Source organism: Mixophyes fleayi, chromosome 1, assembly GCF_038048845.1.
Source record: "Mixophyes fleayi isolate aMixFle1 chromosome 1, aMixFle1.hap1, whole genome shotgun sequence".
NCBI lineage: Eukaryota > Metazoa > Chordata > Amphibia > Anura > Limnodynastidae > Mixophyes > Mixophyes fleayi.
In genome coordinates, this window is record NC_134402.1 from 384,324,195 (window position 1) to 384,612,552 (window position 288,358).

Below are 288,358 nucleotides of genomic sequence, written 5' to 3' on the forward strand. Positions count from 1 at the left end.
ATTTGTAATATATCTGACATATTACATTCTTCACAGTGTCCAAATGTCAGTTTTCATTAACATACCTGTGTGGCTAGTAGTGGAAAATTACGTTTTTCACATTTATTTCAGTGCACCCTTTCATTTTTAATGAGATTACTAGGATACCTGTGAGAATAGCATTGAATATTTGTAAGTGAATAAAAAATATTGCTTATTTTCCCCCCATTTGTTTTGATTTTTCATTCATATCAATTGTCAGAAACCAGTGAAATATTTTTTGTTAATTTCCAAGATCAATTTATCAAATTGATCTTTCATAGATTCACCTTTTCTATATTTATCACTCAGAAATTTGTGATTTCAATACATTTGTGGTGATTTGATTTTTTTGGAGCACATTTGGAAACCTACTTATTTATAGATCGTATTGCCTGTAGATAAGGTGATTAGAAAATCGGCCTGTTACAAATTGCAAATTTTATTACTATTTCTACAGCTCAACTTTTATTAGATGACCCCCTTAAGCTCTACACCTTACTAACCAATCTGAAGAAGGGGCCTTAGAATCTCAACACCTTCACAAAGTACCAAAACCAAAATTAATTCTATGTCTCGGAATACCTGGTGAACCCGCCATATACCTACTGCTTGTCTTTCTATTTCAGATTAATTTAATATTTATAAAAATATATAAATAGTAATGTACATATATATTGCTATATTATCTAACAATTATTTCTTGGCTCTACATTTTTACATTGGTCTTTGTGACCCCAAAAAAATCTACTAATAATAATAAGTAAAGACTTATATGCAGCATAGGACAGGGACATTACGTTGAGGTCCTCCAGGTGTGTTTAGACTGTAGTTGAATAAAACTTGATATTTGTTTAGAATATTCCCACCATATAATTATAACTCAGCTCTTCTGTGCGCTTCTTCTCCGGCACTGGAATGTCGCTGGAATTCCTTCTCAGTTCTCTTCTTCTGCCAATTTTTTTTTAGAAGAAAAAGATGTCTATCTTCTGTTTCCTTATTTTTTTGCAGGAAAGCATAGGGTTGTTGACTTCCTCTCCCCTCCCTTCCTTCCTTCTTTCCAAAGGTACTCATCTGAAAAAAAAAGGGGAACCAAATGATTGTTCCTGTTCTCTGTCTTAAGATACTTTTATACACTGTCCCCACTAAACTCTGAACTAAAACTCACAGACAGAGTACGAAAGGACTCATTAAAGAGCATTAGGAGACAGTGAGAAGATACAGCCCTCCCACCTCACTGATCAGTAAGTAGATTTCCTGCTTACACTTTAATGCTGTGAAGGTGATAAGTGATGTGAATGATCAATTACATTATATATATATATATATATATATATATATATATATATATATAATATTATACATATACCTATTATTAACAGACCAGTGCACAGGCGTAACAAATATATAAAATGTTCGCTTCAGTGTTCAATGCTTTTGATCGCTGGGCATGATTCTCTAATGTACTTTATATTCTATTAAATGTTTAATATGTTTCCTAAGCCTGTGCTGGTCTGTTCCTATAGACTGAACATATATGGATTCATGTTCACATTTTATAGACTGTGCACAGTATAGATGACTGGAATGTAGTGCATTCCCTCGGCATAATGATACATATACATATATATATATATATATATATATATATATATATATATATATTATGTTTGCCATTTGTACCTATTGTTTTGGAAATATTAATTTGCTACACAAATAAATTGCTTGCCACATATAATATCATTTGGTGATTTAAAATCACTTGTTTTCAGTACGCTTATAAGTTTCTTGCTGTTTAGTTGTCTGAACATTGGTTATTTAAACAAGGTACTTGTCTGGCGATCTATCTCTTGAAGCAAATAATTTATAGGAATAGATATTAAACACAAGCAATTATTTTAACTGCTGCTATTTCAGTAGAGGAACACTTGTCATTATAGCTGTAAATGTATTTTCATTCACATTATGCTGGAGAGTTGGGATATTGAGTTGTGAGGCAGCCAGGCAGGTGACCTGTACAGTGACTGAGCATCCTCCAGGTCTGTAACACCAGTGTGGACAGTCAGAGGCACTATACACCATATTACATGGTTTAGCTACATCATGGTAATCACAAAGTTATGCAGCTTGTTGATGCTGACAAAATGATCTGGTATATAATGTAACATTACACAAGATTTCAATACCCTTGTTATAGATGTAATTATTTCTTCAACTCTGAGATTGAAATTGGTATTACAAAGAGTAAAAACATTTCTACATAAGATTACAGCAACCCAATAAATGTATGTCTTCAGTTTTACACTAACACCCTAAATAAATACACATGTAATAGTTTAGTTAAATAGATGCAAGTATCTCAAATTATAACTACTTATAGGGGGGAATCCAAATAGCTGCAAAGTGTCTCCAGAATGTCCGTGAGACACTTTGCGGCGAACATTTGACAGAAATCTTGGCTCATTTTTCCTCGCACCCCATAGAAGTGCACAGAAGGGAAGATTTCTACCGTAGTTGCCAGCAATGTATGCAGCGTGGTGTCCGCTCTCCACATCGCCGACAATCGAATTCCCCTCATAGTGACAGATTCTCAGTATGTATAATTTTTACTAAGCTGTCACACCGCTTGGAAAGAAGGTCATACATTTATATGTTGGTGTATTTGCACCAATCCACTGTCATAGTTGTCATTCATCATCATCATCCCCATTTATTTATATAGCGCCATTAATTCTGCAACGCTGTACAGAGAACTCACTCACATCAGTCCCTGCCCCATAGGAGCTTACAGTCTAAATTCCCTAACATACACACAGACTGACAGACAGACAGACACACAGACTAGGGTAATTCTTTTGTTAGCAGCCAATTGACCTACCAGTATGTTATGTCATTAGCACTTTTAATTTTTTGAAACTAAAAAAAAGGACATTTGAGGATGACAACCTCTATTTTTTTTTAACCAAGTTACCATGTTTGTTTTTACATCATAATAAGTATTTAGGCACCTGTACCCCATCACACCCTACATTTGTTGTACAACAAAGGGTAACATATATGGCATAGTTTGGGAATGTGAGCGATAGTTGCACATAGTGGGATATTGTTTGCCGTGTGGACTGCCCAGAGATTAACCAGTAAATGTAGTAGAGATAAGTAAGGTAGACCAGTTGTGTTTAAATACCTTTCCTAATGCAGACAAGACATAAAACAATTGTATCCTGGTCAGCAGTGGTCAGGATGAAAGTTCAGATCATCACTAGATGACAGATTAATACTGACCTTTCATGGCAGCATCTTTTTTTCCATTTTGGGAGAAAGTAGTTTCATCCTGTGACAGATTACACAGAAATGACATAATCACGGAACAAGTCTATATCTGCAAATATAATTGGTATAATATGTATTTATCGTGCTCATTTTTTATACCTCCAGCCTAAAACACAGGACAAAAGTGTCATTATGGTGAGGTTGGTGAAACATATATTTGAATATACTTCTGTGCAGGGAATGCACCTGGTGGTGGTGGGGGTGGGGGTGGTGCTTTAAAGGGGTTCTACTGAATCCAAATTAGATATTTTTTTAACCTGTATTTTTTTATACTTGAATTGCATTTTCCACAATATTTGACCAGAAGTCTAACATACACTTGAAGATATTCTGAAAATATGTGATTTTAAAATGCATATTTATATGTAGAAATTACATGAAGATTTGTAAATTGGTCAGCAGTTATCTAGTTATATAATCTTATTTAATTGCATCAAATGCAAGTTCACTCACCATATGCTAATTGTTCTATTCACAAAGTCTATTTTAGCAATTTTGACATTTTAACACCTTTCACAGTTCACTAATACAGAATATGGACACCTTCCTCTTTACACAGTCTTATTAAGGCTCACTGTGTTATTATGTGGTAGGCTGCAGGCCTGATAGCACAGGTTTGTAAATCCAACCTCTCTTCAGAACTCTGGACAACCTTGGACAGCAGTGACTGATATATAGCAAATTACAGGAAAACCGTCATTGCTAAGGACTTACAATTGGGTTGCTAAGGACAGTTACAATCTTAGGACATTGCATTGAATAGGGCTTCAATGGGTATTCCCAAGCAATATAAAACAATAACTAATTTCTTCCACTTTAATTTATTAGCCTATAATTGTTCCTTTGCTTACTGCTTACACTAAATTGATTTGGCCTTCTTGCTTATTGTGTCGTACATCATTACTTATTGTGTTGTATACTATTGCTTATTGTGTTGTACACCATTACTTTTTGTCTTGCAGACCATTACTTATTGTGTTGTATACTTTTGCTTATTGTATCGTACACCATTTATTATTGTGTCGTACACCGTTGCTTGTTGTGTCGTACACCTTTACTTGTTGTGTCGTACACCTTTGCTTGTTGTGTCATATATCCTTGCTTGTTGTGTCGTACACCATTGATTGTTGTGTTGTGTAGTATTTTTTGTTGTGTTGTACACCATTACTTATTGTGTTGCACATACAGGCATAGAACATACAACCTTGGTGAAGAACAGAAAAGGATAAAACAATCCATTTAATAACAGTGGAAATAGACATATAAATAAATTACAGCCACCTAAATTCTCAAAGTTCCAACCACATTGTATATTAATACAATGTTCACTACATTTTAGAATAACAAATATTTGCTACAGTCCTATAACGCCTGAGAGAAAACAAGGTACAGTAATTAAACAAGGACCAAGGCCTCATTTATGAAGTGTAAAATACTGTTTGGTTGATAATATAATTTACACACATAATTATTTGTCTACTGTTATATAATTATAAACCATTTACATTAATTTGCTTTCCTGCAGCATTAAGAGTTGAAGGGAAAATCTACTATTGCAGTAGATTTTTTGACAAATTACCCATCACCCCATGCTTCGTCCCTGCTTAAATTATGGGTCCCTCCACAGGGAGCCCCTGCTCTACACTGTTCATGTTTCTATCAGGTTCCTTTAATGAAAGGACTGATTGAGCCCTGTGCTCTCTGCACCTCCAGAATGCATCATTATACCTCTTCAGGACGACGATGTCTGAGGCACTAGCACAATGATAAGAGCAAGAGGCAAGGTCAATATTAGTGCACCAGGGCCTCCGTTGTAAGTACCCTATACAGTCATGGATCCCAACAGTACAGATGGACCATAATAATTCAGGTAATGAAGAGCAAGAAATAAATGGGGATAACTTATCACAATTTCCACGAGAAAGGTGGAATTAACCTTTAACTATTAGGTACAGTTAACCAGCATTTATTCAACAAAGTAAAAAAGTAACAGACTTGTTGGCGGTCTACCAAGTTTTATTGTAGTAAATAGGGAACAGAGGGGATGTGTTCAAACTACTATCTTTTCATGCCAGCTGAAAGCTCCAGCTCACACATAAGTATGTTATAGCCAACTTCAATAATATTAACCCATATTACCAATTTGGAGATAGGAATTAAATAAACCCTCCAATTGACACAGATGGTCTTTCAATCAACCAGGTGACAATGAAGTGGCAGCCAGATGTGAGTGTTTTGCAACATACCTGAAAGCCCATAGAGTTAGGGACAACACTGCTTCAGTCTCTCTCACCCGATGGTGTTACATAATCATCTGCTGGAAGAAGTCCACCGCCTTTAAATTACGCTGTTGAGTATAGAGTAAGTCCTGCATGTTCCCAGTTGGTAAGTGGGAGCTGCACATGGGTGACTGTTTGGGGAAACTAATGTACTGAAAAGCAGTGTTAGGAAGGACTAGGGCTTGAGTCAGAGGGATTGGAAGAAGGGAAAAAAGCTGTTTACGATGCTACCTTGTCCCATCCAGTCAGTGTCCCAGACTGTGATCTTCCGTCTGTCTGTCAGATAGTAAATCTGTCTCTCATGGTGGCCTACAAGAATGAATTTCAGTGTGATCAATGGAGGTGGTCTACTACAATTACTAAATAAAGGCTGGTCTTGTGTGCCTACCAGTTATATAATGTGTCAGCTTCTGGCTGAGAAGTGAAGCTGTATAATATTCTTAATGGATTAGATAGAACTGTTGTGGACATTCCATTCATCTCCCTGGTACAGAGCTGACACCTTCCACTAGCAAGGTATCACCCACTATACCAACCCCCCCGCCAACACATGGGCAAATAGGTATAACTGTATATTTGTCCAATTAGACTGCTCTGAGCCAAACTCTGAGCCGTAACTAGACATTTTAGTGAGTGGGGCAAGAAGGAAAACTGTCACCCCTAATCCTCAGCTGTAACCAAATTAATCTTAAAGTTGAATTTCCCTAGGCTACCGTTCAGCTTTGCGCCCTGGACAGTGACTGCTCTTGCACAGTTACAGCCTGGCCAATCTGTACAGTTGCACCACCCTTGTGATTGAATGAGAAGATTGTACTAGATGCATTCAGGTTACATGGCTGATATTACAAGCATACAAGCGATTACTCTAATTAGGATCCATTTGAGTATAATTGTTTTGGCCAAACATATGGAGCAATGTCTAAAAAAAAAACAAAACACCAAATTGACCAACATAATCAGTTATTATGTGTAACTACAGCGCAGAACATTCACATTACGACTGCTAGCTATTCTCTGGGCCATTTAGTAGATTCATGTGGTTTCCCAAGGAGAACTGAGAAAATAAACTAATAACTAGGAAGTAGGACACATCATATATATAAATAATGGTGATGATGATGATCTAAGACTTGTTTGCCGTTTCACATTTTCTATCTTTTTCTTCAGCTTTTCCGCCCCAGCTATTTCCAGTGAATTTTATAGACTCTGCTGCTGTGGTTCTTGGACTAATTTGTTCCTTTTCCAGCAAGCTAACTCTCTGCTGTAGATAACAGTGTGAGTACAGAATACAGCACAGTTTAAGGCTCCTTCTTCTGTATTATGTTGCTCAGTACTGGAATCTCTTTATGAAAGAAAAACATATTTGGAATTTAATTATGTGAAAAACTATGCACACACAATTATAAAATCAGCCCATATACATAATTTGCAGTATGTAAGTCCTGTGCTTCTTTGGTCTACAAGTTTTACTATCAGAAAACTAACTGTGTTGCATATACAACTGCTGGTGACAAGTGGCACTACACCCCAGCAATGCCTCCTAGTACTCATATTCTGTACACAGATGTGTAATTCAGCAAGCATATGGGTTATAGTGTTGGGGTTTCTAAGTAATTACAACCTACCCATCGGTGTAGCTGTACAAAGATATACATAAATAAATTGTGAAAAAAACTTATTGTGTATCTCATTGGAATGTACTTTATGAAAATGGTGCTGTAGCCCACAGTAACCAGTGTGATTGTTCATTGTTGTACCGCAGTACTATGATCCATAAAGGAACCTTGCTGTAAGGTGTTACAAGCAGTCTTTGTCACATGACATCCTTTGGTCTGTCTCTGACTTTTTCACCAGGCCATTGCCTGTCTGATTGAAGAACTGGTCCTGCAGATGTAAATATCTGCATTTATGCCAAGCCATCTTGAACAATAGGCATTCACAGGTTCCGTCCCCTGCCTCTCTCTGGTACAGAAATATTTGTTAATATTTTTTTACATTTCTAATACACAAAAAAATACAGAATAAATAATAAAATTAATTAAACGTTTTGTACCAAAATAATAATAGATGCAGAGGATTTGTATCATGCTTGCTGGGGGGCTATTTACTTCTTACAAATCAAAATATCAATTTCTGAATCTAGAACCAACTAAATATGAAATTGTCCACCAGGCATTCTTCTCCTGATCAAATGCCAGCTTGTGTGATTGATAAGCTGGGCCAAGAACCATTTCCAACAAAAGTAATCATGAAAAAATTGCAAGCAAAATACCTTTAAAATCCAAAGCTCATTCTCCTGCCTTCACTTTACATGCAGGCAATTGTATAATATTACTGATATGTCATTCATGATGCCAGTGCTTCAGATTTCAGTGAGTGCATTTGTTCTATAACCAGGGTGGTTTACAAAGAAAGGTGAACCCATACATTTCACTATTACAAGTCAGGATAATCCTTCAAGGCTGAAAATATTTTTGTAAATCAAGACAAATGAAAAGATCCAACATATTTCATTTTGGCAGAAGTCTTTGTTTAATAAGAGCTGGCATAACTGATTACAGATCCAGGAAATCTGAGATGAGTGTCAGGAAAGGAAAGTAACATGAAGTTCTTTTGGATGGAACATTGTCAATGACGTGTATAAGGACAGCTCCATTTTCATTACCAGCCTATTAAATTTGCTACAATCAATTGAAATCTAGATTGTAGCATTGGATGAAGCTAATTGTGCTGCACAGCTGTAAGAGTTAATAAAGAACTACTATTATGCCTGCCGTAAAGTGTAACTAAACCCCCCAAATATATTTAAGTTTTTTCCAAACCCTGCATAACAGTTTTCTTAATTTGCAATGCTATGCTTTTACCAGCAGATTATTACTGATTTAGAGCTGCAGCTAGCTGATTCTCACACTCAGGGTGTTAGGAACCCCTCTAGCCGGTACAGCACAACCCGGAGTCTGCTCTGCCAGTCAGGTGTTCACTGGAGCCCCTAGTGGTGGGGACAGATTTGGCCGCAGACTAGCAGAGGGTCGTGAAGTGCGTACCGACTAGGGGGAACCCAGGTAAGCGGAGTGAAGTCCAGGCAAGGGTCAAGGGCCGGCAGCAGACAGGGAATCCAATACACGATCCAGGGTCAAGGGTCACAAGCACGGTAGCAAGGTCCAGATACAGGCAAGAAGGTCAGGGTCACAGGATACACAGGCAGGGTCAAAATCCAGGCAATGGGTCATACACAGGTAATCAGTCCAAACAGGTTTTCACCAATACTAAACAGGAGCAGGAGCAGGAGCAGGTTAGCTGACAGGCAGACTGGACGCTATAACCGGCAATGAGGCAGCAGACCTCATTGCCTTAAATACTCACACAAACCAATCAGGAGTTGATACACTCCTGCAGGCTAATTGCTTAGACAGAACAGGGCCAATTAGGGCTTGACCCTGAAATACACAGTTGCAGGCTAATGCCTGTAAATCCAGCCCTCCTCATTAGATCAGCCTACCGGCTATCTGTTGCGCGCATGCGCCCGGCTACCAACACCGCCGGGACGCAGCGCTGAAGAGGCGTCCGGACGTTGCCTTGGCAACGGTCTGGGGTTGAGGGGAAATGACGTCCCGGTCATCATGGTGATGGCCGGGACTCTAGAGCGGGCAGGAAGCGAGCCGCAGCGGCTGTGAGTACCACCGCGGCTCGTGGCACAGGGCTAGATTTACTAAGCTGCCGGTTTGAAAAAGTGGGGATGTTGCCTATAGCAACCAGATTCTTGCTTTCATTTATTTAGTACCTTCTACAAAATGATAGCTAGAATCTGATTGGTTGCTATAGGCAACATACCCACTTTTTCAAAAACGCAGCTTAGTAAATCTAGCCCTCAGTCTTGTTATCACAATAATCTCCCTGCACAGTTAGTTCTTTCACACAGCTATTTTGGAGTTTTCTGGGATTTATCACCATTATCACCATTTATTTACATAGAACCACCAATTCTACAGATATTTTTGTCATTCACATTAGTCCCTGCCGCATTGGAGCTTACACTATAAATTCCCTAACACACGCAGACTAGAGTTCATGTAATCCTTGACTCACACCTATCCTTTGTTCCCCACATTGACTCTATATCTAAATCATGTTATATACATCTAAAAAACATTTCCAGAATTCGCACATATTTCACACAAGACACTGCAAAAACCTTAATTCATGCACTTATCATCTCCTGCATTGACTATTGCAATTCCCCCCTTACTTGTCTTCCTCAAAACAGTCTCAAACCCCTACAATCTATATTGTACGCAGCGGCAAAATTGATTTTCCTTGTAAATTGTTATTCCTCTGCTGAATCACTCTGTATGTCTCTACACTGGTTGCCTGTTTTCTACAGAATCCAATATAAAATACTTGTATTAAGCTACAAGGCCATCAACAAAGCTGCACCAACATACATCTCCTCTCTTGTCTCAAAATATCTCCCAACTCGGCAACTCCGTTCTGCACAAGATCTGCGTCTCTCATCCACCCTCATTACATCCTCCCATTCCCGCTTACAGGACTTTTTTCGGGCTGCACACACTCTATAGAATTCTCTCCCTCGCACAATAAGACACTCCTCTGGTCTACAAACTTTCAAGCTTTCTCTGAAAACCCACCTCTTCAGACAAGCTTATAATATTCCTCAACCACCCTCTTAACCTCACTATATTACCCTATTACCACCCATTACACAATATCACACAAGACAACTACTCCCTGACTAACATGGTTGTGTGACTGGATCATTTAGCTTATGAGTCACTTTTACCTTTGCAGTCTGGCTGGACCGAAATGCAAAATGTAGACTTAACCTCATGTATCAAACTCCCATTGTCCCATAGACTGTAAACTTGCGAGCAGGGACCTCTCCCCTCTTTGTCTGTTTTACTGTGTTGGTCCCCAAATTGTAAAGCTCTACGGAATATGTTGGCGCTATATAAATAAATGATGTTGATGATGATTTTGTCAGCAGCCAATTTGCGAGATTAATCTTGTTAATAGAAAAGATTAATAGGTCACCAGTCTTAGACCAGGTTAGAACTGTTGATGTGGTCTTTGTAGATAACAACTCACGTAATACTGCACCATGTGCAGAGTTTGTAAAACACACAAAACACAACCCTTATATAGTTCAATGGATATATAAATGACTGTACAATAGGTGGCATATATTAGATGGTATATTAGAAAGCTTTGAATTAATTGGTAGGTTTTACGTTGATTTTGCTCAACGTGCTTGTAATGCTGGAAGCAGGTGCTGCATTATCACAGTTCATATTTAGAAATTAGCTTTATGCTGTAGCATCTGAGATGCACTGTGATGCACAATACAACTCCAATCAAAAATAGTTATACCTGTTGTTAAGTGTGGTCAGACTGCAGATCACCACCATTGGCATATGTGTGTGGTCATCTTCTCATTGCACTAACAAACCCTAGCTATGTCAGAAGTGACTAAAAAGACAGAACTCATCCGATATACGTATGTGACAAATTGAACACTGGAAGAGGTGGTGTGCCAGGAAAGGGGCTTGTTTAACGCAAAGGTCTGTAGTACAATTAAGATTCCAGGAGGGGTAGATACAATTATAGTAAGTTATTGTTAAGGGCAGAATAGCATGAGATCCTCAACTGCTAGAACCTCTTCATCAGATGTTTAGCAGCCCCCTTTCTGAGGAACTAGTTATGTTCCACAGTACTTGGTTGCCCCCAGGACTTTAGCTTGGGTAGTAGCAGTTGCTGATCCAGCACTTCCTAAGTTGAGTGGAGAGAACACAGTAAAAGGTGAGCAACCAGGATATTGTTGGCCGAACTCAGAGTCAGACATGCAGAGGTTAATGCAGAATAGTCTGGCACTGACCTGGTAGAGTGGACAGCGCATGGCAGAAAGTAGTGAGGAACCAGAAAGTTTTTTGGCAGAACTCAGATTCAGACAGGCAGGGATCAGGAGTAGAGAAGACAGCAGAATCATTTAAACAAACCTGGGGTCAGGGCAGGTAGCGATATGAGAGCAAATCTGTTTAACAGAAACAAGAGTCAGGAGTACAGCAGAATCCTTAGAACATACAAATATAGCAATAAATCAAGAATGAGCGCTGATGTATACCAAAAAGCTGCCTAAGTCTACATAAGGAGCCACCTGCTCCCCAAACAAATTCACAAATAGATTGATGACTTACAGCCCTGGAAGGTTCACACAGATAGAAATGCCAGCATCAAACAGGACACTGTAACACAAAAATGGAATGGACATAGAGCAGTAAAGTCCCAACAATAATTAAAGGGTCCAAATATCTTCCAGTTCCCTCTTCCTCTTCCTTAGAACAATCTGGGTCAAACACAGAGACCAGAACAGGTCAGGAACTAATGCACACTAGGTCAAGCAGGAACTATCCCCAGCATTGGTATGCTGGCAGGAAGAGGTTTATAAAGGCAGCAGCACCAATCAGAAACTGGTTAGCTGCATGTGTGTGGTAACTAATAGTACAGCTGCCAGACTTGGAGCTAAAGAGAACCTATTTACCTAGCAATCAGCTGAAACAGTGAACTGCAGGATTGATCCTTCACATGGTTGCAGTACTAATGCACAGTTGACAGATCAGACAAACGGGATATATCCTATTTCTTAATAGTTATTAGTGCTTGAGGAATCCAAAGCAGGATAGATTCATGCAATTTCATGCTGTCAAGCGTAAGATAATGCAACTATGGAGAAATAATTCACAGTCATTTTATTGCAGTGCAGGGATGTGCAGCAGGCATATACATTCCCCTCTGAGCATTCACATGCGGCCACTAGCTTCTTCCTGTATTATTATAAGATTTGTTTGTTATACCTTGTAACACTTGTTTAAAATGTCTGCTGATATGTTACTATAGATAGGTGTCTCTTTGATTAAATGTATTGATTTAACTTATTACTGAAGGGCAATGTGTGGACCTATTAAAGGTTAGTGGGCCACATGTGGCCTCTGATATGTATCAGGTTGCCCACCACTGATCTATTGTGTGGTGTACAGTAATGGCAAGGCTCTGCAACAATGGTCTTAAGCCAAAGCTAACCGCAAAATATTTAAAAAGCCTAATATGTACAGCTTAAAGGAGGGAAGACAAATAGGGTACATTACTGATGTGAACGGGTGATCTGGGGTAGTAGGTGACAAGGCTAACAGCAAAATAAAAAGCAAGTGTAGAAAGTTGAGGGGACCGCAGGGCTAAAGTTCTACCCAGGGCTTTAGATAGTTTTTTGCCATTTGAACTTCACATAGCCAAATTGCAATGCCTAGTGACTGTTACTAGGTCTACGTTCATAAGAAATATATTTTTGTTCAAGGGAATTGGACATTTCTCTCAATTTATCTGAAAATACATAATACACTTCAAAATAAAACACTTTAATTTTTAAATATAAATTACATTTTTTTCTATTTATTATATTTCACTATTTAGACTTACATTTGTACATTTGATTTTAATTTATACTTTGTATTATATTTGTAGTATTTTTTCTTTCAGCTGGACAATGCAGAAAGACATACATGCAGCAAAAGATTATAATTCATTTTTCAATGCTGACATAAAGAAACCTCCAGTGTTTCCATATTGCAGGCAAGCAATGCCTTCTATGTTGAAATGCAGTAGACTGTCTCCCTTCCATGAGGAATACTCACCCCACTTTCTACATTACCAGTATGATCATCCAGGAGACAACTTGCACAATTTCCATGAAGCACTAGAAAGTGGATCACACAGAAGAAAGAGTTTACCTTCTAAGATGACCCATGGTGTTGACCATGCAGATCCTAAAGACCAAATGGAGACAACAGATGAAGATAAGAATTTGTTTACCTCCCGCCTACCATTGGTTTATCACTTACCGTCCATGCCACATTACAATGCCAAGATGATTGATTTGTCTAACATTGACATTCAATACTACAGGTCAATGAACCATTTTTGGGTCAGTCCGATAAAACAAGAACCTATAATGACAAATGTAATGTGGCCCTCTGGCTCTATATATCTACACCCTTCTTACCCATTCTTTCATAAAAGCTACCCTGGCATGATATTACCTTTCCATACGCCCTCCCAAAACATGCACATGCATCATGCCTTTGATACAGGCCAACCAGAGGACACCATCAGTAAAATTCAAATCCGTGACAGTGAGGACAATAAACAGAAGGTTGAGAGAGTTGATGTCAATATTCAGATTGACGAGAGATTCTATGTGGAGGTGGGCGATCAAAAACGGTGGAAATGTTCGATGTGTGAAAAGTCATACACATCCAAATATAACTTGGTAACACATATTTTAGGACACAGTGGCATCAAGCCACATGCTTGTGTGAGGTGCGGCAAATTGTTTAAGCAGCAGAGTCATTTGCATACCCATATGCTAACTCACCAGGGCACCAGGCCCCACAAGTGCCAAGTTTGCAACAAAGCTTTCACCCAGACCAGTCATTTAAAGCGACATATGATGCAGCACAGTGATGTGAAACCATACAACTGTAGGATATGTGGCAGGGGGTTTGCCTACCCAAGTGAACTGAAAGTCCATGAGGCAAAGCATGAGAGCGGGCGAGAAAATATCTGTGTGGAGTGCGGGCTTGACTTTCCAACACTGGCACAGCTTAAAAGACACTTGACGGCCCATAGGGGCCCTGTACAATACAACTGCAGTGAATGTGATAAGACATTCCAGTACCCAAGCCAGCTGCAAAATCACATGATGAAACACAAGGACATCCGGCCCTACATCTGCTCCGAGTGTGGCATGGAATTTGTACAGCCGCATCATCTTAAACAACACTCTCTGACACATAAGGTCAGTAACAACATTACTGTATCAGTGTATCAGTGACATAGGTCTTTACCATTACATTATCATCCAAAATACACATATAGTAACATTGGGCCTGATTCATTAAGGATCTTAAATGAAGAGGTATCTTATTTCAGTCTCCTGGACAAAACCATGTTACAATGCAAGGGGTGCAAACTAGTTTTCTGTTTTGCACATAAGTTAAATACTGACTGTTTTTTCATGTAGCAAGTAGATATGAAAGCATGTGCCGCCGGCAAAGGAGGTGAGGGCGTGGCTTGCATCTTTGGGGGCGTACCTAAAGAGAGCAAGGCCACCCTGCTGCAGAAAAAGGCACCCCTAAATAATTACCAAGCAGTCCTGTTTTTTTAAGTAGTTGGGTCAAAACAACTTTATAAATATTGAAGTCAGGGCAGAAATACTTACTTAAGTTGTTTGCAAAAATAATACGCATAAATCCAAGTATGTGCTCTTGTCACTTTTGTCCCTCTATCATCACACTGTGCCCCTTCATTGTCACTTTTGCCCCTTCACAATATCACATGTGCCCTTTCACCATCACCTCTGTGCCCATCACCATCACCACCTCTGTGCCAATCACCATCACCACCTCTGTGCCAATCACCATCACCACCTCTGTGCCCATCACCACCTCTGTGCTCTTCACCATCACCACTTCTGTGCCCATCACCATCACCACCTCTGTGCCTCTTCACCATCACCACCTTTGTGCCCTTCACCATCACCACCTCTGTGCCCATCACCACCTCTGTGACTCTTCACCATCACCACCTCTGTGCCAATCACCATCACCACCTCTGTGCCAATCACCATCACCAATTCTGTGCCCCTTCACCATCACCACCTCTGTGCCCTTCACCATCACCACCTCTGTGCCAATCACTATCACCAATTCTGTGCCCCTTCACCATCACCACCTCTGTGCCCTTCACCATCACCACCTCTGTGCCCTTCACCATCACCACTTCTGTGCCAATCACCATCACCACCTCTGTTCCTCTTCACCATCACCACCTCTGTGCCCTTCACCATCACCACCTCTGTGCCCATCACCACCTCTGTGCCCATCACCATCACCACCTCTGTGCCAATCACCATCACCACCTCTGTGCCAATCACCATCACCACCTCTGTGCCCATCACCACCTCTGTGCTCTTCACCATCACCACTTCTGTGCCCATCACCATCACCACCTCTGTGCCTCTTCACCATCACCACCTTTGTGCCCTTCACCATCACCACCTCTGTGCCCATCACCACCTCTGTGACTCTTCACCATCACCACCTCTGTGCCAATCACCATCACCACCTCTGTGCCAATCACCATCACCAATTCTGTGCCCCTTCACCATCACCACCTCTGTGCCCTTCACCATCACCACCTCTGTGCCAATCACTATCACCAATTCTGTGCCCCTTCACCATCACCACCTCTGTGCCCTTCACCATCACCACCTCTGTGCCCTTCACCATCACCACTTCTGTGCCAATCACCATCACCACCTCTGTTCCTCTTCACCATCACCACCTCTGTGCCCTTCACCATCACCACCTCTGTGCCCATCACCACCTCTGTGCCAATAGCCATCACCAATTCTGTGCCCCTTCACCATCACCACCTCTGTGCCCTTCGCCATCACCACCTCTGTGCCAATCACTATCACCAATTCTGTGCCCCTTCACCATCACCACTTCTGTGCCAATCACCATCACCACTTCTGTGCCAATCACCATCACCACCTCTGTGCCAATCACCATCACCACCTCTGTGCCCATCACCACCTCTGTGCTCTTCACCATCACCACTTCTGTGCCCATCACCATCACCACCTCTGTGCCTCTTCACCATCACCACCTTTGTGCCCTTCACCATCACCACCTCTGTGCCCATCACCACCTCTGTGCCTCTTCACCATCACCACCTCTGTGCCAATCACCATCACCACCTCTGTGCCAATCACCATCACCAATTTTGTGCCCCTTCACCATCACCACCTCTGTGCCCATCACCACCTCTGTGCCCTTCACCATCACCACCTCTGTGCCAATCACTATCACCAATTCTGTGCCCCTTCACCATCACCACCTCTGTGCCCTTCACCATCACCACCTCTGTGCCCTTCACCATCACCACTTCTGTGCCAATCACCATCACCACCTCTGTGCCCATCACCACCTCTGTGCTCTTCACCATCACCACTTCTGTGCCCATCACCATCACCACCTCTGTGCCTCTTCACCATCACCACCTTTGTGCCCTTCACCATCACCACCTCTGTGCCCATCACCACCTCTGTGACTCTTCACCATCACCACCTCTGTGCCAATCACCATCACCACCTCTGTGCCAATCACCATCACCAATTCTGTGCCCCTTCACCATCACCACCTCTGTGCCCTTCACCATCACCACCTCTGTGCCAATCACTATCACCAATTCTGTGCCCCTTCACCATCACCACCTCTGTGCCCTTCACCATCACCACCTCTGTGCCCTTCACCATCACCACTTCTGTGCCAATCACCATCACCACCTCTGTTCCTCTTCACCATCACCACCTCTGTGCCCTTCACCATCACCACCTCTGTGCCCATCACCACCTCTGTGCCCATCACCACCTCTGTGCCAATCACAATCACCAATTCTGTGCCCCTTCACCATCACCACCTCTGTGCCCATCACCACCTCTGTGACTCTTCACCATCACCACCTCTGTGCCAATCACCATCACCACCTCTGTGCCAATCACCATCACCAATTCTGTGCCCCTTCACCATCACCACCTCTGTGCCCTTCACCATCACCACCTCTGTTCCAATCACTATCACCAATTCTGTGCCCCTTCACCATCACCACCTCTGTGCCCTTCACCATCACCACCTCTGTGCCCTTCACCATCACCACTTCTGTGCCAATCACCATCACCACCTCTGTTCCTCTTCACCATCACCACCTCTGTGCCCTTCACCATCACCACCTCTGTGCCCATCACCATATCTGTGCCCATCACCACCTCTGTGCCAATCACCATCACCAATTCTGTGCCCCTTCACCATCACCACCTCTGTGCCCTTCGCCATCACCACCTCTGTGCCAATCACTATCACCAATTCTGTGCCCCTTCACCATCACCACTTCTGTGCCAATCACCATCACCACTTCTGTGCCAATCACCATCACCACCTCTGTGCCAATCACCATCACCACCTCTGTGCTCTTCACCATCACCACTTCTGTGCCCATCACCATCACCACCTCTGTGCCTCTTCACCATCACCACCTTTGTGCCCTTCACCATCACCACCTCTGTGCCCATCACCACCTCTGTGCCTCTTCACCATCACCACCTCTGTGCCAATCACCATCACCACCTCTGTGCCAATCACCATCACCAATTCTGTGCCCCTTCACCATCACCACCTCTGTGCCCATCACCACCTCTGTGCCCTTCACCATCACCACCTCTGTGCCAATCACTATCACCAATTCTGTGCCCCTTCACCATCACCACCTCTGTGCCCTTCACCATCACCACCTCTGTGCCCTTCACCATCACCACTTCTGTGCCAATCACCATCACCACCTCTGTTCCTCTTCACCATCACCACCTCTGTGCCCTTCACCATCACCACCTCTGTGCCCATCACCACCTCTGTGCCAATCACCATCACCAATTCTGTGCCCCTTCACCATCACCACCTCTGTGCCAATCACTATCACCAATTCTGTGCCCCTTCACCATCACCACCTCTGTGCCCTTCACCATCACCACTTCTGTGCCAATCACCATCACCACTTCTGTGCCAATCACCATCACCACCTCTGTGCCCTTCACCATCACCACCTCTGTGCCCATCACCACCTCTGTGCCCATCACCATCACCACTTCTGTGCCCCTTCACCATCACCACCTCTGTCCCTCCGTTGTTTTACTTACCTTTCTATTGCCTTTCTTCTCCGCCGCGCTGCTCCTCCTCGGTCAGTCCAAACAGATAAAAAAAAAAAAAAAAAAAGTCACGGGATCGCTCGTCGGGTCCCGGCAGCCTCTCCTCCTCTCTCTCTATAACTGAGACACTGAAAGGAGAAGAGGCTGCCGGGACCCGATTTGCGGCACCCGCCCCCCATACCCCCCCCCCCGCGAGTCGGGGGAGGGGCCGATTTTTTTTTTTTAAAAAAAAATTGCTCCTGTCCCCCCCAGCTGTGCCCCCCGAGAGCCGCTAGGTCCTAGGCAGGTGCCTAGGTTGCCTAGCGGTAAATCCGGCCCTGATGTATAACTACAAGCACCAGCATACCCATGGCAGCCAGGACATGCTGGCACTTGGAGAACCACAAGTGCCAACATGCTCTGACACCCATGGCTGGCTGAGACATGTAGTACCACAAAACAAAATGTTTACAAAACCACAACACCCTGTTTACAACCACATTTTAATAAAAATAATAAAACCCCAATAAATACAATACACACCCTCATCAGGGGCGCACGGAGGATTTTTCAGGGGGGGTTTCTTCCACCCCCGAAAAAAACAAAAACGCTAGAGAGCTGCTGCAGCTCCGTTTTGGCTGCACTGTACTATACAGCAGCCGCGGCGCTGTCAAAGGAGCGTCCGCGGCGGTGCTGTATACAATACAGCACCGCCACGAACGCTTCTTAGACAGCGCCGCGGCTGCTGTATAGTACAGTGCCGATATGTATGGCACTTTTTTAGCGGGGGGGGGGGGGGTTCTGGAGAACATAAATTTATTAAAAATAAGAAAGCCCCAATATACTCACCAATCTGAATTCTTCTTTTTTCGTCAGCAGATTTTAATCCGAAAATGCATGAAAACCATGTCCAAATGAATGTGTAATTCCAAAATCCCTGCTTGTAAAGTCCATAAATAAATTTGTATTCCAAAAGTCCATGCTTGTAGTAATCTTCAGTTCTTCTGGCCAGGAGGGCCCCCTTGTTGATGGCAGTCTTCTTATCTTCAGCCTAGGCGGGGCCCCATATTTGTATTCCATGCTTGGATAAAATGGATAAAAAAATGAAAAAAATTACGCCACAGAAACAGCTTGTACAATGTACAAGCTCCGATACGCAATGAACTTAGCTCAGCCGCGACGTCTATTTTAGGGATTTTTTGCCTTGAGAAATCGACTCATTTGTCTCTAGAATAGTGCCCAAGCTTAGATTATCATTCAGCTAGTCAGCAATACACTTTCCTATGATAGTACTTGGATAGTCTTCATTCATTTAAATTTCTTGCCTGATTGAGCACAGTGCCATAGTTCAGATTTCTTTATAGGCAACTAGCAAATCACTTCCCTATCATAGGATTTTTTTTGCTGTCTATGATTAATAATTAACTGGCTACTGATTATATATACCATTAGTGGATTTTTATAACCACAACCTAAGTATAATTTTGCTATTCTATGGACGCTTCTGGCATTTTCTGGACTATTTATTGCTATCAGCTGGAAGGCAGAGCATTTATATTTAGAGCCATAAGTGTTTTAGTGGGGAATCATTTTATTACCCCATATGGGAAATTCTATTTATTTAATCTGTGGAGTCAATGATATTGAAATATATTGGGTCTGTTTATTATAGAATAATTATGAGACAGTGGAATATGTGCAGAGTAAAACTGCAATTTCAATCATTGTCTGTATACATTACACACACACACAACTTTGTTATTTGTTTTTTAATCAATATTTCGCTACATTCTAAAATACAACCAGGAGGATTTATCTATTTTTAATGTAAACCAATAAAAATTTGGACATATTTTAAACTTTATTACACCCCGGAGTGCCCTAATATACACTTCTTTTTTTTCATTTTTGGTCTTTTGCACTCTTCATTACATTCTGTAGTATATGCAAATTGCCATCATAAAAACTGAGGCAGCAGGCTTTGTGAATAATAATATTTGTGTCATTCTCAAAACTTTTGCACATGACTACAATACAGAGATTATTCCAGAGACTTATATACTAAACAGAGTGCATCCTAGTGGCCGCCATGCAATACAGAGTGCATCCTAGTGACTGCCGTGCAATACAGAGTGCATTGTAGTGATTGCCGTGCAATACAGTGGGCATCCTAGCTACCACCAAAGAATACAGTGAGCATACTAGTGATCCGTATACAATACAGAGAGCATCCAAGTGACTGCCATATAATTCAGAGACCTGTGGACAGTAACATACCCAGCCTATGCTCAGGCTACACTTTACACTGGCTTCCTCCACCCCTCCACCATGGGAGTGACACACACACACACACAATAAACACCTGAGAATGGTTTACATGTCCATATAGCTACTTACCTGCCTGAGCTACCTGCTTCAACTGCATGTCAGTGTACCCCTCATCCCTCCACTACAATGGGCCAACCTGTAAGAATGGAAGGGGTTAGGGTCAGCTTAATCTGAAATACATGTAATAATTAGCAAGCCACCACAATGGAATTTGATAAGCCCAGGCTGTCCCATGTTAAAAATCAAACAGAAATTTAAAAAAAAAACACCAGCCACCAGCCCCTGGGAAAACTCACTGTAAAGCCTGTGTCCAATGTCCAATCAGTGGTGGATACAGGGGTGGAGGGGAAAGGGGGGATGGGACTATTAACCCACTAGCAGCACACTAAATATGTCTGCCTGACGGCAGAGAGGCAGTCCGAGGATCTTGCCTGGCTGCCCTCTGATTATGTTTTAAACACAATCGGAGTGGCTGGATAGCATCTTCTGCCTGTTCTCAGCCTCCGGGTCCAATAAAAGTGAAGGATGGGACAGGCCCCTCCAATCAAATGCATGCTTGTATATAACTAATTGCATGAAAAAATATTATATTCTTATTTCTTTTTTTATGCATTAAGGGTGTAAAAGAACACAAGTGTAGAATCTGTGGTCGAGAATTCACTCTACTGGCCAACATGAAGAGGCACATCCTGATCCACACAAACATCCGAGCCTATCAGTGCCATTTGTGCTTCAAAAGCTTTGTTCAAAAGCAGACTCTCAAGGCACACATGATTGTCCATTCTGATATGAAACCGTTCAAGTGCAAGGTGAGAACATTTGTGGATACACAACTGTTTATTGTATGTCTTATTGAACCATTAGAATTACAATTTGAGATACTTTAGTGACCCCTTCACAGTGTGCTATTTTATACTTTCAATTTCATTTGTTTTTCCTTAAAAGGTGTGTCCACTTTTGGACAACCCCTTAATATGTCCACCTCCATAAAGAAAATAAGAGCTGCCTTTTACTCCTTTTTGGGCCCATTCTGAATTAAAACTAGTAACCAGGCAAGCATACTCTTCACCTACAGCAGCTCCGTTTCCCTTAAAGCTCTGTGTGATGACTGGTACTCAGTGACCCTCAGATCTTATGCATGAGTCAAAGGTGATTATCGATAAGGAAGGTAGGGAATCAAACAATAGACAGCTTATAATATATGACAAGCAGAGAAGAACAAATATGCAATCCACAGTCAGGGTCAGGTACAAGCCAAGGTCAGGTACACGTGAGAGCAAGCACTAGATCAGACAAGGACAGCTACATGTCAGACTGCAAAGCACCAAATCACAAGGCAGGCAAAATGGTGTAAAACAGTAGAATATCATAGAGTTACACCCATGGAACTGCAAGAGAACCTATCATGAACACTATATGCTCATAATGTTTGGACGTACATCAATTTGTTTTGCATAAGATACACATTTGCACCAAAAATGCATATGAATATATCCGTGTGAGGAAACCACCCTTAGCTGGGATGGTGTTTACCCTCCGTGGAATTCAACTCACTCGGGCAGACCAGAATATATTCAAAATAAGGCTTTATTATGATGGCACAACGCCATAAGACATTCAGAAGGTACAAGGTAAATGGCAGCATGTACCCTCTAGCAGCCTCTTGCAGTCATCACTCCAAAGTAAATCAGTATCCCTCAGCAAAAAAATTATATTCATTCACGTCGGTCGGCTTGTACACTGTACAAGCAGTAGTTTGCGTCATTGGTAAATTGGGTTTTTTATTTTTTTCAAGCATGCTGAGCCCAGCTGTGATCTGTCAAGGATCCTAATTGGGAAGGCCAGCAATCAGTGGCCTGCTGAGTGTTGGAGACCACCAGACACAGAGAAGGACTAAAATAAATGATGTGTACCTGGAAACTGTGGCCAGTGTGATGATGTAGAAAGTACATCCAGACAGAAGAATAGACAAACAGACTAGTTGAGGTCTGGAACTGGAGAAGGTAGAATATTTGAGGACATAATCTGAAGTCAGAATTGGGAAGAACAGAATGGTTGAGGTCACTAATTGATGTCAAGGGTTGGAAAAAACAGTGCTGTGAAGTAGGTCAAAGTTCAGAAACAGTGTAACCACAGCAAAGGAGTCCTCAGTACTAATTCCATGATCAGTACTGAGAACAGATACCTTATAGAGGAGTAATGCAATGTGATATGTCATAATCATGTGCCAGTTACAAGAGACTGACACATAACATAATCACGTACTGGCATCACATGCACCCAAAACACTGGGGCTAGAAACTGTGATCCAGCTGTGGAAACAGGAAGGTCTGTGCGTGCTGGTCAGGTAAGTTAAATATGGTTACACTGAGAGATTGAATCTTTTAAAACCTGTAAAAAGGAAAAGTGGAGGTGTTACCCATAGAAACCAGATTCTGGCTTTTAATTATCTAGTACAATCTAGAAAGGAATAGCTAGAATCGAACTGGTTGCTATGGGCAACACCTCCAGTTTTCTTTTTTAGCTTTAGTAACTCTACCCCTGTGTCTGAGAGTGTGGGCTTATAGTTTGTGTACATTCGCATGTACGCACACGTTAGAGCAGTGATTGGCAACAAGGCTGCATCCGACCCTCCAAGCCTTCACCTGTGGCCCCCAGCTCCTTCCTGCTTTTTTGTAAGATTTGTTTGTTATAGCGTGTAACATTTGTTTAAAGTTCCTGTTGATATGTTATTACAGATAGGTGTCTTTGCATAAATGTATTGTTTTACCTTATTACTGAGATTAAGGGCAATGTAGGGCCCTTTTGAAGGTTTTCAAAGCTATCAGATTGCCCATTACTACCTTATAGAGTAAATAGCACATATGTATATGAATTAGGCATTCTATGTCACATGCAGTATAAAATACACTATTATGAATGCTTGCAAATTGAAATTGAAATTATGTTTGCTACTTCTCATAAGTAGACTTGTGCATTACACCACCACTGCCTGCTGTTACCTGTGTGTAGTCAATATTACTAATGGTAAGGGAAGGCACATAAACTGGCTCCAATTCCCGCATTACTCCTCTGGTGACATCTTAACACTTGTCTGACTCTGTGTGTGCTGCTTTCATCTTAAACAATGGAAGGAGAACAAATGAATTGTGTTTTGGCTTTGACGTACCCCCTGCCAACATAGAACTCAAGGGGATCTTGGCAACTTCAACTTTTTTATTTATTTGGCCCATATTCAGCATGATTAAGGCAATGACCAGATAGCAGCATTTTGGCATACAGCTCCTCCTCAAGAGAAGGAAGGATATAACAGACCAAACTGCCTTCTTAACAATGGTTCACACTCCCCATGGGAATAGCTTGCAAATAGATTTCATCTTGCTTTCTCTTGTACTTCTCAAGTCTTCCTGTTTTCTCACGGTCCTTTTGGACAGTTTACAGTCATTCTCATTCTGCTTTTCTCTCTCTGCCTCTCTTAAGGAAATGAACACCCTTCTTATAAGGGAAGACAGCTCAGCATAGGCCTTTGTAGCTCTCTGCAGGCTGCAGGTTTGCATTGCTTAGATCTTCATATTGAATGTGAAAAATGAATTGAACAACAATGCTGGGCTGAACATTTGTACTCAGTGTATTCTGGCTTATCATTAGAACATTCTTTTGCAGGTTTGTGACTTTTTGTAATTGTTTTGTTTTCCATTTTGTGCTACATAGGGCTTTGTCCCTGATTCAAAGGCAGATCTGTATTTAGTTTTTGCAAGTGGTCATATTTAACTTGGATTCCTTATTTATCAATTCTGACTCTTGCTTTACTTGAATTAAGGACATCTTGTAGCCAATTAAAAAATATTTAATGGTTTGACAATAGTAGCCTTTAAATTCTTCACAAAGGCATAATGTCACATACAAGTGTGAGCCATATTTATATCAACTACTTATCGATGCACCAATAATTATCAGGTATACCCCGCTACCCCTATAAAATAAAGTTAGCAACTTGTTTAATAAAAAAAACAGACACGTAAGAAACACATTAACACACATTTCTTCATTGCCTAGTTGTGCAAGAATATATATATATATATATATATATATATATATATATATATATATATATATATATATATATATATACACACATATATATATATATATATGTATGTATATACTGTGATTCAATTCACTTTCATTTGTACTAGAATTATGGAACTGCGATGATCTTGTCACCGCAGCACTGTGACCCCAGCCTATCAAGGGTTGGGAGCTGCATCATATGATTAGATGTAGGGGCTCCACTAGTCACTCTGCTTCTCCTGTGTAGTGGGGTCTGAGCAAATAGGTTCTGAACCTCAGGTTCTCAGGTATAAAACATTAATAGACTAGGTAACCCGAGTGGGTCTTATTTGCTGTCAAATTCGTTGTTTCTTATGTTTGGAACTAGATTAGCAAGAATTTGCATGTAGGGCCTATAAAATTTGTATTTTATTAATATATTTATTAATATATTGCTTTTATTAATATAGATATATAAATGTAGGGTATAGATACATATATATCAACAGAGCTTTTATGTATTCCTTTAATGTTTTAACAGCTATGTGGGAAGGCATTTAATCGTATGCACAATTTAATGGGCCACATGCACCTCCATTCAGACAGCAAGCCCTTCAAGTGTCTGTACTGCCCCAGCAAATTTACATTGAAAGGAAACCTTACCCGGCATATGAAGGTTAAACATGGTGTCACTGAAAGAAGATACCACTCTCGAGGTAATAATGCATAGCAGTTATTATCCTGTGTTTGTGTTTGCATTGGTATTGGTGCATTGATCTCAGCTAATGGTTTAAATCTAGGAACACAATACAAGTTTTTCACCCGATTACAATGCCAATAACACGATATACAACTGTTAGGTCCAATATTGCATTAGTGTGTACACTCCTACGATTGTGTTTTATCATACCAAAGCACATCGTATTGTTTCATTTGATTTTATAACTAAAAATTTCTTTAAACGATGTAACGATGTCGGGCAAATTCTGCAGTGTGTACACTCACGACCAGCATTGTAGGTAGATCTCCACAGAGTTTACAGAGTCACCATCTTTTCAGCAGATGGTTATGACAGATGAAGAGCACAGATCTGAAGGTAAATCTTGTAAAACGAGTATAGTGTGTACACTTGAATCGCCATGCTGATCGGGAGTTTGAGTCGTTGGTCAAATCGGGAGAATTTTTCTGTAGTGTGTACTGAGCTTAAGACTACCCTATATCTGACTATGGATTTAAATATAATTAAATAAAAACATAAACAAAGAAAAAAGATCAGTTACAATCAGAGCCGGATTTACACCTCATGGGGCCCTAGGCAAGATATCAGTTTGGCCCCCCCCCCTTCACACACACAGCAGCCCCTCACACACACACACACATAATACATGCACACAGCGGCCCCTCACACATAATACACGGACACAGTGGCCCCTCACACACACACATAATACACACACTATTAATATACTACCCTACCCCTCCCCCAACTTACCTTTTTTCCATCTAGGAGCTGTGGACTGGAGTCTTCATCCCCTTCACACATGGGATGGCACCTGTCATGTGGTGCACGTCCCATGTGACACAGAGCAGGTCACACAGAGGAGGGAGGGAGGAGACCAGCCACCACACTAGCCCCGTGTGGCCCCTCCCCCAACTTGCGGTACCCTCCCCCGACTCGCGGCACCCCCCCTCCACGCACGAGTCGCAGGGGGGGAGGGGGTTGTGTCGCCAGTCGGGGGAGGGGGCGATTTTTTTATTATTATTATTATTTTGTTTTTAAATTGCTCATGTCCCCCCCAGATGGGCCCCCGAGAGCCGCTAGGCCCTAGGCAGGTGCCTAGGTTGCATAGCGGTAAATCCGGCCCTCGGTTACAGTCAAAACTGTGGGCTCTTAACCTGTGATTCGGGCCAAAAACATCAGTCTTCATGTAATTTATTACCCTGAAATGACTATTTGCAGTGTGCTCTACTATTTAGTGCGTATAGAAATCAGAATTATCATAGAAATGAGGAATCTACCAAATCCTGCATTTGGTTTGGTGCTGTAGCTGAATTCAGCCATTTCCCATTGATTTGAATTCATCCAAATCCTTTGTCAGCACTGAAAATATTTACTCCCACCTTATTTATTATTTTTAAATACAATATCCTTTATGTCCCTACAGTAACTGATTCAGTGTTCCCCTGATTTGGTACCAGGTCAGCCATCAAAGGCTGCATCTGGTTTTATTCATTATGCTCTCACCCTGAGTCCCTGCACAAGCCAATCCTGTGGACCACTGAGACAGTGAGCTAGATTTAATATTATATAGTCACTTTGCTGTGTTGAAATATAATTGTATGGACCCTCTGCTGGACAGTATATAATTGTATGACACTATGCTGGGCTGGCTGGCATAAAATTACATGGGCACCTCTACTGACTGGTATATAATCACATGGGCATCTCTACTGACTGGTGTCTAATCACATAGGCATCTCTACTGACTAGTATATAGTGTTACAACTCTGTCTGTTGTTTGTACCTAGCAGCAGTGCCTCATACCACCAGAGGTGCTGCTGTTCTGTTCCTGAACTCTTCTACGTGCCTGAAGGAGTTAATCTCCTTGCATTATGCCTGATTAGAACTGCACCTGTTGCACTGCTTTAAGTACCTGCCTCTAGCTGTGCTCTGAGCAGTTCATCCTGTTTGTTCCTGGCTGCTGCTAACCTGCTCCTGTGCTATTTGGTATATACCTGCTGGACTGAACTTCTGTGTATGACCCCTGCCTGTACCTTGGACCTTGCCTGCTTGCCTGAGACCCCGAATCATTTGCCTGTACATTGGACCATGCTGTTTTGCCTGTTGCCCTGACCTTTTGGACAGACTTCTGGACCTTGCTAATTTGCTTGATCTCTGCCTGGCTATTTGGATTTGTTTGTCTGATCACTGCTTTATCCTTGGACTCTGTCTGCTTTCCTGGACAGCCTTGTGCCTTCTGGACTGGGGTAAACTTATTATACTTGTTCCTGCCATTTTACTATACAGTCTCTTTTGGAACCTGTTATCCGTGGATTTTAGTTATCTTTGTTAATATATTTACCTGAATAAAGACACTTTGCCTTACACTTCCGTTGTTCTTCGTGAATGCACTGGGATTCATAACATATAGTCATATGTCACCTCTATAACTGGTGTCTAATCACATGGGCACTTCTACTGACTGGTATATAACCATAAGGTCCTCTCTAATGACTGGTATATAATTATATAGCACCTCTACTGACTGGTACATAACCATATGGTCATCTCTACTGACTGGTATATAATCATATGGCCCCTCTACTGACGGCAGATAAGAACCGCTTGGCCCATTTAGTCTGCCCATTGTTTTATTAACCTATGGTAACCTTAAACCTTATTTGATCCCTTATTCTTTATAAGGATATCCTTATATCTATCCCAAGCATGTTTAAACTGCTCTACTGTATTAGCTTCTACCACATCTGATGGGAGGGTATTCCACTTATCCACTACCCTTTCTTTAAAGTAGATTTTCCTCACATTTCCTTTGAACCTATTTCCCTCCAGTGTCAGTGCATGTCCTCATGTTCTAATACTTCTCTTCCTTTTGAAGAATGTTTCCTTCCTGTACCTTATTTAAACCCTTGATATATTTGAAAGTTTCTATCATGTCCCCCCCCCCCCCTTTACCTTCTCTGCTCCAAACTATACATATTAAGTTCTTTTAGTCTTTCCGGGTAAGTTTTGTGCTGTAGGCCATGCACCATTTTAGCTGCCTTTCTTTGTACAGTCTCTAATGTATTTATATTCTTCTGGAGATATGGCCTCCTGAACTGAACACAGTATTCTAGATGAGGCCGCACCAATGACCTATACAGTGGCATTATTACTACTTCCTTTCTGTACTGATTCCTCTCCCTATGCAACCAAGCATCTGACTTGCCTTCCTCATTGCTTGGTTGCATTGCTTACCTGCCTTTAAGTCACCTGAAATAGTGACTCCTTGATCCCTTTCCTCTTCAGTAGTTTCCATTATAGTGCCATTAATATTATATTTAGCCTTTGGGTTTTTGAGACCCAAGTGCATGATTGTGCATTTTCTGGCATTAAACTGTAGTTGCCACTCTCTTGACCATTCCTCTAGTCTACCTAGATCATCGATCATTTGTTTTACCCCTCCTGGTGTGTGTACCCTGTATGTGGGTATGCGCCTTGAACTGGACTGGGAAAACCATCTACGAACATCTGTGCAAAACTAAAGCCTTTTGAGGTGTACATCAGGTGCATTAAATGACGCTAGTATACCCCTAATAACAATAATGGTTTATGCAGTGACTGAAGGTAAACTACTATAGTTTTTATTGTATATACAACTCCTAAAACTGCCTACCCTACAGTCTCTTTAGAATAGCATAGCACCACTTAAAGACAGGAAGCTCTTCAGAAACTGGTATTTTGTATGTTCCATTTTCCCTAATGCCTCTTCATTCCTAGGGGGGAATTCAATTGGCCGTGTTACTTGTGAAAGTAATGCGACTATTATCATTACTATGGTAATAGTGCGCTTTACTACCGTTAGTGCGATAATTTCAGCGCTGATTTTTGCTCGCAGTTCTGAGAGTCACGAGCAGAAATCCACGTTAAAATTACCGTACTATCGGTAATAGAGCACGGCACGCGTTGACGCGGCCAATTGAATCCTCCCCATGAGTAATGTCTTCTGAGTGTTCCGTTTATATGGCGGCTTTTTTAATCAATGCTAACCCACTGGCTACTGAGAGTATGATGCAGTCTATGCAGACAAATGTACAGAAGAACTGTTTTTATCCTTTTAGAGCTCATCGGTATAGAATTGAAGTTTCTGCTCAGCGTGTGAAGTGCTACAGAGGCAGCCCAATTGTATTGATTCAAATGCTGTCGTATAAATGACATATCCTGAAGTCAATATTCTCACAGCTCTATATTTCAGCAACCTCCGGTCGTAAAACACACATTTGTGTATAGTATCTGTGTACAATTGGGGAGAAAGTGCAGGGAAGATATATTTTTGCAAACATTTATTTACGATAGGGGCTACATGATAATCCGAAAATTTAAATATTCATGATGTCTGATAATCAAGGGTGTAACAACAATAAGTGCACAGGTGGTGCAGCTGCTATGCACAGGGCTGCTAACAGAAATTGTCCTCTTAATCGCATACCAATTAGCTGTGGATTTTCCCTCCTTTGTCTAACAGTATGAAATGAAACATATAGGGCATGACCCTGTCAGTTAAATATACCAGATATGAGATTTTTGTTTGCTGTAGATAAAAATTATTTCACAAAATGCAATCTTGTTGGAGTTGTGGAGGTTTAGTAAGTAACATCTTCTTTTGTGGCAGCTCAGTCGAATAAATATTTGAGGGAATATAAAAAATGGTTTTATAACACAGCAAAAGCCAGAGTAATACTCTGCATTAACAAATTTTAATTATTTTTCTAGCTTTGGGCAGGGCAAGGACAGACCTCTCCCACTCGATTGTCCTTTGCAGTGTGGAGCAGAAAGAACCATTTGACCTATCCAGACAGAGAAGAGTTAAAGAAACTTCTTGTCATTCAGATGGGGAGAGTGTGAAGGGCAGTTCTTCCCAGGAGGAGGAAGATGACAGATGCAACACTCTGGGAATATATAGACAGAACATTCATTATGAGTCTGAGGAACATCCAAATATATTGAAGAAGACATGTAGCAAGGACAAACAAGATATTCTACACAGAGAACAAGATACAGAAGGAGCAAGTCACCAACACAAAGAGGAAGAAGAAGATATAAACCTGAGCCAGCGAGAGGGAAGTTTTGGACCGTCTGTTCCTTATAACTTGTATTTCAAGAACAGAAACACAAACTGAAATGAGATTCTTGTGGATTTAAATCATAAATAAACCACAGAAAGAACAGACCACATCCTTAAATATGTAAAATGAAGATGACAACATAACATCTGATCTCAGTTAATTAAGGCTAATATAATTTTATTATCTAGTTTGACATATGTTCTTATTGTTCAACATAGTTTTATCATTGGTTATAGTTTTGATTTAATCTGCTTTTGTTAATTGCAACAATAAACCCATTGCACTTCAGGTACAATCTAGGCAGAATATGTCACTTCACATGAACCCTTACTAATCGCCTGGAGATTTACTGTGTTATTACATCTAGCCTGTACAGAGTACCTAATAATATGCTGAGCAATTCAGAATACTATTAAAATACACAAATGATGTTAATCTATATATAGCACACATCAATGGATCCAGTGATATCTGTAAAGATGGAGTGTACTGTACTTACCTTTTTGAAGTCCTTCCCTTGCACTGGTCATGGCTGCAACTTCCTATTTCTCAGTACAGGCTGCACCCCCTTCATTTATTGGGTGGCCCTAGCAGAAGCACAAGTGACAGCAACTGCTGAGTAGGTCACAAAACTCCCCCGTAACTTCCAATATTCTCATGATTTATAGTAGGGAGTACATTATTAAATAAATATCAGTAAATAATACATGTACAAACAGTGAGTTCTGAATTCGTAGCTTATAGTTAGTAAGTTGTGAAGTCATCACTTAAGTGTTCAATATGAAAACTTGTATCTTATGAAGAGTAACGGTCCCCATACTGTAGCCTACAGACTTGTGCTTTTATATGGACACAGAACTGACTTCTCTAATATCCATATCATTTACAGTACGGAGTGCACTACCCCATTTATAATAAATGCAATAATTCTAATCCTCAGGGCTAGATTTACTAAACTGTGGGTTTGAAAAAGTGGAGATGTTGCCTATAGCAACCAATCATATTCTAGCTGTCATGTATTTAGTGCACTCTACAAAATGACAGCTAGAATATGATTGGTTGCTATAGGCAAAATCTCCACTTTGTCAAACCCGCAGTTTAGTAAATATATCTCTGTGTGCTTTCACCTGATGTCTAGAACAACCAGCAGCATAACATTCACATAATGCTATGTAAAAGTTTATATATCAAGACAGCACTGAATATACTTGGTATGTTTGCACTACTGTTAGCTGGCTGAAAGCATGCTTATGCCATATCTACTGTTTCAATTTAGATTCTGATATATGAAGAAATGTTTAGTTTTGACACATTCCAGACACTTTTTCATGCAAATATAAAAAAATATTTTCATAGGAAAGGAACCTGTTCATTGGGTTTAGCAGTCAACCTAAAATAAACAGATTCAATTTATTTAAATAGTGAATTTCTTTTTTTTATTTCCATATTCGAAACCTTTATGGTACAATTTGTCATATTAAGTTAAACTAAAAACACATAGGGCAGATTTAGAGCTGGTATCAGACTGTAAGTAAATTACTCTTTATAAAGAGCACTGAAAATTGCATATTTCCACCCATATGCAGATGCATCTCAAGATGTGTCCACCTCCGCATCATCATCAGGAAGTATTTGCACCTACCCTACACAATAACAGATAAGCCTCCTAACAGGAGTATATGTGTGTGTCTGCAGGTCTGGAAGAGCCGCATGTGTGTAACATGCCTTTACTTATTGTTAGAGTGCCCCTCCCCTTCCCGTCTCTCCAGGTGCAGACTGGCATAAATATGTCCTGTCCCCGGGCCAAGAACATCTCCCAGACAGGTTCAGATTTCTCTGGGAAATGGGCTCATTATACGGATCATTGTATTTATTTTCGCAAAGTTTATTATTAGGAAAAAACAAAAATAAAGTTTAATCTTTTTTACCGATACTTTACACTGTGCCCTCCATGCTGCTTTTGCTCTCCTTCACCGGTCCCCCAATTTACACTGTGCCCTCCATGCTGCTTTTGCTCTCCTACACCGGTCCCCCAATTTACACTGTGCCCTCCATGCTGCTTTTGCTCTCCTTCACCGGTCCCCCAATTTACACTGTGCCCTCCATGCTGCTTTTGCTCTCCTTCACCGGTCCCCCAATTTACACTGTGCCCTCCATGCTGCTTTTGCTCTCCTACACCGGTCCCCCAATTTACACTGTGCCCTCCATGCTGCTTTTGCTCCCATTCACCAGTCTCCCAATTTACACTGTGCCCTCCATGCTGCTTTTGCTCCTCTTTACTTACCTTTCTTTTGCTTTCTTTCTTCTCTTCTGTTTTCTTCTCTTCTGTCTTCTTCTTGTGGCTTCTCTCTGGGCAATCCACACTGCAAATGTCGGGCGTCATGACATCACATCCAAAGTTCAAAAGTTCAGTGTGAGGGGAGAGGGTGCTGGTGGAGAAGCAGGGGATAGCAGGCAGGGGGAGAGCCTCTCAGGCATGGCACGCTCCACTAACTTGTTTACCCCGCTGGTCGTGTTCCTCAAAACATGTAAGCGGATGGAGCTTCAATTACTTACATCTGTACACACCACACATGAATACACCATCCAACTGCATTCAGATAAACATATCCACATCACTACATACAATACACCACCTTCACAATACACCACCTTCATTCAGAGGTAGATGGCCCACAAGACACTACACACAGTTTCTTTACCAGTCCTCACATTCAGATATCCACAATTCACCATCCACCTGCATTCAAATTGACCACAATACACTATAGGACATTACATGCATTCACATTCAGATTATAACCATAATACGCCATCTACATTGGGGTTCTCAATCTTTTACATGTATCTCACACCTTAATACATGGATATTTTAGTTTCCTCCTATTCCAGCTCTGCACAAACAATAATGGGAATCTATCTTCTCTGCAGATTGGTTTATTGCCTTTGCGTATGAGGACAGATAAGCTACGACGTGTGTACATTGTATTTAATTGTATCTACACAGCAGATACAGAAAAAATGAAAGACAGAATTCTATAGAAAACGATATAGAGATATTTATAAGCAACAAGTAAAAGATACTGAACTCTATCTTGTGTGGCCAACTGTCTCTCTGCTACTTCCACATGGGTGTCCTATTCAGATTACATCCCATCACCTACAAAGCTCTCAGCACAAAAAAACCCTTCCAACATCTCAAGCCTCATCTCCAGATACTCTACACACAGACAATACTGGGAATCTATCTTGTTAGATTTGTTTGTTGTTGATTTTTCAGTATAAGCTTAGAGGTGTGTTCATATATAAATGTGTCTGTAACACCAGGTCCTGCCACTCTGTATTGGAAGGCCATGCTCTGGGAGTGGAGAGAGAGGTGATAAGGAGCTGTTGACTGGGGTCAGTTTGGTTTTAATGTATTATTGAATTTATCTGCACCAGAAATATATTGACCTCTATAACCAAAAATCCACCAATTAATTTTTCATATAGTGCCATCTGTACTATCTTATCAATTTTTGTTTTTTGGGTGGAAAGCGGGGGTGCTCTTAAATATTAGCTTGATGCCAATTAACTAATATAGATCGGAATGTTTAAAAACAAAAGCACTCCTAATCCACTAATATAGGCAAAATGTAAAAATTATGTAATCTTTATTATATTCATTTCTCTAAAAAAAACATTTATTGCCAAACAGATCCTATCTATAATGTGTTTGATTTTTAAGTGTTTACTTAAAATGTAATAGTTTGGTGTGATAAAGTGAAAGAAAGAAGGTGAATATTAAGAGATAAACATAGATAAACTACCAACCCATAAGACAGACCGGACATTATTATGTTATTTCAATATTATTATTATTCCTAATTTACATACTGAATTAAATTTTATTCAGTTTTAATTCAATTTTTTCTTGTTCTGCATCTAATTCGTTTATAAATAATACTTTACATACCCTGAATTGTTAAAGAGTGTGTTGCAGGAAGGTGAGCAGTATTATATCTCATTCATTTATTTGATTGTCCTGCATGTTATACATACTATACATACATAGGGCCTGAATTATTAAGGAACTTAAATGTTGAAACGTCCCGAATATTCCGTTAAATTGCACTGTGCATGCTCAGAAAAGGACCAACGCCAGCGAACGCAAATACATCCAATTAATCTTTGAATGCAAAGGACACTTAAGACAGCACACGATTTCATGGACGGAGCTTTGGGCATCACGCATTTTTTTTACAGTAGACATTGATAACATCCTTATAAATGTATTTCATGGAAGAAATAAAAAAACTTTTTTTAAAATTTCATTAATGACTATAGTATTAACAGGTGACAACTATTGTATACTTTTGTTCCCTGTGCTTTCTGATGAGACTTTTGTATTTCACATATGTAGTGTACATATCCATCAGTGTGTTGTGTCTGTCAAAGCAGAGCGTACCTAGACCTGTATTCAACAAGAGACTTTTCTGCACATCCACTTCCAGTCGAAAACGCCTGCACAATGGGCCTGATTCATTAAGAAATGTAAAGCAAAAAAATTGGTAACTTTGCACCTTGGAAAAACCATGTTGCATTAGAGGGGGATCTAAATTTAAAATGTGGGGACAGATTTATAGTTGGGGTAGGGCATGTCCTAGATCATCTTTAAATTCAGTGTAAAAATAAAGCTATGAAGTATTTGTGTGCTACATGAAAAAACAGCCAGTATTTATCTTATGTGCAAAAAAATAGACTAATTTGCACCCCTTGCATTGCAACATGGTTTGTCCAAGGTTCAAAGTTACTCATTGTTTTGCTTTACTTTCCTTGATTAATCAGACCCAATAAGTTCATTTTACGTGCCTTAATGAATCAGGCCCATAGTGTCTGACTACAAATAATCGTCACATTCTGCCTGTAATATATATGATTCGTGAATGAAACACCATAGACGTTCAGACCAGAAGTATGGAATCATATCAACTTAAATTGTATTATATGTAAAGCCCTAATTTTGCATTTTCATTGGTTTGTCATTCTCCCCACCGCATTGAACCATCTGTCAGACAGAAACTAAAACATTGCACCGAAATCACTGAGACGAATACAAATCCCGTTATAACGAACAGGTCTGCACTGAGGCTACAATTATGGTTCTGCTGATCAAAGATTGAATGTATTGGTTTGCAGGTAAACTATAGTTGACTCCTATGTATTTTCAGATCACTTCAGTCTACTTTGATCCCATTGTCTTTATTGTTGCAGTTGCAAAATGGACAAAGTCAGATATTAATATGCATTTCACCTGAGTAGCCAAAAAAGCTGACAATCTCTTCAATTTTAACACAATATAGAATAGAAAAATGTAAAGTGTATAGATATGGGATGTATTTTATCTCATAAGTACAATTCAAAAGATCCTTAAAACATGTTGTGGTTGAAATGCGTTGGCTGTAGAGGTTCTGTTTCCTAGAGGCATAAATGAACACTAATACCATGATTTGAGCATTTGGAGGCTTTATTACTACAATCATCCCAGGAGACCTTATGCTTTATACCATGTGCAATATAATCTATCCCTGGTAGGAGTTCATCAGTATTCCTGATTTGCCCCCCTAGGATTTTATTACCAAGTTGTTTTTATGATTTTATATATTTTTATGTTATTAAAATTTCATGTTTACAATATCACACAAGATAGATATTTTTCCCTTTTTTTGATGCTTAATACACCCATTGGGGAGATGTTCATCACTAAATAAATGGAAACTGGATATTGAAAAATTCCTAAAATACAACGCTCAATATTTTTATGGTTTGTAAGTACATATACAATGGGAGTTTGGAGGTGAAGGTGAAAATCACATTCTATAGATCCAAGAAGGTGTTTTGATAAGCACAGAAAACACATTGTTTTTGTAAGGGCTGAAGCATTTGAGAACATCATCACTAAAAACACAAGTTTTTTCATGTTGAACATTTTATGTTGTTTATACAGTATCACGCTATGTTTGTTTTTTCATTTTCTTTCACTTGTGTATATTTTTTTGTGAATGCACGATTGATATAGAAGAGAAGAGGATTAATCTCTTATCACAACATAAGTATTTTTTTTATCTGTCACTTGTATAAATGTACAATATATGATTAATGAGTTTGATTCTGGGGGGAATTGTTCAGTTTGTTATATAATAGAGAGGACCAAGTTCCGTTATAATACACATTCTTCCACAATACAACAAACACTATTAAAGCTTGAATTTTTAGTCACATATTTATTTATTTTTATCTCATAAGGGCAGGGCCAGATTAAGGGCTACATGGGCCTGGGGCTGAAAATTTATAAAGGGTCTATTGTGAGAAGTGTTGTCCCTCCAGAGGTGTGGCCAGTAGTAGCACCCTTGTGATCACCACACAATACATAGCACCCTTGTGACCGCCACACAATACACGGCACCCTTGTGACGGCCACACAATACATAGCACCTTCGTGACCGCCACACAATAGATAGCACCCTCGGAATCGCCACACGATACATAGCACCCTTGTGACCGCCACACAATACATAGCACCCTTGTGACTGCCATACAACACATAGCACCCATGTCACCACCACACAATACAGAGGGCAACCTTGTGACCGGCACATCATACAGAGGGCAGCCATGAGACCATGCTCATTTTTCTTTAGCATGATTCATTTCCTGAATATATCATTAATAGCTATCAATTTTATGCTATACATATAAGTCAATGGTAGGTAACTGATACCATCGCTGATGGTATTAAGCAAGAATTGCTATTGCAAATTGATTTTTTATATACAAATGAAAATAATGTATGGCATTTTAGCAGCGGGTATACCTCAATGCTATACCGGTCATTGTCTTAATGGGTTGTATATTTCACCTATTGAGCTTGCTCACAGGTAAACCTTGCTAAAGTTCACAGTATCTATTTAAAGGTGTCTTAGCCTATCAAGGCATCTCTATAATTGATTGACATCACTGTCAGGCAGTTATGTAACTTGTTATCAGATTATGGCTATATAGTAAAGTGCATCTTAATATAATCTTATCAGAATGTATAATTAAAGTTTGAAAGTCTACGCATGATTATCTATGTAAAAAGATGTCAGAAAACAATGGGTATTTGGATCATTGCTGTCTGCTTGGGTTAACTCTACCCACAGAGAGGCACGGAGTCTAACAAGGCGGAAGATGTTCGCCACTGACCCCCGCAGAGAAGTATGGACTTTGCAGTTTCCGCCTCACAGGTCACAATTCTCCAAGTAAGTCCCATGCGAGAGCAGGTGAAGAGCACTAGGAAAGGAAGAAATGCTGAGAGGTGAAGTAACTTCAGGGCGCAGGTATGGCAAGACTGAGGCCCAGGTAAGCAGAAAAACCCAAGGACTGAACCACTGAAGGTGCAATACTCTGCGGGCAGAATACACGGTAGTCTAGGTAAGCTCTGGGACTGGATCATTAGTGGTGTAATAGTCTTTGGAAAAAGAACACTGAGGTCTAGGTAAGCGTGGAGGCTCTAGGACTGAATCATAGGTGGAGCAATAGTCTGTGGGCAGAGAACACTGAGGTCCAGGTAAGCGTGAAGGCATGGGACTGGATCACAGGTGTAGCAATAATCTGTGGACAGAGAACACTGAGGTCCAGGTAAGTGTGAAGGCATGGGACTGGATCACAGGTGGAGCAATAATCTGTGGACAGAGAACACTGAGGTCCAGGTAAGCGTGAAGGCATGGGACTGGATCACAGGTGGAGCAATAATCTGTGGACAGAGAACACTGAGGTCCAAGTAAGCGTGAAGGCATGGGACTGGATCACAGATGGAGCAATAATCTTTGAACAGAGAACACTGAGGTCCAGGTAAGCGTGAAGGCATGGGACTGGATCACAGGTGGAGCAATAATCTGTGGACAGAGAACACTGAGGTCCAAGTAAGCGTGAAGGCATGGGACTGGATCACAGATGGAGCAATAATCTTTGAACAGAGAACACTGAGGTCCAGGTAAGCGTGAAGGCATGTGACTGGATCACAGGTGGAGCAATAATCTGTGGACAGAGAACAATGAGGTCCAGGTAAGCGTGAAGGCATGGGACTGGATCACAGGTGGAGCAATAATCTGTGGACAGAGAACACTGAGGTCCAGGTAAGCGTGAAGGCATGGGACTGGATCACAGGTGGAGCAATAATCTGTGGACAGAGAACACTGAGGTCCAGGTAAGCATGAAGCCATGGGACTGGATCATAGGTGGAGCAATAATCTGTGGACAGAGAACACTGAGGTCCAGGTAAGTGTGAAGGCATGGGACTGGATCACAGGTGGAGCAATAATCTGTGGACAGAGAACACTGAGGTCCAGGTAAGCGTGAAGGCATGGGACTGGTTCACAGATGGAGCAATAATCTGTGGACAGAGAACACTGAGGTCCAGGTAAGCGTGAAGGCATGGGACTGGATCACAGGTGGAGCAATAATCTGTGGACAGAGAACACTGAGGTCCAGGTAAGTGTGAAGGCATGGGACTGGATCACAGATGGAGCAATAATCTGTGGACAGAGAACACTGAGGTCCAGGTAAGTGTGAAGGCATGGAACTGGATCACAGATGGAGCAATAATCTGTGGACAGAGAACACTGAGGTCCAGGTAAGCATGGAGGCATTGGGACTGGATCACAGGTGGAGCAATGGTCTGCGGACAGAGATATCAGAAGCCACAGAGAATCACGTCTGCACAGGAAGAGAGACTACAAAGAACTGGCACTATAACTCTGGACCAGGTGTTTTAAATAGTTAGAGAGCTGTCACTCATTATCCAATGGGTGGGATAGAGTTAACAAAAAACAGGTCTGTGCATGTACAGACCCAAAAGCAAGATGGTGGCCGCCACAGAGACCAGGAGCAGTGGGCAGGTAAGTGCACTAGACTCCGGCCGGTCTGCAGCTACAGTGTGTGACAAAACAATTAGGCTGGTTATTATGTTATCATCATAAACATGATTTAATATTGAGCTGAAAAAGATTTTTTCTTTTTTTATCCTTAATTATCATTTATTTGTAATTACCACTAATTACCATTTACCAGGTGTTGTGCACCTGTGTTTGCAGATTGTTATAAAATATTGTATGCATTATTCAGTTCATAAACATTCCTTCGTATCTACTTGGTAAATAAGACACTATTAACTATTTTTCCTCTCTTTTAGTAATGTTATTTTTGAGAACTCATACAGAGAATATCACTTGCCAGGGATACTTCTCTATAATGGATTATATCAGTACCCAGATTCAGAAGAAGTGGTTTTGGTGGCTCATGTGACAAGGAGAGTTATATTTGGGTGAAAGACACTAATTTATACACTGTTGTTTTTTTTTATGTCATGTATGGAGCCTAATGATTCATGTGTGTAATACCTCTTTATGTTTCTCATGGAAATGCAAAGAATGATGATACATACATGATCATACATGACAGATTAAAATACATATTTTGTACATCAATGACAAATTTCCTAATAAATATATATATTTAAAAAGAAATAGGAAACATAAGTGCCCATCACAGTATTTATTCTTAAATTATAATGGCACGTTTAAAAATATTATAAAGCAGCATGACCTCTTTCTCATGCATTAACATGTGCTACCTGTACAGTAGAATATATTGCTAAAAATGTAATGTATCAAACGCATTAGAAAATGCATAAAAAAAGACGTTAGTTTATGTGTTTTTCCTCAATTTCTCAGTGCATATGTGTGAAGGAGAATAGTCTAATCCTGTATTTTATTAACAAGCAGCCAATTTTAAATCTCGAGACTTGATCATCAGCAGTTAAGTTGTGAATCACATTACGGGTCCCTGAAGCAAATCGCTTGCTACATGTTAGTTTTAGGACTGTGAAAATGAAATATATTTAAATGTAACCATTGCTTTTCTAAAGACTTTGTAATATATTTATATATAATTATTTGTATCAGAGAATTGTAATTTGGTAACTAGTAGTATCCCTGTACTGCTTATTGGTCACTAGAATATTTTCTGTATTGTATATTGCTCACTAGAATACTCCCTGTATTGTATATTGCTCACTAGAATACTCCCTGTATTGTATATTGGTCACTACAATACTCCCTTGTATTATATATTGCTCACTAGAATACTCCCTGTATTGTATATTGGTCACTACAATACTCCCTTGTATTATATATTGGTCACTAGAATACTCCCTGTATTGTATATTTGTCACTATAATACACTCTGTATTGTATATTGGACACTAGAATACTCCCTATATTGTATATTTGTCACTATAATACTCTCTGTATTGTATATTGGACACTAGAATACTCCCTATATTGTATACTGGTCACTAGAATGTTTTCTGTATTGTATATTGGACACTAGAATACTCCCTGTATTGTATATTGGTCACTATAATGTTTTCTGTACTGTATATTGGACACTAGAATACTCCTGTATTGTATATTGGACACTAGAATACTCCCTGTATTGTATAGTAGTCACTAGAATGCTTTCTGTACTGTATAGAGGTTGACAGAGAGCTCTGTGTATTGTATAGATGCCACTATAATGCTCTTTGTATTGTATAGAGGTCAATAAAGTAGTCTCTGTTTTGAATACTAGTCAGATGGGTTTTATTTACTATACCTCCTATCCTGATGAGTCAATTCCTCCCACTGGTCCCACAGCCAGTATCAGCCTACTGCTTGCCAATATTGTTACCTATCCTGCAAAGGATTGTGTCAGCCAACCAGCATTTAGTGCATGGTGGGAACCCGAGAAGCTATAAGTGATGAGCAAATCAATAGCTGATTGGGACCATGTGTTGGGAAGAGCGGCAGTGGCAGGTGGGAGCTGTAGACCGGTGCATCATACCTGGGCCTAGGTATAGTTGAGATTGTATGAACCTCACGTCTAATTTTTATTATATTTTCATGATACCGCAGCAATGTGCTGTTAATCAGTATATATTTTTATACAATTCTCAGTAAAAAAAATAATCACTTTTTCTGCTGCTCTTCTTATGTCAAAAGATGTGTATTAATGTTTGTCAAGTGCCTCCTGGTAAGCATTTATTAGTCAGTAGTTCATTGTACAGTAATATTATTCTGCAAAGAGACTATGCAAGAGGCTGGTTATGGGTGTATGAGCTGACAGTTGTAAAGCTGACAATATTTACTGCAGTTTGTGTTGTCCAAAATTACTTTAATTAGGTTGCCTACTAAATTTTTCAAGCTGCGAGTTACCGGCGGGTTTGAAAAGTGGAAATATTGGGCCTGATTCATTAAGGAAAGTAAGTAAAAAAAAATTGAGTACATTTTCTCGTGGACAATACAATGTTACAAAGCAAAGGGTGCAAATTAGTTTATTATTTTGCACAAAAGTTAAATACTGGCTGTTTTTTCATGTAGCACACAATTATTTGATAGCTTTATTTGTATACTGAAATTTAAATTTGATCTAGGACATGCCCTATCCAGCTATAAATCTGGCACCACATTTTAAAATGACCTCTCCCTCCAATGCAACATGGTTCTGCCAAGGTGCAAAGTTACTCATTATTTTCGGTTTACTTAAAGAATCAGACCCATTGCATATAGCAACCAATCAGATTCTAGTTCTCATTTATTTAATACATTCTACAAAATAACTAGAATCTGATTGGTTGCCAAAGGCAACATCTCCACTTTGCAAACCCATCTGAATCTTGTAGCTTGATAAATTTACCACTTAGTCTATTGTGTAGCACAGGTTATCAGTGCAGTAAATGTAGAAGTTAGATGTCTGCAGGCATGTAGTAGTCATCATGGCTATTGCTGAACTGTAATGCATTCTCATAGTTCATATTGACAGCTGTAGGCTAAAAGCAACTGAAGTATACCACAATAGCTATAGACTGATAAAATACATGTGAAAACATTAAAGAATATCCCCAGCACGTTACTACACTAACCGCACAGCACAAAGAAAGAAGAAATTCAGCTAGGACAGAAAAAAACAAAAGGCTAAGGAGGAACTGAAATGAGGAAAGTAGAACTTCTCAATGGAATTGATAACAATTGTCTGTATATAATGAAGAATAAAACAGGAAGAGCGACAGAGTGAATGTAGAGGTTAGTGTTCACAAACATTTCAGAATAGACAATGTAAACCACATCAGCTGTTTGCACTAAATATGTAAGGTAAAATATATATATCTTGTCACGAGATCAGGGTACAGATGCTGTCTTCTTGGGTAGCCACTTTTCTATGCATAAGCCATACAAAGTTGCAGCAGTCCAATGTTATGGTACAACTAGCCTCAGCTAGGTTTATTAACAATGTAAAACAACAAAATAAATCCGGGCCTCTCTGGCTGTAATTGACACATTTGACAATTCCTCTCTCAGGGCCTGATTCATTAAGGATCTTAAATGAAGAGGATCCTTATTTCAGTCTCCTGGACAAAACCATGTTACAATGCAAGGGGTGCAAATGAGTGTTCTGTTTTGCACATAAGTTAAATACTGCTTGTTTTTTCATGTAACACACAAATATCAACTTTAAATTTCAGTGTACAAAGAAGCTATCAAGTATTTGTGTTCTACATGTATTAAAGTAATTCTATCGTTTTTCAAATAAGCATTGCATAGGCGATTGTATTGTGTTTCTAACGCACAAAGTAATTTATTTTAGCAGATGCAAAGTTTAACAGTTCAATACATTATTATATTATGATACAGTACAGTACAGCCAATACCAAAATATACATACATACCGCTGCGCTACGCTGCGCTAACCACGGACACCAGTGCACAGAAGTTCACCCTTGAATACTGTGATCAGAGTAGACTGAGGCTAGTGGGGGTGCAGCTATGATTATATATACACTTCAGTGTTACAGAGTGAACAATAGAGATGACGTGGCTTGCTTCTATAGGTCCAGACTTCAGATGGGTCCAGGGTAAACAGGTCATAGGCTGGTTCAATCAAAGGAATCCAAAGGTGGGGGTCATCTCTCCAGGGGATGAGCTCTGTTCTTCCCGCCAAAACTCCAATTACAATCAGTCCATTAGCATTTTACAGTCAGCATCATATTAAAGGTTTATTCCCTAACAACAATAACTTGAGTATGCAATGTGCTATCTCTTCGCCGAATTAACCGAACAGCTGCTGATGAATAGGGGTTTAATAGGATATTAGACATGACACCTTTCCTATAACCTGACCCTTAAATAACACTGAAGTGTACATATGATCATATTATATAAACTAATAATAAACTAAATACTATCTGCTCATAAATTACTGTGTAACGGAACAAATATGAATATGAATTATATAAATAACTAAATGTTGTAATGCAAGTGTGTACATGTGTATTTTACCTTGCGATCGCCGTATGCCACGTGTAGCGTGGCATACTGAGTGCAATCGACCAATAAAACAATATTAACCAATATACTTTCATTCATTCAATTATACGACTTCGACAGTTCCACCCTTTGACAGTATAATAAACTATCCCCTTAAAGATGTTATATGCAGGATCTCAGTACCACGTTTCATTGCTATGTAATGCAAGTCCCCCTTGGGGTATGACCACGCTGTTTGTAGATCTAAACAAGTTATCATAAGAGAAAGTCTTAATCCTCAAAACTACTTCTTCTTTTACTATAGACCGTACATTTCTGGAGCTTGGAGATAACCTTTTGTATGCCCTTCAAGGGTGCAATAAAACACGTAATACATTATTTGGAAAGGTACAGAGTACAATAGAACATGTATCAGCTATACCAAATACTCTACTACAGTTCTTCAAGTTTAACAGGTTCATCTGTCCAACGCATGTCCTTAAGCTCAGAATACATTTAAACACTTCATGTTCATCAATAGCATCATCCTATGTCTAGCAATAATGTCATATACAATCTCCTTCAGCTTGCGTTACCATACACACTTCTTATGTCATCAGTTCTTTTCATCAACACTTGTGGGCGGGCTATTGTCTGTTCGTTCTTCCCAGTCTCCCAATACTCAGGTTTCTTTGTACATGAAACAGTGATAGGCTTGTAAATTATTGGGAGACTCCAGACTAAGGGACCTAGGTGTTGTACTTTTCCCCTAGTGACTTCCCACCCATAATTCGGGTAGCTCAAGAATATTTAGTGGAAAAAGAACTAATCCTACTTGATATAATCACTGAGGCACGTGAGAGCACGCCCAGCACTATGTTTGGTCTAAAACCTTACCACCCAAGAATGATAATCATTCTCAAGGATGCCTGCTCAAGTCCGAATATTACTGGACTGGCATCGCTGGGTGTACCTCTTTTTTTTCTATGGGGTCAACGTACTTACGGACGTAATGCTACTCAGACAATAGCCCCTCGCACTTTCTCCAAGCTTTCCAAATTTTCCTTTACCCCTGAATAGAATAGAGTAATTGGCTGGACCGATTATGCTACTAACTTCTCCTTCATCCCCAACTCAATATCATTACCTGAGCCAGCCAATGTCACCTGCTAATAATTAAAAGAATTGACCATCCTGAGAAGAGAATGAAATGAGAGAAACACAGAACAGGAAAAACTACAACTTCATGCTGGACAACTGTCTTAGCCTTTGGCTCAGGTGCTATTAACTGCATTCGAGGCCTTCCAGAACAAATTCATGAGTGCCCTTGGACCCTTCTTTGAGTGTTGGCTCCTCTGCAGTGGGTGGAATGGGTACCAGTGTCTCTGCTACTTTTGGTGCTGGTAGCTTACACTTGGTACCTGTCTGTCAAATAACCTGAGCCTAAGAACTTGCTGTTCCACAACTCACTCTCCCGATCCAACATCCTGATAGTTAGTGTGACTTTTCAGGAAACAGTGTTTTGGACGTTCTCGGTTGCTGTCTTACCATTTACCTCCTCTCAAGGTCTAAGCTAGCCTCTCAGTTACAATCTCATCTCAAGGGGGTGTCAAGAACATCCTTAAAACTGACAGGTTAAGAGGCTGCCTAGGAGTGATTTTGATAGCGGGGAAGGACTAGTGGCCAGAGCTATCAGGCACTTCAATCAAGTTCCAACTCTCATTCTATTCAATTCGTTCTAATTAGTACCGTTACTTTATGTTCACACTGGTTTGTGCCTAATCGAAAGTATGTGATTTGTTACCACTACTCCATACATTATACATCTATTATCAATAACATGAATACCCCTATCACCTATTATAACTCTAGGGCTATCACATTGAATAACAAAAGCTTTGAGTATGACACAGTAATACATTAGACACATTTCAATACACCTTTACCCAGACATATTTCATTGGTACACCAGTGTATACTTGAGGATCCTGCATGGTGGTAATTGGATGACATGGATTTGTTTTACCTGGGGAAATTCTTCAGGTAACCCAAATCTTCATATATTAACCAATATGTGTCTGCGTGCATGTGTGTGTGTGTTCACATTTTAAAACTAAAACAATACAATGAAAAACAAAACAAAACATAGATTTGTTAGCTGTCACATAAAACCCTGCTGTCTATTTGACAGCTATGTTCGCCCTGGTGTGACAGCCATGTATGGTCGTGTGTGTAAGTGTGGACTTTACTAGCAGCTACTTCAGTTGGTAACTGTGTCACTGTGTAAAGTCCTCTATGTAGTGTCCTACTCATGTGCTGGTATTGCTATAAAAAAAAAAATTCAGTCAACTCAACATCGCCCCCTAGACTAGAAAAACGCTGAAGGCCAATGTATATCAATCGATTTTTCCCTCTGCCAACTCACATGCCATTCTCAGTACCTCACATTCAGCTACTTGACTAAGTGAGAAAGACAAAGGGGTCTATTTCTATAACTTTCTTCAAATATAACAGTATCCAGTACATGTCAGTTTAACAGTAAAAAATATAAAACACGAAAATTCTACATTTTCTAGGGTTTCTCATTATGTCATATCTTGTGGCAAAAACCCTACTCCAATGTTCTACACAGAGATGCATATCTGTATGCCTAACTTCTAGCAATCTCTCCACCCTTTGTGCATAAATATAAAGGCACACTTTGTACAGGAGGCAAAAAGCAGATATGCATTCTAAATAAAAACATGAATTATTTTCTTTTCACACAAAACTTTCTGCTTAACATTAGCAGCTTCTATACACATAACACCAAACCCCTGACTATTTCTGTAACTCATGTCAATCTAGTGTGTATATTCCTGAGTTTGTCTTATGTAAAAAAAATATTTTAGTCCCATTAATGAGACTGTTTCTATGTCTTTTCGTATCTATACAAGAGCAGAGAGAGAGAGAGAGAGAGAGAGAGAGAGAGAGAGAGAGAGAGCGAGAGAGAGAGAGAGAAAGATAGAGAGATACTAGCATGAGAAATAAGAAAGCAATGAATAATAGGAATACAACGCTTTGAATACAAGGGTTTGAAAACAAATAGACATGCAGAAAGGGAGATTTTACAGCAAACATGACAGCTGGATTGGACTCTATGGGAAAATGTCTGTATTTATTCCACTAATCCCCTTAGCTATTTGCTAAACTATGACCCCTCCCCATACTTGACTAGGGGGTCTTAAATCAACTGTGCAATCCAGTGTCGTCTGCCATTTGTTCATTAAGAACTCGGTATCACATTAACTACATACCTTTTCAACGGACTTTCTGACTTATGACAGAGAAATGTAAAAATTAACTCTTGATGACTCATCTGAGATACATAAAACGATATTTTGGAGCAAAGTATGTACATACTTCATTTTTGGATAATGATTCTCAGCCAAACAAATTATCATGAGTCACTGCAGCCTAAAACAAAGAGTGTTCCAATGATCCATTGTTAATTAGTCTTTCAAGAGTAATCTTTCTATTTCTCTATCCCACCCCTTTAAACACTAAGGGCTAGATTTACTATGCTGCGGGTTTGAAAAAGTGGGGATGTTGCCTATAGCAACCAATCAGATTCTAGCTGTCATTTTGTACAAGGTACTAAATAAATAAAAGCTAGAATCTGATTGGTTGCTATAGGCAACATCCCCACTTTTTCAAACCCGCAGCTTAGTAAATCTAGCCCTAAGTCTAGATTTCTTCTGTGTACCCTTATCTGTGAGAAGAAAAAAGCAAGATAGTTATCTTTAAACAACAAACGAAACAAACATTTTCATTCTTTACCATCAGGCAGCGATTAGGAAAGCAAGCATTTGACAACATAAAACAAACAAGCAAAATCAACAAAGATTACCTTTTAAATCAGTAACTTGCACACTAATACTTACCACAGTTTAACATTTACCACGCCTGGTTGTAGGACTATAGGTGTGACCTGACTCCTAGCGTTGACTATCGCTTTCCCGCGCAGCATTTGCTGCTATAACATGCTCAGGCAGGTGTGAGTCTTCTAGTCTATGTGAATTCCTCCTTGGAGAATATCTACATGACCCACCCCTATGTGTATTGTGTCTTTCTTTTTTTTACAACCTCTCATGAAATGTCCTTCTTCATTACAGTTGAAACACTTGATTATTTTATGTTTCTTGTTATGTGGGTTGTATGCTGGTGGTCGTGTGTGCAGTCCCTCTAGTGCGGGGATACTTACCATCATTACCCTATCACTTAGTGTCTCTTTCTGTTTATTTATACTTCTATCATGTCCTATAGCTGACTCCCTGAGAGCACTTACAGTGATTCCTTTCCAGTTTGGTAATGAAGTTTGCACCCGTCTTTTCAAGTTTTTCCTGAGGCCATCCATTAGAACTGTAACAGCAACCTCCCTGTAGTGTACATTATCCTTTATGCCTGATACCCCAGTATATTTGCCCATCGCTATTAGAGCCCTGCAAAAATAGTCTGCTGCATTTTCACTCTCCTTTTGATAGTAAAAATTTTACTCCAGTCCACTATCACTGGAAAATATATAGCCAAATGTGTGATTATACGTCTAATATTGTCCTGATTATCATCCTCGGTTAAGGATTTATCCTCCTCCAACATACAATCCTTAATTAACTTTTGTATATCAATATCGAGAGGAAGACAGGCTCGAAGCACCATTCGACAATCTTTATTAGTAGGCTCATGTGCGTTACCTAAATGTCTAATAAATTTCTGACTCTTGGCCATATCTTTTATAGGATCAGGGAAATCAGACATAATTAAAAACATTTCAGACCTAGTCCATGGATCATGTTTTACTACTTGTTTTAAGGGAACTTCACCATCCTTGTCCACCTTCCCATTGGGAACTGCTGTTGTGCGAACAGGATGTAAGCCTACCAAATCACTATGTTCTGAACTAGTTGCTGAAATTGCTACTGCAGTACAATGGATGTCTCCCCCTGTGTTATTCTCACCACTTTCAGCCGCTGCCCCTGCTGGTGGGATCGTTCCTTTTCTTTGTCCTGAAACATTACTTTTAACATTACTTAAAACAACATACAAGTTACTAGTTACAGTTTTTAAATTTTTGGTATTGGCTGTACTTTCCGCCCCGATCGAATTTGTCGGGGGCGTGCTTGCGCTCAGTTCTCCATGCTTTGCAATGCACACTTCTGGAACGCTCATTTCCGATACGCTCATTTCTGCTGTGCACGCGCTTTTCGCCACACTTACTTCCGCTGTGCATTCGCTGCTCTGCCACCTGTTGCTTCCATTTGCCACAACTTTAAACAATCATCATGTCTAGTTCTCACTTCTGTTGATCTAATCAACCATACCTTTTCGTTTACATTATTTAACACCTCCGACTCAAAACTACCTATATTTGGGAAAAGTCTCTCACAATCCTTGGTCATCTTGACCCACTTGTCGCAATATGGCATTGCGTATGCACCATATTTATTATGCATAAAATACCTTGCCGAACTAACCGGCCATTCATTAGGCAGCACAACATGAACTATCTCTAGCGTTTGCTTCGCATCCATTGTGAAAACAACCTATTTCTCAACGCTACGGAAAAAGACTTTTTACCTGTTCTCCTTTCAAACAGAACCTACTAGAGATTTTTATCCGTGGACAGTTTCACAGGCTATGCCCACACACCTCCTAACACAGAAATATCACTGCGGACTAAAGGGCGATCAGCTCCTCGATACCCTTGACTCTTCAGCAAAATATGTTTTCACCATATACCTTATATACTACTTATTCAACTTCTTCAATAAACAGTATGCTACTCGAAATACCACATACTAACATAAAACCACACCATATACTTCTTAAAATACCGTATGACTTATAACAACACCATATGCTACATAAAATACCACATACTACTTACAATAACACTGCATGCTACTCAAAATGCCGCACACTACTTAAAACAACACCGCACCATATACTACTTAGAATACCGTATATTACTTATAAAACTGCACCGTATGCTACATAAAATACCACATACTACTTAGAATAGTGTTCTTATTTCAAACACAACCTTGCCCGTCCAGTCTACCTCGTCAGGCAGCGACCGATATCCCTGTCTTTTCAATAGTAAATCACTTCTTTGTCTGTCTTTTTTTCAACAGTATACAAATTCTTCTTTTATCTTTATGCATACCATTCACATACAACCTTTTGTTTTCTGCACAGAAAATAGATTTCCCAAACAATGGTAATATTTTTTTCAGAGGTTTTAACAAATGCTTATACTATACATATATAACCGACTATGAACATGATTGTTAATACCGGAAGCTCATACATGCTAAACAGGAAGTACACATACACTAGGCAATGCAATACCTTTTAAAACGCAAAACGACAATAAAAATAAACATTTTTCTTTCTTGTCCCTAGATTCTAGTTAGCATTCCTTCAGATTATGCAACAATGGACATTCAGTTTCTCAAGACAGAATGGACAACAGGTTTTGAATACATTGCGTTCTTTCCCGTATGTGACGCGTCTTCCACCCTTTGGTGAGGAAACGAATTCCGTCAGCGTTGCATACCTTCCGGCAACGTAACCTCCAACTCAGAGCCCCCAAATTATTAAAGTAATTCTATCGTTTTTCAAATAAGCATTGCATAGGCGATTGTATTGTGTTTCTAACGCACAAAGTGATTTATTTTAGCAGATGCAAAGTTTAACAGTTCATTACATTATTATATTATGATACAGTACAGTACAGCCAATACCAAAAGATACATACATACCGTTACGCTAACCACGGGCACCAGTGAACAGTAGTTCACCCTTGAATACTGTGATCAGAGTAGACTGAGGCTAGTGGGGGTGCAGCTATGATTATATATACATTCAGTGTTACAGAGTGAACAATAGAGATGACGTGGCTTGCTTCTATTGGTCCAGACTTCAGATGGGTCCAGGGTAAACAGGTCATAGGCTGGTTCAATCTAAGGAATGCAAAGGTGGGGGTCATCTCTCCAGGGGATGAGCTCTGTTCTTCCCGCCAAAACTCCAATTACAATCAGTCCATTAGCATTTTACAGTCAGCATATTAAAGGTTTATTCCCTAACAACAATAACTTGAGTATGCAATGTGCTATCTCTTCGCCGAATTAACCGAACAGCTGCTGATGAATAGGGGTTTAATATGATACTAGACATGACACCTTTCCTATAACCTGAACCTTAAATAACACTGAAGTGTACATATGATCATATTATATAAACTAATAATAAACTAAATACTATCTGCTCATAAATTACTGTGTAACGGAACCAATATGAATATGAATTATATAAATAACTAAATGTTATAATGCGAGTGTGTACGTGCGTATTTTACCTTGCGATCCCCGTATGCCACGTGTAGCGTGGCATACTGAGTGCAATTGACCAATAAAACAATATTAACCAATATACTTTCGTTCATTCAATTATACGACTTCGACAGTTCCACCCTTTGACAGTATAATAAACTATCCCCTTAAAGATGTTATATGCAGGATCTCAGTACCACGTTTCATTGCTATGTAATGCAAGTCCCCCTTGGGGTATGACCACGCTGTTTGTAGATCTAAACAAGTTATCATAAGAGAGAGTCTTAATCCTCAAAACGACTTCTTCTTTTCGACCAATAAAACAATATTAACCAATATACTTTCGTTCATTCAATTATACGACTTCGACACATGAAAAAACAGTCAGTATTTAACTTATGTGCAAAACAGAACACTCATTTGCACCCCTTGCATTGTAACATGGTTTTGTCCAGGAGACTGAAATAAGGATCCTGTTTATTTAAGATCCTTAATGAATCAGGCCCTAAGTCTGGAAGGACCTAATGTTTTTGCCAATATTTCTGTCACAATATATAAATAAATACACACACACTCTATATGGACAACAGTATTTGGACGCTTGACCATTACACCAACATGGACTGTTATGACATTGTATTTAAATACATATACTTAAATAAAACTTAACTAAAATAAAGTTGGTCCCCCTATTGCAGCGATAACAGCTTCCACTTTTCTTGGAAGGATTGCCACTAGATCTTGGAGTGTTTCTGTGGAAATTTGTGCCCATTCATTCTGTAGAGCATTTATGAGGTCAAGCACTGATGTTGGACAAGAAGGCCTGGCTCGCAATCTCCATTCCAATTCATCCCAAATGTGTTTGATGGTGTTGATGTCTGGGCTCTGTGTGGGCCTGTCAAGTTCTTCCACACCAAACTCATCAAACCATGTCTTTGTAGTCCTTTCTTAGTGCACTGAGTCACAGTCATGTTGGAATAGAAAAGGGCCTTTCCCAAACTGTTGCCACAAAGTTGGAAGCATAGCACTGACCAAATTGACTTGGTATGCTGAAGCATTAAGATTGTCCTGCACTGAAGATAAGGGGCCTAGTCTAAACCATGAAAAATAGGCCCATACCATTATCTCTCCTCCACCAAACTTCACAGTTGGCATAATGCAATCAGGATTTATCCTCTACAGAACATGTTTCCACTGCTCCACAATCCAGTGTTGGTGTGCTTTACACCCTTTCATCTGACGTTTGGCATTGGTCTTGGTGATGTGAGGCTTGCATGCAGCTGCTCGGCCATGGAAATCCATTCTATTAAGCTCCCGCTGCACAGTTTTTCTGCTTACAATAATGCTAGTGGTAGTTCGGATCTCTTCAGCTATGGAATCAGCAGAGCGCTGGCGACTTTTAAGCACCATGCGCCTTAGCAGTCGTTGACCTCGCTGTCATTTTACCTGGTCTTCCCTTCATGACTGAGTTGCTGTTGTTCGTAAATGCTTTCACTTTCTAATAATATCACTTATAGTTGACCGTGGAATATCCAGCAGTGATGAAATTTCACGAACCATTTTATTGCAAAGGTGGCATCCTATCACAGTACCACGCTTGGCCACTGAGCTCTTCAGAACGATCCATTTTATGTTTGCAAATGGAGACTGTATGGCTAGGTACTTGATTTTATACACCTCTGACAACGGGTCTGATGGAAACACTTCAATTCAAGGAGTTGATTCATTAAGGAAAGTTAAGTTAAGTTAAAAATTTGAGCAAGTAGTCTCCTGGACAAAACCATGTTTCTGTCACGAGCTGCAGCGGTACGCTGCATCCGGGCATGATCTAGCAGCTGGACACGTGCATTAGTTTCAAGGCACTGTTACAATTCTTTGGGGTTATCTTTGTGGCATAGAGTATAAGGGTGTAGGGATATCCTCCAACTCCAGGGGGAGCTCTCGTATGATTTCTATTTGTTCATTTATATATTTATACATGTTCCTGGTTTTTATTACCTATGCTAGTTCTAAGCTAGTAATTAATTAGCAGCCTCCTGAGGTTGACTGTCAGCCCTCCTCATCTCTGATTTGCCCATTAAAGTATTTAAGGCAGGGAGGGCTTAGCCTCTCTGCTGGTTATAGCGTCAAGTTTCCTGTTAGCGAACCTGCCCCTGTGCTGTTTTGTAAAAGCCTTTTGGATTGAGTTCTGTGTATGAACTCTGCCTGTTTCCTGGATCTTTATACCTGCTTGTTGCCCTGACCTTCTGCCTGTTACCTGGATAAGTTATTCACTTGTGGCCCTAACCCTCTGCCTGTTACCTGGACTTGAATCATAGCTTGTGGTCCTGATCCTGCTTTGTATCTGACCTCCCTTCCTGTTCTCAGTTTAGGCCAATCTGCCATTACTCACTCTGTTCTGGACTGCAGGCCTCTGGCCTGTTCCTAACTCCGTGTTATTACCTCCCATTTGCAGCAGTACGATCATAAACTTGTACTACACTGAGTATAAGACCTGTGAGCATAACCAGTCTCTACGGGAAAGGCAGCTGCTATAGGTGAAAACCTCTACCACTAGTTCTACAAGGTTATGATGCACTGGTTGCCATAATAGTTACAATGCAAGGGGTGTGAATTAGTTTTCTATTTTGCACATAAGTTAAATACTGTGTTTTTTCATGTAGCACACAAATAGCAACTTTAAATTTCAGTGTACAAATAAGCTATCAAGTATTTGTGTGCTACATTAAAAAACACAGTATTTAACTTATGCGCAAAATATAAAACTAATTTGCACCCCTTGCATTGTAACATTGTTTTGTCCAGAAGACTACTTACTCAATTTTTTTTTACTTAACTTTCCTTAACGAATCAGGCCCATAGTGTGTATATTTTTTCATATATATCTATCTATATATAGGTAACACTAGGCGACCTAACTCTTACTATCTTGCTAGACATATTCCTTTTGTCTAGACTTTGGCCACTGTCTGGCATCGGTTGCACTGTAGAAATGCACAATTCAAGTTTATATGCATAAACTCCCTCCTTTTGATCTAATTACTTCATTAGACTCTGTTCACCACCTGTGTGAGTTTAGCCTAGGAGTTCCACTGGGCAAGGACTTAACCCTGTATGCAGCCTTCTCCTGCAAACTGTCAGCTGAACACCTGACTCCTCTTAAAGGCTTGTGGAAAACCACTCCCTTTGTCACAATATATATATATATATATATATATATATTGCACCAAAATAACTGACGTATACTTCTCTCATAAGAATAAAAAATCAGAAAAGAACTAGATATTAGAATTAAATAAAAAAAATGCTGCAAGCTTCCTTACATGTATAATCAGTATGTAGAGCGAATCGAACTGTGAAAGATTATGCTGGATATATGCCTAATCACAAGGGCAGAACTACAGGGGATGTGGTCGCTATGGGGCCCAGAGGAGTGGGAGGCCTGACAATAGTGGTGTGACCCCACCTGCAAGACAATTGCCCCAATCCCCCTTCCCACCCAAGGCCACTACCCAAATTTTACTATGGGACCTAGTAAAGCACTGTTCTGCCTGTTCCTTTATGCAGAACTGTATATTTGTCATTATATTTCATAAATGAAAATAGACTTAAACATAATAATTGAATTTAACCAAAATAATTGTTTCCTCTACAGTATGGTGTGGCGCAGACTAAAATCATATGATTTAGGGCATTTCTGGGCCTTTAAACTAGTTTCGTACATTTCCTAAATAGAAAACAAGATAAAATGATTACAATGTCAGTAGACAGCAGATGGCTTAAAATTGGCACTAAAAACCTTTTGTTGCACCTTTGCAGACTACTTTGCACTATCCACTTTCCTTTCATTCTAATAATGTTCCTAGTCCCTGCAGATGAGAAGCGACACCACAACAAGTATTTCTCTGGTACATGACTAATGTTAGATTTGCTCTATATAGTGCATTAAAATATGGTCATCTAACTCCATATTACTTTCATGAGACCAGAAAATATTTTCACAAATCTTAGCTAGTCTTGTCTTTTCCTGCCTGGGAACATCCAAAGAGGCTTTAACTTTTTTATTTTTCATTACTGGCTTTTTACTTTACACAGTGCCATATAGGCTAGTGTTTTGCATAGCTTATTGTGATGGTAAGTCCATCAGAAGGAATTGTAGACCTGACATATGATTCAGCAGAACTTCCTCAACACAAACCAGACAGCCTTATCCAACCAGAAGAAACTTACTGAATAAATGGTGATGCGGCTCCGCTGGCTTGAATTTAAGCAAACTCCGTCTTACCGCTCCCTCGTGGATAGTCACTTGTAACCTGGGAGCCATCTGGGTGGGCACTCTTGTGGCTGGACATACTGTATGCATCACCATTCAGTGTTCTTTCCTCAACAAACATGCCTTGCCCTTGTGAGGAGCTATCCCCTCACTTCCCCCTCCCCCCCCACTATCACTTTTGCTTTCTACCACTCATGCCCTTTGCTCTTTCTCCTTTTGTTTCTCTTGTCTGTAGTGCATTGTTTGTCTTTACAGCTTGTGCATTTATTATTGGTTGATGAACAGCTATATTCTCATTTGATTTTGCCCTTGTATAGTCTTTCATCTCCTGTCAATATCCCTCTATTCTTCCATTAAAAACAGATTACACAAAAAAGCAGTATTCATAACATTCCAAACCACATATTATATGATATGTAATCAACATTTGTGATGTAAGTCCTTGAGTAAGCATATCATCTACATTCTGCTCACTTGCAAGGTAGCTTACACTTATTGACTTTTTCTCAACAAGTTCTCAGATTAAATCATATCTAATGGCAATATGGTTAGAACTACCATACTTAGTACTTGCTGACAAATCAATAGCACCTTTGTTGTCACATCTGATGTTGATAGTTTCAACTCTATTTAGCAAGTGTAGTTCACACAAAGTCTCTTTAATCCATAAAGCTTGTTTAGTGGTTTCTGACAAAGCCATATGTTTCTCTTCAGTACCGGAAAGATCAACTGTAGGCTGCTTCCTACTTGTCCAGCTGACCGCTGTGCCTGCTAGTCCAAACAGGTAACCAGTAAACGAATGACGATCCCCAATCTGCATCGCCGAAAATCTATAGTTCTGAAGATTTGAATTTTGAGAACACCAGTTTTAGTGAACTTGTACCTTTTAGGTATCTCAGAATTTTGTTAAAATCTACCCAATACTATTTCTCAGGATTTATTGCAAATTTACTCGCTCGACTCACTACATGTCTGATGTCAGGATAAGTTCCAACACTTGCATACATTAAACTTCCAATTGCATTCTGATAAGGGATTTCTTTAATCTCCTCTATTTCAGATTTACTTGTCCGTGACATATCTCTGTTCAATTTTCTTACTCAGTAGGGGTATTTACTGGTTTACCATCTGTCATCCAGTACTTTAGAGGTATAGACTCAATGTTACTTTACTTCTCTATGGTCCCAGCATTTAGATTTTGAGAAATTCTCATTCCCAGCAGGTGATATGCAGGACTTAATTCTTGCATTCTGAATTTTTCTCCCCACAGACTTTTTATTCTATGTGATTTCTCTGACTCACAAGCAAAGTCATCCACCTATACATCTATCTTTTATTTTGTGGTATAGACGGTGGTCAGTCTCAGATCGTACAAAGTCCATGTCAATCAATATAGCATCAAGTTTGATGTATCAACACCGACCACTTTGTTTCAAGCCATACAAATATTTCTTTAATAAACACACTTTTCCTTCTGGAAACATCTTCTTATTATAATGCTCTGGGGGCTCCATAGAGTTCCTCCGCATATTCCCCATTTAAAAAGCAGACTCAGTTGGTAGCGCAACAAATCATGCAATGTAGATATGGCAATAACTAAACGGTGTGTACTATACTAGGCCACAGCCAGGAGAAAATTCTATGTAAACAATTCTGGACCTTTGAGTAAATCCCTTTGCAACAAGATGAGCTTTGTAACAAGCAATTGATCTGTCTGTATTTAGCTTTTTACAGAAAAAAACCATTTGTTTTTAATTGTTTTACAGTGGCTTGGCCCAATGACAGAAGTCCAGGTTTCATTTTCATCTAAATATGTAATTTCTTTAGCTACAGCTGATATCCAGTATTTCGACTCATCACTGAATTTTGCATCTTGCAAATTTTGTCGTTCTGAGAATGCAATGTTGACATATATATCCTCACTATATCTCCTTGGAGGTTTTCATTTTGTACTCTTCGCAGAAGTTCTTTTCTCCAAGCTTTAGAGACTCTAAGACACACTGGAGGATGTGAATATATTCGTTACTTTGGGGTCACCTTAACCAGAAAAAAAACCTCTAACTTGACCTCTTTGGGCTATATTTAAATCGCTCTTTCAGAAGTGGTTGCCCCTGAAACTATCATGGCTGGGAAGTATAAATACTATCAAGATGCATATTTTACCAAAAGTCCTATATCTCTTTCAGGCCCTCCCCATACATATCCCAAATGCTTTTTTCATGGAGCTTCAGAGAGCTGTTGGAGGCTTTGTCTGGGGAGGGACAAGAGACCAGGGGATAAATGTATCAAGCTGAGAGTTTTCCGGCGGGTTTGAAAAGTGGAAATGTTGCCTATAGCAACCAATCAGATTCTAGCTATCATTATGTAGAATGTTCTAAATAAATGATAGCTAGAATCTGATTGGTTTTCAAACCAGCCGGAAAACACTCAGCTTGATACATTTACCCCCAAGACTTAAACAAGATATTTTGGTGAGGAGCAGAGTACACTGTAGTAAAGAACAGCACATGAAATTGAATCTCCCTCAAAGTTTCAAAATATAAACTTACATGAGTTGTATAATCTACGCCAAGGGAAATTGGCTTGGAAGATGGGATCAATCAACAATGTTGATTGGTATTCCAAAAGTCTGACAATTTGTCCTTTCACACAGACTTTTTTTTAACAAACTGAAATGGGACAGCATTCAGAGGGGCACTGCAGATGCTAATGTAGGGTCAGAAATGTCCCCTGGGTGTCAACTATGGTTCACTCAAAACTATTCCTAAAGTTTATAAAATATTAGTCGTGGAGCGCTCTTCTAAATAATTTGTATTATGCTGCTTATTTAGTTCAATATGACAAAAAAGTATGTATAGAGAGCGCAAAACTTATTAACAATTGCTGTAAGACTACTTATATGGCTACTGAATGCTTTTACACATATAATATGCCCTATTAGGTACTAAACTGATTGATGAAGGTGCGGTATTCAGTTTATAATATTCTTGCTGACAACGGAAATACATGGATGGTAAAGAGTTAACCAATGTTAGTTTATGAGCCTAGAATTGGTCCTCATATAAAAAATGAAATAAAATAACATGCACAACAATACGTGAATAAAATTTTTTAATGTTAATGGTCTTGATGTGTGTATAGCATTAATAAATACCGTTATAGTATTTGTGAATGTAAAGCAGAGTACTTTCAGCGGAGCGCCGAAAACAGTTCTATGGATAGTGAATGACATTTACCCTATTAGGCTATCTACCTAAAAATCTTACCCTGTCACGTCCTGATAGAGCTTGCTTGAAGTATTTTAATGCCAAGTTTCAGCGTTTCTTCAGCCGTCTGCCGTCGCTGTTATGCTATAATGCACTGTAGGAGTTTGCTCCCTCTAACACGTTTCATCCACAGGTACTTTTTGCAAAGATTATAGCTTGTTAATTAGGAAAGCCTATTTAAGGCTTATTATTCTATGATTTTTTTCCCCCAAAACTTTATTGAAAACTTTTTTGATTAAAAACAATTCATACAATGTCTAAATATATATGGTATAAAAATTCATTAAAAATATAAAAAAAGATATATATATATATATATATATATATATATTATAAATGTCTAGTGGCGTGTGTTAGTCTGTCTGTGTGTGGAAAAAATAAAACCAAGCTGCAGCGCCACCTGCTGGGCGGAGTTATACACTGACCTACTAAATTCTTAGTGTGTGTGGAAAAAAAAATTCAGAAAGGGCTGAAATTTGGTATACTAAGATGTTTTTAATTTGTTAATTTAATTTGTTAATTGTTAAAAGTGTTTATAAGGATTTAAAAAAAAATATATATATATTTCTTGAAGGAGAAGTGACAGTTTGGAGTGGTTGGTGGTTGCCGGGGGTGACAGTGGGGAGTGGTTGGTGGTTGAGGCCTGGGCTATGGCCCAAATTCATGACAAGAACCTTTTTAACACCTTAAGTAGCTTGATTTGACTAGAATGCATGAGTATCATGCACGGGTTAACTTGTATATATATATTTATATAAATATAAAAATAGCATCCAAATTAATATTCAGACACATTTGTCCATCCTATATAATAGACTCCACATCCATATTTTATAAGATAAATTACATAATTAGAGCGACAATCTAAACTTCTAACTGTAAAATTCTCCTTAGAGACAAAAGATGAAAATTCATTACTCTTATGATCTACAAATTTTCACATTTATTAAAGCCATTTGGTCTCATATCTAATCAACTTGTGGGGTATTAAACATATGTTCCTTAGTCGTTAGCTAAATATCTCTTGAAAAAGCTAGGAGCCAATCTTTCTTTAAGGTTCCTTGCTCTTCTGAAAACCATGTTTCCCTCTATTAATGAGGGGCCCTATAAAATCATCAAGCTCTAATATGGCAGAATTTCTGTTAATAATTTTCCTAATATTGATGGTTACATCACGGTGGGGACGTGGTCACATCACGATGGGGGAGTGGCCACACCCTCAGAGGGCTGCTCAGCGCTGTAAAGTGATAGGCTGCCCATTAGATATCTCTGTTCCCAACATTCCCACTAGTGGGACAAACATGTCCCAGGGTGGGACGGCGGGACACAACCCTAAATTCGGATAGGTTCAGCTGAAATTAGGACAGTTGAGAGGTATGTGCTAGACATTTACTGCTTATCTTTGCACACTGAAATCATGTGCAGATCTGGAATCAAGATGGGCGCCGTCATGGGCCGGCGGGGATCCCATTTGGCAGGTGAGAGTATCGGGCCCCTTGTGTTGGGGCGATATGTGATAACATGGGGCTGATGCTAAATGAGTACTACTTCTGTTTGTGTAGCTGAACCTGTGTGAATCTGCTCCGCACATGCTAAAAAAAAGAGAACGGAAACATACGCACATGCATACTTGTTTGAATCTGACATGACACTTGCAACTTCTACCGACAGGTGAGGCGGAACAGGGCATAGGCTGCATGCAGGAAGGGCGTGTTCATGAAAATATGTTGTTCATGCACACCAGCAAGAAGGCACTTATATGCCTTAGGATCTGTATCTTCTGCACCTGCTATAGGGCAGGTGCAAATACAAGGTGATGATGATGACAGTCGTCAGCACTAGCGAACGCTTGGCCGATTCCAAATTGACCTCTTAAGAGTATAGGTGCTTTCTCTATTGATCATGCCTATATTAAAGTATTTTCTGGGTGCATTTTAAAAAAATATATTTTTGCTATGCAATATGCGAGGATTATTATATCTGTTGGCTATACAAACTTTTCTTGTGATTGTGACCCGGTAATGTTTATATGGGTGTGTGTATTACTAAAGTAAGCCTGGCGTAAACTTGGCGTATATGCTATGGGTGCAGAGCTGAACACATCTTGAAATACCTACAACTCATCATAAATACACTATTTACATGTGCTTTAGATCTTTGAATAAATTAGCCCACTTTGCAGCCCACTGGGCATCAAGCCCAATATGTAGTCAAATATCTTATGCATTTTGTATGATATTCTGAATTTACTATATGTAGTATATATATATATATATATATATATATATATATATATATATATATATATATATATATATAATATATACAAGCCTAGCGGCGTGTGTTAGTGTGTGTGTGGAAAAAACTATTTTCTCAGAAAGGGCTCATCCAATTGACCTGAAATTTGGTATACTGACATTATTTGACAAAAAAATTATAATAGTGAAGTCAGTTAACTTCCATCATCCCCCCTTCCCCCCGTGAGAGGGGTAGTAAAGGCTAAATTTACCAGTTGAGGGCTCAAACTCTTGACCGTGTGGGTATTTATTTACCAGAGCCTGTGTTTGGTCATGGACAATTGTATGTCGCATTTTCACGAGTACGGAGAAGCAGTGATGTGAAAGTGCAGGTTATGAATACTGCCCTTCAAGAAAGACTGATTGAGCACAGCAATAAGGTGTTTAGCAGAAACGTTGTGTATCGAGAGGTTTTAGAACAGTAAGACGATGGAGATTAAGGATGTGGCGATGAAGATGAACGATGAGGTGATGGAGAAGAATGATGAGGTGGTGACATGTGGACAAAACCACGTTAAAAAAGGGCGCTTACGTTGGGAAGTAACGCTCTTCCCCTGAGGAGGCCTGGCCTAGCCTCAAATGCATGACAAGAACATTTTAACACCTTAAGTAGCTTGATTTGACTAGAATGCATGAGTATCATGCACGGGTTAACTTGTATGTGTATATATATATATATATATATATATATATATACACACACACACACACTATATGTATATAATTACTCCATTGCTTATCACTGAAAATAATCTAATGAATTTACCACTTTTTTGGTAAGAACTAAGAAACACCTTATTTTTTATTTTTTTTAAAATGTATCTTTATTAATTCTATATTTGTTCTACATTCAAATGTAAGACAGGACAAGCTATGCTAAACAAGGAGAGTAAACAAACTCTATATTATCCACTTGTCCTCTTCACAACAAGGACATGACATGATAGTACTCTGGCCCAGACTCCTAGGCACCCTCTCCTCAAGGAACTAAGGGTCACCTGTCAGCAGGGAAGAGGACACTCTGTGGTTACGTGGTCACAATACCACCAATCACCAGCGAGTTAACGCCCTAATACAGTCCCCATTAGCTTCATGACTGTGGGAATATTCAGCGTTATATAAACTGTGTTTTTGGAGTCTGTGACTGTATTTTGTGTGGTGACTAGGAACTGTGCTTCCGTCATGTGCCTACGCTGTGCTTCTAGGGAAGTACTCTGCCTGTTTTGCCATCTGCTGAATAAACCACTGTTTGGTTGCGACAAAAAAATGTATCAACTTCTGTAACAGCCCAATACGCGGCGCCCTCCTGCTGCGTTTATCAGTCTTACCGTGTTCAGCTGCTCTTGACTGGAGGGTACCAGGGAAATAGTGACTGCTGTATAAGTTTTTACTAAATGATAAACCAATAAAACATTTCATCTCCATAGAAGAAACAAAAACTTAATAGGGCCCCAGTAGCAGAAATAAATAATAGTGCAACTGTTAAAAGTCCAATTCTTCGATACTTGATCCAACATAATCCATATGAGAAAATAAAAAACAAAGACGCACCTGACTGCTCTTGATGAATTCCTGAAGCAAAATTAATTAATGCCCAGTGAGACCACCTACTTCATAGATGGGCGTCCCGTCAAGGGCTGTATCTCTTGCAGGGCTAATCCTTCTATCTATGAAATACTGTGACTAGTCAGGAACTTGCAGGTGCACTAAGAATTTCAGTTGTAGTATTCATCTAGGAGGCTATAGGAGCAAGATCGGTTCTAGATCAGATAATAAAGGCATTCAGATGTTCAATAGATCAAGTCAAGGATAAAATCCATCCTGCCGCCAATAGCTGTTTTCTGTTGCGGGAGATAAGTAGGGGAAAAAAAGTGAAATATCTCATAGCTTACCCATTACGTCTATTTACCTGTAGACGTCTTCATTAATCAGTCCTAAACATTAATCATACACCAAAATTTCATCCAGATTCATCTGGATCTATTAAGTAATTGATTTATCATCATTTATATAGTGTCATTAATGTCAGTCTCTAATACATTGGAACTTACATCCCAAACAATTAACCTCCTATTATGTTTTTGGACTGTGGGAGGACACTCATGCAAACACATGGAGAACATACACATAGCAGACAGAGAGCTCTTATTGGGATCTAACTCATGACCCCAGTGCTGTGAGCCAGCAATGCTAATGGACAGTGCTGTAACTTGGCATTATGTATAAAAAATAACCAACGTTTCTTTCTTTTGTAAATTCCTATCTGACATGTACCACACGGCAGAGTTATGAGGGGTCACTTTGAAGGCTGAAGCCCCAGCAATGTTCCCTTAGGTTTCCCTGTGTGGTGAGTACACTGGTTACATGTGTCTTACTGACAACTGAATGCACCGTGAGTGCGGACTCCTCACACCCAGCTCTACTGTCCTCTGTTGTACTCACTAGAAAATCCTGCACAGTCTGAGACGGTGCCGCCCACTCCTGTCATCTCTCTGGGACACTGTGGTGTTGTATTCCAAGATGGCGGCCTCCATGGTATGTCGGTATGCGCTGTTCTCCAGGTCCCGGGTGGCTGCGCTAAGTGCAGCGGTGACAGGTATGTGACTGAGCCTCGGTACGAGTCATGCTGGTTATATTGTGCCCAGCTGGTCAGGAGTGTTACACAGGGGGCAGAGCCTTAAGGGCATTTAACAATGTCACATGCAGCCTGGTTGTTGTATGTACTAACTCTATATATATATATATATATATATATATATGCAGGCAGGCAGGCAGGCAGGCAGCTCTGCTGTGCTCACTATATAAACACATCTGTCACGCAGCTATCCTGTTATATGTGCGGACCTACATGAGGGCAATGCCAAGATTCACCATGTTCAGGCAGATGTCTGCTACCTGCCTGTGGACAGACCCTGCTTAGCACCTGTCACTTGTTGCCCTTTTGTGGCAAATTGACTGCATCATCCTTTGTATTGACAGAAATGAAATGTCTGGTTGCTATGAAACCTGCACCACATTAGTAAATCAGTCTCCTTGTCTATTGCTGTACTGTCTCTGTACACACATGACAACTCACAGATTGCTGACTCCACAAATGCAGACATCTTGGGGTATATTTATAAAAGTTTCTTTGGTGTAAAATGTTCCATCGTTTTTGTTCTTTTGCCTTCGTTTTCATTCACTGATCCACCCCTTTGACAATTATTGAAATGCTGATAATTTTGGTGTACAAAACAGTACATTTATGGGGGAATTCAGTTCCTGGCTATGTCCAGCTATGCACATTGCTGGCCATTACCATAGGGAACGTCCACTTGTTTTGATTGGTAATTCCAGCCATAGCATCATCGCAGTGACTTTCTGTGGACGTTCTGGAGACACATCGTACTTAATACATACACATAAATTCTGCAGCCTTAAGACAGAAATAGATGTTTAAATGGTCAGAGAGAGACTGCTGAAAATCAGTTCCTGAAAGTAATTGTACATCTGCACCTTTTTTTAAAGCTTGTCATGCAATTTTTTGTTAATGCCTGTCATCTTAAGACCTCCCGGGGCTCTGGCTAAGGGGCAGAGCACCTAAATAAATTCTTTAGCTAGGTGGTAGTGCAGCTTTAAAAATACATTTAATTATTTTCACTTAAGAATACTTTTATAAATGTTTTCACTTGTCTATTGCTATATTGACTCTCCACAGACCCTTCCAGTCATATTGTTTGATTGGTATACTAACTTTCCACAAACAAGTGTAGGAATCCTGCTTTTTGTAATACTGACTTTGCACGACACACAGATGCACCTTGTCTCTTGCTATACTAACTTTTTACAGACACATGAAGACAGTTGGTGTATTAGGGTTCATATTTCCAGCTGTGTGTGATACATCGTACTGCACTGTACCCACCTCCCAATCAATAAACTAAGTGGACCACTGTAGTTCTCCCAGTACTGGATTCAAAACCCAGTCAGTCCCTAGATGCAGCAGGCTGGATTTTTGGTCTGTCCAGTACTTGAGGTAAGCACCTTGAGTAATGACAGTGATGTTTTCATACTAATCTATTGGTCAAAATTTTAAAGACTGTGAAGCCAGCACAACTTACTATGTTGGCTGTACAAGCCCTTAAGCTGGGTACACACTACTGGTTTTTCATAATTATCATGCCAGTCAGACAAAACAACGACTGTGAGGTCCAATTAGTGTGTGCGCTCCCACGATCATGTTTTATGATACCAAAGCACATCGTATCGTTTGGTTTTATAAAGTGACTAAAAATCACTATCAACGATGGAACAATGTCTGGCAAATTCTGAAGTGTATATTTACTCACGACCAGCAGTGTAGGCAGATCTCTATGAAGTTTAGAGTCACAATCTTTTCAGCAGATGGCTATGACAGATGAAGAGTACAGATCTGAAGGTAAATCGTGTAGGTGTGCGCACATGAATCAACATGCTCATCAGGAGTTTCGTTCGTTGGTAAAATCATTACAAATATCTTATTGGGAGAAAGTTTCTGTTGTCTGTATCCAGCTTTACTATACTGTACTGACTTTCCACAGATACAAGAGGGCAGCTTACCAATGTATACAAACTAGAGCTATCTATATGCTTTGCTTTGGCGGTAAATGCTGCGTGAACGGACCTCATGATATTGACTATGAAAACCTCAGTTATTTTGATGCTGAAAAATATTTATATTGTTGGTTCCTGTGATTGGGTGATCATCCCAATTAATATCCTAGTTACATATTAAATCATTTAATTTTGCAGGAAAAAGGTTTATACTTTCTTCAGCGTATGTCAGTGATAAAGCATGGGAGAAATGGGAAAAAGAAACCCACAGTTTAGGTGAGTTCTAACATTCATTTTTATTTGTGCACTAAGGTCTGGAAACTAAAGTTATAAAAACAAAAATTTTGATGTTACAATGAAAGTCAACGACATTGTCTTGTGATTGTCAGACAGTTATGTATTATATTTATTCAATTGCCATATGAACATTTCTCTCTAGTTGGTCACTTTATAAAGTTTTCTCTTGCCTGTGTAACCAGTTCAGTGTATCCTACAGCAGACTGTTGCATATAAAGCCCACTTTTTAAGGGGAACAAATATAATAGTATTATGTAAGTGAAAATATTATGTCACTACATCCAAAGGCATTGTCTAGTCTAAAATGTGAACTTTTATTATACATGCTTTCTTTTTCTAGTTTATTTGTAATTTAAAGTGAACCTGTAGTCCCTGCCCTTGGAGATACTTTGTGGGTCAGGTGACTAGCTGACGAACCTGTTTGACCAAACAAATGCGCTATACAAACCATCAGGCCGCATGATAACCATGGTCATTACGGCCACGTCATGATGTAATGACGTTGTCATTACTCTCCGTTTGGTCCTCGTCGCAACTGCAACTTTCCACGCATAAGTGCTGGTATGGGGCTGGCAGGGGACAGAGAGCTGAATGCTTTGTAATTAGCATAGTAAGCATGCTTTTTTATTTTGTGTATTCTCTGTCCCTCTCCTGGGTGAGGCAGGGGAAAAGTGGAAGTGTTTGATTTGTTTTGTTTTCTTGTTCTGTACAGCTTTCTTTGCATAGCTTAAAAATAACAAGAGTTAGTCAGTGATTTAATGTACCAGTTTATTTTTTTTGGCCATAGTGGTTGGAGGTGATTTTATGAATGAAAAATCAGTTCAAATAGTGCATAAAATATTGAGAATAACATTCAACTTACAGAACAAGAACAGTTAAGCTGTGCAGAAATACAGAAATAGACACGGATGGTTACCTTATCACTATCAGTAGATTCACAGCCAGTGCCCCTTTTGCTTTCCTTACTGACAGAGTAGCACTGCATTCTGAAAGTGGAGATCACATTGCATGGATGAAAATGTCTCTGACACCCATCCACATGTATGCAATGTATCAATCTCTGATTGTAGCTAGACTATAGCTCCTGGCAGGATCTGGAAAGCTGTGCTGCGACTTGTAGTTCTTTGGACAAACCCTAGGAATTGAATGGCTCATCAGAGCTAGACACTACAACTGTGTGTATGTGACCGTTCTGCTTTAATGTGAACCTTGGTACAGACAGCACAGTAAATTCACAAGAAGTACCGCTGTCCGCTGCAGCATTCCTCGGACCAAAATGCACACTCCCTTTTAGAGGACATATTTTCACCACAAAAGAGTCTGTGGTACAGAAATAATTCTGAACAAACTTTTCTTGGCGTCAGATTTATCTCTGTCTACAATGCTAAGTTCATGCAAACTTTTTTATCGGCTTGTGAATGTTTTTTCTTTAGATCTCCCAACAGTACCCACCGTTGATGACTTTTCCTTTGTTATCTAGATAGCAAACATAACGATCAATATTCTGCTATCCATTTCTGAAACTCTGGAAAATATGTATGTTAGGAAAAGATGAACATGTTAACATTAAGCATTTTGATGATGCAAAGATTTTGGATTTCTTGCAGGAAGGTCTATTTAATGTTTTAAGTACTTTCAAGATTCAGGTTGCGACTTTAAGTGCTGTATATAAAATAAAGCTGTTGGCAGATCGTCCGATGGAACACTTCTTTAAAGCAGCCTGAAGTTTGTAACCAAAAATTCTGGATTCCATTGCACCATGGGATCTCAAAAGGCTATTAGTAGGCTTACCCTGCCACATGAGACATTAAAAGACCTTTTCATTTATTTCTTTTGCTCTCAAAATGACTTTTCATTCGTTGAGATGGTTTCTAGTCCCAACCAAGCTCCATCGTATTTTTCCAACCACATCAGACAGGTGTTGGCGAGGCTGTGTGGACAGGGTACTCACTTACACATCTGGTGGGACTGCCCCATTATCCAATAATTATGGGATACTGCACTGACCCTTCTCTATCAACTCACAGCTGTTCACTTCCCCAGAGACCCTGCAATATTTTTGCTCAACAAAGCTGTCCTTTCTATGGGCAAATCAACGGACCGTCTGACCCTTCAGGTTAGTCAAGCTTGTAAACTACTGATAGCCCCAACTTGGAAAAAGACCCCCCCATTCCCCCCTACCAAACCAGAACTGATAGATTATGGCACATTTTGTCCATGGAATACATCACAGCCCTCCTTGACAACGTCCTTTCCAAATTTCAAGAGACATGGACCCGATAGTACAGACTACATGGCTCCCCCGTTCCGGGTAGCATGTGAATGTGAACTCTTAGCCCTCCCCACCTCTACTGCTCCCCCCACCCCCCCCTCCGCCCCTCGTAACGTGGAATCAATATTTATGTTATACTGCTTTTTCTCATTAGACATGTTCTACAATGTTGCCTTTTGAACAAAGTATGAAAAAGGTTTTTTACCACATGTACGCATACTGGTGAGCGAAAAACACCAGAAACCAAACCAAGGCATTTGTTCTCTGCATTTTCACTTTTCTTATTTATTTGCATTTTTAAAGCCAAAAAACAACATACCAATGGATATGAGGTGTTAGGGGATCTTTTAGAGCAGGCTTGCATCTGTTTTTTGGGTAAAAAAACAATTCCCATACTGCTTATAAGCACCAACAATTCTTACACATACGTCCATCTATAATTTCTTATGTGTCGTTGACTTGCATGTTATTATGCCTGGTTAGGCAGTGTGGGGCAGATTGGGCAGAAGTGCAGAAAGGACATGTTCACATACTTGTAACACATTTATACATGGGTGCATCTGCAGATACGTGTATCCTGTGGTTGCTAGAAGTTCGATGCACCATGACTAACTGCTCCTGATTAGCTGATTGACTCCACTAGCTCAATTCCATATTATACATGAAGTTGTGTACGACTATTTGCATTACTTAATTGACATTTCCATTTGACCCTGCTGCTGAAAAGATTTTAATTACACATGTATTATTTTTTTTTAAATTTGTCTTTATCTTTTATTTAATTTTTTTCCAACTTTCACTGTCAAGACATTATGTACATATAGGGTAATGCGACTTTAGCATTTACTACTAACGCTGTAAAGCTACATCTTTACGCTTTCTCTACACTAGTGTTAGGCATAAGTATGCACATTAGTTATACCTGGCACTAACGCTACTGGTTTTGAACTGAAGGCATCTTGAGAGGCCTCCAAATGAACATAGGCACAATAAATACGCTTTTTAGGTATATATGTATGTACATACATCCTGAGCACATATGCTTCCATCTCTAAATGGGACCTTTAGTTTATATTTTTTTACCTGTTTACTATGCAGTGTCTTTGACCACTAGGTGGCATTGTAATTTTAGAGATGATGTTTTCTGTATTAAGCAATTTTTATAGTGAATATTAGTCCGAAGAAAATATTTTTATTCCGTATTTTAGTTTTTACTTTACTATATTCATTAGACCTGTTTTTTGTTTTGTTTTTTTCTTTCAAATGATCAGCCGAAAAATAATAACAACATTTCTCTTACTTCCAGCTAGGAGACCCTACTTACCATGGGGCTGTATGAGGGAAAGTGGAGTAGGCACTCAAATGGTTAACTTTACTGCCGAAAGGCTATATCCGCCCTGCAACCCCGTGTGAACTTCAGTGTATGCTTGAGTGCAAGAAAAGTGGGACCTCTAGCGTGCTGCTCTGCAGCCATTTCCTTTTTAAATATTACTTATTACCTTTTTAGAAGGTGTATGTGCTATAGGTAGCATTTACACAGTTTATGTAGGTTTTTCAGCTTGATATACCGGAGTGCAGCAGGCACAGACAAAGGATGTTTCTGCAGGGGTGTTTCTGGTAACAGCACCCGGTAAGGAGACTGCTGTTACCCTGAGCCGTTCAGACACCAGAAGTAAGTCAGACAAGGGTAAGGTATCCTGGACTAAATATTACCCCTGGTCCAAATTTAAAATAAAGCTTCCTAGTGGACAGTCGGACCCAGGGGTGGTTTGTGCGGACTGTGATGCGGGGCCTGGGTTAAACAGGCCCAGGGTGTTGCACCAGAGCAGTTGAAGGAACCAGCGTGGGCGGTCACACTGGCGTAGTCGGTGTCAGCACGGACTCAGATGCTTTCCCCCCTCGGCTCCTGTTCCTTTAGCCCCGTCTGCTGCACCATTGGCACCAGCAGCTGGGCCGGATGTGCACCTGAGCCTTGTTGGTCAGGCAACCACCTCCTCTTTCAGAGGACCCTCTCAGGGAGAGCCTGCATTGTCCACGTCCTTGGTTAAAGGCCTGGACTGGTTAAATCGGTTTCTGGACACTCAGAACCCAAGCACGACGCTGCAAGTGTCATGGGTCTACTCATCATCTCCTCGTGCTTTCTGATTCAGAGGAGTTTGGTGGAGGAAGGGTAAGCTTCCTGAGGATTCGGATCACCCCCGGTGGGTGATATGGCTGAACCCCTCGGTAGTCAGGACATCAAGGATCTGGTACTGGCAGTTCGCCATACATTGAATCTATTTGATCTAGACGAACCTCGGTCAGACCTAGACCTTTTTGAGCACAGGAAACGTAATGTTGTCTGTTTTCCGGCATCAGTGGAACTTACAGACATAGCTGAGTCAGCTTGGAAGCAGCCAGATCGTAAGTTTGTTATACCACACAGATTTCCGGTCCTTTATCCCCTGCAGGTGTTTGAAACGGCCCGCTGGGAACAGGTTCCAAAGGTGGAGGGTTTTCTTAAATCCATCTTCCTGGCTGCAGGCGCCTCACTAAGGCCATTGCTGTGTTCCGACGTGAGTTGCCTGGGCAATGGAGATCTGAGCTGACCAGCTGGTAGCAGGGTTACAAGACTCAGATCTTCTTCCCCTGGCTCTACATTTAAAGGAGGCCTCGGGTTATCTGTATAAGGCTGCTCAAAACGCAGCCTCAGTTTCCGTATCTATCTCCGCATCGGCAATAGTTGCCTTGTAGGACACTCTGGCTCAGGTCCTGGCATGCCGATGCAGAGTCAAAGAAATCTCTGGAGGCTCTTCCCTTCTCTGGCTCAGCCCTTTTTGGCCCAAAATTAGATAAAATTTCTCAGACCTCGGGAGGTAAAAGTACCTTCCTTCTGGTGAGTACCCCTAAATTTAGAGTTCCGAGGTTTGGGTCTTTTCACCAATCCCTTCAGAGGGGGGTGGCATTGGTGAGAGGCCAGACCATTGGGGACAGGTCCTCTGTGGCCAGAGGTCATTCCCAGAGAGGTAGAGCCCTATGCCTAACCGGCAGCCTGAATGGACCCTTCCCCTCTCCATGACCGCAGGGGTATGGGTTAACTGCTGTGGGTCAAAATTCTTGTAGTGGCGGTCCTCCCAGAACTTGAAGAGAGGGTTGTTCATTCAGAGGGTCAGCATAGCTGTTGTTCTATGGTCGCCCATCCCTTGTTCTTTTCACATAACGATGACACTAAATTGAAGCCAGGCTGTCTCTTTGCTTCCTTCAGCAGCAGTCAATATGACCGGAGAAGGTTCCTTTCACTTCCTTAGCCCCTCAGACCTATCCTCAAGAGATGGCTGGGCATGAAAGTTTACACTTTTCAGATACTCCCCTGGGGGGACCATAGTCTCTCTACTTCCTGTAGGACCCCTTGAGCAGGCACCCCTTCCGCCCCTCACAGAGCCCCAAAAGTTGATGGACTTTCTAGGGCAACTTCTGGTGAGCAAGAGGGTTCCCGATTTGGCTCCGACACATTGGTTCCACAGACATTCTAAGCAGGGTAGCAGTTCCAAGAAGGTTTCTGCTCCGTTGAGGTGACCTGTTATGGCAGGGCCCGTTTTTTTTACCAGCACCTACTTCGGTGGGTTTTAATGGCATGGTCTTTGAGGCCAAACTCTGGACACTGACGTCCCAGAGGGCTTTTCTCCAGAGTGGTAGACACCATGCTGTGAGCCAAGAAACCAACACATTTATTACCTAGTGTGGCATACCTACATTAATTGGTATGAACGAAGACTCTGCCACTCAACTAATTTTCATCTTTCCCGTATCCTAGCCTTTCTCCAGGATGGCTTCGATGCAGGTCTGCAACTTGGGTCCCTAAAGGTCCAGGTGTCAGACTTTTTTTTATTTTTTTTCCAACTGAAAATAGTTGAATTTCCGAAAGTAAGAACCTTCCTTCAAGGGGTCTTGCATATACAGCCCCCTTATGTTATGCCTACGGCTCCTAGTTCTGACCATGCGTCAGAGGTCTACCTTTGAACCAATGAGTTCAACGGAGTTTAGATTCCTTACGTGGAAGGTGGTATTTCTCCTGGCCATTTCCTCTGCACGGCGGGTGTCAGAGCTTGGGGCCCTTTCTTGTAGGTCCTCCTATCTCATCTTCCATGATGACAGGGCTGTGTTGAGAACAGTTCCGTCTTTTCAGCCAAAGGTGTTTTCAGGTTTTCACTTGAACCAAGAGATTGTGGTCCCAGTCTTCCAGGAGGCGGTTGCCTCCGCAGGCCCAAACTCCTCAACTTATTTGGATGTGGTTTGTGCCCTCCACATCTTTGTTGAATGGACATCAGCCATTCGACGAACTGACTTGCTGCTCATACAATTTGAGGCCCATGAATAGTGTTGGGCGGCTTCTAGATGGATTACGTCCACAATCAAGCAGGCCTACGTCAGTTCTGATCGGCCTTCACCTAGTCATATTGCCTCCCATTCTACCCGTTCGGCAGATTAGCTCTGCTGGGCGGCCACCTGGTCCTCTGTCCATGCCTTCACTAGGTTTTATCAATTTATTATGTTTGCGTCCCCAGATGTTTGCGGACCGGACTGTCGGAGCAGTCCGTCCCTTAGGGGGCTGCTTAGGTATGTCCCCATGGTAAGCAGGGTCCTCCAGGTGGAGGTAAGAGATAAGAGGATTTTATACTCACGTTAAATCCATTTCTCTGAGTCAATCTGGGGACACTATGTTCCCTCCCATCTGCTCTTCTGTGGTTATTCTTTTGGTGTTGGGGTTCCCTTCCTTCGGGCTTTTGTATTACACACTGAAGTTCACACGGGGTTGTAGAGGGGATATAGCCTGTCAGCAGGAAAGTTAACTATTTGCCTACTGCACGTTCCCTCATACCATCCCATGGTAAGCAGTGTCCCTCAGATGGACTCACAGAAATGGATATAACGTGAGTATAAAATCCTCTTTTTGCTTTCCCCTTGCAAACGGAGTGATTCTTACCCCCCCTCCATGGGACCCCTCAGCTGTCAGCATCAGCCCGGGTCTAATAATGGCTGTCACGTGGGATCTTGTGATATATAAAAAAAAATAAAAAAATGCTGCCTCAGTTTTATAGATTCACCGGCCGTTAGTAAATCTATTGTGGCCAGTCAGCGAATGGTTAAGAAGAATGCTGGTAGAAAAAATGTCATGTGATAAGGAAGATAATGGGCCATCTGTTTTTTTTATTTTAATAGAATTATTTTTTGTGTACTTTTATATGATAAGGGAAAGGGAAACAGAAAAAAGTTAAGGAATGGGGAAGGGTACATAGTGGGGAGCAGACAAAACACAAGATACATACAATCAAACAAAATAGGAAGTGGCGTTAGTGCATGAAAGTTAGTATACAAGATATATTTCAGGCAGCTAGTAGGCTAGGACCAAGTGTATCTTATGTAGGAGCTTGGAAAGGCCGATCAAGAGGGTCGAAAGTAGTAGTGGTCAACATGTCTGGTTGGCATAATATCTTGGAACCCTCGCCTTCAGTTGTGAACACCTGCTAGGACATCCACTTAACTATGGGTAAGGATGGTGCCATAGAATAAGGGACCTCGTATATCTCCATCTCGTAACTGAAGTGGATTTTACTCACAATTTTGTAAATGGAGGGAGGAGAGGATTGCTTTCACTGTTATGCAATGAAGCTCTGGCAGCAATAAGGATATGGCCCCATACATATCTATGGTTTTTCCGTAGTTGTTCGGGGAATAGTTGGAGGAGGGCAATGAGTGGAGATGGGATTAGTTTCACATTCGTAACTTTTTTTCTGTTCGTTGAAAAACGTCTACCCAAATCGTCTGGATTACAGGACCAGAACACATGGAGGATATCACCAACCTCCCAGCATCTGCACCAGCAAAGCTAAGAGTGAGAAGGCCATATCTTGTGTAGACGACTTCTAGGTGGTTAGTGCATTTAGACATCTTAGATAAATTATTGTGAATACAATCCCATTGAGCTGGGGAGAGTGATATATCAGGATCAGATTCCCACTTTGTTTGAGAGGTATGTTTAATCATAATAATGAGTGGTTAGGTAGTTGTACCAGAATGTAATGCCTCCTTTGTTGTTGCCTCTAGTCAGTTTAGAATATAGGAGGGGTGGAGGAGGATTCAACGGGCAGGTCTGGCGGAGGAGGTCAGTGATCCAATGCTGCAGGTACTTCTAGAAATCTTTAGAGGGAAGGCCAAATCTATCCTGCAGCTGTGCAAAGGAGCAGAGACCCTGAACACCAAATATGTGTGCCAAAGAGTAAAATGGCCATCTGTTTTAAGTCTGCTGTAATGTAACATATGGCTAAATGTTACCAGATAGTAGTGGGTGCCTGGATCATGATTTTATGGGTTGTAAAGTTTAAGGGAAATATAGCAAACCTTTAATTGAGATAAACTGTGTTTAAAGGCAGACAAACAGGTAACATTAATAAAGTTTTTGGTTTTTTTTCATGCTTTTAAATATGGGCATGGTTCTTTAATAAAAGATCAAGACATTTCAGCTCCCACCCCCCTCGTTATATGTATATGGAATCGCCTTGTTTCTACAGCAGTCCAGTCTGGCTTTGATACTTTATACGTACATTTACTCATGTGACCTACCCTGTAGACAATGTAATTTAATGTAGTGAAATTCTACCCACACTTGGTGCCATGGAAGCCTCGCACAAGGTCTATAGTAATAATATTCCATTTTTGTTTGTGCCTCATAGGGACAGATTCAATGTCCTGTTGGAAGTTTGCACAATAAGTCTCTGCGGGTTGTTTCTGGTTATAAGCTTTACTCTATTGTGCCTGCACCTGATAGTGTTTTCTGTACCGTAATACCTGGTTTCGTGCCTCCTAGATGTGTGATGCTCTCTGTATCATAGCTGTGATAGTCGTGCACAGAAACACGTCTCAAGGTTCCTATTGAGCCTCAATGCTAAATGAATTGGCACCAATAAATATTTACTGTGTTTCTTAAAGGTAGGAAAAGTAATTGTGCAGACTGGATGGGAAAAAATCTTAAACTAGATTGTATAAAGGGTATTCTTCAATACATTTTCTACCTTTTTCTAGACAGATGAAAGCGAGTGTCTGATGGATTTGATATGGTATTCGAGCAGATTTGCACTATTATAACGTCAATAGTATTTTTATTGTTTTTCAAGATTTATGAGATGCAGAAAATAAAGGAGGGTGGAAGGGAAGGACATGAAAAAAGAGAAGGGGGGGGGGTACATAGTGTGCAGGAACACATCAAACAGTGTAATATATGAAATACACTCTATGGAGATAGCCAGGAACCTTATAAGCTACTAGTTTTGAGAGAAAATAAAAAAGGTTATCCTGCGTTATAGTTACCTGAAGGAATCTATGGAGATCGGTGGAGAGATTCATTAAGCGCGGGTGGATGGAGAGGCGGGGTAGAGTTTACTCTGGCCGAAGGCGCTCCTTCACCTTCTGTGACATACGCATGCCAACTGGACCATCCCACTAATGGAGATGAAGGGGCAGTAAAGCCATGTTGTACCTTAGCAACTACCTTCTGTATCAGGGGTGGGAGGGGGGATTTCCAGCTTTGTGCTATAGAAGCTCTTGCAGCAACCAAATGTGGCCAAATATATAACATATTTAGCGTGTAGTGGGAATTGCGGAGGAAAATGATGTAATAGAGCAACCTCAGGAGCCAGAGTCTGGGCAGTAACTTTATTAACTAACTTAAAAACTTGCACCCAGAACGGCTGTATTAAAGTACAATTTCTAAAATACATGCATTGTGTCTCCTGTTATATTACATTGTCTCCAGCAGAGTTTGGACTGATCGGGCCACATTCTGTGAAGTGTGGCTGGGGTGAGGTACAGCATGTTGATTAATTTTAACATAATTTCTGTATGATTCATACATTTAGACATTCGATATGAGTTAATAAAAATAGCTTACCATTGTTCGCTTGTTAAGTCGATGTGAAGGTCTGCTTCCCATTGCAGCTAAATTCTAGTATTCTGACAGGGATAGAAGGAAATAGCGATAACAAAAGCTGATGCCGGCTTTATTAGTTCTTTTTGTCAATTTCATGTTGGCTGGGGGTGAGGCCACATCCAGGCCTTTTCTGGGGAGGGCTGGGAACCAATGTCTTAAATGTAAGTATAAAATTCCCGGGCACGTAGTTGGAACTTTTCCCATACATGAGTAAAAGAGAGTAGGCCCTGACTCAAGTAAATCAGAGAATGAGCGGATTTGCACTACTGAGCAATGTTGGTAAATAACACAAGCAGGGATAAGTGTATTAAAGTGCAGATTTTGCAAGTGGTCGATATTCGGCGACTGCAGGGGAAATTTAAAATGGCAATGGCTTTAAAGGCAAGTTTTGCCTTTAAATTTCCCCTGCAAAGTCGCCAAATATCGGCAACTTGCAAAATCTGCACTTTAATACATTTACCCCACAGCCTTGTTTAGAGGTGGGAGTACATTCATCTGGAAGGTTTAATTTTGTACCTTTATGTAAAGCCATGTTACGTTGAATGGGGTGGGGGGAGGGTACTTTAAAATGTGCAGATGGAATTAGTGTTGGAAGCAGGTGTAAAAATAGGCCAGTGTTTGTGTGCTACACGCACAAGCAGGCAGTATTTATCCTGTATGCAAATTAAATAAATGTAAAATAATTGCATTTGCAACACGGTTTGTCCAGGTTCCAAAATTGTACCCTTCATTTGATTAGCTCCTAAATAAAACGAAGCCCCGTGTCCTAAAGTAATTGTATAAATCTTTATTCTCTGGTGTAAAGGATATACAGGGTATGTTTCCTTTAAGAACAGAATAAAGGACAATTTAGAAGAAGCTTCTTCCTGATTAGGGTGATCATGGTTGTGAATGGTCTGAGTCTAATAATGTCATCTTTTTAAACAAATTATGGTTTCATTATCATTTTTAAGGAAGGAGCAGATGGGTTTAATTGGTATGTGAGTTATGGATGGAGTCTCCACTTCCTGCTCCTTTTCCATCTGTCTTTTGCATGTGTGTGCTCTGCAGAAAGCGCTCCAAGCCAGGCTGCTTCCTATCTCTGGTTCACTAGCGAGCTTAATGCAGTTTGGAGATCATTATAATATATACAGTGCTCAAAGTGGAAATTTAGTTGATGGGACAAGCTAACAGTGGGGTTTATTTAACCCTATTGTATCACTTCATTCAGTCACTTAATGGTAGGACTCGCCTGTCTTTACATGCTAATGTTTGAAAAAGGGAATATATTCATTTTTTTGATGGGGTAAAAGTGTCTACCCTGGACTTTGTTACTATGGGAGCAATGCATATAGAGGAAATTGTGAGTTATCCACAAAACTGTCAAACCCGCAGGGACATTGTTCTAAAATGACAAAATCCACTAAGTCACTGTCACGAGCCGCAGCTCCATTGCTGGCCGCCACGGCTCGCTTCCGGTTGCCTCTGGCGTCATGACGATGGGACGACACTTCCGCCCACACGTCCCGGTTGTCACCAAGGCAACAGGTGGCACACTTCTCTCCTTCACCGCTGCGGCCCAGCTAAACTGACAGCTGAGCGCGTGTGCACTGGTGAAGTTAATTAACAGCCTTGTGGGCTGATTACTGCATATGTGTTCCCATATTGTGATTGGCCCATCTGTGTATAAAAGGCAGGGAGGGCTTAGCATCCCTGCCGGTTATAGTTCTCAGTTCCTGATTACTAACTTGCTCCTATGCCTTGTACCTGTTCTCTGGATTGAATTACTTGTGTATGACCCATGGCTATGTTTACTGGACTTTGATTCCTTGCCTGTTGTCCTGAACTCTGCTTTATTTCTGGACCTTCCTTGTTTGCTGCCAGTCCTGACATCTTACCTGTTCCTGACCGCGGTACCTGCTTTGGACCTTAGACCTCGGCCTGATTTCTGACCACGCTTTGTTTACTATCACCCGCTAATCTGCGCTTCATTTATAAACTTGTACTACTTTGAGTGTAATATCTAGGGGCATCTGAGTACCTGTGAGCGTAACAAGCTCTACGGGAAAGGCGGCTGCTATAGGTGAAGACCTCTCCATCTTGTTCTACATGTTCATGATAATAACCGCTAGCCGTAACAGTGACACTGGGTGTACACAGCACAGTGACTGGATTTTTAGACAGGTAACATTAAATTTAACTTGTATCCTAAAGAATAATATACTATAGTACTGTATATTTTGGGGGGTTAAGGATTTGACTAGGAGATGTGATTTTACTTAGTTGTTCTTGTGCATTATTAGTCAATCTACAGCATAATGTACAGTATTCACTATGCAATTCCTGTTTCAGAAGGTCACACAAAATAATTTCTGATAATCCAAACACATCTGGCAATATGCACTTGTCTGTGTGACCACTACATGTATTTCTCTAAGCTTATACTTTGTGGCTTGTATTTCATACCTATTTAGTATATTTCTACGTACATCTACAAATAAGGGCTCTGCATTTTTCATTGCTCTCGCCAATATATTCTAGCACAACAAACAAACAATGGAAAGCATTGTTTCCAGTGACCCCATAAGCACTCGCAATGTTATTCGCATTTGGAAGTGTTGGTCAGTATGCAAGTTAAATACATTGAGACTAATGAAGTAACACCAAGTAAAACTACATGTGAAACGCGTTGGTTTCTGTGATTTAGAATTATATCTGCCGCTGTGTTTGTAGTTTCTGTAAGGTCTTGCATTGGTGCAGAATGGTTATATTGTATACTCTTATCTAGATCTAAGGTTGCTCCCTTACACAATAGTTAGCACCTGATGTGAGTAGCATGAAAGCCAATGTAAAATACATAGTTAACATATTTTTTTATATCCATTGCCAAATTAATTGTAGATGTCATGTTGGGCACATGTATAACACATAGGAAATGCCAAACTACTAGATGGGATCATGGATGGCTGGTAGGGAAGGTAAAGCTGTTTATGAAAGGTGCATTTAAGGATAGATCTTTTTGTCATTATAATTAAAGAAATAATATTAATATGATATTTCTGTCTTTGCAGCTGCTCTGGGAGGGCATATGGAAAAGTGCTATGAACGGAAGATTCCAGTGAGCTCTCTTATCCTGGAGCGGGTGAGGAAATTCAGCTGTTTATGATAAGTAACATTGTTACCAGGTGGAAATAATGATTTTGGTAGCCAGTAACACAATCTTAGCAAACACCATATTAAGGAGTCCAGTGTTTTCCCCAGAAAATGTTGCCAACCGGGTGGCATTAAGAAGTAGCCGGGTGGGGCAATTGTAATACTTTACAATAGTATTGAAAGATGTTGGAGGTTATTGCCCACACCTAGCAGGACTGGTCTAACACACACTGCTGGCTGTAGTGCTCACATAGTGACTGTTAGGAGAAACAATGGTTTATTATATTATAATAGGACTCTGTTGGGCTCCAAGAGCCAGGTGAGGCGCCAAGGAAAAAGGGCTGGGTGGAGCACCAGGGAAATAGGTGCTGGGGAGAACATTGGAGTCGGAGAAACCCAAATCCTCAGTCATCAGAATGTTTTTCTCATGGCTATGCCTGGCTGGCTCCTGTGAGTGAACCATATTTCCTGAGATAATGTACATAAGGAAGTTATTGGTGTATATGATGCAGCATATAGTGATTAGAGTGAGAGAGAGAAATTTTAACCTAAGGTGACTGTGCCTAAGAATTTATTCTATATAAAGTACACAACAGGTGGGCAGCATGGTGGCACAGTTTTTGGCATTTCTGCCTCACAGCACTGGGGTCATGAGTTTGAGTTTCGACCAGGGTTTTATTTGTGTGGAGTTTGTATGTTCTCCCGTTTGTTTGGGTTGTCTCTGGGTGCTCCAGTTTCATCGCACACTCCAAAAACATACTAGTAGGATAATCAGCTTTTCTTATTTGTTTTTGCAAAGATATCGTGCGTGTGTATGTGTTAATGAATCTAGACTGTAGCTCCAAAGGGGCAGGGACTGATGTGAGTGGTAGATATTCTCTGTACAGTGCTAAATATTGGTGGCGCTATATAAATAAATGATGATGACCTCTCCTTCTCAGCATTTACTGATGTGGTGACTTCACATCTTCAATGTTCTATGTATGAGCAGCATTGTAAACAGACTTTGAAATAAATATACCTCTAATTTGTGAATTTTGCATGAGCAAACCGGATACTATGTTTTTGGGGCTCGTTTGCTAATGTGCGGTTATCCATAGGAACCAAACGCACATCTGCTTTCATTATTTAAAAATCATCCAGAGCCAATATATATGATATGATATCATATATATTGTTAATATTAAATTGTTTAGTTCTGTGATGTTGCTAAACCCATTGGAGAGATTTAGTTTAAAATGTGTTTTATATTTCATTTCCTTCAGTTCGTTGACAATATTACATGTAGAGAAGAAGTTGAAATGGCTGAATACTACCTATACAAGTAAGTAGTATTATTATTTTATGTTGATAAATATCTTTTGTACAAAACTAGATACATTTTTGTTAAAACCCTCCCTACTGTCATATAAAGAGCTAATGCACTTAAAAAAACAACATAGACCTTATTAGTTTGTTTTATTATTTGGTTAAATGTAAAAGTCATCAGCACTGTGTGATTATAGGCTTATTATAAGTTGTGTGGGCTGCCTGGAGGGGCATGTTGATAAAGTGCATATATCGTATAAACTAATCATTTGAATGCAAATATGGAAAAAAAAACAAAGTCCTTAATTCTTTGGCTTGTTTTTCACTCCTGAGTAGATGTATAGTGAAACAGTTTTGCAATGCAGATTGAGAACTTGGCTTCTAGGGTTAAATTGATTCTCACAAAGTAGATTAATGTCACAAAGTTATTTCACTGCATTTCTCCAATGGTCAAACTTTTATGTTCCTCCGAATAATAATAATAATAAAGTGCAGGTGTCAGGTAATGTAATTGCAATGTAAATGATAATAATCAGTTACATAGTGCTTAGTTGTTTTTTTTTAAGTTTATTATTTATATCAGTGCTAGTATATAAGGAGGACTTCACATGTATTAAAAATACATGCTCCTGAACTGGTGCCTATAAAATAATGTGGGTTTGATCAAGGCCTGGCCTGCAACTTTTAGCATTCTAGTGACCTTTATACAATACGTACAGCATTCTATAAGTGCCAGAGCATTCTAGTGTGATATGCTATTAATCAGTCTATATAGTCTATATACAGTAATCATATAATCTTAATGGAGATATTTTTTTATATTTTGTTTACTGTGTGTGCTTGGTAACTACTTGCCAACTGCTGGCCATTTACAATAGAATAGCAGTGGCTCTTATCTCTGCATTGCCTTCTGAAATTGACAGGTAGAAAAGGGTGCCCATGCTCTCAGAAGAGCATTGACACTACTACAGCTGAGAGATCCACAAGGATGCCAGGAACTGACTCCTTTGGTTCATGGCACCCTGATTGCAGCATAGAATCTTCAGAGTGAGTATTATGTGCAGCTTCCTCTTTTGAATAGTAAATCCTGTGAAGTACCTGCAGCTTCTCACTAACCTGCAGCTTGTGGATACTTTTTACCAGGTTTTGTGTTCTTCAGATCTTCTGTATATTAATGTGTTTGTTTTAAGAAAAAAGCGCTTTTGTATTTCTTCCTGATGTGAGCAGGGAATCTTGTGATCTCACTGCAGTGATGTCACCAGGGCTGCTCCCAGCACAGGGTAGTCATAGTACAGCAGCAGAGGCAGCTCTATTATATCCTGTTTCCACTGAATATTTTATTCCTGGCACAAGGCAAGATCATTTATTTGCCAGTGTGTGACAGATATTGGTGGGCTGTCCTTGCTCCTTCCGACCCTTCAGTCATGAAGTGGTTAATTACAGTGCACCCTCATTATACCTTGTCCTTTTTAATCCAACCCTCACAACAATTATTATATGCAAAAAATCAGTAGATGTAAATGTATATTGCGCCACTGTATTCATTGTGCCGGATTTGCCTTGGACAGGGGTGTACCAGATTCGGTGAGTATTCACCACGTTAAAATGTCACAGACCGGCTTTGACACAATTGGGTCAGTGAAAATGTCTGTGTCACTGATGGACAGGACCGGTGCTAGCATGTCTGGTGCCTCCCTGCAAAAAATAAATTTGCGCCCTCCTCTTTTATAAATTATTTGTTCATTCAATAATGTTTTTCTTCTTTTAAAGCAAATCATATTATAAATTTTCATATAGAGAGTAATACATTAAACAGCGTACATTTATTGTTCTATGAATAATCTATACAGAGGAGGGTGCCGGTGACGGGGGAAGCGCCACTCCGGTATGGTGCCCCCCCCCCCCCCACCTTGCTTACCCCGCTTACCACGTTCCGTCATCCCTGCTGATAGACCCACTTGTACAACACAGAAAGATCAGGCAGTGAATCTGACAATTTCACCTGCTAAATCAAAGATCTTTTAACCTCCAGGGACAGAGAGCAGTGGACAACCGAGTTGTTTACTATGATGATATTCATCCCTTTATTATCATTACTGGAATGTTCAGCACTCTTATAATTTTTCATATAAAACTAAATAATGCATATAGCAGTCCATTGCCCACAATATGCAGCGTTGTGCTCAGTATAACAGTTTACTGCTCACCACATTAGATTCTATGCCTCTGTATATAGCAATATGCCCTGCATAACAGCCTCATGTCCACCACAGTCTTTTGCCCATCATTACAGCCCTGTGAATTATATAACAGCCTCAAGCCTAACACATACAGCCTTGTGACAAGATTAACAACATCGTATCCACTACAATCCCTTACCTGCATAACAGCCTCGTGCTCTCGCATGCAGCTCTGTACCCAGATTAACCATGCCTACTTACAGCTACATGCCATGTAGTACATGGCCATCATTACCACCCTGTGTTCAGATTAGCAACCTCATGCTCACCACAGTACCATTGCCTCAAACCCAGTAAAGCTTTGTGCCAAGCATGCTAGCCTCATGCCCACCATAGTCCTATGCCCGCTATATATATGCCGTTTGAGCATAACAGCACAATGCTAACCACATATATCCTTGTGCTAGCATTAACAGCCACATGCCCTCCATTAAAAGCGTTTAATGCCCACCTCCTACAGCCATATGTGCAGCCCTCGTGCTCACCACATGTAGCCCTGTAAAAAGATTACCAGCCCAATGTCTCGTGTCCAGCATATTCAACCTTGGAACCTTGTTCACATAGTAAAGCCGGATGCTAGTCTCCATTTGCTGTTTCTCTGCTTTTCCATTACATTTCTTTCCTCTCTTGGTGGCTCTCTCGATGATGGTTGAGCTTCTCTTTATCTAGCAGTAATGAGAGCAACCTGACAGTGTGTAGAGCCATTACAACGGCTGCACTGTGATTTCTTCCAGCAAAATGACTGACCTTCATTCCAGTTAAATCACAGGGGGTTTCAACCAGTGAAATCACCATGATTTATCTACTGAAGATGCAGTTTGCAGCAGTAACAGCAGTTTGAACTAATGAAGAGGTGAATGTAGCCGTCAGTCAGAGCACACTGGGGTGGGCTGAGTGCAGGCGGCCTGGAAGACTGCATGTGACCTGCGGCCACCGGTTGGGCAGTCTTGGTTTAAAGTAAAGAAACACTATAGTGGACATAATAAATTACATCAGTCGTTTGATTGTCCGTTTCACATCCATGAGAAATCTCTCTCGGTTATACTTATAAGAGAGGAATTAGTGATACATTTTACTCTTCTAATCTCCTACACATAACGTTTACTGTATTCTACATCTTTGTTGACCCAACATAAATATACTTGAATTTTTATTTGTTCCCACTGTTTTCCACCATGCAAATGAGAAGGGGAGGGGGTGACAACAACCCCTGAGACCATTAGACACACTCTAGTTACCAGATTATCAGAGCGCAGGTAAAACATTTGGCATTTAATCTCCCTTTATTCCACCCAAATCTAGGTGTTTAAAACTCCACTAATTGTGCAGCATATAACTAATCTCTGTGTCCCCAACCGGGATATAAGGCCATCATCACTGTAGTCTGGGTCAGCAATGTTTTTCCAGCCAAAAAATGACCTGAAGCTCTAAAATATTTCTATTACAAAACATTCAATGCAAAACTTTTTCCTGTTTACACATCTGTAGTACTGGTATGAAAGGGTTGTATGAAAATTAGTGCTGGATAGATGCAGGCCCAACACCCATCCATCGTACTGATTAATAAACATTACAGTTCTCGTGTTGCTGACATTTCCCATCAGCCCTGAACCTTCTGCCAAATAGAAGCACAATGTACGAGGCATGTAGAGCCAAATTTCCCTGTTAATTATTTTTATTGGCCACGATTTGATGATGCCCAGAAACCGCGCTCGATTGTCCAAGTACAGTCTCTGCAGTGACCCTTTTTAAAGCGGAAATCTTACCCTTCTCTTTCTATACTAAAGCTGGCCAGCTACTTTGTAGACAGGGAGATGGGTTTAAGAAAAAAACAAAACAAATTTAAGATGGAAATTTAAATTAAAGAGCTCACACTTTGTGAAGATGCATTACTATATTTTTACTAAACTAAAATGAAGAAAATGCAGGGCGCCGCATAGTGCAATAATATAGGCCAAATATTACCTATATATAATAATGATTATGCGTACCGGACCGTTACTTCTTAAAGGGCGTATAGCATAATTTTGGTCCTTACAACTTCATTATCGAGGTCATCCAGGATCCCAATGATATATGTCAATAGTATGCATAAATCATTATTATATATAGGTAATACTTGGCCTATATTATTACCTAATGAGGCGCCCTGCATTTTCTTCATTTTAGATTTGTCTCCCGGACTTACCACCCGGCTATATTGCATTGCGGCTGCCGATTAAAAATAAGAAAGTGACTTCGGAAGTTGGAATTGTAATATCATATTTGGACTTGATCTTGGACTAGCGCCATTATATATCAATTTATTGTGGAATATTTTTACTAAAATTGAAATAATCACTTCTGAGGCCGTTAACCCTCTTCAAATATTTTTATCTACAATTAATATCACTAGTCAGTAGAGACATTTCCTCACCGGTACCGTTATTACACACAACCAAGACTTTCCTCCTAGGTCCTCCGGTGCCTGGATTCTGGTGGGGAAATGGCGCGTGGACCAACTCTAGACATGGACGGTGTGCACTTTTATCTGGAAATTCAAGATAAATTCTCCTGGTCCACTTATAAACAGTAGGCATACCTACAGTACCTACACAACTCTACCTGTCCGGCAGTATTCAAATATAGCTGTATAGTATTTGTGTGCTAGATACAAGAGTTCCCCTTGTATCCCACCATGGTTTGTCCACGTGCATATTTGCATCCTTTGGGTGGATTTTATGTTTGCGCTAAATGAGGCCCTTACTTAGGGCTATTGAACATCCAAATAATTTATTTAATTATCCTTTTTGGGGTAAGAAGGGAATCTGTTGCGCCCTGTGAGGCTAAACTGTCGCATTGGTTTTTTTTTTTGGGAGGGGGCCGGGGTCTTCCTTCCTGGAATAATAATCTTGTGAAGAAAGTATTGCTATTATTATCTATGAAACATCATGAGCCCTCCACAGTATAGGAAGTAGAAGCTGAACTCTTTATTTCTAGTTATTGCTGGCCTTTATTTGTTTTATTTGTAATGTATAGAAAAAGCTCTTAGGCGCTGCAGTATTTAACCAATAAGGAGACAAATATTGGCTTGCCTGTAAAGCAAGTGGACATTGTACTGAACCATTTCTAATTTACGATTACCTACATTTATTCTTAAGTTAGTGAATAGTGAAGCTAGGTTAGTGTTCATTTACTTATCGTTAATTGGTCTCTGGGTTACATTGTTTTGCTGCAGTCTGAGGATCAGTGGTACAAGGGGGGGGGGGGGGGGGTGGTATACACCATACCGCTTACTCTCACTGCCTTCATTGTAAAAGTAGTAAATTACATTCACTTTCAGTCCCATTACATTTAGCATACCACCACTTCTAAATTTCCACATCGACCACTGCTGTGGGTACTATGTAATGTATACTCATGTGGAGGCAGCCATTTTGAACACTGAAACAATATGAGAATGCAGCCTATAAATTCACTAGAAACCAGTGGCATTACCGAGTCATAAGTCTCAAAGTGCTCTGTTACTGCAAAATGCCTCATTCCTGAGTGATGTCTCTGGTTGCTTCAGCCACGAAATGGCTGTGTATAGGTGACAGGTAAGCTATGATGTTCCACTGAGGAAACAACATGGCTGCTCTCTGGTTTTATATTTGTCAGGATTAATTTATGACCATATGTGTATGCAGCACATACAGAAATATACAGTTAAAATAATCTTTAGTTATATTGGGGTATTTTGTTCCATTAATTCTATTCAAATAGTATTTAGTTTGACTATTCAACTATTGCCATCCAACTTTATAAAATGTTCATATGTTAGTAAGCAGGATATTGCTCATTTTCTCTCTGTGACTGGGTATATGCCATGCATCTTGAAGTTTAACATTCTGAAATATGAATTCTATTTCCACTATTTATGTGGCCAGCAGGGGTCTCTGTTGTGCTGCTTTCAAATGTTTAGGGAAATTGTTTATTACATTATTCTGAAATGTTCAGTTTATTTTGTTAGATATTTTATTTAATATTTGTACAGTGAGTGGCCTTTGTGTAATCTATAATAGCATGCCTACTTATATATGTATGCAGTATTTTGTGCATTGCAGGCTGTTCACTTATTTATAATTTCACAGTAATGCATAATGCATTTCCAAAGACAGAAGCTGAAAATTGCAACCATTCATAAAATAACATTACATGTTAAATGTTAATGTTATGCTGCTTTTAAGTAGAGACAGCTGTACCCCTACCTTTTGTGTCACAATCTGCAGCAGTGTGGAGCTGCACTGGCCCCATTGTGATGATGTTATTGTGCTTGACCGTTCTGTTGTGTTCTCCTCCACAACCTATGGTTGTTCAGGTAGAGAAACGTTCCATTACAGTGGTCCACAGGGGCTTCTGTCAGCGTAATACAAAGTTGATATAATGCTCCGCTGCTACTTAACCAGGGCACAGTGGATGAATTTAATAGAATTAACCTATATTCTGTAAAAGATTCTGAAACTGAGTGACTGGAGTCCGGAAGGTCCTTGGAATATTACAGCTGACTTCTGAGGCCAGCGTCCTGAGGTGGTGACCAGGAAGACCAGTTTATCACAGGATAAGTCCATATGTTTTGTTAGTGTAACATCACAAAAAATGACACTGGTTATCATGAAAAAAATATATATATTTTATTTATGGAGCTATGTTACCGTTATTCTCTGTTTATTTTTCTTAAGCTTTGTAAACATGCAAGTGAACCAGCATTTTAGTTCCTCCTCAAATGGCGGGTAGTGTAAAGTAAAGGCTAACATCACTGTTCATATGCTTTAAGCTGGGTGAACACTACACAGTTTGCATCCAATAATCTGCTAAATCAGCCGACATACGACCGCTAGTTCAAAAGTCGGGTCAGTGTGTGCAGTGACACGATGGTCGAAAGTCTGCCCAAATGGGCGATTGTCGCCTCATTTGGTTGGTCGTACCGTTTAATATTTTCGTTCCAATCTCATTTCCATTGTGTAGTGTGTATAAGTTTCCGACCGATCCACAACAGTGAGTACGAAATTACAGTCATTGCTCACGACAACATGGCTGTAAAAAGTCGCTAAAGGGACGTCCGCTCTTCCCTTTATCGTCCTAAACAAGGCCAGTGTGTATGCAGCCCATGGACCGAGCGATCGCATGTAAAATCGATCGGCATAAAAAGTTGATTGCAATTTCTGTAGTGTGTACCCAGCTTTAGTCTACAATTCAGCAGTCTAATTAGTCTGTTCTATTGACACAAATGTGTGAGAGACTGTTCCACAGGCACACACAGCTTTTTGTTTGAAAGGAGTTTGTCTGTGCTACAAAAGAAGATCAGGCCACACATATGCACAAATTGCATTATGTAATGAGTTGCTCTGTGTTTACTTAAAGAAGGGGAGAAATGCAGGCAAGCTCATTCTATTTAAACTGGATAGTCATTGTGCTGCTTGGAAGCTTGTCTGCTGGTAGAACACGGCAATCAGCCACAGAAAGTGCTTTTACCAGCCTCAAACAGAGCAGCACAGTGATCTGCAAACAAAAGCCCATAGTGCCCTCTCTGTAACTGAACACTGAAGCTTTATTGTAGCAGTCCAATAGAAATGTTAGTTTTTCAAAGCAAACTTGTTGTATAACATTTCTGTTATTAACTAACAATTTTTTTTTAAAGCATGGATGGTAAAGTTTACCAATTTTGTTACTTTCTGAAAATGGTGCACTAAATCTTACCTCTTCATCCTCCTATCCCTTTCTGCAGCTGCTCACCTGACTACAGCGCATATTTCTTTTTCTTAACTATTTCCCCTTTTTAACAACCTGCTGTGTAACATGAGAACTGGACTGCATGCTGAACAAATACATTGTAAATGTTAGGTAATCCTAGTATTGGCTATGACAATAGCAGATAATGTATTTTCTGCATAACATGTTCTCTCCTATCCCAGCTGCAACTTTATAACTCTGATTGGTGGAAGGAGGGGCATCTCTACCCTGCATGCCCATTTAAAGCCTCTCGTAATTATTCATATTCATGATGTATGATGACAAGAATATACAGTTTACTCCTACTTTCTCTTGGTAAAATGACCCATATAGTGTGAAATACTAATTTTAAATCTGCATTTTATTATTATTATTATTATTATTAATTTTTATTTATAGGGCGCCACAAGGTGTCCGTGGCGCCATACAGGGACAAAATGAATTACAATACAAGGTGAGACAGCACAGTACAGTAAACAGTAAGCACAGTAACTCAGTAAGCTCAATGCACAGCTAGAGAGGGTGGGGAAAGGGGGAGGGAGGATTGGCAAACAACGGAGCCCAAGAAGGAGGGGGCGGAAGACAGTGAGACCCCCAGAGGGGACGGGGGGAGGAGGGTCGTCCATCTAAAGTGGTAAACATTTCTATTCAAGGCTTTAAAATGTCTCGGAAGGGCTGTATGAGCAAGATGGCCAATCAGAAGGTGCAATGGTTATCTTTGCGGCTTCTGATTGGTCCTCGCGTTCAGAATGCCCCTTGTTCCGCGGTGTTGCACAGCCTGGTTTTCAGCCAGGACTGTGAGAAAAACTATAGAGCCCCAGGGAAACCGGCTGTATGGAGCTGCCCGCAGGGCTCCAGGGTTGTTGGAGGGGGGGAGGGGGGGGGGGTGTAATTGGAGGATTTCACCATTCACATTCTGATCAGACATTTTATTAGCTATTCAACATGATCTGAGTTATAAAGAATGCTTTGTTACCCACCAGCAGAAACCATTCCCCAGTCTTTTCAGAAACTTCACTTTAACATATGGGCTGTATAGCTCACTAAATAAAATTCTTTATGATACGCATCCCCTATTCTTGACACCACTACAGTAACACTAGCTGTAATGGTGTCTTGAAACATTCTATTCGCAGCCATGTATTTCACTCTATCTGTGATCTTCTGAGTACTTCATTATAATACATGAAAACTGCATGAATGTCAAAGGCTGTCACTTGGCAGAATCTCGCATTTTGCCGTCACACTGAGCAGCAGCCACTGGAAAAAAAATGAAATGTTATTCATCGCCATATTATGCAGCGCTGTGCAAAGAATATTCAATGGTTCACATCAATCCCTGTCCCATTGGAGCCCACATTCTAAATAACATTCACTTACATTTAAACTGGAATTTGTGCACCATTAAAGGTGTGTGCAGATGTATGTCGCTGTAAAAATATATAAAATATTAATTTTGACTCCAAATAATTAAAATGATGATAATAATATACCTCCTTTCATCTACTATTTCATCTATAATTTATTTGTGTCAAGCGGGGATCAAAGGGCTGAATCACTTAGGACACCGTTCTTTATATTTTTGATGGATTACATGCCTTCGTATTGCTTCCTCTCTGACTCCTGATTAAAAAAATATTTTTTCTTTCCTGCTTGGTAAAATAAGATTTCAACTGCAGGGTCACAATGCACATGGGACTATATTGGTAGAATATAATTTCACTAATTCCCATACATGTAACTAGTTTATCTTTTTCCTAAGAGCAGGGGGCTGACTGTACGGGCCAGGGAGTTGCGAGTGACTCATATAATTAATGCATGTGTAGGTTGTAAATTAGAGTTTTATTCGGCCTGCTCTGGGACTGAGGAAGTAAGGGGAAAATCTCTCTTCAGAGTTACTATAGCAACAGCTCTCCCCACCAGTCTCTGCATTGTGCACAGCCTATCACAGGTCCTGCCGCCTGGTTGTCATTGTTACAGTATCTTTATTCAAACGCCGCTCTTGTAATGTACCTTGGGAACAAATGAGATCAGAAGCCTTTTATTAAAAAAAAAAAAAAAAATGTTCATACCTGCCAATTTATTTCAGGCGTTCAATGCTAGAAAGACTTTTTTAATCTTCTTTACGCTGAGACAAATGTGTGTTTGTAGATCTGTGATATTAGGAGATTCCTCGATGGAGGATAATTCTATGTGGGGTTTTTTTGTAAACTGTTATTGCTTTCTTGAGAACAGGAGTCAGCATGTCTAGACTGAATCGGTCTCATTATAATTGGATGATATTTTAGACTATGGTTTCTATATGAGGAAAGTACAGTGTACAAAAAGTCTCTTCCTTACCATCTGCTTTCTTCATCCTTTATGTTAAGACTACTGCACCACTTAATCTAATGTGAGGAATTCTTCCTGTAACTCATTGTTTTGCCATGTGCCCCAGTTTTTCCAGGATGGTAGCCTTTTATTTTATTTATTTTTTTAATGTGCATGGTTTATTTTTATTTATTTATTTATTTTTCCCTATTCGATAGTTCAGACTCCTGAAGGACCCCAATTAATAAGATAAATGGAGACTGGAAACATTCCCACAACTACATTTTGCATGATTTTAGTTATTGTTGACACATTTACAATTATTTCCTATCTTCTGGTATTTTCCCCATCCTATAGTGAATAGTTTCAGCAGACATAGCCTTCTGGGCCTTCTGCCATGTGATTTTAGTGCTGCATAATTCGGCCTATTCTAGATTCTTCTCAGGTGTTGTTCTCTCTTCTGTATTTTCTGTATAATCTGCCTTCTGACATCTCACCACAATAAATTGAAGTTGACGTTTTGCAGCTTAACAGTAGTTTATTGACACAATCTCTAATAGTACAAGATGTTTCAGAATGATCTTTCTGTAGAAAGTGTAATATCTGTATTTGTGGTAATTATTTATTATGTGGACCCCACTTTGAAGTGTGGAGTCCACCCCCAAGCCATATCGGTTATCACTGTGTTCCCCACCACCTCTGTGCCACCCACCGATTTGGTCAGCCGTCTCTGCCACCCATGCTGATCATCCCGCAGACACAGCCTGTCAGCCCCCTGTGTCTCTCCCTCTCCGCTTCCTGTCTATGTCATTTGTGTGTGTCGGCCCCAGATTTCTGGTGGTAGGCAGCAGTGGTGTTCTCGAGGAAGAGGTTAGGTGAGGAGGTTTATGGTTCGGTTCAGTAGCACTAGCTCCTCTACTCCTGGTCTAGAGAAACGCCACTAGCCATGGGAATTTACAATTGTACCCTTGTGAGCAGAGTCTGCCCCCTATCAACTACCTTCTTACAGCTTTTTGACCGACCCACATTTACTGGAAACTCCAGTGACCTTATAAAATTGATTCCCTTGTGTGTTTTGTGGCTGCAGTAAAGGTATAAGGTCTTTGCAATACGGACACCACTTGAAAAAACTCTTTCCACCTGTCATTTGGTTAACTTTGTGTCCTGCTGCAATTGTAGGGAGAGCAGAAGACCAAGAGCGGCGGGGGGGGGTGTTGAAAATGTGTGTTTGGGGTCTGGAGAGAAGCCAGATATTTGAGCAGAGCTCCAGGGAGAACAGTTTTTGCCCCGCCACCAGCACACGGTTCACTGCAGAATGGAGGACTGACAAGTACAGGGTACAAGAATTCTTCCTGCTTGCTCAAGATTACCAAATACCTGGAATGACAGGTGGGCAGAGGCTATGTTTGTTTGATTTTCAGTGGAGCCTGTATAATTAGCTAGTACCACTTTTGTTACAGTTAGCTTGGGGATACGGTAAGTTGTTTACATTTTGGTAGGACTGCTTGCTGAATAGTCCATATTGTTGCTACATCCCTATGTGCATCACCTGCAATCATACTCTTATGCATTGTTTTGTATTTCATGATGAAATCTGGCAGCAAATGATAATATTGAAAATGGACAGTGTTTTATTCTCTGAGGCTAATTAATTTGGGCACCAGCATTCTTTCCTATGCCTATTTAAATAGATGATGATGATAGATTGTAAGCTTGCGAGCAGGCCCTTCTCACCTCTTTTTCTGTATTACCCAGTATGGTTTATTACTGTGGTTTCCCCCAATTGTAAAGCGCTACAGAATAAGCTGTCGCTATATAAACAAATGTTGATGATGTCCTGAGTGAAACCTTTTCTTGCTTTCTTATGCTACCCTTGTTTACCCTGTATAACACTGCACAGGAGAGAATAATAAATCCATGGGGCAAACATTTCTTCCTCAATGTCCTAAACCATGGTTGTCCAACACGCGGCCCAGCATTCCTGTAAATGTGGCCCAGCAGGAGTTTTGGTTGTGGCAAGGGGGCAGCGCTGAAAAAAAAAATCCTGCAAAAAAAAAAAAGAAGAAAAAACTTACCTTGCGGTCACGTCAGCTAGCACTCCGGCTCCCTCCGTGTGGCGCTCGCAGTGAATGCCAGGGGTGACGTCATCACACCCGACATCCATTGCGTAGCGCAGCACAGAGGAGTCATCCGCGCGAACTATCAGCAGCAGTGAAAGATTATCCAGTATCTTATTGTTGTTACTCTGAATTTGGACTTTCTGCACCATGCAATTATGAACTAGCTGTGTTCTCTGTATGTATCTAATATAAGTATTAAGAGATAATTGTATTTTTAATATTTTAAACCATTTTAAATGTGCAGTGCTGAGTAGGGTGAAAATATCACCCACTGTTACCCTCATCAGAGGCTGCTCCATGAGCCATTTTTCCCTCCACCCTATTTTTAAATCTCTGTAGATTTCTATTAGTCCTCCTGATGCTACCTATATCGGTGACCATTTCAAACTGGTCAATAAAAAAAATTATTCATGGGTGCAGAAAGAGAGGAAAAAAAAGATTTTGGCATTTAATTCCCCGAACCCCACTAAGGGACAGATGCAGGTAAGTTAAATTGTAGCTGGTAATGGGACTACTGCTTTAATCATGATTCTGCAACAGGTTTCCTAACTCTTACTAACTTCATTTCCAAGTAAGTTTAATATGTTAACTATGTTTTCTATGGTTTTTTGGATGATCAGCTATCGTTAGTGTTAGTGTATTTTATGTGCGGCCCAAACCAACTCGTCGTCTTCCAATGTGGCCCAGGGAAGCTAAAAGGTTGGACACCCCTGTCCTAAACTGAGCTCCCGAATTCCATAAGCAATCAACCCCATGCAATCCTAAATTTCAGTGCAAAATTAAAATGTGTACTAAACTAATACAAGGGTGATGGCACTAGGACCTATTAGTCCTTTTTAATAAAACCTGTTAGGACTTGCCCAAATGTTGCCATTTTTTATGTAATTATTGGTGTTCATGTTCCTGCCTTCTCCAAACAGTGCTTCCTAATTTACATTGATGGCAGTGCTTTATATGCAACAGTGCAAGATTGTGCTTCTGCAATCTGTGCACTTACTAACATACTCGGTGTCCAGGATCTGGACGCCCTGATCCTGGTCAGGTACATCTACACATACAAATAAGTATAATACAGGTATAACTATTTTATTTATTGTTTGTTACAGCTAAACCCTGTTTTTCTTAACTTGATGGCTTTCTCTCCAACCTAATTGTCTGCTTTGTACCGACCCGAGTGCTGGTACACAGCAGACACTTTGCTGATCTGAAGCTGTGATTTCACATCTGCTCGTAAGTAGAATGCAAGAAAATGACTACAGCCAAACAGATGCTTTATGCAGAATTTCTTTTTTTAAACTATTATCTTACTAAAGTCACTGTTTTAAAGCCCCTAGGGTTTTGCTGTAAAAAGACATTTTATGTAATAAAGGGAAGAACTTGTTCTGGCTATTAAGTGTAGACATGTAATTAGCCCACAATAGCTTATCTGTGATTTGTGTTTGCATAACCCTGTGCTTGCACCTGTTACATGTCATTGAAATGGGGGGACTTAACGGCATGTAAAATACAAGTCATTATGGCTCCCTAAGGATTGCTGAAAGATCTTTTTACTGATGCTGGTCACAGAGGTTCTGCATCAATTGTAGGATTAACTGTGGTGAGGGAGGTAACTGTCAAATTAAGGTTTGATTACGCAAAGAGTACCATTATGGAACCTTTTGTATATGAGCTCTTAAGAATTCAATATCCGAAAGTAGGCTGCAGAGGGAGGGGGGCTGTATGGATAGCCTAGCAGTGGAATGAATAGACTAGAGCGAGAATCTCTAGAAGGATGAGTTGTATGAACACTGCTATGCTAATATGAAAAATAGAAGTCAACATCTTGCAGGATGGTGTGTACTGGTAGGAAGACAATAAAGTCAGATCCTTTGGTGGGGTAAGTGGTGGTGGTACTCGTAGACAATAAATACGGATTCTCTGACGAGGTCAGTAGTGGTAGTACTGGTTGACGAGAACTATGGATTCTCTGGCGGGGTCAGTAGTGGTACTACTGGTTGGCGATAGCTATGGATTCTATGGCAGGGTGAATGGTGGTAGTACTTGTAGGAAGACGGTAAAGACACGGATTCTCTGGCGGGGTCAGTAGTGGTAGTACTGGTTGATGATAACTATGGATTCTCTGGCGGGGTGAGTGGTGGTAGTACTGGTTGGCGATAGCTATGGATTCTCTGGCGGGGTGAGTGGTGGTAGTACTGGTTGGCGATAACTATGGATTCTCTGGCGGGGTGAGTGGTGGTAGTACTGGTTGGCGATAGCTATGGATTCTCTGACGAGGTCAGTAGTGGTAGTACTGGTTGACGATAACTATGGATTCTCTGGCGGGGTGAGTGGTGGTAGTACTGGTTGGCGATAGCTATGGATTCTATGGCAGGGTGAATGGTGGTAGTACTTGTAGGAAGACGGTAAAGACACGGATTCTCTGGCGGGGTCAGTAGTGGTAGTACTGGTTGATGATAACTATGGATTCTCTGGCGGGGTGAGTGGTGGTAGTACTGGTTGGCGATAGCTATGGATTCTCTGGCGGGGTGAGTGGTGGTAGTACTGGTTGGCGATAACTATGGATTCTCTGGCGGGGTGAGTGGTGGTAGTACTGGTTGGCGATAGCTATGGATTCTCTGACGAGGTCAGTAGTGGTAGTACTGGTTGACGATAACTATGGATTCTCTGGCGGGGTGAGTGGTGGTAGTACTGGTTGGCGATAGCTATGGATTCTCTGGCGGGGTGACTGGTGGTAGTACTGGTTGACGATAACTATGGATTCTCTGGCGGGGTGAGTGGTGGTAGTACTGGTTGGCGATAGCTATGGATTCTATGGCGGGGTCAGTAGTGGTAGTACTGGTTGACGATAACTATGGATTCTCTGGCGGGGTGAGTGGTGGTAGTACTGGTTGGCGATAGCTATGGATTCTCTGGCGGGGTGAGTGGTGGTAGTACTGGTTGGCGATAGCTATGGATTCTATGGCAGGGTGAATGGTGGTAGTACTTGTAGGAAGACGGTAAAGACACGGATTATCTGATGGGATCAGTGGTGGTAGTACTTGTAGTCAATAAATACGGATTCTCTGGCACAATGAGTGGTGGTAGTACTGGTAGGAAGATAATAAAAATTGCACAGTGAGTGGTGTAAACATTATAGTTTAATGCAGGAAGATAATAAAGAGTGGTGTGAATGTTGTATCCCTGGTAGGATTAAAATGACAAGATAGAGCTTCTAAATGCAGAATTGGTTTAGACACTATACCCTTGGTAGCAAGAGAATAGAAATAGCTTGGAAACTGTATTGGAGTTATAGAGAGAACATCTGATCAACTGAATGAATAGTCTTGGTAGAGAATAAAGTGAGATCTCTGGCAGTGTGGACTGCAGAAGTAATGGGCAGCCCCACATGTCCTTGGCAAAAAAAAATGGATTAATGAGCAGAGTGTCACACATAATGCAAAAAAACACATATATACATATGAAAGAGGACTATGCAAAAAAAAACAAAACAACTTACTGGTGAGATGCAAAAGAAGTTAAAGTGAGAAGAGTCCTTCCCTTGGCTCCCTAGCCCGGGGTCTACGTGGCATTTTCACAAATTTAGGCCTAGTAGTAAACATCCCATAAAAATGTCACATGCAAGAAAATAACTTGTATACTACCACTGAGTGTGAATATGTCTCCGTAGGGGAATACTGGAGCTCATGAACAGCTGTCTCTATTTCCCTGTAGCTGTCCCAACACTATCTAAATCTCAACAGAGATGTCCAAAACACAGCTTATCAAATCTCCCACCTGGTCAGCTATACCACGATTTCCTCAGTCTCTCAAAGCTCACTGCATGCCACATGTGACTCTGCCCTCTGCTTTACTCTGCATATCTACTCTCTCGAACAGCCCTGTCTCCTCCACCTTTGAAATAATGATAGAATAGACCCTGGTGTTACCAAAGATGCAGCCAAACCTGTTCTCCATTATTTGATCATCTCCTGCCTCCCTCTAATTGACATTTCCATTGCCCATCTTCAATCCTAAATGCCACAACAAAACTGATTTTCTTTTCTTTCATTATACAACATCTACAGAACCACTCGGCATATCCCTACACTGGCTCTCCATGTCCTCCAGAAACCATCTCAAATTAAGAACACTCAACTGCAAAGCCCTCAGCATCACCACCCTTCATACATCTCAAACGTCATATTGAAATACTCTTCCTTACACCTCAACATCTCTCTGAAAACCACCTCTCACTCCACCTACAAGACATTATCTGTGACTCTACTCAATGGAATTCCCTACAACAATCTATCGGTCTCCCGCGAAATTCAAATCATTAAATGTTCTCTGAAAACCCATCTCTTTAGAGCTTACCCAACTCCCATCCATACAACCGTCCCAATCTACGCTCTGAGTCGCACATTCTCCACTTGTCTCAACTGTTCGCTCCCATGTGTATGGCTCACCCCACCCTTTTATTTTGTCTATTTTGTAAGACCCTGTTTGTGTTTACTCTGTCATGCCTTTCAAATAAGCAGCAATAATAATAATAACTTGTAGTTTGCCACTGCCGGAGATCCACAGGTTGCCTAGTGCTGCTTTACACCATATTATCATATAATTATTAAGTAAGCTTTTCAATTTCTTTTGTGAAATTAAGGATTACATATGTTGTACAATTAAGGGACATTAATTATTTGCATAGTAACATGCTTATCCCATTGATTTTTGTGTGCAGGCCACATTCACTGGCTTGTAACTCTGTTTATGGAGTAGTTCTCATGGGAAAGGCCATATATTATTGTACATTCTTATTACTGTTCAAGACCCTATTAAAATGACAAAAGTTTTCAATAAATCAGGGGGTCAGGAAAATCCGCAGAGGGTCAAAGTCAGTCAATGGGTCACCTGTTGAAAAGCCCTATTTTAGAAGATTGATATCTTGTACAGTACATATTTTTATACAAATATGGCTTAAAGAGCAAATAAAGCCACAATTTAAAATTAATATATATTACTTAGCTGTACATGAAATAACCAAACTGTATAGTATGACTAAATATGTCCACCATGTTCTCTTACCAGCAGCAGGTTTCCATGTTTTGAGGGAAGTGTTTCTCTGCCTAACCAGGCAGTTTGAGTGTACGTTTTGTAGACTTGATGTGTGCAGATTAGAGGACTTATGCACAGGGACACGCTGATGTCACATTAACTCAGATGACTGCACTCTCGGCTTTTTGACCCATGTGGGATCCCATCAGGACACTGTATTAAAGATTTGGGGGGGAATTGTAACTGTGGCTGCATGGGAAAGTCAACTTGACACTTGAGAAAGCATTTTACCTCCATTGTTCATAGCTGAAAATGTAAATTTTGTGGTTAAGTTTTATTTATGGTCAATTATCCAATAAACTAAATTACTTTTTAAAATGTAAAAATGGGGCAGGCATTGTGTTGACTTATAGGACTATAATGTGTTCCAAATGGTGGTGTGCATGATTCTATTCACTGTCAGACTCTGTGCTATTATTGCAATAAGCAGGGTTTCGTTGTCTCCTTTCTTGATGCAATTTTCAGTAGCCTCAAGCAGTGGTGTCCTATACATGAGAAGATGTGGGGTAAAGTAGAGGAGTATTGGTAGCTGTAATAATCTGGTAAATGTTCTGGAAATTACGTTCAATCAGGTGGAAGAAATATCCCTGCCGTGAAGCGTTGGGAGAGCACAGCTTCAGGCTCCCAGCATCTGTACATCTCTATTGCTGTCCTGTCTCTGCTGTACTAGGGGAACAGCAGATGAGTCCTTCATTATAGTGCAGGAACTGCAGCACCCCAGGTTTAACCTTACAGTTCTCCATAACAAATGAATGGCACGACAATGACTTGATAAGGTTACAGGCAAGCCACAAGAAAACACTGAGTAGAGAGGAATTGTGCAATTAAACATTAGTTTTATCAAGCATTAGGTGGAACTATATATATATGCTGCTGTTTGTAAAATTGATTTCCATTTCAATGTTCATGCAAATGAGAGAGTGCTACAGCTACACAGTATAATGTAAAAAGCTAATTTTTGACTCTCTTGAACATTAATGCCTACAGTACAGATGAATGAACAGTAACACCTGTCTATCATGATTTCCATAATAACTTCATAGTAGCAGAATAACATGTAGCAATTTTTTATGTCACTCATTATTATTATTATTATTATTATCCTTTATTTGTTAGGCGCCACAAGATTTCCGCAGCGCCGTACACCATACAGACAGTACACTATACAGAGACAGTACACTATACAGGGTGAAACAGTACAAAACAATAAACAGAGATACCAGTACTTCAGCAACTCCAGGCAGGTTAAAGCAATAAACACGGAGCAGTAGAACAGGTGAGGAGACAGGAGGAAAGAGGGCCCTGCTCAAGTGAGCTTACATCCTAAGGGAGGGAAAACAGAACAGGCACAAGGGGAGCTAGATGAGGCAAGGGAGAGCGAGTGGAGGAAATTAAGGGGTTATGCGGAAGGTTGGTAGGCTTTAAGGAAGATGGGGGTTTTCAGTGCACGTTTGAAGGAGCACAGAGTAGGAGAGAGGCGGATGGAACGAGGGAGGTCATTCCAGTGAAGGGGGGCAGCACGGGAAAAATCTTGGATTCTGGAGTGGGAAGAGGTGATAAGAGTGGAGGAGAGGCGTTGATCATTGGCTGAGCGAAGGGAGCGGGCAGGAGTGTGAATGGAGAGGAGGTTAGACATTAGCAATGCCTGTAACAATACATTAATGTCACTATTAGCATAGCTGAGGGTTAGCGAACCTTTGAAGCATCAACAGTATGGAACTACAAGGAGGCTGGCTTGGCATGCTGGAACTTGTAGTTCCACAACAGATGAAGCCCTCCTGTTGACTACCACCTGCATTAAGCATCAGACAATTAATCTATTGATTAATAGAAAAGTGTTACCATTGTTTTGTTAAAATCTTTTATTTTGGAATTGCAAAGGAAATCATATTTAGTGTCTGTAACATATCACAAACATTGTGTCTAATGTTAGCAACAGACATGTACTATTATTACTTCCTTTGGCATGTTATGAAAATACAGAATATCAATATATTCTTTATGGTACAAAGTTACTGCACCTGGAAACTTACATTCCTGTTTCTAAAACATATTTTTTAGGATCATACTTTGTATTAATGTATGTTATACACATATTTAACAGGTTGGTGTTATGATAAATGCAATTTAATTATGTGAAATGTAAATGTAATGCTTCAAAATAAATGAAATGTACTATTGTTGCTGCCGGGTACTGCAGGAACACTACACTGCCCTCAGTTGTTACACAAATATTAGAATATCTTTCTTTGTCCTAAAGGTTCCGTCACAGTCCGAACTGCTGGTATTTAAGAAACTGGACAATACATGGGTGGATCCGAAAGTGTCTGAAGTATGGTGCTGCAGACAAGGCTTTATATACTTTGATGAATAAGGTAAGGGCTGGTTTAAAATGTACGTATCTTATACACATAATGGAGGCAGCCATTTTGTAGGCTGTTCATGAGAATGCAGCCAATCCATTAAATAGGAACTAGCATCATTACAAAGGTGTGACACAATGTGGTTCAGTGCACAAAATGGCTGCCTCCACTATGTGTAAACCAGGGCTACACATATAAGTACATGCACAGAAATGTGCAATTATGGCTCAGAGAATAAATTACAATCTCTATTGAGAACCTACCTAAAATGATCAAGACCACGCCTGTTACTGACCAAACCTAAAGCTCAACGGGCCTGAGTCCTTAAGGAAAGTAAGGCAAAAAAAGGAATAAAAGTTCTCCGGGACAAACCATGTTACAATACAAGGGGTGCAAATTAGTTTATTATTTTGCACATAAGGAGAATACTGGCTGCTTTTTCATGTAGCACACAAATACTTGATAGCTTTATTTTTACACTGAAATTGAAAGTTGATCTGCCCTACCCCAACTACATATCTGTCCCCACATTTTAAATTTTCCTCCCCTTCCATTGCAACATGGTTTTGCCCAGGTGCAAAATGATTCCTTTTTTTATGCTTTGCTCTCCTTAAATGACTCAAGCCCATAGTGTTTTACAGACCACAGCAAATTAACAGGTCTTGTAGAGCGGACGCAAAAGCAGCTTTGGTTAAATGTTGCATAGCTGCATGAGGTGCAATGAGAGGCTATTGCGGGCTGTCTCCACATAGCTCTAAATGTATTATGGGCCTGTCGGTTTGTTCTCCACACATAGGGTCTGGTTCAATTAGCCGCAATGTTCTGAGGAACATCGTGGCTGCAGCTTTCAGTTACTATGGTAGAAATCTCTGCTGATTTTTCCTCACGCCTCCACCGTGAAGTGTCTTCGGAATGGTCACAAGACACTTCGCGGCTAATTGAGTTCCCTGCATAGAGTAGACGTTAAGGCACAATAGGGACTTTGGTATATAGACTTCCATCTTACACTGATTTAGACTCGAGCGCAGTGTTCACCAGGGGAGTTGTTGGCACAATCTACTCAAGCCTAATTGACAATCATGGTATCTGGGACATTTTTTTAAAATTAACTTTTGGTGTTTGTCAATTTATTTAAAGGAGCTCATTTGATATACGTACACTGTTGTATGACTCCCTGCACAGTATAGTTGTCATATACAGACATTTCCTGTTGTACCTCTATACCGGTCTCTATACCATGCAAGTGAGCATTATAAGAACAACCTCAAATATCATAGGCTCAGTTGTGGGGATGAGCACTCTTGAGAACTAGCAATATGTCTGATATACAGAACATATCCTTTATAAAATGGCATCCATAAATAAAGTATTATATTGTAAATGTCATTCCATTTTTTACTATTCAAAATTATTCCCCTGTAATCACAGTGCCATATTGAGATGTTGATTTTTGTAATTTAGAAATATGTCAATTATTTTTTCTATACTTACTAAACCTACACAAGTCAACATCTGTATAATGAGTAATAACATGTGGTGGAAAGCTCACATGAATATGTAGCTGTCTAAGTACTCAAGTTCATACATACTGTATCTGTTCCTTATATGGATTAATTAAATTACAATGAAGCACTCATACCCAAAACTCCAAATATGACAAGTCTATTGAAACAAGCAATGTAAAGCATATAAACAGTTTTTACTCACAATAGATAAGGAGTATTACAAACCTATAATTAAAATATACCTATCCACTATAAACATATCTTGAGAGAGTAATGTAAGACAAAGTATCAGCTTTGGATAGCAAGAAAATCTTTAGTGAAGATAAATGCGCAACTAAAAACGTCCTCCATACAAACCGTTCATCCAGAAAGTAGTTTTTCACCCGTGGGAGATAAATATTGTGCCCATTAAACTATGGATGAAGTAATACTCCAGTCTTTAAAGCAACACCTGCTCAAAACCTTTATTTCATTTTATATGTGTTATAATAATATTTTGATTAATTGGTTATACCTCTAGCACCTGACAATATTTTTATATTGGTTCTGTCTATTCCTTATGACTACTGACACCAATACAAATCTACATGTGTATGAATAGATGTGGGGGTATAATCTGTAAACAATAATATAATAATATTTGAGCATATGTTAAGTGGCCATATTGATGAGTATGTGTGTTTACATAATATATGTATTTCAGACTATTCATTCATTTTCTTAAATTATTCATGCAGGTGCAGTATGGAATTTTTCCAGATGACTTTACATTTAACATATTACTTGATACGTTCATAAAGAGTGAAAATTTTAAAGGTATAGTATAGCATTTAAGGTGCGATAGTTTGTGTATTTTAGCATATTTTACTTGTTGGATATTTTTTAAACCCTTTTGATAGTAGCTTTGCATTTTATCTTTATTTTTCTAAATTAAATATTTCAGCATATATTAAATGTTATCCAGTTTTGGACAACCCTTCTTCAATATAGCAACCATTTATATAGACAACCCCATTATCCCATTGTAACATAAAGGTGGATGCTTGATGATGACGTAGTCTGCTCAACTTGTCAATAGCTCTTTGAGCTCTATTGAAGAACTATGAACAGATTAAGGCTTCAAACACCATGGACCTGTGGCACATGCTTCTCGGTTTCCGGAGTCGTTGCCCCTGGGCAGCTCTATTTGCTATATGAGGGGTTAAATATTAAAGCGGTGTTGCATTTAATTCCAATGGTAATTTCATATGCTTACATTTGCTTTCTTACTAAAGCTTTGCAGTGTTCAAGCTGCACTACCATTTACTGCCAAGAATTTACTAACGTGCTCCTCCGCTTTCAGGAGCCACAAGGGTTCTTCCATTCAAACACTTCAGCTGAGAACCGGGTGGAATGAGAGGGTGAGCTGAAGGACCAATCACAAGCTGCAATTAAGAGATTAGTGTTTGTCATTGGACCTCCCGCTAACACCCTCTCTCCTCCCCCTCTGTTCCCATTTTAAAGTGGCGAATGGAATTAGACAGAAACTGAACCACAGGATTTTTTTTTTCCCCCTTAGAGACTTTCCAAAAACCCCTCTTCATAAAACAAGCTTTGTTACTTTTGCTAAATGTACGTCAGGTTAGAGAGCATTTTGAAATTAAAGTACAATATAATTTGCAGACAGTTAAAGATCTGTCCTATGTGTGTAACCTGCTACAGTTTCATCTTTCAGATGCTGTTTCTGTGGTGGTTGAGATAATGCTACAAGAGAGTTTTGACACAGTCTCCACGCAGCTTCTTTCTCTCTATGTTTTAAACAAATATCTTTCTGGAAATCCACAATTGACGGTAAACTGTTCAAGTTTGTGTAACGAAATATTTGTTTGAAGTTCATATGCATCCTGAAAGATTTCTTAAGTTGTTTCAAAAACAAAAAAGAGGGTTATTGTTCTGAAACATCGCCTGTAAAGTCTGATTCAATTAATTCATGACTGTATTGGGTTAAAGGTTACTTTCAAAAAGAATACTAGCACCCTCATTATGTGTATTACTCACTGTGACAGTATTTAGGGACAATCCTGACACCAGAGATGAGTGACAAAATCATTGTTCAATTTGGCCACACACTTGACATTGTTTCACTTGCGGTTACTCTGCGGCTTGTCAGTGGGGTTGTTGCAAATGGCAGAAAATGCAGTCATAAGATTAACTTTTATCGGCTTAGGTGTGTGGCCATGCTCCGGCCACCTTTTTTGCTATGCCCGATAATTATTCTGTTGATTTTGATCAGATCATCTGGCATCGTGGTCATTTTATGGCCACGCAGGCTGCAATATTAGGCCAATTGCCCTTTATTTTCCCTGCAATATTGCAGCTTGTGTGGCCACAATAAAAGTAAATCCATTTAATTCTTAAAACTTGTCTAATTAAAATAATAATGCTGGATACCACAACTAACCAAAATAGCTCCTGAGTCTTGAATCACCCGAAATCGGCAGTTGAAAACAAAGATATGGCTGTCCCTGCCTTTTTCATACATGTTCTAAATGGCTAACACTCCTTAGCAGCATCTGTAACCATGGAAGTGGCCTTTGGCTGCAATGCCTGTTTCCATGGTTATAGATGTTGCTAAGATCACAACCTACAGCCATGTCTTCATCTTAAATTGTGGTATCCAGAGATCCTTTAAGAGAATTTCCCAGTCCCAAGAACTCCCTCTTCCGTCTTTTAAATAGCAGATATGTAAGCTACCCGTGGTAAAATATTTTTTTGCAAATGACCAAATATATTTTGGGTATCTGGGAACTGCTTGGTGTTATCCATACAACTTGGCAATAGACCACCAGCTCCTGTTTCTTCTTTTAGAAGTTAGGATTGTTTCCGAGTTTATTTATTTTTTTCTTGCTGCTTTCTCCTTATTTAGTGAACATGTAGTTACAGGTTTGGCAACAAGGGGCATATATTAGTGACTAAGGGCAATTCTGTCCGACCTGAGCACCATTTGCCCAGCCAAAGAAAGCCTTCTCTTTAATGGAGAGGAGCGAGTGATGTGCCAGCATTTAGTAAAGGATGAAAGGTGTTTTAGATTTTGTTCTCAGAAGTGTTTTGCTTTTTAAATTAGTGGGAACAAGAAAGGAATCTTGGTGCTTCACTTCTGCTGTCAGGCATGCATCAGGAGAACACAATGGGGTACAGCTCACAGCTCTATGGATACACACTGCTTGGTAAGCATCACATTGTATAACATCCATAAATTACCCTCTGCATGCCTAATGTTTAACTGTTGAAGCTTTAAGAAGAAAATATATAAAGTGCCAAAGCTTTGTAGAGACCACTATAGGCCCAAATCCTGAGTCCTTTTGAGACATGGAGAACTGACAGATTATATCCATCTTATTTTTTATTTCCAGCTAAAACATTTTGCTATTATTTTCTCACTGGTCTCCACCAATCTACAATCCATGCAACCTTTTATATAGTTTGTTTTTGGTTTAAAAAAAAAAAAAAGCCTTGACTGTAAACTGAAAATGTTGGTGCGTTTTTGCCTCCGCTAGTCAGCGACCTCTGTGGATCTAGAGAGGAAATGTCTAGACACATGAAGTTCTAGAATAAAGCTGGATGCTGTGTGTTTCTTCACCACTTGAAGAGGAAATCCTGTCATTCCATTGTTATGATGTCAAAAGGTTTTCCCCCAATAGAGGGTATTCCCTGGATCTAATAGAAGCAGCATTACTCAATTTAGATTAAACTGTCTTTTCTTCCTAATTTCACCTAGTCTTTCCTGTGTAACAGACTTTCAATAAAAAAGGATTTATTTTATTTTGCTATCTTTGTATTTTTCGTTATATAAACAAATAGAATGTAAGCATATAATGTGTCTGATTATATGTTTCTGGATTGTAAGGGGGTCATTGGTCTTTTAATGACTAAGAAGGTTTACCTAGTTTGAGTCATTAATAATAGTATGTAGAGGAGTGGGCTTCACAATTAGAAGTAGTATCTGTCCTTCATTTTCAATGGGTAGGAACAGAACAATCCTCTCAGGATGTTGAAAACCATTCTGTCTTTTCACGTTTATCGGAATGATTGTTCCCTCATTTTACTACATTGGGAAACCCATGCGTTTATTTGTATGCCAGGGATTTGCTCTGAAACTTTAGTTAGTTGTCTCTGAGGCCTACATTTGAAAATCAAATATGTAAAGTCCTGAAAAAACACAGCTGGTGCCCAGCAGGTGATGCCCTGTTATCAGAGCAGTGCTTGGTGGATAAACCAGTCATGATTTTGAATTAAACTGGCTGCCACAGTGTTTTTAAATATAAAAAGGAAAACATTTTTGTCAGCAATGACCAATGTGCTGTATTAATAGGTCTTTTCATTCAGATTCTGCTGTGTCACAGCCAGTCACTGTGAATGCGAGAACATCACACTGACAGGCTCTGAACCCTGTAGCCTGCACTGTCATGTCTGTTTCCTGCTACAGCATCTTTCAGAATCTAATTGAACAGACCTGTCCAATAAAGGCCTAGGGCACCGTCTGCCACTAATGGCTAAATATAGTGCAGCAGATGAGCAATGTCTGTGAACTTTGTGTCTGTGCTTTACCCTCTAAGCCACGGCTGCCATTTTGGAATTAGAAAGATGAAGTTTGTTTGTCTGCTTCCAGGAATACATGGGTTTTATTGCACAGTGCTGCTGAATATTATCTAGACAAAGAGATTCTGTTGCCAGAGGGGGGAAAAAAATATGATTTTTGTGGGACAAATGAAGGTGATGATTGCTCTGGAGAGCTGAATTCAGGCAGCCATATAATGAGTATTGGAACAGCTGCTTCCTCTGAAGATAAGATTATCCCCCTGTATGATGTGTATTTAGCAGTAACGCCAACACTGAAGGTTCCCATTGCTACTCTTCCTTGGCATATATTTTAATTATACCGTGTTTAAACGTGTTTAAAGCTTGGAAAATAGGACAGGAAACACATTTCAGTGCATGTTTATTATTTATTTTCTTCCATTTATTATCATCTATCATTCCAACAACCTCCGATGACAAGGAATTATTTTAAATACAGTAATGTACTTAAACCATCAGACCTGTGAGCTGCCTGAAAAGAGTCATTGCTGACCAGCAGCCAAATTATCTAATACTATGTGTTCATGGTATATAGAATTACTGCCAATTAGTACACAAGCATCAATATCTATATGACAGCACAGATATTCCAATAGACACTTATTGAAGTTTCTCTTAATATTTCTATATAGAACATTTGCCTAGTGCTAAACACAGATATTTGGGCACAGGTTCCTTGTCCAGTTGAACATTTGAAGATTGTTTTCTGTGTTTGGAACATAGTTGCACCAAGTGACTTGTTAAATGTATTCGGCCAGTAAATTTGGAAGCCCACATTGTAGAGGTTGTTTTTTTTGTGGTACTTTTTTTTGGTACTTTTTTTTTTTAATTTCTTTTCTTTTTACCAAATTGCACCATGTGTGGCCCTAATATCTCAAAACAAAATCCGATAGAGGCAGATCAGGATTAACTGGTTGACTGATGAGCACCATCAATGTGTCAGTGAATTTATTGACCGACCCGAGACTGGGGGCTACAAAGCCACTAAAAGCACCCTGTTTATGCAGCACCTGATTGTGTGGCAAAAGTGTTTAAAAATACAGCCGTTTAAGCCTAATATTCATATTACGTGGTGTGGAGCGATATTTAGTCTGTGTCACTATCTGTACATTTAACCATTCCATAGCCTTCATTATATATCCATTAAAATAAATATTTAAATCCATATCCTGTAGTGATATATTGTTTAAAGCTTGTGCCATTGCTATGTAACATTATCTTATACTGTATAAACACCCTCATTCATTTCAGTGTGCTTCCTCTGCAGGTCTATTAGATACCTGAGTAACAATGTTTCTTTGCTACACACGGTCTTAATTCTGCACCTTTGTTAAGGAGATAAAAGTCCTCAAACAGTGCACTGGATCAATTTCCTTTTATTTTACATAGGAAAAGTGGAGCTTTCCAAAGGTCTAAGAGCTGTCTACACACAGATGCCGCTATTGTGGAAACCCGGTTATTTTCAGAGAGCACTGGATGTAATGGAGAAGGTCTCTCAGTTACCTGGAGAAAGCAAGATCTGCAAGGATACTGTGAGTCTGAAGTATCATTATCTATCACAAATGATCATCTCTTAATATATAATATATGTGGTGTGTGTGTGTGTGTGTGTGTGTGTGTGTGTGTGTGTGTGTGTGTGTGTGTGTGTGTGTGTGTGTGTGTGTGTGTGGCACCATGTCAGTCAGTACTTGGTAACACCTCCTCCAGGAGAAATCACAGCTTTCAAGTATTTCATGTAGACAGCTAAGAGTCTCTATTCTTGCCTTAGAGTTTTTCCCTGCAGAACTCTTCTCTCTCAGAAGTATTCTTAGGTCTTCTACATGTGCTGTCTGTCTGACATCTCCCCATAAATGTTCACTAATATTCTGTGAGTGCCATTCCACAACCTTAATCTTTCATTTTTAGAAGTAATTTATGGTTGATTTTGAGGTATGTTTCGATCATTGACTTTCGGAAATATCCAACATGTCTTTATCTTCAACTTCCTCATTGACATTGGCTTCTAGGATTTGATGATATGTAGTTGAACCCATCTGTCTTTTCACCTGTACATTAGTTATCATTCCCCTGCCTGTCACACAACACCTAGGGGGACCTAGATTTTTTTATTTTTTTTTGAGGGGGGGGGGGGGGTGATTTAGTGCCCCAGCCCCTTTACCTCTTCTATCAGTAGTGACAGGCAGAGGATGCTGCCCGGCTGCTCTGATTGTGTTTAAAACACAGAGTGACCGGGAAGGATCTCTGTCTGCCTTTCATCCGGCGAGGACATGTATATAGTGTGCGGCTGCAGACAACCCGCACCTACTAGGGGAGGTGACTGCCTTTGGAATCACCCCTATGCTTATCGGTTGGTAAAGTCTATCTTTCTTCAAATAGTTCTTTCTTTTTTCCACATGTATCTTTTGTGGTTATGATCAAACCGTTTAACTTTTTAATTGTACAAATTAAATAAATGAACATTAAGACAATTAAAATAGATGATGCACAGAAATTAAGCCTGTCCACAAAGCCAGGTACAAGAAGTTAAAGTACCATCAGACTTACAAAAAAAAACCAATTTGCATTTGCTGTGCAGCTGAACTCCGTTATCATCCATTTGTTTGGCTAAAAGGGGCAGGTTACTGTGTCCTTCAATAGGGTTACAGGCAGGAAGTCTATTGTACATGGGAAGAAACCTCTACAATCACAACTTTTTGCTCAAATTCAGTTTCAGTTCTGATAAGCTTTAGGAACTGTTACATATATTAGCTCTTTCTTCTACAGTCACTTGTATTTTAGATTTAGCGGCCTCATACTCCAGGATTTCTCTGTAGGTAACTTAGATCGAGTGCCAAAGCCAAGTTGTTACTGTATGTTGGTATTGCTCTAACGTGCCAAAAGCTGCCCATTACTGACCCAAATGTATAACTGTACAGCTTTATCACGCCGTACAAAATAAAAATACTTGGCGGTTTTATTTTCTGTTTTGTGCGTTTGTCCTGTAGGATATAACCTACTGTCATGAAGTATTCTGTGCACTGTTTCATTTAATAGTAATGCCGTTATGTGTGTCTGTCCTCCCAAAGGAGAGTGGAGAGTTTTAAGACAGGAGGCTAAAGCAGCAATAGTGTTTTAATCCAGTGATCTCCAGAAAGAAATGACCCCTTAGCAGTTAGCTGCTTTTAGTTGCTTTCAAGCACACTAGCTGAGATTTCTTGCCCTGCTCTTAATAAGTCCCTCTGGAAATTCATTCAGACTCGGTTTGCAATCAGAATCTATGTACTGAAAACATTAACCATTAATAGACTCTTCATATAACAACTCTTGTGTAACACAAAGACCGGGTATATTTTTCAGGAATAGAAAATAGTCTTAACTGAATATGTTTTTGTCAACATTAGAGGGATAATTTGTTTCTTATGATTTTCTGCTTTTCATAACTAGGGCTACAATATTCACCCCAGCACCTATATCCCGGGTGCTCCATCCGGCTGTTTTTAATTGCCACCCGGCAGACTCCTATTATAATAGAATAAACCATTGTTTCTCCTATTAGAACATGCACTATGTGAGCACTACAGCCAATAGTGGCTGTTAGATCACTGACCACCAGTCTGACCAGTCCTGGCAGGTGTGGGCAATAACCTTCAACATTTTTCTAAATTATTGTCAAGTATTACAACTGTCCCCACCCAGCTTTTTCTTAATGCCACCCGGCTGGCACAATTTTCTGAGGATAACGCTGAGGAAGGGGCTCCATGTACCTTGTATTAGGCATAGCCCACTATGCCTAATACAAGGTACATGGAGCCCCTTCCTCAGGCCGGTAGGGAAGAGCCTGGGATTAGGCTGCCTGGAGTGGTTGTTAGGGTCAGGAGTTTAGTGAATGTTAAATAATAATTTAGTGGCTGTGTTTCTAAATGCCACATGGTATTGTGAGCTTTACTTTAGAAGATCCAGCAGTTCATCCTCTGGATTAATATTGTTTAGTTTGGCTGCTCTGGATAACAGAAACTATAATGCAGCGTTGGGGCTGTCCGGCCTGTTTTCTCCCATTGAAAAAGCCATTTTGTGTTATCTTCTCCGCAGTTGCTAGTTCTGTATATGAATCAATCACTAGCTGATGCAAGCACACTACAGTCAGCTTGGCGGTGATGTTACAGGCTACTGCTGCAATCATTGGCCATAGTGTTGTGATATCATTGCAAGTTGCTCTTCCATCGCTAGAACTGAATACAAAGCCAGAAAACTGCTGGCTATTAAGAAAAGCTTCTACAAAAACTATTCCTGGGGCCAGAATAATAAAAGATAATTACCAGAACAGATTTATTGTGCCAATATTACCTTTAGCACATAGAGGGCCTGAGTCTTTATGGAAGGTAAGGCAAAGAAAGGAGCAAATGTTCTCTGGACCATGTTACAATACAAGGGGTGCAAATGACTTTATTATTTTGCACATAAGTTAAATACTGGCTGTTTTTTCATCTAGCGCACACACATACTTGATAGCTTTATCTTTACACTGAAATTTAAAATTAATCTAGGACATGCCCTATCCCAACTATAAATCTGTCCCCACATTTTAAATTTACCCCCCTCCCCCCCCTCCAATACAACATGGTTTTGTCCATCTGAAAAGTTACTTTTTTATGTCTTGCTCTCCTCAATGACTCAGGCCCTGGGTATTTAAATATATAATTATCAGGAGAAAGCTTGAAGAATGAATGAGTTAAGGTGATTTCCTGGAAAGAACAAGCTGATGAGAAAATCTGTATAAGTTGTAGCAGTTACTCCCCACTGACAGCTCACCTGACACTGGCCTATCCATTGGTATTAAAGCCTGCTGTAATCAGCCAGCCATCATTGAAATGCCAGACTCTCTTAGGTTAGGGTAAAAGAGGGGGAACTGGCATTTTTTACGGGTCTTCCTCTCACCTGCTGCTCCACTCTTCTTACTCACACATTCTCACTGACACTGCTTTCAACACCCTTTTTATATAACTATTATTATTATCCTTTAATTGTACGGCACCACAAGATTTCCGCAGCGCCGTGCAGATTACAAACAATAGACCTTACAAGGTATAACAGCACAGAACAATAAACGAGTACTACGAAGACTCCAAAAGCTCCAAGCACGGCCGGTATCAGTGTAACTGGAGCAGATGTAAGATGTATTGAGACAGGAGGGAAGAGGGCCCTGCTTGTAAGAGCTTACATACTAAAGGTAACTAGTCCCACAACCTTTACATTGTACTACCTTTCCTGAATATTTCCCCTGCGCTTCCTTAATCTAGCCACACAACTGCTACATGGCACCCATGCTTGGTCTGGGTGGCTGGATCACATCTAGCATGTTATGGGCTTGTTAGTACAGTTGGAAGATGGCCACTCACAGACACCATAGCTGCTTCTAATGGATTTACAATGCATGCAGATAGTAATCTGATTTCTATGGCATTATTATGGGTTATCCTGGTCGTTCCGCTGCCGTATGTGCTACAATATCTGGTGTATGATATTGCTACCAATATTGCACCTTGTGTGTTCAGCATAGCTTTCCTCTTTCTGAGCACCACATATAGTGTCTCTCTATACAAACCGTATTGCCTAACTGCATCACCAGACTTACACCGGATATGCATACTGTACATAAGCTACAAACAAGTTGTTATAAGACATTTTTAAGAGGGTATATAATATCTTGCTCATACATGCCAACTTTTAAGGGGTAGGAGGGGGGCGTGGTGACATTGTCGCGTCACCATAGCCCCGTCCCCACTACAAAATGCAGAAATTCACGGCATGGAACAGTGGGGGTGGGGCTTAATGACATGATTATGCCCCACCCCTCCATTCAATGCCATGAATTTCGGCGAATGCGGGAGCTTTGCCTACTCTTCCGGGAGTAGGGGGCGCCTCCCGGGAATTCTGGGAGAGTAGGCAAGTATGATTTTGCTTACAAAAGCCATTTTGTTTTCATTTTGTTTGTCGGAAGGTAAAAAGTAGTATAAGTAAAAACACCCAGGCACAAAAAAAATAATGTAGAATAATGCTTGTTATGTAAAAGTTCAAGATTGGATATACAGTATAGTTAAAAGCAATAAGTTCCATTAACATGCAGGTGACCTTACTGGATAGCAGGACAATTGAAAGTCTGCATCAGCTAAATGATGATTAGTGCATAGGAGTGATCTCCTCTATGGCACTTTATCAGGAGTGCTTACTATAACTTATTTTACAATTTTTATAAATTCATTTTCATTTATATTTGTTTTCAATACATATATACTGTATATGTTTATTTTGTACAGCTTTATTTATATGTGTTAGTTTACTCATTTATCACTGTTCTAAGGAAATCATTTTATAGACCAACTTGTTAATAGATGCACACAGATATTTTTAGTTGTATGGCAGTCTGTGTATGCACACAGAGCCTAATGACATTTGATTTTAATCCAGCCATGACATATGTCTAAAGTGTCTGTTCTTATGTTTGACTTTTTACTTTAGTCCCAGCACAGCTTTAATATGTGCATGAAAATTAGATTATACAGCTCACATCAAATATTTTCATAAATAATTCTTGATGTAGCTGACTTACATAAATGTTTAGTGTTCAGCATATGGGATATTTTCTGTGTTTCCCTGAAAGCTCTCATCCACTTTACATTTTTACTTTTAACACTTTGTATGTGTGTGTGTGTGTGTCTATATTAGGGAATTTAGACTGTAATGGGACAGGGGACTGATGTGAATGAGTTCTCTGTACAGCGCTGCGGAATTAGTGGTGCTATATAAATAGATGATGATGATGATATATCTCCTTTATTGCCAGCATTAATATATTTGGAGTAATCTGGGTCTATGAAGCTGACCCGTCAGATGAGGTCCCACTTTAAACTGAATGAAATGCTGAATGTAGGACAGGCCATCCTACATTCAGCATTTCATTCAGTTTGAAGTGGGACCTAACCACATCACTGGAACCAGTGAAATAGCTGTTGAAGTGGCAGGTGCATCCCAGGAAATTGCCCATGCCACATCTGAATTCCACCTAATTGGCATGTCACAAAAGGTGGCAGAGTGATTAGTGGTAGACAATGGGAGTAAAGGATATATGTTGATCCTGCATATTTCTTCTTCTTTCTTTTCCTTTTCTCCCTTCATGCCACTGACTGTCATTGCCAATTCGTTTCTAAGAATAGGGCCACGGACAAATGGAAACAATGTTAAGACGCACTTGAATCGGTAACATCTCTATGTTAAAAAATAAATTATCAATATTCATTAAAAAAAACATGATTGTACTATAATATTTCCATCAATAAAACTTGCAATAATTGATGAACCAATTAGATGTGCTTATAAATTACATTTAATGTAACAACTATCCACTTGGACAATGCTTGCAATGCAGACCAAGCAACATTCTCTTAGAATTACCGCATAAAGGTTATTTTCTCAAACCAACAGGACACATTAAAAGCTTCTTTAGGATTTCCTATGTACTCAGTAGCCGAGCATATTGACTTAGAACAATAAAATCCACAGGGAGGTACTGGATCTACAATAAAATAACTCTCTTAGAGGTCTATTTATTAAGACCCAGATTAAAAATCTTTTTTTGGACAGTTTAAGACAAAATGTCAACAGGACAGATGAGTGATGCTCATCTCCAGCAAAACTGTCTGGCAGGGGTAACAGGACTCATGCAGGCACATGCAGACTTCCGGTTTCAGATCCTGTAAGAAAAATAAATAAATAATACAGTAGAAACAAAGAAAAAAAATAATGAAAAAAAATGCTTTATTTTAATAATAAAGCATTATCTATGGGAGGACAATGGCTCCCATTTTTGGCTTATCTTCCTTTGATAATTAGCCCCTTTAATCTCAAAATAATATGGGGAACGTTTAGTGGAGGCAATCATCCATAATGGACCTGAGTGTATGCACAGGCAAAGTGAAAGTGTAGTGGTCCGGAGACTGAATTGGAGTGCAGTGGCAAGAGGGAAGGCAGGCCATTAGAGGATAGTATAATAAATAATTGTTAACTGCAGCCGGGTTCGGTGCACAGTGAAGCAAGTAAGGCAAACGGTTCAGGAAGAGACGTTGTTGAGAACAATCTGAGGTCGGTACAAGAATAGTGGGTAAGTGGGGCAGGGTGCAGCAACGGGAACTAGATTACTGGCAGGAGCACAATAATCTGACCATGAAGATAGGAACAGGCACAACTTATATAGGAAGTTAGAGGGTGGAGCTGGAACATCAGGAGAACAGTTAAACTGCAAAGTAAGAGAACACAGAGTACAGACAGAGGTGTCCAGCAGCCAAAGTAGCTCAGTCAGCAAAGCAGCAGTCTCCAGAGGTAGAAGCTCAGAGTTTGAATCCTGACAGAACGCTTGCTTCACATATAACTCCACTTGCCTATTATAAAATACGTTCGCTCTGCGCTGCACTACAGCAGAAATTTATCACCGTTCTTTCTCATTCTCATTTATCCTATCTGGGAAACACTGTTACCATGGGGTTGTATGAGGGTGCAGTGGAGGCTCGCTGGCCCGCTTCTGGGTTGTGATGTCATTTCTAACGTGTCAACCCGGAAGTGGGGCCAGCGAGCGGCGATGCGGCAGAGCTTCGATACTTGGCACATAATGAAGATATACCTATAGGGAAATTGTTACCCATTCCGATGCAAACAATAAGATGTGATAGACACTTCACACTTTAGTATTTTCATATTCTGAGCTTAGGGATTTAATATTGGCCGATTACCGGTTGTCAGTAATATGGGACCCTGAGATAGACTCGCTACTATACTGTAATATGAGATCTAGTGGGAGTGCTAGGAAATGAGATAGATTGCTGATATACACTAGTAGGCTAATATGGCACTCTATATTGGTGCCTTTTACTATTTTTCCTAATATTCAATGTAAATTGGCCAATATAACCCTATGTATAGGAGCATTGTCGTATAATTTTATAACGCATAACAATAAATAAATGTGCTTTTGGGATGCTCATACATTACCGGGTGTAACGCTTTTTGAACAGGCAGCAATTAATAATAAATTCTCTATATATAGTTAAGCGACAGAAAAGTGTGTAAAATTCATGGAGGGATACATGAATGTATAATGAAGAAATTAAGAATATATGCAAACATTGGATCATTTCAACACTTTATTAATACAACTTTGCTGCCAGCTAAATACAAGAAATATTTATTATACATTTAACCCTACTGAAGCTGGCTCCACCGAGGGGTTGAATAAAAGATTTTTTTTTTTAATTCACATAATTTTCTTTACTTATCACTTTCCTATCATTTTAACAATATTTTACCATTGTATAATAGATATTTAAAATGGTCGTTAATATCCGTTCAGATTTTATATTTTAATTGACATTCAATAAAGATTATGTTCTTAATATGATTTCCTTCATATGGAACTGGAGTGCCTTCCTACAGTACTATTTCTTTCCTTTCTCCCTTTTTCTGTTTACATGTGAATTATTAGTTGGAAGAGCACCCTATTAACCTTAATAACAAGAACATGGTATTGAAGGTAATATGAGATAAGTTCCAACTCTGTGCGGATCCAGCTCTCTTGTGTACTCAGTCATATAAGTGTACAAGCGCACCACTGAAACACACATTTATAACAGACACTGTAAAGTTACTGTTTTGGGGCTCACAGCCAGGGTAAAAACAAGTAGTCTGAAGTGCTCTGTGAGAGAGTTCTGTATTTCTCCTTTATTTGCAAAATTTACCCTGTCAGCGAAAAAAACTATGTCTGACAAAGGTAAAAAATACCCAGATAAAACTTTATACCTGTTCCAGATGTACAGCCAAACTTCCTGTTGGACAGCAGGACCAGGGGGTGGTTTGTGCACAGTGTGAGGGGGGTACCCGGGATATGCAGGCGCAGTGGAGCACCACACTGGCAATGGAGGAACCGTCGTGCTGTGGTACATCAGCTTCGCCTGCAGGGTCTTTGGACCAGCAGGGATGCTTCCTTACCGATCAATGTCCTAGAACTGAAGGCCATGTCTATGGGTCTTCAGGGGACACAATCCCTCCTCCAAGGGACTCCCATCTAAAATCAGATAATGCCATGGCTGTGGTAATCTTAAACCGTCAGGGAGAAACAAAAAGTATCAAGGCCATGCAAATTGCGGGTCAGATATTAACATGGGCAGAGACCTTCCTCCCAGCGATCTCTGCAGTGTTCATTCCTGGAGTGGACAACTGGGAGGTAGACTACCTCAGCAGGTATGCGGTACTCCCAGAAGAGTGGTCTCTACATCCTTAGGTTTTTTAAGGATCTGGTCCAGAGATGGGACCTACCGGATCTGGACCTCAGGGCATTGCGTCACAACCGCCAGGTCACCAGGTTTTGCTCAAGAACCAGGGATCCCTTGGCAGTCATGGTAGACGTAGACTTACCTCGGATGGCTTTAATGGCATGGCTGTTGAAGCCAGAAAACCAGTTTTTGCTCATATACCACAAGGTGTGGCGCGCTTACGTCAAGTGGTGTGAATCTTTCTGGATTTTCCATTTATGGGCATTTCTGCATAATGGTTTGGAGGCTAGGCTTCAACTTAGTTCATTGAAAGTTCAAGTCCCGGCTTTGTTGGTTTTCAGCAAACATCGACTGGCAGTCTTGCCGGATGTTGGAGCCTTTCTCCAAGGGGTGTTACATGTTCAACCTCCTCATGTTTTGCCTGTGGCTCCTTGGGACTCTAACGTAGTTCTAGATTTCCTGCGAAATTTCCATTTTCAACCTCGTCTTTTGATGTTAGCCATAGCGTCATCTCGTGATTAGACAGGCTTATGTGACCTCAAACCGGCATGTGCCAGATAGGCTTTCTGCCCGTTCCACCCGCTCAGTGGGGGCCTTTTGAGTCACATTTCACAGGGCTTCCGCGGATCAGCTCCGCTAGGCGGCTACTTGGTCTTCTGTCCACACCTTCACAATGTTTTATCAGTTTGTAATGTGTTTGCGTCCTCAAATGCCAGTTTTGGCTGTAGTTTCCTGCGTGCTGGGCTGCCACAGCGGCCCCTCCCTTAGGGGCTGCTTTCGATGGTCCCCATGGTAGCAGTGTCCCCAAGATAGAAAGAATGAATGAGAAAAGAGGATTTTTGTACTTACGTTAAATATCTTTATCTGAATCCATCTGGGGGACACCTCCCTTTTGCTCTTCTGTTGTTTGGTCTTGGCTGCTTGACTTCCCTTTCTTGGGGTTTTAGTATTATATTGAGAATAGTAGGGGTTGCGGAAGGGAGGAGTCAGCAGCAAGTTTATTAGTTAACTGTTTAAGTACCAACTCCATGCACCCTCGTACATCCCCATGGTAGCAGTGTTCCCCAGATGCCCCCAGATGCATTCAGAGAGCGAGATTTAATGGGAGTACAGAAATCCTCTTTTTTTCAAATCCCCAATGGATTGCAGGAATAATGGTCAGACTTTATAGGATAAACAACATCTCATTCAAATTGTCAAAATGCTTTTCTCTACCAATTGATATTTCATTTTCCTCAGATGATAATCATGTCCATCTTTTCCTAGGTTTTATTTAAATACAAGTTATCCAATCAGAACTCATCTTGATCGGAAACGGTAAAAGCTTCCGTCATAGAAAAATCATTTCAATTAACTAGTTACACAGAAATACACATATGGTAACTGGTACAAATCTCTTATTATAGCTCAACATTTACTATAAAGATATTGGCACTGTGAAAGACAGTTTCAGCTGTATAATTAATATAACAAAAGGCATCTTATACTTGCATCAAATTATCTGAAACAAACTTGGAAAAACAAAAAAAGAAGTAATCTAAATTGTATAATTACATAAATAATGAAAATAATTCTAAAATACTTTAATTACAACTTGATTGAATCATTTAGTTGGAAAACTTGCAGAGCGGGACTCGCAGTTCAATTAAAAGACAGTACAACTGCAAACTCTGGAGAATGGCTCAATAATGCTAAGCTCTTATGTAACTTAACCTAACTCACACATTATATGCACAGTACAAAATACAAAAAAGTGTGAATGTATATATATATATATATTTATTATTCACTCTCCTATTTCGAGTTTGAGCGCCAATATTTATTATATCTAATAATACACACATATCTATCTTGGTACAAATAATAAATAGGCTGCATCACTCAAATAGTGAGATAGTTCCCCACTTACTATCACAAGATGTGGAGAAATTCTGACAGAATTAACCAGAGAACAGACCGCTGCCAGAAGGTCTTTAGTGATAATAGGTTTGCTCTAGATTCTAATACAGATCTGGACAACCTCTTCTGGGATGTGGAGAAACTCCTAACTAAAGAAACGAGATTATGGTGGGATATCAAGGGGCTTGAACAATATGTTCAAACAGATCGGATCCCCAGAGGCCTACGCATCAATAAGAATCCCACATTTGGGTTAGATAACCCTGAGTTTATTAAAGAATGGGACCACATCCTACATGATTGTTCTATTAAATTGATTAAAATTATCATACAAGAAAAAAAGAATTTGTTTCACAAAATAGAGGAGAGCCTTGTTGATAAGGATAAACTACTGGAACCATTTAAACATCAGGAAGACTACACCATTAACGAACAAGTTCTTAATAAGAAACTTGATAGAATAGAATCGGATATTATTAAGGCTAAGGAAAAGAAATTTTCAAGAGACAAACAAGATTATGAAAGCAATAACATCAAACAGTGGAGTAAGAATAATTCACGATACACGTCCAAAAATTATGCTGACCCGGAGCATACTAACAAATGGCATACTACACATAGGAAGAAGGCATTCACTACATCACGCCGTAGTTCACCCCCCAGACTACCTCATCTTGAGAATCTACCTATCAGGAATAGATTTAAAGCACTAGAACAAACAGACGCTAGTGATAGCGATGATTTTTTGTCCCCCCTCCATATACCCTACGAAAGGGGGTCCCACCGAAAACCCATAAGGGAAAATATTCAACTTGCCTCACCCATGAAGCGCAGATACACAGAAGGAGAGGCAAGAGAGGGGGCAATAAAGAAACAAAGAAGAAACCCGATATAATCCACAATGATCTTCTAAAAGCTAATGGCATTTTTAATCTGTCCAAACACACTGTAGACAGATCAGAATTTAATATATTGAGTAAAGGACTTACTTTTGCCCCAACCCAGAAATTGAATAAATTCCAAACGTTTATCGACATAAATAAATATACTAGGAAACTTACTTTGAAACGTCACTTTGCCAGAAAAGAAACATCGGTCATATCCAACTATGAGAACATCTCCAAATCAGGTCTTAAACCTACATCTAAATTCTACCCTCTTGAATCCCGTAGTAGCCATATAGATCTATTTCATGAACTGATGGTTAAGGATCTTTGTCAAAATACTCATCATTATAAGAATGGTAACAATTTGTCCAAAACAGAAATTACTGCTATAAAAAAATTACAAGAAAACAACTCTATAGTTATAAAACAAGCAGACAAAGGAGGGGGCATAGTGCTCCTAAACAAAATAGATTACATAGAAGAAACGCTTAGACTCCTGAAAGACACTAAGTCATATATGGAACTCACTACAGATCCAACAACTGATTTCATTTCAGATTTAAGAACCATTCTTACTAAAGCGTTACATAACAACACCATAACCAAACAGGAATACCAATACTTACTGGTCTCAAATCCAACTATCCCCATCTTCTACCACCTCCCTAAGATACATAAAAACTTAGAGAAACCACCAGGGAGGCCAATCGTGGCGGGTATAGACTCCCTCACTGCACATACTTCAGAGTATGTAGATATATTTCTCAAAAAATATGTCATCCAACTAGACTCATACCTCAAAGATACTACAAGTGTCTTGAATATATTCAAGGACTTCAAATGGAACCCAAAGTATAGGTGGCTCACTATAGACGTACAATCTCTGTATACATGTATAGAACACGAAACGGGTATAAGAGCATGCAAAACATTTTTAGACGCAGACCCTACTCTGACCCTTGAACATAAGAACCTTATTTGTGACCTTATACTGTTTACTTTAACACATAACTACTTCAAATTTTTAAATACATATTACATCCAGACCTGCGGGACTGCGATGGGCACTATTTTCGCGCCGAGTTTCGCGAATTTAGTTATGGGATGTTGGGAGACAGAAACAGTTTTGAGTTCTAACCCCTTTTCTAACAACATCAAAATATATAAAAGATATATCGATGATATTTTAATAGTATGGGAAGGTGATGAGTTGTCAATCAACAATTTTTTATCATACATTAGTATAAATGAGTATAATCTCAAGTTTACTGCAAACCACCATATAAAGCAGATCGAATTTCTGGATTTGGTATTATCATGTATAGATACCAAGGTAGAAACTAAAAATTACATTAAAACTGTAGATACCAACAGTTATCTTCACTACAAAAGCGGGCATGTAAAAAGGTGGAAAGACAATATTCCCTACTCACAATTCCACAGGATCAAAAGAAATTGCAGTAACGAACTTCAATGCCAAGAACAACTCTCCATATATGCTGACAGATTTAGAAACCGAGGGTACCCTGATTCACTTATTAACAAGGCTAACGACAAAATCTCACAGGTAGAAAGAACCGAGCTACTAAAATATAAGAACAAGACCGATAAGATAGACAAAATCCCATTTATTACGAATTACAATGGTGAAGAAAAGAGAATCCAGACTTGTATTACCAAACATTGGGGCATCCTCAAAATGGATCCTGTATTAAAAGACATCCTACCAGAAAAACCTGATATCATCTTCAGAAAAAATAAAAACCTCAAAGATATCCTAGCGCCCAGTATGTTAAGAGAAAATCAAGCCACCAACACAACAACCTTTCCTGCTCCCACAGGGTTTCACAAATGCAACCATTGTAATGTCTGTCAATTTGCACACAAAGACCGAAAGATTTTCTATAATCATGACAATAGTAAGAAATTTAATATTAAGAATTATATGAATTGCGTCACAACATCTGTGATATACCTATTGGAATGTACTTGTGGTTTGAAATATATAGGCAAAACAAAACGGCCTCTCAAACTTAGAATACAAGAGCATATACGCAATATAAAAAACAAAGTACAAAGCCACTCAGTATCCAGACATTTTCTCACAAAACATGACTCAGATCCACGATTCATCTCATTCAAAGCTATCGAACATGTCCAATTGGGACCACGTGGTGGAGACATTCAAGGCAAACTTTCTAAACGGGAAATGTTCTGGATTTTCCAGTTAAACACATTGAGCCCCTCTGGGCTAAATGAAGGCTATGAGATAGCACCTTTTTTATAATTTTATTGGACCTATACTATATAAGTTCTTAATCTCTTGTATTGATATATTTCTTAACGACTGATATTTTTTATATACATTTTATGAATTATCACACTGAAATATCTGTGGTTGCTTCATATTATATGCCTGTATGCCTATAAACCATTGTTAATTATTTTTATTATACATCTTTTTATATATATATATATATATATATATATATATATATATATATATATTTATTTATTATCATTTTATTAGCTGGTTTTATGTATGTGTATCTACTGATTATATGTTCTGCCTGAAAATATTGTGTTTACCTTATGTATATTTAATTTTACAATACCACACAGCTATGCCTGTCTGGGTACAAGATATTCTGCAGAATATCTAATTTTTTTAAGATTTGTAAGCATGTTATGTCTAGTACTCTGAGGAATATTTCCTAGCCGTACTGGACTTTTTGATATCTTTATTTTCCACATTTATATGTATATACTATGGGCTATACACCAGGAGTTCTCTACTATAGCTCACTCCATAGCCCTGACTCAATATGGCCACCGCTATTCATTTCAGTATCACATGCTGATCTGTGATAATCTACTAGTACTCCACTGTTATATATCTTGCCCCATTCCAAGATGGCCACCGCCAGCAATTACAATAGTTCTATTTAGCCCATACAGTCTCTGGGGCTTTAACCTTTAACACTCTATGCCCCTACTACTTCTGAGTCCTTTAAGGCTCAATACCTGTTTGCAACAGGCAATACACATCCCTTTCATACAGATAGTGTTAGCGCTGAACCGGAAGTGCGTTCTGCGCATGCGCGAAAATCGCGCTGTACTGCGCATGCGCAAAATGGCGCCCGCCATCGCTATTTAAGACAGCAATAAGTGCTGTTTTAAAATACTCCTCCTGACGAAGTCTATACGACGAAACGCGTTGAGGCTGTTCTACATACACTATTCCTGGTATACATAAGGCTGGACTGTCTACCTGATCCCTGAAAAGTTACCCCATTGAGAACTTCTGTGTGGAGCCCATTGGTGTTTACTTCTTATACATCCCAGTGATCTATATCGTGTAGCAGTATCCTATGTCCACAGGATTAACAGATAAGCTTTTAAACCTTTTATATATTGTGAGTGTATTTTATTATGCTACATGCTGAATAAATTATTGCACATAAGTACTACACTATATGGCTTTTTCCTCTCTTAATACACCGTATGAGTGGAGTTTGTGAGCAGTGACTGTGCTGTGGCTGATGTTCCAGTTACCATATACCTACATAAGATATCTACACGTCTGTTCCTGACCTCTTGAAGCTGACTGGAGCTCATTGCCAAGAACCTCTGATACAGATAAGCTGTTTATTTATATCTTTTTGGTACGTTGCCACCTAACACTTGCTACTGATTGTCACGGATACATCTGAAACGTTGTTTTCTGCTTTCTTCTGTCTGCATTTCGGCATATGATCAGGAATTATGAACATTGGTTTATACTGTTTACACCAGCCTGACATGTTGAACACTCTGTATTTATATTTCTGTATACAGTAATACTGACTGTCTGGACGCTCTGTACCAGTTAGCACTACTAGATTTGGCGCCATCATCCCTCTTTCTATATTTACAATACTTATTTCTCGATCGGAGTACCATCCGAAAATTAAGAGGGAGGCTGCCTACTCTTATGAAGAAAAGTGTACACCAAGTTTGGTGATCTATATTATTATTCACTCTCCTATTTCGAGTTTGAGCGCCAATATTTATTATATCTAATAATACACACATATATATATATATATATATATATATATATATATATATATATATATATAATTTATTATAAAGAGAGCTTCTACTAATTGAAATGCCATAATAAAATATATTAAGACCCCAGTTCCCAATACATAAATGCATATAAGTAGATAATAATATAATGTAAATGTATTATCTAATAGTAAAATTATATGTAAATAAGTTATATCATGTCCCACATAAACCTCCTCTCTGTGTAACATTTTTATACTCAATCCCCATAATTGTTACATTTTGAATATCACCTTTATGACCATAAGAAATGTGCTTTGACAAATTGAGTTTTGAATCCTTTTAAAACATTCCACCTGTGTTCCAGGAACCTAATGTTGAGATTGCGACTACGCCGGACGCCGCAACTGCACTCAATCAGATATATTACAAAAGACAATTGGCAATTAATAAAACTTTCCAAAACTTTCTAAAACTTTACAAATATCTCTTTGGTTATATGGAAATTGGATTCTGTACATCTACTTGCATGTGGTGCAGATTGGAACAAATGGCAGTCCTTCACTCTCTAAATCTACGATTGAAATGCCATAATAAAATATATTAAGACCCCAGTTCCCAATACATAAATGCATATAAGTAGATAATAATATAATGTAAATGTATTATCTAATAGTAAAATTATATGTAAATAAGTTATATCATGTCCCACATAAACCTCCTCTCTGTGTAACATTTTTATACTCAATCCCCATAATTGTTACATTTTGAATATCACCTTTATGACCATAAGAAATGTGCTTTGACAAATTGAGTTTTGAATCCTTTTAAAACATTCCACCTGTGTTCCAGGAACCTAATGTTGAGATTGCGACTACGCCGGACGCCGCAACTGCACTCAATCAGATATATTACAAAAGACAATTGGCAATTAATAAAACTTTCCAAAACTTTCTAAAACTTTACAAATATCTCTAATTGAAATGCCATAATAAAATATATTAAGACCCCAGTTCCCAATACATAAATGCATATAAGTAGATAATAATATAATGTAAATGTATTATCTAATAGTAAAATTATATGTAAATAAGTTATATCATGTCCCACATAAACCTCCTCTCTGTGTAACATTTTTATACTCAATCCCCATAATTGTTACATTTTGAATATCACCTTTATGACCATAAGAAATGTGCTTTGACAAATTGAGTTTTGAATCCTTTTAAAACATTCCACCTGTGTTCCAGGAACCTAATGTTGAGATTGCGACTACGCCGGACGCCGCAACTGCACTCAATCAGATATATTACAAAAGACAATTGGCAATTAATAAAACTTTCCAAAACTTTCTAAAACTTTACAAATATCTCTTTGGTTATATGGAAATTGGATTCTGTACATCTACTTGCATGTGGTGCAGATTGGAACAAATGGCAGTCCTTCACTCTCTAAATCTACGATTGTAGTTGCAATGTTTAAGCAGAAAGATACTGAAAAACTAATAATAGATTTATTGTAGCAACACATAGTTGAATTTGCATATTTAATAACACAAATGTGCAAGAATATATTTTTAAGACTTTTTTAAAACCCCTACACTCACTACTCTGCTGGTAGCCAATTTTATAATGTATATGTCCACTAAATGATGTCATGTCAAACAGCTGTCAGCTGCCTCATGAGCATTCTAAAATCTGGTATGCTGTGTGTGCGGTGTATGAGCGATTTATTGCAACGTCTGACCAAATTCAAGGATTAAGTATTTTGCTGATCTATAGATATAAGAATTTTGTGTTTTATTTTCATGAAAGTACTCCTTTAAAAACATTAATTATATTTAATTTATCTATGTAGAATTCAATACCTGAGAGAACACTTATTCTGATCTGCAAGTTTTATTCAGAATGACTGAGGCACTAATTCAGCATAACTACTAAATGTCCTGATGTAGGTAGGACAGTCCCGATTCTCTTGTACTGTCCTGCCAGTCTGGAGTTTTGTTCCGACTGCCGGAATATTGGGAGGCATGTCACACTCCATGGTGCTCTGCACAGAAAGGCAGCGATATATTTAGGAGAGGGGAGTTGGGGAATGCTTAGTGCTTCAGATGCCCTTATGAGTGATGTGACACACCCACAATGCGGCTATTTCCTTATTCTAAAACATCCAATGTTGGGTGCTGTGATTAAGCGTGGATTGAAAGGGAGGTTGAGGACATGAGTTGGAAAAAAACTATGAATACTGTTTAAACTTATGCAGCTCTCTGCAAATATGGAATGAGTGAGTTAAGTTACAGTTTAAAAATGCAAATTTAGCCTTTAGCTTTTTGGCTCTCATCCAACTCGCCCATCTCCAGAACAGTAAGAATTCCTGCAAAACAGGATTTTCATTCAGGGAAGTGAGTAGTAGCTAGCCACGTAGTGCTCGATTTCAACTCTGTATGCAAATTGGGCATAATTTATGTGTTTAAAAAGAGTTCACAACTTTTGTGTCGTTTCGGCAGTATTCAAATCCAAACATTTCTTAGGATACAATACAATTTGAATAGGGGAGGAAATATGCTCTATATAAACATTGCAATCTTTCTGTAAGCATAGGCACACATACAGGCTGGATCAAAGGAATGGGTGTTCAATCGTGAGGCTGCCTGTGTGCTCAGACAGGGAAATATTCACTTCACTTCCTGTCTGTCTGTTCTGACGAGCGATGCTGCAAAAAAATGCTGGGCACCACACCAATATGTAAGTGAGGGGGCTGCATATGCAAAACTATATCGGGGGCTGCATATGCAAAACTATAGGGAGCGGGGGGGCTGCATATGCAAAACTTTAGGGAGCGGGGGGCTGCATATCCAAAACTATAGGGAGTGGGACTGCTATAATGTGTGAAGGAAAGGAGGGGAAGCGCTGCTATAATGTGTGAGGGAATGGGATGTTCTTAATATAATGTGTGATATTAGGGAAAGGAGGGGGGCTGTTTTAATAGTACTTGAGTGGGACGTAGGCTATTTAATGGCGAATTAATGGCGAAAGGTGGGGGCTAATTATTTAATGGGTGCTATTTTATTTGTGGGGTGATGGTGGAGCAATTTAATTTATTGGTGGCCTATTTCATTTAATAGTGGGGCCTATTAAATTTATAAGGGGTGATGGGACCTTTAATGCTGGTGTGATATGGGGCTATTAATTGAATGTGGGGCTGAGTCATTGGAGGAAGTTTATTTACTAAATGTGAATATGAATTATTTCATGTCAGGGATGGTTGTGGGAAATTGTAATATTTTCCTGAAATGTTATGATTTTTTTTGCTGGGGTTGGTTGGAGGGAAATAGGTCTACTTATTAAATGTCTGTACCATTAATTTAATGTCAAGGGTGGTTGGAAGGAAATAGATCTATTTATCAAATGTGAGTACTATTATTTTAATGTTTGGGCTGGAGGGAGGCCTAATTATTAAATGTGGGTGCTATTGATTTAAAGCCGGGGCTGTTTGGTGTTTTCTAAATTTCCTGTGTTATTTTTTTAAAGTAGAGCCCCCAGCATTCCAGGATCCAGACAAGCAGCAACTCACCCCCCCCCCCTTCCCCCCTCCCAAGACTTATTCCAGCTCTGGTGATACTTTAGTGGTTCTTGCATTGATTCCATTGACTGCCTTCTACCTTAATTAATCCTTCCTCCTTCACTTATGCCATTGTCTGCCAACCGTTCCTGCACTGTTAATTCAAACCACCACATCTATCACTGGGCACATTTAGGGCTCATACACAATTGTTACAAAATAAGTGTTTTCTTGCAGATGCTATTTCACCTTTGTGATGATGGCACCTGGACAGTCATTTATTATAAGGATTATTTTTAATGCATTTTTGGAACACATATTTATAGATTATATATACGTTTCTTATTTCTAACAATTTTCCATGTTTGTTCTTATACTGCGAGAGCTTTTTTAAGATGTTACTTGGGGTTTTGGTGGTCTGCCAGCTGACGTGGAAAGAATTACCGTGCAGATGGGCTTATTCTGAAGCTGCTGCAGGTTATAACAAGACACTGACAGAGTGAATACGATTTAACATGGCTGCCATTGTTAATGCACACACATTGTTATTGCCTTGAATCTGTCATGTGCTGAATTAGTTTTGCTTTTTGGAATTGTGATATATCTTATACAGTGGGTGCGTGAGATCTTCATTAGTTAATTATGTATAATTTGTGGTGTTCTGATTGGTCTTACTACTATAGAAAATAATACTTTCCGACAGGAATAAGTATGGCAGCTCTCATGCAGCCAAATTTCTGCAGCTAGTACAATCTGGATCCTTGCTTTCATATTTACTAGACATTATGCTCTTATCATTCCACTTTCTTGATGTATCTTGAACACATTCCTCTTTATTTTTGGTTTATAGTATGTAACACATTGTGTGAGTGTCTAAAAAAAAAATAAAAAATAAAGCACTCTGAACCATACTTGCCATGTTTTGAATAATCATTTCAGGAAAATTGTGTTACACCCACAAAGCTGAGGGTGGCGTGTCTTCCGACGCCCAAGAGGAATGTCTAGCGTCCCCTATATATCCCCTCCCCCATCTATCTCTCACCCATATCACTTTCTCTCCCCCACCCCATTGCTCTCCCACTCGGCTCACCCCGCCCATTTGTCCCTCTCTCACACTGTGCTGGAGAACGACTGCCATTTTTCTAGTAGCACAACTCTTCCGAGTAAGATGCTGTGCTACACCTCCCTACGTGGAGGACGAGTTGTGCTATAAGAAAATGGCTGCCGCTCCAGCACACTCCCCAGTGTTTCCTATGTGGTGGCTGCGACTACTGATTCTCCAGTCCAGCTTCTGCGATATTGCCAGACTCTTAGAAAGTCAGAGAGATTATCCACTATTTTTGCAATATTGCTTGATTCCATTAAGTCGGATGAGAACCATCGGTTAAAGGGAATGCCAGATCTTTCATACCTGAATAATAAGTCTTATGCTAGCTGGAACAATTACAGCTGAGCTCACAGTATGATGTTTCTTCAGGAAATGCAAGTAGTTTTCTGTAAAAGAGGTCTGGCATGTTTTGAGATCATGCTGTTTTTTGTTTAATTATATTTGTGTCAGATTATTTCCATAATGAGCAAATGAATGAAAGCGGAGGCACTGCCAAGGTGCTGCAAAGCCTGCCTTGGCTCATTCATTTTCATGGCAAAACAATGTTCTGCTGCTGCCAGCATCTCCCAATTAAATTCTCCCTAGGAAGACTGCAAGCAGAATGCAGCTTTTTACTTGGCCAAGACCCTAGTCTGTTTTAGTTCACTTTTTTTTTTGCCATAAAGATATAAGCACCACCCTGTACCTGCAGTCATAAAACACAGTCAGATTTTTATTTGTTGTTATCTGCATTGCAGTACTTTACAGTAACTAGTTAATTAGAAAGTGAATAACATTGAAGATTTCAAATTAGTTTTTGATTTGTTTGTATGTATGGTGACTTTGAATATTAGCAACTATTCTCAATATCAGAATCCTAGTGGACTGTTCATTCTCTGTCCCAGTAGCTGACATACAGTATATGGACAAAAGTATTTGCCCAGACCTGTTAACTATTGAATTGAGGTGTTTCAATCAGACCCGTTGCCAGAGGTGTATAAAATCAAGCACCTAACTATGCAGTCTCTATTTGCAAACATTTGTGATACAAAATGGGTCATTCTGAAGAGCTCAGTGACATCAAGCGTGGTGCTGTGGTAGGATGCCACCTTTGTGATAAGACTGTTCGTGAAACTTCATCCCTGCTGGATATTCCATGGTCAACTGTAAGTGATATTATTAGAAAGTGTAAGCGTTTAGGAACAACAGCCACGAAGCGGAAGACCACGTAAAATCACAGAGCGGGGTCAACGATCAAAGGTCAATCAAGGTGCATGGTGTGTAAAAGTCGCCAACGCTCTGCTGATTCCATGGCTGGAAGAGTTCCATACTTCCACTGGCATTAACGTAAGCACTAAAACTGTGCAGTAGGAGCTTAATGGAATGGGCTTCCATGGCCAAGTAACTGCATGCAAACCTCACATCACCAAGACACTGGACTGTGGAGCAGTGGAAACGTGTTCTGTGGAGTGACGAATCACGCTTCTCTGTTTGGCAGTCAGATGGGCGAGTCTGGGTTTGGCGGATGCCAGGAGAACATTACCTGCCTGATTGCATTATGCCAACTGTGAAGTTTGGTGGAGGAGGGATAACTGTATGGGGCTGTTTTTCATGGTTTGGACTAGGCCCCTTATCTCCAGTGAAGGACAATCTTAATGTTTCTGCAAACCAAGTCATTTTGGTAAGTGCTATGCTTCTAACTTTGTGGCAACAGTTTGGGAAATGCCCTTTTCTATTCCAACATGATTGTGCCCCAGTGCACAACGCAAGGACTACAAAGACATGGTTTGATGAGTTTGGTGTGGAAGAATTTGATTGGCCCGCACAGAGCTCTGCACTCAACCCCAACAAACACCTTTGGGATGAACTAGAACGGAGATTGTAAGCCAGGCCTTCTTGTCCAACATCAGTGCCTGACCTCTTAAATGCTCTACAGAATGAATGGGCACAAATTTATCACAAACACTCCAACATGTTGTGGAAAGCCTTCCAAGAATAGTGGAAGCTGTTATCGCTGCAAAAGGGGGACCAGCTCCATATTAAAGTATATGTATTTGAATACAATGTCATTACAGTCCCTGTTGTTGTAATAATCAAGCATCCAAATATTATTGTCCATATAATGTATATAGCAATGTGAGAGGCCACTGCCAACCAAGACCAATAAATATACCTTTTAATGGGGTTATTTTTTTATTAAGAGTAGTTTATGAAAAGGATGGGACTGGTAGGGATTACGGATAAACACATGGATTAATAGGAGATGCACTGTATAATACGGAGTGAATGACTACAAGAACAATAAATCACTTGTTTTCCTTATCCTCTGCTCCTTTCACTGAAGCCTATTAGTTTTAAAATACGTATTTCCTATAGTGACACACAATCACAATTATTAACTAATTGTTGTCGGCCTCAGACTCTATAGCAGTAATACAATCAGCTATTTCATCAGTTGTGTCTCTGTACCAACATATTAGCTCTTGTGTCTCTTGTTTGAATTAAATTTAACCTTCTCGGACTGTCTTACTCCTATAGTAAATAGTGTACATTTATAAACCTCTCACTTGGGTAGGGCTTATTTGGTGAACTCATAGCAACGTACAGTGTTATGTTAAGTTGTACCCATTATCTGCCTTTCTTTGACCCCCATCAGTAATCATTTGACCTCCTGGCGCAGGTATCTATTTCCGTTGGTGAACAGGATGGTAGTGCAGGGTTCCATTTCTTGTAACACTGAATTTTAGATGCAGTCTCTACAGCTGTCTCCCGTGTCTCTGTCCTGTCATTAACCTTTCGGCCCTGTCTCTGATTTTTACCTAAGGTGTTATTCCCCTTTAGATGATTGTAATCTGCCACTTCTCTTTCTGACTAAATTGTCCCCACATCTAAAGTCTTCAACAACATTTGTTCTTTACTCTGTTATATCTCACTTTCCCTACTCAGCTTAAATTGCATGCTTACAACCCTCCTGCAGATCCCGCAGGGGAAGTCAAGCAGCAGTTGCATGGGGGTGAGGGGCATTCCGACAATTATGTCATTGGGCCCCGGAGCAAAATGGCGTATCTGTAACATTGAGCCACAGGGACTTGGGGTCAAAATGACTCTATTTGCACTGCATCGTATCCTTTCTAAGCCCCCCGATCCCGCGCACTGCAGGAACTGAACTGGATCTGGAAGAAAAGCCTGCCCTTCCTGGGGTCTGTATAACCCCGTATCCCTATCCATGTCCCTGGGGTAAGCGGTCGCACTCTCCTGTTTGCTGCAGTAGCTAATGATCTTGCTCTTTTCAGGTTTTGTTGTTTTACTCTGTTCGGTTTGTCTATCTACAGTGGCTCATTTTTTGATGCTCACCTGTTTTACTTTTATTAGTTAGGTTTGATTTTCTAATTTTTATCTGGATTTTGCGTTATCTTCTGTATCAATAAAGCTCCTCTCCTTATCCTGTCTTTACTTTTTGAGTTTAATGTTTTTTCACTTTACAGTTTGTCTACATTTATTTATTTAGCGCCAGCAAATTCCATGGCGCTTTATAGTCACTCTTTCTTTAAAATGTGTCCCCCTTATACTCCCTGCTGCTGTTTTCTCATGTTTCCCCTCCACTTTCACTGTTTTTTTTTAACCTTTTCATGCTCTCTCCTTTTTACTCCCTTCAATACAGTCTTCCCCTTATTCTTTTCTTTCTTCCCAATCTATTTTGCATTCTGTATGCCCTCTTTCAGTGTTCCTCTTCTCCCCATGTCAGCAGCTCCTCACCCTGTGATAGTCTAACTCCAACTGTCCACATAACAAAACAGCCAATCCGACAGGGCACAACATTTCTGTGGCTCAAGCTGTGTCCTGAGGATTGACTGATAGCAGCGAGTGAGTCACGTGCCGAGCAGGGACACATGCAGACACAAGCTTTACACAAACTGTTACTAGCGGTTTCTATGTACAGACTCCGCAATATTGCAGATAACTGTCTTTGTACACCATTCTTGCCTACTTTGCAGAAATGACAGTGAGACTCCTGAATTTTGGAGAGTTCTCCCGGATGTTTTCTCCCACACAATTTTCTTGCGAAGTGTGCGGGACCATAGTGAAGCAATTGTGCGATGATGCAAATCTCAGAATTGTCCACTGGGTAGCAGAGGACAAGATGATGCAAATCACATCCCCAACTGACCCCCCCACCCCTATTTGACCCTTGGACCTCCCCTCCAGGATCTCATAGAGGGGAGGTAAAGTGGCCAGGTATGATTTACACAGGTTTAAGTGCTATGCAGTTTGCAATAAACACCATTAACTGTTTTAATTTAGTAACTGACACATATGTTACAGTGGCGGGTGGCTTTAACATACATTTGTAAATGTGTGTAACTAAGACTTGCATTTTTATCTACAGTAAGAATGGCAGATATGTTGCTGGCTGTAGCAGTGTCTCTGTGTTTGTTCCTTTTAGGATAACCCCACCCTTTCATGCACCTGCTATAGCCTATAAATTGATTTGAGCAACTTCCATTTCTTTAATTATCTGAGAGGCATGTTGGTGTCAGTAGCTGAGGGGGAGTGCTGACATTGGATTGCTATTTGGAGGCTTCTGGGGTATCTCTTTGGTAAGTTAGCTCTCAATTTAAAAACACATATGTATGGCCCAAATATATGGGACTAATGTTTAGAGTTAGGACCACCCTATTAGCAAAAGCGCCGTGGAGTGGTAGGTGGCTTTAACATACATTTGCAAATGTGTGCAACTAAGACTTTTGCATTTTTATCTACAGTAAGAATGGCAGATATGTTGCTGGCTGTAGCAGTGTGCTGGGGGATCTCTCTACATATGTTACAGCACTCTGTTACATCATGTTTAAGAAGTGCTTCTCTTAGTGTGATGTACGCTTGAAGGACATCAAGTCTGTAGGGCTCTAGAATTTATAGGGACAGATTACTGCTGTACATGACATGTGATACTGTCTGGTTGGGCATCAGTGAACTACAATTCCCATATTGACATATTACTGAACTCAAATATAATGGAATTTTTTGCATTTGGAATACGCAAATTCAATAGTTATTAGCTTGTAAAATCTACAGTAGTTGGAACAGATAAAGAGAAATGCATTCACTATACAGCAGTGGTGGAATATGGTTCTGGGATTATTATGAAATGACCATTGCATAACTAATTTATTTCATTTGTCATAACAATTGCAGGAATGTCTGCATCAGTGTAAGTATACAAATAAAATGCTCATGTGTAATAATATTTGCCACACACTGCCTACACACCTTAGATCTCATGTTATTGTCTTACTTCTATTCCTGTCTCTCTGCATTTATACTGATATGAAGAGAAAGCCTGTAGTTTGTAAGTGCATTTAGGGCCATCTGGTGATAAAGTGGAATAATATTATAACAAATGGCCAATTGGAGCTATACTCCTGCTACAGTTTTAAAATATGTTATGTACATAAAACCAAACTTCTGTTTCACTTACAAATTTGGTTTACGTGATGAATAATAATAAAACACTACACAGCCCCTCAGAATGCGTCTCAATGAATGTGAGCTTGGGACAGATGGGGTTAAGCTCTGACTTAGCTGTGCAGCTTGTTGAAAGATCTCAGAGCTGCTCAGTGTTGTTACTTGAGGGGTCCAGAATTACTTCATCACTCATTTGCAGGTCAAGGGCAGAATAAGATAGTGAGTTAGATGATGGTAATCTCGTCGGTCTCTCCATCAATGTTCCATGAGGGCTTGGTCCTGTCTTTCTGATGGGGGTGGATTTATTTTGCAAAGCATCATAAAGTGCTGGCAGGATTGTCTGCCAAAGCATTTCCTTGTGAGGCATCATCAGTAAAAGAGGCGCGAGCTACCCCTTTGATGGATAGCTGTCTTAGAGGGTAACATGACAGCATGTAGCAATTGATCTACATAAGGACCGTTGTGATCTGCTTTCCTACAAATGTAAAGTGTTTCCAGAGCTGTCCTACAGATATCTGGATTTGGTAAATATATTCACTGACTTGCTTATTGCAAGCACGACTATAAGCTCTGCCAGCTGCACTGAGTTGAAAGAATAAGCTCAAATATGCATCAGGGACAGCAACAGCTATTGAAGAACCTGAAGCAGTATTAGTACAGGCTAAGCAGCATAGTATTCAACATAGCAGCAGTAACACCTTTCATGCACAGGAGGAAAAAGCTTGTGCTACAGGATCAAGCAGTGCAAAGTTTATCTCCATGTCTGTGTCAAGACTTATAAGACTTCAATTGTTGGTGTTACACGTAAAAGTAACTTGGTGTGCACACCATTACCATCATTACGTAATAGTGTGCATAAATACCGTTATTACGGTACCTTTTAACGCTGGATTTCAGCTCGCAGCTGAAATCCGGCTTAGAATTACCGTAATAACGGTAATATTATTAACGCTGTGGGAAACGGCAACAATTGAATATGCCCCATAATGCATGGAGCACTGAAAACTCACTGTGTAAGGATATAAAACACACACACACACCTATTCTTCATAGGGGAAACAATAAATTGTATACCTGTTTTAATCCGTAATTCTTGCCATAAAACGTTAATGGGAGTTGTAGGATGTTGAAGAAAAGCAAATTTCAAAAACCAGTCCATTACCAACAGGTAGAGACAGAGTGACCGTGTGCTATAGGTTGATCAGAAACACCCATTGACAGCTGTAAAGGTTTGATCTGTAAGAGGAAGAGATAATGTCCAGAATCTTTCAGGACAGGTTTACAATGTCATGAACATGCATCTGCTGCCAGCCCACAGTAACTATTTTAAATTGGGTTTGGAGGATGGGTGGTAAATATAAGTTTGCAACATTTACAACTATAGATAGACAGGCCATGAGTCATGATGTGTTCAACAAAGATTTTTTTTTCCAGTCTCTCTTAATAATCTGCTATCTGTCTTGGTAAAAATCATTATGCTTAGACAGTTATGCAGCTCTGGAGGGTGAGACATATTCTCCTGTGGCTCCAGCCTCTACATTATAGGGCAGAGGGGACGATAGAAGGCCAGGACTTCCTCATAGATGAATAGGTGTTTTGTGTGGTTGTTTCTTTAAAAACTAATAAAGAATAATTAGTCTTCTCTCTACAAATACATACCTTCTTCATACAATTACCACGAGCGTAGCCCATAGTCTAAAGTCTTTTGTCAAAATTCAGTAACCATTACTTAGCATAAAGTCTACGTCACTAAAATCCTTCACTAAATCTGTCTTTTGTCACGAAAATCTACCACAGATATCACCAAGCCTTGAAAGGGGAGGGAGGACAAACATTGGCAGTGTTTCTAAATTCAACTGCACTGCAATATTATGGAAAATGCATTTGAGGAAACTCAAAAAGTGGTCTTTTAGATCCGCAAAACTACAATGAAACCAGTTTAAAATGACTAAAACCCAGTACACTGCAAAAAAAAAAATAATACTTATCACAAACCCAGAAATTAAGAAATGTAATGACTTTCCTTTCCATAGTGTAGACACCTGTTTCCTACTGGTGCACAAGATGACAGGATGTTACTTTTGTCTGCCCCATCTTGTAATTTTCAAATCACTTCTACATACACCCTGCAAGAATTATTGCTTTACATTTCATTTTTTATTTTTAAATGTTAAAAAGCATGAGAGAAGCCAAATCCCTTGAAGCTGTATTTAAATGAGTTGTTGTTATTTTTTCTCACAGATTGACATTTTGGAATCGGCGTTGAATGCTGCCATTTCTAGTCAGTTGGAAAAAGCATCATCTGAAAGCACTGAAGCTTCAGAAGACACATCACTGCAGTTGGAGGACTCTGAGACTGAAGCAAATCTGCTACCAGAATACCTTGCTAGATTTCAGGTGAGTTGAACTAGGGTAGCCAAGTCTTTAATATGTAAATAAATAGTTTTCATTCTGTGTGTTCTGACATTTTCTTTTTTACACTTCACTGCTTCTGCAACTGCACAAAATGCATCAAAATTACCTGTAAATCATCTTCAACTAGAAATAGCTCTAGATGAATCCTATCTTCAAGGTCATGTGTGCTGTTTTGTCTTTGGAGTGCTTGCTTTGTTCCCACCCCCTCTCCATGGTAATGTTTTACTAAGAATCACAAACCTATTAGCTAAAGTAGCATGTAATTTTAGATCCATTACACATCCGTGAAAGCCGTCTAATGTTAACACAAATCACAAAACGTAAACCACATCAGAAAGATGTCAGAGGATTTATTTTTTAAATGATTGCCCTTGTTCATATCAAAGGCATTTTAGTATTGCCTAGAGAGCATGATTTCAATAATGGTTACTCATTTAATTAATCATTCACAAAATAACCAGAATAACCTGCTCGTCCTGTCTTCACATATGTGGTTTAGACTAAATTATTAACTTGTAGGGTTTTTGTTTTTAATCGTGGTTTTTTTTTGTTGTTTTTTTGTATTGTAAAAAAAAAAAAAAAATGTTGTTACTTTTTTTTTTAGCAAAACAAACATACAAGCATTCCAAACATAAACATTAAGTACACTAAGATTACAGACATACAATAGATTTCTTCATAATAATACAGCCAACATCATATGAGGAGATAACTATCCAGTCAATAATAAATATCTATCCTTAACATACATAAAACGATACATAATTGAAATAGTCAACTCTTCAAATGTGTCTTTTCATAAATTATATTATACCATATACATAGAAATGTAGGTACATTGTGCAGGGCTGAGTGCTCCCCCGAAACCGCAAATGAAAAAGATATTTGCTACTCTCCTATCCACTTCCTCCTCCAATGACCGTGTGGTAAAGTTAGAGATATACCAATGACCCCAAATGTTATGATTTATTAATACCATATCTTTCATTATTCATGGTATCATTTACCAGACATAACCAGTTCCAGAACAAGGGAGGTTCAATTGCCAACCACTTCCTAGCTATAAGGACGTTAGAGACGGAAGTCAAAATATATTTATAATGTGTGTATTGAAATTTTCTTCTAAAGAGGTCCTGAAAAGGCAAATCCAAACCCGGTCCCAAATTAATACCACCATATTATGTGCCAAAATGCAACAGAGGGGGTCTTGGGCACTCAGGGCTAGTATGCCCATCCATGTTATATACACCCAAAGTTAAACTCTGTGAAGAATATAAAAATGTATTTGCTGGTATCTCAAGCAGGCAGTGACCTCCCTCGTGCCTATTAACATCCATATATCAATATCTACTCTTCTTCACTCAAAGCGCCTATATCCTTCACCCATTTATCTCGTAAGACCACCCTGTGCATCGGTAAGACATATGATAACAGGTGAGAGTAGAGAACCGATATCGCCTTACTTGAGCCCAGCTTACCGAAAATTAACTTTAATAGGTAAATCAATTATCTGGGAGTATTACACCCATGAACTGGTGGGAGCTCAAAGCATGACGTAATTGTAAAAATCTGAAAAGTTAGGTATTGGATATGGTGAATTCAGATTTTAATTGCACAAAATATTTAATGCAATTGTCAATACACAGTTGTCCAATTGAAGTGAGTCCACATCACTCCAGACTTATTTTCCAACTTCTCTAACTCTAGCTAAAATAGAATTAGACCATAGCAGAGTGCGGGGGTCAACCCCAGTACAGTGCTCTGGTTTCCTAGAGCAGATGAGTAGTAAAGTATATTTCAGTCACCTGCCTTACAACAGGAGCCAAGTGTTTTTTGTATTTATGACCCATCAGAATTACTTGTAATAAGCATCTGTCTGCCTGCTAAGGAAAGGATGAAGGGTGTCACCTGGTGTTTTGCTTATTCACTCAATTAGATGTGATAGTTGACTGGCGCAGTGGTATATTCTAAGGTTGGGTAGGGCAAGATCACCCCTCTCCTCTTGGTCTTGATAACATATTACACGTAACCCTAGCTCTTTTCTCTCACCAATAAAATTAAATATACTGTATCTAATAATGTTGGTAAAAACTTTATGTGGCAGAAGGTGCTGCAGGGGATATAGGTATTTGGGTTGGATGATCATCTTGACCTGGTGTACTCACTCCTTCACTGTAGGGGAGCTTAGTCCAAGAATGCAGCTTAATTTTTAGAACATTTGTCACTGGGTCAATATTGAGCATAGCATAATCATATGCACTGTTTGTGACCCAGATGTTCAAATACTTAAATTTAGCAGTCCAGCCCGTGGAATGACAGTTAGCAGCTGGACCCAGCATGACCTAACCATATAGAAAGATACTAGACTTAGACCAGTTGATGTGCAAACCTGAGAAGTTGCCAAGGGTATCCACTGTGTCAAGGAGATTGTTATCCCTGCATGGTGCACCTACCTAAACTAAACAGGATAGTGGTTTGACCGTTCACACAGATCCAGGAAGCAGGAGCATAACAGCCAAACTTAACGGATAATTTCATCTTAGTCCAAATCTCACCAACACTTCCCAGAGGTGTGCCCATTTCAATTCCATTCAAGTGACACAACCAGTGCCCTCTCCCCAGGTTCTCGGGTCATTTGAACGTGTGTGTGTGTACAAGCGCCTAAGACTGGTTGTGGTAGACTTTCCTGGCATGAACCCCTTTGGTCCGAATGGACTACCTATGTTTTGTTGCCATTTAGTCTGGTTGCTAGAATTTTGGCTAATACTTAAATATCAATAAGCAGGAGCGAAATGGGACTATATGATTCTGGATACATGGGGTCCTTTCCTGGCTTATGTATCATAATTTTTATAGCCTCTGACATAGAAAGTGGAAGATTACCAAATTCTAATAATTTGTTATAAGTGTCAAGCAGTTTGGGAATTAAAGATTGTTTAAATTTTTTTTTGTGTACTTCCAGTGGGCTGACATCCAAACCAGGGGATTCATTGTTAGTGAAGGAGGCAATAGCGGAATCAATCTCCTCCACTGTGATAGGAGCTTAAAGGAAATCCAGAGACTCCCAAGAGAGTTGCGATAGCTTAACGTTTGTTTTTAAGATATTCAGCTGAAAGTCAGTATATTTTGCTTAGCTAGCATAAATATTTTTGTAAAATGTAATTATCTTTTTCCCTTCATATTGCTTATTATAATACTGGTCAAAGATAGCAGAAATAGTTCTATTTGATGTTCTAATTCAAGAAGTATAATAGAAAAAAGGAGGCTGAACCCAGCTATCCTGTTAATGAGCGAGTCCCTGAGGAGAACCTTGAATGAATTCAATAGGAGGTCCTGGGAAGTTCCGGTGAAGTCTTCCCCAAAATAGTTATACCAATCGATTATCAGATCCTATCCCCATCAGGGTAAGCCAGAATGGCTTAAGTATCCAGAAATAGATACCCCTATTTGGAGAAAGGTCTAGAGTCTGTGACATTGGGGAGTGCTTGAAGATACCCCTAGAGAGGTATTCAATTATAGTAACTAGTGAAGCTAGATCACTTGTGAAGTCTGATGCGTAGTAACCAAAGAATTGTCTAGAGCCTGGATGCCCAAGTCACCAGATATCTAGTCCCAGTTTCTCAATGAGCTTGGGGAGTGGTCAAGTCACTCCATCCTATAAATAGCTTGGTTCAGTATGTTAGTAAAGTCACCCAAATAAATATCTGAAATTCTTGGGGACAGGGCTATAAAAGAGGCAATTTTTTTGACATCATTATTATAAGAAAGTGGTATATAGATTGTGGCATTAATAAGAGGGTAGGTGTCAATAATTACTCGCAGAAAGACGAACCTGCCATACTGATCCATCTGTACCCGTTCCAAAGTGAAATTAAGCTGTGTCCTGACAAGAACAGTCACTCCTCTAAGGTACCCAACTCAAGGTTTCTTAAAAGCAAGTACCCCAGGGGGTGGCTCTCTGTTAAGCATATTATATCTAGATTATATTTTCTAACCTGTCTCATAATCGGGGATCCTTATTCCTTGCACATTCCAAGCGAGCAGACGGAGCCCTGTCATCAAAGAATCTCTCACTGGAAATAGTGTTCTTTTGAGTGTTTTTTTTTTTTTAGTTCTCTTGGGCACATTTGTGATTATAGGCTTGAAGTTTCAATTAAAACAAAGCTATGTAATTGTTGTTTACATCTATTGTCTACAGCCAATCTCCAGTCTGTGTTGTTTTTTTAATCAAAAATCAAAATGGACAACATTATTGTATTTTTCTAGTTGTTTATTTTGAAAGTAAAGGACAACTTACTAATCCAAAGTGGTAGTTGGTGACACCTAAGACAGATGGTCCACCCTGCACACATCAAGGTACTCTCTGGCTCTCCGCTCACAAACTGGCGGTGTGATCAGGTGTGCAGAGAGAGGGTAAACTAAAGAGGAACACTGTGCAAATCTGTAATGTCACATAAAAAGTCCAACCTTTACCTACAGCCACCTCTGTCATGAAATAAATAGTTTTCTCCTAAAATACTGTTTAGCCTCACAGTTGTTCTGTAAGCTTTACAGTAATTGTCAGAGCTTTCTTAAACCACTGAAATGACTGCTGAAGTTGTCACCTCATGTTCCTCAGTAAATTATTCCTCTGGCATTTGGTATATAAATGTTAATAAAATTAAGTATTTTAACTTTGCTTATATATTTTGATTGATTACTTTGATGAGCCTCTTTTGAATGTCATATAATACCTTTTTTTTATAGCCTTCAAGTGCCAGTGTTGCTATTATCATCCATCAAAAAGGCTTAGTCAGTGACTATAAGCTCCTTATAGTGAGCATTAATAACATGAATAAAAAGAAAATGATCCACTGTCACGATGGACTGCTAAAAGTCTGATGTATGGTAATTACTTGCGGCACATATTTGGGCTTTGCACCATGCTATTAAATAATACATTTGTGGCCTGTTTTGGTGGTTACCTATTTAGGAAGTTCAAATGTGCTGTAACCCTACAGCAATAAATGTAAATTTATGGTAATTCTATAGGTTGCATTTTGTTAGTACAGAAGATATATTAATGAAATAATATGTAAATGCTCTTAAACCCCTTGGATTATTTGTGCAACAGACATCACCAATGAGCCAAGTGACATGGTCGTTCTACTTAATAGATAAACAATGGGTAAATTAATTAGTTTTGTGTACCTTTTGTACATTGCTTTTATTCTTATGTGTATGTGTAGCTTGTCACTTAGTTGAAAATTGTAAAAACATAAACAAATGTTAGTTACTTTTAGTTTAGTAGCTTGTCCTGGATGTCAAAATTGTGCTTATTGATTCTGTGTCCTCTCTTGCTTGAAGCCCCTCTCTAAAGTCAGTGGCATTATGGGCATATTTTCAAGAGAGCAATTCAGTAATCAGTATAGCATTTCCCCCACAACAAATTTGCATTTTCTACTGTTTTTAATGCTACAAATATGATTACATTCTCTTAATACTCCAATATAGTTTCACCTACAGATGCCTGTCACATTTAAAGACAATAACTTTTTTAGTTAAATGTTACTTTTGCCCCAAAGAAGTGGGGTATGCATCATAAGTTTAACTGTGTTATTTTGGAAGATAGGCTGAAGTCAGAGGATCTCGGGAATTTTTTGAAGTTTTCTTAATCCCACATATGAGTGATTTAATTTGTGCGCTTTCTGTCCATTAGGACTTGAGCACAAAACTTGATTCTCTTGGCAAAATTGAGCCTGCGAGCCTGCTGAGTGTTACCTGCCACCTTGTACAGGAGAAGCTGCCTGAGTGCGAAAAGTCAGACATTGAAAAATACGAAGCTCAGCTGAAGGAATGGGAACAAGAACAGTCTGCGCTGAAAACAAGAGAGATCGAGATGAGGTTGAAGGCAAAAGAGCAATATGAAGCCATACTTGCATCCAAATCCGCCAATTAGTAATAACACTTCACTCATACATGATACAGATCATTCAGCTATGCACCGGTCCAGTTCACTTTCCTAAATCCACTATCTCTATATGTCGTTATCACACCCAAACTCTGTTCTCCACACTCATCTTTTCTGCAAGTATATAGTGCAGAAGGATTTGGTACCCAACGGCCGTTCAGATGTTGCAGAACTACAAGGCCAAACTAAGGAGCCGTAATCTGTATATGTCTGCTGTATTTTATATAATTCACTAAATTTACAGACAGTAGAACACTGTAAAAAGTGAGAATGAACAGATTTGTTCTTTGTTCTGCTAAATACTCCCCCCACCCCTCCCAAAAACCTTCATCAAAATGTAATATCTGGGTTTGCAGTCAATAAGAATAATTGTTCTGTTCATTTAAATGAGCAAAATACAAGCATACAATACATTGTAATTCCAGTACTTTTTTGTTTTGTTTTTATAAAATAAAGTATTTACAGATAATTATTCAACAATTGTTGTGTTTTGTAATATTACAGTGTTTGATGTTAATTAATGTAGATATGATGATAAATATTATGATTACAGAGTGCCAAGAAGTTATTTTTGTGGAGTTTTAATAGCCTTTATTTTGATTTTTAGGAACATAGACAATTGAAAGGAAAAAAATATAAATAGAGGATAGGTGAATTTATAAGGATATTTTTTGTATAAACAGATCTATTAGTGACTCTCCAGGTGTTGTGAAACTACAAGCCCCAGCATGCTTGTCAGCAGATTGCCTGCTGATAAATAGCAGGCAATGTGGGGACTTCTAGTTTTGAAACACCTGGAGAGCTGGAGAGCCACAGTTTAGCAGGACCTGTCTTAAAGCTATTCAACATACATAGGGGTGAACTTTTCAGAAGTATAAATCAGTTGTCACCTAAGGATCAGAAAGAAGGCAAGCGAGGTTGACTGCTCTGGCTCTTCCTGTCAAAACTATAGAAAGAGATAATGAGAAATGCAGATGACAAGACGTAGCTTAGGGGATCATGACATTCATTTAGGAACAGGTGGAGGAGAACAATTCTTCACCAGTGTGTCACAACGCGGACTGGATGTGTCAAAAGAACGGATGAGTAATAAGAGCATATGAAGGCACTTAATGAGTATGACTTGAACAACATTTTCATTAAAAAATGAAACTTCGTTAAGATTAACCTTGTTTTTGAGTTCTATTATAAATATGGGAATCGCGGGTTTAAGCAGTGGTTAGTTCTTTATAAGTTTGTAGGGTTCTGAATGCTTACCAGGGATACAAAACGCTACTAAAGGCTGTATGAACATCCATTGCAGAAAGGAAGATTTGCTTGAATATCAACCTTTACATTCAAAAAAAGTTGCACTTCCTTTCAGACGTCAGATAACTTGTACTCCAGTCCCACATGTACGCCACAATTCTCTTTATAGTTCCTCCTCTCACATGCCCATAATCACCCCTCATTGGGTATGCCAGTTATCATCCACTACTAAATTAATGGCTACTAATTAGTCACTTAAGAGGGAGACCACCTACTGTAGACTGCACTCTGTCATACTAGTCCTGTGTGATGTGCTAAGTGACTTCCCTGCTGTGTGTGGAAGAGGTCATGTGATACAGATGCCAGATACTTTGATAATGTTCAGTATTATTACCTGATTTACAACACACAGGACCTGAGTCATTGAGAGAACAAAGCATAGAAAAGGAGTAACTTTGCACATGGGCAAAACTACGTTGCATTGAAGGGGGTGGTAAATTTAAAAAATGTTATAGTTGGGATAGGGCATGTCCTTGATCAACTTTAAATTTCAGTGTAAAAATAAAGCTATCACGTATTTGTGTTCTACATGAAAAAACAGCCAGTATTTATCTAATGTGCCAAATAATAAACTATTTTGCACCCCTTGCATTGCAACATGGTTTGTCCAAGAGCAAACTTGCTCCTTTTTTTTTTTTTTGCTTTGCTAATGACTTAGGACCACAGCGTTTCACCCACTGCCCCGGCTTATTTGATTTAGGCTGGCGACACCGATGAAGTTCAGTGGAACATAACAAATTAGTCAGAGCGGGGCATAGAGCTTTTGGGGGCTGCGGAAGGATCACTGGGTTGCTGACAACCCAGAGGGGATCTGCTGTAGCACCACTTTTTAACAGTTTAGAAAAATACAATTTTTCTACCATCTTATGTCCATAAATGATCAATATTGGGCACAAATGTTTTCTTACAGTTTTTTTTGTTGTTTTTCTGTCATTGGTTTAATCAGATTGGCAGTTCCATCTAATGTTCTCTGTAATATAGGGAAGAGGAGGTGCTTTTGCAGAGAAATTAATGGCAACATTTTTGGAAAGAGGGCTCTCTGATTACTCTGCTTTTGGAATTAGTGTGGACAGGAAATGTTTTCCATTATGACGGATGAGTCCTATACTTAGAATGCAGTGATGTACAATGAATCAATGATCTCTCCTGACTCACTTGTGCTATCAATATTGGTCTTAAGTTGTTTATGTTTAAAGGAAAATACATCCTATGTATAACTGGGATCTCTCCATTTTATGTTCTGTACAGTTTTAGTTAGACTTATCATTTGTCCGCACACAGGAGATTATTTCTGTAAACCTTTGCATTTATTCATAGAAATGGGAGCTGCAGATTGATCTGTATGGCTGAAAAATCCTCTGTAGATCCTAGTGCAGCAATTGTGTTCTTCACTGGCTTTCTTGTCATTAAATTGATAGAATGTGCTTAGCCTTAACAATCAGTAACCTGCTACCCAATGATATCTGAGAGGCTGATTTCCACTCTCTTTGTGCTGCATGTTTTATTCTGCCCTTTGATTTTTTAAGTGATAGTTTGCAGTTTAGTAACAGTTGGCTTGTTTGTAAAGTAAATGGTCGCCATATTAATGGTGACACAACACTATTACTCCCATTATGTTGAAACAGTCATAAGACATGAACTTAGGGGGCTAAGGGGAGAGGCAGCTGTACCACCCACCTTGAACAGATTAACCCAGTTTTTCCCAGATACAGTTCTCTGGGAGCCCTAACAGTGCATAGTTTCCATAAATCTTTGCTGGTTCACAGCTGTAGTCATTACTGACTGACACATTTTAAAAGAACTGCAGGTTGTACTAATTATTTCACTTGTGACCTGGAAAACCTGCACTGTTATGGGTGCCTGAGGACTGGGTTTGTGAAACCCTGGGTTAACCAGTTAACACATTCCAAATACCTAATTAAACTAATTGCGGACTTAAAAATCCAATTCACAATACTGCTGGTCCACAGGACCGAGAAGGTAGATTTAAAACAGGTTTTTGCAAATATGCTAGGGCCAAAATGAAGAAGTGGAGTCTAAGTAATTTTTCAGATAAGGTCCTGCAGAATAGATCCTTCATGGTGGATCATTATAAAATATAAACCACATTCCAGCCATTTACTTAGAAACTATATACAGCATAATCTTATGCCAATACTCATGAAACAGACTAGTTTCTTGGTTCACTGCTCTTCTGTCATATTTCTGAATCAGATTTAACTGCTATAAATTAGAATAATGAAAAGGTGGAGGAGTTCTTTGACCCTTAAAAAAAAATAAAAAAAAATGGGCAAAGCAAATGGGCCTTGTGGCCTTTCGACAGCATATTTTTTAAAAATAGGAAATAATTTAGTTGCACATCTGACCACCCTGTGCAACACTGAGTAATTGGGTAAGACCACCTCCTGAGATGAACCATGCTGGCTCTACATCAAGCCCCAAACCTTACAGTACCCCTTTTCATGACTAAATATTGATGTTCATTCTGGCATCAACACTTTTTTAAAGGACCACTAGAACTCAGAATTTACATGTTCAGATATGAACATGAAGTAATATGTATTGTTCAGTGTTAATCTGACATTTCACTATAGCTGTATGAAAAAGTAAAGTACGGTCACCCCATTCCATGATATACTCCTAGGGGCATATTCAATTCCGATCCCAATTCACGGGATCGCGCCGGAACGGCCGCGAACATAATCCGCGGTACCGCAATAACGTGGATTTTCGTTCGCAGCCCATAGGGCTGCGTACGAAAATCCGCGTTATTGCGATACCGTATTACCGGCAGTTGTGCGCATTTTCCGCGGTAACGCGCGTTACCGCGAATCGGATCGGAACTGAATATGCCCCCTAGTGTCCTAATGTGTGGAAAATGTTGACCGCCTCTTTAGGTCCTTCCTCTATGCAGTGCTGATGGGGTTTAGTGGTCCATTTACTTATTATCTAAACTTTAATAAGTCTGGCACTCTGAACCAGCCTAAGCCACATCTGTAAGATCAGAAGACTGCTTGAAACACTGTGCTGATCATGCTCTCCATAGATCATTGACTGTCTATGCTCAAATCCAGATGTGGCAGAGATCAGACTGGGTGAAATTAATACAAATTTGTGAAAACATCCCAACCCTACAAAGACTTTCCTAATCTCACTGTCAGAGTTTGTGGCCATCTCTGGCCTCAAACTGAATGTCAACAAGTCAGAAATTCTGTTTTGTAGCACATCCCAGACTCTTTGGAAGTGGATTATATTACATTTTAGGTTTGTACATACAGAAAATATTTGCCATACTTTGCAATCAACCTCACAAAGTCACTAGACCAGGGGAAGCACGCATCCCTCCAAGCTGTTACCTTAGTCCCCTCCAGCAGCTTCCTGTTTTATTGTCATCAGTCCTTTATTCAGTTTTCAGTTTTATACCCCGACGGCCCCTGCTCTTATTCTCGGATTTAATGTCCTACTGTGTTATTCCAAGGAACTAGCTATTATCGAATGTTGGGGCAACAGCTAAAGCTTTGCGGGTCATAAACCAGAGAATGAGACTTTTCATAAAGTTCAAGGTTGACCTGATGTCTTCTGCATTTCCCTTACTGGCCATTGAACTTGATGCTACTTGGCCGGGGCAGCCAACTTCTGCATAACATGAGCTCCCCCTCATCACAAACGCAGCACCAGCATCATCTGAGGAAAACCTGCGCAATTACTGCTTCATTAAAGCAAGGGAAAGTATTTTTAGATGGACCCTGTTATGCACCAGTGTGCTGCAAGCTTGTTTATGTTTATCTTTGTTTCTACTTACACATGTGAACAGATATCATGGGGCACATTAAAAGCACCAAGTAGAAACCTCTGCAGAATTGCTTTGTGACTGTTCCAGCCATACACATAGCATTCAAAAGCTTGTGGAAAATCTGGCCACCCAGAAATTTCATTGAATTGTCATATTTGTTTCTTACAGCTTGTAACACATCTTTCTCTTACAACTAAAAGCCTGATGATATCTTATTGTGAATTTGATTGTTTATATGATTCAAACTATCATTTTAGCTTATTACTGATAGTAAGGTTAATGTTTGGCTCTTTTAAAGGTTAGCGGGGTGTCCATGAGGTCCTTGAAGTCTATCCGGTTACCCATCGCTGCACTAGACACTCTATAGAATTGGAACCAGCGTGCATTGACACATACATTCAAGGATCTGTTACCCAAGCACAAATTGAGTTTGCTGTAATATAGCCATAAATATTGTATCTTAGCCCAGATATTTATAGCACATTTGTTCTGTACCAATCTCATTTACTGTAAGAGAAAGGACCTGGGCCACCACCAAAGCAAACTCCTTGAATATATCTAGTGTAACAAATGGCTCACAATACCCAAAAGGCTTATGCATTTTCATAAAAGATTGGGAAGACTATCAGTCCCTTACCCATAAAATAAAGAGCCTTACCTTAGTTAATTTGGTTGGGGATTCACCCTTGCAGGTCTGAAGAGAAATTCACTTCATGGCCCTATATGCTTAGCCCTCTGATGTGGTCTACATTACTATATACTAAAAAAATAAAAGGTTGTGTTGTATGACATACACAACAACTTCCCTGAGTTTATAGGATGTATAGAATACTTATAAGGTATTCCAGGTTAAAACTTAACTTTTATTGGTCAAATAAATAAAATTGAATAGCGAAAATAAAATGATGAATATGTTCAGAAGTGTGAAGTGAAATAAAATGTGCTGGAAGCACTCTTTATCCAAAAAATATGATTAATTCTTAGAAGATGCCCATGTTATAGTGGGTTTCACATCCTCATATACAAAAATAATGACAACTCAGAAACTATAAGGCACAACGATATACATAGCAGGTATATATCCACCCTCTAAAGCTACAATCAGATATAAGGTGTAGATATGATGGTGATGATATTTTTCTCCAATATCTGACAATAATGTCCCTCAGATCAAAATAATGGTTGAATGGTAATAATATTACCTTCTCTTCAATAATCTTAGTTATCTAACAATATGAGAAGATTTAGGGAACCAATAGTTTCTTAACAGGTGCAGCCTAATATCAAATTCATGCTCTGAATGAAATAGCTGACTGCCCATACATGCCCTACTCACTCTATTTCAGGCCTGTCCAACCTGCGGCCCTCCAGATGTTGTGAAACTACAATTCCCAGCATGCCCTTCCAGCTATTAACAGGTTGTCTACTGGCAAAGCATGCTGGGGCTTGTAGTTCCACAACACCTGGAGGGCCGCAGGTTGGACAGGCCTGCTCTATTTGAAAGAGCTAGAGACGATGATCAGCTAGAGAAACTATGGGGGGTGCTTTGCTAACTACCTAGCCGCGCTCCACTAACTTTGGATTTAAAGAGCAAATAGAATAGTTCCAAGATTTGGAAGAGTGCTAACAGCGACAACGCCGACACGCGTTTCGCTAATCTTTTAACATTACCTCTGCCAAAGATTGTACATTCTCAGTGCCTGGTATCATATCTCTATCTCTTGCTTTGGAGGTCTGTAAAGTTTATGGCTGACCTGATGTCTTCCTCTTTTCTCTTACTGACCATTTTCTTTAATATAGAGTTAGTGGATAAAAAGGTGGTACAATTTATGAAAAAATAATGCTCCACCCCCATCAGTTATTTAGGTTAAATCAAATAGACTTCTAAGCAATAGTGAATCTGATTGTACTGTCAGATCTACTAGTTTTACATTCTCTTTGTCACTGTTGGTTTATTTCAGTGTTCAGTCTTATATGGAAACATTACTGCACCGTACCACATATCCTTACCAGAGACTTCCATAAAGATTCTTCATTGGACCATCTTAGTACAACTTCATCTTCATTACTTAATTACAACTCGTTTTTCCTGTGACAAAATTACTTCTGGTGAACATAAATGGTATATAGACACTGCATTGTCTATTCACCTCTATGGCTAGTGACAAACCAATAGGCATTAGAAACAACCAATGGATTGATTCAATATGTGCTTGCTGCCCAGATCCATATAGTTGTGAGATGGAAATGACCCTGTGTCAATAGACGTAGTGAACTCCAAGTTTAATGCTATGCAGAACGTCACAATAGCTATCTCTGATTGGATTTGTCAACCTTGATTGGAGAATGACGACCTACTCACAAATAATCACCATATAAAGAGTCACTACTTGGTATGAGTTCACCACAGGCACATCTTGCATGGAGGAAAAGTAGGGACAATTATTACCTGTGTAAAACTAATTGCCCATACAGTAATTTCTGAAAACCTATTACAATGAATGCTGCTTGTTCTATCTGTAGCCAAAAGTAACAAATAAGGATGGTTTATCACACGGATCAGTGTGGATGGAGTCAGAATTGAGAGGTTTTTGAAATACTGTCTCCCTAAAAAGAACTGTTCAAACAAATGTGGAAGTTTGGGCTCTAAATATGATAGGTCCTCCATATACAATAAATAAATAAATATATATATATATATAAATGGTCCTCTACATACGATAAATCATTTAATAACCACAAAATACTTCATTATGTGGAAATATGCTATTTGTTCACTTTACAGTAAATCATTTAGTGCTGGCAAAAAGGGAAACCCAAAAATTAAGCCCAGGGGCTCATAATATATATATATATATATGTTAAAAAAAATATTGTATACAAGTAATATAAAATAGTACAAAATATAGCTTGTATTTACAGCCCTATTACTTCTTAAAATATATAATAACCCACACAAATTGGGTATTGCTATAGAGGGAAAGAACAAGATTATTTAATTTTTTGTAAATTAATAGATTTGAGCGAATTGTAAAAATAAGTGAAAACAAATCTGGAAATTGTTTATCTTTCCCTAATGTTGTCTATATTCCTTTTATAGATGACTGAATATATGTTTTTTTTCAGTATGCTGCCAAAATGAAGCCCTAGCTCTCCCAGAAAAAAAAAAGTTAAATTCAATGAAAACAAAAAAGATTTCTTATTCCTGATGAAAGACATGTACCCCAAACCTGAAAATTGTCTTTGTTAATGTACAGTCTAAATAAAAGCTCTCATACTATGAAAGAATGGCTAAACTTAAAATGTTGTTTTATATAAAATCTATATTAATAACAGTCACATCTATACATGTAAAAGTCTTTGGAGTTCACCAGAACATAATATACTGTATTTAGTATGAGATTTGCAACTTGGAGGTGACAACGCCATATTACCTTTCATATCCGTTTTTGCAACATATTAATATTGTCCCATACTACATTTGGCCTGTCTCAAGCTACAAAGCCCCAAGCTTTTTCGTGTTTTCATTACTAAAAATCCTACGATTATTGCTACTCCGGTCTTCCTTCACCTTGATACTCAAGGAACTGGCTAGTTCATTTACTCATAATTGCTTTGCTTTGCTTCCTTCCCTAGAGTGAGCTACAATTGGCCGCCAGAGGTTATTGCAGGAAAGTAAACTGCTATATTGGCACTGACAGGGAGAGAAAGACGAGTAACTACTATACTACTAGCCAAGATAAAGCTCTGCATTTTACCAAAGTTGTGTCTGCAAAGTCTTGGCACCAGGAATTGGACTGCATATCAAACTGGGCAACAGATAAGGTTTGACATTTTACTCTGCACACCAGATATGGGCATAGACTGGCAATAGGTATGGTTCTACATTGTAGACTTGCCACCAAATATGTGTCTGTATAATCCTTGCACCAGATATGGTACTGTATATTAGAGTGGGTGCAATGGGTGGGTAGCATTTTAGATTTAGCAACAGATATGGGTCTGCATAGACTGGCAAGTGATATGGTTCTACATTTTAGACCTGGCACCAGATATGGGTCTGCATACTGGGCACCAGGGTCTGAATATGTAACTGAGCACTTGGCAGCAGATAGGTCTCAGTTTTGTATACCTGATGAGTATTGATATTCCTTATGTGATAGGTATAACATTGGGGTTGTATGATATGCAGTAATTTATATATGGGTGGACATTGTGTATAAAAAAGGACATACTCAATAATTTCCATAACCTATATTTATACAAACTTACATTTTCAGATTCTACAATAATTCGGTTTAAATAACAAGGATACTTATAGCAACCATATACTAGCTTCAGTCAGTCAAGCAAGGAATGTAAACATGTGTTGTTTACAGGTTATTACATAAACCAGCTGATGTCTGTGACTTTACAAGAATTCAAAGACAGATTGTGAGACCCTAATCTTATCTCTTTAATATCTATGGCCACTTTTAATATAAGTATGCTGACAATGCTTTCTATCAGTTCATACCATCCAAGCTGCATTGAAACATATGGTAAACACTGCATAAATTCCATGTGGTAAAGTGCACCTGGGGGTATATTTATCAAACTGCGGGTTTGAAAAAGTGGAGATGTTATCTATAACAACCAATCAGATTCTAGTTCTCATTTATTTAGTACATTCTACAAAATGACAGCTAAAATCTGATTGGTTGCTATAGGCAACGTCTACACTTTTTCAAACCTGCAGCTTGATAAATTTACCCCCCCGGTGTTTATACTGAATGCTGGACAGTCCTTCATCACAAGAAAATACGGCAAGTAGCAGCCATGAGCCGTCTAACGTTAGTTTTAGCCTCTCCCGTCTCAGATTTTTTAGACCTTCTACTTAAATGAAGATGCTTAGTGGTTCCCTGGTTCCCTACTCTTACCAAAATATGTGTATATGTGTTAGGGAATTTAGACTGTAAGCTCCAATGGGACAGGGACTGATGTAAATGACTACACACTCTCTGTATGGCTCTGCATAACATGATTGGTGCTGTATAAATAAATGATAATAATAATCTTGCCCAGTGTGCCATTTCTATTAGTGGCTGACATTCCTGCCAATATATTGTTTGCCTACATACAGTGAAAGTAGCCATTGTGCGGCCCAAACCGTTATTCATGAGAATGTGCCCTATCATTAGGAACCAGACACAGAGTTCAGGCACAGAGTGACTTGCCGTTGGCTTCCACTGAACTGATAGTCTGAATATATGTGTTCAGGGCATAGCTGCCTTGGTGTGCAGGCCTCTGAAAAAGATTAAAGTTCAAATAAACACACAACAATTAAATACTACTACATTTGTATTTTATTGTGGAACCAAGTTTGTTTCCTTTACATCAAATATTCTCAGTGGAAGTGAGGTATTGCACACACATATCATAAAAGCACTACATATTACTTCACTGTAAACTAATGTTCTACATTAGATATGAATTGGTAGAATAGAGGTGATGCGGGGTTATAAGACAATACCATACACAGCTGCAGACTGACACAAACACCATTCAGAACGAGAGAGTGTGAGGACCTTCCCAGCCAACCACAAGACTGTTCCTGTTGGAAGATAGACCGCGGCATGCATACGTGTTAAAGCATAGTTCATTGCTGCCATTGTATCCTTGTTATTACAGCCCAGTCTTGAGGGAATGTTACTGGCGGCTCCTTAGCAATCCGGAGCCTGAAGCTAAAGTAGTGCAGAGAAGCTTGTGTAAATCCATTTCATCCACTTGTGTTCTAGAATCCTTTTGTCTCAAGTCTTTATGAACTACGAACAAAGCATGTCAATCATTGCTTCTTATACTCAGAAATTAGAGTATCGATATATTTTTTGTTATTATTTTGTTCACTGCAATGAAATATACATTTTGTGTTTTTTTTTTTACCTGGCATCATCCTTTAAGTCCTTAATAGGTATACAAATACATGAAACTCATCCGAATAATTCATTGGCCCTTAATGGTAAAGAGTGGTATCACTGGCCTGAAAATAATTACAGGGTATGTCTACATATATTACAAATAAAAAAAAATCCAAGAGCAAAAACACTTTCTTATGAAATCCCAGTATTATTATAGGACAGGACATGCCTGGGATACAAATGGAGATTTCCCTCTTGACATTGAGCTGCATGTACTGATGTGCACTAAAGCAAAGAGTCGTACAAAATCAATGTGAAGCGCACGGTTTCTTAAAGAGAAGTCCATGACAGCTTTAGGCAATGGCTGTTCAACTGGAGGCTCTCATTGGCTCCTATATAAAGTATGTGTTTATATGTGACCCATTCCATGATAAACAGCACTGAGCTGTTGTGCAACTACAAGACCCAGCATGCATTTCCAGACTGGACAGTGTGGGAGTCATTGTTCCAATTTCATCATTTAAGGACAGGTAGTTTGGCAATAGGGTAAGACAATTCTCCAGATTTTGTTCTGATTTTGCTCCACCGCACACTAGTACATACAGTCCATATTGACTAAACTGCTTGACCTAAAACTGCATTATAAGATTTGAAGTGGACCTGTCATACACACAGTGGAGAGATTTTGTGGACTGACCCAATATACAGCCTATCAATTCCCTAGGAGCTGGTGACATCAGTGAGTTCGTATCGCCTCGGTGCTATCACTAGTGAATTCATATGCTGCATTATCAAGAATGTCGGCTTTAACTGTGTGTAGGGATCAGATCTACTTTAACCACATACTTGTGTTTGCTGCAAACTATAGTACACTGCAATCAATCTATCATCATTCCGCATCCGTAGTGAGGTCGCAACAAAGACAAATATTCGTGTAGGTCAAGATTGTGTACCACTTACAAGAAAAAGCTTTAATTAGCAGTTTTGTAAGAAGAATCTACTCTTTTTATCTGAAACATGATCTATACTTGGTATACGTTATTGTCCTGCAATCACTCTGTGTTACTACAAAACATAAAATACAGTTGGTGGTATCAGAGAAAGAACTGCTCATGTCCGTAATTCTACTGTTTGTAGCTAATACAGGAAATATTTACATTTACACAAATTTTAGAAGATGCTAGTGTGTATGTGGCACATTTACTTGAAAGTCTGAATAAAGTATTAATTCATCACTAAGGGACAAAATATACTTCCCTCTGGTCAATCTTTTATTTTAAAGTGAGCAAATCTCCCCTTTAATTCAGCATGCTTGGGAAATAAGAATTCAATATATACTAGGGGAGTGTAGTCCTAGCTAAGAGTTTCCGTGCGTCAGTACCATGGCATATAATTACATTGTGGTTGAATAGTTTCCCTGAAATGTTCTGTTACCTCTCTGTTCATAAATTATTTTTATTCGATCTGTCAAGTTTAACATGATAAATTCTGCCTGTGCACAAATATTTTAACAGGCTTCAGAGTTACTCATCTTTCAAGGCAATCAGTCGGCAAAGCACTTCGGAGCCATGGTCCTGAAAACGTAACTTTCTCTTCCTTTACAATTCCATTTTATCTACTTTGATAGAAAACATAGGTTGGCTAACCATCCAGATGTATCGACCTTTTTGTTTTAAAAATGGACCAAATACTGTAAAACCAATTTTCAAATGAATTATTCTTAAGAACAAAGAGATTGATTATTGAAGAAAAACTGGTAGGAAAATTGTAATAAATGGACATATTGGGAAAGATAATTCAATGTGCAATGATTTTTGCATTTGCCCCTCTATACCCCCCTTTACAATTGTACACATGGGCTTTAAAGTTGAACACACTTTATCAGATCCGCAACAATATACATGCGTCCCGGTTGCGTTCTAGAGCATTTAATTTAACGTATGCTTATCAAAACATGCCGTTCAATGCAAAAATGACAATTGCAATTTATTGCAAGTCTGATCCCATCTCGTCTCAAAGGTGCATTGACCATATGCAATGAATACCCATGTGCATGAGGCCTATGTTAGACAAGCTAGTAAAGTATATTTCTGGCAGTAAAAAAGACCAAAATCTTCCTGACCACAACAACATGACAAAAAAAAAACATTGTACAATCTGACATAAATAGCAAAGCAATAAATATCATTGCTTATTAAAAACTAACAAAAAATTGTTTGTCCTAATTCACAGCATTAAAAGGGCGGAAAAAAGCCCCAAACAGTACCAAAATTCATAAACAATAACAGTGCAAATAAGAACAATATAGTGTTACCTTTTAAAATAAATATACAACTAATTAAAAAACCTGCACATTAACTGAGTGGCATGGCAAATTTTATATCGCACATACAGCATGTAGCACAGTGCATTTTACTTATATTTAAAGCATTGGTGAATCCAATAAAATAATTGCATTTCAATCCCATCACTCCCAAAATTGCCATTATTGATCCAGCCAAATGAATAAGCAAAAACTTGATAGTGTGTCAGTGAACTACTTACAGTGGAAGTAGCTATTAAGTAAGAACTAGTGACATCACTGAGGCATGAGGAATGTTGTGATGTCACTAATTCCTTGTAAATTGATAGGCTCAATATTGCCTGCACTGTGGTTAGGGAATAAGAAGTAAATTTTATTCTGCAACCAGAGCCAATTTAATCTCAACAATAAGAATGTATGATGTCTGGATTAATTATATGCAATTACGTTGCCATCGACTGATGTAAAATACTGGAAATAATGGTTGGAATATATAAATAATTGTAATAAAATCCTAAATTTGCTGATCCCTACTCCTCATTTATAACAAGGAACATTCATTAATCATCGTACAGTAACTGCAAGCTTCTTTTGCAGCAATAACATTTGCTTGTGAAATCGAAAATTACGTTTTTTTTACATATAATAAAAAGGGTCTGTACATCTGTTAGCAATTCTTTAAAAAAAAAAATTAAACCGGTGGGTCTAGTCAATAACAATTAAAATAAAAATGACACTCAACCTTCAACTTGCCTGACAAAGCAACCCGCCACTCATTACACATCAATGCAGTTTCAGTAAGAGGATGCTCATCTCGGTGTGTTCCGTCAGCTCACAATCATGCACACACTTCTGAAATTACAACCCTGCGTACTTTTTGTACACTTGCTGTCTTATGTTAAAAAATAAGTGCATTAAGTATCTTTGTACATTCAAGTCACTTTCTAAGGCAAATTCTACCGAATGTACTCCCGAATGCTTTGGTATTTTGCTTCTATGTACCGACTGTGTAATTTTGAGATTTGGCAGGGTGAATATTGCAGGAGTATACCTTAGACACAATGCATTTTCTTTTCCCACCCTGTACAGGTATGTTTTTCAATAGCATGACTTAATCTGCAATAGGTGTAATAAACCACAGAACGCAACCTATCACAGAATGAGAAGTGACAGGGACGTTTTTGTTTTTACTATTCTCACTAATTTCATTATCAATGAAATCCCAACATATGTTGTTATAGAAGGAAGGAAGCCTCAAACCTTGTTGCCGGGATAATAGGTTACCAAATAGTGTATTAATCAACTGTCCTTCCGGATGCCATATTGCAAATCACAAGCTGCCAAAGACTTTATCAAGGTTGTTGTTTAGAGTGTACCTGCAAAATATCATACCGTATAACACAAAGTGCTGTAGAAATTAGCCTGTTACTACTAATAGAGTGATGCCACAAAAATGCCCCATCCTGGGATCCTTCTCTTCCTGATCTTCTCTCTCGTTGTCTTTCAGCCATGAGAAAAGTTCCCATCCTGGACTAAGGTGAATAAATGTGTACAAGAGCATGTCCTACAAACCTGTATAGTAAACCTGGATAGCTGAGCTTGCAGTAATGTGAACATTGTAGGTTGCCATGGAGATGATATAGTACTGACATCTGTGTCAGCGTGACAAAGGTTAGCATTGGGCAGTATATAGTTCTGCAGTCATTTCTAATCTGTAAGTGAAATTTCCAGTAATCAGCTGTGTTATGGAGAAGGAGTGAGCAGTGGTCTCCTCACAGTTCAATCTTGCATGCGGGGAAGGATTCATCTTGCATAACAACTGTGCTGCTACTTGCCAGCACCATTATATTAAGGTCCTGCTGCTTCTCGTGTGTCTCCTGGTACCACTCCCTCATCACTTCGGAATCATGGGTAGGAATTAACGTTACCTGCAATGAGATTACAATAATATTTACCTTTAAGAAATTTTCATTTTGTACTGATACTTTGAGGTCCTAACACAGAAGCCAGCTCTATGGGTGCTTGAGCACCCCAAAATTTATCCGGCCACTAACCATGCCTATGCATACCATTTTTCAGTCATATGAGGTGGTAAAGAGAGCACCCCAATCATTATTAAAAGTTGGTTTCTATAGCTCCTAATATCCTATCAGTTTTAGCCTTCAGCCTAACTCTCTATTTTACATATAAATGAAGCTGGGAAGCCACTAATTTAACTAGATGACATGAAACAAAACAGTTCTGTTTACTAATGGGCAGCCAATAGTTCCCCAAGCAAAGTTTGTATTTGTGTCGGACAGATAGAACTATTTAAAAGCTGTTATTACATACCAGAAAATGAAGACTAATCAATTCAATCCTCAATTGAATTTTCATACAATAATACATTATAGACATATAGATGAATAGGATAATATATAAAGAAAAGATTTATTTTACATAAAAGTGATGTGAAACTTTCACAATTAAATTACATGGAGCTTAAAAACAATTATCAACCTAGAAAAAAAAAGAAAGAACACATTCTTATTGTTTTAAAGCAGTAACCCATCTCAGTTCAGATAGTAATATTCAGGCTATAATGCTCACAATACAGGAAACCAATGAATGAGCCATACCAACTACTATATACAGAACTAGTGTAGTCAGAGGCGAATTGTGCCATCAATGGGCCCCAGGCAAGAAACTGGTCTGGCCCCCATCCCTCCTCCAATCGATCCTGCCAAAATGTCTTAAGCAAATTAGTATAATGCAACCCGTTGTTCTCCAGTTGTTGTTGAACTACAAGTCCCAGCATACCAGGCATTGGGGTTTGTTGTTCCACAGCAACTGAAGGTCAAGAGATTGTATAACACTGTCTGCTTAAGTTCTAAAAAATAATTCTTATTTAAAATGCTCTACTCCCCTCTGAGGTCCCACTAACGATAATTACTGATGTTTGCTTTTAACGTGAGCTATGCACTGTAATGTAAAGTATAACCGCCAGGCCGTCTGCCTAAAATATAGTAGTTGCTGCACCGGCGGCAGACTCAGGAGGCCCTACTCCCCCTCCCCACCTCTCCAAATTCCAGGCAGTGGTTTAGTATACTATGTCACTTAAGGGTTAATCCGGCCCAGAGTGTAGCAGATGCCTCTGCTCTTACAATGCCATGATTGGCTGTAGCCATCGCGGTATTTGTGTTCAAAATTTAATCTAGCACTGAGTTCTCTTATTTGTTTTTTCCACTTTCCTACAGCTGGATGGGACCTTAGTACTGCTTGTCTGAATATTTCACTTGGACAGTATATAGCCTTTTATGTAATGGAAACATGCTGGACATGTGAACCTACACGTAATAAACTTTTGCTACAATACGTGCCCTGTTTATTGTTGTCTCTTTATACGTACTGTGGATCATCTTTCAAGGCATTTATAAACCACAGAAATGCAGAGCAGCAGGACAAGACCCACGTCTTCTTTTGTGATGCTATTATTTGGGCAGTTGCACCATTTTTAAGGACATGCTCATTGGTTAGAATGAAAAGATGGCAATATTGTGCCTCTAACGTCTTTATAGTTTATAAAGAACCCAGATTCTTTTGGTCTTCCTTGTAATTTATGCTTTAAAGACTATATTTTATTATATAAGAGCACTGCTATGAAGAGTGAAATGATGAAGCATAATAAAAACAATAAGATGTTGAACGTAGTTGATCATTACTGAATTACAGTTTACCTGCATATTGCTTCCCCACTGAGCTTTGCCTTCTAGGAGAGCATCCAGAATGGCCCTGCTAGGCTCTCCGGCTGCTGCATCATTTCCACTCACTACGTAGTACGAGGATCGGACTCTTTTGAAAAACTCTACGTCAGCATTCTTGTTGCTGCTGTGATTGGGTATATACACCAGGTCCAAGTACACTGGGGGTCCTGGGGGCACAGCAGTTGATTTTGATGTCTTGGTAGTTCCACCTCCTGAAAATAATCATTCCATAAAGCAAAGCTTTTTTTCATTCAGACACTTTCATAACAATTTTAATATATATTGTAATAATTAAACTACTACAGTTTAATCATGCCAAAATAGTTGATGACTGTCTTCTGAAAAATCCCAAAATCACTTCTGTGTACCACTACTAGCTCTGTTATCTCTATACTCCAAAGTTATGCTGTATTTCTATGTATTATATATCTTGAGTTGTTATATTTGCTATATTTTCTTCTGAGCAGTATCTGTGAGCATTTGCTTATTATTTTGCATACAGGGTGGAAATGGAAACTGCAGCCGGTGGGAGTGCGGGTCTGCCCTGTTAAAGCCCAATGCAGCAGCAGTGGGTCTTCAGAAATGTCTCTCCTCCAGCTTGCTGAAGCTCCATTTAGTGATCAGGTGTTAGCTGCTGTCATTGTAACCAAAAGCAAGCCTGTGATTGGTTAACAGTGTAAGCTGCTTTCTATTGGTTACTATAACAGCAGCCATGAGGCTGATCATTAGAGGGAGCTTCAGTAAGCCAGAGAAGGTTAGAAATTGTCTATTTCATGTACATGGGAAGGCCATTCAAAATTTTGGAATCTTGTTATATTCAGTCTTGTACACCCTGTGGCTCTGACTGCATTCTTTGACCAGAAGTTATAAAGTAGGCAATTAAATAACTTCTACTATGCTTCTCCTAACTTTAGATTACAGATCCAAATAATTGGTAATAATGACTGGTAATCAGTTTGTGATGAATTTGCCAATCTCTAAAATAAACACTGAAACAAACACCATCTGTAAACACACACATAGTTGCATTTGTATACATTATAGGCCTGATTCTTTAAGGAAAGGAAACCAAAAAAATGAGTAACTTTGCACCTTGGCAAAACCATGTTGTATTGCAGGGGAAGGTAAATTTAAAATGTGAGGACACATTTATAATTGAGGTAGAACATGTCCTAGATCAATTTTTAATGTCAGTATAAAAAGAAAGCTATCAAGTATTTGTGTGCTACATGAAAAAACAGCCAGTATTTTCTTTATGTGCAAAATAATAAAAACTCATTTGCACCCTTTGCATTGCAACATGGTTTTGCCAAGGTTCAAAGTTGCTAATTTTTTTGCTCTACTTTTCTTAATGAATCAGGCTCTATGGGCCATATTCAAATGTCCGCGGGATTGCCGAAAATCCCGCGGTCCGCGCAGGATTACCATTATTACGGTAATCCTGCGCGGAAAAACCGTTAATAAGGTAATTTACTCGCTGGATTTCAGCTGCGAGCTGAAATCCAGCGAGAGATTACCGTATTAACGGTATTCGTTTTTCTGCGCTCGAACCCGCGGACAATTGAATACACCCCCATGTGTTTATTGAAACTTATCACTGGGTCTTTTCTGAAAGTTCATTTTTTCCCCACCTACACAGCAAGAGAACTAATAAAGCTATTTTAAAGAACTGCAAATATAATGTAACTGAAAATACAATGATTTTGTACACAGATCACTAATGGAGCTTAAATCAATTTGTGTATTTAAAATTATGTCATGCACAATTTGCAAACTTCTGGCTATATCTCGTGTCGTCTTCTTTCTTGGGGCGGGCAGCACAACATAAGAGACAGACAGAGGAGTCTGCCTCTGGAACCTACATGGCCGAATGGTAGAAGAAAATTGTGGGAGAGAGGGCTCTTAATGTAATAGGGGTGGAGGCTGGGTATTAATTTAATAGTGAGGGTGGGTGAAAATATAAATGTATTTGTGATGGTAAATTATTTGATCGTTGGACTTTTTCATTTAATAATGGGTCATAGTAGTGAGTATTAATTTAAGTTGGTGTGAAGGCATTTTTTTAATTATGCTATGGTGGTTTGGGGGCTATTAATGTAATGTGAAGCTGAGTTTAGGAAGAAGCAGTGCTATTATTATATTATTATTAAATGTGAATACCAATTATTGAATATTGGGGCAATTTGGGGGGAAATAGGTTCAATTATTAAATGGGAATTCTAATAATTTAATATTGTTACTAATATACTGTATATTATATTATTATTTTAAATTTGAAATGTAAGACATATTTAGAGTTAGGCAAGCAGTGCACCTTAGCCAACCTTAAATCACAATGTTAAAATAAAACTGTCCAGTGTATATGTATGCCACATGCATACAGTAGGCAGTATTTTGCTGTTTGTACCCTTTGCTGCATTTACTCTAAAACGAGGCACCTCCCCCTCTGACCTCTCTATCACTGTCGACAACACCTCTATCTCCCCTGTCCCCCAACTTCGCTGCCTCAGTGTCATCCTCGGCTCCTCTCTCTCCTTTGCCCCTCACATTCTCTCTCTCGCTAAATCCAGCCGCTTCCAGCTGCGTAACATCCGGCCTTTCCTCTCCCAAGATGCCACCAAATGTCTTATTCACTCTCTGATCATCTCCCGCTTGGACTACTGCAACCTTCTCCTCACTGGCCTCCCCCACTCTCATCTCGCTCCCCTTCGTTCTGTTCTAAACGCAGCCGCTAGGCTTATCCTCCTTTCTCGCCGCTCCTCTTCTGTCTCCCCTCTCTACCAAGCCCTTCACTGACTCCCCTTCCCCTACAGAATCCTGTTCAAGCTCCTCACTCTCACATACAAGGCCCTTGCCAACTCCACTGGTCCCTACATCTCCAACCTCATTTCTATTCACGCTCCATCCCGCCCTCTCCGATCTGCCAATGACCGCCGCCTCTCCTCCCCTCTGATTACCTCCTCCCACGCGCGAATCCATGACTTCTCCCGCACTGCCCCCCTCCACTGGAACAAGCTCCCTCCCTCCATCAGAACATCCCCTACTCTGTCCAGGTTCAAACGGGCTCTAAAAACCCACCTCTTTCTCCAAGCCTTCCAGTCTCCCACTTAACTTCCTACCTTTTTCTGCCTCTCCCCTCCCCTGAATGTGCCTCCGTTCCCCTTTCTCTCCCTCTCACCCCTGTGTCTCTCTGTCTGTCTACCCCGCCCCTTAGATTGTACGCACCCTTGAGCAGGGCCTTCCGCCTTCTCTCCTCCTGTTTCCTACACCTTTAACTCTGCTCTCCAGCTACCTTTCCCCCCACCCCTCTTGGAGTCTCCCCGTCATCCGCGCCCTCCCTCTTGGGCTCTGGCGCCTGCTGGTCTTCCCTCCCCCCTCTCTCTAGCTGCGCTTTGAGCTTACTGAGTTACTGTGCTTATTGTTTACTGTACCGTGCTGTCCCACCTTGTATTGTACTTGTTTGTCCCTGTACGGCGTTACGGACACTGAGTGGCGCCTTATAAATAAAAATTAATAATAATAATAAAATAGTATGTGTTTGTTTCAAATCTGGTAATGTAATGATTTAATTCAAATACATAATTATGGTTAAAAATTGAAGTTCATCACAAAATGATTGAAAGTTAATGGGGCATATTTAACAAGTAATGATAGTGCACTATCGTGCACTTACCGTGGAAATCAGGTCCTGATGTGTCCTCCGCATATTTAATAAAGGTGCATCGCAGCAGATATCGTGGATATCTGCTGCTTTGCACTCCTCTTCGTTTTTGGGACCAGTCACCATTCAACTGTATGGTGACTGGTCCTGGCCGCTATCTAACAAATTCCGAAAAAACATTTTTTTCGGAAGCTGAAGCTGGCGTACATTATCAAAATTGAAAAAATCCAATGCTGTCAGCTCTGCTCCGAAGAGCAGAGCTGTACAGCGCATGTGTGGAGGGATCATGTGATCCCTCCCTCCCTGTCACTCACAGCTCTCTCTCTGCAACAATAGTTGCGGAGACAGAGCGGGGATCTTTGTTTTGAACTGCACATGCGTAATTGAAGGATGAAGAGGAACGAAGAACACCTGGAGGAGATCCGGAGACAGCGCTTCCGAAGAGGGGGGTAAGTATGATTTTTTTTATCATAGAAACAGCAGTTTTTCGGGACTGCTGTTTCTGTGATCTGTTTTTAATAAATTTGAGAAATAGTTCAATCCTTATCCATGCGATAAGGATTGATAACTATTTTTCATTTTTGCCGATGATTGATAAATGTGCCCCATAGTCCTTTATTTAAACGTATGCTAGGTTTTACGGAGACCTACAACTACTTCCCAAATGAACTTTAAACTCCTCTTATGCATTAATAGCGATCTTGCTGTTAGGTCCTTTATAGTTGACTCTGCCTACCACTCTAATGCAGAATTCACCAATTGTTGGATTTATCACCCACTAATAGGGAACGTGAGCTAAGCTTAGACCGTTGTGAGACTGTTAGTTTTAAACTACTGGTGATGTGTTGTAGCAATAGTAATCCTGTCCAGTATGAAAATATGAAGCATGTCAGCAGGATTCTTGGTGTCATACCATGCCTCAATAACAGCAGCTAAAGACCACATCTCCAAGCTTTTATTGTGAGAGGATTAATATACATGAAACAGACTGGCAGGAGACCTCTATGAGGAAATAATGACTTTCTACCTATAGAATTCATCTCACTTACAGTTAGGCAACACTTTTGTAGACTCTAACCAAACAGATGCAACAAAAATATAATTATACATCCATATTTTAATATTCACAGTAGACAAATAATGAAATAAAAACATAGAGCTACTTCTATGTAGCTCAGATTCTCATTATACAATTTGTCTGCCTATTCCCATAATCATTTTTACATCCCATTTAATGTATGAAAATTGACTCTGAATTACTGACTGGCACTTTTATTTATCCTCTAACTGATGGAGGATGTGGTCTTCATAAAATCATAATGGCATTTCACTCTGCCTGCTGAAAGTAGCTGTAAATATATCAAGCATTACTTTATTTTTACTGTACCAATATGATTAATAAAAATGTCTTTAAGGTGTATTTATACCAGACCTGGCTGTGCTGCTAGGTTTTGAGAGAGCTCTACAGCAAACTGTTTAGAAGAATATATTATTTCCAATTCAATGGCATTTAATATTTGTCGTTGTGACTATTACAACATATCAGAATCATTAAAGAGAAAAAAACATCAATTATAAAATCAAAACTATTCTGTTTTTGAAAGAACTAGCATGAATTAAAGTGAAATATAATCACTGAGATTGCAAATATCTGTCACGAGCTTCCTGCCTGCCCCAGCGTCCCGACCGTCACCATGACGACCGGGATGTCACTTCCCTCTCAACGCCGACCGTTGTCAAGACAATGGCCGGACGCCTCACAGTGTAGCGCTGCGTCCCGGCAACAGGGGACAGCCGGGCGCATGCGCAAGGTGATCTAATAGCCTGGAGGCTATTTAGCGCTTGATTTAATTAATTAACAGGGCCCTGTGTGTGGTTACAGAGCTAGGCTCTGATTGGTCTAACCATGTATTTAAGGCAGTGAGGTCTGCAGCCTCACTGCCGGTTATAGCTTCTGTGCTCCAGTCTGCTGACCTGCTTGTTCCTGTTCCTGTATCCTGATACTGCTACTGATTTCCCGTGTATGACCCTTGGCTTTGAATTGGACTTTGCTTGTGTTTCCTGTGACCCTGATCTCCGGCCTGTTTACCGTTTCTGCTATCTGCCTGTGACCCCTGACCTCAGCTTGTTTACCGATACTGTTGTCTGCTGCTGGCCCTTGACCTCTGCGTGGACCTCACTCCGCTTGCCTGGGTTCTCCCCAGCCGGTACACACTTCACGACCCTCTGTCAGTCTGTGGCCCAGTCTGTCCCCACCATCAGGGGCTCCAGTGAACACCTGATTGGCAGAGTAGATTCCGGGTTGTGTTGTGCCGGCTGGAGGGGTTCCTAACAATATCTCCCATAATTTACAAGCAAAATTGTCTGTGGCTGTGATTGCTTTCTTCCCGATAATAAACTTCTTTAACTTTTAATATAATTGTAATCCCTTTCTTAAAGCACTAAGCCGGTAAATTGTACATATAATAAGTGTGTTTGCTCACCTGTGTTACCAGTTTTAGATGATTTTGTTGTACTTGTATTAGTAGCATTCTTGGTCTCTTTGTCTTTCTCTTCTAACTTTGAAGATTTGAGATCTTGATTTAAGCTACTCTTTGGACCCTTCTCAACAGAATCTTTCTTTTTGGGGGCAACGGTCTTTAAACTTTTCTCTAAGGTTTCTTTGATGGGTCCAGGCTTTGGTGAAGCAGCAGAAATCTTTGATTTGCTATCACTTTTCCTAGCTGGTGAAGAGGATTTGGTCTTGCCTCCAACTTTCTTGGTTTTTCCTTTTTCTTTCATGTCTTTTTTCATAGGCTTGCCTAAGCTCTGTTCTACGGGCATAGTTTCTGGGTCCATCATTGAGACGTCAGGATGTCTAGGAGATGGGCTTGGATCCTGCATGGGAATCGGAGGAGGATCCATGTGTTTATAAGTTACAGTTTTATCAGTAGGAATGGTTTCAGATTCATCTTCAGAATCTATGTTTGCATCTGCTGTAATAGAAGGACATTCTTCAGTCTCTGGTGGAACATCTGAATCTGTCTGAGATGGGGCAGATTCACTAACTGAGGTTGGGGGAGTTTCATCACACTGACGGGCTTTCTGTTTTCCTCCAGAAGGTGGTTGCTCTCCTCCCTGTTGAGTTAATGGTTTTTCTTGTTCCTGAGATTGTTCCTCACTTGCAAACCATTCCAAAGGATTAGGATTAATGAAAGAAGGTGACAATTCTGTTTTTGGGTGCTTATATTCACATGCAGACACAAGACAAAGGTCAACCTCTTGTCGGCTTTCAGCAAAAGGTGACTTATCAGGGACAGAAAATCTATCATTTGTTTCACTGGAATAGCTATAAGCATCATATATGTTATCCCTATCGTCTAGGTCTGCTGCATAAGCAAATGGGTTTGTGTTATGCAGAACTGAAGGTTCCTTCACTGCTGAATTTAAAGCCCTAGTCTGAAAGCTAAAAGGTTGAGCCAAAGAAACTGGTAGAGATGGGGCTGCTGAGCTATAATCATTTGAAGGCTCCTTGGTTGTACATGGAGAGCACACTATACCAGGTGACTGCCTCAATGAAGATGGTGTTGGAGTTGATGGAGAAGCATCTGTTTCAGGAGAAAGCTTTCCTTCCATGAAATACTCTTGCTCCAGTATTGGTGGAGAGTAGAGAGGCATGTCTGTATTTTCAATCACATCTTTCAAAGAATCTTCCTCTTTTTGTGAAGGTGTGTGTGCAGAAGAAGTAGATGGAGAAGCCTCCACCTGAGACTCAGCAGCTGTTTGTTCTTGACTTTTGTCTACAGAAAAGTACCCATTGTCAACTGATATCTTACTACCAAAATAAGAGTCATTGGGGTCAGAGGGACTGTATTCAACTTCAGTAGGTCCATTTTCCGATATATGCAACATACTGGAGGCTACAACAGGCTGCTCTGGAGATTGTCTGCTAAAATCCATTGCAAAAGATTGCTCTGGTGATTCCTGACTGAACTCCATGGTGGATTGCTCAGGAGATCTCTGTTCTTGCATTGATGCTGTGGATTTTCCTGTTCTAGGTGAGAAATCTGGTGGAGATATAGACATTGGACGGGGACATTCCTCCTTAGATGGTGACATTTCTGTTTCTTGAAATATATTGGGTGTCTGAACAACAGAAACTGAGAGGGAGTCATCTACTTCAGTGGAATGGGGTGAACCAACTTCAGCATGAAGAGAAGGAGACACATCATCGGTGGTTGGTTCTGGGAATGAGCTAGTAGCAACAGAGGCTGTGGAAACTGAGGCAACACCTTCTATATGAGAATATGTGTCTTCTGCAACAACTTCATCTACTGGAGTGGCAGATTTATCAGATGCAGTGCCTTCTGAAATTGACATTTTTGTGTCCTCTTTAAACAAGATAAATGGATTAGTGTTTATTTGAGTTGGTGAAAATTCCCCTGCAAGCTTTCCTCCTTCCGATACATGAGATGATCCATTCTTAATTTCAAAATTACTTGTTTCTGCACCAAATGCCTTACTTGATAAAAGTTCACTCTTTTCATCATGTTCTTGGGCAGGAGACAAGATTTCAGATACTGGACTAATCTGAGAAGGAGATTGTTCTTCATCAACTATACTACCATGTCCAGATGATGACTTAAGAGTAGTAGTTAAAAACATGTCATAGGATGTCTCTGATCCTATCAATGGTGGGCTGCGTAATGGGGATAAAACTTTCTCTATTGGGGACTCTGAATCTGGCACAGGCTCATCCATAGGACTTATCCTAGGGCTTTCATTCTTATCTTTGTCATCATAAAATTCAAACACAACGGGAACAGGAGTCTTTTCTACGGTTCCTGTAGCTAGACTTGCAGCTTTTTCATCACTTGGTGACTGATGGTATGGTGTGTGACCGGCACTTCCAACTGCAGATTGAGAAGGAGATGCTACTTCCAAAGTTTTATCATCTGGGCTCGGACACTGTTCCATTATTTCTTGCACTTCATCATGCAATGGTGGTAAGACACCAAGCTCAGATGTTTTAATTTCATTAGGCGTAAGATCAAAATTAACACTTCGTTCACTTACAGGCGTTTTAGATATTGGTGAAGGAGGCGCTGGACTCTTATTTGGGCTTAGTGTTTCTTCAAGCTCATACTCATCCTGTATTTCTAGATTTGCAGGATCTCTTATATCAATGTTTCCATGCATATAAGCTTCCCGTAGTACTGATTTGCAGAATTTGTCTTCCTCTAGAGATGATGGTGGTGAAATTGTGGAAGCTGAAGCATTGTATTCTTTACCATCAGTTGCATCTGTTTTTGACACATCAGACAACCCATTAAGAGCATCAGGTTGTGGAGACACCCTAGTTCTATCATATTCCTGGGTGTACAAACTAGCTTCATATTTAGTAATGTTGACATATTCCTGGGATGGCGATTCACTTTCCTCATTGTTTGTCTCATCGCTCATGATATCTCTGGGTGTTGACATGTCATCCATTGGTGTTGGTTCACTAGATATTTCAATGGTAGATTGAGTAAACCCAGATGTAGCCGTAAATTCCTCAGGCTGATCTCTATTTTCTTCATCAGAGACAGTCGCTTCACTTTCAGAGCCACCCGGTAAAGTTTCATCATGAATAGAAGCCCCTGGCTCTACAGCTGGTGACTGGGGTTCAGAGGTCTTAGATGGTGTAGAAGATAATATATATTTATCTTCAGTGTCACTAGTAATTTCAGATTTGTCTTTTGTAGCTATAATATAATGTTCATCTGCTTCCAACTTTTCTGTTTCCTGATCATCATCTTTTGCATCATCTGTTTTATCTTCATCTACCTCTTCTTCTGTTTCTTCGGCATCTCCCTTTTCAGCACTTTCATCAACATCTTCTTCAGCTTGTTCATCTACTGCCTCAGTATCAGCTATGTCTTCATGGCTGTCATGTCTATCTTTCAAATTTTGAAATGCATGAGTATCAACCTCTTCTTCAGTTTCATCAGTTTCAACTAACTCTCCTGATGGGTGTTCTCCCAATGAGGCTCTTTCTTCCATGTCTTCCACTTGTTCCTCAACATCTTCTGTTTCTGCTTTTTCTTCATAATCACCAGCTTCAGATGATTCCTCAAACCCTGTCCCTTCATCTTCAAACTTGTCATTTTCATCTGCCCCGTGTTTCTCGATGATTTCCAATTCTTCTGGAGTCTGCTCACATTCACCTTCAGCTTCTGTAGTATTTATACCTTCATCAGGTGAATCTGAAGGTTCTTCACTGCTTGTATTATCTTTCTTTATAATATAAGATTCACTCTGTACAATCACCACTTCATCTCTGGGTGAAAGTGCCCGTAGTTGAGGCTTAATTTCCTCATTTAATATGACTTCATCTTGGAGATCTTCAAAGTCTTTTGTTAAATCTTCTGGAGATGACATGAGAGACCTTTCTGCTACTAAAGCTGCTATATTTCCAGAGGCTGCAGTTAAAGATGGAACAGAAGCAACTGCAGCAACAGCTGCAGTAGCAGCAACTGCAGCAACAGCTGCAGTAGCAGCAACTGCTTCTACAGCTGGCAAAGACTTTTTCTCAGCCACTTTCTTGGTTACCTTTGTCTTTTCCTTTGTTTTGCCTGCAGTTGCAGATTCCTTTTTGACAGGCTCATCTTTCTTTTGTACTTTTGCTTTAACAGCAGGCTTTTTAGAGTCAGAAGGAGTTGCTGACACTTTCTTTACCTCTTTAGAGGGTTTCTTAGTTTCTTTTTTTGTGTCCTTTTCTTTATCTTCTTTCTTAACTTCTTTTTTTACTTCTTTCTGATGTGTTTCTTTTTTCACTTCTTTCTGAGGGGTTTCCTTTTTGACATCTTTCTTTAAGTCTTTTTTCTCTTCTTTCTTTATGTCTTTCTTGATTTCTTTTTTTAGTTTATCTTCCTTAACCTCTTTTTTAGGTCTGTCTTCCTTAACCTCTTTTTTAAGTCTGTCTTCCTTAACTTCTTTTTTAGGTTTGTCTTCCTTTTTAACTGGTGTTTTTTCTTCCTTTTTGATGATATCCTTCTTTAATTTCTCCTTATCCTCTTTTATATCTTCAGATTTTGCTTTTACTTCTTTTTTCACTGCCTTCTCCTTAGCCACTTTAGGTTTCACATCGGCTTTCTGTTTCTCCACAACTTCTGGTTTAATAATCAGATCATCTTTGATCAATATATTTTTCTCTGGCGACGGTTTGACCTCGTTTTTTTGAGATTTTTTGACAGTGACTTTTTCCTTGTTCTCCGCTTTTTCAGCTTGTTCAAGGTGGCCATTTTTTAAGGCCTCAGCTGGCTCTTCTTTAGATTCTTTTTTAACCGTTTTGCTGGATGTTGTTTTTGTGGACATTTTTAAGCTCTCTTTGCTTTCTGCTCTCTGTTTCATCTTTGTTTGTTTTACGGCAGGGCTTGAGATATTGTCACTCAGGTCTTTCTGTGTTATCACAGGCTGCTTCAAGAAGTCAAGATGTTTGAGCTTTTCAAGGCCTTCCAGTATCTGGTATTGTGTTGTATTTCCTGGAAACAGAGCTCTTACTATTTTTTCTGAAGGATTTGATGGATGCCATACAATAAGAGAGGAAATGGAAGTTAAATAATTAATAGGAACTTCAACTTCTTGACCATTTGGAAGCACGAGGCCAGCTTTCTCTTTGTTGCTACCTGACCACTGCTGCATGAAATACTGGGTTTCTTTATTTCCTTTTACTGGATTCAATACATACATCTCAAGTTTTCCTACACCCATTTTTTGAAATAGAATAATGGGCTCAATTGAGTTTCCTACATTTCTGAATAGAGGTTCAGGCTTCATTGATAATTTATTTAAGTACTGAAGTGTAAAACAGGCTTCTTCTATACTTCTCCTTACTCTAAAGTTGGGTTCTGGGTTTTTCAGATTGTCTGGGACATTGAGAAACACAACTCCAAGGTCCGGAGAGATAAGGTTTTTCATCCAGTCACTGTTGGTAGTTGAACCTTGAGATTGTTCCTCTTCCAGCTCAGCCATTTTCCTTTGAAGCATACTATTAATACCTGGCAGATTGTCATCCCCTATATGTGTGAGCAATATAGAATCAACCCTGTCTAAATGTCTAATGAGTTTCCAGAAACAAGATTTCCTCTCGGAACCACCATTAATGAGCATATTAAATCCATTTACTGCAAACAAAGCTGAATCTCCCCTTCCTCCAGGGAAAATATAGCAACATGGCTTTGAGAGCTTCAGGAAGCCTCCAGATGTGGGTGGCTCCAAGATGTCAAAAGGGGAAGGTATTTCTACAGATTCAGACAGGTATTCTGTAAATTCAGATAGTCCTTCCATTTCAGGCAAAACTGAAGAGGAATTGAGTTTAATGTTTATGAAGTCTTGAAGGTTGTGTCTCTCTAGATTAGAATTCTTCCAGTGTCCTTCTTCAGGACAAAACAGTGTAAGGCTTGCCTTATTTGCAGGGTGTGTATTGCTCAGCAGTTCCCCAATCTAGAGTTAGAAACAGAATAGAGAACAATTTTGTAACTCATAGTCAAAAGAAACAGACATAAATCCAAATGTTTTTCCAATAACTCACTGAGCCTCTCAAGCGTAGTGACCAATTTACAAATGACCTGAATGATTGGGAGACTTGCATAAACACAGTATACCTTAGTTGGGGTGAAATGTATACACACACTATATCCCTAGGAATGCTAAAATCTGTATCTGGTTCTCTATGGTTGGTTTGTATTTATCTGTCATATTTATAGAGTGTATCCCTGTGTGTCTACCACGGATTCCGCTCTTCTCAATACTACTTTTATGATAACGCTATAAAATGACACTCTACAACCATCAATTTGATTAACGAAATCTATTTTTTAAAAAGTACTTTAGGTCACTCAGTAATGGGTACTTAAAAACACAAATATAGTTTTATAAAAATAAAGTCACTACGTGGTTCTCTGCCTATGGCATTCCAAGGTGAAGGGTCACCCATTAGCAGGGCACACCACCCAACTATGAGAATTGTGAAAAGGTCCTGACCTGCTTGAGCGTGTGACAGTTGGGAGGCATGTGCATAGGTGCCTCTGTCCTTCAGTTTTAGAATAATCATACTCATCATTACTTTGACTATGAAGACATTAGACATACAAGGACCAACTATTCAGGATATTGCTTGCCTCATGTCATGTGTCTCATACCTCCTGATCTGTGAAGATTTCAATGAAATTCTGGAAAGAGAAGGATCCAGATTGAAGGATAAGTTCTCCTGTGTTTTCAAAGCACTGTCCAGTCAACACTAGAAGTTTGTGTCTTGCAGCATCTGTGATCATTAAGCGTACCTATGATGGAAGCACATACATCCACAGTTCATCAAACACTGGGTGATGTAGACATTTACATAGTGCCATAGCAAGTTTAGATAGTTTGCATATGATCGTATATAATTCACTGGCATGTACTACAAAAACATTTATGCAAACATGCTCCAATAATTACATAAGCATGAAACACAATTATCTTCAGTTTTCATGGAGCACTTTATGCAGTAGCTGTCACTATTTTACAAACAAGGTGTACAATGCTGGATTAATGAAACATATTTTGTAAAAATTACAGCTGTAATATGGTAGGTGCAAAGTACTCCATAAATATATGTGTAAAGATCTGTAAATATTATTGGTATAAACACCTCTAATTCTTCTAATGATATCAGTATTAATAAGGACATTTTGTTTAATATAGTGAATAACTTATTAATAGTGTAAGTTAAATGGCTATAGTCATCCTGACGTTCCATACCCTGTTTAATCTCTTCATGACTGGGGTATTTAATAGCTTTGTAACAGTTCTCATCCATTGTACTGGATAAAATGAGAATCATTTTAACTGTCTTGCTCAGCCTACTGAATGTCACAAGTTTTGTTTTGCAGAACAGATAGTGATTTCTTTTGGTAGCAGAGTAAAATAATCATTTAGATGCACCTATATAAATATTCAATTTACAGGCACTGTAACATGGGTTTAGTCAACAGTCCATTACTTGAGTCAATGAAAACAGAGACAGCAATTAAGTACACTTTACCCTTGTGGTGGCTGTAGATAAAGGTCTACATCAGGTACTTTCTGTCAAATTTAAACAGGGTGCTTAGCTTGTTAATTTTGAGGAGGGTTGGGGTCTCTTTGTATATTAATTGTACTCTAAGTCAAAGGCATAATTAAAGTGTCTCCATTTTCATTAATCGGATGAAATATCTGTTCTTCATTTTAGTTAACCTGCTCAGTATTTGTGCATGTGTGGAGTATCACTTACAGCCCTGTGGCTGGATCACTTATAAATAACTTATTGTATAAATTTATTCAAATTAGGGGCACATTGAGCCAATTTATATAATTGCAAAGGTTCTGATTTTTGATACTGTGTTATATTTCTAATGTACTGATTCCTGATGTGGCTTATTTCAACATTTTCCCTCCTCATTTAACTCATCAAGTCTAGATGGATTTCTGCTGCTACCATTCAAAGTACCAATACAGCACCTTCATCCCTTTGAGTTTGATTGCTTAAATTATAGTCACGGACTTCTCTTCAAAGCCATATTGGGGGTCTCTATTGTTACCACACTTTCAGTATATGTTAGAAGAAGGAGCAGAAACAATGAACAATGGATGTCCAATATTACAAACTTAATAACTACAAAACAGTGAAAATGTTGAAATGTTACTGAAAAAGGACATAGCCATTTTCACAGCAATCAATAGGTGGGTTAACCATTATCTAGTGAGCAAAAAATTGTATGACTTTCATCTGCTGTAAAGTGTGTGCATTATAGGCTGTGTTGAAGCTGTATTTATTCTGTCCGCAACTGGTGACACTAAGTTGGATATATGCTGTGCACACTGTCTGAAACAGTAAATCTGACCAGCAACTTACCAGTGCGGCTGACCACCAACAAACCTTTATAAGTTATAATTGTTAGAAATTTTAATTCTTTAATCCGATTAATGAAAATGGAGTCACTTTAATTATGCCGACTTATGGAACAAGTGGACTTAGACAACTGTGGCATTAAAATATTGATAAAAAAAAACCTTCTCCCTCAGCAGGAGCATCACCTGAAAGCAGGATGCATTATCCTTATGTAATGTCCCTGTTGGTTCAAAGAAGACTAACCACACTTGTTAATAATTAAAACAAGTTAATAGCATTGACAGCTGGAAGTGCACAAATCCACAATTTTGCAGAGCTAATGCAACATTCTGATTCTGAAAATAATTATAAAGATGATCTAGAGAGAGAGGCAGAGCGTAAAGTGGCATATACAGTGTGCTTACATTTGGACAAACATAAACACATACATAGTGGGGTGGCAATGATGATAGTAGATCAATTAGTCTGCAATTTGCTACCAGTCATAAACCCCAAGGCTCACATCCACCCTTGTCAGGGGCTGATGGGCTGGGGGGCAGAAGGGCATTTGCTCCCCGGGTTCATCCCAGAGAGGGTTACCTTGGGCTAGGTCACTGGGCTACCTGCATGTTTTTCCTTATAAAATGTCCCTAATAGGCTGCAGAGCAGTCTTAACGCATAGGCATGCTAAGCGGTTGCCCGGGGGCTCCACAAGCATAGGGGCCCCATAGGCTTGCCAAATCTTCAGTATATTATTCTGGAAGATTTATTCAGAACCTTTAAACCCTCTTTATTAAAATATTTAGGTGGACTAATCACCTCAGTATCAGCTGTTACCTGTACATGCGATTTTGCTGTTGCGAATACATACCGTGACAAGATTTTTTGCAAATGTTTATGTTAAACACTTGATTAATAAATAATTCATATTAATTTCATACTGTATCGTCTCCATCTGTATGATTTACAAACTGAGTACCATTTTTCTGTTGTATTTCTTGTTTTACAACTTCAAGGCTCATGTTAAACGTTAAACATGTTGTGAGGATTAATCTCTGATGTACAGCATGTTTTTGTTAAGTGTTTAAACACTGATTTTGTTGGAGGTACCAATAAATATAAGTTTAATTTTATTGATAATTTACATTTTTATTCCTGTGAGTGGTTGTGTAGTTAGGAGCAAAGTGGGTTGCTTTGCCTTGTGGCCTCGGAGCCACTTCCAGGCAAAAACATGCCAGCCAGCCCCTGTCCATTGTTCTCCCAGCCGACAGTGCTTCCTACATATGTATACAGTCTTTCTCTCAATCTCTTTTTCATTTCCTCAATTTGTCATTTTTACTTTTTTTTCTCTTCACTCTCTGTTTCTATCTCCATTTCACATTTTTTTCTTTTCACCCTTTTTCTGTCTCCCTTTCTCATGTCTAATTCCCCTTTCTCTCCTTTTCATCTCTCATTTTTTCCTCCCCTTTTAACACATTTCTCTGCTCTTCCTTCCTCTTTTGTTTCCTTTCTCACTCTCTTTTTTACAGTTTTTCTGTCTCTTTCATACTGTCCCATTTTCTTCACTCTGCCTTTCCAACATTTTAAACTCCTTTTGAATTTTATTTCGATTTCTCTGTCTAAATGATGGCTTCTCACAACAGTAGTTAATGTGATTAAGGGGGATATTTACTAAACTGTGGGTTTGAAAAAGTGGAGATGTTGCCTCAGATTCTAGCTGTCATTTTGTAGCTTGTACTAAAGAAATGCTAACTAGAATCTAATTGACAACATCTACACTTTTTCAAACCCGCAAGCCTTTTACAGTGTTCTGCGCTTCACGTTTTGATAATTCATGGCGCAGAATGGAACCAAGGGAGAAGTCTGGGCGGAACAAAATTGATATGGAGAATTCTGCACAATAACACAAATCCCACAGGAGAAACATGTAAAATTCTCCAACCGAATGCGGAACAAGGCAAATATTTTGCTGGACAGTTTTGAAAATTTTGCTCCTCTCTAAACTCTACAAGACACCATGGTTCACAAACTATTATGGCCACTCCAAATTTATATTGTCTATCAATTATTCAGATTTCAGGATCCTTTGTATATCAAGACAATTATAAGGGAACAATTTACTAATAACTTACTTCTGTACTGACGGCTTCATCTGAAGGGTTGATTAATACAACTGTTTCTAAGACATCACTCCTATGGTGAAGGATTTTTTGACCTGCAGAAACAAATAATAACATGAATACAAATATATGTGTAATAACAGTGCTAGGCATACTTTATATTTCAGTATTTTGTAAATATGAATATACACTGAAAACCATACAAGGACCATGTATTCATATATTGTTACAGGGGAAGTCAACGTTTTACACAAACCAAACAAAAAGCCTGAAGTATTCCCAGACATGAGTATGACTTATTGGGAATAAGTATTAGGAGTTAGATATTTGTAGCTGAAAACATTGGGACTCATTTATGAAAATTGGGACATGGGAGCCCTTGTTATAGCAGATCAGTGGCAGTCCCAGCACTCACACTCCAGCCACTGAAACTAGCCACTTTGCACAGACATCCCATTGTCTGGGACCCGTTGGCAGCCACTTTGCACAGTTAACTTGCTCCATGAAGCCACCATTTAGTCATTTTGTGCATAATCTCCATTGCACACATATAAATGTCATCCAATTTACAAAGGCTCATCATTGCACACACCCCGTACCCACTGGCAGAAAGTTTGCACAGATCATTTTTACACAGAACAGAATTTATTATTGGTTAAGCTGCAATCCCATTACATTGTTTGACATAATCTGACTCTACATAGTCTAGTTACCTGTGATCACATTTCTTTAGTGTTTTTCTTCAAGACACTATTAATGATTTATAGATTGTAAAGTGTCATGTGACTACCACGGCACCCACAGTCACATGGCATATAATGTAATGAACAGAGAGGCTTTGGAACACCCCATCCTAGCATGCACACATTAATAGTATTACTCCACTCCTTTCTCTGCCATCATGTGACCACTGAGTTAACTAACTGACTGGGTTTGAGTCAGAGGAGAGTGACTCTCCTCATAAATGGGCTTCAATCTGAGAGACAAGTGCTTACAGTGGCTGACATAAATCCCATTGCTTAACCTGCAATCACTGGGCACCATATAAAATCTTTTTCTTCTTCATTCCCTTCATAGACCCCCCGCTCTGTTCTTCTAATTATGCATGAGGGTCAGAGAATGCACATTGAAGTCCAGTTTAGACTTTCAGTCCCTGAAAGACCAAACGGATTCATTGAGCATGTGTTAAGCCCTGAGCATGCTCAGAGGAGCAGCAGAATTTGGGCCAGTGTAGCAGATATAGATGCATTACTAGGAACCCCCTCAACTCTGGCCCCATTTCCATTGCATTCCCTACAATGGCTACAGTTCTGCTCCTGTATAATCTGAAACTTCATATAGACCTGTAATCTTAACACTAAATAGAATAGAGTGGTATTGTCTCTTTCATATACACTTCTTTACAGAACAGCAAGAAGATGTAATGGAATGAACTGTTGTTGGGTGTGCACCAAGTACTCAGAGATTGTCCCTTCAAACTATTGTCAACCTTTACCCACACTCAGCGCAGGCAGTCCAGCCCAAGTTATTGTATGTCTCCATCTAGAGTGCTTTTAAGGCCTATGTTAGTGACCTTGCAAAGAACACTCCGATAAACTACATATCAAATAATTTTTAAGCAGAGTGCATGATATCAGTGTGCAGGTAGGATTACCAGCTCCATGTATATGTTTTAATAGTAAGAATGTGACACTTCCCAAGCTCACACTTCTAGTAATCTTCAGTCTGTTTGTAACTATTAATGAACATGAAAATCATAGATTTCTCTCTACATAATACAGAAAGAGAGGACATAAAATAAAATGTTGTGTAATTTTGTAAGACCAAGGGGTAAATGTATGAACCTCCGGATTCTTCAACTCCGGCGAGTTCAGCGCTTAAATTTAAATCGGTGCTGCCTTGTAAAGGGAGACTTCCCTTTACAAGGCAGCGCCGCTTTAAATTTAAGCGCTGAAGACGCTGAACTCGCCGGAGTTGAAGAATCCGGAGGTTCATACATTTACCCCCAAATGTTACTTAGCACATTGATTTCCTCCAATAAAATTATATATATATATATATATATATATATATATATATATATATATATATATATATATATATATATATACACATACACACATACATACACACACACATACTGAAACATACACATATATATCACTACATATAAAAAACATTGCATTGTGTTAACCGTACAGAACCTTCATTTGATCCGTGTCAATAAAACGCGTTCAGTAACATATAAGCAAGCTGAGCGTTAACTCACTTAACTGCTATTAGAATATGGATGATTGATTGCTGTGTTAATATTCACTGTATGTGTAAGACTGAAAAAACGGACAAACAGACTCTTCAAGCAAACAGTTTGAAGATGACAAATACGAAAACCCTGACTGTACTGGTTTTAGTGTCTTAAAGTGATTTTGATGATCTGTAAATGATTAGACATATTATGTTTTACAAAGCCTACGTATCACTGAAGTAAATAAAATACATTTTAGAACGAACACTCTATCTGCATGCTATCTATCTAAATTTTCACCAAAAGTAACAATTTTAAAAAAGGCAGAAATGTTCCTGGGGGAAAACACACAACTCAACGTTATCACTATTCTGAACGGAAATCCAATGGGCCTCATTTTGACAGGAGAATGGAGAAATATGTAATCTCAGACAGGGATTAGCGATCTCTATCAGGTGCAGAACAGTGCATCGCAGACCTCATAGGAAAATGTATGTACGGGTCTGGCATTGCCGTTCTCACTTCCTCCATAGAGAGCTGCTCAGAAGAGGTCCCTGAGATGTAGCGGGCCCTCTAGGGGGTAGTGGGTCAAAACAATTCATCTTAAGCAGACATCTTCAGAGGCCAATGTTTTTCACCTGAAAGACAAGACTTAGAGAAGCCTGCTTAAGACAAAACATGTCATAATCTAATAGGTGCCTCTGTGTTTCTTCTGGGTATACCTATGGATGTTTGCTTGCCATTCCCAGTGTCGCAGAAGCAGGGGAGATTCTGTGGTTTGCATCTTATTTAGGACACAAATAAAATATCCAGATGAGCTCAGATATTAATTTTTAGCGGTGCAACATGTATAGGCAAGTTCCTAGTTTACAGGCCAATGTGAACTGTAGACTATCCCACCATATGCCACTTCAGGGGAGCATACAAGTGGCTTTATGTTGATTTAATTTACTTGTTTTCCTTTTATCTTTCTCTCTTTTGCTATTTCAGATTTACCAGCCACCTAATTCTCTCAGTAAAATACTGAAGTGTTGGCTACAGAGTCATGACCTTGTGGGGTGCACAATCAATCATTTTGGACATAATGACAGACACTGTCATCTACTTTCAAATAGGCCATGTTCCAGGGCAGCAGATTGGAAGAATAGTCAGACCCAACACATTTTTCAGTCTGAATTTGAAATAAATGGTATGAGTTTTTGGTGCTTATCCAAAGGCTTGAGTTGCACATACAAATATTCTAAAACCTTACTACAAATTACTTGAAAATAAAACAAACATTTTTCAATTTAAAAAGCCCAAATTTGCACAGGTACAATACCTTAAAGTCACAGTGGTTGTTCACTGACTCCCTCTATATAAAAAAATTAGTGAATCGCCTGTTATCAATTGTTTTGCAAATATAAATACCTCTTTCTATGTCAGATTGTACTGCACGGTGCAGACTTTCCAAAGGAAAAAAAGAGATTCAAAATGAACATGAAAAATATTTCCACGCACGTCAGAAATAGGATTATAGAGAGGCACAAAACTGGGGGAAAATACAAGACCATGGCAGTGGAATTGAATCATTGAATATCCCTCAGTAACTGAGTGGCCACCAGTGTTGAATGATAATGAAGATAAATAGTGCATATTACAGACAAAACCTGGAAAAACTGTTACTCTCTGCCAATGAGTTCAAGATGTTTGTCTTCACCAAGTCATTGATCCAAAGCCTACTTGAAGACCAACCCACAGTGGCTTAGTGGTTAGCACTTCTGCCTTACAGCACTGGGGTCATGAGTTCAATTCCCAAACATGCCCTTATCTGTGTGGAGTTTGTATGTTCTCCCTGTGTTTGCGTGGGTTTTCTCTGGGTGCTCCGGTTTCCTCCTACACTCCAAAAACATACTGGTAGGTTAATTGTCTGCTATCAAAAAACTGACCTTAGTCTCTCTCTTTCTTTCTCAGTCTATGTGGGTCAGGGACTGATGTGAGTATGTTCTTGCACAGTGCTACAAAATTAGTGGCGCTATATAAATAGCTGATGATGATGATGGAGAGGCCTAAAGTGAGGAAAATATTTGTTTTTCAGTGACCCAATTGAATACATGTAGCAAGACCTCAAATGTGCTGTTCATCATCACTAAAGTCCCAACTTGAGCAGCTTTGCATGGAAGACTGGTCATATTGCTGCACTTGGGGTTCAAAGTTAACTGAGCTGTATCACAAAATACTACTTGCTTCCACACGTGTATTGATTCATACTCTTACCCCTTGTTTTCTCTCTCTCTCTCTCCTTTTCTCCTCTTTTGTTGTCACCACATAGTTTATAACTTTGCCCCTCAAAAAATACTACAGACTGTAACACCTGCCTGAGATGGTTCCACTAAAGTATTGACCAAAGTGAATAAATACTTATTAAATTATATTTAAACTTTTAATTGTACTTTATTTTATTTTTTTTGGTTCGCACTGTGTGAAGATGACTATGGTCGAGCCCACAAAATGGTTAACACCACTGAGTGTAGGTGACGAGTTCACAACAAAAGGGTTAATATATCTACATAACTGACAGACCACCCTTTTAACTGCACTGAATGGGCAGCTGTCCAAGGTTCTGCAACAAGAATGTTTTCAATAATTTCTACTCCCTTCACCATCATCACTATTCACTTATATAGCGCCACTGATTCCGCAGCGCTGTACAGAGAACTCATTTACATCAGTCCCTGCCCTATTGGAGCTTACAGTCTAAATTCCCTAACATACACAGACAGACAGACAGACACACACACACACACACACACACACACACACACACACACACAGACTGACAGAAACACAGACTAGGGTCAATTTTGTTAGCAGCCAATTAACCTGCCAGTATGTTCCCTTCCCACCCACATTAAAAGTGTTCTTTTATACCAAATTAAATGGGATATAGTGATGGGATATAATGAACAAAATGCATATTTATATATTACCAAGAACTTAAACTACTTTATTTGCATTAAGAAAAAAATACATTTACACTGTATAGAATGTAACATTTTGTATATGTATTTTGTATGTCTCTAGAGTGCAAAAATGCAATACATACAAAATCAGAGTTCTGTTTGATGTAAATGAGAATTTGTTATTTAGTTTGCAACCAGAACAGTCTTGCACATAAATAAAAAACATTCAGGAAACAATGGGAGCATTGGGACAGAGAAGAAATAGGGTAGTCAGATATTTATTTTGCTCCTGTCTTACACCAGTTATCTACTGACATTAATTGTGCCCCTTTTGTAAGCCTTAAAAATGTCCCGAAAATCACAAATGCGTGTCATGAGAAGCACCTCTCATGTCTTTAAGTGTAATAAACTGATAAACATTGCACAATTCATAGCACAGGAGGGTTTAGTGAGATATTTTTACCCAACGTAACTAGAACTCTGTAATTGCTGAAACAAAAGGTATATGCTATTTATTTTTATTGTATCTCAGTAGACCATGGAGTGTTATGCTGGCAAAATTTTATCACCTTAAACTTTTTGGTTATATCCATAATGGTGGATATTACTAAGCAGGTATTCTCAAAAGTGAAGTGCTGGGGAAGTAAAGTGAGTAAAATAAAAAAAAACTACAAAAAGAAACATTCTAAAAGGATTTATTTTGTTTTATAAAGAGGAGATTATTTATATATCATATAACTTTTATGGCCATAACAGTAAACATACATATTCACAGAGAACTGGGCACCTGACCTGCTATCATTTCCTGAATGCTTAAAAACAGATGTCAAATCATCAGCTAAAGTGCCAAAACTAAAATAGGACTGGAACAGTATATTCTAACTTGCCAACACACAACGACTAATGAGCAGTGCTCATTAAATGAATTGCTCATGGGTGATAATTTGTCTCTTCCTCTGCCCACAGTTATATCTGTGTAATATTGACAATAACATATACCATACTCCCATTAAGTGATGTGTCCATCTTTTATGGGAATTATACATTTATCTTAATCATATTCAACTTGTCAATAGTGGTAAATCAAAGCACCAACATAGCTGCTGACGTGTGTTAGATATATCTAATATACAGGATCTAGTGGCTGATGTAGTACTATGCCAGTTTACATAGCACATCCTAGGTGAACTCTGTGTATGCCCAGAAATTAGACCCACACATATGTGCCCATACAGAATTACGTGATTCGACCACTTAGACCACCCTGTGCCTGGGGAGGCAAGGCCAGTGGCGGATCCAGGGGGGGGGGGGGGGGGGCGATCAGGGCGATCCCCCCCCCTAGCAGGGGCGATCAGGGCGATCGCCCCCCCTAGCAGGGGCTTGCTGCCGACGGCTGCACACTATGTGCAGGTCCGTTCTGCAGTGACAGTGTGCTGCCCGGCTGCTCTGATTGTGTTTTAAACACAATCAGAGCATTCAGGCAGCACACTGTCACTGCAGAACGGACCTGCACATAGTGTGCAGCCGGCAGCAGCATCAGAAGGCAGAAAGGGTGCGGGGCCTAAATCGCCCCCCCTAAATCGCCCCCGGTACACCAATTATCTAGATCCACCCCTGGGCAAGGCTGGGGCATTCTGACATAGTACAGAAGGGAGTATTTGCGCAATTGTGAATGAATGGGTGCAGACCAGGAAATATACACCTGAGAATGAGAAAAGGATGGTACTGCTGGTGCTGATTGGTGCTTCCTTCTTCGCTTGTATTATACCTTTGTGTGCATGTTCAAGCAGAACATTTTTTTTATACACGAGATGGGCAGTTGTTTCTCCTGTATTAGAGACATATTTTAAGTTTTATTGATGCCTAATAGCAACTATGTTTGCTGCAGGAAAAACTAATAGACAAGCCTGGCCAAAGCCAGGTGCATACGGATCTTCTGAACCCTACAGGGATCTCCGCCTATGGGTGTAATTACACTATTTTTACATCCAGTTTTTTTTTAGTATAAATTAATTATGCCCAATTTGCAATCAACTCTGCATCAGGCCTTTAAAAGTTTACTTTAGTTTCTGATGCATCCATTGTTTCCTTCTGAATGCAAGTGCTGTATGCACTCTGTATAAGGACAGCCTCCAACTACCATCCCATATGCCCAGCCCCTTCCATGCCCAACGCCACACTTGAAACTATAAGGTATCAAGAGATAATCTATTACAAATTACCCCATGGGTATATCATATTATAGAGAAAGTCTACAAGTCTGGTTATATTGTTTTACAGTCACATACATTTAAATGTATTTGTTAATAATCAAAAACAAAAATCTCTTCAACCCGATTCATTTATGATAGGGATTTATTGCTGGTAGAGGAAGAAAACATTAATCATTATCATAATAAAATTAATATAGAGATCTGACAATGAGCTAATTTGACTGTCTGTATAAAGGGCCAGGGAAATCGCAGGTGCCAGGCAGCCATTGTGCCTAAAAACATTCCTGCTGATGCATAAGTTTGTGAGATACTTGATATACATTTTCCTGGCTCCTTAAATCACCCTGCTGGTGAATGGGGTTTGGAAAACTAGCATGAAAATGGGCAGAGTTGCTTTGGGACACAAAGTTGCTTTGGGACACAAAGAGTTGCTTTGGGACACAAAGTATGATGTCCAATTTATAATGTTTTTAATTCAAAATATTATATCCACCAATTGATTATATATATGACCTAGATTTCCCTTTTAACTACACCCATAGTAGCCTATGCATATTCTATCCAGTCCAGCAGCAAGGTCCTGTAGCCAGGAGATTACCTACTGTTCAGCCTGGCTGGGGATTGATATATTAAAACAGAAATCAGATTCGGCAGCTACTGATGGCTAAAGAATATATAGCTATGTTATAGAACCTGGTTCAGATTGGTAGTAATAGAATGATTAAGTTGCAGTGTTCTGTATTCTTTTGGCATCCTGCAGATCTCAGTGTATGTAAATGACATAATGATAGAGCTCTGAGCAGTGTGGGACTATATAAAATGTTGCTATGCGGCCCAGCTATTTCTGCTCACTGCACTGGTACGATGAGCATGGTGCAATGCAGATATGTGATCAGGGACTTTCTCTGAATGCAGGACTGTAGAGAATGTGCTGCTTCAGGTCCTTGTGACTAAATGCATTCTAGTTTATTATTGTCTTTCCACTCTGGTTTTCATAGGATACACGGGGAGATGGCAGAGCTAAGCTAGCATAAGTAAGCTGTTCTAATAATAATATTATAATATCTAAATATGTTGTGTTTTCACACATTCAGCCGTATATTTCATCACATTCTCAACACAATTGAAGGCAGGCAAGTGGGTGAAGTCTCTTAATTGACTACAATAAGAGCAACAACTGCTACATGATCCTAATAAAGCTCACCCATATAGTAAATATAATGAAAAGAACTGTTACAATCCTCTACATCTTGAAGGCTATATGGTACAAGCACTAATTATGTGAGGTATATGTAATTGTGCCTTTCCAACCTCATGAAATATATTATAATACATGATCACTGAAAGATTTGTACATTTCTTTCTAGCACAGACACGCACAGCGTCAGACTGGCCTGCCGGTGAGCCGGGCGATCCACCGGTAGGCCCTGACGCTGGTTAGCCACGCCCCCGCCTGGTCCGTGGTTCCGAACAGGTGAATATGTGATTTAAGTGCAGAGAGCCCAGACGCGACTGCGGCTCTCTGCACATGCGCCGTACAGATGAGTCATGTCACATGATATGTCACATGACTCATCTTGGAAGAAGAACCGCCTACGTTGAGGACGTCCTGCCGCCCAGAGGAGCTACACGCAGAATGGAGGAGCTGCTGCAGGTTAGCAAAGCGCGCAGCAGCGAGCAGTCTGTCATTTTGAAGGAGAGGGGAGAGAAACAAATGTGGCATAAAAGATGAGGGGCAATGAGGGCATGAGAGAGATGGGCAATAAGGACATGAGAGATGCTGAGGGGCAATAAGGGCATGAGAGAGATGGGCAATAAGGACATGAGAGATGCTGAGGGGCAATAAGGGCATGAGAGATGCTGAGGGGCAATAAGGGCATGAGAGAGATGGGCAATAAGGACATGAGATGCTGAGGGGCAATGAGGGCATGAGAGATGGGCAATAAGGACATGAGAGATGCTGAGGGGCAATAAGGGCATGAGAGATGCTGAGGGGCAATAAGGGCATGAGAGATGCTGAGGGGCAATAAGGGCATGAGAGAGATGGGTAATAAGGACATGAGAAATGCTGAGGGGCAATGAGGGCATGAGAGAGATGGGCAATAAGGACATGAGAAATGCTGAGAGGCAATAAGGGCATGAGAGAGATGGGTAATAAGGACATGAGAAATGCTAAGGGGCAATGAGGGCATGAGAGAGATGGGTAATAAGGACATGAGAGATGCTGAGAGGCAATAAGGGCATGAGAGAGATGGGCAATAAGGACATGAGAAATGCTGAGGGGCAATGAGGGCATGAGAGAGATGGGTAATAAGGACATGAGAAATGCTGAGGGGCATTGAGGGCATGAGAGAGATGGGCAATAAGGACATGAGAGATGCTGAGAGGCAATAAGGGCATGAGAGAGATGGGTAATAAGGACATGAGAAATGCTGAGGGGCAATGAGGGCATGAGAGAGATGGGTAATAAGGACATGAGAGATGCTGAGAGGCAATAAGGGCATGAGAGAGATGGGCAATAAGGACATGAGAAATGCTGAGGGGCAATGAGGGCATGAGAGAGATGGGCAATAAGGACATGAGAGATGCTGAGGGGCAATAAGGGCATGAGAGAGATGGGCAATAAGGACATGAGAGAGATGGGCAATAAGGACATGAGAGATGCTGAGGGGCAATAAGGGCATGAGAGATGCTGAGGGGCAATAAGGGCATGAGAGATGCTGAGGGGCAATAAGGGCATGAGAGATGCTGAGGGGCAATAAGGGCATGAGAGATGCTGCGGGGCAATGATGGAAAGAGAGTTGCTGAGGGGCAATAAGGGCATGAGAGATGCTGAGGGGCAATAAGGGCATGAGAGATGCTGAGGGGCAATAAGGGCAAGAGAGTTGCTGAGGGGCAATAAGGCCATGAGAGATGCTGAGGGGCAATAAGGGCATGAGAGATGCTGAGGGGCAATGAGGGCATGAGAGATGCTGAGGGGCAATGAGGGCATGAGAGATGCTGAGGGGCAATGAGGGCATGAGAGATGCTGAGGGGCAATGAGGGCATGAGAGATGCTGAGGGGCAATGGGGGCATGAGAGATGCTGAGGGGCAATAAGGGCATGATAGATGCTGAGGGGCAATAAGGGCATGAGAGATGCTGAGGGGCAATAAGGGCATGAGAGATGCTGAGGGGCAATAAGGGCATAAAAGATGATGGGGCAATAAGGGCATAAAAGATGATGGGGCAATAAGGGTATGAGAGATGATGAGGGGGCAATAAGGGTATGAGAGAGAGGGGCCAGAGCAGCATGGCACAGGGTGATGAAGGGGGGTCAGAAGCAGCATGGAGGGTGCAGTGTGATCATAAGGGAGCAGAGGATGGCGATGAAGAGGCGCAGTAATGTGTGTGTGATGGCACAGCGGACTTGTGACAATGCAATATGTGTGCGGTAGGTGGTGGCTAACTAATGGGTGCTATTTTGTTTGTGGGGTGATGGTGGGGCAATTTAATTTTAAAGTGGGGACTATTAATTTAAGATGGGGTGGTTTGGGGGCTATTATTTAAATGTGGGGTTGAGTTTGAGGAGCATGAGGTCTATTTATTAAATGTGAATATGAATTATTTAATAGCAGTGACGGTTGCGGTAAATAGGTATATTTATTATACTTAAATGCTATTTATTGCTGGGACTGTCTGGAGGGAGGGAAATAGGTTTATTTATTAAATGTGAATACTATTACTTTAATGTTGGGGCTGAAGGAAGGCCTAAGTATTAATTGTGGGTCCTATTGATTTAACGCCAGGGCTGGTTGGAATTTTCTAATTGTACCCATTTTTTTTCCAAATAGGGAACATTCCAGGATCCAGACAAGCCGCAACTAAAGAAACCAGCAGCCACAGGTGGTGAGTGACAAGAACAGGTAGGACAGTCTCTCAAATGTTCTGAATCTAGTGGAACAATCCCGTTTTTTGTTTTTTTTGTGACTGTTCCGCCCAATCTAAGGGTCAGGTCAAGACTGTGTACTCTTTATATACACACTGCATTTTTTATATACATACTATACTATGGTGCTAGTTGTCCTTCGTGGGCTGACCACTCCCCCTCTAGTGTCTGATCTTGACTCTATGATGGCAGTCCACACCCCTTTGGTGGGCCCTGGCGTTGCAGTCCCCCGGTGGGCCCTTCATGTCCCAGTCCGACACTGGACACGCAAGTAGTTAGCCATCTGCCTATCAGAATTACTAGCTCCACCATCTGTTGCAATAGTTCCCCAATTAATACTATGTATGTATTATTTTAAAAACACAAAGTCTAAGGGGTATATTTACTGTGGATTTGAAACAATGAAGACGTTGCCTATAGCAACCAATCAGATTCAAGTAATTTATTTAGTACATTCTACAAAATGACAGCTAGAATCTGGTTGATTGCTATAGAAACATCTCCACTTTTTCAAACCCACAGTTTAGTAAATATAAACCTAAGTGTATGAACAGACTACTGGGGAATGTGTAATATTAAAAAAGCTATCCTCTGAGCGGCAGCCAGTAAGATCACTATATAGCATGATAACATCTATTTACAGGACAGAGACAAGCTGAACATATAGCTGATCAAAGAGAAAACAATTTTACGTCAACTAAAAAAAATGATAATACTTTAGGTGTAGTGGGACATAGATGTACCACCTCATTCCATGTTATTTAGTAAGTTTAGCTTTCAAAACCTAAATGTAATCGTCACTGGAAATTGATTTCTTTCCCCTTTGAGTCTTTCGTCTATATATTACTGGCTACCTCTCCCTTTGCTATGGGACTGTGATTGTAATGTATTGAATTTATGTTGTCATGTACATGAAGGAAAGGATATTGAATTTTGTTTACACAACATGTTCAAGTGACCAGTCAAATGGTTTGTATTAGAGATGACATATTGGGGAATATTGAAAATCTGGTGGGGGGCAAATTGGTGGAGTTACAGGCAGCAACTTACATTTTAGTTTTCAATTTCTAAACTGCATTAAAAAATGTCAGGTACAATGTAATTGGTTGCTATGTGCAACAATAACTTGTTCTAGTCCAGTTTTCATAGATGTTCCTTGCCCATGTTTTCTTTGCTTTTAATGGGAACTAATCCCAAAAATGAAAACACATTCTAAACTCCCATTTAAAATACTTATGACACTGACTTACATCAGTTCTACAGTCTGAGCTTGTGTTACTGGGAAATGTCACAAGTATTTATTTTAAATGTGAAGGCGCCATACTAGGCTTAATGACAGGAAATAGGTGTTTTTTTTTGCCTATTTTGTTTTCAAATGTGTACATTTAAACCTATAAAAGAGGCACATGATAGTATTGCTGCATACATTGCCGTTTATTTCTTGATTAATTAAAGTCAGTAATTTTTTTCAGTGTCCTGTTAATGATATCCTAAGAACACAACACGTATTGCGGTGGATACATGATAAAAAAGCCCCCGCGTATTTATGTAGCACAAACACTCTTGTATCCAACTCTCAATCATCTCTTATGGGAGCAATTTACTGCAACGTGGTCAAGGGAAAGTCAATAAAGGCAGATGAAGGAAGTCATCCTAAGAGTTCTAAATGTTCTTGAATAAATTTACTATGAGCTTATTATATAGCCTAAAACTTTGTCAGGAATTATTCATATTGTAATTTCATGCATCCTTACGATCCAACTAAAGTGCTTATTTTTTAGCTAAAAAAAGAAGTGGAACTCAAAAACGTATGACTTATGTGGTAGGGTATTCAAACCTTTAAACATAAGAGTACGGGGTCAAGGGGAAATCACATCTTCCAAACATGTCTTGTAGTCAGTAAATATACTTTATGTTCATGCTTCAGTAATGTACCCGTCTTTATTACAAAATTCTTCTAACTCAGATATCCCTGTGTGCACCCAGGGCCGGATTAAGGGAATGGAGGCCCCTGGGCTAAGGGGACCTCCATTCCCCCGTGAGGGCCCCCCTCCCCGTTATCTGAGCCACCCCCCCCCCCCCCCCGGTGAGCTGAGCCGCCCCCAAGGCACTTACCTCCTTCCCTGGCGCACTGTACGCTCTTTACTGAGGAGATCTCGTGAGAGTGAGACTCACAAGATCTCCTCAGTAAGGAGTCTACAGCGCGCCGGGGAAGGACCGCATTTAAAGTGCTCAGCAGCATTGATCGCGGCGCGGGCGCCCCCTACCGATCAATACTGCTGCTGAGCACTTTCAAGGGCCCCCTGGATGCCTGGGGCCCCTGGGCTGTAGCCCAGTTAGCCCTAGGGTTAATCTGGCCCTGTGTGCACTGCATGTTTGAGATGTCACCACAGGTTTTCAATTATTTGACTGTGAAAGCCATTCTAAAAACTTAATCTTTGCTACAGTAAGTACTTTATGGTTGATTCTGAGTTATGCTTGGTCATTGCCTTGATGAAATATTTAAACGCTTTGAAACTTTCATTTCTTCACTGGCAGAGGAACATTAGCTTCTCGGATTTAGTGATATGTAGTTAAATCTGTTCTCTCTTCTACCTTCTCTCTTCTAATATGTTCGGACAGTGTGCGCTGTGCCACATAACTCCAGGGCATAACAGATCCATATCCAAACTTGACAAGGTGTTCTTTTCTTCAAATACATCATCTGGTTTTTTTCCAAATGTGGCCAAAATGTTTCATTCTTGTTATATCAGCCCATAGCACTTTGTTCCAATAAGTTTCCAGCTTGTCTATGTATTGTTTTATATACTTCAGACGTTGACTTTTGTGACAATACCATAGGAAAGGCTCCTTTCTGACAACTTCCATGCTACTCCTGCCTCAGCAAAACCTTTACTTTCCATATCTGACCAGTTTACACAGTTTTATCAGATATTTTTTCAGATCTTGCCTTGGAAAATCCAAGCTGGAAGTGTTTAAGTAATTATGTTAAGAAATATTAATTGTGCAAAAAAAAATGGGCAGAAATATGTTATGTCAGCCTGCAGATGTTGTGTTACCTTCTTGCCACCTAGTGATTCAGTGATACATGCATTTTCACTAACCATTTGTTTTATGCAGTTGTAGGTCATGGAACTCAGAGGGGACTTTGCATCTTTTTATTTCACAGAATAACAGATTATTCCTTTAATTACATACATTTCAATGTGTAACAAAGCAAATTGCATGTATAGGTGGATCCTCATATTCATGTACTTAATCTTTAGTGACAGTTCTCCATTCCATCATGGACAAAATGTGTCATGTGACAAGTGACATCACTAATCACCAGATATAAGCCTGTATTTTTATAGAATATTAAGATGCCTTGCATATATTCATCTCTCACACACACATTACATACACAATTCTGACAAAGCCTGCATTGCAAATCTATGCCATTGAATAACTCTGTCAGTAAGAGCACACTAGAGATGGGGGAGAGCTCCAGGTACTGTGCAATCAGCAAAATTATTTCTTTTCATGTGTATTGATAGTTAATTATAGTCCCTAGATATGCCTAGAAACCTTAATTCTCACTACAGAATCCTGTAAAATATTTTAGTATAATGAGTACTGTATATATATATATATACACACACACACACACATACATACATACATAGATACACACATACATACATACATACACACACATATACACACATCGTCCCATAATATGATTTGTTACATTTCATATGCCATGACAGTAAATAAACTCAAAGCAGACTGTCTAGATATTACTGAAAAGATATGTAATATGTACATGACACGCTTCTCATTAGAAGAGTTGAAAGCATGATATTATTAAGTATCAGATAAACATACATACATGAAATAGCTCTCCTGCATATAGTGAGATCTTTCTATCATTTATATTTGTTCAGATCGCACATGCATTTTCCTTTTACTCTTTAAACCGGAAAACAAAGCTGCCATTGCTATTTCACAAACGTTTCCTTCATTTTCATACTTTGTACTGTGCTTGTTTTTACCAGAGATTGTTCATAAAGAGCTGAAAGCAATTATTAAACAGTGGTGGAACTACCATGGGTCCTGTACCTATGCCTGCCACCCCCTCCTCCAAGGTCTCTATACCACCTGCACACAGGTTACTTCTGCCACTGTATACTACATTCTCCAAATCTGCCTCGAGGCACACCTCTCTGTTCTGAAAGGAGCAGCGCAGAGTCCGTTTCTAAGTGGTGCATGTATCTCTGTTTTGTTAAGAGCAGAATGGGGGGCCCAGGTGGCACCAGCGGTATTGCCAGTCCCCTTCCCAAGTTTTGCGTTGGGGCCCAGATATGCACTGTTCCGCCAACAATTCAGTGCCGATTCTATGGTAGTTATAGTAGGCTATGTAGGAAACTAGAGAGGGAAAAAAAGTAACACCCACAGCTTCTAATTATAATCCCATTAATAAGAAATTAAGGAAATTATAACAAGTTAACAAGTTGTTCAGAACCCATATTTGCACCTTAAGATGACAGCAGTCCACAGTTATGGATTCCAGCTTTTTCAACCATCGTTGACTTTGCATTCACTGTCTGATGGATACAGTGCAGGGTAACCATCCCTATGGGCTGATGTACAACCGCCCTGAGTTTATATTATAAGTCCTCATCTTTGTCTGCATCTATTGGCATGTAATATAATATCTCCATAATGTGCATTAGAAGGCGATGGACCACCCCTACTTGTAGTTTTGGGATTGTCATAGGTTGTGTCACGACTGATAGTGGGTGTATTACTGATAGTGGGTACCTGCTGTTGTTGGCGCAACTCAGAGGAAGGCGCGGAGTCTAACGTGCCCCTGGTATTCACCAGGAACCCCCGCAAGGAAGTATGGACTCCGCTGCAGGGACACGCAGGTCGCGGTCCTTCCTAGAGTCCACAGCGAGATACAAGGGGGTGTCAGACAGGCCGGTTCAGCAACGTTCAGGTAGAGGAGGTACAAAGGGAAATCCAGAAGAATGGTGAGGCAAGCCGAGTCGGTAACCTTCAGGGAGCGCAGTACAAAGGCAGAATCCAGATAGGGGTGGTCAAACGGTCCGGGTCAAAAGGGTCACAAGCAGCACGAGGAATGTCAGGAACAATACAGCAACTGGTACACACAAACGCTGGAGACAGGAAGACCTGATACTCTGGCACTGATTAGAGGACAGGAAGAGGTTTAAATAGTGTGGGGATCCAATCAGCATCAGCGCTGCAGCGCTGTCATGCCTGCCGCCGGGAATCACATAGCGTCCCGTTGCCTAGCAACGGGGCGCGTCATACTGCTAGGAGATGGATGGCAGGGGGGATCCGGAAGTGATGCGTCTGGTTGCATAGCAACCAGACGCGCGGTCAGGCAGTCAGGCGGCCGTGCGGACGGCGCCTGACAGGTTGCTTTTTTAAAAAACAAAAAGAAATATAAATGCATTAAATCTCCAGGTATCAATTGACTAAAAAAATGTTTTTGTACCTTCATAAACCAGATTTTTCTGCTATTTCATAAAATTTTTGCTCTTAACAAAAATTAAGCCTGGCAAAAATAAGGAATCATGCTGTAAATATAGCATAATGCCACGACAGCACGCCTTCCCCATTCATTACATGAGGTGGGTTTCTATAGTAACTAAACACAGAAGATGTATTAGTGTGCAGATTGGGGGAGCAGATTAGCATATGACTGCCATGCACATAGCATTGCATAAGAACTGTAACACAACTTACCATGCACCAGTTAAGCTCAATTACATAAGCTAGTCTTATACAATGTTTGTTAAATTCAATCAAATCAGAATGTGCAACAGCTTCCTGATGCCCAGAGCTGGTATTGATCATATCAGCAGGTTAGCTGGAAATGCAGCTAATTACCAATTGTTTCGGTGGTGCTTATATAGTTAAGCAGAACAAGCTCATGGGGCGTGACAGATCTATTTTAATGTGCAAACATGCCTTGCAGCTACCATCTCAGCGTTAATAGCCTCCATCAGATTGTAATCCACAAGGATAAAATTTAAATCGTTCTCCACAATTTGGGTTTAAAGGGATCTAATTAAGCAGTGCCCTTGAGTTAAATTGTCTTTTTGATTGTGTGTGGCAAGGTACAGAAGACAGGAGTAAGACTTACATCAATGGGGACAAAGCTAGATCTCTTTTTTATCTCAGGACTTAAAGTCATGACCTTGTGCTACTCAAGGACTTGTGCTAAGGATACGTGCGCTGTGCTTTGCTCCAATACAGTCTAATGGAATGCCCAAAAGGTTGAATAGAATGACACGCATGTCTAATGAGATATTTTTATGTGGTCTGTCGGCCAAGCAAATCATACAAGACAAGTATATTTTGCTAGGTGCATCTTATTAATGCAATATTGAACAGTAAATGCTGCAGCTAGACTCGAAAATATATTTTTCCATGTCTTTCTATGACCTACATTTTATGTATTAGCCTATTACCCGACATATCAATGTTAATTATGAAGTTTCACAACATTATTCATGGTACTCAGTTGAACACAATTTGGGTGCAACATCACAACTGACTGCAAATCCCTGTTAAATAAATACTAACGCTTTATGTGAAACTAAAACTAAAAGAAAAACTCTCACTTTGATCACTGACATCCATCACTGCAATAGACACTTAGCCTTAGCACTTAGTGTACAGCTAAAATGCATACATTATTAACCAGAATTTACATTTCTAAAAGGCTATAAATAATAAATGGGTCTCCATCATTTACGGCAAAAAAACATCTTGGGAATTAGCTCATAAAGGAATGTGCTAGCAGATGTATCGGGGCACAGCATGAAATTACATTGTAAAATGATGGCCTATAGGATTTGCTGTACTGGTAATTATCAAGCTACTAATGCGCAAAAAACAACAACTTGGCAATCAGGTCTCTTCAGTATTCTCTGATTTGGTAATGAAAATAGATTTTAAAAACAATTGCAGCATTATTATTATTGGCATTAATCCATAACCTAAACTATGTATGTTGTATATTTTAAGAAATAAGAACAATAAGAATAGTACCATAGAATAGATCAATTTTCCACAGGACATTCACCATAGTGAGATCACTATTCTCTTCTCCACCAACATGAATGCTTTGTTAATGATCCTTCAGCAGGTTCACCTACGGAAACCTTGTTACGACTTTTACTTCCTCTAGATAGTCAAGTTTGATTGTCTTCTAAGGTTCTTAGTCAATTACATTACTTCACCTGCACACTGTCAGGGACACCATTAAAACATGCTCTATTGGGCAGTTCTTGTCAGTAAGGGAAAATGGCAATATTTTATAGTGTAGCCTAACATCACTAAGGACATTAGTTTGAACAACATTAACCAGGAGGGTAAATTGTATAAGAATAGGAATTGTATCTGCGTGTTTATATCTTCAGAGCACTCTACTCCTTGCATGACTCATATTTCATTAGCTGCAGCCAAATCCCAAATCTTACTAAAATATTTGGCTGAATCCCCAAACAAATCTTTTTCCCTAAATTTAATAATGTGCCTCTACATCTCTATTTTTGGTAATGCTGTAGCAACAAAGCAGGATAAAACATTAAATTAATGCCCCAGTACAGTGTAATAAATATGTAGCATCAGAGTACAATAGAAGTAATTGAGACCCTGAAATTATATTCATGCAGATTATTAGCCAAGCACAAAGCTAACGATGACTTGCAACCTCAACAAAAACTGACAAAGTAAACAGCAATTTTAATAAATCTGGCGGTCTCTTCACAGCTGTGGATATGTATAGGCAAATACCCATTTTGCTTTTTGTGTTCTCAGTAATGAAACTACAAAGCCATTTTATAGTGTTTTGTCTATGGGTTACATTCTTTGTTTCTCCTCCTTAATTGATTTCTTCTGTATGTAAGTGTAATACAACTCCAATTATTTGTGTGGCACCACAGAAGCAGCTGGGACCAAATAGGAGATTTTTTTTCCCTTGAGATACTATATTTTGTTTGACATTCCTAGGCTGGGCCGATCAGATGACCAGATCAAAATGGCTGCCGCATTTGCCTGATATCATATGAAATAGAGAAGTCACTCCTGTATATCCGATTTATCTCACACAGAATTCATTATGTCATACGTCTCCAACACTCACTGCTTTCAGGATTTCCTGGTGAAAGAGAAGTTAGGAGAATCTGTACCACATGAACAGTTTTAATTTCAACCAAGGATTGTGGACTGAATCACATTCATTGATTCATATTGATTCAGCTGTGCTGGAGGAGATGACGTTTGACAGCCAGAGGAGATTTTAAATTAGGGTTGGGAGGTGGTAATGACAGAAGCAGAGTGTAAGATGGTGTAAACAGAGAACCTAGGGGCTCAGTCGAGTGTGTGAGGGGGATGGGACACCGGAGGGTTAAGAAGAGGTGACATGGAGGTTGGCAATATTAAAAGTGGCAGTGACAATATCAAATGTAAGCTAAGAAGGACCAGAAGTCTTCCAAACAAAATAGGTGAACTTGAATGATGTTGTAAGATAATTATAATATAGTGGGTATAAGCAAAGGATTCGATGGAGGAAAGACATAACTGGGCAGTGAATTTGGAAACATATATATTTAGGAGGGATAAGAAAGGGGAGTGATTTGTGTATATGTAAAAACCTGTGTAAGACCTTCCCAGTGGGAGGATATCTCCTGATGGACAGATATACATAGAGAAAAAGACACAAGTAATGCAGTAATTAGGGTTTGTTGTAGAACATAGATTAAATTATTGTACTGAAATATCATTCATTATTACAATATGATAATATTGCAGAAATATGGCTCTCCTTATGAGTGTTTTAACTGTCATGATATATTTTGGGACAATTAAACTAGTAGTTCTGCAAAGGGAGAATATTGTTTTTAATCTGTCTTTAAAAGCCAACTACCTTTTGCAAGTGGTAGAAGAACCAACAACAGGGGGAGTCGTACTGGACTTACTGAGTACAGATAATGGGCCTGACGCTGAGTTGGACGAGTTGTCTGTTTAAGTAATGTATATTCTGAATATGTTTACTGCGCATGCCTACAAAGAGGTGGAATGGGGGACGGAAGGGACAGTCTAACATAGGCCAAGCAAAGTAAGAGTGTGTTCAAACAAATATGGCTGAGGTAGACCAGCTCGGAAACACATATACAGCTGTCATCTTCTGCACATGCTAGGTGGCAAATATACGCTGATGATGGTCGCCAGCACTAGCTAGTCATTTCTGATTGGCTGATTGCTAATTCACCTCTGAAGTTTATAGGTACTTGCTTCATTGATCATGCATATATTATAGAATTTTGTTGATATATTTTTAAAAATATTTTTTTGCCACTTTCATTTGTATGTAATAAAGATTATTATGCCGGTTGTATTGAGGTACACCTAGTGAATATGCTACAGGTGCGGACCTGAGATGCCTACCATTCAGCATTCACCATTTGTACGGACATTTTTTTTAAGGGTAAATTATGCCCAACATCCAACTCAGCATCAGCCCCAATCTATCTATTGTACGAGTAAGGGGGCAGTTTGGGAATAATGAGCATAACATGGAAACATTTCATTTCAAGTCAAAGAAAGGTTGAAGGTTGCAGATTGTGAAAGTGTAAATAAAAGTACAGAACCAAATGGGAATTTGTCCAAAAGATTTAAATAAATTATGTTGCAAGTACACACTGTATGGCAGCAACTCTTCCAGGAATAAAAGGCAACCAAACTGAATAAATATCAAGTATTAGGGGTAATAAAGGAAAAAATATAATTTATACCGCTTTCATACTGTCACCCAGAGGCTCCCCCGGAGTCAAATTCCCGGATAGACCGCGTTCATACTGAACATGGGTCTGCCCTGGGTCTCCATGGCAACATCACAAGAAGAGCTCTGATTGGCTCCTCTTGTGATGTGTTTTTTTTTTTGTTTTTTTTACTTTAACATTGTGTCTGGTGAGACCTGGGTTGAAAAACCCGGGTCGCACCATTCATAGTGCAGGCTTCCCGGGGCAGACCCTGGAATTACCCCACCAAAAGACCCGGGTCTAATTCCCGGGTCTGATGACTCAGGAATTAGACGTGGGACCATTCACACTACACCTCGACCCGGGTCGTCTGGGCTTGCTCCGGCAAAAACCCAGGTTTGTGGGGCAGTATGAATGGGGTATTAAATAGTAAAACAAAAAATGATAAAGTAGGAAATATTAGTTCAGTAATCGATTAACCAGAGCCATAACGACGGCGGTGCATCCGCCCAGGGTGCAAGCCTAAAGGGGGCGCAGCCACCCGTTACCTGCCTCTGTGCCCAGAAGAAACCACACTCTAATCCAAGCAACAATTCATTCAGGGCATCAGAAGCAGTTCAGTGGAACGCATGTGCGTTCCACCGAAAGCAGGAAGTTCGGCATTTGGAACGCATTTGCGTTCCAAATGCTGAACTTCCTGTTTTCGGTGGAACGCACATGCGTTCCACTGCTTCTGATGCCGGGAATGAATAGTAACCTCCCGGATACACAACTTACTCACAACTCTCGGATACACAACTTACCAAAGTGTCCCCTGTACATCCCGCACGGTAAGGTTGTGATTTTTGTAGATCTTTGTTACAGATCCGTGATAGGAAACGGAGGGCAGTGGAGGGGGCTGTATGTGCCTGGGATCTCCCCTCCAGACAGGATTTAGTATGCAAAATATGACGTTGCACTGACTTTCTTATAGAGGATTTGTCTCTAATGCTTGCTACTGATAGTAAATGTAGAATTTAGCAGATTATATACATCCAATATGATTCAGATTGTTTTGGTGAAAGGGAAAGTTGATTTCCACCTCTATAAAAATCATGTATTCTCCCCTATAAAATATCCTGTTTTTGCTTCTGTCAGTGCCTTTATGATTAAGATCTCTCATGAGACAATGTCCTTTGATTTTCCATCTGTCTTCTAATATCAATAATTTGGTTTGTACTTTAATATAGAACCAGTGCCATATATCTTTATAGATATAAATATATATACATGCATTTAGCTTTTCATGCATTTGCAAATATGTCTAATTTTTTCAGTAAAGTGCCAACCACACCCCCACATTAGGCTGGCCACACCCACTCAGCAAATGTCACGCCCACTTAGATGGGGGGCACCGGTGCCCTGTCTCGCCCAGGGCACTAAAATGTCTAGTTACGGCACTGCGATTAACCACATCTCTTATGTTCATGATCTCCCCCATAACCCATGAAATTGGTGCAAAGAAGATGTAGTACCGATCTTAAAAAAGAAAATAAATATCAGAATCAGGAAATTATAAACTTGTGAGCCTGATTCTGTTGTGGTTAATTATTTGGAAGAGATTCTGGAGAATGTGATTCTGAATCATAATGTAGAAAATAATTAGACAGTGTCAGCATGGTTCCAATTATGATTAATTTCTTTGAGGCAAATTTCAAACTGAATCATGATAAGACCATGGATATGATATATTTGGATTTTGTTAATGCATTTGATACTGTTTCATATAACAGTCTGGTACATATGATGAGATTACTGGGACTAAAGGGGAAAGTATTTAGATGGTTGAGGGACAGAAGAAAAAGGCCATTATTATAAATGGAACATATTCAGCACAGGGTTCATTATTGGGCACTTTTTATTAAATGACCTTGTAGATGGCCTAGAATATATGCTGTTCATGTTTGCTAATGACACAAAGCTATGCAGGGTTATTAACACAGAGCAAGAAAATAACCAGCAAACTAGGCAATGAAATGGCTGATGAAATATAATGTAGATTAATGTATGGTTATGGAGCTAGGCTACACCGTATAAAATTATACTAATCACACAACAAACTGAATACAATTGGGGAAATAATGAAAATACTTATTAACACTAGTTAGTAAGATGAATAGTAATGCACAGTACCAGGAAGCTGCTGCAAAGTCAAATTGGATGCAAACAATTGAGATAAATGCACATGAGGCTAACATACTATTACCGTTCTAGAAATAAATAGATAGACCACATCTTAAATATAGGATACCAATTTAAGCACCTCACTTTAACAAGGACAAAGGGTAAGTCAAGGCAGACAAGCTCACAAAGCTCACTTTACTTGGCTGTAAGTTTTGGTGACCTTTGCAATGCTTCTAACACTCTATATCAGGAGAATGTGTTTTATTAGGAACTGCTCTGTTATTGTGCAAGCATTAGCTAGGACCCAGTTATCTATTACTTGTAACTGTATAAACTGTACAGGGTGGTTAATTTTCTTTGGTGGAGAAATCCCCTCACTCTCTGACAGTAGTCGTGTGTGTTCACAAACAGACTATGCTGCTCTTAGAAAAGTCCAAACCATTTCTTATTGTGTCTGAGCTCACCGAATAAATTCCCATTAGAAGTAGTGACCGTGCTGTAACATGATGCAACGTCCATAGGTAACCAACCACACATGGAAATATTATACTTATTCTAAACATCAGAAACATACCATGTACATAAAACCAAATGTCATAATATAATTTGAGTGGCTATATTACTTTTCTACACGTGGTAGCCACTAGATAAGTCTCCTTGTTTACACTGTCATTAGAATTTTTGTATACAGTCTGAGTGAATTCACTTTCTCCTGTGACCAGAAGGTAAGAGAGATTGCTGAGGATTAAGTTAGAGGTAACGCTCAATAGTTCAGAAATTCCACAATATGGAAAATCCTATCCAGAATATTGGATTGAGTGATTTGATTTCCATTCAGAGGTTGTATATATAAGTCTGCAGTTATACTGACTAAATGGTTGTCTACTTACTATAAAAGCTTTTGGTAAGAGCTGATTTTAGTATGAGTTGCCCTGAAGCATTAATGCAGCTTACCCAGACCAACAGCAAGTCCTGAGTGTTTATCCAGCACAATGAGAGAACATATACATGGATAACACACATCCCTGCATAATTATTTTTCATATATGACTGTGTGTGCAGATTACACATTTGCCCATGTGGATCAATGATCCTTACCTATAAGTATGGGAAAAAAACGTAGCTAAAACTTATTTTCAATCATTTCAATTTTTTTTAATAAAATGAGTGATTTGGGGCTATATTTACTAAACTGCGGGTTTGAAAAAGTGGAGATGTTGCCTATAGCAACCAATCAGATTCTAGTTATCATTTATTTAGTACCTTCTACAAAATGACAGCTATAATCTGATTGGTTGCTATAGGCAACATCTCCACTTTTTCAAACCCGCTGTTTAGTAAATCTAGCCCTTGATCTTTTTTTACCTGCTTTCACAAGAAAAGAATCATTGTCACAATATTGCCATTGCTTACCTCCAAATATCTAAACCAACACAAAGGTAGATACAGAGGATCACGGAATAAAGTTACATTTGAATGTTGTTAATTGTTATCCCTTCTTGGCCCAGTACTCACCTCTAACTTCTGGAGAAAATCTAGCAGAGTGACGGGATACAAATAGTTTTAGTTCTTGGTCTAAGTTGCAGTGGGTGAGGTCCGTTTCCCATGATCGGATACCTGTAAAACAAATCGCACTTTTATTAATGTGTTCACTAAACTACATAATGTTTTCTTATTCATTTATTATGAAGTTTGTCCATTGACTTTTGTTTTTAAATTATACAGTTACAATCTGCTCTTTAATGTAGCAGTTGCTACTTATAATGTAACCCCCCTCTCTCTACCGATATGAGTTAATGTGCCTGCTCACACCACCGCTGTATGGGAAATATTATATCATTATTCTATTTTTATATGTAAACAGTTTATCTTACAACAAACAAGAATCTGTAAGACAGCCAATGGTGTTTGTGCTGCTAGGATATGAAATAAAACAGTAATAACCTCACATATTATCTCTTATCTAACACATAGCCATGCATATATCAGATTTATGCAGAATTATAGACGCATAAGTGGAGATACAAATGAAAAATCATCATTTCAACTCATACACAGCCAGTTTAATATATTTAGTATGTCACACTGCACCAACCAGCCTACAAAATATACATTTCCATTATTTCTACTTATTTTCTCAATTTCATTATATTTGACCCAAGTGTAGGTCATTGTGTAATGAACTGGGCTTGGGAAAGTATGATAAGGATTTTGAGTACTTCAGGGTCAAGCTGACCACACACAAATATATTTGGTTGTTCATTACAAAAAAAACCCAAAAGAATTCTAACCAAAATTTCCATTTAAGTGCAGTAAGCCAGAATTTCACACAAATAAATTATGGTCACTGGTAAACTGGACTTTCTGCATTATCCGTCATTTTGGACTTTCACACGGAGCAATGTCTTTTTTTGAAATATGTTGGTGAATTTAATGTATTTAGAGTTCTTGAGCAAAGCAACAAAATTAATTGACTTTGTCCTGAAAGAATTAAAATTCCTCCACTGGACATGACAAAAATAATTAACACTTTTTTAATATCTATAATTTATTTTGAATGGGAATATGCTATTGCAATCATAGAAGTCCGATTTAAGTAGTCTAAAGTTTTTTTATAGAGACAATAGGTGCAATACTCCTGGGATGTTGTTCAATACAAAACACCTTTGTGTTACTAAGAAACCTGTCTACTTCCCCGAGGGTTAAATACTAATTACAAACACAGGCATACTAACTTGTGCTAGTAGTTAATATACTTAATAGCATGTAGGTTTCCAATGAAATATGACTCATGTTTAAGTAAAATAAGTGTGTTTTAGGATACAATGTTTGATACGAACATCAGGGGGTAAATGTATCAAGCTGAGAGTTTTCCAGCGGGTTTGAAAAGTGGAGATGTTGCCTATAGCAACCAATCAGATTCTAGCTATGATTTTGTAAAATGTACTAAATAAATGACAGCTAGAATCTGATTGGTTTTTCAAACCCGCCAGAAAATTATCAGCTTGATACATTTACCCCTAGGAAGGATTTACTTCTACTTTTGTTATTTTAAAGAGATTTATTTCAGTGTAGAGAATATGCTCTCACATAGGACTCCCACTTAGAACAGGTAAGGACGCAGGGAAAGCATCTACCTGTATAATCCCAAGGCTGTGTACACCCACCACTTCTCAGCATCTATGGTATGATATGTTTGAGCTTTGTTCTACTGCCGTATGTACACAACTCAGCCCAGAAATTGAGATAAATAGGACTCATTTGTACATTTTCTTGTAATCAATGCCAATTACTGCTTTCATTGTGTACAATACATACCATAGTGGACAGTTAGTCTTATGTGACTGTGTTCACGAAGCCACAAATGCGGAGAAGCACCATGTGCACACAGTCTGAGCTACACTTCGTGGAACATACTCTGTGTTCCTGAGATTCCTTGTGAGGTATCAATGTCATGGTGATATCACCATGCCTAATTTTGATGGTAATATAAACAATGTACAATGAACAATGCAATAAACATTGTTTATATTGCTATTTAAAGGTATTTATTAGGTAGAGCTGCTCTTGCAATCAAAGAAGGAGCGCAGTCCCTGTAACTATCAACATCATGGAAAATAGGTAATACAAAATAGAAAAAAATATTAATTTACATATAGAAAGCTATCCCCAAAAGAAAGAAACTGAAAAAACATAAAGATATGACAATCAAGATGTATTAAAAAAACATACAAAAATATTAAGATCCAAAACTGATTATTTGTATACAGCAAGCAGTACGTGAAATGCAGGAAGACAATAACCTGATAAAAATATGTAAAGATATAAACGTGCTAAGACAAGAAGGTATTATATTCAAAGAAACAACAAGCTAATTACTAGTTATGTAGAAGGGAAATATATCTTTTATCTTTTATAAGGCATAAGTGTGCTACCTCCTCCTTTACCTTAACAGAAAATTTAAATAATTACACTGAATATCCACTGGTCATTACAATAAAGCTGGAGAAACAAACCTTTACTTACATCATTAGAAACACTAAAGTAGTATATAAATACCTCCCAACTCCCAAGAGTTAGGATGGGACAGTTCCAATCTGAGGGCTCTGTCCTGTTATCCTGATCATGACAGCTTTGTCCTGCAGGTGGGAAACCTGGGTGGTATGGTCTGTTAAATGCTGCTCTGCAGAGCAGCAGTGCACTGGTGCCATACACCATTGTGTGCACGGCAATGCATGGGTACAGGACAGCCCAGCCCTTCTAAAGCGCTAGGCATGCTCCCAGTGGTACGGTCATGGCCACATTGTTATAGGTGACACCAATTGTCCTGATTGAAAAAGAGGCAAGGTTGGGAGGTATCTACACATGTAGAGTCAACCATTAGTAAAATACAATAAGTAAAAGGCATATAGCTGGTCAAATACAGAAAAAACAGGCCCACCACTAAACTATATCAAGCTTAATCGCTGCAAACAAAAAATCAGACACTGAAAAAAATGGATGGCCAAAAGAACTACTTCAAGCCTTACAGTTTTATTCCAAAATACCAAAGTGCACTAAAGTACTAAACAGTCTTACTAGGCCATTCAAAATAATGTAACAATCTGACAGAGCTACTACAGGACACCAACCTGTGCAATAAAGAACTAAACAGTCTTGCTCAGCTTGGTCTGATCTGTTTGTTAAAAAGAACCAGATCCATAGTGTGCATCTAACAAGAGAAACCAGCAATAGCTCTTCTGTCCAAAGTAGAGGCTTCATTACTTTGGCTAGAGATGGAAGGCTACCATAGAAGACAATGCATTCCATGACAATTCTTTGGATGGTGCTATAGATATTGGGAAGATTTTTACATAGCCACAGATTAATGACAACATTTCTATTAGGTCAGCTCTCCTCCATCCATGTTCTGATATAATGCAAGCCTCTATAACGGTTGGTTGGTAAGATCTGTCAAAGATGATGGATATAATACAGCTGAGTGCTTGCCAATTCTGCAATGGTTTCAAAAAATAATGAGCAGTGCACCTCTATCAGGTCATGTAGTGACAATTCCTGAAGTACGATTAATTGTTCTCCCATATATTGCTATTTTTACATATTGTATAGCACTACACAACTGTAAGATTATGACACATTTAAGCAGACAAAACAAAAAATGTTTTATTTGAAATGGACTTGACAATAAAACTCATTAAGAGAAAAGGGAGATGGACATGATCCTCAAGATGTTCAGTTCTGAAGTGTTCATATTTGTTGACACTTTTCTGGTTTACTGGTTGGTTGACAAGTTGTAGGACTGCACTATGAATTCATGACACACTCCATTAATTGCTTTTACAAGCCAAGATTGTAATCAATCCAACTTCCCTTCTGAGACTTTTTTTTATAATAGTATAATATTTATTTTAGGTGATGATTCACAATTTCAAATGCTGTTGTGAATGTGTTTAAAAGCCAGTTGATCCCTGTCAACAAAATGTAGCTATCGCTAATGTTCAGGATTATTCATTGGAATCTATTGGTAAATATGCTGTATAATATAGTGATCCCTGTTTAAAATGGTTTGAAATCCTAGTCAGCTGTCTGAGAGGGTATTTTTTTTTTAAAAAAAATAAATCTGCATCCATAGCTGAAAGCTTAACTTATACTCATTTATATACAGCTGCTAATGGAACATGATAAATAGGAAAATGGTTTTATGGAGATTATTACATATATAAAGCTATAATATCACATTCATTTGTTAATTGATTTAACAAAAGATCAAACTGAGGACAAAAAGTCAACCCAGTTAAATTCAAGATATTGCGTGTAATTTCCTATTGCTCTTATTAATAAAAAATAATTCTGAAATTCCTTTCATCGCTGACTTGCCAGATTGTATTACACTGTACTAACAAGCCTGTGATCTCTCATTTGTAGTATCTCCAAATGGTTGGTCAGAGTTAAAATAGAAATTAAATATGGCTGCAGAGCATTAGCGGGATATTAAAGGGACCTAATGAGCTATTACTGTCGTGCAGCTGGCGATGTATCAATCTACACTTATGTATAATGAAGTATAAGAAGCAATGTGACTCATACTGATAAATTAAGTTTTAGGAGAAGGGGAACGTCATATCAAATTCAGAGTACAACTCTACAAGCATCATACTAATTTATTATTTTATTCCCTTTGTTATTAAGAATATAGCTGTTGTTCATAACATTGCTCATTGTAGCTGGGGATATTTTATTTGTAACAGGATTATTTATTTGTATAGGGACATCTGGTATATTTATACTGTATTTTGTATATTTTAAAAAAAATTAAATAATCAATAAAATATTAATAGAGCACATAAGTACATATACTTGCTCTCTAAATACTGGATTTAGGAACCAGAGGGCTTAGGACATTGATATAAGTGCCATATCTTCAATCATCATCATCATTTATTTATATAGCGCCACTGATTCCGCAGCGCTGTACAGAGAACTCACTCACATCAGTCCCTGCCCCATTGGAGCTTACAGTCTAAATTCCCTAACATACACACACACACACACACACACACACACACACAGAGACAGACTAGGGTCAATTTTGATAGCAGCCAATTAACCTACCAGTATGTTTTTGGAGTGTGGGAGGAAACCAGAGCACCCGGAGGAAACACACGCAAACACAGGGAGAACATACAAACTCCACACAGATAAGGCCATGGTCAGGAATTGAACTCATGACCCCAGCGCTGTGAGGCAGAAGTGCTAACCACTTAGCCACCATATCTTGGATCTGAATCCTATTTTATTGGTAAACAAATGCAGTTGTGGGGATCTACTGGCTTCTTACAGGCCCCAGGATCTGCTTTAGCATCAATTCAATTGGTCACCATTGAAAATATATTGCGGTTAGTGGCATATTTAGACAAATGCCTCATCAGATTGTGGTTTACTAATCTTAAATGGCTTCTACTCTGGACCACCAAGAACATTTGAGCCATTCTAAAAGATCACATGCTCAAGTTGCATTTTCACTATCGCATATATGGTTTTATTTACATTGTAAGCAAGCTTAGGGTTTACGCAAGAGTAGTACAAAGTCGCCATTACTAGGGCTGTGCGAGAGGGCAAATGTCCAGGGTGCAAAGCTGATGGGGGTGCAGGGACATAAATATTTAGGATAATTGGGCTACAGTTGGGGGACTAGGGGTTGTTAATTTTCTATTTTGCCCCAGGCACTAACACTTCTAGTTACGGCTGTGCATGGAGTATTCACACAGGGCACGGGGTGGTCCAGTAGTAGTTACAGGCTCTTGGGTGGAAGAAGCCACCAAAAAAGCAATTCAGCCCATGGGGCTCTATTTGAATTGAAGCAAAAGAAAAGACCGTGCAAAGGCACAAGGAGAAGCTTTGTGAATGGACGACTGTTGGACTGCGTATTTGTGCGAGATAGTGTTTGTGCTGGACAGCATAATTGTATGGGATGGGGGACGAATGAGCAAGTGGGGTTCACAATACTAGTATAGCAGATATTACATCATACATGTACAGGAAATACAGTTCTATGTATATGACCTATATGTCAAGCTTTGCAATAGAAATTATAATTCAGACCATATGTATTGTTTAAATAATTTGCCTAATGAAACCATCATGGGGTTTGAATAATGCCATGTTTCAACACAGGAGTGGTACAAAAATACTTGTAGCTGGTCCCTGGGTGCCAGGCATGTGAGAACTGGAGACTTGTCCTAGATCTGAAAGTGGAATTCAAGAAGTGGGCTCCAGTGTCAGCATATAGGGGCTGTGCTAGCTGCAGCCACAGCCAATCTCTCTGGGTGTCGACAATCATATATTATATAGCACTGGAGGATTTTAAAAAAAAGTGTTGTGGATCATGTTGTAAACAGGGAAATAAGGAAATGAAAAAATGGCATAGTGATTTGGAGAATGGCTGAAAAGTAATAAACATATACTTAATTGAGGGAAAAATGAACCAAATGTAAAGTATAAGAGTTAAATTGTAACTGTTTAGTTCCACATGAAGTTTAGAAAGTATATACTGGAGGAGTTTATGGTTTGTATTGAATGGTAATGAATGGGAACTATGTGTAATCCAAGTGAAAAATAACCTGACCTCACCAACCCACACACACAGTCAGCTGTGAGCTGTTCCTCTCCAGTGAATTTCAGACTCTAGCTACTATGGGTCAGATTCATTAAGGAGAGTAAAGCATAAAAAATGAGTATCTTTGCACCTGGGCAAAACCATGTTGCATTGGCGGGGAGGTAAATTTGGATAGAGCATTTCCTAGATCAACTTTAAATTTCAGTGTAAAAATAAAGCTATCAAGTATTTGTGTGCCGCATGAAAAAACAGCCAGTATTTAACTTATGTGCAAAATAATAAACTAATTTGCACCCCTTGTATTGTAACATGGTTTGTCCCAGAGAACACTCCTATTTTGCCTTATTTTCCTCAATAGCTCAGGTCCTATGTGTTTGGCTGGCAGTAAGAGGAGTCCTTCCTTTGCTCACACATCAATAGAGATTAATTGATATATTGATGTTGGGAAAAAGAAAAAGAAATCAATTACCAGTGCTATGCAGCTCTATTAATGGCTATGGCTCATTCTTTTCTATAGCCCATTTTCCAATGGAGTTTCTACATGTAGTGCACAACTCCATTGAAACATATAGGCCATACAAGTCAATTGGGACAACACTTGTAAAACAACAACACTGGTAAAATCCCTACTCCAAACACATCACATAGTTGAATGTTGTCATTATATTTATGCAAACTTGCAACTTATATATTGTATTGTCGAAAATTTACACCTCTGCAAAATGTCCTTTTCTGCTTCTAAAATTTACCATGATTCTGCTCATCTGTCTGAGCACTGCAATTTTCATCTATTCTTCTTTGCAATATTTCCCAAGTTCAATCATGATGGATGTGACCTTGGTGAAGAGCAGTTTTGGAATAATTTCACAAATCCCTGTTGGGACTGAGGTCTGGGCTTAGACTAGGCTGCCTTATAACACTGAGTTCTTTGTTTTTAAGCTACTCCAGTGTGGCATTTGCTGTATTCTTTGGCTTTGAGTAATTATACTGCTAGATTAAAAATCTTCTACCAAGTCCTGGGTCTCTTGCTGACCCATAGGCTTTCCTGCAAGGTTTATCTATTTCTTGTTCCATCCTTTTTACTCTCTATCTTGTAAAGTTTTCCAGTTCCTGAAGCAGAGATTCATACCCATAGCATTATGATCCCAGCATGATAATCCATGGTAAGGATAATGTTCTTGGGATAATCCACATTATTGTACCAAACATGCCTAATGTTGAGGCCAAAAAGGTCAAACTTGGTTTTTTTGGAGTGATGATTCTATCACCACTTGGGTCTTTCACATGCTTTCTTATAAACACTAGGGGGTATATTTACTAAACTGCGGGGTTGAAAAAGTAGAGATGTTGCCTATAGCAACCAATCAGATCCTAGTTATCTTTTATTTAGTACATTCTACAATATGACACCTAGAATCTGATTGGTTGTTATCAGCAACATCTCCACTTTTTCAAACCCGCAATTTAGTTAATATAACCCTAGGTGAGTTTCCATGCGTTTAGTCACCCTCCCCTATTGCTGACCCATGGGAAGTTGCTCCCATCTCTGCCATGGAAGACTAACTTTAAGCCTCTTGGTGGGCTTCAAAACAGATGTTCTGTTTAGGAGTACCTCCTGTTCTAGACAAATTCAAGGTTGTGCCATAAAACTATTTAGTGTTAGGGAATGGTAAAATTTACAGAATAAATCCACTTTGATTCCACAGTGTAAGAAAATAAAATGTTGAAAACATAAAAGGGGTTAAACACTGTTATAACCACTGTAAATTAGTCTTGCACTTGTTCTTCCAAACCCATGTACCTCATAACCTCATAGGTGCAAGACTAATCTTCAGCTATCCAAGGCACTGGAGTGGATCAAGCGGAACAGGACATTTTAAGGTAAGAGACACAATTTCAGGCACAGCAGCCTTCTGTCAATTATCTGAATTAATTCTTCTCCCCTGAATTTGGAAATGAATATAAAAAATAATTTGGGATGGTGTATCCTCCAGAACAGTATATATCTATACATGTATACATATACACACACAGTAGTGGAAGAGGGGGTGTATACAGTGGTTGCCAAACCTCCATTTCTCCTATCGCCTTCATTATTAAACTATAAAATTCCATTCACTTATATTCCCAATACATTTCATACCGCTACTTTCACATTGCCACTATGATCTATATCTAAATATATATATATATATATATATATATATATATATATATATATATATATATATATATATATAATACATACAAAAATAGATGGCGGTGAATGCGCTCAAATATCCACAAGTTAAAGTAACAAAAAAGTGCTGTGTATAGTCCATATAGTAAATTGCATATCTTCAATTGTTCAAATAAAATGAACAGACCAGCACCATCAAGCCAGAGTACAAGAATACAAAAGAATTTTAATGGAAAAATACAAAAAAAAAAAAAAATAATCAAAGAAAAAAAAACACATTACAAAACATTTCCTGCCCAACGGTTGGTTAAGTTCCCTTTCCTTTCACATATGTGTGCGTCTATGTGTGTGCATATACAGATTTAATCTCAGTAGCATGATGAAAACAGGCTTTGATATACAATAATTCTTTGGAACATGTCAGATCCGTATGGCAGTGCTATTTGTACAATGTAACCAACTCAAAACTCCTGCCAAGCACTGTAAAATTAGCTCATGATGTGTCTCTTTTATTGCAAAGGACAGGACACCTGTCACCCCAATGACTGCAGTCCCTAAAGGATTAATTTCAGGAAATTGTTGCTATTCGTCCTAGGGCATCTCCCATCACTCATCGCATTAGCGTCCTGGGATATTTAATGACAGCCTTTTCTTAAAGCCATAGTCCGTTACTTACATTTACATATATTTACATATATCCTTAACATTAAAAGTAAAAAAAAATTGTTGTTTATTTTATAATTGATATAGCATTTTTATAAATGAATAGCTGAAAGTGTGTTCTATGTTGTGTCCACTTGAAAGGAGAGAGACCTGCAAAGTGCAAGTCATGTCCTTCACAGGGCAGAGGAGTTAAATATAGCAGCGCTAACTGTCTGATTTCCCTGGTTGCAAAGCACTGACTGCTCCTACCCAGTGTGAGAATCCATATCTAGGTCACCTCCCACCTGCAGCTGCTGCTTATCGATTTACAGGAATAAAATATACATGGGCCACAATATGCTTTCACACTGGCTAGTAAATAATACATAAATGTAAAGGGAAATATCCACTTAAAGTAGGGAGGAAAGTCTCCATAGTTTCTGAGGCCAAAAATCAAAGTTCTAAAAAAAATATTTTAAACTGAAATGATCTTTACTCATTACCATTCCTAGACTTTCTCCTTATTCCAGGATCCTTGATACCAGTCAGAATACTGCACATACACACTATGTTTAGCAGATAATTCATGACCTGAGTGAAATTATGCACTGACCTCTACTAACCTGTGCTTTGCTATCTATCATATGTTTCTCAGCATTTTGTACATGACTGGAGGAAAAACCACATGTGATGCATACTTGCCTACTTTCCCGGGATTTCCGGAAGGCTCCCGAATTTTGGGGAGTCCTCCCAGACTCCCGGAAGAGTAGGCAAACCTCCCGGACCCTGTAAAATGCCGAAATTCACGTCATTGAATAGTGGGGGAGGGGCTTAATCGCGTCATTAAGCCTCGTCCCCCGCTATTCAATACCTTGAATTTCTGTATTTAATGGTAGGGGCGGGGCTATAGTGTCGTAATGACGTCGGCACGCCCCCTCCTACCCTCTGTCACATGATCTGTACTCTGATCTCCCAGAGTACAGATTTAAAAAGTAGGCAAGTATGCATGCGAGTTCCCTCTAGCATCTCATGTTGACCATGATGCTTATCTCAGCCAGTAATGACTCAATCCTGGAATACCTGGTAAGTGATATGTCCAATGAAAAGCAAATTTTTGGTCACTACCCTTGGTACATCTGCTTCCCTTACCCGTATTACTGTGGTGTTGAGTCACATGTCAGGGATCCCTGCAGTTTAGTAGAATTCACCAGGGCCAACGCTGCACCAGATCCTCTCACCGCCACCACCACGGCAAAAGAGCAAGGGTTGGTGCTAACAGTACTAGTCAGAGGAAAGGTGTACATGACTACAAATGTACTTTGGACATATGCTTTAAGCTTAGCTCAGTATATGGTCATATAACCAATCCTGAACAGGTGCAATCATGTATAGCAGTAATAGTGTTCATTCAAATGTACTTGGATTTGCAAACAACTAATTTTAGCACAGACCCAAGCCTGGACTACACACCTGCAGGATAAAATACACAAAGTGTTTCAGCAGATAATTTCATCATACACTTAGGGCTAAATTTACTAAATGGCTGGTTTGAAAAAGTGGAGATGTTGCCTATAGCAACCAATCAGGTTCTAGGTTTCATGTTGTAGAATGCACTAAATAAATGACAGCTAGAATCTGATTGGTTGCTATAGGCAACATCTCCACTTTTTCAAACCCACAGTTTAGTAAATATACCCCTTAGAATTTATCACAGACTTACACAGAATATCAGAGATGTTGTTGCATGAAATATATCCTACTTATATGTGAAAAAATACTTCCACTATGTCTTAATAGGAGAGACATCCACAAACAATTAATTGATGGAAAATAGGATTTATCTTTTGTTTTAGCTATCATGTATCGAAAAGTAGGTTTTCTTAAACGATAACATTTAAGTACATTGCACCTTGGTTAAATACTTTTTCTTCATTTTAACTATGAAGATTTTATTCATGCCAGGTATCCCAACAATAGCTGACTGTTAATATTCAGAGTGCACCTATGTGCTGCACAGTTGATTGGAAGCCCATTAGAGTGCTTGTTCTAGAGTGCTAGAGTGCGCTTATTTCTTGAGATTAAATTTAATACAGATGTATTTGTTCTGCAACCTGCAGCCAGTTGCACATTACCAGTTAATCATTTCTATTTCTCTGCACTGTTACAAAATTTAACCACATTTAGGGATTTCAGTTGTAAGCTGTCTTGTAGTGACAGTTTACAAAATATGTATTTCTTATACAGCCCAAGTAAAGCCATTATTTGACATAATATATATATATATCACAAAGGTTGTGTATTACTTTGGTGACTAATATACATGAAATAACTGGAGAGTTTACACCTAACTAAATATATCCAGCATGTGGGGAGGGGAGGTGCTTCTCTAACAGATAGCGACAGACAACTTAGCAGAAATGCACAGCTGGGAACGGCTGATTCATATACAGGGTGGAGACAATGAGATCACAGTAGCTCAAATGACTGAATTCTTATGCTGTTTGACTATTAGGACTATTCTAAAGATATAGGGGGAGCTTCAGTTGTCTTTAATGGGGTGGGGAGAGAATACTTGAGCAGAACTGTAGCGAAATGTCAGGTTAACAATGAACAATGTATTTTACCTTCATGGTTCATACAGTATATTAAGGTTTCAGTGTAGGGGTCTGTTCATAATAAGCCATCTACTACTAAGGGATTATTCACATCCAAGTGTTTTTTATACACTTTTCAGGTTGTGGTTATCAACGGAAAGCTCATTAAGAATAGAACACAGTGTTCTGAAATATTGACATTAAGATTTCTTTATATAATGCGCCAACATATGTTTACCCTACAGTGGACTGAATATTACACGTATTAAAACTGGTCTTTTGTGTGCTTTCCATGGCTTACACTGCACTTTAACTTATATATTTACATCAGCACATTGTATATGCTCTGAAAGTGTGTAACCCCTCCCCGTTATTTTAGGTGTGACAGTAGCCTATTAAAGATTGCAGGCAACAGAATTTCAGTGAACATCAGCTATTCACAAGCAGGAGAAGCTGTTTTTATGTCTATACATTCTTATAAGACAATTCCACAAGAATGCACTATTTTGTTATGAATGTTAAACGTAGTTTTATCTGTCTAATCCTCCTTATTCCTCTGCATTCCTGAGTTTGCTACTTAGGGTTCACCTAGTAGAGATCACCAACCACAGACCTACCTGGAAAATTCCAGGCCAGTCAGATTCAAAAAAATAAATCACATAGTTTTGTCTTTCGAAAAGTGCTGCAGCTGTTCTCTACGCTGTCACTTCTCTCCATCCAGGGCCATTCATCCCATGAGGGGAGCTGAGAATCTGGTCTCAGGCAGCACAATTCTAGGGGTGGCTCTCAACCTGCTTCTCCTCCCTTCTCAGTACCACCCATCACTACTACAGTGTGACACAGCAATCCACTGCGTGTAATACTTATATATGTACAACTACTGAGAAAATCATACAATAGAGAAATCTAAATATAACAGAGACTGAACATTATATATAATATTTTCCAAATACGTACAGAAAGTATATATATATATATATATATACTAATTAAAGTGTGTCATCCATTGTGTCTACATGGGCAAGGGCCTTGCTGCCCATTTTTCCTCATGAAAGCACAACAAAGGTGCGGCCTGGTGACGAGCTTTGCTCAGCTGACTTAACAGTTTGCCAATGACACAAATAAGAGAGGGGAGGAAAAAAAGAAATGACATCAGTTAATTATTATTTACTTATAATTAAGAATTATTATTTACTTATGTGTTAAAATACACATTTAAAGCATTTAGCCCTGTTTAGATAATAAACAGTGAGTGTGCATCCCTATTAGCAGCATGCTAACAACCTAACAATACTCCATTCAAAATTAATCCAAAAGTGAAAATAGGACAAATAAGTATTTTCTTAAACTCTTGGTTAAAATAGTTTAACACATGTTTTATGTATTTTATTGGTATCATATTTGTGTGACTCTTATCTCCATGCTCCACATGATAACACTATGAGGTGTGTTCACTTGCTAGTCTGGTTTAAGACCAGGCACACATATGATAGGCTTTTTAAACATATCTAATGTGTTCTAACGTCATTTAATGTGTTCAATTATTTAAAATATCAGTCAATAAAATGAGCATATGTTTAACTATATATTGTATAACGTGAAGAGATATAGTCATCAGTATTTATCAGCAGAGTAAAGATGGTGTCACAGGTGAATGAGGCAGCAGATTCCATCTGAAGGATTGAGAACAGAGCAGATGCTCTCCTCTATGCTGCCTGCACGAACACTCTTTGTCCACTGTGCGCTGCCATAAGCTGCCGTAGGGACCGCAGTGCGGACTGCACCACGCCCACTAGCCGGCATCTCTCTGCTCTCTGCAAGTGTCATTACAGCAGCCATGGAGGTCTGCAGCAAGGGCAATGTGTGCTATGGATGCAGGACACACACACGAGTTTAGTGCATAGGAACAATGATTTTTAGCTTAACATGTATGCAATATCAGCCCTTACAATAAACCACCCTAAGTAAATACATTCATATAAGCCACCACCTATCCAGTATGGAAGCCATTCTATAGAAATAATGCAGCAGCAGAACAGTATGACCTCTGCTAAGTCAATGTGACGTTTAACAGCTGGCTTATTCCAATAAACCTTTAGCGAGCATGGATAGCATTGCTGGAGCTGCTTGGCAATGGGTGGGGTGCAGCGTGTCCTTGCTAGCTTAGCATTGCCCATGTGTCTCCCACATACAGCACATGCAGAGGAGAGACCACATCATCTCATACACCCACCAGGGTGTTTTTGTGCCTCACCAGATGTTTCTCTGAATTTAGGCAGAAAGTTTCCTTTTTCTGCTTCAGGTACCTTGGAAATAAATATAACATCCAACAGTAATAATCTACATTCCATTATATGAACCTGGCAATGATTGCAAATCCACAGAAACATGTATATTCTAAACATTAGATCAGTGAATAACAATACAATAATAAAATACAATGTATCCACCCGCAAATACAATGTGTATAGTTAGATGCATGCACTATTGACAGTCAGAATAGGAATTCCTTCCAGACTCCCGTGCCTGCTTGCACTGAGGCAGCATTGGGAGGGGCTGTCTTCTTGCCAACTGTTAGATCTGCAGCCCACCACATTTTCTCTATAGAAAAAAAAGGGAGTGGCTGCATCAGATTGTCTTTGTTTCCCTTAAAGATAAATATTTTCTATTTTCCTTCTACCACCAGCAATGCTTATATCTGAGTATGTATTAAACAACAATATTCCAGGTCAGATATGCTCGTAGCAGCCACAGATCGCATGCATTATATCCAAGCAGAGGTAAGCAAGAATCAGCCAAAGCTTGTACTGTACAACCTGTGGTGTGAGTGACAGTGATCTCCGGCTTGCAGGGCTTACCTCTCTCTATATTGGCGATGGCACACCTCAAATGGTCCTCTGTCACTATTTCTCCAATAACCACCAGTAGGTAAAATTTACTGTCTAGGAATCTGTGGCATAGGCTGGGGGAGGTAGATGAAGGATTCAGGATGCTGTTGGTCGGGTCAACGTCCGCTCCGGGCTCCACCAGGGTTGCCATCCTTGCAAAGTGCCCCCCTTGTTGTGCCTGCCTCTCCCTGGGTGATCTTCCTCCCCCCCGCTCCGTTAGGTACTGTGGCTGAGAGCAGACAGGGAGTGAACCGGGGAGGGGAGGCAGGCTGCCTTTTATACGGAGAGTCTGGGCTGGGACCCTGGGAGGAGAATCACGTTAGCTATCAGTCTATTTTCCAGCATCCACGTCTGATGTCATCTGCAGCAAATCATAGCCTCCGGAAGCAGAACGGGAAGAGGTGCTGAGACAATACACAGATCAGGGTTATATTGATGTACAAGTGGAGTTACATTTTAGGTGTCAATAAAGTCACACCCTGATGTTAGAAATTAGGTGTCATTATATCATTAGCATGCTAATGATTATTTTATTCGTTATGGTGATTTAGAATCTTATTAACCCCCTCATGTCCAGTGATGTTACACCCCTTCATGAAAAAAAAACAAATTTCACATTTATGCCTTTCGTTGGTTATGCTCCAATAACTTTTGGTTGTTTGAAGCTGCTCACCCACATGAGACATTCCTGTCAGTCTGCGCAGTTTGATTTGGACTCATTGCCAGTGGTCAAATTGGATTGGATCCAGTTGTCTGTACCCTAAGCCTAGCAGTCTTGTCACTTCTGGTATAACTGGAGCCTGTTACTGCAGACAGAAGATAACCACATACACAGTCCGATGACACCTAATGATTCTATTGAGTTTGATCACATTATTATCGGTCATTTTTAGGCCACACACTGCAAGTTTAGGCCAATAGCCTGATGAACAGACATGCAGATCCAAACACGGACCCAGGAAACCTTTATTTATATACTGTCAATCCTATTACACAGCACTGTACATAGGATATTATCATCATCATTTATTTATATAGAGCCACTAATTCTGCAGTGCTGTACAGAGAACTCACATCTGTCCCTGTCCCATTGGGGCTTACAGTCTAAATTCCTTAACACACACACACACACGATTGCGCCAACTGAAAAACTCGAGCATGCGCACAATCATCCCTGTAATTCACTGTTGCAGAGAGAGCGGTGTGTGACAGGGACGGATCATGTGATCCTTCCACACATGCGCTGTGAAGCTCTGCTCTTCGGAACGGAGCTGAACAGTGTTGAAAATTATCAAAAACTGTCATGTACGGCAGCCTGAGCTGGTGTACATTACCATAGGTGTAAAAGTATTTTCGAAAGTTGTTGAATTGCGGTACATAGCAGTCTCCATAGACATCTATGGGGACTGCTATGTATTTAAAAAAAAAAAAAAAAGCAAAACAGCAGATATTTATGACATCTGCTGCGATGTAGTGTTAAAAGATTAGGAAAATAAATATGCGTCCATTCCTCGAAAACAGCTGTTTTTTGTGGAATTTACATGTAAATTAACTATAATAAATAGGCCCCTAAGTACAGTCCGTTTTGTCAGAATCCAATTAACTTAACAGTATGTTTTTCTGTGTCTTTAAACCAGGGGTGAACTCATGCAAAAATGGGGAGAAAATACTCCACAGCCCAGAGCATAGCCCAAACTTCCGATAAAGTTCACACATATAGTATCCCTGCAGATCTTAGAAGTTGCATCATTATCCTTCTGTCTGATTAATTTTGTGAAAGTAGCTACTAAAACAAGAATCACAAAAACTGTGTTTTAGAAAGTTTCCTGTTTTATTCCAAAAGAACAGTAAATTTGTGCTTGAGTAGAGTAAAAAACAACAATTCTCATTAAAACCATCGCAGCGTAAAAATGCAAAAAATGGTGGAGCCCACTGAGGTGCACATGGGGCATTTAGCAACACAGATACAAAATGTAAAGTTATACCAATTGAAATCAAGGTACAATATAATTTAAGGGATAGTCGAAATTTGATACTAGGTAGATGTTTTTACTGTTTTAGAGAATTGTTTTAGAATGACTGGTCTATATTATTGCTTTTGTAGTTTCTAGTTGGCAAAGTGCACTGTACTTTAAATGAGCAAGGAATGACATTGCAAAAATCTAAAAGCTACACGTATAAGAAAATGTATAATGCTCTGTTTCAGCCAATAGATCAACACAAATGATGATACAGATATGCATGACATTTAAAAAACTTAATAATAAGCAATCCTGTTAATATTCGTTTTATATTATACTTAATAGTTTAGTTATCCTGTGCAGGACCAGTACCTCACTTCTGACAGCATCTCTGAGCCACAAAAGATGTTATGCTCAAATTTATGACTTTGTCCCAAAACAGTTATGTGTTTGGTCATTGTTGCTCCTGGCCCTAAAGGTATTGTTGTTCCTAAATGTCCAATTTCAAGATGTGAGATAAAGAATAAATGTGGTTGATGGGTAAATAAAACCAAGAGGTAGAGTTTGGATGAATAAAGTTAAGTTTCAGAAATAACCCTCACATATCACAATGAATGGGCTCCTTTGTGACTTTGGGCTTCTGTCTCTGCTACTCCTAGGACTGTACCACCTGAGATAAGGTGCACAATTCACCCCATGGGAAGAGCGGCCCTGGGGTACTAGAAAACAAGGAGCTTTTACTGTGTGCACTTGTCTAGTTTACATTGAAGGCAATTTACACGTTCTAGTGACTAGTATACATTGCAGGGCACATTGTGGTGACTAGTATACATTGCAGAGCACATTGTGGTGACTAGTATACATTGCAGAGCACATTGTGGTGACTAGTATACATTGCAGAGCACATTGTGGTGACTAGTATACATTGCAGAGCACATTGTGGTGACTAGTATACATTGCAGAGCACATTGTGGTGACTAGTATACATTGCAGAGCACATTGTGGTGGCTAGTATACATTGCAGAGCACATTGTGGTGACTAGTATACATTGCAGAGCACATTGTGGTGACTAGTATACATTGCAGAGCACATTGTGGTGACTAGTATACATTGCAGAGCACATTGTGGTGACTAGTATACATTGCAGAGCACATTGTGGTGACTAGTATACATTGCAGAGCACATTGTGGTGGCTAGTATACATTGCAGAGCACATTGTGGTGGCTAGTATACATTGCAGAGCACATTGTGGTGACTAGTATACATTGCAGAGCACATTGTGGTGACTAGTATACATTGCAGAGCACATTGTGGTGACTAGTATACATTGCAGAGCACATTGTGGTGACTAGTATACATTGCAGAGCACATTGTGGTGGCTAGTATACATTGCAGAGCACATTGTGGTGGCTAGTATACATTAAAGAGCACATTGTGATGACTAGTATACATTGCAGAGCACATTGTGGTGGCTAGTATACATTGCAGGGCACATTGTGGTGGCTAGTATACATTGCAGAGCACATTGTGGTGACTAGTATACATTGCAGAGCACATTGTGGTGGCTAGTATACATTGCAGAGCACATTGTGGTGACTATTATACATTGCAGAGCACATTGTGGTGACTATTATACATTGCAGAGCACATTGTGGTGACTAGTATACATTGCAGAGCACAGTGTGGTGACTAGTATACATTGCAGAGCACATTGTGGTGGCTAGTATACATTGCAGAGCACATTGTGGTGACTAGTATACATTGCAGAGCACATTGTGGTGGCTAGTATACATTGCAGAGCACATTGTGGTGGCTAGTATACATTGCAGAGCACATTGTGGTGGCTAGTATACAAAGTTGAGGCCAATCTAGGGCTGGAATATTAAACTGAGCCCAATATGGTGGCTAGTGGGCAAAACTGAGCACAGTATTATTATAATAATTATCTTTTATTTATAAGGCACCTCAAGGCTTCCACAGGGCCGTAGATAGGGGTAACAACAACAAAATTACAGAATTACATAAGTACATACATTTAAAAACAATGGGTACATATAAGAAGAATAATAAATGCATGGATGCAATTAACAGAACAAGTAGCATGGCATACACACTAAAATGCACCCTCACAACTGTCCCAATCTCCACTTTAAGTCAAATTTGCTCCTCTTGTTTCAGCTGTGCCCTCTTCCACTTAGAATGTAAGCTCACTAATGAGCGGGTCCCTTCATACCCTTTGTTTTCATGTTTGCATTTATTTTGTCTATCTTGTATGTCCCTGTTTTGTATATGTACTGTTTTATGTATGTACTGTTTTCCCTACTGTATGGCGCTGTGGAGCACTGTGGTGCCTTACAAATTTATGATATTAATAATAATAACAATAATAATAATACATAAAGAATTAATCAGAAGACAAAACTGGGACAGAGAGTACGAAGTAGAGTAGGCAGACATGAGACACAGAGAACAGATGTGAGACATAGGGTAGAGGACTTTGTCCGTGAGAACTTACATTCTAAATGAAGGAGATAATCAGAGACAAATGGATCAAATGGAAACAATAGTCATAGTGCGGCTAGCTATGGTGTAGAGTCCTGCAAGATACTGAGGCCATGGTGTAGAGTACACTAGATGGGGCTACGATGGTGCAAAGTCCTGCAAGATACTGAGGCCATGATGTAGAATACAATAGATGGGGCTATGATGGTGCAGAGTCCTGCAAGATACTGAGGCCATTGTGTAGTGCACACTAGATGGGGCCATGATGGTGGAGAGTCCTGCAAGATACTGAGACCATGGTTAGAGTACACTAGATGGGGCTACGATGGTGCAAAGTCCTGCAAGATACTGAGGCCATTGTGTAGTGTACACTAGATGGGACTATGATGGTGCAAAGTCTTGCAGGATACTGAGGTCATGATGTAGAGTACGCTAGATGGGGCTATGATGGTGCAAAGTCCTGCAAGATACTGAGGTCATTGTGTAGTGTAAACTAGATGGGGGCTATGATAGTGCAGAGTCCTGCAAGATGCTGAGGCCATGGTGTAGTATACACTAGATGGGGCCATAATGGTGCAGAGTCATGTAAGATACTGAGGCCATGGTGTAGTGTACACTAGATGGTGCAGAGGCCTAGATGGTACAGAGCCCTGGAGGGTTCAGATGGAACAGAGGTCTATTTGGCCAACGTCCAGGATGGTGCAGGGGCCATGATGGTGTAGAAGCACAAATGGCAAGGAGAATGTGAACGGTAATCAGCAGTCCAATAAGTGGTAAAACAACAGCAAGGCCACACTATGGCAAATCAGTGTTGTGGTAGAGAAGTACACTGACAAATGTAATGCAGTATAATAGGAGAGTTAAGAGCAGTGAATACAAAGGCAATGGGCAAATATTATTTTTTGTTACATTTTTTTTATTGAAAGTATATAGCTAAAGATCTAACAATGTAACAATATAATGCATACATTACCAGGCTTTCCATAATCCACTTAGCAGTTAATGTGTTTATTTCCTACTATTCATACACCTACTAAAAGTTTTCTTACCACTATAAATAACAACACAAGACACTTGTTTGGCGAAATGAAAGGTCAGAAATAAAATTTATCTAAATGGTGGCAAATATAAGCAGACCAATCAGCCTTAGACCACACCACAATCTGTAAACTTTGAACCAAATATTGTGACACTACCAGGTGTTAGAGACCAAATCTACCACATTTGGCCCATTAGCTGAGGCCCGCCCACCCAAGCAGAGTCCTTTAACCCCAAAGGGGTGTTCTCACTAATTGCCCAATCCCTTTTAGGGGAGAGTGCCTAACACGTCACTCAAATGTGTCCAAATGGCCACTGATTGGACTGCTTTCCACCACAGCTAGGTTCCCACACCCCAGGAACCTAAGCAAGATACCAACTGACCTCTGACCGTCAAACAAGAGAATGAAAAATCTGCTCAACAAAATACGATACTCCCACATCTGACAAGTGCACACCATCTGCCCTATAGAACTGCGTGGCACAGGCCTTGATTTCAGGATAACTGATAACTTCACCACTGAGATCCATGAACATTTCCTTACTGCTCTATTAACATTTGACCGAGCCTTTTCAATACGAGCTGGTTTATCAGCTCCTCTCCAATTAATTCTAGGGATCATATCTGACCAAATTAAGTGTACTGCCGGCCAATGCGATTTAATGACCTCCACATCCGCTTTACTATGGCCAATGAGGTCCAAACCTTTCAACTTACCCAAGTCGTTCTCTTACAAATGAATTATCAGACTGTCAAGGCGGCCAAACTTAGCCTCTCTATCAAAAACAATCTTTAAATATGACGCCCCTCGTAGTCCTCTAGAGCCTAACCATCTAACTAAATTAGCACAGGGAAAAATGCTTGCATCCCGAGCGGGGCCACTTTTACTGGCCCAAAATGCAAATGAATGGCCAACAAGCTAAACCAACTTGACATCCCACAGAGGACCTGTAACATGGAGTGAGATTAGACATTAAACAACAACCAATACGAAAAACATATACAGATAGCTAATACAGCGTCAGATGCCCGCAACGCAGGATGACCCATACAGAGGTAACACCGAAAACCTCGGGGTGCCACCAGCCAATCAGGCCCTCATTAGAGAAAAAATAATGGAAAATTTCTCCGTGCCTTCTTTCAACAAGACAAGCGACGCATGCCATGGGTCAGCCTTTCAATTACCATTACAAAGCTTAGAGTGGTATAGACGGCCTAATATACCTTTTGAAACACTTTGACTTCCATCCACCCAAAGCCATAATATTTTGCTCGGAAACTCCCTCCTCAGCTGTTACTGTGGCCACACATATTCTAAAAGAATAAGTCTAATAATCTGCACTACTCAGACCAAGCTTAGATACACACCTCTTAAAAACAGCGGAAAACTGAACTTTGTCAGAGGAGAGCTATCACAATGCCTAAGCCAATTACTACCAGGGCCGGACCCATATCCCTATACAACATAGCTAATCGCACACGGCAAACTGCAAATTCCTGACTGCTTTGCAAATTGATCCACCGGCCTTTACCGAGCGGGTCAGTCTTAGACCTATGAATCTTACAAAGTATGCTCTCACCCTTTGCAATAACAATTTTATGAAGTAACCACAAACCAATAGCCAATTTAGAAGAAGCCACTAGCTCACTTATTCTAAAAGCTCAGAAAAAGGACATAGACAAAGCTAAACGAAACAAGGATGCTTCAAACACATCAGTAGCGACTTCCAAATTGACATCCATCAAACGAACCAACATCCCCTTATCAACAGGCCTCCTTCTATCCTCTACAGTTGCAGAAAATCTAGCCCAACCCTCTAACGCCTTGCAAACAAGATAAATCTTAGTAACATCATGAAAACCGTTAAGCTGCAGGCAAAAGGAAATGCCAGACAGGGTGTCACCATATATACTTTAGATTTATCCACAGTAAAACAATGCCAAAGGACAGAACGCGCTGTTCATCAGTCTTACCTCCAGCCTTCCTTGACAAACAAAACCCTTCCCAAGCTGACCAGGCCACCTCTATATTTTTTTAAAGTACCAGGAGCTACCGGACTTCTATACCGGACTTATAATCTGCCAGACAAAATCAGGGCATGGAACACCCACATCGTCAGAACAAGGTAGTACAAGGGCTAGTAGACAAAACTTCCGTCAATCAAATCTTGACAAAGCATCCGCAATTCCATTTGAAGACCCAGACACATGTCTTACCTTAAGGCGATGAACCCTCGATTCGACTGTAACAGTAATTGGAAACAATTCCATCAACTAAAGGTTCTTTGTGAGGCCCTCCTGCTGCCAAGAAAGGGGGCCAAGGGACGGCACACCACTCACTGTCCAAATAAGCCCCAAACCCAGAAGAGCCTGCAGCAACAGTAAAAAGCTGTAGCTCAGCATTATTGATGGGAGGAGAAGTCCAGAAACAAACCCCATTGAAATCTTCCAGATAAAGGCGCCACATAGCCAAATCATCCTTAATTTCCTTAGCCTTGCAAAATAATTACCCCAACTGTAACCCTCTCAATTCACGACAAAAAACCTTTCCCATTGTAATCATACAACAGGCAAAATTAAGAAGGCCAAGCCATGATTGAACTTGCTTTAATTTCACCCTGGTCATTCCATGAACAAATCCAGAATACCCTGCAACTTAGCCACTTTCTCATTTGGTAGCCTACAACACCCAGCCTGTGTGTCAATTTCAATACCTAAATACGATAATTTAACTGCCGTGCCTTCTGACTTGTTTGCTGTAATGGGAACTCCCATGACCCTAAACCATGATTGGGCAGAAAACAAGAAATTCTGGCAGACCGTGGAACCACTCGGACCAATAAATAGAAAATTGTCTAAATAATGGGCCACACCTTGATGTCGAGAACCGGCGATAATACACCAATGAAGAAAACTACTTAAAACACTCCAAGAATGAACTTGACACCGAACCACCCATAGGCATACATTTGTCCACATAATAACCGCCCAATAATCGAAACCCGATATAACTAAATGAAGATGGATTCATTGGCAAAAGTCTAAAAGTTGACTAGATATCATGTTTTTCCAGCAACGCGCCAGACTCACACCGCTGCACTAGCATCAAAGCATTCTTGATTGATACACCACGAGCATTCGGATTTTGCAATCGCGTCATTCACAAACATTCCAGGCGGATGTGACAGATGTTGGATTAGCCTGAATTTGCCTAATTCCCTTTTAGGAACCACGCCCACAGGTGAAAGAATCAGACCTCGTATAGGAGGGGAAGGAAGAAGGGCCACACATTCTACCTTATTCGCTTTCTCCTGCACAATTAATGGCATATTCATAGCTGATTTCAAATTTGTAGGTGAACCAAAATGCACTTCCCCAATAACTGTCAATTTAAACCCATTAACCAAGTCATCCCATAAAAATACTGAGGCCATCCTATTGGGATACCAACCCAAACATTTACCCAATTCAGACAAAATTATAGGTGAAAAGGGACTTAACGAGCAGGAGCCCCTACGATGAGTCGTTTGGTGGGAATGGACCACTCCCCTTATTGCACTCTCTCCTAAAATGTCCACCCCCACAAGCGGAACAAGCATGCTTATATCTACAGCTGCCCCTCTGTCACTGTGACCACCGTTATAGGTGATACATCTGCCCCAAAGGGCGGCCCATATCTATTTGGGTTTTGCCTCCGTCTCGTCACAACCACATCATCCACTCCTGCTCTAGGTTGCGTTACTTCCAGCCACACTTCCACATCCTTACATCCAAGATCCTTAACAAGCAACCCATCCTGTTTTCTGCGGAATGCCTCGTCATAACGCCTCCACATGTTACCTCCAGAGTGAGTGTGCGTCCATCCCTTGAATCAAGCAAATGTATTTTATGACCTTTATATGTTTCTCCAGCCTACTCTCCAGATAACATGCAGCAAACACAAGGCTGCCCTCCAACCAATTTGAAAAACTCCGATAGGCTTCCTCACCGATACCAAAGCACGACTTTGCTGCAGCCAAAGCTTCCTTTGCCTTATTTGTGATGGCAAACATATCCACAAAATGACCTGTGCGAATCTGACCACGCATATTACTTCCAATGTCCCTGAGGACAGCTGTATTAGAACTGCGCACCACATCTCACTCGTTATTCTGCTTATGGAGCTTTCACTTGCATCCCTAGCACGGCGGCACCCAATTTTCTCTGCAGCAGCCTTATTAACTTCTCGTCCTTTCTTCTGGATCTCCTGGGAACCTCACTCCCAGAGCAAGAAGAGCCCAACTCCGAGCTACCACCAGAAACATTGCTGCGATGCTCACCATCTGCAACAGACCCTCTGCAACTATCTCCAACCACTTGAGACGATGATCCCTGAGCAGATGTGGATGCGGCTTCCGCATTAGAAGCGTGCCTGCTCCCGCGTCTGGATGTCATATGCCCAGCCGAACCTGCAGAGAAGTAAACAGAAACAGAGCTCCCTGGACCAGGAGCAGCACTCCCAGAAACAACTGGCCGTGTTGAAGTAGTCAATAATCCAAGGAGCCGCCAGGGTGGACGCATAACCCAGCTCAAGACCTGGTCCACCAGCAGCCTACTGCAAGGTGTTATTGGCCAGTGATACTGACGGAGCATTAATTCTGACCTTGCTAAAACTAAAGAGGATGTAGCTGTTGAAGAAGGAGCACCTGTGCTTAATAACGGATTACTTTGACATGTAGGAACAACAACATAGGGGCCATAAGCTGAGAGAGGGGGTTAGCAAGGAGGAAAACCAAAAGGTTGGCTCAGAAATTGGTAAGGGAAAGGGGGGCACTCTGATTAAATGTAAACCAGCCAGAACTAACGCGCTGCCAGGGAAAATGGGGCATGCTGCCAGATGCCTAGCCAGTAGACCAAGGTGGAATTCGACGTGAAAGAGGGGCCCATGACATCACAGAGGGGGAAGAAGAGAAAGCAGAATTTTTGTGAAGCGTGGGTCTGCCAAATAGCGCTAAGGAGTGAACGGGGGAAATGGTGGTGGGAACTACTTGATCAGATGTGCTAGCAATCGTAGCTGATGAAGATATAGAGAAAAGAGGGGAAATATGAGTAACTGAAGGGGATGAGAAACCTATAAACTGCAAAGAGGAGGGGTGGATGTTACAGACCGGGAGTGGGGGGGGGGCAGCTGATGAAGTGGCAGGGGGACTGAGGAGCAAAGGTGAGGGCAGGGTAGGTAAGGAGCCTTGCTCTAAGTGTGCTGAAACAACAGCAGTAGTTAAAGGGGGCATATGTGGTGTGTTTAAATGAACAGCGCTTGTTGTGCACGCAGCAGAAACAGGAAACATTTAATTTATATCCTGAGTGGCTATATTGCGGGAAGTGGTGGAAATGGAACCAGGATCACTGACAAAAATGTTGCAGGGCAAAATATGACTAGTCCCTGGGCCAGGTACTTGGGACATGCTGTTTTGATTTGATAAATTTGCCCCCCCAACCGCGCCAGAATCTACATGACAAACAGAAGGGGGTGCTTCACTTATTGATGCCTCACCTCTCCCGGGGTTCATATCTGCCAGCCGCTCGGGAGGGAGAGAAACTAAATTTAAATTTACGTTCGTGTCAGTGGAGCCAGCGGTGGGCGCTCTGGAAGCGCCCACAGCTGACATGGCTGCCAAACTGACCGGGGCCTGCATGACGTTGCGCATGCGCAGAAACTTTTTTACCCGCTGCGCGTGTGGTGGATTCCCTCTCACTTGTCTGGTTCCCGTCAAACAAGAGGGGCATTATGGGGAGTTTGTTGCGAGTACTGCGCCTGGACTCGCCGCCCGGCCACAGCAGGGGGGCAACGGGAAGCCTCTATCAGGTGATGCTAGCAACTCGGTGTCTCCTGGAGTGCAGCATAACAGATAGAAGGGGGTGAGGGATCACAGACAGAAATTACTAGGGAGGAAAAAAAGAGAAAAAAACAAGGAAAAAGAAGTATGGGGAATAAAGAAAATTAAATAAAGGATAAGGCGGATATGAATGTTACAATGAATAAAGGAAAAAGTAAATAGAGAAAAGTAAAAATTAGATAATAGCAAGAAAGCAAGGCAGGAATAAAGAAAAATACAGGGATAGATATATGAGTAAAAACAGAGAAATTTTGCAAAAAAGAGGCACAATCATAAAACACTATCCAATACTTACCAACCAGGTCAATCACAGCTATACTCACCAGGAACTTTCCAGACAGGCAAGAGAAAGCTAACTGTAAAAACTGTCCTTATAATCCTTCCCTAGCTATAGCCCCTCCTTAAGCCCTAACACTGATTGGCTGAACCTTCCCCGCTAAGTTAACTCTTGCTAAACTCAATATATTTCTCTGTTTAGACGACATCAGCTTTTATGCTACTTTAGGCCAATTCCTGCCCTCTGTTATCCTTTTCAAACATATAAATCAAAATAGTACATAAGAAAAAATCCAAGAAAATACATATATAGAGAAAAAAGAACTAAAAATAAGAGGGTAGAAAAAGGGACGGGAGTGGAAAAGAGTAAATAGAGATGAGGAAATATAAGGTAATATCATGGTAACTCCACACCAAAATTTCCCAATAAATATTCCATCATGGGACTCTATCTGCTGTGTCCATGTTATCTTTATAACAATCGATGGCCTTGAGTTTCAGTCAGGAAAACCAGGTGCTGTTAAAATCAGTGACTTTATCATTGGCGGAAGACATCAAGTCATCCATTGACATATAGTAGTCTATTTGGGTATTCCAGTGCGAAAGTCAAATAATTGGATGAAGCAAGCCAAATTAATTAATATTGTTTTACCGTGTGATTGCGATTAGTACACCATGTGTTATGACGCAATTGCACGGATTAATAACACACACATTTACATTCACACTTACACTTGTCAATAATATACTTTTATAAAGGTTGCAATCCACATTTACTTATTAGTAAAATGAGGAATGAGGAAATGAGGAATCTGCTACTATCGGCGAAGCGATCGCTTCCTGCGATCGCTAGTTATGGAAGATAAAGGATTTTTTCTCAAAATGATATTGTGTTTAGAATTCAAATAGGTTGGTAAAAACTGGATTAGGTCAGTTCCCTTAGGCACAACATGTGCTCAGCTGTTGGAGTGAGCTGGCCACACCTTATCAGAGGAATCCTTTGAACTGACCTATGACCAGCAGACAACTGGAGCATCGTTAACCCTGGACCAATGAAGACCTCTCTAAGTGTTATCTGTGTATATAATTACATTATCAGTGTTTTTTTGGAAACTGAAGCTGCATATAAGCAAGCTTCCCTGGGCCATTGTTCTCTACCTTCCTGACTGCAGATTACATGGACATAGGCCCAGGTGAAGCACTAGCGGAAATGCAATGTATTCCATTTTTATACTTTCTTGTTTATTATAATATATTTTATGCATCATAATGGCTTGCTGTGAATCCTGCTATATTTTGCAATTAAATATCTTTGTGTGTTGGAACCACAATAATCGTATTGAACAATGTTTATTGGTAAGCGATAAAAAATGTTTAATACCAGTCCTCGAGGGATGGAGTATCAGATAGGAATAACCACCTTAGCTGATAAGCAGCTATTTTTTAAATACATTAATAGGAATTTTAAACAAGAAAGCTGGTTCTAAAGGAACTTCATAGTTTAGAATGAACTACCTCAATCCAAAATTTCTGAATGCGGGGGCATTCCCACCAAATGTGCAGGTAACTCTCCAGAGCACCTCCAACATATGCCTGAGGTATTTGAGTATATCTTCTGAAGTAAACTCGGATGTCTATATCAACGTGTCAATATTTTATATTGTGTTTCTTATATATTTGCAATGGGCAAATATTGTATGTGGTGGATTAGTGATAAGAGACCTGTGAAGAGAGAGGAGCAGCAGTGAAGTGGTGAGAAAGTAGAGGTGAAAGGTTTGTGGGAATCAGAAGTAACAAGTGAAAGGGTCGGGGTCAGAAAGCAGGAGTTGAGTAGCTGGATGTTCTGAGTGAATCGGGAAAATAAATAGAGAAAACTAAGCTACAATTTCCAAGTTACAGTGTCCAGGACAGTGAAATAAGACATTTAGTGGCAGACTGCAGTAGTTGACGCTTGATACAGGCAGGTAACATAATTTGTTCCCTGTTTGTTTAACTGTGTAATTTAACTGTGCTATTTCCTAACACCTCAGCACATCTCCCCTTAGAGTGAATACTAAGATGCTAAGTAGTTGAGATGAATGGAATCTAGCTAAATCTGTGCTAATTGGTTAGCTAAATTTAAAAAAAAAATCCAAAAAAAAATCATTATGATGACAAACATGCAAGGATAATACCCATTTAGCGACTAGTGTAAAAAGCTTAGCTCAATCTATTGGCTAGTGTATGAGGTGGCTAGTGTGCTATGTTGAGCCCAAGCTAGTGGGAAATCTGGAACACACTGTGCTCACTGCCGCTGCTGCAAACTATCATTGGAAGTGGGAGATGGAACTTATTCAAGTCACTGCACTGAACTCCAGTTGGATGTTGGAATGGGAAACGGAGAACTGCGAGCATATAATACCAGGGGCTGAAAGAAACTGCATCTCCTTGTAGACACCTGTCTTCAGTTCCTTCTTCCTAGTACCATTCCATGATTGCAGTATGGTTGGACCAGTGTCTTTGCAGCAGGCCTCCTCAGTGGACGGACCCCGATGATGTTGCAGTTAACACAACCATGGTAATTCTGCGCCTACGTATTATTTTAGTATATTTGACCTGATTAGTTTAACAAGCCTACTTGGAAGAACTCACCTTTGCCAGAACTGCAACACCTTTCTTCCCACAGTTGACAGCTGTTGAAATTCCTGTCAGTGTCCGTTTTAGAAACTGACAGAGATCTGTATTCAGTCTCCTAGTTGTCAGTGGCTGGACAACAACTGGCGAGAGTGAGTTTTCCTGAACTGTGGCAGTACCTGGTATCGAGGCCTCACCAATTTGCTTGCTGGGTAAACTAATACATTTAGGTGATGTTACTAATACAATTTTGGTGGTGTTACGCTTTCAAATATTAGTGTATATTAAGGGTTTACAGCACCTCTGCAGTGTCACAAGTTCCAGGCAACAGGACTTTGCCTTGTTCGTATGGGTTGCACACAAATGGAGCAAGGCATGGCTACTGACTGTAAGTATACCAAGGAGACATGAGGGCGTGGTGGAGGGACACAGAAGAAAGGTAATTGTACATAGGAGAGGTGGGGGACACAGGGTGGATAGCCTTGTATCATTTAATATATAGTGTTAAAATGCATCTAAAAGTAATTTCACTCTATCAAAACGCCTAAATCTTCGGGGGGCCCCCGGCCATTCATTTCAAAGTGAAAATTCCATACCAGCAATTTGAAATTTCCACTACATTCACTGATCATCACTATAAACATCACATCCTGCTGACTTAGGAGCAGGGACTGGCTGTCAAATTGTAGCCCTGTGGGCTTGACTCGGCTCAGCAGCCTATCAGGAACATTTTAAAGGAGAAAATGTGGGCAACCCAGTGACCCAGCCACTAATACATTTAGGTGACTAAATGTATTAGTTTTAAACTTTAGGACCCTCTTTCCTTGTGTGCTCCTTCTACTGTTCCTTCACCCTCTGTACCTCTTGGCCTGCTTCCCTAGCCCTGTTTTCCCTGTTCTCTTAAGCTTCGGCCTTCTTCTTGCTGATTTCTGCCTTCCCTTTCACTATCTGTCCCAGAGTTAATCTGATTTTTTCAACCCTATCATGCTGGTTCACACACTTACAAAAGTGGAAGCTGCTCAAATCAATTTATAGGCCATAACAGGTGCTTGAAAGGGTGGGGTTATCCTGCAAGGAACATACACACAACATTTTTTCCCCAGCACACTGCTATAGCCAGCAACAGATCTGCCATTTCTACTGTAGATAAAAATGCAAAAGTCTTTGTTGCACACATTTGCAAATGTATGTTTAAGCCATCCGCCACGCCAAGGCGCTTTTGCTAATAGGATGGTCCTACTCTAAACAATGAGAGTCCCATATATTTGGGCCATACATATGTGTTTTTAAATTGAGAGCCAACTTACCAAAGAGGTACCCCAGAAGCCTCCAAACAGCAATTCAGTGCCAGTACCCCCTCTCAACTACTGACACCAACATGCCTCTCAGACAAATACAAAAGTGGAAGCTGCTCAAATCAATTTATAGGCCATAACAGGTGCTTGAAAGGGTGGGGTTATCCTGCAAGGAACATCCACACAACATTTTTTCCCCCAGCACACTGCTATAGCCAGCAACAGATCTGCCATTTCTACTGTAGATAAAAATGCAAAAGTCTTTGTTGCACACATTTGCAAATGTATGTTTAAGCCATCCGCCACGCCAAGGCGCTTTTGCTAATAGGATGGTCCTACTCTAAACAATGAGAGTCCCATATATTTGGGCCATACATATGTGTTTTTAAATTGAGAGCCAACTTACCAAAGAGGTACCCCAGAAGCCTCCAAACAGCAATTCAGTGCCAGTACCCCCTCTCAACTACTGACACCAACATGCCTCTCAGACAAATACAAAAGTGGAAGCTGCTCAAATCAATTTATAGGCCATAACAGGTGCTTGAAAGGGTGGGGTTATCCTGCAAGGAACATCCACACAACATTTTTTCCCCCAGCACACTGCTATAGCCAGCAACAGATCTGCCATTTCTACTGTAGATAAAAATGCAAAAGTCTTTGTTGCACACATTTGCAAATGTATGTTTAAGCCATCCGCCACGCCAAGGCGCTTTTGCTAATAGGATGGTCCTACTCTAAACAATGAGAGTCCCATATATTTGGGCCATACATATGTGTTTTTAAATTGAGAGCCAACTTACCAAAGAGGTACCCCAGAAGCCTCCAAACAGCAATTCAGTGCCAGTACCCCCTCTCAACTACTGACACCAACATGCCTCTCAGACAAATACAAAAGTGGAAGCTGCTCAAATCAATTTATAGGCCATAACAGGTGCTTGAAAGGGTGGGGTTATCCTGCAAGGAACATCCACACAACATTTTTTCCCCCAGCACACTGCTATAGCCAGCAACAGATCTGCCATTTCTACTGTAGATAAAAATGCAAAAGTCTTTGTTGCACACATTTGCAAATGTATGTTTAAGCCATCCGCCACGCCAAGGCGCTTTTGCTAATAGGATGGTCCTACTCTAAACAATGAGAGTCCCATATATTTGGGCCATACATATGTGTTTTTAAATTGAGAGCCAACTTACCAAAGAGGTACCCCAGAAGCCTCCAAACAGCAATTCAGTGCCAGTACCCCCTCTCAGCTACTGACACCAACATGCCTCTCAGACAAATACAAAAGTGGAAGCTGCTCAAATCAATTTATAGGCCATAACAGGTGCTTGAAAGGGTGGGGTTATCCTGCAAGGAACATACACACAACATTTTTTCCCCCAGCACACTGCTATAGCCAGCAACAGATCTGCCATTTCTACTGTAGATAAAAATGCAAAAGTCTTTGTTGCACACATTTGCAAATGTATGTTTAAGCCATCCGCCACGCCAAGGCGCTTTTGCTAATAGGATGGTCCTACTCTAAACAATGAGAGTCCCATATATTTGGGCCATACATATGTGTTGCTGGCTATAGCAGTGTGCTGGGAAAAAATGTTGTGTGGTTCACACACTTGGCATTCTGAGGCTTCACATGTCTTCTAGGTTCAGGGATCTCACTCATTAAGATCCCTAGGATCACTGGCTGTGACACTGTGTCATTCTCCGCTCGATACAGCACTCAGAGGAGATGGCAGAAGGGAGCACAGCCTAGAATAGCATGGGTGGCAGTTACACAGCGCCCAGCAACTGCTACCCTGGTAATTACTCCCATGTTTACAGCTAATAGCAGAGCATGTCATGGATAACCCTTGATGGATGAGGAGCAAAACTCTTTCCTGTTGAGTGTCCGTAATGATCTGCACTGAAGAGGCCAATTGTAAGTGGTTCTACAGATACCATATTACTCTGCTGGTGTTACAAATGCTTCTGGTACACATATATATGATATTGTTATAATACTAAAGTGAGAGTTCACAATTTCTTACATTTAATGAGTTCCATTAAATAGTGTGAGGTTTTCATCTACTTTCTATGATGTAAGTGATGTTATTATAGTTATTAACTAGGTGATTAACATAACTTTACATAATTTAACAATTTTCTATGATAATTTGTTATCAACAAAAACAGTAAGTCCCTAGTACATGAAATTTATCTTTTTGGGTAACTTAGAACCGTATCCCAGAGTGCATCAGCAGTTAAAATTCAAACTGTATTTTGCTTATGTTTCCACTATTACAAATAAACTTGTGAAACGGTTTTCTATATCATTACAATTTGGGGAGGCAAGACCATAGCTCTGTCATGACTCAGATAGTGTATATCTGGAGCTAGTTTTACTTGATTAAGGCATCCGTTAGAGTTCCAGCTAATGTAGGGCAGGTTCACATTTAGTAAACAAAATAAATGTTTCACTAATTGAACTTAGCAGATTTATGTATCTGACCGTAGTATGGATCTGTACTCTCCTTGTATTTAATGTCTCGGGAGGATGCTTTGTGATGCTGTCAGACACTAATAACAACAATGTATATTCACATTAAGGTGCTTGTATCCGGGATCTCTCTGGTATTGACTTGTTAATTTTATACCATCTTAAGGAGCACACGTTTACACTGAATTACCTATTAAGTCTAAATTTTAAACTTTATACCATTTTTTTAAAATAATTAGGTTATTGATTTGAGGTGGATAATAAACGTACGTCCGTGACATGTCGCAGTAATGGAAGCAAATCACTCCTGCTAATTGTTTTCTGCATTAATAAAAAATATATATGGTTATAGTCTAGTTGCCTTGAAGTTCTCTGAGGACCCATCACAGAGACTGGATTGACTCAATTTACTTGCATGACTTGAGACAAATGCAGTGTATTTCTATTTTGTTCGGAGCATGAAACAAATGGACAACACTTGGCAAGACACTTATAAGACAATTAATGACTCTAAAAGCACACACAGTTATTTGAATTAATTTCTATTGCTTATACTTATGCACATTTGTCATACAAATGGTCGCTGCATGCATAGTTTAAATCATGGCATTTTACATTGATAATGCAATGTTCTCTTGTCATTGTGAGCTCATAGCTCAGTCATGTTAATGAATGGCTAGATGACTATTCAATGTGGCCACAGGGCAAGGCTAAACCTCCAGCGTGACATTAGAGATTAGATTGGTTTGGGACATTACAGGGCAGTTCTATACTGTATATGTTGTCACTAAGCGGTATTTAGTGACTGCATATAAGTATCATACATCATAGGCAAACCGAGGGGGGGGGGGGTTTCCTAGTGCCTGGAAATTCCCCTCCAAGCCTGGGGCACTGTATAATTGAGGTGGCTGGACCCTGCTCCCGCTTCACCTAACAGTAGTGCACGCAGCATTGCCCATGTATATTATGTAGGGATGTGCACCGGCGACTTTTGAGGTCTCGTGTTTTGTGTTTTGGATCCGGATTTTCTCGATGTTTTGGGTTCAGATTTGTTTCGCAAAACACCTGCTGAAAGGTTTTGGTTCGGATTTAAGGTTTTGGATTCAGATTTTTTTTGAAAAAAGCATAAAAAGTTAAAAAATCAAGTTTTTGGGCTTATTTTCACTCCTATGCTATTATTGACCTCAATAACATTCAATAACAAGCATTTCCACTAATTTACCGTGTATTCTGAACACCTCACAATATAGTTATTAGTCCAAAACGTTGCAACGAGGTATCTTTCTGGACTGCGTAGTGGAGTGGTCCCCACAATATAATAAGAAAACCATCAACTGGTCTTAATCGCACCAAAACATGTACCTGGACTGCGTAGAGGAGTGGGTCACCACAATATAAATTAAAAACCCTGAACTTGTATGATTCGCACCAATAATGTACCTGGATTGCGTAGAGGAGTGGGTCACCACAATATATATAATAAGAAAACCATCAACTGGTATGAATCGCACCGAATAATGTACCTGGACTGCGTAGAGGAGTGGGTCAACACAATATATATATAATAAGAAAACCATCAACTGGTATGAATCGCACCGAATAATGTACCTGGACTGCGTAGAGGAGTGGGTCACCACAATATATATAATAAGAAAACCATCAACTGGTATGAATCGCACCGAATAATGTACCTGGACTGCGTAGAGGAGTGGGTCTCCACAATATATATAATAAGAAAACCATCAACTGGTATGAATCGCACCGAATAATGTACCTGGACTGCGTAGAGGAGTGGGTCACCACAATATAAATTAAAAACCCTGAACTTGTATGATTCGCACCGAATAATGTACCTGGACTGCGTAGAGGAGTGGGTCACCACAATATAAATTAAAAACCCTGAACTTGTATGATTCGCACCAATAATGTACCTGGACTGCGTAGAGGAGTGGGTCACCAAAATATAAATTAAAAACCCTGAACTTGTATGATTCGCACCAATAATGTACCTGGACTGCGTAGAGGAGTGGGTCACCACAATATAAATTAAAAACCCTGAACTTGTATGATTCGCACCAATAAAGTACCTGGACTGCGTAGAGGAGTGGGTCACCACAATATATATAATAAGAAAACCATCAACTGGTATGAATCGCACCGAATAATGTACCTGGATGGCGTAGAGGAGTGGGTCACCACAATATAAATTAAAAACCCTGAACTTGTATGATTCGCACCAATAATGTACCTGGACTGTGTAGAGGAGTGGGTCACCACAATATATATAATAAGAAAACCATCAACTGGTATGAATCGCACCGAATAATGTACCTGGACTGCGTAGAGGAGTGATTCACCACAATATATATAATAAGAAAACCATCAACTGGTATGAATCGCACCGAATAATGTACCTGGACTGCGTAGAGGAGTGGGTCTCCACAATATATATAATAAGAAAACCATCAACTGGTATGAATCGCACCGAATAATGTACCTGGACTGCGTAGAGGAGTGGGTCACCACAATATAAATTAAAAACCCTGAACTTGTATGATTCGCACCGAATAATGTACCTGGACTGCGTAGAGGAGTGGGTCACCACAATATAAATTAAAAACCCTGAACTTGTATGATTCGCACCAATAATGTACCTGGACTGCGTAGAGGAGTGGGTCACCAAAATATAAATTAAAAACCCTGAACTTGTATGATTCGCACCAATAATGTACCTGGACTGCGTAGAGGAGTGGGTCACCACAATATATATAATAAGAAAACCATCAACTGGTATGAATCGCACCGAATAATGTACCTGGACTGCGTAGAGGAGTGGGTCACCACAATATAAATTAAAAACCCTGAACTTGTATGATTCGCACCAATAATGTACCTGGACTGCGTAGAGGAGTGGGTCACCACAATATAAATTAAAAACCCTGAACTTGTATGATTCGCACCAATAAAGTACCTGGACTGCGTAGAGGAGTGGGTCACCACAATATATATAATAAGAAAACCATCAACTGGTATGAATCGCACCGAATAATGTACCTGGATGGCGTAGAGGAGTGGGTCACCACAATATAAATTAAAAACCCTGAACTTGTATGATTCGCACCAATAATGTACCTGGACTGTGTAGAGGAGTGGGTCACCACAATATATATAATAAGAAAACCATCAACTGGTATGAATCGCACCGAATAATGTACCTGGACTGCGTAGAGGAGTGATTCACCACAATATATATAATAAGAAAACCATCAACTGGTATGAATCGCACTGAATAATGTACCTGGAGACTGCGTAGAGGAGTGGGTCACCACAATATATATAATAAGAAAACCATCAACTGGTATGAATCGCACCAAATAATGTACCTGGACTGCATCGAGGAGTGGGTCACCACAATATAAATTAAAAACCCTGAACTTGTATGATTCGCACCAATAATGTACCTGCACTGCGTAGAGGAGTGGGTCACCACAATATAAATTAAAAACCCTGAACTTGTATGATTTGCACCAATAATGTACCTGGACTGCGTAGAGGAGTGGGTCATCATCATCATCATCATCATCATTTATTTATATAGCGCCACTGACTCTGCAGCGCTGTACAGAGAACTCATTCACATCTGTCCCTGCCCCATTGGAGCTTACAGTCTAAATTCCCTAATATAGACACACACTCACACACATAGAGAGGGAGACAGACAGGTAGAGACTAGGGTCAATTTTGATAGCAACCAATTAACCTACTAGTATGTTTTTGGAGTGTGGGAGGAAACCGGAGCACCCGGAGGAAACCCACGCAATCACAGGGAGAACATACAAACTCCGCACAGATAAGGCCGTGGTCGGGAATTGAACTCATGACCCTAGCGCTGTGAGGCAGAAGTGCTACCACTTCGCCACTGTGCTGCCCACACCACAATATATTTAATAAGAAAACCATCAACTGGTATGAATCGCACCGAATAATGTACCTGACCTGCGTAGAGGAGTGGGTCACCACAATATAAATTAAAAACCCTGAACTTGTATGATTCGCACCAATAATGTACCTGGACTGCGTAGAGGAGTGGGTCACCACAATATAAATTAAAAACCCTGAACTTGTATGATTCGCACCGAATAATGTACCTGGACTGCGTAGAGGAGTGGGTCACCACAATATAAATTAAAAACCCTGAACTTGTATGATTCGCACCAATAATGTACCTGGACTGCGTAGAGGAGTGGGTCACCAAAATATAAATTAAAAACCCTGAACTTGTATGATTCGCACCAATAATGTACCTGGACTGCGTAGAGGAGTGGGTCACCACAATATATATAATAAGAAAACCATCAACTGGTATGAATCGCACCGAATAATGTACCTGGACTGCGTAGAGGAGTGGGTCACCACAATATAAATTAAAAACCCTGAACTTGTATGATTCGCACCAATAATGTACCTGGACTGCGTAGAGGAGTGGGTCACCACAATATAAATTAAAAACCCTGAACTTGTATGATTCGCACCAATAAAGTACCTGGACTGCGTAGAGGAGTGGGTCACCACAATATATATAATAAGAAAACCATCAACTGGTATGAATCGCACCGAATAATGTACCTGGATGGCGTAGAGGAGTGGGTCACCACAATATAAATTAAAAACCCTGAACTTGTATGATTCGCACCAATAATGTACCTGGACTGTGTAGAGGAGTGGGTCACCACAATATATATAATAAGAAAACCATCAACTGGTATGAATCGCACCGAATAATGTACCTGGACTGCGTAGAGGAGTGATTCACCACAATATATATAATAAGAAAACCATCAACTGGTATGAATCGCACTGAATAATGTACCTGGAGACTGCGTAGAGGAGTGGGTCACCACAATATATATAATAAGAAAACCATCAACTGGTATGAATCGCACCAAATAATGTACCTGGACTGCATCGAGGAGTGGGTCACCACAATATAAATTAAAAACCCTGAACTTGTATGATTCGCACCAATAATGTACCTGCACTGCGTAGAGGAGTGGGTCACCACAATATAAATTAAAAACCCTGAACTTGTATGATTTGCACCAATAATGTACCTGGACTGCGTAGAGGAGTGGGTCATCATCATCATTTATTTATATAGCGCCACTGACTCCGCAGCGCTGTACAGAGAACTCATTCACATCTGTCCCTGCCCCATTGGAGCTTACAGTCTAAATTCCCTAATATAGACACACACTCACACACATAGAGAGGGAGACAGACAGGTAGAGACTAGGGTCAATTTTGATAGCAACCAATTAACCTACTAGTATGTTTTTGGAGTGTGGGAGGAAACCGGAGCACCCGGAGGAAACCCACGCAATCACAGGGAGAACATACAAACTCCGCACAGATAAGGCCGTGGTCGGGAATTGAACTCATGACCCTAGCGCTGTGAGGCAGAAGTGCTACCACTTCGCCACTGTGCTGCCCACACCACAATATATTTAATAAGAAAACCATCAACTGGTATGAATCGCACCGAATAATGTACCTGACCTGCGTAGAGGAGTGGGTCACCACAATATAAATTAAAAACCCTGAACTTGTATGATTCGCACCAATAATGTACCTGGACTGCGTAGAGGAGTGGGTCACCACAATATTATTAAAAAACCCTACACGGGTCTGAATTCCACCCAAAAAGTTCCCCACAATATTATTTAAAAATTTTGCAGCAACAGTCAATGTTGTTTAATATCTGATACACCTCTATCTGGACTGCATAGTGGAGTGGCCCCGGTACCCAATTTGGTACCGGGGCCACAATACCTCCTCCAACCATGGTACAGACCATTCGTCATTGAGATCCCATCAAGTATGTTAAAGACAGACAGGGTCGAAATGTTATTGGTTGACTTTGTAAACCAAAAAACTGTCCCTGTTGCACATAGTCGTGCAATGAAGACTGACTTTTTCATTTAAAGGCACCATCTTTCAAGTGTAGTGTTTGTAAGTCATATTATACTTTTGGTAAAATTTGTTTATTTTGTTCCTCTTTATGGTAACTACTAATAGAATTAAAGTATTAAATAGAAGCAGCAGTTCCTCTTTATGGGAATTAGTAATAGAATTAAAGTATTAAATAGAATTAAAGTATTAAATAGAGTGGTATAGAGTGGTAGTGTGGTATAGAGTGGTCCCCACAATATAATAATAAAACCCTCAACTGGTCTGAATTCCACCAAACAAGTATCTGGACTGCGTAGTGGGGTGGCCCCGGTACCCAATTTGATACCGGGACCACAATAAAATAAATACACCCTCAACTGGTCTGAATTCCACCAAACAAGTATCTGGACTGCGTAGTGGGGTGGCCCCGGTACCCAATTTGATACCGGGACCACAATAAAATAAATACACCCTCAACTGGTCTGAATTCCACCAAACAAGTATCTGGACTGCGTAGTGGGGTGGCCCCGGTACCCAATTTGATACCGGGACCACAATAAAATAAATACACCCTCAACTGGTCTGAATTCCACCAAACAAGTATCTGGACTGCGTAGTGGGGTGGCCCCGGTACCCAATTTGATACCGGGGCCACAATACCTCCTCCAAGTTCCAAGTGTAGTGTTTATATTATAACATCTTAACACTACACTAATTCTAGCACGTCAAAACCTCTTGTTTTAAATAATGACAGGGCATTTAAATGTTGATTTAATTTATTGAATTTGTAGGCATTTTCTTTTACTTTTTGAACATGGCAAATGACTGTTGAATGGTCACATAATGCCCAAAAAAAAGTTGCAAGATGGAATTGTCCTTGGGCCCTCCCACCGACCCTTATGTTGTTGAAATAGGACATGCACACTTTAACAAACCAATCATTTCAGCAACAGGGCCTACCAAACAACTGTGGCTGAAATGATTGATTTGTTTGGGCCCCCACACCAATAAAACAATTCATCTCTCCCTGTACAAACTAAACAGGCTCTACTGAGGAAAGATGTTGTCCTTATCCTCAACCTCTGATTCCTCTCCCCCTACAGTGTGTACTTCCTCCTCATCACACATTATCAATTCGTCCCTGCTGGACTCCACAACCACAGGTCCCTCTTTACTGTCTGGAGGGCAGTGCTGTACTTCATTGAGGAATTGATTATTCATTTTTATAAACATCATTTTTTCAACGTTGTGAGGAAGCAACCTCCTTCGCCGCTCACTGACCAGGTTCCCCGCTGCACTAAAAACTCTTTCCGAGTACACACTGGAGGGGACAACTCAGTTAAAAATAAGAGCCAGTTTGTACAGGGGCTTCCAAACTGCCTTTTGGAGTTCTACCACGTCACTACCTCTAGTTAATTTAGATTGCAAGGCTTGTAAATATAAATACTTTGAAGATAAAAAAAGCAGGCTGCACCGACTGTGGAGCTAGAAAGTGAAATTAAATGGACCACGTTACTTTGGTGGCTATCTATGCCCCCCCGCCCTACACTTGTAGTTGAATATAAATAAAGCAGCCTGCATAGACTGTAGAACTAGAAATTCAAATATACAAAGAAATGGACAAAGGCAGTTTGGTATCTGTCTGCATCAGATCCCCTCTCCACTAGGAGTAAAACAGAAAACTTTTCAGCCGTTATATAATCTAGAATATAAATAGAAATTGAGAAAGGCAATTTGGTATCTGTCTGCATCATAATCATCAACATCCTCCTCAGCGCCAGCTACATCAATATCCTCCTCCCGGTGTACAACATTCACACCTTCATTAGCCAAATCTGTAACTGGACTGTGGGTGATCCTTCCAGCATATGCAGAGGGCATGCTGCAAATGCTGGATGGAGTCACCTCTTCCCGTACAGTGATGGGAAGGTCAGGGTTCACAACCAACAACACCCTTGGACTCGCCTTGGGGATTTGTGATGTCATCTGTTTAGAAGGCAGAGTTCTTTGCTCTTTTGTTGTTGTTGCTGACAGCATAACTCTCTTAAATTTTTTGTAGGGGGGGGAGGAGGAGGGCTTAGATCCTTGGGTGAAGCTGGACCACTAGTCATGAACACGGGCCAGGGCCTAAGCCGTTCCTTGCCACTACGTGTCGTAAATGGCATATTGCCAACTTTACGTTTCTCCTCAGATGATTTTAAGTTTCTCTTTTTGCTATTTTTTGAGAACTTGGGCTTTTTGGATTTTACATGCCCTGTACTAGGAGATTGGGCATCGGGCTTGCCAGACGACGTTGATGGCATTTCATCGTCTATGTCATGACTAGTGGCAGCAGCTTCAGCATTAGGAGGAAGTGGGTCTTGATCTTTCCCTACTTTATCCTCCAAATTTTGGTTTTCCATAATATGTAGCACAAGAGAGCGTACCCCTAAGCCACACAAACTTGGCAAAGCCTTTAAAAATTATATGCGGCACAGGAGAGTAGCACTGGACTTTTACTGCTGAATCAGTGAACTTTGTAATAGCAGTACCACTGGACTTATACTGCTGAATCAGTGAACTTTGTAATAGCAGTACCACTGGACTTATACACTGCTGAATCAGTGAACTTTGTAATAGCAGTACCACTGGACTTATACACTGCTGAATCAGTGAACTTTGTAATAGTAGTACCACTGGACTTATACACTGCTGAATCAGTGAACTTTGTAATAGCAGTACCACTGGACTTATACACTGCTGAATCAGTGAACTTTGTAATAGCAGTACCACTGGACTTATACACTGCTGAATCAGTAAACTTTGTAATAGCAGTACCACTGGACTTATACACTGCTGAATCAGTGAACTTTGTAATAGCAGTACCACTGGACTTATACACTGCTGAATCAGTGAACTTTGTAATAGCAGTACCACTGGACTTTTACTGCTGAATGTGTGAACTTGGTAATATTGCAGTACCAATGGGCTTATATACTGCTGGACTGGTTTTGCAAATTTGGTTATAATTATTATTTTTTTAAATTTTTTATTTTAATTTTTTTTATAACTTTTTTTTTATTTTTTAAAAACTTGGGAATAATGGGGAAATAACTATGCCCTTAGAAGCACAGAGCACTGGACACAGCACCACTGGACTGAACAGGACACAGCACAGGACCCAGCAGCACTACTGAACTCAGCAGGACAGAGCACAGGACACAGCACCACTGGACTGATACTGCAGAATGTGTGAACTTTGTAATATTGCAGAACCACTGGACTTTTACTGCTGAATGTGTGAACTTGGTAATATTGCAGTACCAATGGGCTTATACTGCAGGATTGGTTGTGCAAATTTTGTTGTAATTAAAAAAAAATGTAATTAGTTTTTTGTATTTTTTTTAAATAACTTTTTTTTTTTTTTTAAACACTTGGGAATATTGGGGAAATAACTATGCCCTTAGAAGCACAGAGCACAGGACACAGCACCACTGGACTGAACAGGACACAGCACAGGACCCAGCAGCTCCACTCACCTCAGAAGGACAGAGCACGGGACACAGCACCACTGGACTGAGCACAGCACAGAACTTAACTGAACAGCACAGAACTTAACTGAACAGCACGAGATATAGCAGGACAGAGGACCACCTAACACACCCTCCCTCTACCCTGATCAATGCCCGAGTGAAGATGGCGGCGATTAGCGGGGAATTTATAGGATCCGAGTATTGCGAGATCCGACAACGGGATTATGAGTCAGAGCCTCAGTTTCAGATTTGAATTTGGCGCCAATACACGGATCTGTCTCGGATCCGACTCGGATCGCCAACGTTCGGGTGGGCTCGGATTTCATAAATCCGAGTGCGCTCATCTCTAATATTATGAGGATAGGAAGAGTTGGAGAGCAGCCAAGCACTATCTAATATTATAGCCACGCGCTCATGCATGCTGGTCACGCCCACTGGTGACTTGGTGTGGAAACCCTACTCTACGAATACTGCTTTTGCCCCTGTACATATAAAGTGCAGAAGATAAAACACAACATTATAAATCAACAAATGCATTGTCTGGCTTCTAGGCCAGAAAATATGTAGTGTTATTTTATCAACCCCTCAGTAACAACCCACCCAGCACGTGGTAAAAAACTGTGTAGACCTTCTACCATGTGCAGCGAAACATGTAGGCACTATATAAAAAAATGTTAATAAACAATAAATAAAAAGTAGAATAATGCAGTGGTTCCCAAACTTTTTCAGTTCGCGGCACCCTTAGAGTCTCCAAATTTTTTCAAGGCACCCCTCCAAAATAATTACTGAGCAGTCCTGTTTTAAAAGTAGTTGGGTCAAAAAAATGTAATAAGTATTTAGGTCAGGACAGAAATACTTATTTAGTTGTATGCAAAAATGCCCCCTCTACATCCAGACACACTGCCCCCTCTGCATCCAGTCACTCTGCCCCCTCTCACGCTGCCCCCTCTGTCATGCTGTCCCCCTCCTCTGTGACGCTGTCCTCCTCCTCTGCCCTGTCACGCTGTACCCCTCATCTGCCCTCTGTCCCCCTCCTCTGCCCTCTGTCACACTGTCCCCCTCCTCTGTCACACTTTCCCCCTCCTCTGCCCTCTGTCACACTTCCCTCTCTGCATCCAGTCACTCTGCCCCCTCTCACGCTGCCCCCTCTGCCCTGTCACGCTGTCCCCCTCCTCTGTCACGCTGTCCCCCTCCTCTGTCACGCTGTCCCCCTCCTCAGCCCTCTGTCACACTGCTCCCTCTGCATCCAGGCACTCTGCCCCCAAGCACACTGCCCCCTCTGCAGCCCTCTGTCACGCTGCCCCCCTCTGCAGCCCTCTGTCACTCTGCTGCCCTCTGTCACTCTGCTGCCCGCTGCCCCCCTCTGCTGCATGCTGCCCCCTCTGCTTCCCTGCTGTCCTCCTCTGCTGCCCCACTGTCCTCCTCTGCTGCCCTCTGTCCTCCTCTGCTTCCCGCTGTCCTCTGTCCTCCTCTGCTGCCCGCTGTCCTCCTCTGATGCCCGCTGTCCTTCTCTGCTCCCCTTCTCTGCTACCCTATGTCCTCCTCTGCTGCCCTATGTCCTCCTCTGCTGCCCGCTGTCCTGCTCTGCTGCCCGCTGTCCTGCTCTGCTGCCCGCTGTCCTCCTCTGCTCCCCTCCTCTGCTGCCCGCTGTCCACCTCTGCTGCCGGCTCCCCTCCTCTGCTGCCCGCTGTCCACCTCTGCTGCCGGCTGTCCCCCTCTGCTGCCCGCTGTCCTCTGTCCTCCTCTGCTGCCCGCTGTCCTCCTCTGATGCCCGCTGTCCTCCTCTGATGCCGGCTGTCCTTCTCTGCTCCCCTCCTCTGCTGCCCTATGTCCTCCTCTGCTGCCCTATGTCCTCCTCTGCTGCCGGCTGTCCTCCTCTGCTGCCCGCTGTCCCCCTCTGCTGCCCGCTGTCCTCTGTCCTCCTCTGCTGCCCGCTGTCCTCCTCTGATGCCCGCTGTCCTCCTCTGATGCCCGCTGTCCTTCTCTGCTCCCCTCCTCTGCTGCCCTATGTCCTCCTCTGCTGCCCGCTGTCCTCCTCTGCTGCCGGCTGTCCTCCTCTGCTGCCCGCTGTCCTCCTCTGCTGCCCGCTGTCCTCCTCTGCTGCCCGCTGTCCTCCTCTGATGCCCGCTGTCCTTCTCTGCTCCCCTCCTCTGCTGCCCTATGTCCTCCTCTGCTGCCCGCTGTCCTCCTCTGCTGCCCTCTGTCCTCCTCTGCTGCCCTCTGTCCTCCTCCGCTTCCCGCTGTCCTCCTCCGCTTCTCCCAGCCATAAAAAAAAAGAAAGAGCACATAAACTTGTCATCCTCTGCTGCCCGCTGTCCTCCTCTGATGCCCGCTGTCCCCCTCTGCTGCCCGCTGTCCTCTGTCCTCCTCTGCTGCCCGCTGTCCTCCTCTGATGCCCGCTGTCCTTCTCTGCTCCCCTCCTCTGCTGCCCTATGTCCTCCTCTGCTTCCCGCTGTCCTCCTCCGCTTCTCCCAGCCATAAAAAAAAAGAAAGAGCACATAAACTTACCAATCCGCCGGGCGCCGGGACCCAGCAGCCTCCTCTCCCGCAGCTGTCACTGACGTCGATATTCAGTGACAGCTGCGGGAGAGAGGAGGCTGCTGGGTCCTGGCGCCCGGCGGATTGGTAAGTTTATGTGCTCTTTCTTTTTTTTTATGACTGGCCCGCGGCACCCCAGTGACAGCACCGTGGCACCCCTGGGAGCCGCGGTGCACAGTTTGGGAACCGCCGGAATAATGTAATTGTGCTGGGTACTGAAGAAAGAACAAACTGTGACAGAAATGACCAAATGTCATAAGACAGGATTAAAATTTAATTAATCATATACATCAAATAAGAAAGTAAAGATTGCTATATGGAATGAAGCATACCCTCTACTGTAAATTATATTGATATGATGAATTACCAAAGAGTTCTTTAGCCATACAGAAATAAAAGGCCTAGAACCTCATGTTTTTATACAGGTCACAAAAATTCAATGCGACTTGTAATATCCATAATAAATTACATCAGGTGTCACATAATTTCTTACAAGTTGTCCTAATGAGCATTGAAAATGATGATATCAGAACTGACCCATTATAAGCGATGACATCAGAACTGAAGGTTTATACATCAGAACAGGAGTTGATACATATACTGACATTACTAGATATTATATTGATATTACATTGGAAATAATTCCATGTGATATCTAGATAATTATGAACTTTGTAAATAGAGTGTTTCAGGCCTCATTGAATCTGGTCATCTGCTGATATGATAAAGAATCACATTTTATTATATGATAAACACGAAATGTGTGGTTATAATTATATTATGAACAATCGCTGTATTGTTATTTGATGCTGCTGCAAACACAGTCCCCACTGTTCTCACTTTATTGCTGAGAACAACATTCATATCATGTTGTATTTGAAAACTTTTCTTTATATGCAAATAACTTCCAGGAACAGGAACAATTTTAGAAAATAAATATATAAATAATGTATATGATAAACCTATTCAAATACAAATATAAAGTATTATTGATGGATCCAAAATACCAATATCACTTTCCCATTGTAGTTTCAGTAACGTGAATAATTTGCATATACACACATATTTTTGCTTGGCACCACTTTGACAACTTATCAAGGAAAATATTTTAATTATTTGTCCACAAGACGAGAATACAGTTTCTAGGTCTTTTATATAATTCTCACGTGTAAAGTTTTATTAGAGTCTATTCTAGGGGCCCATTGTTTCCGGAATTTTTCAAGCCAGGTTGTTTTTGTACTATAGTTATTATACAGTTCCAAGCACTCATATAGGGTGGGTTTTATGGACTGAGTAGGTGTCAGATCACATCCCTGTCCTGGATTCTGTCCCAAATGATGGGAGTTGAAGTGTGTTTAAGAATAAATACTGTGTAATACGGGACATGTACAAAGCAAGGTAACAGTGTTCCTATGAGTCTGATGTGGTACTTTCATGAGCTAGCATAAGTACCATAGCTATAAAAATAGTATTCAAAATAAGAAGTGGAAATAAGGTTCAGTCTGACATTCTAATACACAACCATTCATACACTGATAAGATAGTAAAAATAAAATATAACAATTTATTTATTGTCAACATTAAAATACATATAATGCCCACCATCTGATAAACATTATATAAATAAGCAAGAAATACTGGTCAAATATCAAATAAATGCAATATGAACTTCAACAGCCTTTTCATTAAAATTGGGAAGGATTATAGTTCAAAGCACCTATTTCAATGTAAATTAGCCTTAGGGAACTGCTCTTGTTGATATATCTGGAACGATACAGTCCCATATATGAATGTGTAACATCCGACACTGTCAGTGAAGAGTGGCTCAGAGAAGAGTCAGAAGACTGAAAAAAAGACAGGGAAGGAAGAGAAGAAGACAGAAGAAAAGAAGGTCTTAGAAAGGAAAGTAGAGAACGGAGGGGGCAGCAGTGTGATAAGGAGGTAGCACAGAGTGATGATGAGGGGGCACAGTGTGATGAAGGAAGGGGCACATAGGGGATACAATATAGGCATTGATGAGTAAATACTCTGATCACTACTGGAAACAATGTTCAGGTCATTGACGGGCTCTAGTGGATATATGTGCTTATTTGTTAGAATATGATGCCAATATCAGCTTCTAGCCATTATCAATCATTTCAAGTTCAGCTATCTAAAATGAGATAGCACATACTTATTACCAGCAATAAAATAATATATATAATCCAGGCTAAACTATGTGAGCGGGCTGTTTTTAGTGATTTTAATTTTGTACATTTAATTTGTGCAGTTCTAATCCAGCAGTTTGCAGTTCAATTTAGGAGAAGTACAACAGGGTTTTTTTTTTTTACTGATTTTGTGATGGTGTCAAAATACCCAAGTTAAATAAATTAATAAGTTATGCTAATAAATACAATTACTAGTATAGTCTCTACTACATTGTAAGAAATTGTGCTGTATACAGCCGCACACATGTTTGACACAGATGCCTTCCAGTAATTAGCTGCATATATTATTATGTTTACAGCAGGTGAATCATACAGGACTGGGAAGAGCAGGAAATTGTAACTTTTGACTGGGTGACTTATACAGAGCTTCCAGCCTATTAGGAGTTGCAATCAGAAATATGATGCTACTCTCACCGATGCCATTATGAGGCAATCTGTGGAGGAGGCAGCCAAAAAGGAGGGGCAGACTGCAGACCAACCCCAAGCCCTGCACTTGTCTGCTCAGCTCCATGTGACAGGACTAAGCCAGTCACGGAGCTGGGGGGGGAAGGCGGTCTGAGAAAGGCAACACATAGTAGTATATATATGCAGATCTAGCCACTAAAATCCTCCATAAGCCAGTGCTAGCCCCCATCTCTGATCCTCACACCAACACCCAGGGTTGCCAACTCTGAAATGAAAAACAAGCAACCAGTTAGTGAAAAACATGCCCAAACCAAATCCTAAAAAGCCCAACTTATAGGGGACCGTCTTTTTCTATAACACTAATTTCTACACTGAATCTCCATTTAGAAAACCTTTATAAATACAAGACGACACATTTATACACTGATATGGCAAATGAAAAAAGTCAAATGCTGTAATTTAGGACACTGATATGTCTATACCACACAGCCCCATGATATAACAGTATAAGCAGTCTTTTGACATGAGCAGCTACTGAATGGGAGGAGGATGTTATACAGCAGTGTTACCTGCTATAAGTGCAACGATCGTGTGTCTGTCACAGCACTTATCTCAGTAGGTTGCTGTAGATCCGTCTTCCTGTGATTTATTCCATGTCCTCCTCTGACTCCGCCCACCCACAAAGCGCCACTTCATTGGAGGAATTTGCTGCACAACCCGCCCACAAAAAAAAAACCTGAATGCACTAATCACAAAATGGTAACAGGGGAACCCCCCTCCCCCCAAAAAAAACCGATTATGCAGCCTGAGGACTTGGAGAACGTGTCCAAGCCGAAAAACAAGCTACCCGCGGCAGTGGAAAAAAACCCGCAACTTCACAAAAAAAGAAGCCCAATTCCGCTTGTTATAAGCGGAATTGGCAACTATGCCAGCACCTCTCCCTAACACCAAGCCTCCGCAGACTCCTCCCCACTCAGCAACAGGCAGCCCCGTGATTTGCTGACTGTTGCTCTCAACAGATGGACCCACCCCCTGGCAACCCAAATAGCATGCAACCAACTCCTTTCATCGAAATCCAAACACCAACCCCCCCCAGGGTGTGCCTGGTGTCAACAAAGAAAAATACAGTGAGTAACACATGAGGCGGCCTTGTTAGGCCACGGGCCTACCGGAAAACTTTCCGGTACGGCCTATGGTCAATCCACCCGTGCTTGCATCATTTAATATGTTTTATATTATACTATATAGTGTTAAAATGCATCTAAAATTTATTTTACTCTATCAAAACCCCTAAACCTTCGGAGGGACCTAGACGGCCCCCAGCCGTTCATTTCAAAGTGAAAGTTCCATAACAACACTTCTAGATTTCCACTTCAACCACTGGATGCAATCCTGACCAAAGTGAATCTTCATCCAAAATTTCTTGCGCATTAAATGACAGTTTCATCATAAGTTCTCAGAAGATCTGGATACATAATTCCAATCAGAACACACAGATGTTAATTAAAACAGATGAGAAAATAAAATGAATACAAATATACAGTATACAGTATATAACCGTTTTAAAATAAAACATCTTGTTGGTATTTGAATGATATGCATATAAATAAAGATAATTTAAAAAAATAAATAAATAAACAAATAAACCAACAGATAAATAAGAGTCTTTTGATTATTACTACTCTATATGTGCACAGAGCTCAGGTGAAAAAAAGCCCATGGTAAATATACCTCTTAGGATAGCACAAATGTGCAGGATATGTTCAGCACAGATAAGATGTATTGTCATACATGATCTATATAAACTTTAGTTTTTAGTGATTCAACTCCATACCATTATCACTCTAAATCAGTGGATTCCAAACTTTCTCAGTTCGAGGCACCCTTAAGGTCTCCATAATTTTTTCAAGGCACCCCTAAGCAAAATATTCAGCAAGAAGTCTCCTGCCTTGCTTACAAACAGCCCAGGCTGAGGTACCCGTGGGGGATCGCTGGGGCACCCCAGGGAGCTACGGCACACAGTTTGGGAACCACTGCTCTAAAGTAAAACAAATTTTCATTTTGCCACAAACATTCTATTATTAAAAAAGCACTCAAAGGGGAATAGAACTGTTAACCTTATCATATAACTATTGCTTACCTCACTGACCTATATCAGCCTGCTATATGTTGTGTAGAACCTAGCCTGTATTTAGGAATAAACTCCCATCTTAGCAAAGACAGCTTGTGAATTTATCCCCTCATTCTGTATTTAACTTGATATATCTTATAATGAGGTTGTAGAATGACACACTAAAAAATAAGAATAAAAACTGAATAACTGGAATGTGATATTATTTAAACTTAAATATAAAGATCCCCAATTAGTAATAATATAAAAACATAATAATGCAAAAATAATATACATCACAGAGAATAACAAAGGGGAATGAAACCAGCAAGCAGCATATTTGTATTTGTAGTCCACTGAACCACAACTATTTCTTATGTACTTCATAGGATCTCATGAAGTCTAATTCTTCCATTATACTTTTCATATTATAGAAAATATTACATGGTTATTGGCACAGATCAACCAATTAGGCTCAATAATTATTCAACTACTAACGCCACTAGTTTTGAGAAGACTGACTCTCCTCTTCTAAGTTTTGGCCATGGGAAGAAATTTATCCTCACTATTCTTTGTATATGTTTACCTTATTAATATTTAGAAGATTTATTATTGACATAAGTAATTTCTCTTGGGTAAGCACCCGATTGGTGAAGTCTAAGTACCATAGCTGTTTTTGTAAATTTAAGGATAGGAACTTTCTGCATTCAAATCATATTAAAAATAATGCAATTGTGAAAGGAAGCTACATACATATCTGATTCCACTTGCAGCTATGAGAATTATTCGTGAAGGTTTCATGCTTTGTTCTGTTGCACTAGTTGCACCAAATGAAGGTTTATATTGGGAAAAGGTCTTATAGGTCTAGTCTTAGGAATGGGAAGCTCCCCTGTAAATTCCCTGAAGTCTTGTAAGTCAATATTTCTTTGCTTTACTATTTATATGTATTTATATTTCTGCTGGGATTAGAGGGTGGTAAGAGTCATACAAAAGATGGCTGTAATATAGAACATATTTGGACACTACTTATGTTAAATAACTTGAAATGGGTCTAGTTATTTCATGGCCAGTTGTTTATACAAATATGTTACTAGACTACAAGCACCATATCTTTTTATTTTCCAGATCACCTTCCACTTAGATGCACCCATTCAATGTAAAATGGTGCAAAACATAAGAAAAAAATTAAATTGTAGGTCCAATGCTAACTGATTTAACTTCATATGACTGTAGACACAACCATATTTTATTTCTAGATCAACTTGCACAAATTTGTGTCTATGCAGAATATCAGACTGTGCTTATACATCTTTGTATGAATAGAACTTCATACAGTCCATCTCAGAATGTAGGTTGAATGCAGGTGTATGACTGACATCCTTAAGTATAAATGGATGTGCCACCTCTGGGGTGCATTTGAAGTGTAGGGACGGGACTGGATTATTTAAATATGCACTCTAATAATTGGGAGAACGACTCCCCCCGGGAAGAACCCCCTTCTTAACCTTAAGGGTCAGAGAAACTTTCCTTCCAGATATTTACCACCACTCTGTTCCTATTGTAGCCAAGAGATGAAGACAGTGAGAGCTGACTGTTCAGGGTCCAGAGCGAGTCTGAGTTCTAAGAGAGAGGTTCCGGAACCAAGTGATGGCAAGAGGGGTATGAAACACAGCTGTAAATTGCAGTGACAGTTACTTAAAACCAGTGTGTGAACGCGGATGTCTGCTCTGAGAGACATCCAGGCAGGTGTGCGAGCTGAGTCTGTTCACCTGAATGTAAAAATTGTAGCAGAGCAAAGGAGACAACAGAGTGAGATGCTCTGGACCGATGTGCTAGCAGAGCAGATGGAGTATCCTTGGATGCAGAGTCAGGAGAACAAGATCGGCAATCCCAGGCACCAAGAGAGTCAGTTCTGGGGATTAATTATGTGAAAACTTAAATGTTATTGTTGCCACAACTGTGCTGTAGAGTAAAATACAATCCAGATGATTGATTTATGTAACCAGAGAGATGGTGCCTATTTATTTGGATTGTACTGCACTAGTATGCCTGTATCTACACATTTGTATAAAGAGCCACAGTGTCCTGAGATGAAGACAATTGAGCTACACCCATAAGGAGGACCTCCAGGTGTAGATGCCTCAGATTATGTACCTACACCACCCCATAGGAGGTCATGGGGCAACATTTCCGATTTTTTATTGTTATTATTTCCTTTTCAAAGACAACTTTGATATTGTTATCGTGAAACAAAGTCACTTACTGACAGGGTTAAATAGACTAACACTTAAAACAATATCACACAATGGGAGAGATTCAATTGGACATAACCGTGATGTTAACTACACACATTGGCAGCCATTAAGTAGGAATTTTTGCTCATTTTTCTGTGCACCTCTATGAAGCAGAGCTGGATTTAGACCTCAGGGGCCCTGGCAAGATATTGGTTTGGCCCCTCCCTCCCTCCCTCCCTGAAACAATCCATAGCACTATATTTTTTTAGCATAGCATATACTCCTATAGTTAAGTAGAAGGGTAAGCTATGTGCCGCCGCACATAACGCTGCTCCTCCTGCATCACACTGTGGCCCCTCATTACTGTCACTCTGATCACACTGTGCCCTCCTTTATCATTACACTACATCACACTGTGCCCTCCTTTATCATTACACTACATCACACTGTGGTCCCTCATTACTGTCCCTCTCATCACACTGTGCCCTACTTTATCATTACACTACATCACACTGTGCCCTCCTTTATCATTACACTACATCACACTGTGGTCCCTCATTACTGTCCCTCTCATCACACTGTGCCCTACTTTATCATTACACTACATCACACTGTGCCCTCCTTTATCATTACACTACATCACACTGTGGTCCCTCATTACTGTCCCTCTCATCACACTGTGCCCTACTTTATCATTACACTACATCAAACTGTGCCCTTCTTTATCATTACACTACATCACACTGTGCCCTCCTTTATCATTACACTACATCACACTGTGGTCCCTCATTACTGTCCCTCTCATCACACTGTGCCCTCCTTTATCATTACACTGCATCACACTGTGCCCTCCTTTATCATTACACTGCATCACACTGTGCCCTCCTTTATCATTACACTACATCAAACTGTGCCCTCCTTTATCATTACACTGCATCACACTGTGCCCTCCTTTATCATTACACTGCATCACACTGTGCCCTCCTTTATCATTACACTGCATCACACTGTGCCCTCCTTTATCATTACAGTACATCACACTGTGCCCTCCTTTATCATTACACTGCATCACAGTGTGGTTACAGCAGTTAAAGAATAATGTCCATGGAACCCATATTTTGTCAAAGGATCTAGCAGAATTTTGAATTATACTAATCATATGCTCCATACGATGATTATTAAGCTCAGTGGTCAAAGTGGAAATTTAGAAGTGGTGGTATGAAAAATGTAAACAAGTGAATTGAATTTTATTATTTTACAGTGAAGGCAGTATGAGAAGTAGCGCTATGGCATACTACCTTATACACCCCACTTCCACCACTGCTTACCTTTCAATTCACACAAATTGTACTTTATCTTTAACTAAACTTAGGTATTAATCATAATTAACATGTCAAGAAACTGCAGTTCATGGTTAGCTAGCCCAGTAATAGAAAAACAGCAGTCTCCTACCACTACCACGTCACTAACCGTCTGCCACTACATTTACTGACTGCAGCCCTCTACCTACAGAAACATGAAAAAGTGCTGGAATGCAATAATCATGTTAATATGTCAGTCTTCTGCATGAATCCCATAGTGCAACATTTAAACAAGTCAGACCTCATAATATAAATCCCACCAGATTCAGGATAGTTGGCAGGCTGTGCTGCTCTCTCCTACCTGTTCTCGTCACTTTCACGGCTTGTGGCTGCTGGTGTCTTTAGATCAGCTTCTGCTTGTCTAGATCCTGGAATGTTGGAGGCCCTATCTGTAAAAAAAAAAAAAATGGGTACACAAAATTTAGTAAACTTCAACCAGCCACAGTGTTAAATCAATATAGCACCCACATTTTATAAGTAGACCTCCCTCCAACCAAAACATTAAATTAATAGCATACACATTTAATAAATAGATTTCACTCCCACAAACAGCCCCTCATACACACATACACACACATAATATAAATACACTGGCCCCTCACACACACATAATATACACACACCGGCCCCTCACACACACATATTGAATTAATATAAAGGATGCCTCTTTTCATTTTGAGGTAAGAGATGTCAGGATTGAGGCAGCGGGTCATGTGAGGGAATAGATAATGAGCACGTGTCATGGGGAATATCAAAGAAAAGCTGGTGAGCATTGTAAGGGTATTGTTGGCTGCGGAGGGGCCATGTGGGGAACAGAATTCTAACTCACATGCCCCCCCTCTGCCCAGCACCTTCACATATGCCGTCTCTCTGCCCAGCACCTTTAACCACACATGCCCCCCCTATGCCCTGCAGCTTCTATCACACATGCCCCCCCTGTGCCCTGCAGCTTCCATCACACATGCCCCCCTGCAGCTTCCATCACACATGCCCCCCTGTGCCCTGCAGCTTCCATCACACATGCCCCCCCTGTGCCCTGTAGCTTCCATCACACATGCCCACCTATGCCCTGCATCTTCTATCACATATGCCCCCCCTGCAGCTCCATCACACATGACCCCCCTGTGCCCTGCAGCTTCCATCACACATGCCCCCCTGTGCCCTGCAGCTTCCATCACACAAGTACCCTTCTTCTTACCTTTTTCCACATGAATGATGACAGGAACAGAAGAAATGATGGCGCTCCTGCACCGACTACTTTAGAATTCCAGCAGCCCGCCTTCACTGTGTACCATGTGACTGCTGTGATCACCTGACCCTGATGCCACACACTACAGGTACAATGCCACTACTGCCTCTACCCCTAGTTCTATCACCAGCCCCTCCCCCGATTCGCAGCAACCCCGCATGGAGGGGGATTGTTCGCGAGTCGGGGGAGGGGGCAATTTTTTTTTCCTCCCTTGTCCCCCCCGTCTGGGCCCCCTGAGAGCCGCTATGCCCTAGGCAGGTGCCTTGGTTGCCTAGCGGTAAATCCGGCTCTGCTATGAAGTGCAAATGAGTGGAGATTCCAGCCATAACATTGGCGCAATGTGTTCCCGTAGACGTTCCAGAGACACATTGCGCTGAATTGAATCTTCCCTGAATAATGTGTATGCAAAATTCCCATACAATTATTTCCAAAAGTGGTTCTCTGGAAAAAATGACCACTGCTGGTTTTAAAATGGTGTTCATTTGTCACAGACTTGGATTTACATTTTGTAGCTCTTCATGTCTCCAACTCCCTATCGCTAGCCATGTATCTTATGTAAATACATGAAAAAAGCACAGCCCTAATTGAGCTACTGGCTAAATGTTTATAATATGCAAATCAGTGGTGGTATTTGGGGTGTATAGGGTGGTGTGCTATACCACCACTTCTACTGCCTTCATTGTAAAAAATCCAATCACTTACATTCCCATTATATTTTTCATACCGCCACTTCTAAATGTTCACTTTGACCACTGATGCAAACAGTAAATTAATAATAAACATAACAATAAATAAATAAAAATCATAATGTACAAGGCAAGCAGAGTGCCCAACAAATACTCTGCCACTTAGGCCCCAGCCTATGTTGGTGTTCCACAAATAAAATTTATAGCTAACTAAAAAAGTAATTATAGAAAAAATTATTTTCAAAGTGTATGTACAAATAATGAAACTATTCATATATAACATACTATGTATATGTCAGTCCTCTTTGGCAGCTCTCCGCAGATCTTCAGCACCCCTGTGAGGCAGCACATTTGCTGTTTTGTGGGCCCCTGCCATTGCATTCCCCTTGGTGGGCCCTTCATGTCCCAGTCCTTCACTGGGTGTAACTGCTCTGATTGGCTACATGTTGGCCTAGCCCCACCCACTTAGTCTACACATGTACATGCAGGAGTTGGTTTAGCTGAAATACTCTATGTTGCTGTCTGTCTTCTAATATTCTGATTTACTACAAGTTGGTATATCCCTGCCTACTTTCCCAGATTTGTGTAAACTATTTTGAAGATTAAATGCAATGGGTTAAATGCACCCAAAATTAAATCCCCCAACTGGACAACTGTCTGCAAGAAAACAACTGATAAAATGAACCTGCAAATTAAGCAGGTTATATTTTTAAATGTACGTTCCTTTAAAACACTTTGGGTGGGACTGGTGGGGAGTACAGGGGTGAATTCCCAACGGGTTTGCTCCAAAAATGTAAAGTCAATGATACTTAAATTTAAACTGTTGCCAAGTTGTCAACTTGCAAATCGTACCTTAAACAGTGTAGTTGAACTAATGAGTAGGGATAACTCAGAACTGAAATCTATATTTCTTCACCAATTTAAGGTCAAGTCCAGCTGGGAAATATGTGCAACATACCAGTCCTTCAATTGTGGTGTCCCCTTTATATTTAATTTAATAAATACATTTACGTAGTAAAATTGGTCTCTAGATGATTAGAAACTGACAAAGCTCACCTACAGTACTGTTTTCTATGACACTATCGTGATGATAGATCCAAAGAGGTGGCAGCGTAATGGGCTGGCATACTTGCCACCTGTCGTTGGATAACCATGAGAACAGGCTCTGAAACTTGGCATATCTGGAGTCCAGATGGCAGTCCTGTGAATTGTACAATTCTGTCAAGCTGGATGTAAATGAAGAATCACTGGGACCGTAAATGAAAACTGTAAAAGTGCTTCCATAGTATCATTACATCTTTTATATGTGTGCAATGATGATATTGTCATTATTGTCAATGTATGCACGGTTACAATGTACAAGGCTCCTAGTAAAATATACAGGTTTTTCCAAAATGCATGCGATAAACTGTGTGAGCAACACATATGTAAGCGTATTATAGAGGGGAAAGAGTTAATTAAAATGGCTCCAGCTTGTTTATTTAGCAAATAACCTTTTTGCAATCTAAAATTAACATTATTCAATGATCTAATTACTTCCCGGCAGTCCACATTGAAATTCCTTTTCTAGCCACCCAAATAAAGACAAAGGATGCCAGCTGAACAGAGGAAGCCGGAGCCATTGTGGAGACGTAAGGGCACTCACAAGCATGAGATAAGACTGCCAGCTGCCAGCCGGAGACCCTTGCTGATAAAACACATTTACACCAGATATATTATTTGCATAAATTTGTGCTGAGCACTTAAACACATAACACCGACAATAACACATACAAATGATTAATGTACTGTACATTGACTACTTTCATATAACTGGAAACCTCTGTTTTATTAATATTAAGGTTTATGTTATATTGTTTTTCACATAAATTTTTAGATATTCATACTAACCTGCAGCAAAATGTGAATCTATTAGATTAAAGTAAATGCCCACTCACTTCTCAAAAAACTAAACATATCCATTATTTCATAGTAGAGATGTGCAACAAATACAAAACTACCCTTACACATCAAACCTCCCAACATGTAACATTGCAAATCAGCACCAAATAAGCCCATCTCATAGTTGTCTGCTCTCCCTAAATGTCCATGAGACTCCCAAATTTTTGGGAGTTCTCCCGGACTTGTGGGAGAGCAGGGAAACTTCCCGAATTGTGCCCTCTGGGTTGTTGAAGTGGGTGGGGGCGGGGCTAAACATGACCTATGTGGTCCCTCCCAGACACCAAAGTTGGCAAGAATGTCTCACCCTGATCTGCCCAAACCGCACAAAAAGCTTTTGCTGCACTTTTCAATATCAGGGACTGTCCATCCAAAAAATGGTTGTGAGGTTTGCACATGGCCCCTTCCTGTGGTCGTACATTAACAGACACCATGGTGTTATGGAAAAGCAGATGCAAAAGTAAAAATATAAATAATGAGGGACACTTATGAAAACGGCTGTAAATGAAATGGGAGGATGAGTTATCCATACTATATTTCAAACTGGACTGGTGCCTAATGTGTGCTAAGACAATAACACCTTCATTCCTTTACTACCAGTATATATCCCCATTGGCCTCACAACACGGGAGTCTGCCTTTTCTGCTATGTTGGGCAGCACTTGCATATTGTAACTCAACAATCTACTGTTTGAGACACATTTTATTTTACGATATAAATATTAGCTTTATCTCTGCTCAGACAGTGCTTTGCACGTGTATGTTATTCTTGGTGGTTTGTCATGTTAACATTTAGGGCCTCAGTTGGAGCTAGCTAGAAGCATATATGTACCTTGACAAAACCATGTTGCACTGCAGGGGGGGGGGGGGGGGGGAAGGGATTTTTTTATGTGCGGACAGATTTGGGAGGGAAATGTCCTAGCTAAACTCTAATTTCAGTGTAAGCACCAACATAAAGCTCTCCAGTATTTCTGTACTACATGTAAAAGCATCCAGTATTTTCCCTGAATGTAAAAAATAAATATAAATGAGTTATAAATAAATGCATTTCCACCCCTTGCATTGTAACATGGTTTGTCTTGGAGTAGATTTGCATTTTTTTTTATTTTGTTTGCTCCTAACTCTAAATGAGGCTCTTAATGTACAAAGATACCAGGGGACAAACCGGTGTGCAGCAAAAATGTATTATTACCCATAGCAACCAACCAGCTTTCATTTTCAATCTGCACTAAAAAAAAATTACAGGTAGGATGTGATTGATGCACCTTTTACTTGTGCATCACTTTTCAGAAATATTCCTGACTGTGTCTTCCAAGAGAAAGCTATATTTTCTATATTACTACGTTCACTGTTTCTGCAGTCCCAAAAAATAGGAACTGCAATCTATATTACAACGTTCACTGTTTCTGCAGTCCCAAAAAATAGGAACTGCAATCTATTGCATTGTAACATGGTTTGTCTTGGAGTAGATTTGCATTTTTTTTTATTTTGTTTGCTCCTAACTCTAAATGAGGCTCTTAATGTACAAAGATACCAGGGGACAAACCGGTGTGCAGCAAAAATGTATTATTACCCATAGCAACCAACCAGCTTTCATTTTCAATCTGCACTAAAAAAAAATTACAGGTAGGATGTGATTAATGCACCTTTTACTTGTGCATCACTTTTCAGAAATATTCCTGACTGTGTCTTCCAAGAGAAAGCTATATTTTGCTTGTGTGTGTATGCTTGTATGCTCACACTACCACTGAGGGACCACTTAGGAGTACTTGCCCACTCAATCAATTCTTCCATTTCTTTCAAACCCAGAACTACATTAATAGAAAACTGTAATGCAAAAACATCCCTACATGTAAAAGTATACTTCAAGGTCAACATTAACAACCATGTAAAACATTTCATCCATCAGATTCTGGGTCATGAGATAGGACACGTAGTACTTTGTACAAGTAAAGCACTTAAAATAAATAATACATAGTAAGAACATATGTCCTATTAAGCTCTAATAAAGTTTTGCTTACACAAAGCTTCAGATTCTTGTGTAGATCCTGGCATCAGATTAACAGTTTCTGTATTCTTCTAGCCAGCAGATGATTAGTAATTTCCTTTGGATGAGTTACAGGGTGTTTAAAGGATCATCCTACTTAATCTTAAAATAGCATTATTGACAAAACTGCTTTCACATTTTCAAAAAATGGCGCTTTTAAAGCGGCAATGTTGGGACTCACCGTCTGTATAATATAGTTCAGGTACTTTAAAAAAAAACGATGCTTTAAAAGCGTCGTTTACACTGGGTCCATGACCAGTGATGTCATTTCTGAGTGTATGTAAGGATGTGTCCCCCCCTGTCTCCGGATCCGGTGCCCGTGAAGAGGGCAAAGACGGATCCGGAGGCTGCCGCTGCGCCCCTGGAGGGGCTATGGATGTTCCCGGTGGATGTGCCCAACAAGAGGGTGAAGAAGGAAGAGGAAGTTTACTTACCGGTCCAGCGATCCAGCGTTAGTAAGTATATCTTCTTTCTTCCAGGTCTGGGCAGCGGAGAAGGAATGAGCCAATCAGGGCTCATCTTTCTCCGCTGGCCAATCAGCGGCCGGATACGCGAGCCAATCGCGGCTCGCGTCCGGCCGTTTGAAAGCGAGCCAATCAGCACTTGCGGCGGTGCCTAGTGATGACGCCGCGCTGGCGAGCATATAAACCGCCGGCCGGCGCCATCTTCTCAGAAGTGCGGCGGCGGAGACAGAGAAGGACGTCATGGGACGTCCGGAGCGGCGGAAGAAGACTTCAATCAAGAAGTCGCCGGAAGTGGCAGAGAGCCCTTGTAATTGCTAGGAGCGACCCTGCCACTTACAATCACCAACGCAGATGTCAGCGGGGAGCCCTTGTAAGGGCTGAGAGCGCCCCCGCCTCAGGAGCAGCAGCGGAGTCTGCGCCAAACAGGAGTAGAGGCGCCGCCGGCTGGAGGGTCTGGAAGACCCGGAAAAGGAGAGAGAAGACGACGTGGCAAGTTGAGTATACTGCGCAGGTAAGTACCCTCAACGTTAGGTCGGGCACTAGGCCAGTGGCCACAGTCGGACACAAGGCCCGTGTGCAAGAAGTTAGGGGCGCAAGGCCCAGGAGTTTGGGCAATAGGCCCCTGTTAGGTAGTGGGCAAGTAGCCCAATAGCGTTGTATGGGCACAAGGCCCAAGTTAGTTAGTTAGGGAGTGGGCATAAGCCCATCAAGTGTAAAGGGCACAAGGCCCTTAGAGTCAGGTAGTGGCCCAGCAGCCATAGTTAGGAGAGGCCATAGGGCCTAGTCAGGGGGGCTATAAGCCCATAGTTAGGCAGGGGCTAGTGTCCCCTGGGAGGCAGGGCACAAGGCCCTAGTTAGAGGCCTGAGCAGGAGGACGCAAGGCCCTAGTCAGTGGGCTCAGAGCCCAAGGTAGAGAGGGGGCTGAGGCCCATAGTCAGAGCACAAGGCTCTGTAGGTAACTGGGCAGAGAGGCCCATGGTGTGTCAGAGGCGTGAGAGCCTTGTGAGTGTAGGGCGCGGTCCTGTGTGAGGTCAGTACACTGAGAGTAGGAGGTACAGTAGAGCAGGAGGGTCCTGTTGGTGTTGTAGCAACCGGCTGGTTGGCTAGCAGCTGTGTACTCTGGTGAGTAGCTTGCAAAATACTGTATTACTGTTTTTATTCTGTCTGTGCGGCGAATATTACTTGTATGCTGTATTTTTGGTGTGCTACCTATTTGTTTCCAGGTGCGAGATGTCAGGCCCCCATTAAAGGTAGGCTCTTGTTTCCTGTTGTTGTCCTGTACTAACCCGTACTGTGGGGACAAGTGTAGTTACCAGCCTACACATAGTCAGGGAAGAACACACGTAGTTTTCCTGTCCCATAGGTCCCTGGGGTCACACTGGTTTCCAGAGGGGGTGATTGAGTGAGTCAGTGGCAGTGCAGCACAGCTTGATTCAGTTACAGGGGCGGCCCGTGGTTCTGGTTAAGTTTCCCAAGCCCGAGTTCCGTGCAGGTTCTCTGGCGGTTCCGGGTGGAGGGACACATGTTTGATACCTGGGTGGAGGCAGTCGGGCGGTTCAGTTACGATTGGCTGTTCTGTGCGGCAGTCTGTGCGCAGGTTGGTGTGCTGTTCCACTGAGCCTTAGTCGGGCCTTGTGCAGCCGGTCCTTAGGATCCCTGGGTGACCCCATAGGAAGAAGACAGTCTTCTTGGTACGGCCTGGGTGAGGGGGTTAGGAACCGCCCTCCGGTATAGTCCGTGAACAGCTGGTGTTCCCCGTAGTTCCCGTTAGTACACCACACCGTGTTAGTGTTTTAGTTGTTTAACCTAGTTGCGTTGCCGACCATTAGAGAGTTGTTAGGGTCGGGTCACTTGTTGTAGTTAGTTTAGTGTCGTGGTTGTACACCTTAGTCTCACTGATAGCGCAGAGGGAGGCTGTGTGTTCCTTGTCATCCGCAGGTGTCAGGGAGGAGCAGGAGAACAGGACCGGAAGTGGGAGTGTCCCAGTGAGTATCACGCTCAATTCCCTATTTCGGTTAGGTCCTCACTGAGAGGTGTGCGAGGTACTTGAGGCGGGACTGTTCCTGGTCTCAAGTGCCTGTAGTCCCCCGCGCCTTGGCAAGAGCAAAGCGAGGAGGCGGCAAGTGAGCTTGACCCAGAGTGTCTGTGTTCATTGCCGTGGTCTCGAACAGCCCTTTCCTGGTAGGCACGGCCGTAATCTCTGTCTCTTTCTTAGAGGGACGAGGTGCTGATCTGCCTGGGATCAGACAGCGGCTGGGGCATCGGAAGCGGACAGGAGGTGACCATCGTTTACAGAGTAAGTTCTTCTGTGTGCGTCTGTCCTGCTCCCCGCAGGCGCTACATGTACACAATCGGAGAAGTCGCGCTTTCATTATGTAGTTAATGAAACCAGACGTAAATCCTGCATGCCTGTTAAATGATAAGTCGCTTTTTTTATATTGTTGTTTTTCCAATAATCGCTATTGTTTTGTCGCTGTCATTTCTGTCAACATTGTCAGTGCCGCAGAAATTACTACCAACTCAACAAAAGATCACTCACCCGACAAGTGCTGCAGTCCAGGCAAGTTCTTCTTTCTTTCAGGGGACCTGACGCTTGTGAATGATTCGCTGTCAGACAATAAGGGCTCACCTCCGGCCATTTGAATCGGTGGTCACTGTGTCACCCCTCCACCCACAAGTGATGGCTATTAAATAGACGTCTTGTGCGATGTGTTTTCAATACCATGGCGGAGAATCTAATAAGGTCAAGTAAGAAGCTGGCAGGGTAAAGAGAGAAGACACCAAGATCAAGAAAGAAGCCAGGGAAGAGGAGAAGAGAAAAAAGATAGGCAAAGTCAAGAAATAAGACTTCAGGATGAAACCAGAAGACCTGCGAAGATGATAAAAGGTGTCGACAGACAGTGCAGAGTCAGCGAGCTGTGGGAGCAAGCCAGAAGACTGCTGAAGACTCTGCTAGAAGCAGCAGCATGTGGATGGTTCCGCCATGATGCCAATGAAAGTTGCCAGAGAAAGGTAAAGCTGTTGGTCAGTCCTCTTCCAAGTCCATGTCTGCACTCTGTCTTTTTATACTGTTTGGCAACAAAGCCGTTGGCATCCTTCAGGCACTAGGCCAGTACTGATGTAGTGGGCATAAGGACCGGGGCATTTAGGTGTTGGAGATTTATTGGATTTTTCTCTTTGGGGCGCATTTACATTTAATTTAGGATTAGCCTGTGGTCACATAATTAAGGCACTAGGCATATGGGGATTAGACTGGCATTAGGCCTGGCACAGTTAGGAGGTAGACCTGTATTCTGAGACCATGTCCGGTCCTGTCCATATTTATATATTTTGTCTAGGTGGCCAATGTGTGGTGGTCCCTTTACAGTATTTGTATATTTCTGTCTGAGGTATTTTCCTTTATAGGAACCAGAAGTCAGGTCAGGTCCCCTTTAAAGGTTGGCATTTGGTATTCATTATTATCTGTTGTCTGTATTCTGTGATTGTTGTATTGGAACTGTTGGGATTGTAGTCAGGGAAGTACATTATGCAGGGAGTTAAATTTGGCTGATATCTGGTCACAAAGTACTGTTGTTAGAACCAGGGCACTGCTGTTGTATCTTTGTGTAGATAGAACTAGTGTGGGAGGAACACGTTAGTCTGATAGTCAACCTTCTGGGTGGGCTGTTTTGTGTTGCCCTTATCCTAGGTGCCAATCCTGGGAGTACAGTCAAACATCAAGAGGAAAGTATCACTGTGTGGTTTCACCTTTCTCATGGTGGGGCCCTCACCGGTACATCAGTGAATAGAATATTCGGGAGGAATACTTCTCTGTCCCAAAAATTTGTAGCCCCGCACCCAGGCTCAATTACTCTGGGGCAATTTTACCAGATACAGCTGCTGTAAAGGAAGAAGACAGTGTATAGTTCCCACATTCCGGCTTGTAACATAAACTGTTCTGCTTCGGTACCATACCATGTGCCTCGGAATGCAAACTGCTGCAAATGGAAACAGTTGTGTTGTCTGATTCCAATTAAGTGAAAACTATAATTCTTCTCATGAAGTGTATAAAATGAAAGCAAATATCATATCTGACAGGCTTGTAAGGAAAACGCGGCCTTTCAATTTGCGCAACTTTTCACAAATGTCCCAAATGAGAATAAGAAGGAGGATGAAAGGTGGATGAAAATTTTACATTAGATATTTTAGTGGTGCACTGATTAGAAATGTTAAGTACTCACCATCTTCCTTTCCACTCCAGTGGCTTGTGTTCTCAGCAGGCATCTTGTCACATACATGGAACTTTTTCCACTGTGTGGACCATAATCTCTAACACCGCTGTTGTAATCAATTTTGGATTGACCATTTCATTTGTTCACGGTCTAGATTATAATGTTCCTGTGGTTTTCACGTTATACTTAATATTCCTAGATTTTTTTTTATTTACTTTACCTGGTAAAAGCTGACTTGATTTGTTGACCTCCTCAGGCTGCCTGTAGGCGTGACATTGGATTGTCTTTGACCTTACTCCTTTGCTGCCTGTGCTGACTTTGGTCTGTCTCTAGTTATTATTTTACCTAGACCTTTGCATTCAGCTATTACATTCTAAGTTCTCCTCAGGGATCACCACCCAGGTGAATTCATACAGTAAAGTCCAAGTTGCTCAAAGGGATCCCTTTTAAATACCATGTCCCTTATACTATAGCTCTTTCGGAGGATCTTTTATCACAGGTTGTGCAATATTTTAAGTTATTCCATTATGGATTTAAGACCAAAAAATAGTTATTTGTTTTATGGTTCTGACAGGTTCACATCAACTCCATTCATTTCTCTGAGTGCCACCAGCCCAATGAAGAGAAATGTTGAGATTCCAATTGGTATAAGTGCCCCATAGACGCAGGATGCACATTTAGGAATAGCCTTTATTATGAGAGATTAGTAAGAGGATTTGGGAAGGGTAGAGTTGATTATTTGCACTTGATACTGAGAACCAGATGGTGGATAATCAGTCTATTGACGGCTTTGGTTTCTTAACCTTAGTACTTAGTTTGATTCTCTCTCATCCCCTTATAGGAATATTTTAAAAATATATATATTCTGACAAGATCACTGGATTAATTAAGAGTTGCACCTGTGTGGGGCCTGTAAAAGTTTGTAGTCCTGATCACACTCTCTCTCTCAGACCTAGGGCGGAGGCTGGATGCCTCCTGAGAGAACCTGCGAATAACCTTTGTTTGGTGCTTGAGCCTGGGATGGGACACAAGATCTCAGACTTGAGTGAGGCCCTGTAAGGAATGTTTAGTCAGTGCTGGACAGGCAAGGCTTTTTGTTCATGTTTTGTTAATCTGCACATGCTCAATAAAACCGGCTGAGGTCAGTTGTACAAGAAATCCTGCATTTTCATTTTCGTGGTTTATTGCTGCTGTTCAAATATATATATATATATATATATATATATATATATATATATATATATATCATCCTTTTGATAAAGTCTGATAGACGAAACGCGTCAAGGATCTTCTCTGAGGTGCACTCGTTTTTGGAATCACCAGCTGAGGACGCTATTGTCACTTACTTGAAAAGGGCTGAGGAATCTTATCCCCTGTCGGTATATTGATGTCAAGGAGCCAGGATTACCGGTGTCTGGCGAGATCATAACTGGACTGTGGATGATTCTAGTGCACAGATAAGCTTGAATTGATTTTATATAATGTACGGGCAATGAATTTGCTGTTTATGGATACAATTTTATGAATTAAATGATGTTTCACTTTTTTTAAAACGCACTACTCTATTGTTTGCTATTTTCTATCTGAGTTCTAGTCTGGAATACCCTAATCTGCATAAGAAGGATTTGGAGTTCGCAGAGGGATACTATCTCAGATAAGCGAAATTATATTATTCATCTGGTACGAGGATAATTTGATAATCAATCTGATCACTGCTCTAACTTGGCAATATCACACTATGTTCTGGCGCTTCTTTTTCTCATTTGTTTATTTAGATTGTACATCTGCAAGCTGATGTATCAAAGGGAAGCAGCCTAATGTATGTGATTTTAAATATTTTGAGCACAGGTTTTTAAACACGTGATCATTGGTGTTTGCACTGAGCGCCGTTGTCTTTTTCACATTGTTTTAATATATATATATATATATATATATATATATATATATATATATATATATATATACTAATTAATGTTTTTTAGAATAGTTTATTGATGTTTAAATCTAGTTGTTGGTCTCTACCTCTCCTTTTTAACTGATTATTTATGGATTATAGAAATATTATTGTTAGTATATGTTAGTATAATTGAATGTCAATGTAGTATATATGTAATCCTGTTCCGCCACAAATGTAGAAGATTATATATGTTATATATGTAATGTGGAGTTGGTTTATTATACATGTATTATATATTTTATATGTATGGGTTTTTAGTTGATATATTATTGAATGACTTAATATTTATGATATATGTTTACTTTAAACAATGTACTCTCAGTGGATTTATGACTTATGCATTTGTTGTTTTCTAAAGTGATCCTTTGATCTTCTGTTTTTATTAATTTACTATATTGTTTATAATTGGATGTTTACAGGTTCTATAACAACTAATGTGATTCTCATTGGTGGCATGGAGTACATGTGACTGGCCCTCGGATTGATAAATAGTGCCTTACCATGCTTGATACAGCTACCTCTGGAGATAGGGGGAGGAGAAACACGTCAGGTGACGCCGACAAACTGATAAGTCTGTATTGCCCCTTTTGATTTCACAATCAGTATAAAACTCTGCGGCCATGCCATTACCAGCATCCGACTGATCCCCAGGATACCCCCGACATCCCCGGTGGGCGCTGCTGCTTTAGGACCACACTTGCTTTTCAATGTAAGCGGAGCTAACCTGGGCCCATGGTGGTTAATCCACAGGCCCCATAGTTAAAGGTGGCACCTGCACCATTACCTGGAACCTCCTCCTTTAAGAGGCGCACATGTCAACTAATGATGTTGTGATGCCGGCACTGTAAAGGAGTCAAGAGGGGCCTGCAGGCCGACCAGGTGGCATGCAATGTTCTTGGCATAATATACTGTAAATTGGGGGGACACTACTGTGTGGCATAATATGAACTGGGGAGACTACTCTGTGGTAAATGTAATATATATATATATATATATATATATATATATATATATATATATATACATATACACTGGCACACTTAGCCGGCACACTGATAGAAAAAGGTCACCAACCCCTGATCTGCAGCAAATGTAATTCCCAATGAGCCAAGGTTGGGGGTGGCACTGAAGGTTCTCACTAAGGGTAATAATAGTATGTGTTTGGACAAGTTAGTTGTAACTATTCTGAGATAAGGTGCCCCCCTGCTTGTATATATTCTTTGTGTGTTTTCATTTTTTGTCATTATATTTTCATATTTGTCTGTTTCCTTGTAACATCTACATACTTTCCAGGTATGTAGTGCTTTTTGGGCACTGTCCTGCTGTCCTGAAACTCAGGACTTCTGGTCTGACTGCCAGGATATATGTTATGCTTCTGTGAGCGGGCACTGTACACTTCTGCCAATTGTGTACGCAGCAATGGAATGGTTTTATGTATGGGGTGGCCTAGTGCTTTTCACACTCTAGGCATGCCCCCATAGGTGTAGCTACCAATGTATTGGCCACACTCCCTTTGACAGGGTATCTCTGTTATGGTCAACTATGGAAGGGGCCCCAAGAAATTGCTGTAACAGGGCGCAAAATTCCTCTTGGCGGCCCTGCTTTCAAATGTGTACTTGTAATTCTATCACAAGTGGTGCGCACAGTAAGTTATGAATTATTAGAATAATATAGATCAGGGGAACAGGCTTCAATTAGAGGACCAGGGATATAGAGTTGTATTGTGAAAAAGGTAAGTGAGGAGAAAATATGACCAGTAAAGATCTACACAGCATCTATTGCCCACCATTATGCAAGTTAAAACTTAAACACCAAAAATTATGAAATCTATCTGTGATATATACAGCTATCCTATTGCTTGTGGCCACGGATCATAATGATCTGTTCCTTCTCTCCTGTCCTCCTCCACTGATCTCATCACACACAGCCGGATTTAGACATCATGGGGCCCTAGGCAAGATACTGGTTTGGGGCCCCCTCCCTGAAAAAATCCATAGCACTATAGTTTGTTAGCATAACATATACTCCTATTCAGGGGCTGGCTAGCAGACTTTAGCCTGGGGGGCCAAGCAAATAGCATTGGTCCATAAGTAGCGGCCCATTTTTAAAAGGTTGTCTCACTGCCGGCCCTGGGAGGGCCCTCTGGGGACCACTGGGCCCTAGGCAATTGCCTAGGTTGCCTAGTGGTAAATCCGGCCCTGACCACATGACATGCAAGCTGTCTCCCACATGTGTCGGCAGCAAGAGAAGAAGACTGGAGAAGCAACTTAATGCATGGCTGAGTCTGGGGAGAAGGTGCCTTTTTTATTGTGTGTGAAGACTAATTATTTAGATTTGGGGCTTTTTAGGGAGGGTAATATGTTTATTTATTACATGGCAATACTAATAATTTAATGTCTGGGCTGCTTGGGTGTGTAGGTGTATTTATTAAATGTAAATACTATTAAATTAATGTCTGGACATAGAATATGTTTATTTAGTAAATGTGAATACAATTTAATGTCAGCGCTGGTTGCCTTATTATTACACATGGAAGCTATTGATTTAACATTGAGACTACGTGGGGAAGGGAGCTAGAGTGTGCCCTAATTGCTAGGCTCTTCATATTTAATGTACCTATCCTTTTTCCCAAACAGGACCCCAACATACCAGGATCCAGACAGCTACTGAGCTTAAGACATCAGCAGCAACAGGTAGTGAACACTGGAAGAACAATAGTCTGTTCTCCTTCTAGTGGGGCAAGACTTTGTCCCGATCTAAGGAGTGGGGCCTATACTGTTCACTCTTTATATATACACTGCATTCTTTATATACTACACTATGCTGCTATCCATGTCCTTCATGGGGTGACCACTCTCCCTCTAGTATCTGATCTCACCTCTATGGTGGCTGCCCACACCCCCTCTGGTGGGCCCTTACCGTTGCAGTCCTCCGGTGGGCCCTTCTTGCCCAGTCCAACACTGACTACTTACATTACTGAGTGGATTATATAATTCTGCCTGTGAGAGGGGCAGTTTCGGTTATCGTTCCTTTGAACTTATGGTTGGTGCTGTACACTGTAGCCATCGTTCTTATTATCATCTGAACAGATTTGGCTTATTAACTTCAAGAGCAGCTGAATGGGCATTTCTACTGTTTTCCTAGGAGACGGATTGAAAGCTTGAATCACTAATTGCTGTATGATCCACATCGCGTTCCCACTGTGCTGCTCCATTATTTCAAGCTAAGTTCCTTAAAGACTGTCTCATTTCAATTTATCTGGAAAGTATCTATTGTGTCCTTATATCCACACTATTAAGCCCTCATCCTCCAGCTTTGGATTGCTATATATAGATATACATGGTGAACAACAGTGTTACTAATTGAAAGCTAAAGTGCAGCCATTTTTCAATAAGATTATCAAATCTCTTTTGGTTTCATTATAACCTTATGAACATTGTTCTGATCATTATTAATATTGGCTTACTGAACCTTTATTTATGGGCTTACAATACTAGAGAGTGCTGTCTGGCTTTTTAATGGTGAATTTTAAATAAATTTGTAATATTTTCTGATAACAACGCTCTCTATTTTATTTTATTTATATTTATTTACAGATACCAGTAATGTGTTTCGGGGAGCAGCAGTTCCAGATAAGCATTATTTCTATATTTATTTACTAGCACCTGATTATAATTGGAATCTGAGCATTGTTTAAATATGTTGCTGTGCGCTACGTTGAAGCATAGAATATGTAATGCAGCCGAAGAGGCCCAATGCGACTGTTACTGCACCCAGCACAGATCTGTTACTGGGTTGAAGCCAGTGGAAAAAGATGCAGTTACTGTTCCTCTGACATCCATTTCCGGATTATTATTGATTTTTTTCTCCTGGCTTGGAGTCAAGCTGCAGCCATAAACATCACTGACTCAGTAGGACACACTTTAACTGTCTGATTCCAGATCACAGCTTAGAGAAGTCAGCTGAAACAATAACCTTCTCAGGCATAACAGCAAACAAAAATAATTTAATGGCCTGTAATAAAAATCATCTTTGAACACGGTCTTCCTTATGTTGTGCTATTGCTTCACCAAACAATGGTGCACATTTTACTTGCTTTAAATAGACTTAGAATCAGTGATCGAAGTGGAAGTTTACAAGGGCTGGTATGGAACTTCCACTGTGAAATGAACAGCCGGGGGCTTGGGGGTCAACTAGGCCCCCCAAAGGTATAGGGATTTTGATAGAGTGAAATGCATTTTAACGCTATATAGTATAATATAAAACATATTAAATGATGCAAGGCTATCCAGCCTGTATCCTCTAACTCTCCTGTGTCCAATTACCTTTCCTCTGTGTCCCTCCAACTCTCCCTCCTGTCTCCTTTGTGTACTTACATTTTCCCTGATATCTCCAGATTATAGTAAAACTTTCCAAAATATCTCCCTTACATTTTCAACGTTACTCTTTATCTTTCCCTTATCTGTTTCCTTTCTCTGTTCCTATGTGCCCCTATCTTCATTCCAGGTATCCCCCTCTCTCCCTCCCTATCTGCTCTTCTGCTCTCCCATGTGCCTCACATCCTACTTCTGTCGCTCCTACCCTACTCCTTTATCTTCTCTATCTATCTCTGCTCCTGTGCTTATTATTCCCTTTTGCATTCATTCATCACATTGTGCCCCCTCCATCACACTGTGCCTCTTCATTCATCAAACTGTGCCCCATATAAAACTGTGCCCCCATTTCACACTGTGACCTCATTCATGAAACTGTGCCCCCTCCATATCACTCTGTACCCCCTCCATATCAAACTGTGCCCCCTCCATCACACTATGCCTCCTTATTTATTACACTGTGCTCTCATTCATTACACTGCCCCTCATATCACACTGTGCTCTCATTCATGACACTGTGCCCCCTCCATATCACACGGTACTCTCATTCATCACACTGTGCCCCCTCCATATCTAACTGTGCCCCCTCCAACATACTGTTCCTCCTCATTCATCACACTGTGCCTCCATATCACACTGTGCTCCCGTTCTTGACACTGTGCCCCTTCATATCCTACTGTGCCCCCTCCATATCCCACTGCGCCCCCTTCATCAGACTGTGCCCTCATTCTTCACACTGTGCCCTCCTTCATCACCCTGCACCCCTTCAATCATTACCATGTGCCCTCATTAATCATGCTGTCCCCCTCCATTCTAAACTTACCTTTGTATGACCTTCATTCTTCTGTCTTCTTCTCTTCCTCTTTTTCTTTTCTTCTGTGTTCTGGCCTCTCTCTGATCCCTGCTCCATTTTCGATGACTGTCGGGTGTGACGTTATCTGTGCCCTCATTCCTGACACTGTGTCCTCTTTATATCACACTGTGCCTTCTCCATATCACACTGTGCCCTCTCCATCACACTGTGCCTTCTCCATTACATTGTGCCCCCTCCATATCTCACTGTATCCCCTCCATCACACTGTGCCTCCTCATTTTTCACACTGTGCCTCCTCATTCATCACACAGTCCCTCCATATCTCACTGTGCCCCATATCACACTGTGCCCTCATTCGTGACACTATGCCCCCTCCATATCACACTGTGCCCTCATTCATCATACTGTGCCCCCTACATCACACTATGCTCCCTTCATCACACTATGCTTTCTTCATCACACTGTGCCCCCTTCATATCACACTGTGCCACGTCATATCACATTGTGACCTCATTTTTCACACTGTACCCTCCTTCATCACTCTGTGCCCCCTCCATCATTACCCTGTGCCCTCATTCATCACACTGTCCCCCTCCATTCTATACTTACCTTTCTATGACCTTCTTTCTTCTGTCTTCTTCCCTTCTTCTGTGTTCTGGCTCCTCTCTGATCTATGCTCCATTTTCGTTGACTGTCGGGCATGACATCATCATGTCCTGATAGTTAGTTACAATAGAGCAGAAAGCAGAGAAAAGCAGGGAGCCACCTCCTCCGGATGCAGCACCGGCGGATAAGTGGGGAAGGCAGGCGGAGCGGAGCGCCTCTCAAGCATGGCGCTCCCCTGTCTTGTTTACCTCATTTACCACCAGCACTGGCTGCTTGTGAAGAACTGGGGTGGAGAAGTCCTGGAATGTTATACCGGCACATACCGCCCCACTTTGATCACTGCTTACAATTAAATATAATACATAACAATGATAAACTGTTCAGCAGCACTGTGGCTCATTCACATCAGGGACTGATGTGCATGACAGATATTCTCTGTACATTGCTTCAGAGTTGTTGGTGCCATATATATAAATGATGATGGTAAATGAAGAAACACATAACAAAACATAATTTATATATTAGCTCACATTCATTCGTTTTTTTTCTATGGCAATGTAGTGTTTAATTTTTTTTAAAGAATTCCATGGTTCTTTGGAAATAGCTTACAATTCTAATAAAATTTATAAACATCTAAAATGTAAACAAGTTGGATATATGCCATATTTCAATTTATATAGATGTGCATTTCACAAATATATTTTGTTGGTTCTTTTGCAATTGGCTCTATTAACTTCCGTATTGCAATCATTCTGAAGGGGAGATTTAATTGGGCGCAAAGTGCCATCAGACATAACCGCGGAGCCTGGCTGCGCACATTGCTGCCCATTACAGTAAGAGATCTTCGCTCATTTCTTCTTGCAGCTCTTTGGGGTGCGAGGAAAAATGAGTGGAGATTCCGTCCTCCACAACAGCACAATGTGTCTTCGTGGACTGTTCCGGAGACACATCACACTAAAATGACTCTCCCACTAATTTTATGGTTAGCCTCAGGTTGCCCAATCCCTATCATTGCTCAAATGTGCTTCTAGGTTAGCTATAGCCCTGACAACATTTTAAAGGCACATTTCTTAGTGCACTGATTGGCTACAAAAGCGGTTATACTGTGCAGCACTTAAATAGCATTGGCTTATAATAGGAAAGAAAAGATGGCTAAGTGCTTTCAGCCCACGTACCATGATATCATAAACATGTATAAAAATATGTTTCTTTGATTACATTACAGCAAATGCAACCATGTCTGTTCAATTTGGATATAGCCTCTGCAGAACCCACTAGAGCTAAAGGCATTCAGACATAGAGTTATTTTAATTACTATTATAATTATTATTACTGGAAAAGGGAATAGGGTGTACTGCAAGGTGAGGCTAATCAATGCAGACACAATAAATGATCCACAGTGAACAATCCAAGGGCACAATGGTGGCATAATTAATAGACACAGTGCTAAAAAAATTCAAAGGGGACAATGCTGATGCAATTAATGGTACAAAGACCTGGTATTAACAATACGGAATGCTGATATAATGTGTAGGCACTGCTGTGTTTAATATGCATGGACGCTTAAGTGAATGGTAAGTAGACAGGACACCTTATGCCCGGCCACTGATAATGTATACTACCAAGAAAACAAATCATAATAGGTGAAACATAAAACAAGATATCAGTCAAATAAATCAGTAAATTGAAGTCAATTTGGACCATCCCATCCAAAAAGTTACTTGCTCTCTGTTTAAATGAGTTCCACTCAATATACCAAGCCCAATCCAATCATTTGTTATTAAGCCAACCGACTGCATAACACTATTTAAAATAAAATAAATATGTAGACTATAAAAAAAGAACTCCACCCCCCAAAGAAACAATGCGTTTTGGGTAGAGTTTAAGGAGTTACTATAGAAAAGGAAGGTTTATCTTGGATGTGCTGTTTGCTGGATTTTTTGGTGTCTCCGATAACATTCCCATGATGCACTCCTCTCTAAGCTTAAAGCTTGGCCTCCAAGCAGGTGATGATGCCTCTTACCTATGAACTTCCCATTCCTGTAAATAGAAAGCCAACAGGAAAGAGACATCAAACACCTGCTCGGTCTGCTTGACACAGGCTGAACTGTAAGAGGAGAGAGAAGTGCGACTTGGGACCATCCGGGAACACCTCACAAAACAAAACAAAGTCTTGGGTGGAGTTATCATTCAGCTTTATTTCCAATGTAAACTTCTTCTAGTATGGCAGAACTAACAGAACCAAGTGGAAATTATATGAATCACCAAAATGCTTCATGTAGAGAACACAAGTAGGAAACATCTTACATTTTAGAGTTATCTTTTCTTATAGAATTCATGTTTCCTCACATATAAATAAAATACTATCTTAGCTTGTCTAGTGCCAAATCTATTTTTATCAAGGATAAACAAAGGAGACAAAAATGATTGTGTGGCCACCAAGCTCTAAAGCTAAAGACTATTGAATAATGAGGTTTAACCTTGAGCGGTCAACTGAACCATAAGATATACAATACTTCTGCAAACGGACTCTTTCCTGAATCTATGCTGGGCTTATCCATCTGATCTCAAAATAGCAATGCAGACTTTAAAACCTTTTTATAGAGAACTTGATGTTCCAACACATAACTCTGTATACCTTACTTATGGCGGCTCTGCAGCAAAATGTACACTATATTAACCCCTTCCAGATAAATCAGCTAAACGCGTAGTGGTGGGGATGTGTGGAATATCCAAACTGTCTACAACACAGTACAAGCTCCTTGTGCAGCCATAATAAAACTGTATTTTACAGTTATTTATATATTTAGAAAGGCAGCAAATAATCCTTAATGCATGCAAGTAAGCATGTGACTCGTCTAGCTGAATAGTTATCAATGCTGAAGATGGAATAAGCTATACTGTTGAGTCACTGTCTGTCTGACCTCTTGTCTCACAGCACTGAGTCATTTGGCTCCTGCACCACAGGTTTTATGGCCCCAGCATGCTTTGCAGCTCCACTAGCAGTAGCTTCGGACATCATTATGCTTTTGCTGTAATCTGTTGTTAGTAGAGATGTTCACTGACCCCGGTGTTTTAGTTTTGGATCTGGATTAACTTCGTGTTTTGGTTTTGTTTTTGGCAAAACCGCCCTCGTGTGTTTTGGTTTTGGAACCCTATTTTGTTTTCTAAAATCCCTATTTTCTTTTCTAAAATCACATAATTTGGCTCTTCTTTTGTTCCTACATTATTATTAACCTCAATAACATTAATTTCCAGTCATTTCCAGTCAATTTTTGTCAAGTGACAAGAACACTGTTACCCCTCCTGTTTTTGTATGAGCAAAGACACTGAGCAATTGTGACTGGAAAATGGAGAGTGACAAGAACACTGCTACCCGTTTCTGTGTGAGCAATGGCGCTGGATCTCCTGGAGAGGGAGGTTCTTATGGAATCCAAAACCCGCGAGATCCGACAACGCAACAATGACGTTTTGCCTTGATTCAGATCCGAGGATGCGCAAAAGTACCGAATTAGCTCGCGAGTCTACTCAGATCCCCTAAGTTCGGGTGAGGTCGGTTTGCAGAAAACCGAGCACAATAAATACACTGCAAGATAGTGAAAACACTGCAATTCATGCTACACATTTATCCCCCCCCCCCCCCCCCCTCCACAGTAAAATGCAAATATTGGCTACTCAAAGTTTTGGCCCAATTGTCTTACAATCCTTTCTAAAGGCTTCATGCAAATCTTATAATAGCTCAGAGGAATATTGTGTGATTCCTGATCCAGCTCAACATAGAGGCTGTGTTACTACCAAGAAAACACCATTGTCCCAGCACGTTTGTTTTATCAAGCATAAGCCACATGATTTTGTGCACTTACAGTTAAATAGGTTTATTTAATAAGACCCTGCGTTTTATTTTGAATTGTATCGTGAGTTGCCAATGCCAATAGTCCAGAAAAATGCCAGATTTTCAGGCCAAAAAAGGGTGTGTATCACCCAAAATGGGCATTGTTTTAAAGGATCGAGAGTCAATATACAGGACAAAAAAACTGACATGAAATTGAATTAGACTGGCTTTGTAGTCAATATTTATCTTGTGTCCATGTAGTGATAGATTAAGACACATGTATACATGTTAACACTTAATAGGTGGTAAAAGCAGCAGATATGACTAGGCAATAATAACTTGCCTCCAGGATGGTAATTTCCCTGTCACTGAATTCAGAAAAGCTACAAAGCCCACTTCATGCTCATCTATAAACCTATCACAGTGGACAGCAGCCTGCAGTAGGTCTATCTACTTTGACACTTACATCTCTGATTCCTCCAGGTCAACTTATTGGAATAGCCCAATTAGAGCCCAGATCTCAATCCCATTGAAGACGTGTGCAATGACCTAAAAAAGACTGTGCACAGGAGATCCCTTCGTAATTTGATGGACCGTGAACTTTTATTTACAGGTAAGAGTGGGGACAGAAATGCAAAGTTCAGTTGAGCAAAGTTGATAGAGACTTATTAAAAAATGCAATGATATAATAACTGCAAAAAGGTTATTAAAGTAATTTTATCGTTTTCCAATAAGCATTGTCTGAGCGATTGCTTGTGTTTCCAAAGCACAAAAATAATTTATTTAGCAGATGCAAAATTTAGTAGTTCAATACATGATTATAATACAGTACAGCCAATACCAAAAGATACATACATACCGCCGCGATCGCTGCGCATTTCTACTGGATCCAGCTAGAACAGTACTTCACTCCAGAATACTGTGGTCAGAGAATGACTGACTAGCTGGTCCCAGGGAGCTTGTATATATACACCCAGTGTTACAGAGAAAACAATACAGATGGCGTGGCTTGCTTCTATAGGTCCAGACTTCAGGACTGTCCAGTGTAAATAGGTGATAGGCCAGTTCAAACAACCCCCTCCAAGGGTGAGGGTCAACATTCCAGATGATTCTCCCGCCCAGAAACCAGTTTAAGCTAGTCTATTCACAATACACAGTCCGTAATATTTTAAACATTTATTCCCTAACATCGCTAACTAGAGTATGCAATGTGCGATCTCTTCGGCGAATGAACCGAACAACTGCTGATAAATAGGGGATTAAAATGATACTAAACATGACATAGTTCCTGCAATATGAACCTTAAATATCACTAAAGTGTACATATAACTTTAAAATATATATATATCTATAAACTAAACACCATCTGCTCATAAATCACTGGGGAATGGAACCATTATAATATGAAATATATAAATAACTAAATGTGAAAGTGCGAGTGTATGCGTGCGTATTTTACCGCGTGATCGTGCCATGCCACGTGTTACGTGGCATACTGATCGCAATCGCACGGTAAAACAACATTAACCAATATACTTTCGTTCATCCAATTATACGACTTCGACAAGGTGCTTCCGCAAAGTTTTGCTTAAACGAATGGCATTTCTCCACAGTCCGTGACCAAGCACTTGATCCAATAGTGGGTCCCACTGGAATGCAGGGGACACACACACATACATGTCACTTCTGGTTTTAGAGTATTTCTGAATTTACTCACTTCTCCGTGTCTTACTGTCCCAGCAGATGCCTCAAGCATCAGAAATCTCCCTGATATATTTCATCCACTTAATAATAGTGATAGTCCAGTCCTTCTTTCAATCTCCTATAAATGGAATTAAATGGGAATGTGTGAAGGATGGAACCATTTTCCAGGCCCCTTTCACTGCTGGGACATCCCCTGTACTTTCGAAATTGGTTTCAGTGATGGCCTTCGTTGCTCTCGAACTGTTCATTTACTTAAATGAAGGGCACCGTATATATATATATATATATATATATATATATATATATATATATATATATATATATATATATAGGGGTTATCAGCAAAAATATGATATCCCATTGACATTCCTAATTCTAAGGGATTACAATAATGATCATTGTTATTCCTAGAGGCATCTTTTCTAAGACATGTGAAAAGTGGGAGTAATTTATGGCTAAAATTACTGGGTACATATTTCCCTGCTCAATTCTCATTAGATTGTCAATTTGAACAAAATAGAATATTCAAGCAAATTGTTCAATTGAAATGGAAACATTTTACCAATGATTTAATGTAATTGTGCAGATTTTGGAAGCTCGCTTATCTCTTCACAATCCTCCTTATGTTACCATCTATGGTTATGATTATGGTCTAGAAAACCAAATTTTGATCCTATTTAAAGTATGCAGGTACAGAACCAGCAATATGTATATTAGATAATTTAAAGTGATAACATCTTTCTATTTTAATCCAATATGCTTTACTAACAATTCTTTAGGATCTTTGCTTTTATATTCCTACTAAGCTGACTTATAACATGGACAGTACCTGACATTAGGAGTTGTACCTGGACATTTTTGTTGTTTAGAAGTAGAATGTTCTTATTTTCAGAATTGATGAAATGCAGAGTACAACTTCTCTTATTATGCATGCCAGATGCAATACTCAGGACCAAATTATTCAGTATGTATAAAAAAAATTGTACAGTATTTATTATGCTGAAAAAAACGTGCAATAAATATTTGGGCTATTTGTTAACCCTTTGTAACAATTTAGATAAATAAAGCAAAATATTGATGCTCTTCTAAAAAAAGTTGTGCCATAAATGATGTATCAGTTACTACCACTCGTAGCATTAATATTATTTTAAATACAAGGTCAATGTTTGATTAGACAGTGAAGGAATTTGAAATCCAGACTTCAGACTAAGCAAAATGAAAGTTTCTATGATGATCACCACTTCAGTATAATCATTTGATGAGGCAGAACTGCAGTCTGTGCAGATGTCTCAATCTCCAGACAGAACAAAAGTTCAAACAGTGACATAGAAAGTGCATTAAATGCATAATGTACATAGATATAGCTCAGATTTAATTAAAAAAAGGATCAATCACCAACTTATACATTTATTTTCCTGACAACTCATGATGGACAGAGAGAAGAGGAGCCAGTTATGTAGGGACGACCAAAACATTGCTGGTCCTTCTGAACTGCTGTCCAGAATATGATAGAGCGAAGCAGTAAAGGAATTTCCAGTTTACTCACAAGGGGCCTGATTCATTAAGGATCTTAACTTAAGAAACTTCTTATTTCAGTCTCCTGGACAAAACCATGTTACAATGCAAAGGGTGCAAATTAGTATTCTGTTTTGCACATAAGTTAAATACTGCCTGTTTTTTAATGTAGCACATAAATACTTGATAGCTTATTTGTACACTGAAATTTAAAGTTGATATTCGTGTGCTACATGAAAAAACAGTCAGTATTTAACTTATGTGCAAAACAGAATAGTAATTTGAACACCTTGTATTGTAACATGGTTTTGTCCAGGAGACTGAAATAAGAAGTTTCTTAAGTTAAGATCCTTAATGAATCAGACCCAAGAAGTATGTTCTGAATGATCATACTGTTAACATGTCCAGCCAAGCATCCCTATATGTGTGGACGGTGCTTTTAACTCTAGGAATCGTTCCAACTGGACGATGAGTTAATGGTAATAAAATAAAATGCTGCATCAGCTTCACATGAAAATAAGCACTTAAATACAGACAGAGAATCTTTCTTGTCTCAGTCCCAAAACAATACTGCTACCTTCCTGTCCTGTGCATTATTATTAGCTTTCAGATTATCTACAAGGCCATAGAAAATGACTGAGCACTTATAATCTTCACAGAGAAGCAATATAGTGACTGAAAGTAAATAATTATTTTTGCATGATATAATATTAAATATATATACGACTGAGAGTAAAATATATCCTTATAATTGGTCAGTAGTGATGTCATCACTTATATCTGGAGAGTAATGATGCCATTTGTGCCACATGACTCATTTTGTGTCCTGTGTTGGAATGTATTACTGGATATGGGGATCCCCTCATACAAACAACTTTCTTTAAAGTTGAATATTATGTATTAGAATAATGTAGATGTAATATATTACTGGGAAATAAAAAGGATATTATAAGTTACCTCACAATTTTGTGAAATGTATAAAAGTATATTGAATTATTCTTATGTAACCCCCAGCACTCACCTGTCTAGAAGGGCTGGGTTCTGGAGTTATGTGGCAGGGGAGGAAGAGACAATGGCAGGGGAGGAAACTACTTCAGGTGCTGGAAACACATCCAGCCAAACATGGAGAGCTTGGCCAATGAGAGAGAAGGAGAAGGTGAAGTGCAGAAGTGTGGCCATAGAGTAGGTAGGCGTGGCCAATGCTGGGACTTTCGCTGTTACAATAAGTGACAGAAAGCAGTGCAGCTACATACACTGAGCCTAAAATAAGAGAAGTCACTGTAAGAATAATTACAGTGGGGACAAATGCTACAAAGACATATAGGGAAACCTTAGCATAGAAAGACTAGGAGATGAGAAGGGCTGGCAATACTTTAGAGAAAGCCTCACAGATAAAACTGTACTTTTGACAGAGCTGCCAATCTTATAGAGAAAGCTGTCTGTATTGTCAAAATAGCTAGCAATCTATCAGGGAAACCAGCCAGGTTGTTAGAGAAAGCTGCCTAGGGAACTGTCAGTTCCAGAGTCGAGTAGGTCATTGCCAGAGATTAATCTGCCAGGGATCCAATACAAGGTGCCTGAGATACTGAGAGTCCAGCACCAGTCCAGAGGGGGGCCAGAATTGTTCTAGGTTTTTACAGAGTATCCATTTCCACCATTTCTCAAGTGGCTATTGCTAATGTTGCAAATATTGCTACATTACTATACTTAGAGGAGAATCACTGGAGAACAATTCAGGCCTTTGATCCATATTTAAAGGGCCTTCCAGGTTTTCAGAACTGGTCAGTGTCCACGGAAAGCTTGAGTATCATCATCATCATCACCACCATTTATTTATATAGCACCACTAATTCCGCAGCGCTGTACAGAGAACTCATTCACATCAGTCCCTGCACCATTGGGGCTTACAGTCTAACTTCCCTAGCACACACACACACACACACACATACATGCAGACAGACACACAGACTAGGGTCAATTTGTTAGCAGCCAATTAACCCAACAGTATGTTTTGAGTATCCTGCTATATACTGCACAGCAGCATATACGGAGCTAGCCACCGGTACTGAGGTCTATTTGATACGGGGGCTTGGTCTCGAACTGCCCCACACTGTCGGGACTACTCCTCCTCTCATCATATTGCAATTATTTGTATTATTCTTGTTCATGGGACAGTACCCTTAACATTACCTTCTTGAAAAGTAATACATATGCTAGGAATACTACTCATATCATCTTCTTCCTCATATTTGTAATATTTGGGACTACAACTCCCATCATATTTGACGTCTTCTAATTTAAAGCTATATTCCTTATTGTCTTCAATACCGAGAGACTCAGTATTATTCTTAAGTGTAATTATCTTTTCCATTTCATCCATGTCACCTGTATGATATATTCTCCATTTCGGTATGTGCACCCATAGGTTTAATTAATCACCCTCTTTAAGCTCATGCGTAGCCTGTGACTTTAACAAAGAGCGTGACTTTTAATGTGGTGCTGATACACAGCCACATTCTGCTAGATAATTGCTCCAAGTATTTCATTGTCAGTGAACCAATTCACCAATCCCCCGAATGTCTCTTAATTGAGTTGCCTCTAGCCAATGACTTTGTTGGATGCCATTGTTCAGATAATTCTTTGCTGCATAGATATTGCATTATATGCCTTCTCATTTTATGATTACATTGATCTCACTCAGTGTAACTTTATCAGATATTAAACTTGCTATACCATACCCACAAATCATCAGGATACAGGCCTTAAAGGGCCTAAGTTACAAAGCCCTTTAATAAACATTCCAAGTGGCTTATCTCCCTTTCCTGGTGGCTGTGTGCGTGTGTGTGAGTGTGTTAAATCATTTGTAGAGAGTTGGGCAGAGGTTTCTTGAATCAATCACTAGCAGACCATGCCAAGCTCTGCAACCCTCTAAGAGAGAACACAACCTGGGTGGGGCACTACATTTGAGAAACTGATAAAAAGGTGAGATTACCCAAACCACCCCTCTCCCCTGACAGGTACCTGAAAGCCCAGAGCTATACATTGTGAAGATACCAGGTATTCTGGCCCAATTCTACCCACTTAATGATGCATGGCCACACAGGGGTGCTTTACTATGCCAGGGAAGCCTACACCATACCTTCTAGTGTTCGTATAGTCCCTCAGGCAAATGCAGTTAGAAAAGTACAACACTACATTTATTGTAATAAAAACAATACTAGAATATTGTAAACAAACAACAAATAAATGCCAGGCAGGTGTACCCCATCATCTGTCCTTTACCACAGTAGCTTAAGGAGTTACAATTACCTGGCTGTCCTGACTTGACGAGCCATGGATCTCCCAATGTATTTCACTGGTAGAGAACGGAAACTCAACACCAGATATTGCATCTTTCAGGAATCAAATATCACAGAATCAACATAATCGACCCCCCTGGAGTGGCTCTTATACCTAGAGTCAAATTTCCACAGTCTTTTCCCCTCCTTTGGCAGACCCTGGATCTCTCCTTCTAAAACATTGGTGAGCGCTGGACTAGGAGGTTGGAGGGGGAGTGGAGATGAGCTGTTATTCCACAGTGGTTCCACTGCGGTTTCCCAGACAGAAAGAGTCAGGCAGTCCTATGCGCTTGAAGATAAATTGGGTGTTCCTGCATTCACTGACGTATAGCATACTTCCCAATTTTAGGGGTGTGTCCCGCTGTCCCACAGAGGTGGGAATATTAGGCCGAAGGAAGATTTCTAATGGCAGCATTACAGTGCTAGACATCTCTCTGAGGGCATGGTCATGCCCCTCTCCATGATGTGGGCAGTATATGCAGAGTGCCAGTGACATCAGTTGTAGTCAATTGTGTTCTGCCAAGAGTTTCTTTCCACATGGAACAGTAGAGGTAGGAGCTACAGTGAAGACCAGAACCCTCCTCTACTGGGCTGCAGGTAGGTACTGTTGAAGTCAAATAATTGGATGAAGTCATTTTAAATGAATAAATATTGTTTTTTATAGTTTCCTGTGTAATTGCGATTCGTAGGCATTGTGTACAAAGGCTAAATATGCAATCACATAGGAAAACATAGTAAATACAGTTATATTCACACTCACATTTGTAACTCACTCATTTTTAATAAAGTTTCCTATTCACATTCTTTTATTATTCATATAAATAATTTAGAGATTTATTACACAATGGTAAACCTATATCATTTATATTTATGGTTCATGTCATAAGCAATGTATTGTGTTTGGTCTTATATTAATCCACATTTCACCAGCAGGAATCCGGTATCATCTGATAAGCGATTGCACATTGTGATCACTAGTTATGATTAGTTTAAGTTTAATGCTCAAAAATGCTCTGTTAATAGGTTAGTTTAAACCAGATTTTCAGCGATTCCCTGAGGTAAGACATGTATACAGCTGTTGAAGTAGGTTGCCCCCACCTTTGTAGAAACATCCTTTGATTTGGAGAGAGCCTTGTGCCCTAGCTACCCATTGTTGGACCCTCTCTGGACACCCAGGCCGGTCCGCCCATCTGTTGTATATAGGTTACGGTCCCTCTCAGATGCCATGCAGGTGTGGGATAGAATCATTGGGCTGCATGACAATTTTGTACTCCCATCTAGTAATCTCTCTCTCTCCAGGCAGTGGGTCAACTCATCTCAGATCTAAATCTTGTGGTTTGGAAAGCCAGAGGGATTACTTCAGTATTAGATTTGTTTGCCCAGGGCCTTTTTCTTTCCTTTTCTCAGCTCCAAGATCGTTATAGCTTGCCATCCTCAGAGACATATAGGTACTTGCAAATCAGTCACTGGTCAGAACTGTCTCTAGGACCCCCTACTCTCTCATTTCGCTCCCATCATCTGTCATTGACAGACTGACGAAGGGTAGTAGTAGAGGAGGAATAACGTTTCGGTATCATTACATTTATTCCCTGATCCCCCCAACTAAAACTCCAGCACAAACCCAGTTTATTTAAATGTTGTGGTTTAAAACAGGCTGTTGTGTTTTTTTTTAACATTCTTGTTTTGGAAGTACAGGTTGCAGGCAGGGCCGGATTAAGGGAATGGAGGCCCCTGAGCTAAGAGGGCCTCCATTCCCCCGTGAGGGCCCCCCCCCTGATCTGAGCTGCCTGCGACCCCACCGCCCCCCATGACCTGAGCTAACCGTGCCCCCAACCCAAGACCCTCTACCCCCGTGATCCGAGCTGCTTGCCCCCCGGCACTTACCCCCTTCTCCGGCGCGCTGTACGCTCTTTACTGAGAAGATCTCGTGAGAGTGAGACTCACGAGATCGCGGCACCCTTAGGGTCTCCATAATTTTTCCAAGGCACCCCAGAAAAATAATTACCGAGCAGTCTTGTTTTATAAGTAGTTGGGTCAATAAAACATAATAAGTATTTAGGTCAGGATAGAAATACTTATTTAGTTGTATGCAAAAATAACACACATAAATCCAAGAGAAAATAATATTTTTATATATTTTTTTAATTATATTTCTGTCAAAGAATAATTTACAGCTAACTCACACTGTGTCCTCCTTCATCTCCACACACTCGCAATCGCCCCCCCTAGCAGGGACTTGCTGCCGACGGCTGCACAGTATGTGCAGGTCCGTTTGGCAGTGACAGTGTGTTGCCTGGCTGCTATGATTGTGTTTTAAACACAATCATAGCAGCCAGACAGCACACTGTCACTGCCGAGCGGACCTGCACATACTGTGCAGCCGCCGGCAGCCTTTGATGTAAAACGGGGGCGGGGCCTAAATCGCCCGGGGTATAACAATTTTCTAGATCCGCCCCTGCCACACACTCTGTTCCCTCCTTCATCTCTACACACTCTGCGCCCCCCTTCATCTCCACACACTCTGTTCCCTTCTTCATCTCCACACACTCTGTGTCCTCCTTCATCTCCACACACTCTTTCCCTCCTTCATCTCCACACACTCTGTGCCCTCCTTCATCTCCACACACTCTGTGCCCTCCTTCATCTCCACACACTCTGTGCCCTACTTCATATCCACACACACTGTGCCCCCTTCATCCACACACTCTGTGCCCCCTTCATCCACACACTCTGTGCCCTCTGCATCCACACACTCTGTGCCCCCTGCATCCACTCAATCTGCCCCCTCTGCATCCACTCACTCTGCCCCATCTGCATCCTCACTCTGCCCCCTCCGCATCCTCACTCTGCCCCCTCTTCATCCTCACTCTGCCCTCTCCTTTATTCTTTTGCCCCTCCATTGCTGTTTCCTATCACCATTTCCCTCCGTTTCTTTAGTTACCATACTTGACCTTCTTTCTTCTATTTCTTCTGTCTTTGCTTCTGTCTTACCAATTTGGCGTGCTGGGACCCAGCATCCTCTCTCCTGCTGCTTGTCACTGAATGTGGGGTGTGATGATGTCACGCCCAACATTCAGTGAGAAGCGAGGAGGGAGGAGGATGCTGGGTACCTGGTGGCGCCGGATTGGTAAGTTTTGGGTTTTCTTTCTCCTCTTGCCCCGGCACCCCTGTGACAGCACCGCGGCACCCCTGGGAGCGGCGCACACTTTGGGAACTGCTGGTTTATGGGATTAAAAAGAAGATTTTTTTTTTGGTTCACTATATTTTGTACATTAAATCTATCAACAATGAAAGCAACCCATGAGAAAACTGGTTGGGTTGTGCGGGCACATGCCACGAATAGCCCTTACATAATTTTAAGTGCGAAAATAAAAATAAACCTCCATTTTTATCCATGACTAAATCCATTGCTTAAATAACTAACGTCTAATTGAAAGCCTGATTAAGATTCCATTGGATTTTATGTAAAATACTGGTTTGGGTCCCTTTCTTTGCACCCCTCTCCATTTGTCCAAAAATGAGTTTGAATATTTGGACCACTCAGGGCAAGATCCTAGGTTCCCTAATGGAAGATCCAACTCTGAACTGAACTGCTGAATAAATATATAAAACTGCAAACATAAAAGAGGAAAAAAATATAATTTATGGACACAAAAAGCGCCACAGCACAAGGAGAGTGATACTGCGGTCTGTAAGACTATAGATCAGTCTGTCTTACTGTCAGCACATCTCGCACATACAGCAGTGGCTTTAACATGTATTGCCTTACAACATGAGCCTGTTATTCATGGCGCTGATGTCATCAAAACCTGATGTGTTTCATGTCTGAAGCGGGCACATAATCAGGGGTCCTTCAGTAGAAGCTTTGCTATGGAATGCCAGGGATGTAGTACAAATTTCCGATGCAAAAGAATACAGACTCAAAGAATGCTGACAGTAAAATGTTGACACTAAAAATACTGACAAGTAGGAAATAATGAATGCATAAACAGTGACACACAAGAAATCCTGACACCATAAATTAATTAATTAATTAAATAAATCACAACGCTCACATTGCCCTCCTAATGCTGGCAGTGTGATTGTCAGCATTTTCACTGTCAGCAATCACACAGCCGGCATTTATGTATGTCAGCATTTCTTACATATTGGTATTTATAGTGTCAGGATTTCTTGTGTGTCACCGTTCATAATGTTCGGTATTTCGTACTTGTCAGTATTTTTACTGTTGGCATTTTAGTGTCAGTATTTTTTGTGTCTGTATTATTTGCGTCTCTGAAGTTTGATTACCACCCAATGCCAGTATATTAGCCAACTGCATTCAGCTAACATACTGGCTTCCAATTTGATATTCAAACACTGATGGTTATTGCACAAGCTATTATATAGAAATCCAATGGTTCAAGTGCATTCGGGAAGTAGCAACAATCACATGATGCTAATATGTTGGCTAACTAGGCAGTGCATATGTATTATCCTTAACTCAGGCTCCCTGAAGGATTATCTTATCAGAAAGTTTTAATAAGATGTAGAATGCTTTATTTTGCTCAGGGGTATCAAGGTAATCTTAATAAATCTCTCACTCTGACTGACCTGACAGTTCTGTATGTAAGGTAGATTGATTTATTAGAATGAATTAAACCCCGCCCTCCAAAAGAGAATTAAATGGAAGCTCAGTATTACCTCCATAGCGTATTGAATCCCCAAGATGACATCACACAATTAGTCAATAGACTAGTTTAGCACTGAGAGTGATAGTATAGAGCCACAAGAAGTATAAATTCACAACAGATGCTTTATTGTATGTGATACTTCAACATCAGTAATTTATTTATGCATCAATATATTGATTGGATGAGTCATAAAACACCCACTTGCATACATCTATCTGGAGAAGAATCAATTAGTCTGGGTTGGTTTTATGAGGCCTATATGGCCCTTCTAATTGCTGTCATATCTGTAGTTTAGTGTACAGCAGCTGCTGGCGCCTGCAGTTTGTATACTGGTAATTAGACATTTCTAAAAACACAGGATTGCTCTGGGGGAACTGCAACAATTATCTGATTATTTCAGCTATTTAAGAATTAACATAATATATTATGCTGGATTAGATTAATGCTATCTCAGTAATAGTAAGGTGTTGGGTAACCCAAGAGAGATTAGACAACTGATTTTACATTTAAATAGGCGCATAGGACTGTAACATCCTTTGGAATTTTAATTAATAGTAAATTATTAATCCAATATGCAGAATAAAGAAAACAATGCTAACACTGGCAAATAATGTAATTAACATAGTACAGCGCATGTTTACAACAGTATTACAGGAACCAAAACACCTGCTATGTATGGTACAGTATGTAGAAAAGCAGGAGACAGTTGTCTGTACAGATTACCCCACATCTATTGTATTATTACTCCTTCTAAACCACTCAACACAGATGCCTCTTAATGCATTTCCCTATGATAACCCTTGTTAACATACAGTAATCAAACCTTAAACATG

At 40.1% G+C, this 288,358-nt stretch overlaps 3 protein-coding genes across 4 annotated transcripts; 2 read left to right on the forward strand and 1 right to left on the reverse strand.

The window, feature by feature from the left end:
* Positions 1–1,130: 1,130 nt before the first annotated feature.
* Positions 1,131–31,869, forward strand: ZNF366 (zinc finger protein 366). 2 transcript variants are annotated; one of them, XM_075179972.1, is made up of 5 exons: positions 1,131–1,262; positions 13,173–14,490; positions 21,381–21,572; positions 25,355–25,529; positions 30,305–31,869. In XM_075179972.1, exons 2-5 carry the CDS (start codon positions 13,180–13,182, stop codon positions 30,709–30,711), a joined length of 2,085 nt encoding a protein of 694 aa, XP_075036073.1. In that variant the 5' UTR covers positions 1,131–1,262; positions 13,173–13,179; the 3' UTR covers positions 30,712–31,869. The 2 variants fall into 2 exon arrangements, with proteins under 2 accessions (XP_075036073.1, XP_075036081.1); XM_075179980.1 differs by lacking the exon at positions 1,131–1,262 and adding an exon at positions 6,819–6,902.
* Positions 31,870–63,714: 31,845 nt separating this feature from the next.
* MRPS27 (mitochondrial ribosomal protein S27) lies at positions 63,715–142,847 on the forward strand. Its single transcript, XM_075179991.1, has 11 exons — positions 63,715–63,823; positions 65,998–66,075; positions 79,382–79,452; positions 80,729–80,787; positions 100,544–100,658; positions 102,889–102,967; positions 103,866–103,981; positions 105,255–105,357; positions 108,158–108,300; positions 136,255–136,410; positions 142,127–142,847. Exons 1-11 carry the CDS (start codon positions 63,748–63,750, stop codon positions 142,364–142,366), a joined length of 1,236 nt encoding a protein of 411 aa, XP_075036092.1. The 5' UTR covers positions 63,715–63,747; the 3' UTR covers positions 142,367–142,847.
* Positions 142,848–152,806: 9,959 nt separating this feature from the next.
* On the reverse strand, positions 152,807–216,018 carry MAP1B (microtubule associated protein 1B). Its single transcript, XM_075180004.1, has 7 exons — positions 215,734–216,018; positions 200,860–200,961; positions 176,088–176,170; positions 172,247–172,387; positions 165,566–171,548; positions 159,395–159,633; positions 152,807–157,606 (listed from the first exon to the last, which is right to left on the reverse strand). Exons 1-7 carry the CDS (start codon positions 215,912–215,914, stop codon positions 157,451–157,453), a joined length of 6,885 nt encoding a protein of 2,294 aa, XP_075036105.1. The 5' UTR covers positions 215,915–216,018; the 3' UTR covers positions 152,807–157,450.
* Between the last annotated feature and the right edge of the window lie 72,340 nt (positions 216,019–288,358).

Bases quoted from the DNA above. Each gene is read 5' to 3' on its own strand.
- ZNF366 (XM_075179972.1), top strand. From the start codon at position 13,180: ATGCAGAAAGACATACATGCAGCAAAAGATTATAATTCATTTTTCAAT. The intron at 21,573-25,354 runs GTGAGAACATTT...ATGTTTTAACAG, and splicing joins TGAAACCGTTCAAGTGCAAG to CTATGTGGGAAGGCATTTAA. The intron at 25,530-30,304 runs GTAATAATGCAT...TTATTTTTCTAG, and splicing joins AAGAAGATACCACTCTCGAG to CTTTGGGCAGGGCAAGGACA.
- MRPS27 (XM_075179991.1), top strand. From the start codon at position 63,748: ATGGCGGCCTCCATGGTATGTCGGTATGCGCTGTTCTCCAGGTCCCGG. The intron at 102,968-103,865 runs GTATAGTATAGC...TTCATCTTTCAG, and splicing joins AAAGAGTGAAAATTTTAAAG to ATGCTGTTTCTGTGGTGGTT. The intron at 105,358-108,157 runs GTAAGCATCACA...TATTTTACATAG, and splicing joins CTATGGATACACACTGCTTG to GAAAAGTGGAGCTTTCCAAA.
- MAP1B (XM_075180004.1), bottom strand. From the start codon at position 215,914: ATGGCAACCCTGGTGGAGCCCGGAGCGGACGTTGACCCGACCAACAGC. The intron at 172,388-176,087 runs GTAAGTTATTAG...CTTCCATCATAG, and splicing joins ATGAAGCCGTCAGTACAGAA to GTACGCTTAATGATCACAGA. The intron at 157,607-159,394 runs GTAAACTGTAAT...ATCTCATTGCAG, and splicing joins AGTGGGGAAGCAATATGCAG to GTAACGTTAATTCCTACCCA.